The sequence below is a fragment of the Pleurodeles waltl genome, chromosome 7 (assembly GCF_031143425.1).
Source record: "Pleurodeles waltl isolate 20211129_DDA chromosome 7, aPleWal1.hap1.20221129, whole genome shotgun sequence".
Classification (NCBI taxonomy): Eukaryota; Metazoa; Chordata; class Amphibia; order Caudata; family Salamandridae; genus Pleurodeles; species Pleurodeles waltl.
The window spans coordinates 1,028,540,877-1,028,829,234 of NC_090446.1; the positions used below are offsets into that span (position 1 = coordinate 1,028,540,877).

A 288,358-nucleotide genomic window follows, 5' to 3' on the forward strand; every position below is an offset into this window, starting at 1 on the left:
GCAAATTTTATAAACTGTGAATAGTCTCGAAAAAAAGGAATTCCGAACATCAGAACCTAAAGTGTTTGTTTTTGTGTATCATGATACATTGGCTACCAGTTATGCCAAAAGAAGAATCAGATGTGGGGCAGTGGCATGGAAGCGGGAAATGGGACCCACTTTCGGGTTAGTAACTTTAAGGTATGAAAAAGTAGCAGAACATTTCATGATGTCTTGGTTATTTTTTGCCTTGAAATCCTTCCTCTGCTCACTGCATGACAGGCATTCCATGTAGGGCCTCAGGCAAATAGTTTCAAGCCCTTTCGAAACCAACACCCATAGCTGGATCCTCCAGGCATGTTACTCCTTGTTTTTGAGGCATTTTCACCGGACTGTCTACCTTCTAAGCAGCAAGCTCGTTCAGCTCTCTCTCTCAGATCACTGCTCCAAATTCGGTATGTTTATTTCATTGTTTTATTATTTGTAGGGCGCCTAACTGGTATAGTTAGGGGGTGCACATATCATTCTTGCCATCTGTTCATGAAATGTGTGTGTTTAGTCCATTTCTAAGCGCTACAAAACACTGGCAGATACGGAAACTGCTGCCCCCGCCCCCCAATGAAGTAATTTGCCCAAAGCCACACAAAGAAGCGAAAAGGAGAAAATTAGATTATAATAATAGCGTCTTGGTCTGTGAGCAGCAACCTGACCAATAGACCGCCTTTCCAACTTTGTTGTGTGGATTTAAATATGTAAATGAAAAAAAAAAAGTGTAAATTGAAAGTTTTCTCAGCACTTTTCAAAGGTATACAGCGTTCGGCATCCTCGATTATAAATATTGATATGAAATGCATACAGCGGCCCAAATAGAAGATATATTTCCAGTGTTCGGCTCGTGTTATTACAGATAGTAGTCAAGTAGGAAAAATATCAGCAGTTCAACACAAGATACAAAAAAAATCTATGAAATGAAAACAAAGCCCGATTGCTGTTCTAACACTCATTGCATGGAGACATATTTATATTTCCAGTGAGACGGTGTCTGTGGAACAGGCCGCCTTAGCATGGCCTTTGCAGTCGTGATGGGGCCCCTTTTATTCGGCAAAACCCAAACGGAAACCTCACCTGTGTCCGTGTACGAATCAGTGAGTCGTGTGGAGCCCTTTCGTGGCATTAATTGTGTAAAACGTGCTGACAGAGTGTGGCCCTCCGTCATGCACCCATCACAGGCAAGCGTAAATAAAACAAACAAACAAATAACTTTTACACGGTCGACCGCATCTCAAAAGACTTTACACACAAACAGCGGCGGGTGTCCATACATGCCAACACTTTAAACCAGGAAAGAGGGAGATTTTGAAAACAGAATCAGGTGAATTAGATTTCCCCTTTGGTTTACATTGAAGCTGAGAAGATTTTAGGCTGGAGACAAGTAAAATTCAGCTATTTTGGTCTTACAAAATCGGGAGTCTCCTGCCCGAATCAGGTCTGTTGGCACCTATGGCTGTCCTAACAAGCAACCGCCACAAAGGTTTGAAAAATACTGTGGTTTCTGGGGGGAGGCGGAGGCTGTGCAAGCCACGTTCAGTGTGGCCAAAACATTTGAACTGTCGCTGCGTATATGTAAGGGTTGCACACGACGAGGACATCGGGCCTCAACGTACAGTGTGTGTAACTCATTATGGTAGGAGTGTGTTAAGAATGTCGGTGCGACCTCTGTCTTCGTGGCTGGCATTTCCCTGCCTGCTATTTATGCTTCAGTTGACTGCTCGGGGTTTCCTGCTTTTACCTGCCCCTACAAGTTTCCACAAGCCCAATCCGACATAGAAGAGTCGCTGGATGGCGACTAATTCTGCATCTGGGTTCATTCCGTTCAAGGCAAGACCACGGCGTGTCTGTGTGGGGATCTGCAAAGCTGCAAAATGGCCTTTATGCCAGAGTTTCTGTGTATCTCTACATAGTGTTCCCTTCCATGGTACACATATTTATTTTGAGATATATAAGATTTATGGATGCTATGCTATGGGAGAATCTATCTAAAATGCAGGCTTTGAAGATGCTTTCTATTGTGAAATCTCTCCATTTTCGCAATCTGTTGAATATGTAGGATCTCACGGAGCTTTCCTGCTGACTGTCCAACTTGCTGTCGTCGCAAACACATGCGAGGGACGCACCCCTGTACAAAAGGATTGCAAGATACCTGTCGACTTTTATCCATCAGTTGTTGCAAGTCACAGGGTGAATGTTAGCGCAGAGGAGGGCATATGGCAGACATTTCTAATCCAAGCAAATCTCGCACGAGAGAAAGTTACACAGTCGGTGTAGATTTACGGAACAGGGAACACTATTTGTCTTATGGCTAGCCTACTAACCAGGATCTCTGTGCAGTAAAACTCACATAATGAACATGAAGCGGGCTTCATATTAATCTCTTCGAATGCCATGCGTTGTATGTCATTTTAATGGGTTGAACTGCAGAACCTCTGTACCCATTGCTCGGCTTGCGCCGAGTGTGTTGGTGGTTGCTATGTGACATGTCCTCAACTCCCTCCTGGCATGTGGACTTTGTGCTACTTGCAATGTGCAGTCATACTGCAGCCGGAGGTGGCGGGTGTGACGGGGCGTGGGGAGGGAAGTTGGGGGGAGGTGGGCCGTAAAAAACAAAATGGCACTCGAGGCAGAGCAAACTCCGGCGTCAATAATGAGGTAAGATTTGAAAACCTTCTTCCCTACGTACTGTGCGCTGCTACAATTTTGTGAGATATTCTGTCCCTGAAAGGATGAGAAACCTTTGAGCACCTTGAAAGTCAGGATCAGATTTTGCCCGATTTTCACTGTGGGAATCTGATTCACACATCAAACGTCAGACTTGAAAGACGTTTTCTTCTTGAGCTAGACTCCCGATCAAACCTGCATTATTTTGTGTTTTTTATTTAACGGATGCCTCGTATGTATTTTTATTCAAAGTACGGGGCTCGTTTCACGCTGAAAGCGTAATATCCTGACATTTCCAGGAAATTTCATGTAACTTTGCAAGGGGAGGAGGCGATAATTTTGCAATTGCAGACAGTAATACTGGGATCCTAAACTCAAGCGCAAAGTAATAACAACAAGGATCCCAAAATCAGGCCAAGGCTAATTTCCGAAATGATCCCCACATCAATCTCATATTAATGTACCTTGTTATATCACGAGGTTGCTTTTAAGATGCTCACTTCCTTGAGGCTGAGCTCATGGATTCTTTTCTCAAGGAGGTAAAGAAAGAAAGGGATAACACAACGAATAGAAAGAGGGCAACAGTTGTTATTAAGAAAGCATAAATTGGTCCTTCAAAGTATAGAACAGTTTCAAATGGATACAATGCGATCTGGTATGCTGTGAAATAGCAGCAGTCAGAAAAGCAAAACACTCCAATGGAAATTTACAACAGCCTAGGCAGGAGATGGAATCTGATAAAGATGGGATGTGCATCAGAAGTATCCTGCAATCACATCAGGCTCTAACACAAAGGCAGTACTAAAGTAATTATAAAGTAAAACAAAAACACTGGCACTGGCACTGAATGGAACTAGGTTTTATGCAGATGTCCTCCTTGTGAGAGAGCAAAATGCAGTCACTCAAAGTGAAGTCAACTAGTGGCTTAAGTAGGCTGGACTATTGCCCCTATCTACATGCTGTAGTGGGCGAAAGCAAAATGTGAATGACACAAAGACCAATGGATGAAGAGAAGTGACTGAAAGGCCCAATATGTAAGTATATTATGCATATTTTAGTAAAATCAAAAGGTCTTGGATAACACCAGATCTAAAAGTGCCACATGATATTGTCAATTGTACGGCTGAAAAAGTGAGACTGTTGCTGCTTTTCAGGTGTTCCACGGCTAGTATTTGTATATTTCAAATTGTAGCAAATTTGCACCTGCTTGTAGGATGAAATATATGGGTGAAAGGTTACTACTTTTTTAATCAATCCCATATGATGCTAACTCACATCAAAAACTTCACTGCGTGCCGTCAGCGGCTCAGATGGAAAGTAACATGAGCAGTCATATTCTGCAACAAACAAACATGATAGGTTATGTAGTCATAGAGGCCAAGCAAATTCTACTGGCATCAAATGGGCAGGAGCAATCGAGGTGCAGTGTCCTGTGCTCTTTAGGAATATCAATAAGTGAAAAATCTTCCTACGGAGTTTTAGAAAAAACTAAGGCCCTCATTACAACACTGGAGGTAAATGCCGCCTACTGCCGTGCTGACGGCTGCCAATATACCGTGACTGCGGCGGTATTCGGCTACGGGTATTATGACCCACACTGAGAAATCCTCCACAATACAGACACCCACACAAGTCCGCCAGACCAAAGGTCAGTGATAAACTGGCGGTACTGAAACCCACACCATTACGGCAACAGGAATACGCCCACAGTATCACAACCCACGAATCACTGTGGCGGTCTTTCAAACGTGGTAAACCATTGGCGGTACACACCGCTGCGCACAAAATACACACACATTTACAAAACACCACGACATTGGACAATTCAAACTACACACCCCTGACACACATACACACACCACACCCACACACTCAGACCACTATAAAACACCCACCCACATTACCCACAACCCTTTACAGTGAAAAAAATGATAGCACATAGAAGAGAGACAAGGCAGGAGCACCTCCTCAATCAGAGGCACAGAACACCATCACCCATACACCATCCACGCACATCACAGCATCCACCACAACAAATCACCCCACACATCACCCCACACATCCTCACACATTTCACGCACACCACATCCATGGCACCCCAAAGACACCCCAGGTTCTCAGAGGAGGAGCTAAGAGTCATGCTGGAGGAAATCATCTGGGTAGAACCACAGCTTTTCGGATCACAGGTGCACCAGACATCCATAGCTAGGAAGAGGGAGCTATGGCAGGGAATAGTGGACAGGGTCAACGCAGTGGGAGAGCACCCCAGAACAAGGGATGACATCAGGAAGAGGTGGAACGACCTACAGGGGAAGGTGCGTTCAGTGGTTGCAAGACACCAGGTAGCCATACAGAGGACTGGCGGTGGGCCCCCACCTCCTCCCCCTCAAATAACAACATGGGAGGAGCAAGTCTTGGTGATAATGCACCCTGAGGGCCTAGCAGGAGGACTGGACTCTGGTAAGTCATATCTTTACTATTATATCCCCGACCCTGCCTGCATGCCATCACATACCTCCACCATTACCCTCACTCCCATCACTCCATCACCTCACCTATACCCCACCATCACAACCCACCCATCCCAATACCAAGCCCTGCATGCAACACCTATGCATGGACCCCCATCACAGACCTGCATGGACACCCATCACCACAGCATGCCCAGTAAATCACCACTCACACAATGCCAAGCTGACAGGGAAATCACAATCATAGAGGGAAACACACTTATGCACAATATGGCCCACTGAGATACACTAACACTGCATTTGCATCCCCACAGGACCCATAGTCAACGTCACCGGAGAGGAGGTGCCAGCTACATCCAATCCCCCCACAGAAGAGGCCCACAGTGACAACAGCAGCTCTGCACGCCTGGATCTCGATGACCAACCTGGCCTATCCTGGACCTCTGGACAGTTGGGTACCCAGGCACAGTCCCAACCCACCACAGAGCCTCACCCCTCAGGAAACACCAGCACAGCACCCACCCAGTGGGCCCATGCCACTGTCCCCAGGACACATCAATCATCAGTGTGTCCACCACTACAGGGACCCCAGGAAACCCACCTACCCAGGACGACAATGGACCTGGGGTCAGTGGCAGTGGGCACACGGTTCAGGGGACAGAGGCACAGGACAACAGGGAATCTGGGAGGACTGCTGTGCGACGGGGGGAGGACAGGCCCAGGGAACCCACTCTCCACGAGGCACTGTCCAACATCCTGGGAGCATACCACCATTCCCTGAAGACGATGAGCCAGATACTGGTAATGCTGCAGGAGATCCAGCGGCTGCAGGAGGGACAGTACCTGGGGATCAGGGATGACCTAACAAAAATATACACCATCCTGGTCACCATTGCAGGGGTGCTGGCAGACATGGGCAAGACCATGAGGGAGGCTATGGCACAACAACGGGTGCCTGACACTAACCAAACTGAGGAACAGCCTTCCACCTCCGCCTGCGCTAGTGGACAGGAGGCCCAACAACTGGAACTACAGGCCACCAGCACCCCACCCCCTGCAGAAGGAGGACTACCCCGCAAACGGTCCCTGTGATCCAGGCAGAAGAGAGAGAACATTGCCAAGACCCCCGCCAGGAAATAAGACTCTCCTGATTGTCACCCTTCTGTCCCACACTGTCACCCTGTACCCCTTGAACTGCAATTACTCCCCTTCCTATGCCCCATTGGACAATGCACCTGTGATACCAAGAGACTGGACTCTACCCTGAACTTCCTTCCACCATCAGCCCAGCCCCTTGCACCACCCCCTCTACTTATGAGCACCTAAATAAACACCCTTGGAACAAATACCAATCTGGAGTCTGTCAAATGATTCAAATATGCATTAGTACAACATTATCAAAGGATATAGGATGACCTCTGGTGGGCAGCAGTACACATAGCAGGAGCCAGAGTGGGGCACGGAGATCTGAAAATGGAGATGCCAAAGGGTACCGTCAGTGGCCATAGACATAGGGAAACAGGCTGCCTTGTACAATGTCCAACAGATAACTGAAATGTTAAGTGAAGTTACAGTGTCTTACCTGTGTGTCACTGGAAGTACTGCCAAATAATATTGGTTCTGTTGTCAACATCTTCTTCCTCTGCCTCCTCTTCCTCACTGTCCACAGGCTCCACTGCTGCCACAAGACCATCTCCAGGCTCATCCTCCTGCAGAAAAGGCACCTGGCATCTCAAGACCAGGTTGTGTAACATGCAACATGCCACGATGATCTGGCACACTTTCTTGGGTGAGTAGTACAGGGATCCACCTGTCAGATGTAGGCACCAGAATCTGGCCTTCAGGAAGCCAAAGATTCTTTCTATAATCCTCCTTGTACACCCATGTGCCTCATTGTAACGTTCTTCTACCCTTGTCCTGGCATTCCTCACGGGGGTCAGTAGCCATGAGATGTTGGGGTAATCAGAGTCACCTGCAAATATCGAGGGACAACTGTTAGACAGACACTAACCCTTAGGGACAATGCCATACCCAGACACCTACTCATACTGTGTGGGGATCTTTGGCTCACCTATTAGGCACACCCAGTGCCTCTGGAGTGGACCCATCACATATGGGATGCTGCTATTCCTCAAGATATAGGTGTCATGCACAGAGCCAGGAAATTTGGCATTCATATGGGAGATGTACTGGTCCGCCAAACACACCATCTGCACATTCATTGAGTGATAGCTTTTTTGATTCCTGTAAACTTGTTCATTTCTCCGGGGGGTGGTGGACAAATGCAATATGTGTACCATCAATGGCACCAATGATGTTGGGGATATGTCCCAGGGCATAAAAGTCAGCTTTCACTGTGGCCAAATCCTCCACCTGGGGGAACATGATGTAGCTGTGCATGTGTTTCAGCAACAACACTCTGGTCAACACGTTGGAGAACATTGGCTGAGACATCCCTGATGCCATGGCCACTGTTGTTTGGAAGGAACCACTTGCCAGGAATTGGAGCACCGACAGGACCTGCACTAGAGGGGGGATACCTGTGGGTTGGCGGATAGCAGACATCAGGTCTGGCTCTAATTGGGCACACAGTTCTTGGATTGTGGTCCGATCAAGTCTGTAGGTAATGATAATGTGTCTGTCCTCTATTGTTGCTGGTCTGTACACCGAAGGATGCCGCCATCTCATAATCTGCCTTAGCGGTTGAAGCCTATGGAAGAAAAGGGTGAGAAGAGGGTCATATTCACACTTATATTGCACTAATGATGAATTGTTGACTTAACAGAAACAGTATGTGAACTCGAGAGTCCATTGATGTGCCAATGTCTGCTGTGACGCAGTTAGGTGCCATGCCCTGTGCCCCCCTGAAACGGCGGCTGCCTGACCTGTGAGGACGGACAAGTGGAATTGAGGTAATTGCACTGGCGTTGTGCGCCATCGCGGTAGGCGCTCGATGACCGCGGCGCAAATTCGCATTGGTTATCATTGGGCCCTATGGTTTCCAGGAGCCAATGGCGATGTATGTTGGCGGTGACGGTACGCACCGCCACGGACGTCACAGCCATTTTCTATCTGTTCACTGACTTGCTACCTGGCCTTCAACAGGAGAGGACCTACACTGCAAGTGCTGCTGTGACCTGTGTCTGGAAGCGACAATAGCTCATGTGTCTGGGGAAAGGGCCCCTGCCTTCACTGCGGAGGAGTTGGAGAAACTGGTGGATGGGGTCCTACCCCAGTACACGTTACTCTACAGTCCTCAAGACAAACAGGTGAGTACAATGTGAGCATGATGCGTGTGCCATGAATGTATGGAGTGCTGTGTGTGTAAGCCACATGTAGGGGGGGAAAAGGGGTCCTGGCCAGAGTGCAGCATGTAAGGTGGTCAATGTATGTGCGTCAAGGGATGTGTGGGATCTGGTGGGCAATGAGTATGACGGTCTGAATGGGTGAATAATTCCTTTTTCTGCTGTCTTTTCCCTGCAGGTCAGCGCCCACCAGAAAAAGGGTGTTTGGTGTGACATCGCCAAGGAGGTGTGGAGCACCCACTGTAGCAAGAGGTGGGAGGACCTGCGCCGCTGGGCAAAGAAGACGGCGGAGGCCCAGCTGGGGCTGGCCACCCAACGAAGAAGGGGTGCCCATCGCACCATGACCCCCCTGATGTTCCGCATCCTGGCGGTGGCCTATCCGGAGTTGGATGGACGCTTGAGGGTACCACAGAAGCCACAAGGGGGTGAGTACAGAATCTTAAACATGACATTGCGTGCGTTAGGAGGTACCTGGGTGGGGGATATGGGCTGTGTGTGCCCCTAGGCCAGGGCGAACTTGACAGCGTAGGTCCCTTGTTGGGCAGGCTCAGTATCACTCCTATCCCAATAGTGCTGGCGGTCATCTACTCCTGATCAGGGTCCTGTGGATTTCAGGTGTGCAGCTAATGGTATTAGGCATTGAACCCCATGGGCTGGTGACTGTCTTAGTAAATGGTTGGACATGGCCTCGTGCATAGGGCTGCTCCCTATGTGTTGTGTATGCCAACGGTAGTGGTGTTGCTGGCATTGACCAAGTGTATCCTCTGTCCCCTCCACCCCTTTTTTGTTTTGTCACCCTGTCCTTGTGTGCATTAGCATCGTCTGGCAGAGGAGCAGAGGCACCGGCGACCGAGGGGGCTGTATCCCACATGGCCCATGAGGCCGAATCCACCGAGAGTGAGGGCACCAGTGGGACGGAGGGCGAGGGGAGCACAACGATGGGGACAGGAGGTGAGACCACAGACAACGACTCCTCCTCCGATGGAAGCTCCCTCGCATTGGCGGACACCTCTGTGCCCACCCCAACAACAGGTAGTGCCGCCCTCCCAGCAGCCCCTCAGAATGTTTCCCGTGCCCGCTCACCCAGGAGAGTGGGCATCTCCTTCGCCCCAGGCAACTCAGGCCCTGCCCCAGTCTGCCCTGCTACCCTCAGTGAGGAGGCTATTGACCTCCTGAGATCCTTCTCTGTTGGGCAGTCAACTATACTGAATGCCATCCAGGGTGTAGCAGGGCATTTGCAACAGACAAATGCATACCTGGAGGTCATTCACTCTGGTGTGGCGGCCCAACAGAGAACATTTCAGGCTCTGGCCTCAGCACTGATGGCAGCCCTTGTCCCTGTGTCTAGCCTCCCCCCTCCAACATCCTCTACCCAGACCCAATCCCCTCAACCCCAGCATTTCCAAGGCACACCTTCAGACCAGCATTCACCCAAATCAACACACAAAGGTGGCTCAGGCAAACATAAGCACCACACTTCATCTCCCAGGCACTCACACAAGCACCATTCCCATGCAGACACACCAACATCCACTGCCTTCACTGTGTCCCCCTCCTCCTCTTCGTCCACCTCCCTCCCAGTATCATCTCCACTCACACCTGCATGCACTACATCCTCATCCACTACCTCCATCACCAGCACACCCATCACTACACACCCCTCACTGGCAGTCACCACCTCCACAACCATGCACACGCCCCCTGTGTCCTCTCCCAGTGTGTCTGTGATCCCTCCTCTTAAAGTACACAAACGCAAGCACCCACCCACCCAACAGCCATCCACCTCACAACAGCATTCAGGCCATGAACCTTCACCCAAACTCAGCAGAAAGGCACCTCCTACAACCACTCCGTCTTCCTCCACTCCCAAACCCTCTCCATCTTCCCGCCCCAGTGTGTCTAAAAAAACGTTTCCTGACAAACATTGACCTGTTCCCTACCCCTCCCCCCGTCCTTCCCCTCGGGCAAGGGTGTCCAGAACCCAGGCCAGCACCTCAGCCACCAAGTCGGCGTCCGCTGTGGGACCTGCAACTCCCAGGGGCTTCAAGGGGTCACCCGTCAGGCAAGCCAGTGTGCCACTGACCCCTGCAAAGGACCATACCATACCGCCACCTGTCAAGGTGAAGAAGGGGACAGCATGCACCGAGGGCAAGGAGCACAACCCACCCAGCAAGGCCTCCTCCAAAACTACAGCTGCCAGGGCCAAGGTCCCAACAGCAGCTGTCAAGGTGAAGAAGGGGCAGAAAAGCCAAGGCAAGGCACCTCAGGCATCGGAGCCTGCAGGCTGGGGCCTGGTGGCCACCATCAGAACTGTCAGCCCGCCACCAGCACCGCAGGCAGCACCGCCAGCATCCCCACAGCAAGCACCGCCACCTGCACTGCCAACTGCACTGCTGCTGCCATCACTACTATCAGCAGCAGCATCCCCAGTGGCCAGCCGTCAGAGGCTGCAGGAGAAGGGCTGGTGCCTCCCTCCACCACTGGCAGCACCGGCACATGCACCACGGCCAGCACCACCAGAATCTCTGCCGCAAGCACCGACACCTGCACCGCTGACAGTAGGACCACTAACAGCAGCAGCAGCCCCAGTGTGCGTCTGTCCAGGGCGGCAGGAGGCAGGCTGGAACCTCCAACCACCACTGGCAGCACCAGCACCACAGCAACCACCAGTTTGCAGCCTTAGTCGCCACAGGATGGAGTCTGGCCCTGCCTCCATGGACTTTCCTGCTATCTGTCCCCTGCAAATCTCGTGCCACAGACACCCAGGTGAGGGAATGTGAACTGCCACACCCCATGTGCTGCATCACTGGGCACCAAGCCCCCTCCAGACCCAGTGGAGAAAGGCATCCACTCACCCATTCCTTGGCAGGATGAAGCAGACTGGGCACCAAGCCCCCTCCAGAACCTATGAAGACAGGCATCCACTTGAGAGACTGTGGCCTTGCACTCCCCAGGACCAAGCAGTGGAGCCCCTTCGAGGAGCAGTGGTATTATTCCATCTTCCGGCTGAGGTGCCTGTGTGTTTTCGAACCGATGCCCCTGCAGTGTTCTCTCCATATAGAGGCAGGAGTCAAGTGTGGGCTTGGCGCATGATTTTCTCATCATAAATTCTCTCTTATGCTTTCGATATATAAAACAAACAGTTGCAAGCAACTTCACCACCGCACTCCAGGAGGAAATTATTTATTTTTATTGCAGTCAGGATTAAATCACCATCCTTCACCACTATATATATATATATGGACTAAGGGTGGGTGTAGCTTGTGTAATTTGCTCTAACATATGATAATGTAAATTATAGTAAAATTATACTAGATGGAATTATGCAAGGAGCCTAACACAGCATTTAGTGCTATTTTATTAGTGCAAAATGCACCCTCACATCCAAAATGGATCAGGTAATTCATTTGATGCTAAGCAAATAGCACCAAATCTGACAGAATATGAACAGCAGCCAGCTGCTGATTGCACTCTGTTCCTGTGCTCCTGTGGTAGGCATTTGTGCCCCAGATGATCTGAATTATGTGAGGTGGATGAAACTGCTTATTTTTGGTAATTTAACAAAATTACAGAAATTACTCTCATTACACCAGTGTAATTTTGCCCTAACACGGATAAGGAAATGTCAGAGTTGATTGAGCCTCCTAAATACCTCACCAGTGCAGCAGGGGATTAAAAGAATGCCTTCGGTAGGGGCTAAATCTCCAGATGCTAAACTTGGATGCATTCTTTTAAAGTCATAGGGTTTTAAAGGCCAATAGCCAAAATGCAGTTGGTAAAGATTTTTCTGGAGGTGGCCGATGATTGCCTTCTGCTTACATGATCTGGGTGTTGTTGGCATGATTGCCAAAACATAAAGCGAATTAACTGGTGAGACGAACCAGTAACAATAAGAACATAACAAGAAGCAAGGAAGAACAGCAATTCAGGGCCCAAATGTTGGAAAACACAGGTCTGAATAGGAAAATAAAGAGCTGAATAGAGATTCAGTTACCTTCTTCTCTAGTGGTTAAAAAGGACTGGATCTATTGAAGTGCAAGATGACAGTCATTCTCCAGCTTGCCACCAAAGTAAAACATGAATAATATTCGATTCCGATTGACATATAAATTCATTCTGGGTATAGTAGGGTAAATTGGGGGAGAATTTTGGGTCTGGATTATGAGAGTAAGGTAAATCTTAATTGGTCTAGTACAGCAATATCCACTCTCAAATATCAACCTGCAACAATATCAGGCACAGGATAGCAACTTGCTCAGTGTCGTCAAGGAAAGTAGATATGGAGTTGGAATAGCAAATCTACATCAATCAATCATAGGATTTATAAAGCGCACTACGTACCCGTGAAGGTTTCAAGGCGCTGGGGGGGGGGGGGGGCGGAGCTGTTGCTGGTCGAAGAGCCAGGTCTTGAGGAGTCTTCTGAAGGTGAGTAGGTCTTGAGTCTGTCGCAGGGTGATGGGGAGGGTGTTCCAGGTTTTGGCGGCGAGGTATGAGAAGGATCTGCCGCCGGAGGTCTTTCTTCGGATGCGGGGGACGAGGGCGAGGTTAGTGGAGCGGAGCTGACAGGTGGGGGTGTAGAAGCTGAGTCTGTTGTTTAGGTAGGCTGGTCCGGTGTCGTGGAGCGCTTTGTGAGCGTGGGTAAGAAGCTTGAAAGTGATCCTTTTGTCCACGGGGAGCCAGTGAAGGTTTCTCAGGTGGTGGGAGATGTGGCTGTGACGGGGTACATCTAGGATCAGCCGGGCGGAGGCGTTTTGGATGCATTGGAGGCGTAGTAGGTCTTTTGCTGGGATGCCTGTGTAGAGTGCGTTGCCATGGTCCAGCCTGCTGCTGACGAGGGCCTGTGTCACTGTTCTTCTTGTTTCTGTCAGGATCCACCTGTAGATTCTGCGGAGCATGCGGAGTGTGTTGTAGCAGGAGGAGGAGACTGCGTTGACCTGTTTAGACAAGGTGAGGGAGGAGTCGAGGATGAAGCCCAGGTTGCAAGCATGGTCGGACGGTGTCGGTGGGGTTCCTAGTGCGGTGGGCCACCAGGAGTCGTCCCAGGCGGAGGTGGTGGGTCCGAGGATGAGGACCTCCGTCTTGTCTGAGTTCAGTTTCAGACGGCTGTTTCTCATCCATTCGGCGATGGATTTCATTCCCTCATGGAGGTTCGTTTTGGCGGTGCGCAGGTCTTTGGTGAGTGAGAGGATGAGCTGGGTGTCGTCGGCGTAGGTGAGAATGTTGAGGTTGTGTTGTCGGGCCACTTGTGCGAGGGGCGCCATGTAGATGTTGAACAGCGTCGGGCTTAGGGATGAGCCTTGGGGGACGCCGCAGATGATGTCGGTGGCTTCAGAGCGGAAGGGGGGGAGGCGGACTCTCTGGGTTCTGCCGGAGAAGAATGAGAAAATCCAGTCGAGGGCTTTTCCTTGAATTCCGGTTTCGTGGAGGCGTGATTTCAGGGTGCGGTGGCAGACTGTGTCGAAGGCGGCAGATAGGTCCAAGAGGATGAGGGCTGATGTTTCACCATTGTCCATTTGGCGCCTGATGTTGTCTGTGGCGGCGAGAAGGGAGGTTTCGGTGCTGTGGTTTCGTCTGAAGCCGGACTGGGAGGGGTCTAGGATGCCGTTGTCTTCGAGGTGGCTGGTTAGTTGTGTGTTGACGATTTTTTCAATCACCTTTGCTGGAAAAGGGAGCGGGGAGATGGGTCAGAAGTTCTTGAGGTCGTTGGGGTCTGCTTTGGGCTTCTTGAGGAGGGCGCGGATTTCGTCGTATTTCCATTTTTCAGGGAATGTCGCTGTTTCGAAGGAGATGTTGATGACCTTCCGTAGTTGGGGGGCGATGGTGGAGTCGGCTTTGTTGTATATGTGGTGGGGGCAGGGGTCTGACGGAGATCCTGAGTGGATGGAGTTCATGATCTTGCGTGTCTCTGTGTCGTTCACGTTGGTCCAGGAGGTCAGGTGGATTGCACATGTGGAGTGTTCGGGGGTGGGGTCTGGCGTGGGAGTGGCGTCGAAGCTGTCGTGGATGTCGGTGATCTTCCGGTGGAAGAAGGTGGACAGTGAGTTGCAGAGTTCATGGGATGGAGGGATGTCATTGACGTTGGCGCTGGGGTTGGAGAATTCTTTCACGATGCTGAAGAGCTCTTTGCTGTTGTGTGCGTTGTTGTCCAGGCGGTCTTTGAAGTGGGATCGTTTGGCTTGTCTGATGAGTTGGTGGTGCTTGCAGGTGGCGTCCTTGTGTGCTGTGAGGCTGTCGGGTGTGTGTTTGAGGAGCCATTCCTTTTTTAGCTTCCGGCAGTCGCGTTTGGAGTTTAGGAGCTCGTCGGTGAACCAGGTGGCTTTTCTTCTGGCTTGGTTGTCGGTGGGTTTTTTGAGTGGCGCGAGGGTGTTGGCGCATTCGTTGATCCACAGGGTGAGGTTGTGGGCGGCGGTGTCTGGGTCGGTGGAGTCAGGGGGTGGGTTCTGGGCGAGGGCGTTGGTAAGCTGGTCTTCCGTGACTTTGCTCCAGCATCGGTGGGGTGGTTGTTGGGTGCGATGGTGCTCGGTATGTTTCTTGTAGGTGAAGTGGATGCAGTGGTGGTCGGTCCAGTGGAGTATGGTGGTATGGTTGAAAGTGACGTGGGCACTTGAGGAGAAGATGGGATCAAGCGTGTGGCCGGCGATGTGGGTTGGTGTGTTGACGAGTTGTCTGAGGACGTGGTTGGTGAGGTTGCCGATCAGAGTAGTGGAGTTGGTGTTGTTGCTGTTCTCCAGGTGGAAATGTAGGTCCCTAAGGAGGATGTAATCCGTTGAGGTGAGTGCGTGGGTGCTGGTGAGGTTGGCAAGGGATTCGCTGAATGGTGCTCGTGGTCCGGGGGGTCTGTAGATGAGCGTTCCTCTGAGAGTGGTGTTGGGGTCGGTGTGGATGCGGAAGTGTAGGTGTTCGGCGGTCTTGAGGGAGTCGTCAGTGTGGGTGTCGACCTCGAGGGAGGATTTGTGGGCGATGGCTAAGCCTCCTCCGATTCCGTTGTTGCGGTCCCTACGGATGATCTTGTAGCTGTCTGGGATGGCTATTGCGATGTCGGGCGCTGAGGAGTCGTTCCACCAGGTTTCGGTCAGGAAGGCTACGTCTGGGGCGGTGGAGTCGAGCAGGTCCCAGAGCTCGATGGCGTGCTTGCGTGCGGAGCCGGTGTTGAGGAGTATGCAGTGGAGGTGGTTAGTTTCGGTCTTTGTTGGTTTCGTTGTTCTGTCGCAGGTGAATCTGCAGGTGCGGCATGCGAAGGGTCCGTGGGTGTTCCTTGGTGAGGACTGGGAGCATGCTGTGATGCGGCCGGGATTGAGGGCGTTGAGTTGGTCGGCCGTGTAGTGGCGTCTGGAGGTGCAGGGGTCTCGCGGACCAGGGGGGGTGGCGCTGGGCGCGGTCAAGGCGCGGACGAGCTTGCGTTTGTCGCAGCCGCGGCTGCCATAAGAGGAGGGGAGGGTGGAAGTGGCAGCTGAGAGGCGGGAGGGCTTGTCCTATGGGAGGGCTGGGGCCGCAAGGGACGCAGAGGCGGGAAAGGAAAACAGGCACAACGGTGAGAGAAGGAGGGGGGAGGTGGGAGGGGCCGCAAGGGACGCAGCGGTGGGGAAAAGCAAGGGGAGACGGGCAAGGAGGTGGCGCGGAAGGCAGAGCGGGGAGCATCCCTCTATGTGCTTACTAGCTGGATAAGTTTCCGTCTGTACAACAGTAAGTACTGTTCCTATAGCTATCCACCATCAACTAGTACAGATGGAAACCTGAAGATCCAAGAAATCCCTGTCTCCTGCAGAGGACTCCAGGGAATAAATATTTTCCCCATCATCTTCAGTTTATACTTTGTACCTTTTGCATTCATATCTACTGGCATCAGTGTCTATCAATATGACATACAACTCTATGTCAGAATCTCCTCGACTTATCACACTCAGCAACTCAAAACCTGGCTACATCTAATCTAGAACTCAGTGTCAAGTGCCGACCAAAAGCTTAACCTGACAAACAGATAATTTCTCTTGCACCCAAAAAACATGGATTGAAGGCTGGCTATCCAACATGAACCTAGAAGGATGTACCCCCAGATAACATCCACAAGCAATTCACTTGAATTCACCTTAAACATAGCATTCTCTCTTTCGGTCAATGCTTAACAAATAAACCAAGATAATATAGTTTCAGTTCTTTCAGCTCAAAAAAGTGAAAGTTTACTTACTCTGCATTGAAGCAATTTGTCAAGTTCACTGTATCCTTGAAGAAACTACACTGGCTCCCCCCCCAACCCAACATTTTCTTCAAGACTACCTGCACTCCTGTATTCCCAGCTAAGAAAACAACACTGCAGGAAAACTGCACTGAACCAGGAGTGAAAACAGTGTCATACCAGAGGTAAAGAAAAGCTTGAAAGAAATGTCCAGCAGGCATGCCTTCTCCATCGATGCACTCAGGATGTGTAATTACATTTCCATCAACATCAGAATGGCTCCTACCTTCCTGCAACTACAAAGGAATTCAAGACCCATCTTTTTAAACAACACTATTTTTTACGCAGAATAGAAGTCTTTGTGTCCTTGTCTCTCACTTCTCAATATGAGGGCCACTTAATGTCACATCATGACCATGTGTAAGGAAGCAATATCTTGAAATATCTATACTGACAGCCTCCCAGCAAAGAAAGGCTTAAGGTATTTAATGGTGCTGGTTGGATTCATGCTCAGTAGGGCATTGGAAACATGCCACATGGTAAAGTATGTACAGTGAACTACGTTTCCCAGTAGACCACATTCTTGAACATCTCCAAAAATGACAGCCATCCTGGATTAGCTGGTATAAATGTCCTGGTGGTGCTGGGATTCTTGTGAGGCCATTTGTGCTACATGGATGTTAGTTTTCAAGCATCAAGGCATCTATTTCCCCCTAAAGAAGGGACTATGGACATTTTGATTCTCAGAGAAATATTACAAAATTTGTGGGTAAATTGCAAACAGACTTTGGCCCACCTGCACTCTCTAAATCCTGGGGTTATAAGTTTAACTAAATGTTACTGTAATGGAACAGGACTGAAATCAAACTACAGTTCATATGTATACAAATGTTAATGTCCTCATTGCATAAGTATTAGAAGACCAGGATATAAACATATTACTAAGTGTGGAGAATCACAGAATGTTAAACATGTTTCTTAAGTTTTCATTTTACAACAATCAATTTGAAACTATGTTAATCTTTCACAAGAGAGTGTGCAGTGATACAGCTTGAGGGAGGTATTTTAACATAAGGAGATTTTGTTTTTGCAGACACAAGGGACGGCCAGGGGAGTTTCCTTCTCTCCTAGTTATGCCAACCTCACTATGGGTTGGTGGGAGAGAGAGATAGCTTGGAGAGAGGAAAACAACCAACATAAGGAAAAAATACCACTTTGGTTGAGATGCATTGATGATTTGTTTATCATATGGAAGGAACAGAAAAGGAGTTTCAGGAATATTTTGAAATATTGAGTACCAATGATGTTGGTTTGAAATTTACATATAAAACTAGTAGAGATGAGATTGAATTTTTGGATATCAAAGTTTTTGTACATAATCAAATGTTGCATACCACAATGTATCAAAAACCAACTTCAACAAATAGTCTCTTACATGGTACAAGCTTTCATCCACAAAGCCTAATGAAAAGTATGCCATATGGTGAATTTCTAAGAGTCAGACGTAATTGTTCAGAGGAGAATGTGATGTTAGAACAATGTGAGGAAGTGAAAAATCTATTCATCAAAAGAGGGTATAATTACAAGGATATCTAAACAGGTATAATGAAAGCACAGAAAACATGTAGAGAAGTCACACTAAAGACAAAAATATTGACTAATTTACAGAATAGTGGTGACCAAGATATTCAAATGATAATGTCATATAACAAAGAACATAGTGAAATTATAAAAACCTTGAAGAGACATTGGAATTTATTATACAGTGACTCAGAGCTTGGACCTTTGGTAGGAACAGGTCTGAAGATTACATACAAAAGAGCACCCTCCATTAAAGATCAACTCATTAATAGTCATTTTGTTGAACAATTACCACAAACTAAAGACAGACAATACAGGTTTTTTCAAATGTTTAAGGTGTAAAGCTTGCCAAATTTGTGAAAATAGAAAAACAGTAAAAGATACTATGGGACACACCTTTAAGATCAATCAGAAAATAACTTGTGAGGCCACCTATGTGGTATATATATTGAAATGTGGGTGTGGCCTTAAGTATGTAGGCAGCACTATTTGTAAATTAAAAAAACACATATTGGGACACATTAGGGCTGTCAGTAACAAGGACTTGAGTTACACAATGGAGAAACATCATAGACAATGTCAGGAGCAGAATTGGAAAACCATGCAATACTTTGCGGTAGCACATGTTCCCGAAAGTGAAAGAGGAGGCAACAGGACATTGAAATTGCGTCGTTTGGAATCTAGATGTATTATTAAATTGAAGACAAAGACTCCGTTTGGGTTGAACACCGATGAGGAACTATTTGTACATTTGTAAAAAAACTAGTTAAAAAACTAGTAAAAAATTAGTTGGGACTCTCTTTTCAAGAGCTTATATTGACTTATATGGAAGATATAAAAATAGGACTTATTCCATGTAGTTGTAAACATTAATGTCTATTATAATGGAAATCATTGTATTTTTAAATCACTGTGGTTATGTATAATGGATAACAGTGCTGATGATCCCCACATTTATAGAGAATGGTACCATATCAGGAAGTTAAATGACAAATATACAAATGATGTAGGGAAGCCGTTTTCTGTTTTTCAGGACCCAAAAAAGTGGCATGCTTGAAGTATTGACAAAATGCGAAGAACAATGCACATTGGTTCATAATTTTAAAGCAGATGCCGATTTGATTGTGGTGTTTATGATTACTTGCCTTACTGGAGTATTGTATATGTTGGGTAGTTTTTAATACTTATAAAAACAACTTTTTGTTAAAAATAATATATAATTCAATTAATTCATATCTCCTATACATATTGACATCTAAATGGTTAATAGACCTAGACATAACAATCACTAACATATCACACTATAGCGTTCATATTATGAAGAACAAAATAAGATTGGAAGTGTAATTGTTACTTATGGTATAAGCAATAGAGGTTAAACAATAAAAATACTACAGGTCCCAGAATGCAACATCATGGTAAAATGTCCAAGACTATATATGTGGGGGTTAGATTCAACATTGTAACCTGTGATTAAGACCTGTTTAGGTTGAAACGCGTTGGGTGGTGGTTAGCACTGGTTTGTGAAATTAATTAAAGGCTGAGCCAAGATCTTCCTGGAGTGTGATGTTTTACTTTGCTGGATATATATATATATATCTATATATATATATTGATCAGTTCACATATATATATGCAGCCAACTGCTATATATATGTGTGTGTGTGTGTATATATATATATATATATATATATATATATATATATACATATGTATATATATATATATATACATATATATATATATATATACACATTCTTTCACAAAAACAAATTTGGAGCATGGCTTCTGAGTAAACACGTTTCAGCAGCAATGCCTTTCTCAATGCTCTGTATGTTCTTGCAAACAACACCGTAATCATCTTAATTTAAAAACAACATTAACCATTCCTATTAGTGCGTGGAAACCTGGCAAAAGAAACAGGCAGGGGCGGCTCTTCCATAAGGGAGGCGGAGCGTTGCCCCCTGTAAGCAGCGGCAGCTGCAAACCTTTTCCCCCCAAAACAATAATAAACTGTGTTTATTATCCTTTTTTGTTAAAAGGGGCGTGTCCACGGTGGTGACGAGCAATGAGGAGGAGTGCTCAGCACTCCCCCTCAGAGTGCATGTGTGTTTGGCCGGCCTTCTCAGGTCGGCCAAAAACACATGCGCAGTGGGCTCTCTCCAGCTCAGCAACACAGTTGCCATGCTGTAGAGAGCCTGCACAGGCTCCCAGTTTGCGTGGGAGCGCCCTGGCTGGGCACTCCCAGGCCAATCCTGACCCTGCTCTGAGCAGTTTTAGGATTGGCGCAGGGCAGGTTGTGAGCCTGTGCCTGCAGAGGAGCGGGAAGAGCAGATGGAGCAGTGGTGGAGGTAAGTGTTTTTTAAAAATTATTTTATTATTTTTCTTTCATTCCCCTCCTCCCTCCCACCGCGGACCGCCCCGCACCTTTTGCTTCGCGCTAGCAGTGATTGGAACAGGACTCGCCATCTTGTCCAAATACTATCATTCTTGGCTGCCATACCTGCCTATGTGATTAGTATTGAAAGTCAAAATGACAATCTTAATTTTTTCTGAATGGGCAAAAAACGCGGAATTCTTAGCATAATAAACACACAAGTGGAAATTTCACAGTCCTCCAAATCATTAAACCTGTATGAGCTGCCAACTTTTTCCAAAGTGTCGTAAATCATGATGTTATCACCACTCGTCTGCCGCAAATTAGATAATGTCTATAATCCCTCACAGGAATCTGCTAAATGACTCCCATCCTTCAATATGATAATTGACGACTACTGTTGACAGAATTCATATTTTGCTACGTTTGAACTTTAGCTGTCAATTGTCATATTGAAGGATGACAGTCATTTGGCAGATTCCTGCGAGGATTTATACACATCATCTAATCTGCGGTAGACGAGCGGTAAGAACATCATGATTTGGAGGACTGTAAGATTGACACCTGCGTGCATTACTGCCAAAAAGCATTTGCTCAGAATACCTGAATTGAATACCCATGAGTGCTCTGAATTTGTTTTTTAAAATGATGTGTTATCACCCTCAAGGTAACGGTGGCACCTGTCTTAAAGAGTTCGGCAATTCTTGGTGAGATGTATTTTGGCTATATATATATATATATATATATATATACACATATAGATATATATATATATGTGTGTATCTGTGTATATATATATATATGTGTACTGTATATGTGTATATATATATATATGTGTGTGTGTGTATATGTGTGTATATATATATATGTATATATATATATGTATATATATATATTCAATGAAAAAAACAAAGGTTACAGTGACGTTATTGTTAGGAAATATAATTTTTTTTAAATATAGAAATTCACTTAAAAAAACCAAAGGTTAGAGGAGCGTCATAGTTAGGCTCACATTTTAAATTGACCAAACCATAGAAATTAACCTGTTATAAGTAGAGTAATCTCAAGTAACTATAACACGTGCCTTCAGGTAAGTATAACTCACGCCCCCGCCATGCACCGTTTTTTCACCAAAAAGTTTACTGCAAATATTACATTGATATTGTCAGTGATGTTATCAAAGATGTCATGAGTGCCATAATTTGCCATAAATCGATGGTGAAGGCACGAGTTATAGTTACCTGAGGACATCAGTTATAGTTACTTGAGATAACTATAACAGGTGAATTTCTATTGTTTGGCACGTTTAAAATGTCAGCCTAACTATAACGTCCCTGGAACCTTTGTTTTTTTTAAGTGAATTTCTATGTTTTTTAAAATTCTATTTCCTAATCATAACGTTCCTGTAACCGTTGGATTTTTCAGTGCTTTTTTTTTTTTAACACAAAGTAATTTTCATTACCTTATGTTAATCCAACCACCGCCGCACATGGCCGTTGGCCATGCTCGGTGGCGGTTGGCTGCAGGGCCTGGCATGTGGCCAGACCCTGCAGCCAATCCTCTTAACCACAAAACCCCACACTGCGCACGGCACTTCTGCTGTGCACGGCGGGAGTTGGCTGCGGCCTGTCTCTCTGGGTGCGAGAATAGGTGTGAGTGGGTGAGAGTGGCTGAGCGAGTGTCTGTCTGGGTGTGAAAGTGGGTGCATCAGTGTCTTAGCAGGTGCATCAGTGTCTGTGTGGGTCTGTGAGTGGGTGCATGAAGGTTTCAGTGGGTCTGTGCCTGGGTGTGTGAGAGTCTGAGTGGGTAGGTGAGTGGGTGTGTGAGTGTCTGAGTGGGTCTGAGTGGGTGTGTAAGGGTCTGAGTGAATGTGTGAGTGGGAGAAAGAGATTGAAAAAGAGAAATTGAGAGAGAGAGATAGAGAGTGAGAGGGAAGGAGAGAGAGTTTTTTAGGCTTTGATGAATTAAATATTTAGAATGAGATATTTCTGGACAAATTAAAAAAGAAAAATGTATTTGTCAATTAAAAAGACTGAGATCACCCTTTATTATGAACCTTAAAGTTTGGAAGTTGAAAATAAATTAAAGTAGGGAAATGACCAAAGACACAATGGAACTAGAAGCCCCAACTTTCAGTGTGAGGGTCTGTGACCTTAACTGTTATGCCACAGGTGATTCCTTACTGTGCAGTGCCTTGTTTTTTAAGTCATTGCATGGAGAGACCATTGCAGTGACTATCGCATTATGGGATGGAAGAGAAAGACAGAGAGAGAGAGAGAGAGAGAGAGAGACAGGACTGTAGAGGGAGCCTGAAGGCCCCCACGGTCCTAGCCGGCTCACCACTTCAAGTGGGAGCCAGCATTGCTCCCACAAGCAGGGAGCCTCATTTAATAGCAGAATTTCGACTCCCCTTACCACCAGCCTTTCCATGGCGGTGAAGACGGCCATGGAAAGGCTGATGGTAAGGGGGCTGGGGGTGCCCCTGGAGGCCCCTGCACTGCCCATGCACTTGGCATGGTCAGTGCAGGGCCCCCCAGGCACAGCCCCATCGCGATTTCCACTGTCTGCTTGGCAGACAGTGAAAAGCGCGACAAGTGCTGCTGCACCTGCCACACCGCTACATTGCCGCCGTCTCCATTAGGAGCCAGGTGCAATGTTACGGCCCAGCAGGGATGTCCAAATGCCGCCAGCGGGTTGCTGCCTGCAGAGTCGGCCGACTGTTGGTCCAATATTGGCAGTCGGCCTCGGCCGACCACCAATGTTGAAATGAGAGCCTATATGTCCTACCTTAGCCATACACTGCATCCTGCCCTTGGGGCTACTAGGGCCTACCTGAGGGGTGTTTCACATGTAAGAAAAGGGAAGGTTTAGGCCTGGCAAGTGGGTACACTTGCCAAGTTGAATTTACAGTTTAAAACTGCACAGACAGACACTGCAGTGGCAGGTCTGAGCCATGTTTACAGAGCTACTAATGTGGGTGGCACAACCAGTGCTGCAGACTCACTAATAGCATTTGATTTACAGGCCCTGGGAACCTCTAGTGCACTATACTAGGGACTTACCAGTAAATCAAATATGCCAATCATGGATGAACCATTTACATACACATTTGGTATAGGAGCACTTGCACTTTAGCACTGGTTAGCAGTGGGAAAGTGCCCAGAGTAACAAAAATAGCAAAAACAGAGTCCACCACACATCAACAACCTGGGAAACAGAGGCAAAAAGTTAAGGGATACCACTCCAAGGATAAAAAGTCTAACACGTGTCCCCCCCAGCTGTAAGTGGGGAGCAACTACCCAACCTCATGGGAGTTCTCATCACTAAGGCAGAAGAATCTGGACAGACCATCAGCTTTGGTGTGTTCTGTACCAGGGCAGTGGTCCACCGTAAAGTCCATCCCCTGTAGGGAAATGGACCACCTCAACAGTTTTGGATTCTCACTCCTCATCTGCATTAACCATCTGACGGGCCTGTGGTCAGTCTGAACCCGGAAGTGAGTCCCAAACAAGTAGGGTCTTAGCTTCTTCAGCGCCCAGAGCACAGCAAACGCTTCACGTTCTATGGCACTCCAACTACGTTCCCTGGGAAGTAACCTTCTGCTAATGAAGGCTACGGGTTGATCTAGGCCCTCTTCATTAAGCTGTGAGAGTACTGCTCCAATACCATGCTCTGATGTGTCTGTTTGCACAACAAACTCCTTGGAGCAGTCAGGTGCCTTCAGCACAGGTATTGTGCACATGGCAGCCTTCAGGGCATCAAAAGCGTTCTGGCAAGCCTCTGTCCAGATCACCTTCCTTGGTTATTTCTTAGAGGTCAACTCAGTTAAGGGGGTCACAATGGTACCATACCCATTGATAAACCTCCTGTGATAGCCAGTGAGGCCTAAAAAGGCCCTCACCTCAGTCTGGGTCTTGGGAGGCTCCCAAGCCAGATGGTGTAAATGTTTGGCTGTAGGGGTGCCACCTGGCCACTCCCCGCCTGGTGTCCCAAGTACACCACAGAACCCTGCCCTATTTGGCAATTGCATGCCTTAATAGTGAGGCCTGCCTTCTGCAGGGCCTCTAGGACTCTCCAGAGGTATTGCAGGTGTTCCTCCCATGTGGAACTGAAAACAGCAATGTCATCCTGGTAGGCGGCACTGAACTCATCCAGCCCAGCCAACACCTGGTTGACTATCCTCTGAAAGGTGGCAGGGGCATTTTGCATCCTGAAGGGCATCACTTTGAATTGAAAGTGCCCATCTGGGGTAGAAAATGCATACCTCTCCTTGGCCCCCTCAGTCAAGGCAATCTGCCAGTACCCAGACGTTAAGTCAAACATGCTGAGGTACTTGGGGATGGGGTGTGCATCATTCATGCTGACCTCATTGAGTCCCCGGTAGTCCACACAGAACCTGAGTTCTGGAGTGGCACCAGGTGCAGCAGCCTTTGGGACCAATACCACTGGGCTGGCCCAAGGACTGCTGGAATGCTCAGTAACCCCTAGAGTTAGCATATTGTATACCTCATCCTTAATGCATGCCCTGACCCTGTCAGTCACCCTGTAAACCTTCTGTTTAATGGGTGGACTGTCTCCAGTGTCCAGATCATGTGTGCACAAGTGTGTGACCCCTGGGATCATGGAAAACAGTGAGGCGAACTGTCCCAACACCTGGAGGCATCCCTCTGTTGCTCCTCAGTCAGGAAGGGGGAGAGGATCACTCCCTCCTCCGACCCATCTTTCTCTCCTGCAGACAGGAGGTCAGGTAGAGGCTCACTCTCCTCCTCCACCCCATCATCTGTTGCAAGGAGCATAGACAGTTCAGTCCGCTCGAAGTGTGGTTTGAGGCGGTTAACATGCAGGACCCTTAAAGGGTTCCTTGGAGACTGCAAGTCCACCAGGTAGGTGACTCCACTCTTGCGCTCCACCACCTCAAATGGCCCAGTCCACTTATCCTGGAGCACCCTAGGCTCCACTGGCACCATCACCCACACTTTGTGACCAGGTTGAAACTCAACTAGAGTGGCATTCTGGTCATACCACCATTTCATATCCTCCTGGCTTGCTTCTAAGTTCTCCTGTGTGAGACCCCTTAAGCAGGCAGTCTGGTTTCTCACAGCCAGCATGTAGCTAAATATATCCTGGGAAGGTTTACTAGTAGATTTCTCCAAAGGCTCCTTTTCCAGACTTAAAGGTCCCCTCACACGGTGGCCATAGATCAGCTCAAAGGGACTAAACCCAAGTCATTTTTGAGGCACCTCCCTGTAAGCGAACAGAAGGCATGGCAAGAGGATGTCCCCCTTCCACCTCAAGGGCTCTGATAGGCCCTGGATCATGCCTTTCAAGGTGTGGTTGAATCTCTCAACCAGACTATTACTTTGGGGGTGGTAAGGGGTGGTGAACTTGTAGGTTACCCCACACACCTTCCACAGAGAGTTCATATATGTTGATATGAAGTGGGTACCCTATCAGATACTACTTCCTTGGGGAACCCCATGCGGGTAAAAACCCCCATTAGTGCACGACCCACCACAGGGGAAGTGACTGACCTCAGAGGAATGGCTTCTGTGTACCGGGTGGCATGGTCCACTAAGACCAGGATAAACCTGTTGCCCATGGCTGTCTTGGGATTCAGAGGCCCCACAATGTCAATACCTACCCTTTCAAAGGGAGTACTAACAACAGGTAAAGGTTGGAGGGAAGCCTTACACTTCCCCCCACTTGCCTGACAAGTTGGGCAAGACCTACAGTGTGCAGCAGAATGCCAAAGGCACATCATGAGCCACCCCAGTAGGAAGGCCCTGAAGCACTGGGAGCTGACCCAGGCTACGGAACCTTAGGCTCACTGTACAGGAGGCTGTCCTCCCAATAGATCAGGTGAGTACTGGGCTCCTCGCCAGCTGCCTGGGCTACAGCCTGCTGCTGCAGGCCCTCTAGAGTAGGGTAAGTTTTCTGTGCCTCACAGAATGCCTCCCTCGTGGGTCCCCCTTCCTGCTGCCACTGCGGCAGATCAGGGACCTCCCCCAGTTCAGCCACCTCTTCCCCTGTAGGCTCCGGGGCATCACCCTCTGGCTCTGCCTCCTCCCAGACCGTGGGAACTTCTGGGGCCATTTTCCCACCCCCCCTGCTCTTCCTCTTCTTGGCAGTCACCTGGGCCACTGTTTCAGGCTCCAGGGGCTCTTGATCACCCTGACGGGCTGCCATTGACTGGGTGTATATGCATACCCTCCCAGGCAGACCCAACATCTCCAAGTGAGACCTGTGTTCCACCTCCTTCCAAGGGGAATCCTCCAGGTCATTGCCTAGCAAACAATTTTCAGGCATCGTTGGACTCACAGCTGCCTTCAAGGAACCTGTGACCCTCCCATTGTAAGGGAACCTGCGGCACTCTGCACAGGCACTCTGGGTTGTCTACTGCAACTGCTTGGTGAAGTACCCGTGATCAATCTGCTCTTCAGACACCAGCTGACTCCTCACTGTAGTTACACTGGCTCCTGTGTCTCTCAGATCCTCCACCTTCTGCCCATTGATGGTCACCCACTGCCTATACTTTTTAGTGTTCTCAGTCACAAGGGTTCTCTGGACCATCTCACTGTCCCCTAGTGAGACAAGGGTCATCTCAGCTGGCTCCCACCCACCTGGAACCATCTCCTCCCCAAGCACTACACTAGCCAAAACCTGGGGATGCACACCAGTGGGTGCCGGTGTACACTTGGGGCATTTGAGGTCCCCCCTCACATGACCCACTTGGTCACATGCATAACAATTACATGGGGGTCCCCCTGCCACTGGCTTCCTTTTGGAGAACCATGGCTTCTCACTGGGGGGTTGGGAATCTTTACCCTGGGAATCAGGTTGGGGCCCTTTAGCGAACTCCCCCTGTTTACCCTTACCCCCCTTTCTTCTGAGAGGGACCCTGCCCACCCTTGGCGTGGTCTGCCCCATACCTCTTTAGGACCCTGGTGCTCTCCCAGCGGTCTGCTTCCTGTGCAAGCTTTCTGGGATCAGCCAGCTTGCTGTCAATCAGGTGCTGGCACAGCTCTGGAAAACGTAACTGTACAATTGCTCCCAAGCAATCAGATTGTAAAGCCCCTCCTATGTTGTTACCTTACTGCCCTTCACCCAACCATCCAGTGACCTGCAAAAAGAATCAACACATTCCAACCATGTTTGGGATTCTTTCTTCTCATAGGACCTAAACGTGTCCTTATACTGCTCAGGGGTGAGATCATATCTTGTGAGAAGGCCATCCTTCATGATAATGTAGGTAAGCTTCTGAGCATCCCCTAAGGCTGTCAGTGTATCCCTCCCCTCTACCTCTAAATGCTTCCACAGACCCGCCCCCCAATGAGCTTCAGGGACCAGATTCATGTGGAGAGCAGACTAATACCCCTTGAACCACAAGTATATGTTATCCTCCCTCTTGTAATCCTTCACAAGATCTTTTGGTATGTGTACCCTTCTCTCAGGCCGCACTGTGATGTGGCTGCCACCATCCCTACTAGACTGGCTCCTCTGATTCAGCTCCCTTAAGCTGAGCTCATGGGCCAACAATAACTTTTTCTCCTCTATGGCCATCCTCATTTTCTCCAACTCCCTCTGGTGCTCCCTCTCTGCCGGTCTGTCCTGCAATTCTTCATGAGCCAGACCCTTAGATGAGACACTGCTACCTGCCCTGGAGACCCTGTCCCTGAACATAACAGGCCCACCACAATACCGTTGTGTATGGAATGCTCTTCCTCCTCCTCCTTATCCTCTGTGGGCCCTTCAGTGGCCTTGGCTGTCACCCAGGCCCTCAGCGCCAAAAATCACAAGATAAGTAGTATGTGGTCACGTAGTGGTCTGCACTGAAAACAGTAGTGTACACTTAATCACTGTATGTCAAGTACAAATATGAGTACAATCCCACCGCTGCCACCAATGTTAAAAATGGGGTCTTTGGTTGGCAGTCAGGTTACCCCCTGTCCAAGCAAGAAACTTCACTCTAGTCAGGGTAAAAGAGAATCAACCTCAGCTAGCCCCCGCTCACCCTCTTGGTTGCTTGGCACGAGCAGTAGGCTTAACTTCAGAGTGCTGGGTGTAAAGTATTTGTACCAACACACACAGTAACTTCATGAAAACACTACAAAATGGCACAACACAGGTTTAGAAAAATAGAAAATATTTATCTAAACAAACCAAGCCCAAAACAACAAAAATCCACAATACACAAGTCAAGTTATCAATTAAAGACCAAAAATAGTCTTCATATAATTTTAAACACAACACTAACGCTAATGCTATTAGCGTGGAAATGTATCTGGGTGCGTCAAAAATAACCCTGCACGGGCGAGTGTGCATCAAAAGGGGCTTGGATGTGTCAATATCACTCACGAGCAAGACCGTGCATCGTTTATCCTTCCGTTGAGTCGGCGTGCGTTGTTTCTTCTCTCCGCAGGAGAGCGATGCATTGATTCGAACAGCACTCGCAGGTCCAGGCAGGCCTTGCGTCGTTTTTACACGCCCAGTGATGTTTATGTCAGAAATTCTGCCTCATGATGATCCGAAAGCCACGCAGCGCGAGTTGCGATCTCACCAGCCTCCGTCAGCGATGCTGCACGTCGTTTCTCCAGCCGTGTGTGTCTATCTTCCAGCTGTGCTGCAGGCGAGCATCAATTTTCAGCCACGAAGACGGCGGCGCGTCGATTTTTCAGTTGCGTTGATCTTTTCCACGCACTGCGGTCTGTGCGTGGATTTCTTACTCTTGTTCTGCGAGCTTCTCCTTTTAGGTTCCCAGAAACTGGATGGGCACTACTTGGCAGGGTAGGAGTCTCAACAGAGGCTCCAGTTGCTGGCAGAGAGAAGTCTTTGCTGTCCATGAGACTTCAAAAACAGGAGGCAAGCTCTAATTCAAGCCCTTGGAGAGTTCTTCACAAGCAGGAAGGCACACAAAGTCCAGTCTTTGTCCTCTTGCACAGGCACAAGCAGCAACTGCAGGATAGCTCCACAAAGCACAGTCACAGGAAGGGCAGCTCTTCTTTCTCAGCTCTTCAGCTCTTCTCCAGGCAGATGTTGCTCTTGGTCTTCAGAAGTGTTCTAAAGTCTGTGGTTTTGGGTGCTCTTCTTATACCCATTTTGCCCTTTGAAGTAGGCTTACTTCAAAGAAAAGTCTCTCTTGTTTGTGAAACCCTGCCTTGCCCAGACCACGCCCCAGACACACATCAGGGGGTTGGACACTGCATTGTGTGAAGGTAGGCACAGCCCTTTCAGGTGTGAGTGACCACTCTTCCACTCCCCCCTAGCACAGATGGCTCATCAGGATATGCAGGCTACACAACGGCTCCCTTTGTGTCACTGTCTAGTGAGAGGTGCAACCAGCCCAACTGTCAAACTGGCCCAGACAGGGAATCCACAAACAGGCAGAGTCACAGAAATAGTTTAAGCAAGAAAATGCTCACTTTCTAAAAGTGGCATTTTCAAACACACAATTTTAAAATCAACTTTACTAAAAGATGTATTTTTAAATTGTGAGCTCAGAGACCTCAAACTCCACATGTCTATCCGCTCCCAAAGGAAATCTACACCTTAATCATCTTTAAGGGTAGCCCCCATGTTAACCTATGAGAGAGACAGACCTCACAACAGTGAAAAATGAATGTAGCAGTATTTCACTGTCAGGACATATAAAACACATTACTGTATGTCCTACCTTAGCACCCTGCCCTTGGGCTACTTAGGACCTACCTGAGGGGTGGCCTACATGTAAGAAAAAGGAAGGTTTAGGCCTGGCAAGTGGGTACACTTGCCAAGTCGAACTTACAGTTTAAAACTGCACACACAGACACTGCAGTGGCAGGTCTGAGCCATGTTTACAGAGCTACTAATGTGGGCGGCACAACCAGTGCTGCATTCCCACTAGTAGCATTTGATTTACAAGTCCTGGGCACCTCAAGTGCACTGTACTAGGGACTTACCAGTAAATCAAATATGCCAATCATGGATGAACCAATTACATACACATTTGGTATAGGGGCACTTGCACTTTAGCACTGGTTAGCAGTGGGAAAGTGCCCAGAGTAACAAAAACAGAAAAAACAGAGTCCACCACACATCAACAACCTGGGAAACAGAGGCAAAAAGTTAAAGGATACCACGCTAAGGATGAAAAGTCTAACAATATCCTTGATGAGTACCAATTTAGCTTCCATCTGAATGTGATCTGCCTTGCTGTTGTCACTACAGGGGCTTAGACAGATTCTTTACAAACAACACTGCAGCAGTGATCCCCTCACAGCTTTCCGCAGCCTTCTGCACTGTCATTCATAATAACCTTTATTACTAGATTAAGGGATGTAGGCATTAGTGGCACTACTTGAATGGTTGACATCTTTTTTACAGGACAAGGTGCAAAAGTTAAACTATGAACGTTTCTTTCAGATGCATTGCTGATAACATCAGGAGCACTCCGCATTCTTCTTTATTCTCCTGATTTTTTAATGTGTACATCTCTCTTTTGAATGCCCTAATTCAGTCTTATGGGTGAAAAAACCTTCACATATGCCAATGATATGCATGGTATGAAGCATTTTTATGAACACTCAATATCTTTTTTAAATTCACTTCATGGCTGCTTGAAGGGAAATCAGCATTAGATAGCATTTAACTGTTATAGGTCAATGCAACTTAAACTGAGCTAATTCTTTTTGGAAACAGGCTGCATAACTGGGAAAACAGTGTTTGCTTCAAAGTCTTATCCTCTTTGCCTCCCTTACTCTTAAAGTGAAATTGTTAGACATCATTATAGACTCCGACCTCTCACTGCTTCTTCAGATTAATACTTCATACAGTTTCATTCATCACATGTTACGTCTCCTTCATTGAGACCTACCGTAAATCCCAAAATACATGCTCTCCACTGTTGTATGTGCATGTGTTTCTACCAAACTCGACTACTGTAACATTCTCTTTCTGAGACTCACTGTTAAACTTCTCAATAAACTTCAAAAAGTAAAAACATTCAGCTATTCACTGGGTTTGCTCTAATAATAAGTATAAGTATGACCTTGGAGAATACTCCATGGAATAATTCAAAAGCCCATGTCTCATCCTGAAGGCTTATAGTTTTACTAACTCAACAGCTCTTCCTCTTTGAGTCAACCTCATAAACCAAGTTCTAATATGTAGACTCCTGGCTTGGCTAGTCCATTCTGATTCATCTAGAATACCAATTACAGCCATTCAGGATATGGATGGTACCTCAGTCAATTCACAGGAAGCTATAACCTTGCTTTCTATTCTTACTGCAGCATACTATATGCGGCCAGGTCATGGAAGGTGCTTTGGTGGCTTGGACGTTCTTTGAGATGCTGCAGTTTCCACAGATGCTGGTGTCTCACCCTGCAGACTTGGAAGCCCCTCTGTCGGGAGACGAAATCTCACAGGTTGTCAAACAAATGGCGTGTGGTAAGACTCTGGGGACGGAAGGCTGGACTATGGAATTTTATGCTGCCTTTGCCTTGCAGCCCACCCCACGCCACCTCAAGGTCTACAAACCAGCATACGTGACAGGGATACTTCCTCAGTCTCTGAGGGAGAAAGTCCTTGTGGTCCTGCCCAAGATGGACATAGATCCTCTGGTGCTAGGGTCTTATTGTCTTCTATCCTTTTTCAACACAGGGTACAAGGTCCTGGGGAAGGTGCTGGCCTGTAGGCTGATACCTGTAGCCCAACCCTTGATTGACCCTGATCAAAACGGCTTCATACCTGTTCGAAACACCTTCCTAAATCTACGTCATCTTTTTATGTTAATGGACTTTGCGAGGACCTCCAGGAGAAGCTGGCAGAAGAAGAGTAAGAACTCCCTGGGTCGCTTCTCTCGATATCGAAAAAACATTCAACACCTTGGGGTCGGCATACCTGAAGGAGGTCCTCAGAAAGCTGGGTGTGGGATTGCAGTTATTGTCTTGGCTCTCGCTTCTCTATAACATACAGCTGGCCAGGATTGACAGGAGCCACTATATCGGCTCCATTTTACATCATGTGACTCACTCAGCAGGGCTGTCCCCTATCACGGATTATCTTTGTACTAGCCATGGAACACCTGGAATGCACACTCCTTGCTAGGGCTTTGCACGGTGGTATCAGGATCAGAGACAGATGGTACATAGGCTCCCTTTATGCAGATGACGCACTACTGTACCTTCAGGCTGATGCTGACAGCATACTTACTGTCCTTCTATGCTTCTATGCCTTACTGACCTTCTATGCCTCTTTGGAGATGTGTCTGGGCTTAGGTTAAACAGGGACAATACCCAGCTTTTACCCGTGACAGAGACTACAGAAACCAAAGACGCACCTCCCCAGCACCCTCTGCCCCTGGATGTGGCACATGATAAAATACTTGGAAGTGCAAGTGCATAACTCAGACAAAGATTTGCTAGACACCAACACAGGGAAGGCACTTACAGTGAAACAAAGCTCCCTGCCCTTTCGGACTGGTCTCCTGCTCTCTTCTGTGGGCCGTTCAGCCATTTCCAAAATGTTCGTGCTCCAGAGACTGCTCACTTCTTTTCCGTCATCCCTGCCCTGTTAACCGGGGGTCTTTGTGGGACTCAGCTCACTTTTGAGCACATTGAAATGGGGTAAGGTGAGACGCCCGGTGGTGCTCTCCAAATGATCTCCAAATGATCTTACCCTATGTCTGTGGGTGGCTTTGGCGCCCTAAATTACGAATAATATTTTGCTGTGGTCCAACTGCAGTGGCTGGCATGTTGGCTGGCTGGTTCTGGCTTGTCAGATTTAGGGCAGTGGTTTAGGAGATCATCCTCACCAGAGGTGTTGTAGTGGTTGCTGGGCTCTGAGGTGTTGGTTCCTAGAGGAGAGAATAACATCCTTTTGTGTGTGGCTAGAGCCTGCTTGAGCACCTACACTACCAGATGTCACATGTTTACACCTTATGCGCCGGACCTGCCCCTCTGGGGGATGCCAGGTTGCACTGCACTCCCTCTATGGCATGAGGTAACCCAATGGACAGAGGTGGGTCTTGCTGCCTGGGGAGATCTATTCAATGACAAGATTCTGTACACTTTTGAAGGTCTATGGAGGCCTAGGGCATCTCCAGGGCTCCTTTCTGATGCAGCCCTCACAAGACACCTGCAGCGGATCTGGCAGAGAACTCACCATCAGCCAGAGATCTCCCACTGCTTGCAAACTTTGCTCACACATGGGGGTGCTCAGTGGGCTATCACTTGCTTATATGGCACCTTGCTCACAGACAATGCCACACCACTTCAACCTTTGAATACTTACTGGGAGACAACACTGGAGACGCCACTTGTGGCTGGGCAATGGGAACAATGTAGAGAAATGACCAAAACTCTCTCTACCAATGCTAGACCTAAGTATACCCTGTTTAACTATCTGTACCACACTTATCTCACCTCCCCCCCAAGGATAGTATAGATGAACGTGGGTTCCGGGGATACCTGCCTCTGCAGTACATCCACTGAGGAGGACTTTAGACAAATGGTTTGGGACTGTCCCTCCATCCGTATGTACTGGGACAAGGATTTGCTAACATGTTTTTCTCATCCTTTGCAGGATTCGAAAATGCTTCCCCAAGTCGATGGGATCTTTTGACTCAGTCGGAGTGTGGTAACCATACACAATCGATTCAAACCCAAACAACAAATTTAAACAACACAACCCATGTGGCCTTGGAAGAATACTCCAATCAATAAAAAGTTTCAAAGTTTTATTTTCTAACCACAAAGTCAAAGTCACGTAAACACCATAGGTTGACCTAATCTACTAAACAAGTTTCATCTACTCAACAGCAACACCATTAGACATTCAAGAAGAATAATGCATATTAATAAAGCAATCACTTGTGAGACAGAAACTTTTCAAATCAGACTGTGAATACATTAGTCAAATCAGATTACAAAGATTCAGAAATCAGGATTTGGACCTAGGTTTCCCTACTGCTAGGACAAGCATGTGTGAGAACAGGCTACCACATGCAGGCAAAATTCAAAAAGAAAAGACAAAAATAATTTGGAAACTCATCTATCTGGGACTAAGTTAAACTAGCTAAGAAAAATAAAATAGGAAGGTGTCAGCATGCTAACTTCTACTCAAGAAAGCAGGTCGGGGGACATAACATTTGCTTTAGAATATACCTCTCCTGTGTTCAGCATTCAATTCAGTTTCGTCAACAAAGCATGTAGATCATCAGCAAAGTGTGTTAGAAGCACCATCAGGGAGAACGTGCAGAACACGAGCTGTACATGGAAAATGAGGAAACAAAATAAGATTCTAAAGGAGACTCTGATTAAAACTTACAAGCCCTTCCCTTAATTATTATACTCAAAACAAATTGATTGGTCAGTTCCATGAGTCCACGTTTTGCAAAAGGGCACTATCCAACCAGTCCATTAGCCAAAATCGAGTTTGGAACATCAGGAAACTCTCCTAGGCTTAGTGAGAAGTTGTCTCCCCTTTCCTTGTGACTCCAATAATCTAACAATTTGTACAGCACTTGTTGCAATCCACATTCCTTCCATTGGCACAAGATGATTTCCACAGTTCTCATGAGAAACTGGTTGTTAAACTATGATACTGCTTTACGTTCAGTCCTAAGGTCCTCATGTAACAGAGTCAAGGTGAAACATGTGTGCGCATATGTCTGTGTGCATGTATGCATGTATGTGTGCGTGTATGTCAGCGTGTATGTGTAGTAGTTGTGTGAGTGCGTGTAGGGGTGTGTGTGTGTGTCAATGTTTTGGGGGGTATGGGTTGGGGGGTCCTACTACCTTTGGAGGGTGGTAGGGGGGTCGTGGTTTTGGGGCAAGGACTCTGGGGAGGGGGGTGGGAGAGACCCCTATAAGTGCCAGGGAACGAATCCCCTGGCACTGATAGTGCCTACCGCCATGGTCTGCGTGGCGGTACAGAACCTCACGAAATTCATGGTGGTATGGAGGGTTGTGATACCACCAGCAGTGTAGGGATGGCTGCCAGGCTGGAGACCGAAGTCTCCTGCCCAGCGGTCATTACCACCCTGGCGGTCGGAGTGGAGAAGTGGCGGTTTGGCACGGCAGTCACCGCCATGCTTGTAATTTCATTTTGTTTACCGCCGGCCTGTTTGCGGTATTACCGCCACTTCTCCACCGACCGCCAGGGTTGTAATTAGGGCCTAAATGTTTTTAATTGAATTCATTTCTACAAATAATAATTGCTCTAATGATTAAAATATACTTCCACATTGTTTTAAATCATGTTAGCACATTGTCAGTTCTGGTAGGCACAACGTCCACCATCACACGTAAAACATGAACACCGTTTCTCTCATGAATATAAATGTCACCAAATGCTGACTTCTTGTGCACTAAAAGCATTACTGAAATGTACACTTACCCATATTTTGGAGAGGCTGGGTCCCACCTGCCGAAGGATGCAGTACATTGTATACTTGGGCTTACCAAACGCACTGCTGAGTGAGAACTTCTCAATAAATAATTTACTATGCTCTTGTTTTCGCCAAGAGGCTATAGCCTTGGGTGGGGGGTCTCCCCTCCCACCCCCTATAGAAATATGGCTCTCTGACTTGTTTTCTGGAATACTGGCTGAGTGGGATGGGCTGCACGGGCTGATCGCTGGGTGGGTGAGCCAGCCACACCCCCAGACTGGGAACGGTACTGTCTGCAGTGGAGGCCAAATCCGAAGAGACCACCCTGAACCCTTTTGCCTTTTGTGCTGTCCTTACACTGGGCACAGGTGTTTGTTGGTTCCAAGAGGCGCTGACTGTCTGTGCTGTGGGTTCTTTTCACCCAGGGGAGAGTATCATCCCTGGCCTCTCTATTAGTTACCTTTGCCATCCTGCTATGTCCCTTCCCATTTTACCTCTGCCTCTCCACTGCTGGTGCCCCACCTTGGCCATGGTACATTCCTCCCCTCCTCCTCCTCCCCCAGGTGTCCAATGACACCACCCCCAACCCAGGGGGCCCCATTTCTATTGCGGGGGTTGTGGACGCCCCCCACCAACCGGTTATGTCCTATGCATGCACACTTACAATTGGTTGAACTAGGTGCACATTTTCTTTTTGGCATGTAAACCTACGATTATTTGACGCCTGGATGTGCAAACCACACTCAACCTCATAACAGGGCATATCCGATGATGTAATTTTGTGTTGTTCTCTACCTATGCCAAATGTCTATATGTTTTTCAAATGCCAATAAACACTTTTTTTTTTTTTTTAAACACATGCTGTAGGATAAGAGCTGATGGTCATTCGCTGCATCAAGTGCCTGGTTTAAACCGATGACTTAAAGTTCTGCCATTAACTCATTCATTAATTCAAAGGCAGGTTAGTCGGAGTCCAGTATCGAAGAATAATTAGTGATGTGCCTTTGTTTACTAGAAATGGGTGGAAAATGTACTAGCACTTTATAAAGTGCGCCTAGTCAAAGGTCTCTTTAGAGCCAAACATTTGTTTGCTACTCTAGTCCTCTACCAGTGCAATATCAACATGGTGAAACTCTCCAGTGCACTGGTATGGACAGTCAACTTAAGGGCCTTTGTCTGATATTTTTTGATTAGTGCCCATGTGACGGATATCCCATCTGCCGTATTAAGATCCACATAGGCTATAATGGGATTGTAATACCCTGGATGGAATATCTGTCACGTTTGTGATGGAGTAACCCCCTACACCAGGATCTCAATCAGGCCCTAAATGAGATAGTTTACTACATGCCCAGCTAAGGGAGTGGGAATAGGATTACTATGGCCTGGTTGTCAAACCAACCAGTAAAGGTGGATGGCTCAGTAAGAAAGCCAACTCTTTAAGTGTTAGCCAAAGTGTGTGGCCTCTGGAGTTTCTATGTATGAACATATTTGGAAATAATCTATCCACAAGAGTCATGATAGGATAGGAGTTTCCAAACATTCTAAAAACTGTTAATGAAGACAGATCGCTAGTAAGATACTCTACCAAATCCAAAATCGTTCTGGTAAAGTTTTATCAGAAGAAAGAGACTTTAACACAAAAATGAAGTGCTACATGATCTGAGGGTGGAGGCGCTGGAGAATGGCCACTGGAATTCATGAAGGGCTTCAATACTAGACAGCTAACATCAGTAGAGCAGTGGGTACTCATTTCCTCACTCTGGGTTACTTCTGGGTTAAGAGAGGTAGAGCACTAATTAGACCAAGAGCTTACTTTGAGAGGGTGATTGCAGGTGAGTCCCACTGGTACTAATTGATGGGGAACAGCACTTATTTTTCTCCATCACACTTTGGCCCAGGGCGAGAGAGCAAACACACCAAATGGTAAAAAGGAGGAAGAGAAAGAAGGAAAAAAGTGAGTAAGCAGGAACCGACAAGAGTGAGATAAATGATCAGGGAGTATCTGGGGGTGGATTAAGGAGGAATGAGGTGTAATCAAGACTACACAGTCTTAGTATTCAGCACTCTACGGCACCCTGGCACTTATTCTTTTATAAATTAAGCACTGTTTAGACCCACTTAGCTTGCTAGGCTTCGTCTGGCAAAGTGTCATGTAGTTGCATTGGCTTTTCGTTTACCTACTAGTTTGCACCCATTAATGCATTGCCTTCCTGCTTATTGCTTACCTTTCCTTTTGGGTTCCCCCAGTTTACCTGCTTTGCTCCTATTTTGCCTTGCCTTGTGTTGTGCTGTCTTACTCCCTTTTTCTTTACATCCTTATCAGTGTGTTGGTGCAGCGCCACATTCTTTCCACTTGTATTTTGCTCAGCTTTAGGCCTCTTCAGCTCTCCCCTCTGCTAGAACAGCTGGTGTAGATCTACCAATTTTGTAACTTGTGGACAGAGTGGTGCCATCAATGGAATCCTGAAAGAGTGTGGACGCCAGTCTAGGATTTCTCTCTCATTGCCTTCCCTGGTTCTCTTCTGATTCCTATGTCCAGTGGCAACTACCCCTCCACTCACCAGCTTGAGCATTCATGGACAGTAGAGACGTTTAACAGGTCTACAACTTCAGAACCTCAAAGGCGGCTATGCAGTTCTCTTGTGAGCACATTACTGCAATAAGTAGCAGGTTCATAAAGCTAAGATGTTGAAGGTGAAAGACCACAAGAATTGTAATTTTGTGGAAGCATAAGATTCCAACCAGGAAAGTAGTGCTATAAAATAATTCAACAAGATTTTCTTTTTCCCTTACATTTAGAGTTCTCACTGTCTGTCCTACTCAAACTTTGAGGAAAAACCTTAAGACTTACTTCCTGGGGGCGGAGCCAAGCGCTGTGGAAGATGGCGGCTCTTGCTTAGAGCCGGGTAGAATGGAGACGGGGAATCAAGCCAAAAGTTACTTCTCCGACATCAAAACCTTAAAAAAAAAGGAAAGTACTTCATCGGACACCTAACGGATACTTCTGAACCTATAATCCGCGATCCACTTGCTCTGCAACTCCTTTAGAAACAATATAAGGGAGAGCAGACCCAAACGCCGTGGAATTTGATGACGCTCCCTAAAAGCTGGATGGAACGGAGATGGGGAATCGAGCCAAAAGTTACTTCTATGACAGCAAAGTCTTAAAAAAACTAGAAAATACTTCATCGGAAACCTAATGGATGCTACTGAACTTAAAATCCGCAATCCACTCGCTCTGCATCTTCTTTAGAAGCAATGTAAATGAACCAACGCAGTGGAATTTGACGACTCTCCCTTAAAAGCCGAAAGAAACTAAGACGATGAATTGAGCCAAAAGTTACTTCAACGACAGCAAAGTCTTCAAAAAACTAGAAAATACTTCATTGGAAACCTAACGGATGCTACTGGACCTATAATCCGCAATCCATTCGCTCTGCATCTCCTTTAGAAGCGATGTAAGTGAACCAATGCCGTGGAATTTGACAATTTTCCTTTAAAAGCCGAATTAAACGAAGACGAGGAATCAAGCCAAAAGTTACTTCTCCGACAACAAAGTCTTCAAAAAACCACAAAATACTTCATCGGAAACCTAACGGATGTTATTAGACTTATAATCCACGTTCCACTTGCTCTGCAATTCCTTGAGAAATGACATAAGTGAAAACTGAGCTAAACACCGCGGAATTTGATGACTCTCCCTTATAGACGGGTAGAACGGAACAGGGGAATCGAACCAAAAGTTAAGTCTTCGATAACAAAGTCTTCAAAAAAATAATAATAATAATTCATCGGAAATCTACCAGAAAATAATGGATATATAATCAACAGTCTATTTGTTTTGCAACTACTTTAAAACTGATGTAGGTGAGAACAGAGCCAAATGCCATGGAATTTGACGACTCTCCCTTAAAGCCGAGTGGAACGGTGTCAGAGAAACGAACCAGAAGTTACTTTTCCGACATCAACATTTTTCAAGAAATAAGGTCACACTTCCTCAAAATTCGATTGTTGAACATCAAAGAGCAATGTAGTATATAAAGACAAGAATAAATCTGATATATATGTCAAAGTAGTAGTGTTCTAATAAGAAGTTGACTAAATAAGAATAAGGTAAACAATACATCTGTACAAGGAGGTGGAACCTGAAACATTTTATCTTATCTTCATTTAAAAAAGATTTCCAATTGACTTTGCAATAAAGATTCTACAATGATAGATTGTAAACAAAATCTTAGAAGACAATTGAAGTCTCCTATGTCAGATCCTAAAGTTATAAGACAATTGTCATATAGTGCAGCATTACAATCCATACCAGTTATCACTGAAACCAAACACATAATGGCTGACCCTACTGAATCACCTTCAACAGCTATGGATACTATCTTAAAAGAACTATCAGCCATAAAATCTTCCATTGCTTCTTTGGAAAATACAGTGTCTACTACGGAAGTTCAAGGCTTGAGGAACGAAGTGGTCAAGTTTCAATCTCGTATGCAATCAATGGACAATCGATTGACAGATATTGGAATCCGCATAGATAAGACACCTGATACTAGCCAAGATATTTGGTATCTTCAGCAAAAAATGACCAATTTAGAGGATCGGAGTAGAAGGAATAACCTTAGAATTATAGGTCTTCCAGAGCAAACAGAGAAAGACAATATTCTAGACTTTTTGACTCATTTTCTCCCAACCCTGACGAACATTACTTTTACAGTGCCATTAGAATTTCAGAGAGCTCATCGTTTTCGCTCACGTGGAATAATCCAATCCACAAGACCTAGACATATTTTAGCTTGCTGTTTACGCCATCAGCAAGCCCGTCAGATTATTATGGCTGCCAAAAAACATGGTCCATATGAATATGAAACATCTCAGGTAATAATCACAGCAGATTATTCAGCACCTACAAATCTCAAAAGGAAACAATTCTTAAATCTACACAACAGATTAAAGAAAAGAGATATAAAATATGGTCTTTTGGATCCAGCTATTATGATTGTGACTTTTCAAGGGAAAACCAAAGAATATACAGACCCCCACGACTTGTAATCCTTTTTTGAATGACTTAGATGACAAAGACTCCGAGATGGAACATGAGACTTCCTCACCCTCAACAACTAAAGAATTCTCATCTCCCACCACTCCAGAGGACATAGATCAAGGAGAATGGGAGACTGTTCGATGACAGTGGACACATGGTAGTAAATTTAAAGCATGGAAAAAGTATCAACCAAGAGATAAATCTAGATCTCCTTTAAAAACTTGAATAGAGCGGAAATATTATTGCTTTATCTATTTTCTATTCAATATACATCTCATTACAAGATCAGATTTATTTATGATGTAGGATACTTCATATTGTATATTTGAAATGGCTTTATTTTCCCCCTTCTCCATTCTCCTCTTCATGACTCTTTGGCTTATATCCCCAAATAAAAGTTTAGGTGCTAAGTGTACAAAAATGTCTTATCACTTGTGTTGGACAATTTATTTGATATTTGATAATTTTAATAAGTGATACTTTCCTTTTACTAAATTAATATAAAAGTCACACTGATTTAAAAACTCATCTATAATCTAATTACCTATTGGCATATTTGAAATTTTATAATTGATATTATATTTCTCCTTTCTCTAATTCTCTTATTATTCATCTTCCTATTGATCTTTTTATATTTCTTCTCTTTCTCTCTTTTTATTATTAGAATTTGGATTGATATTATTTTGTTAGTTTTCACATGTCCATTAACAATTTAAAACCTTTAAATGTTATTTCTTTGAATGTTAATGGTTTGACACATTTTATCAAGAGAAAGAAGATAGTTAGTTTTCTTGGACAACAAAAAACGGATATTGCTTTAGTGCAAGAAACACATCTTAATGAATCAGAAAGTGAAAAATTGAAAAGAGATTAGGTTGGTCAAGTTATACATGCTAGCATAAGCAAAATAATTCTAGTAACGATGACACACCTATTCGGAAACGTGGAGTAGCTTTTCTTTTTCATAAAAATTTACCATACAAAATTATTCAAACATGGTTAGATGATGAAGGCTGATATGCATTTGTTAAAATTCGTATTAGAAATTCTTTTATGATTATAGGCACGATATATGCACCCAATGATTCCAAAACGATATTCATTTCAAAGATTAGTAGATTATTATCTTCCTTTGGGTCTACAAAAGTATTGATTGGAGGAGATTGGAATGTTACTATGGAGCCATTCATTGATAAATCTGGCAAACCAGATACTCATCACTCAAATGAAAAGGTCTTATAGATTACATTACAAGAACCACAACGTCTTTTACACCCAGATGACAGAGATTATACCTTTACATCTTGTGTACACTCAATTAGTTCCAGAATAGATTATTTTTTAACCTCATCTGCAATGATACAATCAATAACATCTGCAGGAATTGTTCCTTGTAGCCTCTCAGATCATGATTTAATAAACTTACATATTCATATTGGATTAACACAATCTCCCAAAGCTAATTGGAGATTCAATACTTCTATGTATAAGACACCTCAAGCTAAATTGAATCTTTGCCAATATGTTGACCGATTCCTTGTAGAGAATAGAGACTCAGTTATAGATGCTAGTGTATTATGGGGAGCAGGCAAAGCAGTCATCAGAGGAATGATTATGAGAGATTCATGTCTTCTAAAAAAAATTGAACAATGAGAGGAATTCATTAGAAAAAGAGGTTATATCACTTTCAAAAGATTATAACAAATCTGAATCACCTCAGATTCTAAAAAATCTGTTATCAGTTAAATTCAGACTCAATAATCTATATACCTCTCAGGCAGAAAAATGTTTATTCCTAATTCGACAACATCACTATGAAAGAGGGGAGAAAGCGGGACGTCTTTTAGCTTATCAATTACACCAACAGGAATCATCCAGAGCAATACCTATTATTAAAAATTCTTCAAATGACTTATTTACTTTACCAACAGACATTATTACACAATTCCAAACTTATTATGAAACACTTTATACATCATTGAACTGCGAAGATACAAAGGAGGAAGATGATTTTTTCATTAACCTAAAGATCCAAAGATTAACTCAAGAACAAAAATTAAGACTAGAGGGACCTATATCAACAGAAGAGCAATTATATACAAAGGTAAAGAACTTAATTGGTTTGTCTGGAAAAATCATAAAATTAATAATCTATCCGACATATATACACGGAATAACTCCTTGAAGCCATTCTCACAACTAAAAGATACGTATAACCTCCCCCAATCACAATTTAATAATTATGTATTATTAATGTCAATTCTTAACCCTATAACAAATTTGAATGTAGATTCTATGATACACTCATCCATTGCTCGCCATATCTACATGTGGAAAAACTTTAAAGGCATGGTATCTGGCTTATAATCATTATTCATTGATAAATCTTTTTCAGATGATACACCTAGAAATTTAAAATTATGGTGGTCTACAAGACGTAATATTACTTACTCAGACAAAGAATGGTCTAAAATACAGGAAAATTACAATCAGGGCCTTCGTGATACAAAGTCGAGATTTAACTACTTCAAAATTCTACATCGATGGCACTGGTCACCTTCTAAATTATGCTCTGCCAAACTCAGTAATTAATCTGATTGCTGGAGATGTCGCCAACCCAGCTGCGATATCGTACAAATCTTATGGGAATGTACTGAAATACAACAATTTTGGATACAAATATTACAATATCTGAGAAAAAATGTCCCCAATATTACATCTCAGTCGTCTCGCTTATTGTTACTACATGATACTCATGGTCTAGGTAAGCTCTCTTCACAGGTGTTTAGATGGTTGTCTACAGCAATCGGTATAGCTAAAGTTAACATATTAAGTTTCTGGAAATCACATGCTTTGCCAACTGTCCAAACTTGGTTAAAAGATATGTTTGAGATTGCACAATTCAAAAGAATTATATATAAATTAAACAATAACCTACAGCAGTTCGACCACATATGGAATATTTTTTTAAATAATTGAATTTCTCTGCCCCCTTTTCATTTTATACAAAGATCAATGGGAAATATTGTTTTTCTTAAATACAATCTCTCCAATCCCGATACATATTTACAATGGTCTAACCAATTATTGTTTCCTGTTCCTTTTCTCTGTTTTAACGTGTTATAAGATTGTATAATGAAAGACGAGTTGCTTAAATACTTTGTAATAATATATTTTATGTTCATTGCTACTTTTATTAGTTTCATATAGAACATATCTAATATAGAATAATTATGGAAGGTACTTACTTTTTTTATTTTTTTATTAGTACACTGGATTTCTCTTCTCTCCTTTTTTTCTTATTCTTTTCAAAACATTTACTGCATAATTTATACTGTTAATGAACATTTTGTATTTATTTTGCATCTATAAAACTTTAATAACGAATTGAAATAAAAGAAAAGAAAATGACTTACCTCCTGATTAACTCCTCTCTCATTTGCTGACCAGCATCGAGATTGCTATAGCTTCCAGCACATATTATAATTTACTTGTAAAGAAATAGTGGCCATGGCAGCATCATAGGTGCCCTGTTGCTTTTAATTCAGTCAGCTACGTTTGACATCAGAAAGTATGCAACCACCTTAATGTGATCTGCTGTTGGGGTTTTGATTTGCAATGTCTGCAATCGTTTCTTGCAGACAGACGTAGATTACTGCTCTACTTACTTTTTCTTGTAGGTCTCAATCCCTTACCTGCCGTGTGTGCCAGGGCCCATTGCCACCATCGCTTTTCATCAGTCTACAGCACTTTGTTTAAACGTGCACTCTGATGATACTAATCTTTTCCTAAGATTTAATTGAGGTAGTTAGTAATCGGTGGCCACATTCAAACTTTGCCCATAGTTAATAGGCATTTAGCTGAGAAATACATGAAAGTTAAACCATACAAAAAGTATTACCCTACACTCTGCTGAATGGCTGAGTTTTTGACCATAAGTCAAGTGACCCGAGAAACAGGAGCATTTCCTTGTAAAACATCCTCTACAACCAACCGTGAGCAGGTGCTTGTTAGACATTGTTGCATTTCCCCAAAAGGTTTGCATGGCACTAGACCTAAATTCCTCTTGACCGGACCTGAGAATCATCTTTATCCCCTCGTGCTAATTGTACTCCTGAAAACTTTGTAAATAATGCAAAACACTGTAACACAATGGTTCCCAAAACTGAAAAGGGGAAGCACAGGCCTTTGGGCCCAGTCCCAAATAAGGAGGCCCAGTACTTACCTTACTTATCTGGGATGGGCCCCCCATCCTCTGGTATCTCTCTGGTGTGGTTGGGGGTGTCCCTGGGGCTAGGGAAGGGCACCTGTGGGCCCATCCCATGGTCTTTAATCATGGAAATAGGCCCACAGGTCCCCTAACGCCTACCGGCGTTAAATATTGGCTCTAAGGAAGCTTAGCGCCATTATTTAAGCCCCTCTTCCCCCGTGCTTGATTTTAGCATGGGGAATAAATATGGCGCTAAGGCTATATTGTCATTTTTGCACAGGAACGCCTACCTTGCATCTCATTAATGCAAGGTAGTTTCCTGCAAGCAAAAATGACTTTAACTCCATAACTTTGGCGCTAGATGTGTCTAGCTCCAAAGTATAAATATGGAGTTAGGTTTGTGCCGAATTTGCATTAAAAAATGATGCAAATTCAGTGCAAACAGGGTACAAATCTGGGCCTAAATACATTCTCAGTTTTAGAAGGCTTGACAAGGCAGCAGGGCGTTGTGTGTCCATGTGGTGACAACTGTAACATGAAATAAAAGTGTCCAACTCTGTGGTGTGAAAAGGTTGTAAAGATAGTATTTTGTGTTCTCTCTCTCCCGGAAGAACTCCCTTCTCCGTAGCTGCCTGGATATGTCCGTGTACAGCTTTGGGATACAGCCCATCACCTGCCACGCTTGGAACAAAGATCGCTCGCGTGAGTACAATGTGAGACAACAGAAGTGATTGTGCCTCTACAAACTTCCCACCCAGAGGAGAGATGCCCCATGTAGAAACTGGGAAATATTCAATCAATCCATTATTTTTCAAATGTTCACAGGGATGGGACGAGTCAGTCGCACATAAAGCTAACTTGAGGTGTGACTGACGTCGCGTTAGTCCTACCTACTCTTTACAGTTACTTCAATATTGCTACAAATAGAGGGGCTATGGTTTTAGGGTTCCTTTGTTCTTTCCCCTACAATGACTACTAAACGCCAACATTTTTAATATTGTTGATATTTGTTAGATTTAATAGTTTTCTTTATCAAAGTTTTCCTTTCAGAAGTAAGTTTGCATTCAGTAGTACTTACAGAGTGTAATAAACTGAAATCCATTTTTATAAAATGTACTTCGAATCAAAATATCGATGGACAAATGTAGGCTCACATTCTAATACATATTTCAATATGCAAAAAACGACATTACCTTTTTTGTATTTTATTTCCGTTTACCATTGACACAGACCGCGTCGGTTCCGAATCTGTTATAGTTTATTACTATGATCTATATTCCATCCTAGATTTAAATTAATTATTTTATAGTGCTGGGGTTTCCAGCAAATAAGGCACATAAACAACTTACTCTTTTAAGTAAAGGTTGCGTTCACCGAGGTAAGATGATGCCAACATCAACTTTATGAAAGCTTTCTATCATCAATCAAATCAGTGAAGTAAACAGGGATTGAACTCTATAATACTTCCTCCCTCGCTTTCCTCATATTGTACCATGAGCTCTTCACATCGCATTACCCCTTCTACAGCCTCTATTGTCCATGTTTTGAAAATATTACCTCGCAAACTATCCCTAAATCAGTATAAATGTTTTAACTTAGGAACTCTTTAAAACTCTGGTTCCAAATGGTTCCACCACTCAGAAATAACCCTCCCTGCTAGGGTTAATTTCTGCAGGGGCATAGCTTAGTCAGTGAGATTCTGGGGGTGTGAATCGTAAATTTACTGACTAGAAAACAATATTCCGAAGGGTGGAGGGATAGCCAAGGTTTAGAATACACTGTTCCCATGATAAACAAGTTCCAAACTGAATTACAGTAGGTTGGCCCCTGTCTAAGTTACTGATAAAAAGTTAATAACTACTTAAAACTTTTTGTCAAACAAAAATCTATCAAAAGCACAGGAGACGTGACTCGGTTTCCAGACGCACTATCAAGCCAAGACTGCAATTATTTGGGGGAGGGGGCAGGGTTGGGGGGTGGGTGTCACACCCCAAACACTCCTTCTGAAGCTATGCACTTGATTTCTGCCATAATCCCCCTCCTCTGCTCCCAACTGACAAACCTCTTCTGGCCCTCATAATTTTGTGAAACTTCCATCACAGCCATCAGATGTACTTATAAACTATACCAAGGTGATAGACCGCTCAGACTTTCCTCGGAAGACACCTTTCCTGCACCCCCCAATACCTGCTCAAATAACACACTGGTCCAAACCACTGTTGCTCCTGGCACCATCGAACCAAAACTCAGCAATCCCTCTGCATTATTTTTATCAAAGCCAAACCATGAAATGCACTAGATAATTCTCTACCAAGTGAATCAACAACTCAGGCCAATGTCTCTTCTCACCCAATTCACACACCAAGGGCGCCAGAAGAAGCACTCTCCCTACTGGTCCACTCCTGCAGCTAAAACCCAAAACCTTTGCAGGATAAACACCACTCTCCAAAGTTGAGAGGTATGAGGACAACTTTAAAATAATGCTAATTTTGCAACACCAATCCTACTTTTCGAGTGAATAGTAGAGCAACTGTCATGATACATCTATAGATCAGGGACTAGTACAATAAATTCTATGTCAGGACCGGAGGCTCCCACTATGCTTCTCTTTCTATGCTTTATTTGTTCAGCAGCCAATTAGAAAGAAGATTTTTAATACTACATATTCCATCAAACCAGTAATATCACGTGACCAACCAGAGAGCCATGCCCTATAAAACCAGAGGCTAACAACACACTTCCTCTTTCTTTGCTGCTCTGTAGCCAGTTAAGTTCTCCTTCCATTGTTTATTACTGTTGCTCACATTGATTCACATTGATTCTGTTTCTTGATAACGTGTGGTCGCGATGGTATCTCGATTATAGCTTTTATTATTAGCGATTGTTCTGTACTTTCCCTCATTCCAGAGCAGTGTGCCACCCGACTTGTGGAGCAAGAGTGTGGGAGTAGGGACTACGCGGCTTTCGGCCGCACAGACCTCTTTCTATTTTTAGCCTCGTAAGCACGTCACAGCTTGCCTCCACGACCCAACGAGTCGCGTGTGCTTTGTTGTGTCCCCTGAGGCTCTTGTGCTCCCGATAACACCCTGGTGTAACAGAGTTCAATGAGGGTTGTAAAATTCTCAAAGTCTTTGCCCAGAGCTAATTTTCAGGTCCTCCCTCCACTTTTGAACTCTTGTAATCTGACCTGACTTGGGGTATTATCCTATGTGGACTGTTCTGACTCCCTCTTGACTCCCCCTTGGGGCTCTCTCACTCTGGTTTAAAGTTCTTTTTAGGAACTTCTAAGTCTAAATTTAAATTGCTGCATTGAATGCATATCACTATTGAAAGTGTCATAATGTCTGACGAATACCAGGGAGATGAGGAGAGTTATTAATATGATGATGGGCAATCTAGCTCATTTGAACAAAATCGGGTACAGGCAGGAGTGTGCCAGACCGTTAATGAGGATTTAGTCAATGCCATTACTCCTTTAAAAAAAAAAAATCACCTTTATGGGTTTGCTCAGCAACAAAGTTGGATACCTTCCCCAGCAGGCATGATAGATGTGGGCAAAGACAAACCTATAGCCAAACAAAATAAGGAACCTCATTATGAGGCATTCCAGAAGCTAGCAGCTTCTCCGGCTACAGTATTCCTTCGGGCTCCCGAAGTGATGCAATCGCAGAGGACTCTGACTCTGTGGCCTCTCAGAGATCTTCTCTTGAGGACGGTCAGGTTCCGCACAAGCGCAAAGCGAAAACCACCATACCACCCGAGCAAACAACCAAAAGTCTTAACTTTTGAACCAGGGGACGTCATCCACCCCAGGTCAACTGCATGGATGCCCCCTCAAGAAGTGGTGGACTACGTCAAAACCCACATCAGGCAAGATTTTGATAAGGAAGTGCAAGCTCATCTGCACTCTGAATGCCCCAGACCCGAACTGGCTGACAACGTGGCAGAAACCCCTGAAGTGGACCCCACCATGGTGACATGCCTCAGGAAGTATACTAAAGACCCGAAAAAAGGGCTGGGTAGGGCATGGAAAGCTTGCCAAGATAAATTGCTGAACATGTCAGGCCCTTTGATGAAGATCCTCGAATTAGCCCACTAAGCTAAAAAGTCTAAGGTCCCAGTGGATGCTAAGGTCCTAGTGGGATGGGCCCAATTAATGATTTACCAAGTAGGCAATACAAACTCTGCAATTTCTAATGAGAGACATCACTCTATCCTTATTAAGTTAGACCCTAAATTGGCGGACCTTGCTTCCTCTGAGGCAGGATCAGCGGCGCATGGTTTGCTGTTTGGGGCCCCATTCCTAAAAGAACTATCTAAATTTGTTTCTACTTACTCCAACTTGGACAACGCCCAAGGTTCAATTAAAAAGGCTCTACAATGACTTTTTGGAATAGCCGGGCACTTCCGGGGGCGAGCTTTCGGCCGCGGATACCAAGGCTCGCCAGGAGACAGCTTCCAAAGAGACAGCTTCCATAGCTGTAGAGGTGGCTATCAAAAACAAGGATCCGCCTTCTACTCCTCAAGACGTTCATTCAGAGGGTGCTTCCTGAAAGGTAGATATAGAGGTTCTGCAATCTACGTTCAGGACTCTTTTTAATTTTTTTAAATTTATTTATTTATTTATACAAATTTACTATACAACAACAATAACAGCCCCGTGAGCTGTAGAGTGAAGAAAGGAAATACAGTAGTGTGCCCATAATATTGCAAGGGGCTGCCAAAGGCAGGATACAGTAACCAAGGATCTCAATATATCTAGCTCACCAGAGACCGGCAGCCTCCCAGCCATCCAGGAGCACAGCCCCAAGTAGCACACCACTAGGATGAACCGCGCACAGCATTCACAAGGGCACAAACATAACCAACATCAACCAACCAAAAGTGTAGAGGCGGTAGAGCAGGCACAAGCAGCAGGGCACACCATCAGGTGAAACATACATTACTCGCAGGGGATAACATCCAATCCAATCAATATCAGAATGTGACGTGACATAGAGAACACAAGCCCACACCATTCAATCATGAGAAGTCAAAAAAGCGCAGAGAGGTGCCCAAATATCTCTAGGGCGCGAGCCAACAGGGGCCTGCTCCCAAAAGATTGACAACTGTTCCTGACAGAACGCAGCATCACGCAGCCAGTCAGCCCTACGCGGCGCCCTGCCCCGCCCCCAAAACATCGCTACCCTTATCTTAGCCAATAAAAGCAGCATGCCCACCAGACGCTTCCATTCTGAAGGCACCCCATCCAGCAGCCCAAGCAGCGCCAACACAGGAGAGAAAGGCAGAACCAAGCCAGTCATACCAGCAATGTCATGCATCACTTCTACCCAAAAGACACGCACCTCGGCACAGTTCCACGCTAAATGCAGAAAATCAGCATCCGGCGCATGACAGCGTTCACAGCGCCCATCATCCCACAGATCCATAGCACACAAGCCATGAGGAGTGTAATATAACCGGTGCAAGAATTTAAAGTGGATAAGTCGCAACCTGTAGTTGGGCGACAGCATGCGCATATGCGCACAGCAACTTTTCCACATTTCCTCAGTAATCACCTCCCCCACATCCAGCTCCCACTTAGCCTTAGCAGCCACGACCACTGCCCTACACTGCTCCTGCATACACCCATACAATCGAGTAATAAGCCTTCGCGGGGACTGCGCCCGCCACATCAATTCGAGCGCCCGGCAAGTCTCAGGCATGGCCGGGAGACCAGGATACCACGCACGGAGCTTCGCGTAAACATGCAGTAAGCATAACCTGTGCAGTGCATTGTCAGTAACAGCACGCAGCGCCTCCTCCGGTGAGAGCAGACACTCATTCACAAACCAGTCCCCCAATAATGACAACTCAAAGGCCTCCAGAAACTCTTGCAGGCGAGCATCGCGAGACATCCTCTCATCTGCCACGTCCAGCACCGGCATCGCAGGGGCAAAGGGCAAACCCGTCCCAGACCGGTGCACCAAAGCAGCCCAAGCCCCGGAAGTACACGCCACAGAATCCATTCCCCTTGCACGAATCCGAGACAGACAACCGAGGACTCTCGGCAGATGATCTGGCCACACCACATCGCTCTCAGGCTCAAGGTGAGGCAAATACCTTATAGGATGAATCCAAAAGTATGCAAAGTGGGCCTGCACACAGTAATAATATAGCTCCAGATCTGGGGCAGCAAGGCCCCCCATTTCGAACGGCAGCGTCAGCTTTCCCCAAGCAATCCTAGGCTGCCCGCCTGCCCACACCAGTCACACCAAAGCAGATCTGAGCCTCCTAAGGAAACTCACAGTGAGCACCAGCGGCAGATTAACAACAAGATACCGAAACTTTGGCAAAACAACCATCTTAGCAATGCAGATGCACCCAATAAGCGAAAGCGGTAACGTGCGCCACACCTCAAGTCTATCTTCCAGCCAAGTTACTAGCCTGCCATAATTAGCAAACCACAAAGTCTCAACATCGCAGCTTAGCCATACTCCCAGATAACGGACCGGGCCCTCCGCCCATTCAACAGGATACTGCGATAAGCAATGCGCAGTACCGCTAGTAAGGGGGAGCGCCACCGACTTCGACCAATTCATCGTGATAACCGAGAAGCCGCCAAATCGGACGACCTCAGTCAACAGGACATCTAGATTCGTACCCGGCTCCCGCACGTACAACGCAATATCATCCGCATATAACGAGATTAAAATCGGACGCTGCCGAAACTGCAGACCCCTATGATTATGATGCTGCCGCAAATAGGCCGCCAACGGTTCCATGGCGATAGCAAAAAGCAGCGGGGACAAAGGGCATCCCTGACGAGTCCCCCGGGCCACAGGGAAGGGGTCCGAAATGCAACCATTCAGCTTCAAACGAGCAACCGGGTCCGTATACAGCAGGCGAATCTATTTAATAAAATCGGGCACTCATGCCCACCCTGCCCAAGAGCGCAAACAAATATGGCCAGGCCAAGGAATCGAATGCCTTAGTCGCATCCAAAAACACAGCAGCAGCCTCATCGTCCGCCGAAAGGCCACCCAGCACTACGAAAAAGGTACGCAAATTATGCATCGTCGACCGCTCCGGCACGAACCCCGACTGATCCAGAAGCACCAATCGTGACATCAGGGGCTGCAAGCGCAACGCCAACAGCTTGGCCAGAATTTTATTGTCCACGTTGATCATAGACAGTGGACGATACGAATCACAACTATACAGGTCCTTACCCGGTTTGAGGATCGTAACAATCAGCGCCTCCCTCAAGGATGCAGGAAGAGACCCAGTCTCCAGAGCCTCAGCGTAGACCTCCAGCAGATACGGAGCCAGGATGTCAGCGTACCCCTTATAGAATGCAGGGGTTAATCCATCCAGCCCTGGGCCCTTATCACCAGGCAGCCCACTAATGACTGCCTTGATCTCGTCCAACGAGAAGGGTTCGTCAAAGTAAGTCCTATGAGCCTCATCAAACCAAAGCAGACTAATCTCTGAAAAATAAGCCTGCGCCGCATCAAGATGTTGCCCAGCAGAGGCAGAATATAGATCCGCAAAATATTTCGAAAAAACCTGCAGTACACCTTCCGTGCCTAGCACCCGGTCGCCCCTCTGCCCATCTATTCCAGTAATGTAACCACTCGGCCAAGGCTTATGCAGCATATTCGCCAATGTCCGACCCACCCTGTCCCCCTCACCATAACGCCGGGCCCTGGTATATTTGCCCAAAAAGCAAACTTCTCGGTGAGCGGCCTCCTCATATCAGGAGATCGCCTCGCGCAGAGCCGCCACCATCAATGTCGCCTCCAGCTCCGATATCTGCACCTCCAGCTTGGCCAGCTCCCACCGCAACGCACAAAGCACCCCATGCTGCTTGGAAAGACACTCTCCTCGAATGACCACTTTAAAGGCCTCCCAAAGCGTACCCGCCGAAGCAACCGACCTGCGCTTCTCGGCAAAGAAAGTCAAAATGGACTCACAAATCTCTTCCCGAAACACCTCATCCCGAAATGCCCCCGCTGCAGATGCCAGGCAAATGCAGTACTCGGGGCTCCAGGTATAGAAAGCCGCAGCCTGACCGGGGAGTGATCCGAGAGGGTCCGAGCCAAATGATCCACCGATTGCGTCCACATCTCCACATCCCGAGTGCCCAGCCATCGATCTAAGCGAGACCAGCTGTTATGAACATAATTGACGCACGTGCCCTCTCTCTTATCCCCATGCTTCACCCTCCATAGATCAAACAGGGCTCCATCGCACATGACAGTCTTTAACACCGCAGCAGCAGCAGAGCATCGAGGCCTGGTCGCACTTTTCCGATCCCGCTCAGGATCCAAAACAACATTGAAGTCGCCACCCCAAATCACAGTCCCACTTCCCAGTGAGTCTATCAGGCGCCATACCTCACAAAAGAACCCAGGGTCATCAACATTCGGGCCATACACCGACACCAGCCGACAGGCCCGATCCAGCAGGGTGCCATTCAACAACAGATAACGCCCCTCAGGATCTACTATCACCCGATGAGTACGCCACTGCAACCCCTTACGTATCAGAATCGCCACTCCTCGGGCGTAGCACGAGAACCTGGCACCATGGCTCTCACCAATCCACCCAGCCCGCAGCCGGTGCATCATGGTCCCATCCAAATGTGTCTCCTGTAGCATATATATCGATATGATGACGCTGAAGGTAAGCAGACATGAGCCGCACTTTACGCTGATCATTCAAACCATGCACATTCCATGTAAGACAGTCAATCAGTGTAACTGAGGTTCGCACGCTCTGGGTCAGGATCTCCAGCCCCCTCAGTCGCAGAGCGTCGCGGTAGCGTTTTGACAAACTTGGCCGCCATCTTCGGGTCCGTGAAGAAATGCAGAGTGCCACCATGCTGTATCTGAAGCTTCGCCGGATAGATAAGTGAAAAACGAGCCGCAGTCAGGCTCAAAGAGCGCTTAACTGGCAAAAAAGCCTTACGTGCCGCCTGCACAGACAGAGTATACTCAGGGAAAAAAAATAACTCTGTGTTCCCATAGAGCACTGGGCGCCGCTCCCGGGCCAGTCGCAGCACACAAACACGGTCACGATAGTTTAAGAGGCGGAAGATTACAGGACGCGGCAGAGTCCCGGGGGGGCCGAGGACCCAATGATCGATGAGCCCTTCCCACCACCAGCATGCGAGAAAGCCCGCCCGGAAAAAGGTCAGCGAGCAGCTTCTCCATGAAGTACTCCATTCTGCCCATGTCCGTGGATTCTGGAAGACCAAGCATCCTAACGTTATTGCACCGGGACCGCGCCTCCAAATCTTCGTTTTTATTCCCAATAACCTCCAGCACCCGCTCCATCTGTTGCAAGCGTTCTCTCTCACTTTGACCCTGGTCCTCCAGCTCTGAGGTACGCGACTCAAGTTGCTCGAAGCAGGTATTATGCTCATCTACCCGGGCACGGATGCAATCCATCTGCTCTGTCAAATGGTCCAGCTTGGCATCAATGCCCGCTAAACTACTCTTGAGGTCCAAAAACATGGACCGAACAGAAGCATCCGAGGACCCTTCCTCCATCTGTAACTCTCCAGTCGAGGGCCCAGAGGCACCCCCCTTTCGCCTACCGCCATCAAAAGAAAGCTTTGCCTTTCGCTGCTCCGCCTTGCCCATAGCACTCACCACCGGGGAGCCAACCGCCGACGAACCTCCTAACTCCAGAGAATGGCAATCCAAACAGAGAACGCAGAGCCCAGCCAGGGCCCCCAACAGAACTCCCAGCAGCCACCAAGCGGGGCAGCGCCCAGACAAGACCAGGTAAGTATCAGAGGTCGTCCAGTCAATCAATAAGCTTCACGAAGGTGACAAGGATTGGCCAGGAATGCGTCACACCACCAGTCCCACCAGCGTGTCTTCAGCTACCTCCGGCAGCTCAACCATCAAAAGTCGTACTGCAGCCCAGGGGCCAAAGTCCTCAAAAAGCCCAAAAAGGCCAAAGCGGCACAAGATGATGCAGGCCTCGCCCCCCCGGCTCGAACCAGCCGGCAATTACGACCCCCGGGCCCTCCAGCAAGGCCCAGCATCAGAAGGTCCAATGCGGGCCAGCCTATCCCCGGGACCCTGCCTCCGGCCCCACTGGGCGGCGCCACAACATGTATTTACAGGGGCCCCCGCACCCTGATATGAGCGCTGATCCAGGGGGCCCCGCCAGCCTCCACTGAGACAGCACAACGTGGCCGCCACCTGCGCCGCTCCAAACGCAGGACAGGCTCAGCCACCCAGGCCGCGCAGCCTCCAGCACCAGGCCACGCACCCCAGGCCAGGGCTGTCCCGATCTCCCTTGGGGGGGGATGCGGCCCAAAACAACCGCCGAAGGTCCCCCCCAGGAGGCACTCACCGCTCGCCCCGCTCCTGCGGGGCAGCAAGGCCCTTCTTCAGCCGCCCGCGCCACTCTCCCGCGGTCGCACCGACAGCCGAAACCCGGCGGCAGACAGCAGCACCCTGATACTCTGGAGGGCTCCTGGTCCAGGGGGCCCTCCCAACACCACCACATCAGGAGAAATGAGCGTTAAAAGCCCTAAGTCCGGCAAAGCCTCACATAGTGACGGACATTATGCAGGCTGGCTAGCTCCATCCCCTCCGTCCAGGACTCTAATCCCTCAGGTGAGAATTATTCCTTGGGCAGATGTTTCTTTAAGAGGACGTACCCAGTTCTTTTTTCTCAGTTGGCAAAAGATCTCCCACAATCCATGGGTTCTGGAAACTGTCCAGGGTTTCAGACTAGAGTTTTGTGAAACTCCCCTACACTCGGCTCCTCCTCACATGCTGGATTTTTCCCAACTAGGTCGAAGTTTTCATTCATTCCAAAATCTAATCTCTTCTCTTATAAAATGCAATAGAAGAGTTCCTAAACTCCATTTTTCTGGTCAACAAGAAGGGAGGTGGTTCCCGATTAGTTCTCATCCTGAGAGAATTCAACCAATGGATGCTTTACCATCATTTCAAGATGAAAGGGATCCATTTGTTAAGGGACATTCTTCAAGTGGGGGATTGGATGGTGCATTTGGACTTGAAGGACTCCTCTTGTTCCATCCCAATATACCCACCCCACAGACATGTCCTTCAATTTCAATGGATGAGCAAGTTTTACAAATTAAAAGTCATCAGCCCAATGGTGCTTCACAAAGATAATGAGGCCATTAGTGGAATCTCTAAGATCCCAGGGCGTTTGTCTCATTGTACACTTCAACGACATAATCATTATGTCCAAATTCTAATGAAATCCCAGTCAGCCCAGCTTGTTATCCCTTCTTCAAAGGTGAAGAACATCAAGAGAGAGTTGAGGTTAGCTTTGTCCAGGAGGAATATATCCTGAGATCTCTATCCCGAATAGTGGGACTTCTGGGCTCCTCCATTTAAGCAATTTTCCCAGGTTCCCTGCACTACAGAGCCCTTCAATGCTTGAAGATCATGCATCTGAACAGGGCCTGCCTTATTCTCAACAGATCCCTCTTTTGGAGGATGCGAAAAGAAAGCTCTCCTGGTGGCTGTCTCACATGGAAGCGTGGAATGGAAGGGCCATTTTTCCTTCTACGTCAGAAATGATTATAGAAGGAGATGCCAGCCTTTGGGATTGGGGAGCCCGTTACGGTCAGATGTCCACGGAGGTGGGGTCCTTGGTCCCGGAGAGAGTTGTCTCTACGTATCAATTGCCTGAAACTCTTAGCAGGTTCTTTCGCAATTCGGAGTTTTGCAGCAGGCACAGCAAAATGCTGCATCCTTCTCAGCATGGACAGCATATTAGCGGTTCGCCATGTGAACAAGCTCAGATGGACCCGTTCTTATTGACGGAAATTGCCAAAGATTTGTGGCACTTTTGCCTCCAGAATCACATTTCGGTAACAGCGGAATACCTTCTGGTGCAATGGAACATGGTAGCGGACGGGCATTCTGAATTGGAGACTTCACGCTCGGATCTTCAGATCTCTTATGTGCAAATGGGGTCCTTGGAATATCGACCTGTTTGTATTTTGCTTGAACAGGCAACTTCCAACTTACTTCAGTTGGTGCCTGGATCCGGGAGCGAGGATGACGGATGCTTTCCTTCAAGATTGGAATCCGTTCCACTTCTATGCCTTTCCCCCTTTTGTGATGATTCCCAGAGTTCTAGTGCAGTTGCAAAGACAGGAAGCAGAGTTGGTGCTGATATCTCCTTTTTGGAGGGCTCAACCATGGTTGCTGACTATTCTGGAAATAGCTTGTGCCCCCCCCATCCTCTTGCCTGGCCCTGGAATCTCCTCCTGGATCCAGTGGGATTTCCGCAACCATTGATTCAAACAGGTCAACTGTCACTTTCAGGCAAAGTTTAATCCCTAGCAGCGTCGGGGATGGCATATAGTTCCATCAACAATTTCCGTTCGATATCTGCTGGGCATGTGTTTATCGAGAGGAAACCTGTGGGCCAATTACCCATTGTATGTAAACTGGTACGTGGTATTAGGATGCTGAATCTCCCTTTTCCCAGTCACTCAGAACTTTGGGTCATTAATGTGGTCCTCGGGTTTTTAGAGGCCTGGCCAAGTAACAAATATTTGTCCAGGAAACAGTTATCGACTAAATTGACTATGTTACTCTGTCTTATTTTATGGAAAAGGGTATCTGACGTTAAAAGCCTTAGATTTAGCAGGGAGATGTTTCTCTTCAGATGGAGTATCTTTTGTAATGTCTCAAAGAATTAAGTGTAATACCAGGTTGGTAACTTATCCTGCTTTTCTGGTTAACTCTAAACTTTGTGAGGTTCAATGTGTGAAGGATTTTGAGGTTAGTACAGCCGAATATTGATCAGACATGTTAGGTCAACTTTTGATAGCCCTACAGAAGCCATTTCATCCAGTCTCCTTAGCTACTTTAGCAAGATGGATGCAATGGCTTCTGTCGGAAGCTGAAATAGATGTGTCAACATTTTGAGCTCCTTCAGCAAGCGGAGCTATGGGGTCCAAATATTTTTCTTTGGGATCTCGTTTAGAGGTTACCTTAAGTGCCAAAGATTGGTCTTCAGACTCTACTTTTATTATAAACCTATTATGGATATATATTCTGCAGTAATGGCATGAATTTAAACCAGCATAATCGGAGCCTCCGGTCGTGACATAGAATATAACATTTTCTAGCTTTCGCGACTAGAATTTTTAATTCTATTAAGAATATGGAGGCGAGGATTATCCCACCCAGTGATGTCATTCATTGGTATTAATGCTTCCATTCATGTGTTATTTGCAAAAACTGTTGTGCTACTGTACTTTCTCTCCCTTGACAAAATTTCGGATTATAGTTATAATTGTCTTCCTTGGTTCTGGAGACAATGTTAATGGCTTGTCCTTTTCCAACTCTTTGTTCATAGGTCAAGAGGACAAATGATCGTCTTCCTTCAGGTTCCTTTAGGATCAATATTATGGGACTCTTCAGCTACGTCCAGATTGACTTTTGGTTGGACTCTGACTCCTGGAGTGTGTTGTTCTCCTTGAGAATAAGGTTTTGTGTTCTCATTGGACTGTCCGGATTCAGTGGATTAACTGTGTCTGTTATGCAAAGAAAGTGTGTTGTTATCCTCTGGTTTTATAGGGCATGGCTCTATGGTTGGTCACGTGATATTACTGGTTTGATGGGATATGTAGTACTAAAAATCTTCTTTCTAATAGGCTGCTGAAAAAATAAAGCATAGAAAAGAAGCATAATCCTCACCTCCGTGTCCTTAATAGAATTGAAAATTCTAGTCGCGGAAGCTAGAAAATGTTATACACTCTTGCAGGCTCTACCCAGTAGCAACGTGAGCAGCAGCCATGGAGCGGAAATTGTTAGGCAAGATGTTTCCTGCTCTTTGCAGTTGCGCAGGATAAAAACAGCAGGGAGAGGTAACATTTATTTCCATTTAGCTGGATTCTACAGAGGGAAAGCTACAGGCTGTTTTTTTTTAAAACCCGTTAAGGCTTTTTAATTTAACTTTAGGGTTCATGTGGATCACTGCCTACTCTTGGCCCAGCATGGAAGTCTGTTCAGGCACAAAGCTGCATGCTAGCTAGCCTGGTCATTGCCAGACTAGTGCAATAACAGACTATGGGGGTCATTCTGACCCTGGCGGTCTTGGACCACCAGGGCAAGAATGACGGAAGCACCGCCAACAGGCTGGCGGTGCTTCATTCCCCATTCTGACCGCGGCGGTAAAGCCGCGGTCGCACCGCCGGGGCCGGCGGTTTCCCGCCGATTTTCCCCCGGCGGTGATAATCCGCCAGGGCAGTGCTGCAAGCAGCGCTGCCCTGGGGTTTATGACCCCCTTACCGCCAGCCTGTTTCTGGCGGTTTACACCACCAGGAAGAGGCTGGCGGTAAGGATGTCCTGGGGCCCCTGGGGGCCCCTGCACTGCCCATGCCACTGGCATGGGCAGTGCAGGGGCCCCCTAACAGGGCCCCGGCCTGCTTTTCACTGTCTGCATGGCAGACAGTGAAAAGCGCGACGGGTGCAACTGCACCCGTCGCACGGCCGCAACACCGCCGGCTCCATTAGGAGCCGGCTCCTGTGTTGCGGCCTCATTCCCGCTGGGCCGGTGGGCGAAAACATGGTTAGCGCCCGCCAGCCCAGCGGGAATGTTGGAATGGGGGCTGCGTTATTGCGGCCGCATGGCGGGCGCATGGTGGTTCCCGCCTGGCGGGCGGCGGTAGCCGCCCGCCAAAGTTGGAATCACCCCCTATAGCTGTTTGCTTCCGTTCTCATACAATATGCTAAATTTTTATTCATTTTATTTCAGCTTTTTTGTCTGCCAAATAATGGTAATGGTTACGATTAAGAATTGAGCATTGTTATAAATAATTAGAATGTCAATTTTGTGTTTAGGAATAACTTGTGGATGTCAGAAGGTCTTGAGGGACCTGAAGGATAAATACTGGTGAAGGCCCTCTAATAACTTGGCACAGTAAACTTGACATGGATTCTTTTTTTTAATAAACCTTTTTGCACTTTTGTAGGTATAAAGAGAAGCAAACGTACATTTCATACACAGGTATTGACATCCACCTTCCCCTCCGCCCATCCAACACATACACTCACATTTACGATTGCACCTTATGATCAATCTGCAACATTTACATTTCATCTCATCCGGATATTGCATTACAAATGGTCAGGGAGATCTGTTGTTCGGAGGGTCTATAAACCTAAGCAGCTTTTCAGTCCATTCAGCAATCTGCTGTCACCCACTCAAGCAAATCGTTCTTCCAGACATCATGTCTTAAGGCCCTAGTAGACATTAAATGAATTGCTTTTCTATGCTTAGGTAACACTGTGCCCTGTGCTGCTATTCTTTCCTTCATGTGCAATGTCCGCGTTGTTGGAAAAATACAAAGAAAGCACTGGTATATTGGTTGTACTGGCAAACCGTTAGTAATTATTTACATACTCTTGACTACTACATCTCTGCCAAGGATCCTTAGGCCTTTTACCGAAATAACATTTCCTCTATCTTTTACCCTCCCTACACACATTCACTCTACTGTGCCTCTCCCGCACATCTCCCGTTCACCTCACTCTTAATAGTTGGCAAGTGGCCCAAAGTCCGTTGTGACCACTTCAGCCTGCCCAACCCACTATGTGAACCTCTGTCTGCTTTTTGCTATTTATCTTACCTGCCAATTCACCCTCTCCAAAGCACCTATGCTACATTACACTTGGGATGCCTGAGTCCTACCCAGGTCCAAATATAACAATGCATAAACTCCCTATACTACTTTGCTTCATAGCCACCAACTGGTCCTACATATGATAGCCAACTTCAGCCACATCCTAGTCTTGTAGTCAGCAACCTTTTAGAGTCTCATGTTGTATAGCTATTTTAACCATATTTTAGACACATTATTCTAGCAAACTAGACCTGCCGTTGTGCACTTTAGCCCAGTTACATTTTATTTGGCATTGCTTTATTTTTCCAGCAATAGCCATGTTTGTGGTGGTGTTTTATTGTTCTCTTTCTAATTGTTCTTTCGCCTAGGAAAGCATTAGGTTCTCAGTAGGACATTCATTTCACTTTGTGGTTTCTTCAAGGCTGCAGTCAGATAGGGTTGCCGGCAAAAGTGGTACGCTGTGTCTCCAACATCCACAGAAACAGACATATTTCTACATGGGGGCCCTTTCATAGAATGTCAACTGTTTTATTATTAAAAAAAACTGTGTCCCATACAAGTTAGAGAGAGATTCCAGCCAGGTGACCACGACTGCATGCTGATTGCTGATTGCCTCACTACAGCTGCTTACTTACACTGCTGAACCCCTGGCCTACATAGGGACAGTGTCTCTCTAGACTACAGACTTCGTTACTCAGGTATGAGGGATGATGTCTTGCCAGGGGGGAAACCTGAAGGGCAGATTAAGGCTTATTATGCTGTGCTCTAACATAGTTTAGGTAGGAGAACTATATATCACTCCTAGTGACAGTATGGCGGGACTGTTCACTCTCCTTGTCAAAATTTAGCTTTTATTGTGTTTTATCATCCTAATCATTGCAATACATGCCATTTTATCTAAGATGCAGTTACTTCAATAAATTCCTATTGAATTATATTCTACCTCCGTCTGTCTTTGCCTGTGTGAGAATAAAGTAACTCAGAGAAAGATCTGATCGACCACGATTCCCCTGAGGAGTCTTTCTTGTCAAGTGCCTGCTTACCACAATTATCCCTGCTCTTGGGTAGAGATGAGGCGCTGCTAGTTAGCCGGAAATCCTGGCTTAGGCAGACAGATGTCACATGTTGTGGAATTGTACTTAGTACCCCACAATCTATGCGATCCTGCCGCCTGAATCCATTAGCCTCATTAGGATAATGAGAACCTACGCAACACTCAGATATTGCCTTTTAAAGGCATGATTAATCAGGGAATGCAATGGGTGTACCAATCCCTCTGGAAACACCACCAACTGAAAAGTTTGACCGCGCCCACAGTGGCAGTTTCTGATGTAGGGCATTGGGGCTCCTACCTCTTTTCTTCAAAAACAGTAGAAACTGGTTCAGTTTGAGACACAATGAGCTGCCTGATCTTCACTTTGAGTCAGGATCCAGGCAGTATTTGTTTGGCAGGATTCAGTACTCACAAGGACCCTGCTGTACCGGTACTGTCTTTAAAGCATTCAAAAGCTGAATCCACTTTCTCTCTGAAGAGGCAAAACCAATTAAAGGGCATACCCATTAGCAAAGCATGTACAACACCAAAGAACTCTGTGGACCTCAGCTAGACATGTCTACTAAGGGCAACCCTGGTACCGACTGCCCTGACAAGACAGTCTGTGGTATCCTAACGTACATGGATATCATACTCGGCTACGTCCTGCGGTGTATACTAAGATCCTCCTGAGTTGCCAGCATGATCTCACTGTTCTTCTCCCAAAGGGCATGCCTTTATTGCGCCAATAACTGCATTTACACATTACAGTACCAGACTGGCAGGAAAAGCATACTTTTGTCAAAGGTGTCAATCTCTTTGGATTCTCTGCATGAGCACTGGTTGGAAATGAGTTAGAATTCACCTCGTTAGTTGAGGCCTGTACAAAAAGGCTAGCTGGAGTGGGATCATTGGTGAGAAAATCTGGGTCACCAAGCACAGGTGTATGAACTCTGGTCACTTGCCTACTCAAGGGTGGGCGAGAACATTGTTTTCACCCAAGCAGCCATCAGAGTATCTGTGAGAGCATCAATAAATGGATGTAAGGTTTCAGATGTAGCTGTTCCAAGGTGCAGAACTTCTGTCAGAACATTTGTTTTAGTCTTAGTGGAAGACGGCTACAATTCTAGTTCCTCAGCTGCCCTCCAAACTGCCACTTCAAATGAGGCTCTTCCGTTGGTGGATCATGTGGTGTGTCAGGCTGTGTCTCAGGAGGGGCACCAAGTCCATTGGCGTTCTGTAAATCAAAGTATAATACTTTATATCTATAATGTATGGAAGGGGCAAGCCATCCCCTTTACCATCATCAACATCCTGGGATGCACCCTGCTCTGACACAGGATCAGAGTCAGAACCAAAAAGATATTGGAGCCTCTGTTGATAGCTGCGAAGTGGTAGAGGAACTGGGTTAGATTTAGGCTGCATGACAACAGGTTGATCCTTTTTAATTTCATGTCACAACTTTGGCAGGCTTGAACCGACATTAGTTGGGATCCAAAGTGAGCATTGGCACTGGATCATCCACCAGTGCTGGTGGCATCAGTGACCCAGTGACAGGTCTTAAAGGGAAAGCTAGTGCTGGTGGTAAAACAACCGGAGGTCATTAGGACTCCAGGAGCCCTGAAAGCAGGCCATAGGGAGCTGGAAGCACACTGAAGATTTGCAGGACTGCCCTGTTGAAGGTCTCAATCTGCTGTATGGTCGATGATGGACTGAAGAACTTGAAACGCATGATGAACAGCTGAAGAATCAGTTCTAATACTGTTGACCTCAGTGCTACTTACATCTTGATGCCCTCACACCATGTCTTTGGTGTCAGAGTGGTGGGATGAGGGTGAGTTCCACTTGCTTTTGTTGTGGTTGCATTTGGGCTTGGACTACGAATTACCAGAGGGCATTGAGCAGGAGGTGGGACGGTTGAGGGAAGAGCCTTGTGACTGGAGCAAGAGGAGATCCACATGAAGACTGTAATATATGATACCATGTATTTGTGATAAACAACTTCACCTCCTGGTCTCAAATCATTATCGGGTGCATTAGGGCACTTTTCCCTGACTGACATCTGCTTTCTGCAGTCATGGCATGGCTTGACTCTAGTTATTTTAGATACGGATATTGTTCTTAACACACTTTTGAAAAAATGTAGAAGTCGTCAAAAAGCGAACACATTCAGCAGCAAAGCTCCAGATCTGTGTGGTAAAGCGTGAAAATAAAGGAACTGACACCACTGCACAGGAATAGCAATTATATGCAGCTCCGTTTCATCATTTCTGTGGTGGTATGGAGATTTTGCAGAGCTGCACAATGCCACCAAGTGGCTCATGGAACTATTCCCACAAAAAATCTATGGATCTAATCTGGTGCCAGGGGAATATTGTAAAGTGAGAAATCTGTGAATAGAAGTATCCATCAGAAGTGTATTGAAGTTCATCTTCTAAGACGAATAACTGAATAAATAAAATGACTGACCTTGGATGTTAAACTGAGGAGAGAAGACCCTACAATCTCTGACCTGCACAAAATGCAGTTCTGGGCTCAAATCCCAACTTCCCCACTTGACAACATTTTTTGATCCACTGTTCATCACTTTATTTCACTGGGTATCTTTTTCTTTAATCATACAGTTTAAGGCCATACTGAAGTAAATGAACACTCTACAAAAACCTCACTTATACATTGTTAATATAATATAATCTTGTATTACATTCAAGAAAAATATTGTCCATCTGTTAGACCTGACCGCCTTAGTGTGGTCTTCCCCCAGCTTTTCGCCTGCCTCCCTCCATCTTTCTGATCTCCTTTTTTGCTGGTGTTAGGACTCTGCGCACTTTACCACTGCTGCCCAGTGCTAAAGTGCTTGTGCTCTCTCCCCTAAACATGGTAACATTGGCTCACACCCAAATGGCATATTTGATTTAACTATAAGTCCCTAGTAAAGTGTACTAGAGGTGCCCAGGGCCTGTAATTTAAATGTTACTAGTGGGCCTGCAGCACTGAGTGTGCCACTCGCATACGTAGCCCCTTAACCATGTCTCAGGCCTGACATTGTTAGGCCTGTGTGTGCAATTTCACTGTCACTTCGACTTGGCATTTAAAAATACTTGCTAAGCCTTACACTCCCCTTTTCGTCTATATAAGTCACCCCTAAGGTAGATACTCAGCTGCATCTGCATTCATCTGCATAAACAGGGGTTTCCCTGGGCAGGGGGGGCGGAGGGGCTCTCTTTTACACACAAAAGGCCAGTGTCCTGCCCTCGCACACAGGACTGAACACTCCCACATGGCTCCTGGCAGACAGGGCTGGGTTGAAAGGGGAACTTGTGCACTTTAAAACCACCCTGAAGTTTCCTCCACTTCAAAGGCACTTTTGGATATATATACTGGATCTGTGATCCCACCAAATCAGACACTCCTGGATCTACAACTGGACTCTGTCAGAAGGACTAGTGAGCTGCCCAAAGGACTCATCTGGACTGCTTTTCTAGAAGGACTGCTATCCTGTTGGTTGCCCTGCTGCCTGCTGCTTCCTGACTCTGCTAGAAGGACTCTGTCTTCTTCCACACGTGCTCTCCAAGCGTGCCTCTTATTCTGAAGTCTCAGGGCCAACAAAGACTTAATTAGCTAGTCCATCGACTTCAGCGACTCCCGAACCGGTGCCTCTATCTGACGCTACACTACTGCCTGCTCCATGGTCCTTGCTGAATGCAACAACTGTGGCCTTCATCGTAAGCCCGACGTTGACGTGACACCACTGAAGTCCTGCACTGTGATCGCAACACAGCGACATTGACACTACGTTTTGACCTGCTAGACTCATCGACCCCACACGCCTCACCATCTATACCATATCGCCTCCCCTACAACCGGATGGAACCAGCACGTCACCTCCTCTATGTAGCAGTAAGGAACTGATGCCTCACTTCCCTGGTTGCAGGAAGGAACTGATGTCACACCGGCCCCAGCGACACCTCATCTCCCCAGCTCCATGCTATATCTTTGTTTCCTTGTTTACCGGCACGCACTCCCTCGCGAGTGGTGTCAGGCTGTTGGGAACAACTTCATGAAGACATCTCAATAGCCCGAGTTGGAGCTATTGTGTTTCTAAGCGCTATACTAAGAGTTATTCTTGCAAAAATCAAATCTTTACTTGTGTACAGTGGATTCTTGACATTTTTGTCTTATTTGATTCAGATAAATAATGTCTATTTTTCTACACTGGTATGGAGTACTTTTTCGGTGTTTTCATTGTGTTACTGTTTGAGTTCTTGCGCTAATACTTTACACATTGCCTTCTAAGATAAACCTGCCTGCTCTGTGCCAAACTACACTCAGGTGAGCATAGAATAATTTAGGCTGTGTTGTGACTTGCCCTGACTAGCAATGTGGTCCCAACTTGGACAGAGTGTATACCTCTGGCAACTAGAGACTCAGGGGGTGATTCCGACCCTGGCGGCCGGGGTCCGCGGGAGCACCGCCAACAGGCTGGCGGTGCTCCTTTGGACATTCTGACCGCGGCGGTACAGCCGCGGCCAGAAACGGAAAGTCGGCGGTGTACCGCCGACTTTCCGCTGCCCAGGGGAATCCTCCATGGCGGCGCAGCTTGCTGCGCCGCCATGGGGATTCTGACCCCCTCACCGCCATCCTGTTCCTGGCGGTTTCGATTGCCAGGAACAGGATGGCGGTGAGGGGTGTCGTGGGGCCCCTGGGGGCCCCTGCAGTGCCCATGCCAAAGGCCATGGGCACTGCAGGGGCCCCCGTAAGAGGGCCCCACTTTGAATTTTAGCAGACACTGAAATTCGCGACGGGTGCTACTGCACCCGTCGCACACCTTCCATTCGGAGCCGGCTTCCTCATGGAAGGGTGTTTCCCACTGGGCTGGCGGGCGGCCTTTTGGCGGTCGCCCGCCAGCCCAGTGGGAAACCCAGAATGACCGCCGTCTTTTGACCGCGGTACGGTCTTCTGGCGGTTCCCGCTTGGCGGGCGGCGGAAATAGAAAATATGACAACATGACACTTATTAGGTAAATCGTGACAATGTGATCAGGGGATGGAGTACTCTTGAGTGTTTCATGCTTAAAAAATATTACTTAAAAAGCCACTTCATTCAGTATTATTGTATGCACCTATTTTTTTCATTTTAAAGTTCTAATCATATTTTTATGAAATTTGGTGTCTGATTTACTTCTTTTGATGGCTCATCTTATGATGCTTTGGCTCTTAGAGACAAGTCAGCAGTCGCAACTCATAGCGCACTAAAGTGGCGTGGTGGGGAGACAACAATGACAAAACAAGCAAACAAATAAATAAATAAACTTACCTGACTCCCTGCCATGCCACATCGCTGGTCTTCAGGGGCTGTACTGAAGGTGCAGGCTCCCAAACCGCCCTGCGGCCAATCCTAACACTGCTCTCATGCTGCTGGCAGCATGAGAGCAGTGTTAGGATTGGCCTGAGCACCCTGGCTTGGGGCTCCCAGGCAGACTAGGAGCCTGGGCCTGCTGTCTCCGAGAGCTCAGTGTGCATATGTGTTTGGCCACCCTGAGACAGCCGGCCAAACACACAGGCGCACTGAGGGGAGTGCACACCACTCCCCGTCCAGCCCTGTCATCCTCCATGGCCCTGCCCCTTTAAAAATAAAACCATAATAAACATTGGTTATTATCATTTTACTTTATAAAGTTTTGCAGCTGCTTCTGCTGGTGGGAGGGAGGCATTACTCCCCCGTCATAGCGGAGGAGCCCCCGCTGCAAGTCAAACCCCTGGTTCGGCAAACCCCAAAACTCTCTGTGTCCCCCAGAAATATAATGTCTCCTACACCCTTGCCGACAGCCAACTAACTCTGTGTTAACCTTATTTCAATGAAAAGATGTTAATATGTTATTATTGTGTTAGCCTGTGTGAGGAAAAGCCGGATGTCCTTGGTATATTGTGTGTCCATTTGCATCAGAGTCCACCGGGTGTGCATAACTGTTTTACTGTAGGCCTTAATACTGCAACATGTGATCAGATGCTGAAGTAACTGAGTTTCTCATTACAGAAATTGCCATCAGCCCAAATAGTCATGTGGTGCAGATCTATCAGAAATGTGAGAACCAGTGGAAGAAAATCCATGACCTTACCGAGCACAATGGACTTATTACAGGTTAAATAATGCTTTATTTTTTACATGTTTATAAGTAGATCTTTACTGAAAATGTAATATAATATGTTTTATATAGTACAAACTCATCCAAGTCGCAAACTACAGGTAAAAGGCGTTCTCCTTCTGCAACTCACTGGCAGTTATATTTTTGAAAACACCAATTGCATAGAATCCTGAATATGCTGAACTCCACAGGGTCTAGTGCCTAAAAAGAGAAAACATATGACTCTATGGGCATGATTACAACTTTGGAGGAGGTGTTAATCCGTCCCAAATGTGACGGATATACCACCAGCCGTATTACGAGTTCAATAGGATATAATGGACTCGTAATACAGCTGATGGTAAATCCGTCACTTTACAGTCACTTTTGGGACGGATTAACACCTCCTCCAAAGTTGTAATCAGGCCCTATCTCAATGTTACAGGCAGGCTACTTATCACAAATTAAGATATATTGTAGGAGGCAGTGTCACCCAAAAAGGCAAATACTGAAAGAGAGAGGAGGAACCTGAAATAATTAGTAGCCAGGAAACATTGTGGGGTGTACAAAGGAGAAATTCATGGTGCCTATTTATCTGGCGAGCACCTCCTTTGTGCCAAATTCAGTAATTACCGTCCTAGAATTACTGTTTTCTGCAGCATATGTTATTTTAAGTGCAAAATTTCCAATGCGCATTCGAGCAGCGCTTAAGTTTTTTGTAGAAAATATTTATGTGTGATTCAATGTACATTTTAGCCTTGAGTTACAGCACACTCTTTGCGTTACATTGGTTTGCTCGAGATAAAGGAAATGAACGGTGGTAATTTTTCCACGTTTCCAGTTGTTACTTAAAGAAATCTTGGGTGAAATGAGTCCAGACAGACCACTTACCATTTAATGTGTGTGCAAAAGGCCGCTTTATTGGAACAGGTGTCTATCTCAATTTATCCCTCAGCATCCTGCCTTAAAAAAACGATGTACCTCACTAAACAAAACAGCATCTGCTTAACACCTATCCCCCCACCCAACCCCTAAAACAACACCTTTACCTTTTACCTTACAAATTACCCAATGTCCAACTACCTTCTGGTATTCAAAACCCTTGAACTTCCCTGCTCTACTTTTTAACTCTTGCCTATTTGTAAGTGCCAAGCTCCTTTGTAAATAACCCTAATCCCTGCCCTCATTCTGTTTCAAATTCGTTGCCTCCTCTCTTAGGGCCTGGTTCCCCTCTGTAAATTCCACTGACCTACTGTAAAGGCCCCTCCAACCTTCTGGGCATCCGCCACCAGAAAAAACTGACAATCTTGTTAAAGAGAACAAGGGAACAACGGTGTGTCAAAGAGCAGTCCAGAAAGTAAAGTAAACACACTATAAACCCAGAGGCTTTGAACTGCGCCTCTATCTTAACCCACCAATGGTAGTCCATTATAGCATACAGAGCTGAGAGACACCATCTTGACCTCCTCTTTTTTTGCAAAGGCAGTCTATAACACTGATCTTAAAGAAGGGGGACTGGCCAACTGGAACTCCCAGAAAGTGCAACCGAGCCAAGGCGAAACAAAACTCCGGCTGTCAAACTCATATATCAGAAGACCCCGGAGGCTTGACGTCTGTTTAGAATCTGTTACTGAAAAGACCTTAACAGACTAATCAAGGGAGGGCAATATACAGTTTAACACACCAATGCAATGCAAGCACCAATAGATTCTTACAGATTACCTATCCCAACAGGTGGGATAATCCTCACCTCTGTGTCCTTAATAGAATCTAAAATTCTAGTTATAAAGATAGAAAATTTGGTATTCTGTGTCTGAACCGGAGGCTCTGATTAGGCTGGTTCGAAGCTGATCAACAACCAAAGAAGAAACATGCACAATTGGTTTATGATAAAACATTTTGAACATAGAATCATCCGACCAATCGGCTGCACAAAGGGTATCTTCCAACCTAGAACTCAAAGTAAAAGCTTTTGAAGCCATGGCTCCCCTGGTGGAATGTGCACCATATACAGATTCATCAATGTCCACTTCAGACATGACCCAACAGACACAACGGGCCAAGCTGACACCAGACGAAAGGGTTTCTGAATTGCAATAAGAAGATGTCCTAGGGGATTATTCCTATGGCTAGCAGTATGGTCCTCAGTATGTTCCTCATACACCTTTAAACACTTCACAGTATATAGATTATCATTGTGTGGAAATGCAGAATAACCCATGCATTTGTCCTTCTGGAAATGAGAAAAGAAACACCTGTAAGATCCAAAGCTCTCACATCTGATACTTTAAGACATGATATGAAGCACAGTAACATGGTCAATTTTGCTGACATTTGTTTCATTGATAACAGATAATTGTCAGGCCAGGCATTCAAGAAAGATAATACCCCATTCACATCTCACAATTGTGAATAACGTGGTTTGGATGGATTGGCCACCCTAATACCTTTAAGTAATTTACACACCACAGGTTTACCGTCTATACACTCATGTCCAGCTGAAATAGCTGACCTGAAATTGTTTACCGACCTGTAACAAAATCCAGATTTGGCGCACCCAGACGGAAAATTTAAAACAACCTTGAGCTCGGATCCCACGGGATCCATCTTCTCTCGAAGGCACTAACCTACCCATTCCCTCCATGCCAAAGAAAATCTCTTTTGGGTGGATGGTGCCCACGCCTGGTTTATAAATGCAGCAGCTGAAGATGAAATGCCTTCTGCTTGGCCGTGTCTCCTGATATTTTCCATGCCATAAGGGTCAGTTGTCCCTGCAATAGAAGAGGGTGGGGGATCCCACTGGGTCCAGGAGGAGTTGAGGAAAGATGGGAAGAAGGATGGGAAGGGCTATGGACAACTCCAGAAGGGAGGGAAACCATGGTTGACTCTTCCACACAGGAGTGATAAGAATCAAGGATGCAGATTGATGCCTGGTTTGCTCCACCACCCTTCAGATCAGGGAAAAGGGAGAAAAAGTGTAGCTCATCTGCCCTGACCAATCCTGCAGAAAAACATCCGTTGCTAGGGCCATTGGATCCAGCCTCCAACTGTAAAATTTCGGAAGTTGGTAACTGAGTCAAGATGCAAAAAGATCTATGTGACAAGGGCCTAGAAAATATATGATATTCCGGAAGACAGGCAGATTGAGCTTCCAATCGCTGGGGTCTACCAGGAACCGAGAATTCCAGTCTGCCACCAGATTGTCCTTCTCTGGAAGGAATTCTGCCACAAGCATGATCGTCTGCAAAAGGCAAAAGTGCCAGAACTCTCTGGCAATGTTCCCCAATAGGAGTGACTTGGTTCCTCTCAGGCGGTTGATATAACAAATCGTGGACACATTGTCCATCTTTAGCAGGATGCAACAGTTGCTCATGAATGGGGAGAGGGACATGATGGTAAAGGAACCTGCCAACAGTCCCAGACAGTTTATGTGGAGACGTAACGCTTCGGACGACCATTGACCTACTGTTGAAAACTCTCCACATCTTGCTCCCTAGCCTCAATTGCTGACATTGGATTCCATTACGACTTCCAAAGTGGCTCTGAAGGTGGCCCTGCCATTCCAGGCTTCCAGGTGCAGGAGCCACCAGCAGAGCTCCTCTTAGGCTTTGACTGCCACTGCAACTGGACTCAAGCTATCCTGGCTGAGGAGGGTTGATACCCGAAATCCTGTCCTTGGATGCTTGTTTCCGGTTACCTGGCCAGGCAGTTCCGTCTGGACTGTTCCCATGTGGAACAGGGACAAGACTGATTTGCATATGGCTGGATTTAAACTGGGGTGCCATGGTGGACAAAAAACAATGTATTGGGATGCAGCCCGGATGATTGCCAGTGGCTGAGATTAATTCAGACATTTTATCCATCACCTTGTTGGTTATGCATTTGCTGCCCTAAATGTGCTGTGTGTGGCCAGATGTGGATCCTGGACTTACTGTGCCACTGGATTCAAGTTAGCCCGGATGATGAGGGGTGATACACTGAAACCGGTCCCAGGATGCTTGTTTCTGGTCCAGGTGGGACCTGGCCTGGCAGTTCAGGCTGGACTGTTTTTATGGGTAGCAAAGGCAAGATTAATTTGCATATGACTGAGTTAAAACTGGAGTGGCATGGTGGGCAAAGAAATGATGGATTGGGATGCAACCCGAGCGATTGCCAGTGGCTGAAATTAATTCAAGGATTCCATCTAATATTTGCTGTTTATGCATTTGCCGCACTAAGTGCGGCAGGTACGTCCGGACATCGGTCCTGGGCTCACTGTACCACTGCATTCAAGCTAGCTTGGCTGATGAGGGGTGATACCCTGAAACCGGTCCCGGGATGCTTGTTTCCGGTCCAGGGAGGACCTGGCCTGGCAGTTCAGGCTGGACTGTTCCCATGAGGAGCAAGGTCAAGGTTGATTTGCATACGGCTGGGTCCAAACTGGAGTTACATGATGGTCAAAAAATTATGGATTGGGATGCGGCCCGAGCAATTGTCAGTGGCTGAGATTAATTCAAGCATTCCATCCTTCACCTTGTTGTTTATGCATTTCTGGAGAATCACCGGCACACTGTAAAGCAGGGGAGAAGGAAAGTATGGGAGGCCAGCGGCAGCCTACATGGAACAACGGCAGGATGCGCCCCCTCAGGAGCTTTGGAGGCCCACCGGAGCCCTTTCCACATTAAGGATTTCTTCTTGTGGGGTGGGGGATGTCTTGGGTTCTTAAATAATAATGTGGAATTCGAACAGGGTCTGAGGCAGCAGGAGGTGAAGAATGGGCTATAGGTGGTGCAGGGGGTCCTGGAAAGGCTCTGCGTGAGGAACTAGGGCAAATAAGTGTAAAGACAGTGAAGCACAGAGCTCCTCCCATGTTGGTGGTGGTAAAGATCACAAAGCCGGCAGAGCCTAATGAGGGTTGTGCTGGGTGTGTGGCAAAGGGCCATGGGATGCTCTGGTTACAGATGGCACCTGTCTGGTGCAGATGTCAGTGACAGCCTCTTCGAGGACAGAACTGACTGACATTTGCCTGGAATGAACTCAGGACCATATTGCAGAAGAGGAATAGGTGAAGGTTGAGTCTGACAGTGGGGAGGGTAGCTCAGGCAGGAGAGGTGAATGTCAGGGCAAGAGGCGTGTGGGAATGATGTGGACAGGATCAGCTTCTGGAAGGTGGCAAGAGGAAACAGCTGATGTCCTAGTGCAAAGAAGCAAGGAAGTGTGTGAGACCTGGCATCCTTAGGGTGGTCTTACCCCAACCTTTTGTCTTTCACCTCCTGTTTTTAGCGGTATCTTTTTGTAAGCCCTATGACTCTGAGCCCTTTACCACTGCTAGCCTGCGCTAAAGTGCATGTGCCTCTCCCCTAAACATGGTAACATTAGTGTATCCACAATTGGCATACTTAATTTACCTGTAAGTCCCACATACCAAGGGCCTGTAAATTAAATGTTACTAGTGGGCCTGCAGCAGTGATTGTGCCACCCACTTACGTAGCCCTGTAACATGTCTCAGAACTGCCACTGCAGAGCCTGTGTGTGCAGTTTCACTGTCACTTCAACTTGTGATTTAAAACCTCTTGCCAAGCCGTCAACTCCCCTTTTCTTATATCTGGCACCCCTTAGGTAGGCCGATGGTAGCCCATATTGCAAGGTGCCATGTAGGTAAAAGGCAGGACAAGTACTTTTAAGTTTTACATGTCCTGGTGATGAAAAACTCCCAAATGTGTTTCCATTACTGTGAGGCCTGCCCCTCTCATGGGCCATCACTGGGGATTCCTTAATGAACTTTTATGCTATAATTTCTGATCATAAAGGAGTAGCTGCATCATGTTTCATATAATTGGAATGGTATTGTAAGCCCTCTTTACTGGTAAAGTAGGATTTATTATTACTATTTTAGAAAGGTCACTTTTAGAAACTGGGCATATGTCTGCTAGTCTGCCTCCAATACACGTGTGATCTGGCTGAACGGTACATTTGTGAATTTCCCCCAGAAACACACACAGCACAGGATACTCAACTGCATCTGCATTCATCTGTATACTGATGGGTATTGCTGGGCATGGAGGATGGGAAGGGCTCACACTTACACTTCCAAGGATAGTGGCCTGAGCTACATACAAAGGGCTGATTACCCCCCGCTGTTAGTCTGGAGCCAGGGCTAGGCTGAAAGGGGGCCCTGGGAAATTCAGGGAGATCCCATGAAGTTATCCTCCAGGCAATTGTGGGTTAAGTACTGGGTCTCTGACCCCTGAAATTAAATCACTACTGGGCTTGGGAAGAATTCTGCTAGAATAAAAACTGTTGTGCTGGAAGGGTTTCCACTCTGCCTGGACTGACTGTTCCAAGAAACTGCTTCTCTGCATTGCTGAGCTACCCTGCTGAATGCTGATCTCTGCCCTGCTAAGGACAAGGACTGGACCAGAGTATCACCCAGGGCTTGCTGCTTTGCCCCTATTCTTCTGTAGTCTCAAGGACATCAAAGACTGCTTGCAACTCTTCTGCTGCTGCTGGACTCTGCCATCAAGTACCTGTTTGACTGCTAGTGACTTCTAAGCATGATTTTCACATTTAATATTTTAAAATTCATATCTTGACTTCCATTTATTGGATTTTTGTCATTTTGGTCGTTTTTTACTCAGGTAAATATTCTCTATTTTTCTAAACCTGTATGGATTATTTTTGGGGTGTTTTCAGTTACTTTATTTTAAGTGTTGCACAAATACTTTACACATTGCCTGTTAGGTTAAGCCTGTCTGCTCTGTGCCAAGCTGCCAGAGGGTGAGAAACGGTTAATTTAGGGATTATATTTGACTTACCCTGACTAGATTTGTGGTCCCTTCTTGGACAGGGTGCATACCTCTGCCAACTAAAGGCAACTAGAGACCTAGGTGGTCATTCCGACTCTGGCGAGCGGCGGTTGCCGCCTGCCAGGCGGGAACCGCCATTTGGCCGCTACGCGGTCAGAAGACCGCTGCCGGCATTCTGACCTTCCCGCTGGGCCGGCGGGCGCTAACTATGTTCGCCGGCCCAGCGGGAAGGAGGGCTGCAACACAGAAGCCGGCTCCGAATGGAGCCGGCGGTGTTGCGGCCGTGCGACGGGTGCAGTTGCACCTGTCGCGCTTTTCCCTGTCTGCTAGGCAGACAGTGAAAAGCCGGCCGGGGCCCTGTTAGGGGGCCCCTGCACTCACCATGCCAGTGGCATGGGGAGTGCAGGGGCCCCCAGGGGCCACAAGACACCCGTTCCCGCCAGCCTCTTCCTGACGGTGACAACTGCCAGAAACAGGCTGGAGGGAAGGGGGTCAGAATCTCCATTGCAGCACTGCTTGCAGCGCTGCCATGGTGGATTCACCCAGCCGGGGGAAAACCGGCGGGAAACCACTGGTCCCGGTTTTCTGACCGCGGCTTTACCGCCGCGGTCAGAATGGGCATGGAAGCACCGCCAGCCTGTTGGCGGTGCTTCTGTCATTCGCAAAGTGAGGAATGATAACTGGACAGACTCAATGGAGGAGGGGGAGGGGAGACTCCTCCCGGTAGAAGTAAGGGGTCTGGGCTGCTAGGGGACAAGGGGTTTCGTGGGATGGGGGATTTTCAGAAGTTGCAGAAACTATGGTGGGAATTCGGGAGCCGTTTCTGTTAGCCAAGCAGAAAAGGAAAGGGGGAAACCAAGGAGCAGGGAGCATGGGTGATGTGGTGCAGGGGCTGGGCTCAATAGCATGGTCGAGTGTGGGACAGACTGCAGCTGTTGGTTAGAAAGAGGAGGGAGGCTGTGATGTGACATAGGTGGGATGGAAGGGAAGTAATATGGCGGAAGATACCCTGGCGGGAAACTACGTGGACGCTGCCACCATGGTGACGGGAAGTGATGCAGCATAGCTGTATGTGGACATAGGTGATCCCCTGGACATAAGTGACCCCCTGAGGTGGTGGGTATTTGATGCAGATGACAAAGGATAAGCTGAGATGACCAATTTGTTTAAATTGCTGGTTTGCTGCACAGGGAGACAGTGAGTGCTGAGAGCTAGAAAACGGAAGAAAGGAAGCTGACTAAAAGGCTGAAGGTGCCCACTAATAGTGGTACCAGGACTGCAACATTTGCTATATTTGCCAACATCTTGTGTGAAAAGGTCACAGAGCAGAGTGTGGCCTTATGGAAGTACATGGACATGTACATTAGGTAAGCTAGCATTCGTTTAGGACTGGGGTGGTTAAGAGTTGTTGAGCAGTTCAGGATAAAGATGAGTGCCATGCCGAGGTAATCATGGGGGGAACCTGACCAGTAGCTTTGGTTGTGGTATGTGACACCTGCAAGACCAGCAGAAATGGCACACATTGTGAGTCAGCTGCCTATTCCTTACAAGCCCTTTCCAAGTCACCCCATCCAGAATGTTTAAGCAGTCCTCCAAATAGCCTGCGGGTAATTTTGACAAGGGCCCTCGGTATAGGTACCCTGCATGTTTTGCAATGATGGTTGAAGTCTGGCAGCAAGCACTTACTGCTTCAGTGCACAGCAGAACAGGGCAAGAGTGATGGCAAAGGACTGACGACAAAGGGTGAATGCTCCAGTTAAACCAGGGCACTGCTACTGTGGTTGAAGAGATATCCGGACGGTGCAGCAGCAGCTTTTTTGTGGGAGGGGTTTTACTTTGGTTATTACATATTTTACACAGGTCCCAGAGTGGGTCTATAAGTGGACAATCCGAAGTCCTGCAAGGCAACAGAGGAGCTAGTGCAGGACAAGCTGTGGAAAGAAGTGAGTCAGGGTAGGATGGCAGGGCCATTTCCGAATCTTCTGCTGTGGAACTTGCTGGTGTTCCTGCATTGGTGCCAAAGAAAGCTTTGCAGGAGTTCAGGCTGATACATCATCTGTCATGGCTTTAAGGGGGTTCTGTGGATGATTTGACTGAGTGTTCAATGCCATATGCCAGTGTAGGCACAGACATTCTGTTGTTGAGGGGGTGCAGGCTGGTGCAGAACTGGGCAAGACTGATATGAAACTGGCAGTTCCTCCTCTGCCAGTGCACCCTGGTGATTTCCACTTATTGGGAGTACAGTTTCAATGCAGTTGCTTTGTTAACAAGTGCATGCATATGGAGTGTTCAGATGTGTGCACAGTGTTTGGAAAATGTAGTACCTTACTGGAATGGGTGGTCGTACACCACCAGCGTCTGACCAGGTTTTTCATTATGTGGAGGATTTCGTACTACGAGAGAGAGCAGAGGTAAAAGGTGAACGTGTGAGATTGATGAAGACATTGGCAGTGGTTGCGTAACGTTTTGGTGTGCCACTGGCAGCTGAAAAGACAGGCACTGACAACTACTCTTACATTTTTGGGAATTGAGTTGGAATCTGTGTCAATGGAGAATGGGCTTCAAGTGACCAGCTGGAGGTTCTGAATGGTTTGATAGAGGAGCCTCTGCAGAAGGAAATGCGAGCTGCTACTGGCACTGTGGGGCCTGTAAAGCCACATCACAGAATTCATTTGCCCAGACACGTGAAGGATGATTTGTTGGTTTGGAAGCATTTTTTGTGAGTTACAATAACATAACAATGTGGCTGCAAAATAACCCAATGACATGGAAGGCGCAGAGTTGTTTGGATGCCTCGGTAATGGGGGGATTTGCGGTCATTTGGGAGGGGCTCTGGTGTGCAGAGAGCTGGCCCAAAACTTGGAAGGTCCAGGAACACAGTATTGCCTTATTGGATTTTTTTCATTGCTGTTGGCAGTGTATCTGTGCGGTTTTGAGACGAGGAAGGGACAGGAGGGCGATGATTGTGTCTGTTAATGCAACACTGGTACAGGTAGTGAATAGGATGACTGCTTCTGATTCTTGGGTATTGAAGATTCTGAAAAAATTAGTCTTGCTGTGCTTGTAGAAGAACATCTGGTGTCAAGCTAAGCAATTTGAAGATCTGGATAAAACAGTGGCTGATGCACTTTCTTGTTCACAGTGGGAGATATTCTGAGGTTTGGCCCGAGTGTTGTGACTTGCCCTGACCAGGATTGTGGTCCCTACTTGGACAGGGTGCATATCTCTGGCAACTAGAGAGGTGGCAGTTACAGCATTCGATGGGAAGATGAAATGGGGGTATGACCTAAGTGGACGAGAGCTGGGTAGGAGGATGTTAGATGGCTGGTCCTGACTGGATGGCAAGGTGCCCCAGGTAAGGTGTCTGTTTTGATCGGTGTCCTAAGGGCAATAGTAGAGCACCTGAGAGTTGCATGCACTTCTGCCTGGAAGGTGCAGATCTTCAGAGCACTATTCATGCATGGTCTTTAGTGCCTTCCTGGTTTCAGAGTTGGTAGGTGGAAAGGAGGTTCTGGGATGGTGTTGGATGACCTGATGTGGCATACAAAGGGTTTCAAAGTGCATTTCAGAAGGTCTTAAAATGACCAGAGGGTTAAGGCATGGTGGTGCACTTACACAGGTTGAGGTATGGGCTTGCCCTTGGTTGCAGATGGGGGCCTTTTTGAAGTTAAGGGGATGGGGTGAGTGCCCCATTTTCTTGCACAAGAATAGTTCTGTTGTAAGCTCAGGATAAGTGCGGGGAGTAATGAGAAGACGTTTATGGGCTTCAGGATCATCGCACTGGACTTTGACACTCATTTGTTTTGATTAGGGGAATCAATAGAGGGTTTCTGGCTAGGGATGGGGGGAGAAAAACTGAAGGGTTTAGGTAGATGGTGGATCAGCTGGGAGTGGAGATATGTTCAGTAAGAAATTAACTAATGGGTAATTTGTTTTATTGGCAGGTGCTCCTTGTGCAGAGTCTCACCAGTGGGATATATGGATCTGCAGGCACTCCTTGGTGAAGTGGGCCTGGGTGCAAGCTGAAAGACAATGTGGGGGCAACCAGCTGGGTTTGGAAAAAGATGATGCCAAGGCACATTGATTTGACTTTCATGGGGTGTGTTGGGGCAACTGATCCTGGCCTTGTCGGAGTACAAGAGAAAGTGGGGCAAACATGATGTTTTAGTCATTCATTCAGAGGAGAATGATATGGTTCAATACACTGGGTTGGATTCTTGAAGTCCTTGAAGTGGGACATGGACATGCCAAGGTCAGCTGGCTCTCCACAGATGTTTTCTGGACTAGGCTTTTGCTTAGGAGGCTGTGGACGGGTGTGCAGCTGATGGCTCTGAATGATAAATAGAGCCAGGAATGAACTGAATAGGAAGATGACTAGTTTTTACAAGGTGAAAAGAGTGTGTGTGATTGCACATGTTGAGTCCCCACATTTGTTCAGGCACAATGGGGTGCACTTGTTGGTGCAGGGCAATAACCTGTTTTTGGAAAGGTTTACAAGGTCAATGGAAGAAAGACTTTCTGAAGCTTTGAGTCTGGGGGGACAGAAATGACACCTTTGGGGGAGTGTCTTTCTGGTGGTGGAGGAAGGCAAACTGTTCCCCTGATTGGGGGAAATATTGGTGGGGCTATAAGAAGGAGCAAAGAACAAAGGAGCTAAGATTTGATGCCAGGTTGAGGGCTGACCCAGGAGCAGGCAGGCTCGATAAGATAGTTAACTTGGTTTCTGGTGTAGGGGAGAGATGTCACGGGTGGGAGATACTTAAGAGAGGCAGGTTTGTTTAGAACTTTTTGTTAGCCAAGTCAAGAGGGTAGCTTGTATTGCTCAGTTGGAGAGCTAGGTACTCTGCTTGCCAATTGCAAATTAAGCAGCCGTTTGCACTCAGAGTAAGCAGAGTGGTGTAATAATTTCCTCCCAATCAGAGCCCCGAGTGCCAACAGTGCAGTGCTCTCAATGCTCAGGGATGCTGGGAGGAAGTGAAGGAAATGAAAAGTTGAAGTGCAGCGCTTTCCTTTGCACCTACGGCTGAGCTAAAACCCACGGCGCACCCTGGTACATGTTGTTGGAGGTTGAAAGTGGGGGTTTTATGGTTATGGTGGTGTTATTGTTGTAAATATTTGTCACTGTGTGACAAACATAGGAAGAAAAACTGTTCAGCAAATTGGGCAAAAGATGGGGGTGGGTTGTAAGAATGATCAAAGAACAATGGAACCAAGATTTGGGAAAGGAAGAGGGGCTGGTGGAAGAGCAGGCAGGCTCAACAAGATGGTTACTGTGGATTCCAGTGTGAGGACCACAAAGACTCATGGCATTTCAAAGGTTTTGTATAGTTCCGAAGTGTTTGGGGTGGGATACTAGAGATGGGCATTACCCGGGGAGTTGACAGGGTAGCTTGTGCGGCATGGCCGAAGGGCTAAGTACTCTGCTTGCCAGTTTTAAATAAAGCAATCTTTTGCACCCAAAGCAAGCAGAGTGGTGTGATTATTTCCTTCCAATCCCCAGTTAGTATTATTTTGCAGCATTAAGTCAAGGAACAAGAGTGTAAAGCAGCTGCCAAGCTGAAAGCATTGAATATCCTAGTTGAGTCTCCTCTAGCTACTACTCTTAAATATCACTTGCTGATGACCCGACTATAACAAAATTCATTAATACATCTCTCTCACAAGGTATAGTTTCCTAAAACATGCTATATTTCACTCCAGCATCAAAGAAGCTGCTGTCAAACTACTGGAACTAGGAAAAAACTCATCACTAAATTTCCCTCAGTCAACAGGATCTTAAGGATTACCTGTAAACTACAAGTTTTTGTAGGAGCTAATTGTATCTTTCACAATAGATTATCTGGTTTTAGGCCAAGGAAAGGGATAGAAACCTCAACAGCAGATACAAGAGAGGATATATTTTCTAGACTTGGTAGAATCTTGGATCGGAATTCTTCTCAACTAGTCTATTGCTTGCGATGATAAACCTTTACTGGAGTGAGTGTTAAACTTCTCTCATGTGGGGTCCTACAGGGCTCCCCCTTATCTCCTCTGTTACTCATTATCTACATAAGCCTGCTGTTCTGTGTTTTTGTCCTGTACCACCTACAATTACAAACTTATGCAGATGATACCCAACTCCAAACCCAGGTGGATAATCAGAATGAGTATATGAAAATACTACTTCCTGACTGGAACACTTGAACCATTGGATCAAGGAGAGCTATGTGGGTATGCATGGTTCAGTAATGAAAATCCTCATAGTTGCAGATCCATTATATGACAATCTTCAGTTGAAGGGCCAGGGGAACTCGTAGCCATTACAATTCCTAGGTCTATGGCATCACACAAATCCATTTTGTGGTTATCAAATGGGGACAACAGTTAAAAACACCAATTTTTATCTGATGCTGCTGGTAAGGATAATACTGTTGCTCCAGTTTCTATACTGCATCATACGGACCAGCGTTTTGGTGCTCTTTAGACATGAATATAGCAACATTTTCTTTGTCTGAGCAGCAAAGAGTTCTGGCAATCCAGAGACTGCAGAAGTAAGTGACTAGGATCTGCGTAAAAAATTCCATATCAAAATGGTTTTCAAAAAACTGCATCTACTTAAGGCAACCCAGACAACAATGTTCAAACTTCTCTACATTCTTCCAAGGCCTGGAATACCTGGAGCCCCTGATCAACTTGGGATCGGAGGTCCAGCATTACTAATATTCTCACAGAGGTCAGCTTTATTATCAAGGCCCACAGAGACAGGACCATCAGCATTTTGAAGTTGGTATAAGACACAAGCCAGCATTTCATAATGCTAATACATTTTGTTATACCAATTTTTTTATAAAGTGAGTTTCTGCCCTTCATCCCAATCAATCTCAATTAAATATTACACTTATCTTGAGCTGCTCTAGACATGAGTAGTTCGCCAAGTCTCTGTGCTCACTTTACTTTCTGGTACTAATAAGCATTAATTTATTATGTGAAAAACACAACTAACAACAGAAAGAAAAGACTAGGTTTGGGAGATGGCAACGTGAGAACGCTAAGCTAATGAAAACATACTCAAATTAAGCACGTACATAACTATTGTAACATCTGTCAATGTTATAGTTAGCCTCCCTGTGGTTGCCTATCGTGCCACTGTAGCCCCTTTTCTATGTTGTGTGGTGATGCTGTTGCAATTCTTCTATGCCCATGGTTGCTGCCAATTTGTTCTCCTTTGCCGAGGTATGTGACCATTTCCCAGTTTTGGTTTTTAAAAGCCTTCATCTGCCAGGCGTGCCCATCAACGATGTTGAAAAGGTTGATTTTTTTCTGCAACCTGCCTCTAAAAAACAGGAAATTCTTTTGTCAATTAGGTGCTGTGTTGTGTGTTTACAACCTAGGATAGGTAGAACTCAAAGTTATACTTGTGAATTCTAGAAGCAGAGGAATGGTAATTGTCCACCTCGAGGTCCCTCCAGGAGTATTCAGATCCTCTTAATCTTTGGATATTTGCACATTACCTAGGCACACTGAAGCTTGCTGTAATCTCGCTCCTGGGGCTTTCCATACTCCCATTTCAGGGCCAGACCAGCATGATGGAAAATTAAAGATGTCCCTCCGTATACAGACTCATACAACTACTACAAGGAAATGGCCTTTTCTGGTGCCCAGGCTAAACTCCGTATGTTACAAATAACTGTTACAATCAACCTACTGGTGAGTTGACTGATGAATATGGACTGAATGTAACTTCTAACAGTCAGTTGCTAAGGGGGGGCTGTGTATGGTTTGTGAAACTCTCCTTAAGCCTGCCTTAAATTGTTTAAAAGGTTTTAGTGATTTTTCTAGAATAATAATTCCTGCTTTGAGCACACAAACGTGCAACATCCCTTTCATGGACAGTTCTTTCTTCATGAGTCTCCAAAGGGGTAAATAATTGTCTTTGAAGATGATTTGAGGTTTCTAATGTGCCACAAAATTTTGATTATGTAGGTCTTCTTCACACTGTGATAGGACTTCTTTTTTGAAAATTTCAGAGCCGCTTATTTGGACTATCTGCCCACTTGTTCCATGTAATACATGGAAGATAAGGTCCCAGGGAAACGTCCCAGTAGGAGGGCCTACCTCAGCAAGATGAGTCTTCAAAAGATTGTTATGTCCTCTCCAGGGATGCATAAAATAAAGGGTCTAGTATGCCCAATGGGCTCTAGTATTTGAGTTGGCAAAGTTTTTATTAGAGAGCATTTTATCTCATTCAAAATCTAATTGACTCTAGTAAAAAGATGCATATTCATTAGTATATAACCCCTACAGGCATTGACTGGGCGCCGAAATCCAACCTCATTGTGACATGCGCAGTGGATAGAAACGCCTACGTCTGGACGCTGAAAGATGATGTGTGGAAACCAACACTGGTTCTGCTACGCATCAACCGAGCTGCCACATGCGTCAAGTGGTCCCCAGAGGAGAATAAGTTTGCTGTGGGTAGTGGCTCCCAAACCATCTCTATCTGCTATTTTGAGAAGGAAAACGACTGGTAAGTGGAAGAATGATAGTCAGGTTCTCATACTTATGTGGTGATAAAGGATAAAGCCCCTTTGGCAAGGTGCTGTAGACCCCAAGTGTAGAATAAAATGGTTCTGGAAATTGTCTCGATATTAAGTGAATAGATTCTAGAAAAGCAAAGCTCACAAGCTCATGTCAGAGTACCTTTAATATAAACTTTGATACTATGTTAGATCATCTATACAGCGATACAGTTTGCCATTGTTCACTGACTTTGCCCCTTGACTACAACATTATTTCGTGCTGGTAAAAATCACTTTATCATCCTCAAGTCGTAAACATGTTAAATGTAATGTGTAAAAATCAGCTGCACGGTGTTCTGATCCAGTTACATGTTCTTAACACACCTTCCCATCACGTGCTCTTTGTAATCTGGTCTTTGCGAAAAGTCAACTTCTGATCTATTTTATTTAAAGAAGTTTACCCTCAGGTATCTTGGTGCTGAAATAACAGTTGTTTGTTACCCAACTCGATGTCATTCATTTTATTAACCTCAGAAGGATGAAAAGTAGAGTGGACCTGCCAGGATTCAAAATTGTGACCATGAAATCAAATATAGGCTCTTGTAGTAAAGTATCAGTCCACTGAAATAGAAGCGATGCACCTTGTAGTGTGTAGGTTTCCCTTCCAACTCTTATAAAAAGGCCATCAACAGTTAACTATGGTGTTCCCTAGACTGAACTGATCCTAGTGTTGTTCCACTTTTTTCCAAGTTTACCACCATTTTTGCTATAAGCCAAAAGTGAGTCATTTCACATAAAGCATGAACTAATAAGAGAAGATGGAGCGAATCAAATTTTCACCATTGTGGCGCTTATTTGATGAAGGCATGCGGAAACAATCAGTAGCTGGCAGATGAATTAAATAAAGAGTTTTCAACCAGGTGTAAGAGAAATAACATGAATAGTGCACTGTTTGACTCTGACAGAGTTCTAATTGATTCTTCACATTTGAAAAGTCGTAGAAAATCTTTTTGCCTCCTGCCTCAATACATCAGTTGACAAAATAGTGCAATCAGTTCTTTTCAGATTTGCAGAGTAGGGAACTCCACCAGCAGATTATCTCTTAGAATTGCCACTCCTGTGGAATTAAAAGCATTTTACACTCCGACAACCAACATCACTGTCTTTCAGATGTATACTTCAGCATTATAGGCTTATCTTTCTTTCTGCTCTCCTTTGTATTGTGGACCTTGTGAATCAATATTTTACACTCATCTTTTGTATGTGGCAACCCCATATGACCCAACTTCTTATGTCCCAATGCATTATGGCTATCTCAGTTATTCTTCACTTTTGTATCAATGCAACTCCTTATACGCATTTCACTGGGTGACACGTCATGCGTGTGTTACTCTGCTAGTATGTAAGCAGTGATCTGTCCAAAGAGCATAATGCTTTAATACCTGCACAGTTTGTTCTGCAAGGATACATCTCTCCGTGTGCATAGTCACAACTCCCAAAGAAGCATGAATCTGATCCAGAAGTGCGTGTTGCAGTCACAGTCCTGCAAACCAGCAGCCATTTCGCTAGTGTGCAAAGGGGCTTTAATTGGGAGCCCACCTTTCCCCACCCCTATTCTACAGGAAGCAGAAGTGTTGAAAAATGTATTTCTTCAATTGCACCTGTGAAAAACGTTATCATGAAAATTAAGCGTGGGCACATTTGGGTCCATTAAGGTGGCTTTATATTTCTTGTCCACCACTGGTTCTTACTGACACGCTGAGATTTTTGTAACCAGTCCTGTAAAGATAGTTCATTTTGAGGAAATGTCACGCTCCAGCTTTGTAAATGCTAAGAATGAGTCCCAGGAGGCAATTTGTAGTATGTCGTCGGTAACAGAGGCATCCGAGGAGGGAAACTGAACGCCAATTACTTAATCAAAGAGAAGGAGGCAAACCCCTTTTTTGGGGGGTCAGGTTACACAAAATCAGTACCGATGCAGGCCTGAAGGCATACAGGCCTAGATATACTAATGATCTGCCTGACTCAGGTACCGCAAAGTAACATAAACAATATGGTTAAGCGATATTCATGCAGAAGTATATTTGCGCTGAAGGTCTCAGCGAGCTTACCGCTAAACAGTATGGAGTACAAACCCCCTGGTTATTGATGCAAATTGAGCGTTGCATTGATACAACTCTTTAAACCTCCTTTTGAATCAATGCAAACCCACACCTTCTAAAGTCACACAAAGTAGCGTGATCTAGCATTGTATTAAATATCACCTGCAAATTAAATCAATCAAGCACAACCAATGGGCAAATGTTGGGATGGGTGATAGTGCGCGATATTTCAATGTGTAATTGTGAAATACACACATTATGTGATTTACCTTTGAGTGGCCATCAGCATGAAGGCAGTTGCTCTTGAGGGTATGCCTCGAGTCTAAAAACCATAAAAGATCCTGGTTAACAGACTTTTCACTGCGGTGGAGTGTTCAATCACGCTTAGTGTCACACATGCAGGGCCTTATTTGTGTTTGTGTGGCTGATGATGCCATGGGCACACGACCCCTTGCAAATATGATGCTGCGCCCTTTATATCTGTTTGTCAATGCAGTAGAGCTGATTCATGCACAGCGAAACATTGTGATATTCTTGGCATGCTCTCCCTAATATGTCAAATGCAGAGGCACGATGCTGTTTGATAATCTCCCAGATTTCTTGTTGGTTACTCCGCCTACTGATTGCAAAGGGTGTTGCGTGAAGAAACATTGTGTGTGCATATACAAAGGGCCATGTACATTAATCCACCATTCCTTAACTCCTTTGCTAGGTGGCTAAGCAAACACATCAAGAAGTCCATCCGATCTACTATACTCAACCTGGCCTGGCATCCCAACAATGTCTTGCTGGCCGCAGGATCTAGTGATTTCAACTGCAGGTACAGCCACTTATCATCATAAAGTCGAATGCATGAGGTGTTATTCCAGCTGAGGCACAATACAATAACCCAAGCTGGCACCAGAGGCGTTGCAATAGTTCTAGAACAGCCACTTGCAGAAGGGTTCCGGATAACATTTACAGCCGGGGAATTTTACTTTTAAGATTTGGAAGTTGGCTGTGACCCGTGGCAAGATGCGCACTGTACAAATAACACCATGTACACAGATAACAGAGATGGCTAATAGACACACACAACTCGCATGCATTCACACATACGCACCTTTGCAGCTATGACAGGCCACATGTCTTGTGTAACACCTTCTGACAGTTCTTGCCTTTTGACCGGCAGAATTTCGCTTACAAGAGTCTTATACTTAAAAGGGTTTTGCAAAGATTTATTTTCATTGTGATCGTGTACCCATGAAACATTGTGGGGCATATTTATAAGCCCCTAGGGTCCCCTTATCCACATTTGCAGCATTTATTTTGATGCAAATGTGTCATTTCCCATACGCCACTTTGTAAACCCTTGCGCCACATTATGTCTGCGTCAGGCATAATGTATGCAAGGAGGGCGTTCTCCCATTGGGGGGGGGGCTGAAAAAATAGCGAAAGGAAATCTAAGCGATTTTCTTGCACCATTTTTTTTCCGGCTCAGAGCAGGTGTTAAAAAAGAGCATAACATTATTTAGAGCGGGCCCCTCTGTACTCTGCAGGAGTAGCACCAACATTTTGGCACTACTCCTGCAGAGTACCTCAATAGCGTCACTAAAAATTACGCTATTGCCCCCCACCCTCCGCCATGGTGCGCTGTATTTTAAATACGGTGCACACATGGTGGCCGTAGGGGGGCGCTAAGGAGCGCAGGGAATGTGGCGCTGCACTCGGCACAGCACCACTTTCCATGCATCTGCCCCTGAGTGACAAGTGAATGGAATGCTCAGAGATTAATGTAAGACACTATCAAGCATGCAAAGCATTTGTCATGGTGAAATGTTTATTGTCCTCCATTCAATATCTATCTACGTCTATCACAATGGCAAATGCAGGAATGTGTTGCAGAAAGCATGAAATAAGACTGGTGCACCATCACCAAAGGTGAAAGGATTGAAGGGAAAGAGGATTCTCATTTTTTCCACACTCATTTTTCATGGAAAGAGGTGAGACACAGTTAGTTGATCATAGAACATCTGCTTCAAAAACGGTTGTGCTGTTGTATTTAAAGCAGATCAATCCTTTTGGAAATGTATGTACAATCAGATACAGTTATAGGACTTTTGTGCTGAGAAGTATTGGTACACAAAAAGTAAAAAAGTCCTGGCAATCGCATTGATAGTCAACGCAGCCTTGCTAAGAGTTATGGATATAATCATTGAAAGGCTTGTCAGCCGTGCTGAGGATTGGTGGACCTGGAAGTCACAGTGCAGAGCCTGCAGTAAAGGAATGACTGAGATAAACCTGCTGGCATTTAAATGTAGCCTACCACATTCAAAATCATTTGTAGTTTGCATATGCAGTATTTTAAGATGCTAAAATGTAGGGCTTCTATGTAATCAAGTCATGAACCGACAATGATTTCAGTGTCGGCGTGTTAGACAAAGTAATATTTTCAGCTGATGTTTAATGGCTCAGGAGGATGGCATGATTGATGGTGTTGATTAGGGCCAACAGCTCTAAGAGAATCAGGGCATTGACACTGCCTGTATCACTTGCCAACCTAAGGTCATTGACGATCACTAGTAGCAAAGATTCTGTGCTAAAGGGGAGTCTAAACCTTGGACTTATCCAGAATCAGGGTGGAATTGACTATAGTGCAGTCTTGCAATGCCCAAAGGGCTGGACTGATAAGTCAGTGGGTAATGCAATCTGGCAATGCCTTAAGGGCTGATCTGATAGGTCAGCTGTTCTTTTGGCTCTTTGAGGGCCAACATTATGGTATGGTGGGCCATGTTTTACTCTTGAGTTATGTTAGACCTGACAGCATTAGGGTGGTCTTTCCCCCAACCTTTCTACTCACTTCCTCCAATTCTCTGACCTTGATTTTGCTGGCTTTAGGACTCTGTGCACGTTACCACTGCTAAAGTGCTAATGCTCTCTCTCCTCAACATGGTATTACTGGCTTCTCCCCAATGTTCATATCTAGTGTACATATAAGTCCCTAGTAAAATACACTACATGTCCCTAGGGTCCGTAAATTAAATTCTTCTTTGGGCCTGCAGCACCGATTGTGCCACCCACTTAAGTAGCCCCTTAAGCATGTCTCAGGACTGCCATTGCTGAGTTTCTGTGTGCAGTGTTACACTGCCATGTCAACCTGGCAAAATAACGCTTTTCGCAGGACCCGAGCCTTCCCTTTTTATACATATAAGTCACCCCTGAGGAAGGACCTGGAGAACCCAGAGGGCAAGGTGCAATGCATTTTTAGAGGCAGGACAAGTACTTTATAGTTTTTCATTGCCTGGTAGTGAAAAACCCCCAAAGTTGTTTTTCACTACAGCAAGCCCTATCTCCCCCATAGGATAATATTGGAATTACCTTATTCCATTTTAAAGGTTTAATTCACTATCTGGAAGCGATAAACTGTTCTAATTTGGTGCAATTCTGAAAATGTCACCTTCAGAAAGTTGGCATTTTCTGACGTTAGCCATTTGGTGCCTGCAGCTTGTCTATTATCACTTGCCTGGGGTGGGTGACAGCTGGGCTTTGTGTATTTACTCTAGACAGCCACACCCATTGGGATCTTAGGTGTGACTTGATGGACCATCCTGGCAGGATGGAAGAGAGGAACTGGGTACAGCCTCACTTACACCTTTCCCCATACGAAGAGCTGCATAACCTCCTCTATGTAGTCTGGAGCCAGCACAGCACCCCTGTGCACTTCAAAGGCCTGTCTTTGAAGTTTCCCCCACTTCAAAGGCCAAACTGTGTATAAGAACTGGACCTCTGACACCACAAACTCAGTACATTTCTGGACCTGTGAAGACTCTGTCAGGAAGAAGGATGCTGTGCTCTTGAAGAACTGCCACCCTGCTGAACTGCTGCTTTGCCTGACTCCTGTCTTGCAGTGCTGCCCTGCTGCCTGCTATTCACCCCCTGCCTGGGTTAGAACTATTGGACCTCCATCACTTGAACCCAGAGTGAGTCCAAGTTCTAGCTCAGTGGCCTCCTGATCTGACATCCCAGGGACATAGAAGACTTCCAACTCCCCTGCTCCTGAACCTGGACTCTGCCATCTGTGAGTCTGGCCTGCCAAGTGGTGCCACCCCATTCCTGGCCCCCTGGAAGAGGGCTGTAGGTGTTTGCTCCAGCGGAATTGATGCATCCTCTGCTGTGAGAGCAGAATCAACGCATCACCACTGTTGCGTGGAACAGAACCGGCTCATGGCCTTGAAAACCACCACTGTGATGCTTTTCCCAGCGCAAAGACCTCCGATCCCCATTCACAGCAGACTCGACAGCAGCGCCAAAACTCCTCATCACAGCATACATGCGCATGGGAAATGATGCATTGCCTTGATTTCACAATGCATCCCCGAGACAGGTTTTTTGCATCGCAAGGCCTGACGCCTGGCTTCTCAACGATGCAGCAGGAAGTAGCAGCACAGCCTCACGGCATCTCGGAACCAATGCATTGCCACTGTTGCGTGGAGCAGAACCAACACATCACCTCTTTTGCATGATTCAGAACCTAAGCAATGCTCCGCAACCAGGATTTAAGATACTTTTATTTAGGGGGCCTAACTGGGTCCCTGTAGACGACCTACGCTCCATCGCGGCCAGCCAGAGCTTTTGACTTTGTCCCGGTCCAGAGCGACCAGATATCCCTGGTTTGTGCTTTTTGCTTTTAAGCGCTATTGTACAGTTTATTCCTTGAAAATTCTATACCTCAAATTATACTCATTGGATGTTTTTATTTATTAAATTCAGATCTCTTTTTCTAACCTAGTTTGGGATCTATTTGTTTGGAGTTTTCACTGTTTTACTGTTTGAAGTGATAAGCCAATACTTTACACATTGTCTCTAAGTTAAGCCTGACTGCTCTGTGGCGAGCTACCAGATGGTGAGCACAGATTAATTTGGGGTTGCCTGGCACTTACCCTGACTAGGATTGTGGCTGCTGCTTGACCAGGGCTCACATCCCAGTCAACAAACAATCCAATGTCTAACAATTTACTACAAGCATTGCCTACACATGCACAAATGCTTGCAATGGCCCACACCTAGGAAAACACATATGTAGCATGCCTTCACAAGCTGAACTGATTTGGAAATGTGGGCCACTTTTTTACTATCTTATTTGCTAATCGGCACCACTTTTATTTTGGTGCCCGGGCCTATTTTCAGTTCCCAGTCCAGAATCCTGTGTGATTCCAACGAGCTACCCAGGTGTATGTTGGCAAACCCTTAGAGGTCAAAGATCCATGGGATCCTTAGATTTCAGAGTTGATTTTTTTCAAAGTACACGCATGGTGGCATGTTTAAAGGCTAAAGGGACAATCCTTTCAAGAAGGTGTGGATTAAGGATTTCTAACAGCTGGTCATTAATATCCAAAAAAGGACATTGCCAAAATCTAGCCAGGCAAAGGCCTAATGGAGCATAGGTGTATATATTTTAATGCCATTTCACTGTGTTTGTATAACAAGATGTTTCAATATCATTGTTTTTAATTTAGTTTCTTCCTGTGTTATTGCCTGTCAGAGTCTTTTCAGCTTATGTGAAAGAGATTGAAGACAAACCCAGTGCAACGCCCTGGGGCACCAAGATGCCTTTCGGCGAACTTCTATTTGAGAAGGGAGACAGTGGCGGGTGGGTGCACAGTGTCTGCTTTTCTCCAAGTGGGCAATGCCTCGCCTGGGTTAGTCATGACAGCACTGTCACCGTCGCTGATGCTGCAAGAGATAAGGTGTAAGTATATGCACTTCAGGATGTCTGTCTGAATGTACGTTTGTGGGTCACAAAGGGATGGCGGGATGGAACAGGGAAATGTATAGGCAGTCTCTCTCAAATAATGTTTACATTCAGAGATTCAATTAATTTGTTCTAGATCAGACATATGAAAAATTACTTTAAAAACCCACTGTGTGTGGTACTGCATTTTTGCTGACTTTTTGCAATTGGTAATTGTTTACCTTTCAGTTATGCTGTCAACCCTGCTCCATTAAAACATAATTCTGCTGGCCTTTTCAATAGCTGTTTGCCAATTTATGCAAATTCCTTTAATTCCTTTGATACTTATGTGTGCAGTGATTATGTCTTAACGTAAATGTGTCTTTTTTAGCAATTCATGTACAGTGCAAATTGCTGCGCTGTAGCACTCTGCCCTGGGCCCATGGGCATTGTGATGGGTGTTCTCACACAACTCCCTTGCATTTTGATGTATTGGAATGTGCCAAAATCGTACATCTTCCCACTGGAAGCGTAAAAATGAGAAATGCTGCAGCACACATAGATAGAGAAATATGCCTCCCAGGACTGTTTTTGTGTGGCGTGAGGTACCCCTTCCTTCACGTAAATAACAATCCTGCATGCAACAAAGGCACCTTTGCACCATGGTGCAAGGTTGACTGCGTTGGCGCTAGACTGCCACAGGCATGTAAGACAAGTCAGTAATGCACCTTATTCCCTTAAATACAGTGCATTCCTGCCTTTACCCTATGATGCAGGACAAGATGACAACGTGGTGCGTCATTGTTTCATACATATGCCACTTCATATTATCAAAGCACCCTTTCCTACATGTGTCATGCAAAAAGGTTAAATTAATCCATGTGTGTATGTGTGTGTATGGTGTGAACTCCAACACTAAAATTGCCCCACAAAATATGGTTCCCATTTTCCTCAGTTGAGTACTTTTTAGTACATTTTAGTTAATAATTGTGACTGCGGCCACAAAGCAAGCGCAGACCTGCTTCCTGTGCACTGCCACATAGGCTCTATGATCTACAGATATGCACAGTATTTGTGTAGGAGTGAATGACTCAGGCTTCTTTTTCTGCAGGGTGACCCAGCTGAAGACCGAATTCCTCCCTTTTCTGAGCGTGATTTATGTATCCGAGAACCAGTTCATTGCTGCTGTGAGTGCAATCTGTTATTTTGTTGTGTTCTTTAAATTTGTTTTCAAAGCTTTGGTCCTATAGTCTCATCTACATATACAAAATAAAACAATGGTGCTCTCCTTTCTCACTGTATAATCGGATTAATTCATACAGGATTATATAAAGCACATAAAAATGACACATACAAGGTTCCAAGGGCTGAATTAAAAAATTAAGTAGTAAAGGTAATAATATCTAGCCCTGCAGACCGCCCCATTTAACAGGTCTGACTAGGACTGAAGCGATTAAGTTCTGATCCATTCAAATGAGAGAGACATTGGGGTAGCAGGCTGTTGTAGGGCACTGGATGCATCCACAAGATCTAATGGAGCGAGTCAGAACAGCTATTACTGAGTCCATTACCTTCCCTTGGCAGTCCATCTAGAAAGCGAAACAAATTTGGCCTCAGATCTCTTACCAGTTTGAATCCAGCTTGGAAGTGAGCAAATGGGATCTTTGGAATTATAAGTTTGACGTGATTAAATTCTGAATTAAGGTGGATGGTGGCAGGAATGTAGTCATGGTTAGTGCCTGACATCTGTGAGGTTTATTTGATGCTGACTGTCATATCTTGGATAGTCTAACTGATCAATCCCTTTTTCTGCTGACTGATAGCTTGTCAAGTGCAGAAAGCTGAGGTCTCACAGAACCTCATACATGACTATGGTGGGACAGGCACAACAGGAGCACAAGGTGGGGCACAGTTATAGGGGATGCATAGTCAGAAGTACTCTCACAACTGAGTGACATTGGGCCAAGAAATATCAGACATAAGAAAAAACAAGAATGTTGCGGTCAAGAATAATGAACAGTGCAAGGTAGTGATAGACCTGTTCCAACTACTTGGGTCTCTTAAAATAGAGAAATAGGTTGTAAACCTTACCACAAAGGGTAAATGTTGTCTGTCTTCCTGTCTCTTATCTACCCTCTTTCACTTAATGCTAGCACTACCAGTACCAGGCAGATGCACAATAGATTGAATCAGACGTTTTACAACCATGGAAAAGGTTCACAGTCCAAGAGAACACGTACAAAAGAACATAATACAAACCACAGCAAGGTGTTCCAAACAAGAAATCACATGATCACATGAAGTCCATGATCATCACTGACTGTTTTTTAAGATCATCACACACCGTATTGGTGTCATGCTTCATCATCGGATCTCATACTGGTCACTAAACACTAGGATGTGCCTGACCATATTCCAGGGAGCATTTAGGATAACTTCCTACCAGGAACTTCATTAACAGTGGTCCTGCTGTTATTAAAAAGAGATAAGGTTAGGGTGTCTATAGATATAATTATCCTACACCCAATGTGAAGCCGACATGTTTCAGCCCTATGTGAGAGGCCTAACGTTCCAGGGCTTTCTTCAGAACTAAATCAAAATCAATTATACGCTCGTCAGTGCATTATCACCTGGTTCAGTGCAGGCACAGATATGGGATAAAATATCAAACTTGGCAGGAACCAACACTATAAAGCCATAGGAGGCATGTCATCTCAGGTCGGTGTCTTATTTCCTTAATCTGTAGCGCATGAGAGTATCATTGATACACAAGGGACACAAACACAGCAAGTAAAACGTATATAAATACATGCACTGTATATTTCTTGACATGATATAGGGCCTGACTACAACTTTGGCGGCGGGGGTTAATATGTCCCAAATGTGACGGATATCCGGCCCACCTTATTACGAGTTCCATAGGATATAATGGACTCCTAGTACGGCGGGCGGGATATCCGTCACATTTGGGACGGAATAAACTCCTCTGCCAACGTTGTAATCAGGCCCATAGTGTGTAATTGGAATATACAATATGGCCCCCAAATGCAAACACCTACGCTGAACTTTCAGGAAATTTATCTAAATAGGGGGAGTGAGGGTTATGTCCTTGTATTCACACACTGCAATAAAAAATCAATGATAGGTAGAACAAAATGCCATCAATCATTGTTCCTACTTCCAAGACCTTTGTGTGCTCCTAAGCGCTAAGTACATCGTCAAGTGTACCATGTCGCCAATGTGCCTATTTAGGCCTCTTCTCCTCCTCGTCAATTGCAAAGATTATAATGTCACTATTTCTCTGTTGGAGATGGTGCATCCATGGAAATGTGGCACATTATGAATACGTATAAACTTGATTATATAGATTTCCAAAATAATGTCAACTGAAATTTAGATGTGATTTATAGCCTTAAAAGTCCTAAAAAGATAATAAAACACTTGGGGGGTCATTCCTACATTGGCGGGCGGCGGTCGCCGCCCGCCAAGCGGGAACCGCCGAATGACCGCACCGCGGTCAAAAGACCGCGGCGGCCATTCTGGCTTTTCCGCTGGGCCGGCGGGCGACCGCCAGAAGGCCGCCCGCCGGTCCAGCGGGAAACCCCCTTCTACGAGGATGCCGGCTACGAATGGAGCCGGCGGAGTTGAAGGGGTGCGACGGGTGCAGTGGCACACGTCGCGATTTTCAGTGTCTGCTTTGCAGACACTGAAAATCTTAGTGGGGCCCTGTTAGGGGGCCCCTGCAGTGCCCATGCCAGTGGCATGGGCACTGCAGGGGCCCCCAGGGGCCCCACGACACCCGTTACCGCCATCCTGTTCCTGGCGGTGAAAACCGCCAGGAACAGGATGGCGGTAAGGGGGTCAGAATCCCCATGGTGGCGCTGCAAGCAGCGCTGCCATGGAGGATTCCCTGGGCCAGGGGTAAACCGGCGGGAAACCGCCGGTTGCCCTTTTCTGACCGCGGCTTTACCGCCGCGGTCAGAATGGCCAAGGCAGCACCGCCAGCCTGTTGGCGGTGCTTCCGTCATTTTAGCCCTGGCGGTCACCGACCGCCAGGGTTAGAATGACCCCCTTGGTGTTAGATGTATAACTGTAAGAAGCAGACCAAGAAATAATAGAATTTATGATTTTGTTTTGTGTTCTGTTTGCTGTGCACGCTTGGGGGCATATTAATCATTCTTGCATGTAGCGCAATAAAGGAAGCCACCTTGCTGCATTGTATGGTGCATTCCTGTCCTTTCACCTAGCGCTGGCGCACTTTTGGCTGCCTAGTGCCAATGAAGGCACCCTTGCGCCATGTTGCAAAGGTACCTACTTTGTAGGCAGGATTGTCTTTGAGCAGGAAGAGAAACCTCCATGCACAAAAACAATCCTTAGAGGCTTTTTCCTCTTTCTATGTGTGCTGCAATACGCAGCACACATATAAAGAGGAGAAAACAAGGAGAAATAAAGACATTTTTCCTTGTTGAGCCTCACCTAGGGAGGCGTAGCATTTTGACCCATTCCCAGGTCTACCAAAATCTGGCCAAAATCCATGGATGGATGAGTGGGAACCCACACTCCACCAATGGGACACCCCCATACCGCAGAGTAAATCAAGGCAGAGATTTGCACTGCCTTGCGTTATTCTAGATTTATCAAGTGATGTAGGGCCACACAAGGTGGCCTTACGTCGCTTGATAATTCTCATTTAGGTTTTGGTTGCTCTTGCATCCCCTTGTGTGGCTCAAGGGCGACACAAAAACTTGTTATGTATGGGCATTGTTTTTTTGTAATATATCTAAGCGTGTAAATTTGAAACTATTCAGACTAATTATGGAATAGTGACCAAGCATTGATTCCTTTTGCTCCCGAAGAAACTTGATGCCTTTTCAGAAAAGCACCCTTATAGAAGACGCTTATATATAAAGTTGTATGTGCACATCTGTTAAATTAGCCACTGGTGCCTGCATTATCCTTGTCAACTCTTTTGTAAAGTGTATGATGAATGACCGCCAGTTCAAAAGAAGCCCTATGAGAAAGATGCATCTTGTGAAGGTGTGTGGCTGGCTTTGTAGGTTTGTGTGGCTGGCTTTGTAGGTTAGGGTTCTGGGCTGTGTCAGGCTTACATTGCTTGGTACTGTGGTGTGAGAGTCTTCGCTGTCTGTGAATGTGATGATGTCGATGTAGCATCAGATGACTTGAGACACATGATGCAGTGCGTCTCATGACACTTAGGCCCAGATTTAGGAGGGCCTAGGGCCTCCTTGCACCACATTAGCGTAATTTGTTGAAGCTAATGTGGCCCAACGAGGCCAAAATCGCTGCACCAGATTTACAAAGTGGCGCAATGCCTGCATTACACCACTTTGTAACCCCTTGAGCCACATTATGCCTGTACAAGGAATAATGTATGCAAGGGGGTGTTCCCCTGTTAGGAGGGGCTGAACAAATGGTGCAAAGAAATCTAAAGGATTTCTTTGAGGCATTTTTTGCAGCATTTTTACACCTGCTCAAAGCAGGCGTTAAAAGGGGGCACACCATTATTCATAATGGGCCCCTATGTACTGTATTTTGGCGCTAACCCGGAACGGTACCTCAGTAGCGTAAAAAATGCTGACGCTATTGCCCCCTACCCTGTGCCAGGGTACGCACACATAGTGGCTGTAGGGGGAGCTAGGGGGAGAAAGAAAAGTGGCACTGCACTGGGTGCAGCATCACTTTTTTAAATCTTCCCCTTAATCTATAGTACATTTTTAAAAGTAAATGACATCAGTCAGGGTTATTGTTTTTAACCAATCAGGACACTCAAGGACAGCCTCTTTAATGCAAGTATTTTACGTACAGTAATAGCACGGTGACCTTGCATCCCCCTCGCAGGGTCACGATTGCTGCCCCTACCTCTTCACATATAGCAACCCGGACAACATTGAGGTCATTGGGAAAATCGGCGGCGAGAAGCAGAGCTCCAAGGGGAACATGTCAGCCATGCAGCACTTCCGGAATCTGGATAAGAAAGCAACAGTCGACAACGAGGACCCTGCGGCGACCACAATCCATCAAAACAGCATCAGGTGAGTTTTCATAGTGTTGCTCCTTTGGAAACGTTTGAAAGTAACCTAATGTGTCTTGATATATTTGTAAAATTGTTTACCTATATATTTATAAAAGTGTAAAGTGATACAGTTATTTTTTATAAATACACTCACAGGCACCTCCTTAAATATATTTTCACGATTCTTCTCTGCAGGTCAAATTAACCCCATTCATTTACTGATGGGATGATTGCACACTTCTACCCCAGAGATTTAAAAAAAAAAAAAATCAGTATACAAATACTCCTCCATGTGGATCCATACATATATATCTTTGCAGCTCATTCCGGGCTATGTATCGGTGCAAACTCTGCGTCAATATCTCAGGCAGCTTGATATAAATGTGGAGGTGTTTTAATTTAATTTTTTACGAAACTTGCTGAACAGTTTGCTGTTTTTCTGAAACGGACAAAACACAAATCGTGAAACGCTTACCAATCAAATGATGCACAGAATGTATGGAGTCTGGCAATGCTAAATGTATGTGGGTCTTTGTAAAGAATGTAGAAGGTACAATTAATTATGTAATATCACAACAGACCACGGCATTATGTCAGAATGACTGTTGATGGTTCACTGTTCATTTGATGACTGGTACCAAACTCAAGACTATATGCAAAGAATTAAAACTATATATTTTTTTACTCTGCACAACCTAAGAAATCTTAGCAGAGCAAGACAGAGCTCCCTTGCCTTGACTGTCTGGCCTGCAGAACGCGCTGGACAATATATGTATGGGTTTGCTGTGGGTTCACGATGCCCAAAGGCAATAACAATTTAAGGCACTTGCCTATTGGCTGGAGTATCATACTTGGGCCACATAGAATCATACATAAACAATATATTTCCACATCTGTTACTTTATAAGCTTTCTTTTGATGGATGCCAAAAATCCCCTACACTTCTTGTCTGGCTAGGAGAATCCACTGAGCAGGATATTTGTCAAAATTTTAGCATTTGTTTTCAAAGAAAATTCATTTCCTGCCTTCTCCCTCAAGCTGCAGAATATCCCTGCCGTGGCTTGACCAAAATCCATAATTTAGATCTACTCAGCATGGCAATACCAGAAATGTGTGGGCTTTCTATGGTTCTGGGCACATACGGGTGATAAACTGGATGCAGTGCATTCAGGACATTTAGAAAGCAGTAAAATGCTTGTGAAGGGTATCTACCTTTTGACTGCAGGTATCATTCCTGGGTCACATGGAAACATGTCACAACCATGCATATTTTCAACATCTAAACATCCTAAGGTTTACATTGTAGGGTACCCCCATCATCCTTATTGCCTGGCAGAAGCAGTGTTTTGAACAAGATGTGTGTCCAATTTTCAGCATTTGTTCCCACTAATAATAACAATAATAACAACAAAAACAATAACAATAATAATAATAATAACAATAACACTACTAATAATAATAATAGTAGCTGCCTCTAATAGTACCCTTGGGGGTAGCTACGCACTTTATAAAGCCTCATTCATAATAACAACACCAACAATAGTAATAATAATAATAGCAATAATAATAATAGCAATAATAATAATAGTACTTATTATTATTATTATTATTATTATTATTATTACTATTGTTTCCCAGCGCTAGTTAACTGGAGGGCAGCCAGGCACATGACAACTTAAAACAGCCATGTTTTCAGATCCTTGCGGAAGGAGGTTAGAGAGGTGCAGCTTCTCAGAGATTCCCAGAGAGTGTTCCAGAGCTTGGAGACAAGAAAAGAGAAGGAACGGCTCCCCAGCCGAGTTTGTTTAATTCTGGGGTCTGTGTAAAGTTGCGCAGGAGGGGTGGTATGGAGATACCAGTTTATGCAGGCATCACGGACCAGACTGAGAGTTGATTTTGTGCATGCAGCAGAGCACTTCGAACTGGATGTGCTTATCAACTGTGAGCCAATGTAGGTCATGAAGTAGACCAGATGCTGAGGCACGTTTAGACAAAGGGAACAGAAGCCTACCCTAGCAGCATTCTGTACCACACTGAGGAGTCTGATCACATGCTTGTCTGTCCCAAGATAGAGAATGTTGCCATAGTCCAATCTAGAAAGGATCATGGCCTGAATGACGGTCCTTTGGGAAGAGAAATGAAGCATCCATAGGATTTTTTTAAACAATTTCATAATGCCATAGCATTCACAGGCTATTTTGGTTGCCTGAGGTTTCATGGACAGGGTGAGAACCAGCCAGAAGTCAAGATTTTTCACCTTTTAGACTCTGGAAGGACCCCTAAAGTAGGTGGGCAATTCTGAGGACCACAGAGCTGGGCATTCTTGACAGTACCATTACCTCAGACTTGTCACCGTTTAGTTTTAGAGAGTTGGAGCCCATTCAGGAGGAGACAACTGAGGCAGGAGTTTAAGGACCTCATTAAGAGTTTAGCAGTCGGACAAGCCCACGCCATACTTGCAGTGAGAAGACCACTGTGGAGCTGGTGGTCTATCCACCAGCGCCATTACAGGGTTTCCACTAGGCTGACTGGTGGAAACAAAGGTTTCTGCAGACCAGCCCAGTGGAAACCGTGTAGCTGCATTGTTCTTGGCTCCAAGTGGAGCCGAGACCAATGCCGTCCACAACCCCTAGCACCCTGTGACTTCTAAAAGGGCAAATTCAGTGCTTTGTCCTGATTTGAAACCAGACTGTGAAGGATGAAGAGCGCCTTGGGCCTCCACTAAGGTGGTGAGTTGAGCACTAACATGTTTCTAAAGCACCTTCGTGAAAATAGGCAGCATAGAAATGGGTCTAAAATTTGACGAGTTGGATGGGTTTAGATGTTTTAAAAAAAAATTAAGGGTAGAGCTGTTGCATGCTTCCATACTTTACGTTACTGCCCCTCCTGAAGGGAGGAATTCTGGAGTCCTACCAGGATTTGAATTAGATTTGAGCTCAGAGTCCTAATTTTGGCTGGGGGAAGAGGATCTAGATGTGGGTCAGACTTTATGGATTGCTACAAAGTCAAAAAGAGACAAGTCCAGAAGGGACCACAGCTGCGTTTCTGCACAAGTATAACCCATATCCCTGGTGTTTCCATTCTTGGAATGGGGTGATGCAAGATTGTTGTTTTGACTATTAATCTCCAATTAAGGTTTGGCTGTGGTAAAGCGAGCAGGATATTCGTTACTTTCCTAGTAAAAAAAAAAACCTGCAAGTTTCTCACACTGAAAGTGTGCTAACAAAGGGGGAAGTTCAGTATTGCTGGGGTCAGAAAGGTCTTGGACCACTTTGAAAAGAGTCTTCGGACAGTTTTGTGCTTCAGAAATTTTCTGTCTTGTATTTGACTTTTAGACTATCATCATCCTGTTTCCACCACAATCTTTCCAGGCTCTCATATAGTTTTTTCTCTTCAAGTAGAGTCTTGTTAAACCACGAGACAGGCAGGTGGAACCTAGGTAATGTTTTGAGCTTCTCAGACAGAATTTCATCTAAGGAGTCACAGATCCAATAGTCCACGGTAAACTGGTCTAAGTCAAAATTCTTTGCCAACTGCAGGCAAGCAGGATGCAAAGACCCAAAGGCAGTGGTAAGAGGAAATAGGCTTTCCTTCCTTTCCTCTGTGATACAGAGGGGAAGATGTCAGGGCTGTCCACTTACTCCCCTGTTCTTTTCTGTGTCCATGGAATCATTTACAGAATGAATAGTAACAAACAATAATGTCGCTTGGATAAAAAAGTGAGAAAAACATATATAAGCTGACAATCTGCACTCAGGACATATTGGTCTCACTGATGAACCCTGCTTGCTCTATCATTCCCCTAATGACAAACTGCAAGAATATATTGAGTTTTCTGGCTTTTAAGTCAATGGCGAAAATAACAAATATTTAACATCTCAGTCCACTTGGAACAAATTCCAGACCTTTAAGCTTGTTTCCTTTGGCTGCACATTCATTAACATATCTCCTTCTTTTTCAGGGGTTAAAGGATCTTCAGGTGAGGCACACTGAGGGGCTTAGTTCTATTCTAAGCATTTCCATTATCTATGCCTGTTACCCTGCTAATGAGGATTCAAAAGGCAATTGACAATTTTGCATAAGTGGAGAAAAAGCAGCTGTTAGGTAGGTGGATTGTAACTCTTGCACAGAGGAACAGCTGTTTGGGAATGTCTAATGGGATTAAATACCATCAGACATCCCAACAATGATACATGGTGGAATGGCAAAGGCTGGATTTGGAGAAGCAGTGGTGGTTTGTTGAAAAAAATCAAAGTGCTTAAACGTATCTGGAAAATACAATGACTTGAAAAGAGGCACCACATTTGGGGGGTTATACTCCTTTCCTGCTACCAGAGCCAACTTAGCAGTATGGGTATGTCACCTGATAGGGTATCCAGGCGCTTGCAGGTCCCAGAGGCTTATTCAAACAGCCAGGTCTTGAGGGCCCTTTTGAATTCCAGAAGTGAGATGATGGTCCAGAGGTGCATGGGAAGGCTGTTCTAGGTTTTTGCTGTGATGTGAGAGAAGTAGCGTCTTCTGCTTCTGCTTCAGTAGAAGCAGGAAGTATGGGCAAGTGAAAGGGAGGCAGAGCATAGTCTACTCAACCGTTGGTGGAAGTTCAAACTGTGGTTAATGTATGCAAGTCCTTGGTTGTGTAGTGCTTTGTGTGCAGGGATCAGCAGCTTGAAGTCTTCTTTACGGTGAGCCAGTGGAGTTGCTAGTGGTGGGGTGTGATATGGGTTCGATAGGGATGGCCGAGGATGAGTCTGTCTGCAGCTTTTTGTAAGGTCTGAAGTCTCTGTAGGAGGTGTGCGGTGATTCCTACGTAGAGGACGTTGCTGTAGTCCAGCTGGCCGGTGATGAGGGCCTGTGTCCTGGTGCGTCTCGTGTGTAGGGATAGCCACTTGAAGATCTTACATAGCATGTGCAAAGTGAGGAAGTAGGCGGATGGGAGATGGTGTTGATCTCTGATTTCATGGTGAGCTTGTTGTCATTGATGATTCCCAGGTTTCTGGTGTGGTCGGGGGGAGTGGGTGCGGGTCCTAGGTTTGATGGCACCAGGAATTGTTCCATGTGTTGCTGCTGTTGCCAAAGATCAGTACTTCAGTCTTGTCTGTGTTCAGCTGCAGGCAGTTGTTCTCCGACCAGTCAGTGATGCTTGTCGTGCATCTATGGAAGTTGGTTCTGGTGGTAGAGGGGTCATCAGTGAGTGAGAGGATGAGTTGGGTGTCGTCTGCCTAGGAAATTATGGTGAGACTGTGGGGTCTGATGTTGGCCAGGGGGGTCATATATGCATTGAAGAGTGTGGGGCTGAGGGACGAGCCCTGGGGGACACAGCAGGTGATCTCCTAGGGTTTGGAGGTGAAAGGTGAGAGGTGGATCTTCTGAGTTCTTCCGGTGAGGAAGGAGGTGATCCATTGCAGTGCGTCCTGTTGGATACTGATGTTGTGGAGGTTTTTCATCAACATGTTGTGGGATATGGTGTTGAAGGCTGCCAAGAGATTGAGGAGGTTCAAAGCTGCTCTTTCTCTTCCGTTGAGGAAGGTTTGAATGTCGTTGGTGGCCGCAATCTGGGCAGTTTTGGTGCTGTGATTGCTGTGGAAGCCAGATTAGGCGGTGTCGAGCAGGGAGATTGGCTGGTAGTTTTTGGGTTCGCTATGGTCGGCAGAGTGTTTTTGAGTAGTGGTCTGACTTCGGCATGTTTCCAGGTGTTGGGAAATGTTGCAGTGGTGATGGAGGTGTTGAGCAGAGTGGTGAGTTTCTGGCCAATCCTTTGGTTTCCAAGGCTGAAGATGTGGGTCTGAGGGAGTTCCCGAGTCAATGGATTTCATGGTGGAGGTGATGTTCTGGGTGGAGAGAATGTTCCAGGTGGTCAGTGTGTGGTTCATGTTGGTTACGGTGGGGGTGTATCTGTCGAGGAAGTCCATAGGTGTGGTTTGGAGTTCGAAGTTTCTGTGCATGGTTGCTATCTTGCCTTGGAAGAAGTGGGTGAGTTTGTTGCACAGCTCCTGCGAGGGTATAATGTTGGTTTTGCTGGCAGCCAGGTTTTTAGAATTCCTTAACAATGTTGAAAAGTTCCTTGGTGTTGTTGGCGCTGGTTTTGATGCGTGCTGCAATGGATGTCTACTTTGTTGCCCTCAGTAGGTGGTGGTAGTGGTTGAGGGAGGTCTTGAAGGCTGCTCTGCAGAGGTGTCCTTGGTGGCACACCATCTCCTCTCCAGCTGTTTGCTGTCTCGCTTTGCTGTTATGAGTTCTTGGGTGTACCAGTTGGCCTTTTTGGAGGATTTTATCTGGATGTTGCTCTTGATGGGCACAATGCTGTTGATGCAATTGGTGATCCAGACGTTGACATTTTTCACTCCCTGTTCGAGGTTGGTAGCAGTAGCGGGGTTGGAGGGGTTGAGGGCAGCTGCCCAGCAGATCTCTGAGATTTTGTTCTACCTACTGTGGGAGGGGCAATGGTAATCTGGGGGTGGAGGTGAGGGTGCTAGAGATGCTGAAGTGGACAATGGAGTGATCAGTCCATGTGAGTTCTGTGACATGGCTGTATTTGACATGGTTGCTGGAGGTGAAAATGGGGTCAGCGTGTGCCCTGTGGTGTGTGCAGGGTCGTGGATGATCTGGGTCAATCAAAGGCTGCTCATACTGTTGAGGAGGTGTGCAGTGTTGTTGTCATTGTGGTTGTCGATGTGGCAATTTAGGTCACCAAGGAAAATGTAGTCCTTGGAGTCTAAAGCTAGGGGTGCAATGAAGTCTGTAATTGTGTTGCAGAAGCTGGAGCGCAGGCCTGGGGGTTGGTATGCCAGGATGCCTCTGATGGTTGTTTTGTCATCTGTGTGGAACTTGAACTTGAGCTGTTCCAAGGGGTGGTGGTATTGTCATTGGTGGTGGTGTACTATATGGTCTCTTTGTGGATGATGGCTGCTCCTCCTCCCAGTTTGTTAGTGCAGTCCTGGTGAGTGATTTTATATCTGATGGGGATCGCAGTGCCAATGTCTGGGGCGGGTGTGGTGTTGAGCAAGTTCTTGGTTAGGAAGACGATGTCGGGTGCGAGCGTAGCGATGAGGTCCCATAATTCGGTGGAATGCTTTCTTAGTGAGCGTGTGTTGAGAAGGGCGCATGCAAGTTGGTGTTCAGTAAAGGTACAGTCAAATACGACATTGGATCTTGTTTGCTCAGTTAGACACTTTGCAGCCAGCCATAAAACTGCATTTGTAAAGTGCTTACTCATGAATGAATGAATGGGACATCAGAACTGTACAAACCCATAATAAAAAACAGCAAGCAAGGTAAAACCCCTGAGTAGAGCATGTGGGAGGCAAAATTAGACAACATGCTCACAGACATGCAAAGGGAAGATACATTTGTCATAACACACACACATGCATTCTCAGATTTAATATTATGCTGGTTTTATACTCCAGAGAGACTAAACAAATGGAGCAGAAACTGATCAGAATATTGTTGTCAAGGATGAGGACACAGAAGCACACTGATGCATTTGTTATGACTTTGTCCAAACCTACATATGAAAAGTGAGCTAGAGCATTCATTTCATTTTTTATATACTTATTTTTAATTGCCATTTTGACAATCATACAAGTCAGAATGGGCATTGAGGGACAATATACAACTTGTGGAATTACAGAGCCATTTTTTTTTTTTTGCTTGTTCCCACACTGCAGCGTGCCCATTCCCATATTCCCATCCATACTGGATGTCTGCGCCTGCCTCTGTTACGGCCCAGTGCAACTCATTGTACAGGTACACGACAAATGAGACTGGCCTGAATAGAGTGACCTGGGACCACTCTTCTCAGGTATCAGAGCGCAATTACCTAAAAAGTTGGGCAGGGGATTCCAGGTGTAGTATCTAATCACATGTTGCCCTCATGGGGGTCGGGGTTTTAACAATAGCTCCATAAAGCAAAAAAAAATAACCAAAACTTAATCTAACTCTAACTGCTGTCTCAGGGGTGGTATGAAACTCAAAGGATGCCATGGGGAGAATACTCCTGGGGACTATCCTAGCGTATCGGGTGGGGGGGTTGCTGCGCCCATTACCCAGTCCACAACAAGCCACATTCACCAGATCATCCTGTTCGGACACGCTAAGTACTGGTCTGTCAGGCAGGACTAAGTTGTTTTCCCCTTCCCTTCTCGCTGGTCAACCATTTGGTCCTTCACAACTGAAGGCAAGACTGAAGTTTATATTAAGCATGGAAAGTGGTCTGAAATCTGTAACTGCTGCCTCTGGGGAGCTTGAATTAGGCAACTGTACCACCAATGCCTCCCTAGTCATGGCTGGGAGCTGTCCCACCATGTGTGCCTCTGCACACACCACCTCCAGCCTCAGAGCCAGCACTTCCGCAAATGTTGCATAAATCTCCATTGGGAGTCCATCTGGACCTGGGGACTCACTAGTCACCATGGTCTTAATGGCACTGTGTATTTTCAGAGCCATTATCATACCCCTCTAGACCCTCCAACACCTCCTCAGGTAGGCTTCCAAGGGCCAGGCTGTCCAGTGGGGCAGTCAATGTGACCAGGAGTGCGGTCTTGTGCGGCCGATAAAGGGAGACGTAGTAGTCATGGAACACTGAGTTGATATCACCGGGGTAGAAAAGTGTTGCTCCCATGGGGCAATTAGGCCAGTGATGGGACTCCCCTGACCTCCAGGTGGATGAACCAAGCCAGGAGTCTTCCTGACTTTCCCTCTTCCTCCTGAGCATGGCCCAGTCAGTTATCCAACTCATGCAATACATCTTCCAGCCTTGTGAGCTATCAGTCAAGCTCACAACAGATTCCCACTGTTTGGCTCAGGCAATGCAGCCTTACGACTAACTTAGAGGCCTCCCATTCTGCCAAATGGCTTAAAGCCATCCCAGGGTTTGAGGTAAAATATTGTTCCACCTGCTCCATTAAGGAGGTTTGAAAGGGGATATCAATGAGGGCCGCTTTTTACAGTCTCCACGTTGGTATCGTGGGCTGCTCTATCGCCTGCTAAAATGCTAGGAGAAGCAGATTGTGATCAGAGAGGTTGTGATCTAGATATTCTGTGTGAGTGACATATGTGCATAATTCTCTCAAGCAAACGCAGTGGTCCAACCTCATGTCGACTTTGTAGATGCCAAAATAAAAAAGTCCCTATCTACTGTGTGTTGTGTGCGCCAAACATCCTCCACTTCCCACCATGCAGTGGGGGTAGGGGTGGGGGGTTGGGGAGGGGGGGTAGAGCGATCCAATGTGGTATCCAGTACACAGCTGAAGTCGCCTCAATGGAGCAGCGCCTTTGCTGTCAGCTGGCCCAGCTGTGCCAAGAGAGAGCACAGGAAAGATGTGTGGTCCTGGTTGGGACATGTATGCTGCTGAGAATGACCTGTCTGCTATAAAGGTGTCTCTCTGCCAGAACATATCTAGCCTCCCCGTCCACATTTACAGTTGTGGCCTCGAAGGGAACTCCTGCCCAAACCCAAATCAGCACCCCCCCAGCGCCTTGAAAAGGCCCAAATATGTTGTGGTGTGTACCTGTCTCTACCAGCAGAGCCAAAGGCGTTCTGCCTCCGACTTCCTGCCTCTTGAGATTCATGAGGATTTTGTGGTGCTTGGTTACCGACCCCATCCCACGTAAGTTCTGTGTCATCAATTTTTAGGTGTTATATTTTTATTTTTTATTTTTTGTCCTCATTCATCTCACAAAAACTCCTATTTCAGCCCCATAGTTGATCCTGGCACCATTTCCAGAGAGAAGCTGATCATGCCAAGGAGCTCCCATTTCCTCTCATATAGACATCGAGCGGTAGATGGTATACCCACACCAACCAGTCTAACGAAAGAGGGGGAGGAGGAGAAATAATCATTGGACATTAACAAACAGGGCCTCACTTTATACTCTCCCTATTGCACTATGGGCATACTCATCTTCCTTGCCACTTAAGCAGAGGGGCCCACATTTCCTCTTTCCTCTTACTTGAGCCTCCCACCGCCAAATCCATTCTGGCAAAGTAGAGGAGGGCTTGCAGCCAATCCTTGAGCATAGGAGGAGTATTCACCGTCCATTTTCGACATCTTTCCTTCCTGGCCACCAAAATAGAATAAAAAATTAAGTTATTATGAGCTTTACTACCGTTGTGACTTTCACCACCTACCCCTTGTGTCTGCCCAAAGATAATCAGAGGGAGAGTTACCAAAACCTCCCATCCCAACATGCGAGAGAGATATTTACATAGATCTTTCCAGAAGAGCTCCACCCCTGGACACTCATAAAACATATGAATATCAGAAGCAAGCTGTAAAACACATTTAGGACACTTAATTGCTTTGTTGCTGCTTATTTTAGAGAACCTTCCTGGGGATAGGTATGCTCTATGTATCGTAAACAAATGATTCCTCCGCAGAGATGTCGGCTTTGCTATCCTAAACAGGGTTAACATAGAAGATTCCCACCACTGGACAACTTTTCCTTGCAGCATAACCTTCCCCCATAGGGAGACGGGCAGTGGAAATTCCCCATCCAAACCTTCTGATATCTCCCAATACCAATTTGAAACCCGGGGGACTCTGTTAACATACATTCCTCCAAAAAGCCAGCAGCCCCACATAATACTTGTGATTCCTGTAGCCAGCCTTTTATTTGAGCATACTTTAGTCTACAAAAAGTACCCCCCAGCTTAACCTCAAGATCCTCCAGAGAGATTACCACTCCTTCGCTAAGTAGATCCCCCCAAGACACTATCCCTGCATTCTTCAATGGCAGTGCTAAAACGTCCTTTAAGCATTCAGGAGTACCTGGGGAGTCCCAAACCGGAGCATATGGGCTGTAATAACTGACTCCTGCTGCCACCCTCAAATAATTCCAACTTGCTGCAAGATCGTGGAGGATTTTCAATGTTATTTTTTTAAAGAATTTTGGATCTCCAAACTTGTAAAGATATCCCTTAGAGGCTCCCTTGACGGTGCCCAACATAGCTTTAAACATTACGCCAATAGCTGAGGAGTCAGGAATGGAAAATAGCATTTTTACGGGGTTCAATTGGAATGCCAAAGCATAATAATTTATTCCTGGAACGCCAACCCCTCTTTTTCCCTCTTTCTCCTCTTTTCCATGAAATCCTAGAGACTTTTGATGCCCAAATAAAAGACGTATTAGCCAGTTGAAGCTTTAGCAAATACTGCTTAGGCATTAGTAAAGGTATAGAGCTATACAAAAAATTAAGTTTAGGCAGAATCATTATTTTTACCAAATTAACCCTCCCTACCAACATCACGGGAAGGTACATCCATCTCTGAAGAGATCTGCACCCTTCCTCTACCACTGGTTTTAGGTTCGTCATTGCAAGCAGATCAATATCTTGAGTGAATGAAATCCCTGTCCCACCGACATATGATTCCAAGCCATAGCCTCTGTTTTCTCCGTATTTACCCGAAACCCCGAAACTTTACCAAAGGCTTCAGCTAAGGACAAAAGCATGGGCAAGACAGATAACAGGTCTGTCGTATATACTAAGAGGTCGTCAGCATACAGGTCCACCTTTTTCACCCAACCATTACACTTAAAGGGTACAATAACCGAATTTCCTCTTATTTTCCTAGCCAGTGGCTTTATATACAAGTCAAACAGCAGCAGGGAGAGAGGGCAACCCTGCCTAGTACCCCTTGTGATCTTCAAAGGCTCAGTAAGGTTGCTGTTTACTAAGAGTCTAGCAATGGTATCTCTATATATAAGACCTATAGCTCCACAGAGATTTTCTCCTAGACCAACTGATCTCATAATGAATGCTAGGTATTTCCAGTTCATCCTATCAAAGGCCTTCATTGCATCCAGGGTAACCACAGCCAAAGGCATTTCAAAAGATGTGGCCATGTCTATTGCCCCCACCAAATTATACGTCAATTCATGTAGAAACCTACCCTTAATAAATCCTTTTTGATCAGGATGAATTAATTGACCCACCACTCTGCTGAGTCTATCAGCAAGAATTTTAGCAAATATTTTATAATTGCAGTTCATCAAGGAATTAGGCCTATAAGACTCACACTTAATCGGCCTCTTACCCAATTTCAGAATTAAGACAATCGTAGCCTCATTCCATGAACCAGGGATAGGGGCCCTGTCTTCAAAGATCGCTGCAAATAATTCTACCAAGACTGGAATTATTAACTCGGCAATCGATTTATAAAATTCCACAGGCATGCCATCTGGCCCAGGTGCCTTACCATCCTTACTGCCCATCAGCACCTTCCTAATTTCCCCAGCTAAAATCGGGCTATTCAAAGCCACTTGCTCTTCTTGTGATATAATTGTGAGTATATCATCTGCCAACCATTTACCGATGTCCTCCTCTCTTACCTCAGCCTCTTCTTTATACAATTCAGAAAAGAAAGACTGAAAAGCTACCTCCATTTCCTCGCTATTTGATGATCTCTCGCCTACTTGATTTATCTCTCCTTCCTTAATATAGTTCCTCACTAAATCCTGCTTACATTTCCAGGCTAGTAGCTTGCCTGCATTCTCACCGTACTCAAAGTGAGCTAGTTTGGTAGCCTCTGCTCTTTTGCCGACCCTGGCTTGTAGCACCTCCTCCAACTGAAATTTCAACTCCTTCAACTTGTTCTTCAAAACCTCACCCTCCTCCTCCTTAGTGTTCCCCAATAGTTGCCTCCTTACTTTGAGCATTTCCTGTTCCAACTGGGAAATAGCAGCCCTAAACTGCCTATTCTTATAACTGGCTATACTTATAACTTTATGTCTCATAACTGCTTTGAAGGTATCCCATACCATTGCCAAGGAAGCCGAGCCCAGATTAGCTTTAAATAAGACCTCCGTCTCTGTTCGCAACTGATCCAGGGCCTCCAAATCTTGTAGTAGCGTACGGTCAGACGTCCATCTACTAGCACCCGACCCTCCAACCACCCTTAAGTCTAATATCACTGCTGCATGATCTGAGAGGCGGGCGGGTAAATAAGTAATGTTGCCTACCAAGCCCTCAAGCCTCACGTCAATAAGAAAATAATCTATACGAGAGGCATGCTTATATTTTGTATTGTAAAAGGAGAACTCCCTTAGATCTATCTTCCTCTGCTGCCATAAATCCCTTAACCCCCACTCTTTCATCATTCCTCTCAAAAAAACGTTGAGATTTTGGAATCCCTAGTGACCTGCACTTCTCGGATCTATCTAGTGTATTATCTAGCACAACATTAAAGTCTCCAGCGATTAAAACTGAATCCGGAAACTCAACTAGCTGTGAGAAGCATTTTTCGAGAAGGCCAATATCATCACAGTTCGGACCGTAGAACCCCGCCACTGTGAATCTTCTGTTATAGATTTGTAATTTAGCTATAAGCCATCCTCCCCCTGAATGAGATCGTACCTCTAATAATCCTGCCTTAATCCCATGCTTAACTAAGATAGCCACTCCCCTAGTATTGAAATTGTGCTCCGTACAGGCATAAGAGTGTAACCATGTTTGCTTTTTAAAGAGTTCAACGCCCTCACGTCTGGTCAGATGGGTCTCCTGTAGAATTAAAATTTGAGTAGGGGAGTCTTTTAGATATTGTAAGATTTGATCTCTTCTACCCATTCACGTTCCAAGAAAGTATCTGAAAAGAACTGGGGTCCCGGCTTACACTACTCTCACCAGCCATTGTCCCCTAGGTGCCACATTGATTGAAGTGAAGGAGGTACCTTTTTTTGTTTTTTTCCCCACATGCTCCCCACCCTGTGACCCACCCCCTCCCACCTTCCACCCTTCCCATGGAGAACCCCCTTCAAATACTGGACCGAAATATGTCCACAATTAGTGCACACGTGACTCCCGGGTAAGGGCCACAGATGTTACTTTCCCGTCGCACTGCCCCCGACTCGAATGCTGCCAGCAACTCATCCGCAGCTTTCCCATCCCTCACATTGTACATCTTATTATTAAACATAACCTTAATAGCGGGGAACTTAAGTTGTGCAGAAGCTCTCAATGATCTAAACTCCTCTAGCCATTGCCCCAACTCCCACTGCCTGTTGATGGTAATTCTGGAGAGGTCTGATTTGATCTCAAATGAAAATTCCTGCGCTTTTAAGGTTCTCAATTTAACTGCCTTTGACAAAATATTTTACTTCAAACCATATGTTAGAAAGTTAATCAGGATTTTCCCAGGCTTGCTGATGTTTAGATTTTTCCTGAAGGGGTCTATATGTATCCTCTGAATGCCCCGCGCAATTTCTTCTTCGCTCTCCTCTAATGAGAGCACGGACTTCAAAAGTGATACTAAAAAAGCCTTCAAATCATCTCCTTCTGCCCCTTCCAGAACATGCAGAACTCTCAAATTATTCCTCCTTGAACTATTTTCTAATTGTTCCAGTTTACTCTGGAGAACCTGTTCAGAGTCTTTCAAGGCCTGAATATCGATTTTATGCACTTCAATTTCTTCTTTCATAGCCTCCACCGTAGCTTCCAAGACCTGCGTTCTTAATGATAGGAGATCAAGCTTCCTTTCCAAAGCCTCACAGGCCTCTCTAATCTCTGCCTGATTTTTTTCCAAAATGGAAAAACCTTTCCCAATATCCTTAGAAAGGGGGAGTAGCATTGTTTCTATTGAGGGTTTCTTGCCAGAAGCATGTCGAGAGGGGTCCAACTGATCAGGCGGGACCTAACAAGGGACACTAACCTCCAAAGAGCACTGTGTTACCTCAGCAGGAGGAGCCTCGCTGCCAGCTGCCTGAGGAAAGAGGACCCCTTCCAGCCCCTGGGCTGACTCCTCGCCAGTGCTTAATGGAATCTCTACTACTTGGAGGGACCCCCCTAGTCCAAGGGCCCTTGTGTCCAATTGCTCCTGCATCTCCGTAGTGCCTTGGGAGTCCCTTTCCTGTAAAGTCTCTAATGGGAAGACTTCCATCCCAGGCTTAACTTTAAAGAAGGATCTCACAGAGGGGGTAATTTTAGGGGCAGCGTTGCTATTTTTTTGCCGCACAGACCTCTAGACCGTTTTTTTAGGGCCTGGCCCAATACACAGGTGGTAATGGCTTCATCCCTGGGTCCCTTGGGCCCTTCACCATCAGTTAAGCAAGCAGAGTTAAAAAGATGACCAACAGTCTCCAAATATAAAGGGTCCGAGACCCTCCTACCTTGTAGTTGAGCCCCACTCCACGTGTTCCACAGCAAGGGCCGTCCTTATTGGCCCCCTGAAAGCTTTCCAGGCCCTTCTGATGCTCCACTCTCGCTCCTCACCTTCCTGCAGCCTCCTGGAGGAGCCTTAAGCCATCCAGGGCTAAGCCAGCCTTTGCCTGTGCTGGCTCTGCCCCTGCCTGCTATGGCCCTCTGGGAGCGTCGAAGCTTCAGAGCTGCTCTGTCCCACAGAGACCCTGGGGAGCCAAAATCAATGTTGGAGCCGCCTCGCGACCTCAGGAGTTCATGCAAATCGAGCCAACACATTAGCATGAACGGGGAGCTCTTGCCCCGCCCCCGCCCTAACCTGGAAGATGCGGTGTTCAGCGCGCGGCAGCGCCGCTGTAGCCCACCATATCCTCCGTCCAAATTGCCATCAATTTGTAGGTGTTATGTGTAGTGGCCATGATGGGTGTAAAATAGCAGATTAGGTGGCATCACCACCCAGCCCCTGTCCCCCTCATGTACTCCCACTTCCTTGTCCATGTGTTTGCCCAGTGAACTGTAAAACCAAAACATAAATCCCAACTCTACAACCCCAGAGCAGCACAGAAATGGCTGGTCACCCAAACAGTATTATTCAAGTGCGAGTAGCACGCTTCATCACCATTCCTGTACCACTGAAATTGCAATATGGGGGGAACCGGCGCCTTGAGACCCTCACGGGTGAGTAGTTGTGCTCTACAAAAACTGATTGATTGATTGATTGAATCAAGGTTTAGACAAACTCTTGGCCTCCATCATCCACACCAGCTGTGGTCTTTCAGGGGTACCCCTGCGCAAGCGGCTGAGGGGGCATGTTCCCACAAAGGTAAACCGATTGACCACTACAGCCATGATGGGGCCCTACCGCCTGATCCGATTGGGGGGCTCTCTAAACAAATTTATCAGACGTCTGGGAAGCTATCTTCGGGATCCCATCACCCTTCAGGTCAGAGGGATCAGAGTCAGCATCACCAGAACAGGGTGCAGATGTCTCACTATCCTCCATGTCAGGCGCCTTGCCACCTGTAGCACTGCCACCTTATCTTTCTCCACCTGCCTTCTGGTTGGCTTTGGCAGGACGCCACTTAGAGGGGTCCCTCCAGGAGTGGCGCCTACCTCTCCGTCTGGACCCTGTGTCGTCCGCACCCTTCCTCAGCAGCCTGCCTCCCACTCGGTAGGCTTCCAACCAGGACTATACCTCATCCAGGCTCTGGCAGAAGTGGGAGTTCCCGTCCACCAAAACCTTCAGTCTGGCAGGGAAAATGAGGGAGTAACGGATCTCTCTTTGTGTAGTGCCCTATTCACCTCCAGGAATGAGACGTGCTTGATTTGAACTGCTGCTGTAAAGTCAGGAAACATGGAGACCTGTTTGTTACTGACTCTGAAAGGGCCTTCTTCTCTAGCATGTTGTAGGAGCATGTCTCTAGCTCTGTAATGCAACAGATTGGCTACTACTGGTCTTTGCAGGCGCCGAGGCGCTGGCGGCTGGGCGGGGATCTTGTGTGCTCTTTCTAGTTTGAAGAATGCTGTGAGCTGGGTTGGTGCCACCTCTGTGCACAGGCATGTCTCTAAGAAGTTCACCATGCCCGGCCCCTCCATACCCTCAGGGAGGCCCACTATGCGCACATTATTTTGTGAGTTGCTCTCTTCTGCATTCTCCACTCAATGTTTTAGCTTGCGAACTCAGCATCTTCATCAACTTTTGCGTCTACTGTAATTCAGTTATAACTGTTTCAGTATCCTTGACTCTGTCAGCCAGTTCATGGTGATCTGCATGCAGAAGACCCAGTTCAACCGACACAGTTCTGCATTCCCTCTGGAGAGTGGTTTTGGAGTCTTCTATGGCCTCAAGGATTTTGTCTAAAGTGAGTCAGAGCATCTGTAGCACCTGGTTCAGGGCCACCTCCATGTCCAATCGGCCAAGTTCTGTGGACCTTGCTGTAGTCCTTGCCCCTTTTGCCCATTTCAGGTCTCTCACGCACTGGTTGGACTGCCCCCGACTGCCCAGGAAGTCCCCCTAGCCAGGGCTGCCCTCCCAGAAATAGCCTGAGGGGTTATCCGCCCTTCCTTGAGCATCTTCCTGCATCTGACTTCTCCCTGCCACTCTATGTTGGGCCCAGCTGTGAGCTCTTCTGTGTCCTGGCCTGTCCATTCCATGCCCTTTCTGTTTGCTGTGCCCCTCCGGGGCCGTTGAATCCTCTGTGCCACCCGGAAGCACTCCTCTGCTTCTGCGCTGCCCTTTAACCTCCACATGGTGCCTGGCATTCCCCATACCTTGGTTCAGTCAGATGTTGCTACTGGACAATCAGGCCAGCGCCCTGTGGTCCAGCTTCTCTCCACATGCTGCTGTGGGGTATATCACCCCTGCACCAGTCCCCCAGATCAGGCATCCTCTCACTGAGTGTCTTGGAAGTCCCAATGCTGAGCATACGGTGCAGGCTATTCCCATAAGGACCAAGATGTCATGTATGAGGGAAGGTTGTGTCCGCGCCCCCTCACCACACACAGAGGTCAATCACTTGTTTTGAGTGAGCGTGGGGGGTGCTCCCCTCTGCCTCCAGCCACGTGCCTTATGCTGGTTCAATGTATATATCTAAAGAATGGTCAAAATTATTTTACATTTTCTGACAAGCAAAGTGCTAAATACTTTCTTGGATAAATTATGTCTTTATCAAAAAAAATTCTGTATAATCAAAATAGGACAAAAAGAACCTTCTGGGACATGAACTCTCCCTTAAAACATCAAACAATTATGACTCACATCAACACAAACACAAAATGTATATATTTGTATCACATTTACCACAAAATCTAAAAATACAACTAATGTGATCCACAATAATATCTAGGAATTGCCCCGATTACATCACTTCTTTGCGAGGTTGTGGTACGAAGAGAGCTTAAGGACGTAATCCACTTCCTAGCAATGGTTGAGGTAAACTCTACAAACAAGTGCTGTGCCTTGATCCGCTACTTCCTGGGGTTACTTGCACTGTACGATGTGCTTCTGAGCAATCAATTATGTTATCTTCCGTAGGGATTTCAATGCAGGAGGTCCGTTCTCTTTGGGCCAAGGCATAAGTTACATAAATTCAAAAATTCCTTCAAAGCAGCTCAGAACCGGCTTTTTGACAACAAGTCGTGCTGTCCATTTAACGCCAGGAATGTCCGGCTAAATGCTCATGCTGGGCTTCACACGGACTGCACATGCGGAGCCATTGAAGGAATTTTTGAATTTATGTAACTTATGCCTTGGCCCAAAGAGAACGGACCTCCCGCATTGAAATCCCTACGGAAGATAACCCATGTTTTAGGTTATGTTGTCCCATTCTAGTCCTGATGAGGCCCAGAACTGGAGGGGCCGAAACGCATCGACACCATGCCGATAACAGCAGGGTTGGGTAAAAAAACATAATTGATTGCTCAGAAGCACATCGTACAGTGCAAGTAACCCCAGGAAGTAGCGGATCAGGGTACAGCACTCGTTTGTAGAGTTTACCTCAACCATTGTTAGGAAGTGGATTACGTCCTTAAGCTCTCTTCGTACCACAACCTCCCAAGGAGGTGATGTAATCGGGACAATTCCTAGATATTATTGTGAATCACATTAGTTGTATTGTTAGATTTTGTGGTAAATGTAATATAAATATATACATTTTGTGTTTGTGTTGATGTGAGTCATAATTGTTTGATGTTTTAAGGGAGAGTTTGTGTCCCAGAAGATTCTTTTTGTCCTATTTTGATTATACAGAAATAAATTTGATAAAGAAATAATTTATCCAAGAAAGTATTTAGCACTTTGCTTGTCAGAAAATTTAAAATAATTTATCCCAGCCTTTTGACCATTCTTTTGATGTATACATGTTTCCTTACCCAGGTCAGGTAGGGTCGTTGGGTAAACCTCTTTTGTCATTGTTTGCTTATGCTGGTTCAATGGCCAGACCCCCCACTGGCAGCCCCTGCAAACTCCAGCATGCACCACTGTGGCATGGCATCTCTGCAGGCTTGCTGCACTCATAGCAGTCAGGAGGAGGTTCTGGGCACCCCACCACACTCCCAGGGACCGCGACTAGGCCTTAGGCACTCCGTCCAACCACTGTCCTTCAGTGTCCAGGCAAGGGGTAGTTTCTGCAGTCTATAGGGGGCCACCCCCAACAGCATGACCTCCCTCAGCTGCCAAGAAAGGGGTTGGTGTCAGGAAGACGGTCACTGTCCCTTAGTCTCGTCCCGGGCCACCACAGACCACTGTTCAGGCCCAATCAAGTCTCTGTCAGTGAGGGTCTCACCAGGGCGACCACTCACAGTCCTCATGTCCAAGGCCTCGATGGCAGCCGACTCAAGAGCTGACAGCACAAGCTCCTGCCTGGTCCTCCGTACTCAGCAGGGAGGAAAACGTCTCTCCGACGGGCACAGCCAGCGCAGTGGGGCAGACTCTCTCCAGGACTGGTTCACAGGATTTCTTTCACTAGCCACCTCGGGCCCGGCTTTATCCCTAGTACTCTGCTGGAATCCATCCAACCGCGGGGAGGGGGGAGTCACCCCTCAATCTGATGCCTGGGTGATGTTCTCCCCTGGGGCTCAGGCTTTGTTGATGACCCAGATTCGGGGAGGATTGCACCAGGATAGCTGTCGGCCGGCACGTAGATTGCAGCTCATGCGCCATCCATGTCGGCCATCGTGACCACACTCTCGAAGCCATTGATTTCATAATTAACACATCCATTCTCGGGTTGCAAAAAATAGACACTAATATATATCCCCAACAGACAGATTTCACTTAGATGCAGACAGACATCACTTACATTATGCACTGCTAGACAAGAAACAGCTGCATTATAGGGAAAAGTGAGGACCCCAGTGTTTTGGTTTTGATGTCTGGTTTGGTTTTATATGTTACTTGTCTGCCTTAATTGTCTGGACTTCACAGAACTAGTGTGCCAATGATAAGGTAGACCCCTTCCAGTAGCCATGATGCAGCTGACACAGAGAGGCAGCTAGCACATAGTGCCTACCAAAAGGAGCCACAAGGATTAGAGCCCAATGGGCAAAAACCTCCAAAACACTCCATGAATTAGATGACTTAAACTTCAGAAAAAGCCATGCTGTGAGCTGGGCAAACGGAAGCTGGAGTCAACATTTTGAACAATGATGCAGAACAGGAAATGCTGAGACTAGAAGGACTACTGAAGTGTAGAGGAATAAGGGAAAGTAAAGCAGGCAAAGGTTCAGCTAGAAATCCAGAAGCAAGGAACCAGATGAACAAGTACTTGAATTATTGCAACACAAAGAGTAGAAACAGTCACTTCCTTTTATAATTCAGAAAATAGGATGTCATGTTGTCTCAATATTGATTTGGGAAATACTTTCAGTAACTTGCAGGGCAACAGCCATCTTAGGTTTTGATATTATGTTCTCCGAAAACCTCACCACGGAACCCTGGGGAAGGAGAAGGCCAAGCCGGCCCATGGAATTATATGTGTTGTTGACAAGATGGCCCCATCAGTAAAGAATGCCCCAAAGAAAGACTGCACCGGTGAGTCGGGTGCCACTATGTAAATCGTAAAGGGAAAGACGGCGATGTGTTGTGCGGAGAAAGAAAGGTGTCTCGTTCACCCATGGCACACTCTCTGTAGAATGGCGGGTGGGACAGTAGCTGAACCAGGAATTACTGCAGTGACATGTCACACAAAGCAGATGCAATAGTACCACAGATGTAGTTCATCTGGGGATGTGAAAACACTCTGCTGCAACAGAACAGAAATCTGAAGTATCTGGGACGGATTAGGCACCCTTTTGGTCCTACCATTCATCTGAGTTTGGGGTCGTTTGAGACCTATGAAGACCGAGTGTATCTATATTGCAACAAAGCAGTAACGTGCAGAGGGACATGGGAGACTCTGCAATCAGAACAGGACTCCTGCTCCTGGGATACTACTACATCATTATCCAAGTTTTATAACCCAAATGAAAAGGTGGGGGACTTTTTGTATTATGTTAATCTGAAGTCTTATATTTGAGTACTACTTAGCATGGCATTTGTCCTGCATCACTGATCAGTGGTGAGAGGCAAGGAATGTTGTATGATTTTGAAAATCTTTATAAAATGATTCAGCCCATAAAAAGAAAAAACACAAAGATCGAAGATGGGTTTTTATTAAAGAGGACGATAAGAGGCCTATATGGGAAAAGACATTCACTTCAAAGATATGGAGATTTTCTCTTTTGATGTTCGGATTTCATAGCTGGCCCCTGAAAGCATTCTCGTGAGAATGCAGATGCCTAAAACTCCTTAACCGATAATGCTACAAAAAGGAAATGTTGGATCAGGTTGGAATAGATTATTTCCATGAGAAGCAGTCTCAGTACTGATTTGCGTAAGCTGGGCTTCTGTATAGGGTGGCACAGTGGGTGAACAATGATGGACTGAGATGCGGCCCAAGTGAATGTGAGTGGCTGATATTAATGTAGATTTTCCTAGTCCCATGAATAAAGTCTTAATTTTATTAAAGACACGGAGGCGAGTATTATGCGTTTCTTTTCTTACTTTAATAAATAGCAGCAGTCAAGAAATATACTACAATTCCCAGAAGGCAAAGGAACAACAGCCAATGGGAATAAAAACGTAGTCAGAACAGTGTACACCAATCACATGTATACAAGGGCATTATGACATCACTTGACTGCAGCCCTCTTTTCTTGCGAGAGAGTCAATTAAAATTAAACAATGGAACAATAGAAAACAAAATGAGAATTGCCATAATGAAAGACAGAACATCGGAACAAAAGTTCAAAATCCAAGGTAACAAGGACGGATTCCGGTAAGTAGTTCCAGCAGAAAGACCAGCTTGAAGAGTAGACAACCAAGCTGAAGGCGGAGACTTAAGTGGAAGGTTGAGTGATGGCCAGCGGTGCTGAAAGAAGGGAGGGAAAGATTAAAAAAAAAGTTACTAGAAGTGGAGGGATAATACTCGCCTCCGTGTCTTTAATAAAATTAAGACTTTCCGTCATGGGACTAGGAAAATCTACATTTTATGACAAGACCGGAGGCTCCTATTATGCGAGTTTAAAGCATATTAATTACATTTAGAGACACATTATTGATAGGTTTGCAGTAAAAAACTTTAAATACATTGCCATTAGACCAGTCTGCAGATTTAAGAATATCTTCTAAACGGGAGCCCGCCTAGAACGCTTTAGAAGCCATTGCCCCTCTGGAAGAATGAGCTCCGAACATAGAAGTATCTATGCCCGCCAGGGACATCAACCATTTAACCCATCTAGCTAGGGTAGCAGCTGAAACAGGAGAGTGGGGTTTTCTAAATGAGATTAATAATTGGGAATGAGAAGAAGATCTTAAATCTGCAGTTTTAAATTCGTACGCTTTTAAACATTGTCCAACACATAGTTTAGGATGGTCAGGAAAATATGGATAAAAGTCTGAGGATAAATTGGTTTTGGTTCGACGAACCACATTAAACAACACCCCCGTAGGTGTAAATTGTCGATTAGAAATATCCAGAGCTTTAACATCTGAGAGACGTTTTATAGAAACAAGGCACAATAACATGGTCAACTTTGCAGATAACATTTTTAACGAAAGCATGAGATTATCAGGCCATGACAGAATACATTTTAAAACAATGTTAACATCCCATAATTGACTGTATTTAGGTAAAGGAGGATTCGAAAACTTTACTCCCTTTAATAAGCGGCAAATCAGAGGATGTTCTCCCACAGGTTTTCCATTGACTAGGGCATGATTGGCAGATATGGCTGATCGATATAGGTTGATTGTACGGAAGGCTTTGCCTTTGCTGGCTTCAGCCGCTAGGAAATTGATGACATAAATCAAATCCACTGAAAAGGAATCAATGTGTTTTCCCAGACACCAGCTGTGCCAAATAGACCAGACTGACGTATAAGCCTTTTTTGTGCCTGGGGCCCAGGACCGTGAGATGTATTGAGGAGCTTCTGTCGAAATGCTCGGGAAAGATTGAGATTGCCCGAGATTTTCCATGCCGAAAGGGTTAATAAATTGTCCAGGATGAGAGGATGAGATCGGCCTAGAGGGTCTAGAAGTAAATCCGGGAAGGAAGGAATCAAAATCGGGAAATCTATTGAAAGTTCCAGAAGAGCCGGGAACCAAGTTTGTGATTGCCAAAAGGGAGTTCTGAGAATTAAAGAGGCTTGTTGACGCCTGATATGGGCCAGCACCCTGCTGATCATAAGGAAAGGGGGAAAGGCGTAATTGAGGGAACAGGACCAGTCCTGTAAAAAGGCATCTGATGCCAAGGCCAATGGATCTGGATGCCAACTGTAGAATAGAGGAAGCTGAGAATTGAGGTGAGACGCAAAAAGATCGATTTGTATAGGACCCCATTTGCTTTGAATGATCTGGAAAATTGAAGTGTGCAGTCTCCAATCGCTTGAATCTCGAAGATGACGAGAATGCCAATCTGCCACCGAATTTTGAGAGCCCGGAAGGTACTCTGCATGAACCGAAATGTGGTTTGAAAGGCAAAATTCCCAAAACCCCTTGGCTAGTTCCGCCAGAGGTTTGGGTCTTGTGCCTCCGAGGTGATTTATATAACGAACAGCAGAGATGTTGTCCATTCTGAGGAGAATGGCACAGCGAACTCTGTTTTTTGCAAGGCTTCTGATCGCAAAGGAGCCGGCAAGCATCTCTAAACAATTGATATGCATTTTCGACTCCTCTGACGACCATGTGCCTCCAGTCGAGATTGGTCCACATCGGGCCCCCCAGCCGGACCGGCTTGCATCTGATTCTAATACTAGATCTGGGGCTGATGCAAAGATAGTCCTTCCGTTCCAGGCCTCTAAATGGTCTATCCACCACTGAAGTTCTGTGCGAGAATCGACGTCTAATGGAATGATATCTGCGTATGAGAGGCCTTTCCTTAAGTGACAAATTTTTTACCTTTAAAGGGCTCTGTAGTGGAGAGAGCCTGGAAAAATGGCTTGAATTGAGGAGGAGAGGAGACCCACAATTTGCGCTAACGTTCTGAGAGAGATCTGAGAACTGCGTAGGACTTGAAAAATTTCCGACTTTATGGTCTTGATCTTTGCAGAGGGAAGCAAAAGAGTGGCAGAAATTGAGTTTATTTGGAAACCTAAGAATTCTATAATTTGTGAAGGGGTTAGGATAGATTTTTCTCTGTTTATGATAAAACCTAAGTCTGAAAGGAGTGAGCACGTGAGGGATAGATGAGACAACAGGGACTGTGGAGACTGGCTCATTATTAGGATATCGTTGAGGTAGATGATGAGTCTGACACCTTGAGCTCTGAGAAAAGCTACCACTGGTTTCATGAGTTTGGTGAAACACCATGGGGCGGAAGAGAGACCGAAGGGTAGAGAGGTAAAATGAAAATACTGGTCTGACCATTGAAATTGGAGAAACTTCCTGAAATGAGGGTCGATTGGAACTACTAGATACGCATCTTGGAGATCCAATCGCACCATCCAATCCTGTTGAAGAAGAGTATCTCTGAGATGGAGGATGGTCTCCATCTTGAAATGGTGATAGACTACAAAATGGTTGAAACCCTTGAGGTTTATCAGAGGCCGCATTTTTTTGTTTTTCTTTAGAACCAGGAAAATTGAACTTGTAAAACCTGTTCGGTCGGGAAGGGTAAGGGCGATGGCTTGTTTTTGCAATAGGGATTGCACTTCTGAGGTAATGAGGGATGCCATCTCTGAGGAAAAACGAGGGAGGGGGGTAACAGAGTCTGAATAGGGGTTGCATAAAGTTCTATGGAATAACCCTGAACAGTGTGAAGAATCCAAGGATCTGCTGTGATTTCCGACCATTTTGGTAGGAAAAAACGGAGATGTCCTCCTACAGGTATAGAAGAAGGTATAAGACTTACTTGGTTGAGAAGAGGATCTCGAGTTCCTGAAGCGTCTGGAGCGGAAACCTCCTGATCTCTGAGGATAAAATTGCGGGCTATACTCTTGGTAGGGCGCGTTGTGGTATCCTCTGGAACCTTGGTAGTAGTATGGACGGCCGGCAAAGCGGTTCCTTCCTCTGCCAGCCCTTGCAAAAACCCGCTGGGCAAACATCTTTTTTTAGTGATTGTTGGGCCTTATCCAGCGACGTGAAGGTTGCTACGTACTTACTTAAGTCTTTGATAAAAGACTCTCCAAATAGAGCACCGTCTGGGGGAGCATTAGGTTGGACAGTCGCCAGGTTGACTAGTTTAGGGTCGAGTTTCAGGAGTAGACCCTTGCGTCTCTCATGTGTAAGAGCGGAATTTGCATTGCCTAAAAGGCAAAAGGTACGTTGGACCCAAAGGGTAAGCTCTTCAGGATCGATGAAGGAGCCGTCAATTCTAGCTGCTTCCGCAATGTCAAATATGCGAGTTAGAGGACCTATAATATCATGAGCTTGTCCTGACAAGAAGCCCACGCCTTATCCACTCCTTTGTGTGGATCCTTGCCTAATTTAGTGAAAAAAGTCAAGAGGGGTTGGTCAATAGAGGGAGTAACTGAGAGATTACGGGAAAGAGAGGGGCGAGGACACTGAGATTTTAATTTCGCTCTAGTTTGTTTATCTAGGGGACAATTAATTTTAGCAGAGACATATTGTGCGACATGATCTGCAGGAACCCACTCAGTAGAGTTAGGGTGAAGTATATTGGAAGGGTCAAACATCGGGAAGCCTTCAGGGTCTAGAATATTGGAAGTTTGAAGGGAGGATGGTTTAGGTTTATTGGGGGGAGGGGGAGAAAGAGAACCATCATCCCCACTGGAAGACACATTGGAGTCAGAGTCCAGGTCAGGAAGGTCGTCATCCGTGTCGGGGATGGACGATATTATCAAAGGAGCAATAACATTCTTTTGCTTAGATTTGTGTTTTAAATTTGGTTTCCCAATGTCCAAATGTTTATACTCCTTGGAGGGAGCCTTTTGAGGAACCGCGTCCTCTGCCACATGTGAGAAGGTCTCACTTTTCTTTTGCGCCAATTATTTTTATTTTTGTGGATTTTTATTGGGAGAAAGGCGCTGACTGCATTCCCCCGCAGCCTGGGCCGGCATAGACTTAGATATCATGTCAGAAAAAGAAAGTTCTAGGTTCTTAGAAATTTTTTGCATAGAGGATGATACTGCCTGTTGGACAGAGGATTTTATAAAAGCAGACAATTCCTGCCTGATGTCCTCAACATCATGTGAAGGAAAGTTGTCTGAATCCATAATAGGGATAAAAGGAGAACTGAAGTTTGAGGGGTTAACAAAAACCAGGAAGAAAAAATTTCTAAAGCTCCGCCTGTGGGCGTCGCTAAGCCTGCCAGTCGAGAGGGAACACAGGAGAAGGAAGGACTGGAGCCTGTGTATCAAGCCAGAGGTAAGGGCAGAAAAATGTGTGTAATAGTATTTAAAAGCGAGCGCTCAGGCCGACGAGCGCTAGAAATTTTTTAAAGCTGTCGGAGAGAAGAGAGGCGCCGGGTTTCCTCAAGCGCGTTGATAGAAACTGCCGCTGAGGAAACCCGGCAATGTAAACAAAGAGCGCTGACGCGTGCAGAAAGAATCTACTGGCAGTTGGGGAGAGTGCGTGGAGCGCTAAGGAAATGCGGCAACCTGCCGACTAAAACGGGAGGAATAACACAAGAAAACAGCACATTTATGTGGCGCGAGCACCAGCATGCAATATTATATATTATTACAAATAAAACTAAATAAACTATCCAACTATGAAATTTTTTAAGAGAAACAAGATAAAAGGGTACTTAACTTGACTGCGAGCAGCAAGAAAAGAGGGCTGTTCGCAGTCAAGTGATGTCATAATGCCCTTGTATACATGTGATTGGTGTACACTGTTCTGACTACGTTTTTATTTCCATTGGCTGTTGTTCCTTTGCATTCTGGGAATTGTAGTATATTTCCTGACTGCTGCTATTTATTAAAGTAAGAAAAGAAACGCATAATAGGAGCCTCCGGTCTTGTCATAAAATTCAAGAATTCCATTCATCACCTTGTTGTTTGGTGGAGCCAAAAAGAAATAAATCCAAAGATGTTGTAAAATCCTCGAAGTTGAAAGACTCAGCAATCAAAGAAAAGGTGATCAAGGGAAAACCATTGATGTTAAAACCGTCAGACTAGGAAGAATTCAGTTCAAGCTCATTCGTCAAAGTCCAAAAATACCAGCAAGTATTAGCCTAAAGTAATTGACTCAACTGCGAAGGCTGATTTGGAAATGAATTATGGACACCATAGATCAATGATAGAGCTTCTCAAGTGAAAGAGACTGAAACGCTATCATAGGCAGTTGAAGTTCAAAAGAAAACATAGCACTCATTGTTGACATTGCATCTTTGAAAAAGAAAAACAGATGCTTGAATAAGCTTCGAACAGAAACAAAAATGCAATAGCTTGCAAGAGGCTCAAAGAAAGTATTAATAATGAAAGAGAAGGAAAGGCTATTGCCACCACTAGTGCCAGGGAACAGGAGATACATATGCACACACGCTCTGATAAAACATTGACACTTAGCCTCAATTAGCTTAAATAATCAACTCCCAGAAGACCATAACCTCCAGACGACATAAGAATTTACTTTCCCATAGATAGATGAGCAGTGGAAACCTAGGGAGACCAATTAGAATAAGAAGAAAAAGAAGAAAACCACAGCACGTCACAGGATCAAGGTGAGAACGCTTTATTCCTTGGTAGCAAATCGGGACTGAAATCCTCTGGTGTCATAAAACACACTAGATACGTGGTATGGGAACACAGTGCTTTCTTCAAGTTTGTATAACAACAGCCGACACGTGTTTCGTCATCCTTGACTTTTTCAAGGCTGTAAACATATACAAGTAGGATGTATCAATCACTAGACTTGAGAATGAATAACAATCATATTGGAATATAGTGTTCAGATGTGAAAACATCGTTGAAGTGAGTAAACTGTGATGAGAGGCCCAATATCACAAGACATGGCATGAAGATGAAAAAGATACCATCATCTACCCTTGTGTAGAAAGAACATGGTAGTGGGTGAGAGGACGAGAAGAAACATGCAACTACCTGAGTGCATAAAAGAAATAGCATCAATGCCTAAGACCCTGCAGAAACCCATGCATAAAGAGAAAATATTATTCATGGTGTACTACAGCTAGTAGTTAACACCAGGAATGAAAAGTAGAGTAAAGAAGGAAAGGGTGCGTCCAGAGAATGGAACGTGTGAAAAGAGAGGAAATAAAATAACATAAAGGCGTACCTTACTAGATATGGTCTATGAAATTAAATTTGATAGGACTCCAAAATTTCAAGAATTGTACAGCAAAGTGTACACATAGTAGCATGGAAGCATTCAAATGATATAGACCCTGGTAAGTCTGCAAGAAACGAAAGAGGGTAAGGGGATAGGGGATAGGGGAAAAATTCAATGAGTAATGACCGGAAAATAATATAAAAAAATGTGGACAGCTGGACCCAAAGCACGAGTAGTGTTAAGCGATAAAAAGAGCATATGTCTTGCTATGTAGCTCCGCAGTTGTAAATGTACGAAAAATATGTGGGGGAAAAAACAAGGACTTGACATGTAGACACCTAATATATATATTAATTGTGTCTAAACATTTATTTATTTAAAAGCTGAACCAGCGCGTAAGATAAAGAGAAAGGCTGGAAATTCTAGGTTACGGAGATCGCTCCCCCTGTTATCCGGCCCACTGGGATATAAATACGTAAGGGGAGATCACCTCTAAAGAGTTCTATAAAAATAAAAAGAGTATGACCACGCGGTGGAAACTCCATGCGCCCGGCCGTATTTGAAAATAAACAATGATCAAAAGATAAGCGAAAACTGCGAGCGCTAGGGAGATGAACGGTAATAAGAGGAAAAACAAAGGGGGGGGTGGTGGGGGGTTCGTCCCCGTCCGGGGTTTGGACGGAGACAGAGTATGGGAGTGCTCTTACCTGTAGAGCGTCCGTTCTGTTATGAGCCGAGTGTAAGTAGCGTCGTCCCAGAGACGTTCGCCACCTTGGCAAGGACATTTATTATGGATGGTAGAAATGAAAAACGGACTAGAGGAGCCAGCAACGGGGAGGGGGCCGCCATATTTAACTGAAGTTAGATGTACGAGAAGTAGACCAATAGTGGTGCATGTGGAAGAGATGAGACGGAAGACACAGTGAAAGATATGGCATAGTGAAACAAAATATATCGTGCCCACCACCAAATATTGGGTATGCACAAAAGGCAGTTTATATAATTCAAAATGTTTTATGAAAGATTGTCACTATAATATATGAACTGCTAGAAACAGGGGCATTTTTGACACAATCCAGAAACGAGCGTTGTGTGATTATGCAATGTTGAGACTCAGAACAAAAATGTTTTTGGTATACAAATGGAATAGTACTGTATGAATAATGACAAAGATTGTTACTGTTACGAAGGACACAGAATTTACATTACATCATCTTATAACCAATACCATCAATGGTAAATCTACAGCCAGTACCACAGTACCGGTAAACAAGAACAAGGCGGTAAAGGACAAAATAAGAAGACTAGCATACGATGAGCAATTAGTATATGTAAAATATTCAGTTACTGTACACTGAACAATACAATAGTCAGTCATATTGAAACATATATTGTACAGCAACAAATGAGGCGGCATGACTACCTTCATCAGAAAATTGGATCCCTCACACAGGAATCAAAGATGGATCGATAGATTACAAGAGTAACATTTTGGCAGTAAGAGTATTGTGCCAGGAGGTGGTCTACAAGAAGACATGAAGGTCTTTATCAGAATTGAGCCCCTCCTCCACAGAATGCAGTTTGACTATCCATCTGCTCTCCAGTTGTCTTAAAAAGAGAGTCTTATTACCACCCCTTGGACACTTACCCAGGGTGGCAATGCCATGTGTGTGTATGTCTAATTTCTCAAGGAAAGGGTGTGCTGAGTTATAGTGCACAGCGAAAGGGTAATCCTTGTTCCTATTTTTTATTGCCCGTATATGCTCTTGCAATCTTTCTTTGAATGGTCTTATGGTGCTGCCGATATACATTTTTTTGCATGTGCAAATGATGCAATAAACAATGAACTTGGTATTACAGTTCATGAACTGTTTGATGGTATGCGTTATTTTTGTGTTATGGCAGAAATTCTTAGTTTTATCCAAGGCATATTCACAAACATTACAATGGCCACATTTGTAAAACCCAGGTGGTAATGAAGGTAACCAGCTGGTATTGGTGACCATTGGTAGGTAGCTGGGACACAGTTTGTCCCTCAGAGTGCGACCTCGGCGGTGGATCATATCTGGTCTGTTTTTTTAAACCTTTCCTGAGACTTTCATCAGACAATAGAATGTGCCAATTTTTCTTAAGAATCTTAAATATTTCCGAACTGGCACACGTGTAGGTAGTTATAAATGCTGGTGTCTTTTTGCGGTGCATCTGTTGCGTGATTTTTTACGGAAAAGTGATGTCCTGTCGATCTTTGTGATCCTTTCCCGTGTTACTTAGTAACTTCCTAGAGTAGTCTCTATTTAGAAAATGATGCTCTAATAGGTCTAGTTGTCTAGAAAATTCAGTCTTCCTGGCAGTTGCGTCTAACCCTTATTGCTTCGCCAAAAGGAATAGCTTTAATTTGGGCGTGAGGGTGAGCACTGCTAGCGTGTAGAATGGAGTTGGAGGATGTGGCCTTTCTGAACAGCCTGGAACAAATATGATTCCCATAAGAATATAGTGTCACGTCCAAAAAATCAACACTCACAGAACTGATGCTGCTAGTGAAATGTATGTTGTATGAATTAACATTTAGGTACTGGATGAGCCGATCTAAGGACATGCGGTCCCCCGACCAAAAAAGGAGGACATCATCAATGTACCGACCCCAGTAAAGGATATGCTGTGTAAGTGCCGGTGGACCCTTGGTCCACAAGTGATGATGTTCAAAATGTCCCATGTATAGGTTGGCAAATGAGGGCGAAAGTTTGGCCACCATGGCCACTCCCTGTTGTTGTCTGTACCAGGACCCCTCATGTAAAAAGATGTTGTTATCCATAACTAGATTGATAAGATCCATCAACATGTTAGAATGTTCCAAAAACATGGCATCTCTTTTGTCGAGAAAAAATCGGATGGCAGCCAAACCTTCTTTTTTTGGTATGCCAGTGTAAAGAGAAGTGACGTCTAGAGTGACCAAAAAATGACCATCCGTCCAATCGTAGTCTGCAGTGAGACTGAGGAGGTGTGTCGTATCTTTAATAAATGACGGAAGATTGCATACAAAGGGTTGTAGAAAGAGATCGATATACTCAGACAGTTTTTCGGTGGGTGAGTTGATACCAGATATGATAGGTCTGCCAGGAGGAAAGGGTGCTGGTTTATGAACTTTGGGAAGAATGTAAATGCATGGAGACATGGGCGTTGGATTAAAAAGATACTTGCATTCAGAATTGGTTAGAAGACCTCTGTCCATCCAGAAACCAAGTGTGGTCTATATGTCTTTGGTGATTTTATCTATGGGGTTGGTGGAAAGCTTACAGTAGGCTCTCTGATCTTTGAGTTGTCTGTCTATTTCTCCAACATAGTCACTGCGGTTCATAATGACAATATTACCACCCTTGTCTGCCTCCTTAATTACTATGTCTTTGATGTCATCCAGAGAACGCAGAGCTATAAGCTCCTGTGGGCTTAAATTATGTGACCAGGATTTGCGACCCAATGTGTATTGGTTCTCCAATTTATAGAGATCATTAGTGACCAATTTATAAAACACATCAATAGCATTATCTGATGAGAAGACAAGTGTAAATCTGGATCGTGGTCTGAGACCACTGATACATGTGGTGGAGCTACTAAGACCCAGGTCATTTGCGATGTCATTGCAGGTGGGTGTAAGTCCGCTGTCATCAGCATTTTCTAAGGAGAGTAGGGTCTGTATGTCCCTTATGTCTCCAATAGAGAAGTCACAGAATACAGTATGTCATCTTCACAGGATTCTAAAGATATGCATTTAGCCAGAATCATTAACAGTTTCTACTGCCAGAAAGAGAGCCCCGACTCCAGTGCCTAAACTCTCTTCTTAATGCTCATACCAGAGAAATACAGTGAGGAATAAGGAGAGAACAGCCACAGATCGGTGGGTGTTTGCTAATTATGTTTTTGTTCTTAACACAAACTTTATTGCATTTTCGAATAGATACAGTTTACAGGGTGTGACAATCCACAAGAATTATAGTAGAGTACTAAGTTACAATATTGGTGGTCTAATTTAGTAGCACATAGAACATTAGTACATTTACAAAACAGTAGTTGATAAACTATTTTGTGGAGCTGTTAAATATCTTTAAGAAATACAATTAAATACCTATTAACACAGCAAACCCCCAACCCTCCCATCCCCGAACTATGCATCATCACTATTAACAGATGTCATGTCAATGTTGACAGTTTTACCAGGGTTGTGTTATGAAACTCTACCCAGCAGGTATAAATAGTAATGCTGGTGCTGATTCCATTGGTATATAAAGCATCTTACCAACGTGGTCTCAAGTAGGTTATGTTTGAGTGAGCTCTCTAAAGTTGTTTTGGTGATGGTATACTTCAAATGGAGACATTGTATGTTGTTGTGCGTGTTGTGCAGTTTAATTGTCTATGGGTTCCATAGCTTTAAAGGATTCCAGCATCGCATCCCATTCCAGTGCTATGGATTTTTTTCTTAATCCTGTGTACTCCTCCCTGTAAAGCACCCCACCCTCAGCCAGTCCCCATTTCTTCACCATCACCCGTCACTGGGAAACCAAAGCTGCTGTTTAGGATTTACAATGCCTCGTCAAGAGGAGCTTCGCTATCAACAGTGCCATATCCACAAATTGTGTCATCACTTTTTGGCCCTTGGGTCAGGGAAACAGGCCCAAAATGTAGTGTTCTAGTGCCGGTGGTTCTGCTCAGTAAGTTACACCAGGATCGACCCAATGTGTGTCCAGTAAGAAGATATCAATGGGTAGTCCCACAACATGTGTAGTAGCTTGGCGTCTGAAGTGTGACATCGTTGACATGTAGACGGAACCGTGGGGAATATGATGTGCAGCCTATGTGGCTTGAGATAAGCTTGATGTAGGATGGAAAACTGATTACATTTAATGTGGGAATTACATGAACTTTTTCAGGAATATTGTGAAAGGAAGACCCATTCCTTATCGCTAAGGTCAGGGGTTAAGTCCTCTTCCCATGTATTCCGCAATGGACCTAAGGAGACCAGTGGGTTTGTATGAAGGTCACGAAAAATCCAACAAACTAGATGTCTCCTGTGTCCCATTGTGTGCCCGACCAAAACTAACTATTGTGTGGGAGGCTCAGTGCTGTCTTGAGACCAGTGAAAACCCTTACTCTATTAGGGTACCAGATGCAGTGGGAAGGTCCAGCAATGGCATTTTTGGAGTGTACGGTTTCTGCAGGGCAGTATAGTCTATATCAGATCAATTAACAGGGTATTAAGCAGTTTGAACATTGGAGCAGGGACTACAGCCGGTATGTTAACAAAATGGTGGAGCAAGCATGGTAATACCACCATTTTGGTGACGGCAGACGGCCCTCTACTGAAAATAACAGAGTACTCCAAAAGCATATCTGTGATATAAGGGGCATTATGGTTTGTTTGAGATTGCCCTCTAGGACATCTGCTATATTTATATACACCTAGGTACCCAAGTAGCGAATGGAGTGGGGTGTCATTTGGATATCCACATCTCTGAATTGGAAAGATGGACTGGCATAAACATTATTAAATGAGAAGGCGTAGGTTTTGGGGAATTTGATATGTAATCCAGAGAGTGTTGCAAATGTGTTAAATAGACTGTCTGTAGTGGACATACCCACACGGAGATCTTTTATGTAAAGAACCATATCATCTGGATATAATGATATTATGTGAGTGGTAGGCCCTATCGGGATTCCCCAGTCACAAGCGTCCTGCCTTAGGCATTGGGCTAATGGTTCTAAGGCCAGCACAAAAAGGAGTAGTGATAGTGGACAGCCTTGCCTGGTGCCACGGTGCACTGAATAAGCGACAGGAATATGTTCGTCTGTTCGCGCCCTCGCAGTGGAATCTGCATAGAGTAGTCACACCCAGCGGAAATAAGTGCTGGAGTGCCGCAACCATAAAATTCCAGCTAAGAGTGACAAAAGCCTGTTTTAGATCCAAGGAAAGGCATCCCACTTATGGAAGGAGCCCCTTAACGGCATTCATGATATGGTATAATCGGAGTATGTTAAGTGAGGTATTACCGTTGGGAACAAAACCGCACTGATCTATGTGAAGGAGTTTCGGGATCATGGAAAGTAGTCTTCAGGCCAATACTTCACTGAGTACTTTATATTCAGTGTTGAGTAATGATAGAGGCCTATACGAGGTCATGTTTGTAGCGGGGCTTATTAGGCTTCAATAGGGAGGTGACCAAGGCTTGTGTTGTCGTGGGAGGAAGTCTACCCACATCTAGAGAGTATTTGGAAAGGCGTTCTAGCTGTGGGACTAAGCGTGTGGCAAATGCAGTATAGAAATCTATTGGTAAACCGTCAGTACTGCAATTTTGTTCAGGGCCATTTTGTTAATAGCTTCTTTAATCTCACAAGAGGTTATAGGGGTACCCAAAGTGTCCCACTCTGTGGTTGTCACCTTGGGTAGTGTTAATCTGTCCAGGAAAGCCTGGATATTCTTGGGGTACGTGGGGTGAGCTCTCACGTATAGATTAGTGTAAAAAATTGTGGAAGGCCATGTTAATTTCCAATTTGGTAGTGGCTTGAGTGTTCTGTGGTGTAGTGATCATAAGGATGGGAGTAGACGGAGGAGTCAGATAAATCAGTCGAGCCAGTAATGTGCCTGATTTATCAGCCTCAGTATACGTTTTTTGCCTGTAAGCTCTAAGGTCAATTATACATAGGCATTCCAGCAGTTCAGCATGTTGGGCCCAGGCCTCTTGTAACTTAGGGATTGACTATCGTAACCGGCTGCTGCTGCCTCCAGGGGTCCTAGCCTATCTTCTACTCGGAAAAGCTCTCAGAGGACTTTTTTATAGGCCCCCACTACCGTGCCAATTGACGTTCCCCTTATTATCACTTGAACGCCTCCTATTCAATGTGTGGCGATGATGTGGTAACTGTATTCTCTGCAAAGTAGTTGTCTATTGTGGTAGCTAATACATCCCTGAATACCCGGTCTTCTAGTAAATGCGGCTGCAGCTGCCATGTTGGAATGAGAGACAGGATTATACCCCATGGAAATGTAATTTCCAATGGATTATGATTTGTTAAGGTTTTTCCTAGGTAGGTTAAGTGAGTGAAGGTGGTCAGGATCCTATCTATGTGTGTGTGTAGCATGTGAGGTGGCAAATAGAAAGAGTATTTGCGCATTACTGCATTACGTTTGCGCCAGTCATCTAAGACGGAACATCCTGATACTAACTTTTGAAGGGCTTTAGCTTGCAATACCGAGCTAGCATTTGGCAAAGGGGGGTGTGATCTGTCCAACTCAACATCAAGGACCAAGTTAATGTCTCCCCCAGCTAGCCAGGGATATTCTACCCATTCTCGCAGGACAGTGGACAAATGTGTGAGAAAGATATCTTGTTCTGAATTTGTATATGCTTCCCAGTAACACAATTGTGCCATCCAGCGTACTTCACACCAGGACATATCGTCCATGCACATCTATCCTTGTTTCCAAAGCCGGGAAGGGGATCCAGATGCGGATCCTTATAACTGCACCTTGGGCATAGGTGGAGTAGGAAGTACGGAAAAACTGGTCCCTCCATTTTTTGCGTAACTTAAGGGCCTCGTTAGCGGTCAGAAGGGTCTCTTGCCAAATGTGCTTGGCAATGATGTATTTGGGCCAGTATCCTAAAACGTTTTTGTACTGACCCCATACCTCTGACATTACAGGTAATCAAATTATATATGTGGGGAACAGACATTTTTAAATAGCAATAACAAGTAATGTCTGTCAGAGACTGTCCAGCCATTGACAAGCAAATAGCCAGTAAGTGTGACGAAAGCTATAAATAGGAACATAAACAATAATAAACCCCAATGCAAGGTCCAGCGATAGAAACTTGTTTGGCCAGAACTGTAAAAGAACCCAATAAGCAACAAAACATCTTGTGCAATTGCCCTTGGGGTACATGGCATGCGGCCTATGCGGGACTATCGAACGGGATACAGAATCCAATTTAGGATTGCTAGCAACCCGACGCGGCATTCTGGTAATGTATATATACATAGAGCACCACAGTGGAGGAATTCACCATGGAGTCAAGGAGCCACACGGGGCGTGTCCTGTAGTATTGCATAAAGTATTACAGAAGAAAAAAAATATGCAGTGGGGTCTAATTATAATGCCTTATTGAATCGTTATGGCATTGACAATGGGACAGAATAGAAGATGTAATTTAGCATTTACCAGAAGAATATCAGAAGAGAGCTAAAGCTTTGGTTGTGGAATGTAAAATAATATCCAATACTTGCTTAGAATCTGAATTAGATTCAGCAGACAAATGGTCAGTAGGTTAAGAAATCACTGAAGTTCCTCTGGGGGCACTATAAGTTTTGTGTACAGCTGTAGGAAACAAGCTCCAAAATGCAGGAGTTTGCTTTTTTTCCTGGCAGTGACGGACACAAAGTAGTTCTCCATTGGCGTAGCAAGCGGGGGCACCACAGTCAGAAAACTAACGGTCTGCCTTGAGAATGAGGCATTTGGTGGACAGGGAGCTTTGTAATATGTGTACACTGAGTATCCTGTGATTAGGTTCGGCCCATTATTCATAAAGTGGTGAAACTTAGTTTAAAAGTGCATTTGAAATATTTTGAACAAATCTGAAAGAAATTTAGAAAAACGTTGAGCCATTCGGCTCAGGGGCACAAGTGGGGGTTAGCTGTCCACAGTTTTTGGAAAGGTTGCCAGATGACCAGCAATAAATAAACCCATCTGTAACTCCCTGGCATTGTTATGTATCTGGTACATATTATCTTCAGGCAGGCTGAGGAAGATGCGTGGATCATAACTTGCCTGTTCTTTCAGCTCAGAATTGGTAAACTGGTCCATATATGCACTCACCAAGGAGCCACAATAGATATACTGGGTTATGTATACATAATGCTTGTAAAAAGCATAACACCTTCTTCCAGCACAACAACAGTTAGTCTAGGGTAAACCTAAATACATAGACAGCTTCGACAGTATACCTAAATTGAAGAAAGTAATGGCGCTCTAGCAACAGATTTCCCTTCACCAGATGTCACTCTACTCTCTCTGACAGTGAGGACTGTGATGAGATTGCAAAGAATGATCACATCATGCACCTGGCTTATAACAAATTCTTAACTTCACAAGAGACCGGTTCAGGAGATTATGCCACAATTAATGTCAAGGAAAACGGAGAGGACCTGCTGGTTATTGTTAACTCATTACAGAAGGAGTTAAAATGGTGGACTCATGAGAATATGACAAGTTGAGAACCTTCTAACATCCAGTACCAACAGCCATAAGTATCACATATGCATCACATGCAGGTGAGTTGTACATCAAAACATATTCAAGATAAGGGGTCAGTGGCCCTCAATAGAGATGATGTAACACATCTCTTATCCATAACTGAAGTCGGTGTTTCTAGCTTTGGAAGCATTCCAGAAGCACATTGAAAACATGTTAGTAGAGATCACAATGGGTAACATGACTGCTTTGTTTTACATAAAGAACCAGGGAGAACGATGTCATACACACTCTCACGAGATGAGGAAGTGGTCAACTGCAAGGAACATAGTAATTACTGCAAATCATCTACCAGGAGAACAGGCCATTCCTTCCAATATGTTAAACAAACAGAATGATCTGTCTCTCAAAAGAGTGTTAAGACCAGATTTGTTCAAAATTATTTTCAGCTTATAGGGCACTCCAAAAATAGATTTATTTACCACCGAAGAAAATAAAGAATGACAAGTCTTTGCATCCATGCGTTACCATCCAATATCACTGCACATTGCACTGTCCATCAATTGGTCGGGGATATTGGCTTATGCTTTTCTCCCACATCTACTACTTCTTCGGTACTAGAAAGATTGAAGAGATCCAGAATGATGATGATACTAATAACAACAGGATAGGCGAGACAACCATGTTTTTCTCATCTGGTACATTTGTCAAACACAAGGATAGGAGCAATAGTCCTCAATACTCATGCTGAAGGGTATGTCGACAACGGAGCAAGGGGACATTTTTAGTCAGCTACATAGCTCCTGGACAACCAGAAATGTAACACCTTTTATTAATCATTGCCATATGATGGTAGTAAGGAAGCAAGAGGACCTCTACAAGAAGGCACTATAATGCAAAATGGACAAGAAATATTAATTGGTTTTCAGAGAACACTTTGCAGGCATCCCTTATGGATGACGTGGGTATAATCCAAAATCGAATGTTTTACTAGAAGTCTTTAAATTCTGTTTTTATCTTGTAACCTTTGCCGATGCTTTAAAGACTGACGTCAAACGCCTTCTGACAGATTGTTGCTTAATCTTTTAACCTGGGGATTGGTGTTTACTCTCCTTTCTCTGACTGCAAAATCGAAGGAGTTTTTAAAGTGAAATATATGATAGTCTTGCTGAAGTACAGGAAGTGTGAAAGGAAAGGCTGTAGGATATTTATTTTGTGAAACAAAACAAAATGCAAATACCTGTAAAAGAACTGTATGCTTCCAGCAGTTAGGAGGGCAAAAATGAAGCACATATTTTTTTGTAATCGACAGTCTGCTGTAAACAGAGATTTTAATGAGATCGAAACAAAGCAAGAAACTTTACTTGGTGATGCACAAATGATAAATATTCACAGAAACACTATTTCCTCACACTGGGCATCATTATGAGTGTGGCGGTTTTCAGACTGCCACACTCGTGCTGGCGGTCCTCTGCCACATTAAAACCATGGTCCCTGCAATGGCAGTGGCAGAGATCATAATCCACCAGGGCAGCGCTGCATGCAGTGCTGTTCTGCGGATTACAACCTTGTTCTCCACCACCCAGTGCTGAGGGCCCTGCCAGCACCCTCGGAATGCGCACTGTCTGCCCTTAAAGGAGCCGAGGCCAATGCTGTGGCACTGTTTCAACTGTTCTGAGAGGCAGAAATGTCATAATACGATGTTTCTGCCAGTCAGTCTGGTGAAAACATTGTAATACAACTGGGGGGAGACAGCCAGTATGACGGCAGCCTACTCCCCACGGCTTTGGCGGTCAAATAATTCCAACCGCCAAAGTCGTAATGAGGCCCTTAGGACCTCATTACAACCCTGGCGGTCGGTGGAGAAATGGCGGTAATACCGCAAACAGGGCGGCGGTAAAAAAATTGGAATTACAAGCATGGCGGTGACTGCCATGCAAAACCGCCACTTCTCCACTCTGACCGCCAGGGTGGTAAGGATCGGTGGGCTGGAGACTTCGGTCTCCAGCCCGGCGGCCGTCACTACACCGCCGGCGGTATCACGACCCTGCATACCGCCATGGACTTTGTGGGGTTCTGTACCGCCACGCAATCCATGGCGGTAGGCACTATCAGTGCCAGGGAATCCATTTCCCTGGCACTGATAGGGGTCTCCCCCATCCCCCTCCCCAGAGTCCTCCCCCCAAACCCACAACCCCCCTACCAGCCCCCAAAGGTGGTAGGACCCCCTCCCCACACCCCCCAACATTGACACACACCCCCCTACACGCACACTCACATAACAACTACACATACACGCACACATACTCGCACACATACACGCTGACATACACGCATACATACACACAGACATACACAGACATTTCCCATACACACAACACACACCCGCATGCATACGCGCACTCACAGACCCCCTCTACACACTCACACGCACACCCCCATGCACCCACACAACAGACCACCCCCCCTAACGGACGATCACCTTACCTGGTCCGGTGATCCTCCGGGGGGAACAGGATCCAAAGGGGCTGCTCCGCCGCCAGCTCCCCATCACCAGAACACCGCCACACCGAATCATGGGTTGTGATTCGGTGGGCGGTGTTCTGATGACGTGGCAATGGAGGTGGAGCAGCCTCCACTTCACCGCCGACCGCCTGTATGGCTGCTGGGGGCTCTCCGTCCGAAAAAGGGCAGAGGGCTGCCAGCAGTCATGATACGCTGTGCGGAAAACTGCCTGCACTGGCGGTCTTCAGCACGGCAGTACCTCTGCGGTCTTGGTAAAAGACCACTGAGGTTGAAATGAGGCCCTTAGTGTCCATTTGAATGGAAAATGTGCCATCTGTAAATTACAATGTGCTACCACACAATGTGTTAGTGACTTTCAAAAACCTCCCCACCTCATGTTCATTAGAGGCAGGTGAGGTGTGAAAGTTTCTTGTTCAAAAAATTGGCTTGTGGTTCTAAAAAGTTTGGGAAGCACTGTACTAGATGCTGTTTTAACCTATACTAATTTAAAAGTGCATTTTTCAGCTTATCCAGCTCACACTAAGAGGAAAAACCAAAAAGAGATGTGTTCTATACCTTTAGTTAGGAAATTTATGGAAGAGAGAAAAAGATTATATCCAGCCCATATTGTCCCTGCACTAAAAAGGAGCTTCAATGAAGAAGTTTCAGAGACTTTCATAATTCTTATTATCTGTGGAAAGTAAATGTTTAGAAATAGACAAGCGGATTTCTTGTTTGACACTGCAGTATTAAAAATCTTGAGTCCGTCAAACGGGAAAACCCATCTGCCAAACTCCCGACAGGGCGGCGGCCACCTTCATGGCAACCACCCCGCAGGAGTTATTAAGAGTTTCCCACTAGGTCAGCGGCCAGAAACCTCAGTTTCCTCCTGCCAGCCTAGTGGGAAACAGGCTACAGCATTGTCTCTGGCTCGTAATCGAGCCAACAGCAATGCTGTAGCCCGCAGGGTGCACCAGCACCCTTGCAATGTTCACTGCTTGCAAGAAAGACAGTGAATATTGCGACAGTGCTGGGCGGGGGAGGCTTGCAGTGCCCATGTCCATGCTAGTGCAGGGGCCCCCCTGTGGCATCCTGCACCTGTTTTCTGCCATGAAAAGGCTGGCAAAGAACAAGGTCGTAATCCACAGGACAGTGCTGCATGCAGCGCTTCCCTGGTGGATTACGATCTCTGCCACCGCCAGGAACCTGGCGGTGCTGGCGATTTCCTAGCAGTCTGACCACCAGGGTTTTAATGTGGTGGTCGGACTGCCACAACAGCGGCGGTCCTGACTGCCACCTCGAGTGTGTCAGTCTGAAGACTGCCACACTCATAATGAGACCCTAAGTGTTAGACCCTGAGCAATGATATTTAGTAATAAAACCGATACATAAATCCAAATCCAGTCAACTAAAAGGCGAATTGATAGATTCCCACTTGCTTGTCCCTTTACATTAGATATGGCTGAATTACTAATAACATAACACAAAATCTGAGACCATCCAACTTTTTTGCAAACAAATAATGTATGCTTGAGATCCAAGTAACAGTAGCCTTTTTCCAGATATGTGTGTACTTCGGCCAGATTCAGGTTTCAGATTAATAAACTAGATCTTACATTGAAGGTACATAAGGACTGACTGGTTTTTGGAGTTAACTGCTCCAGGGAGCCATGTCCACTCTTTTACTACTTCTGTGTTTTTTTGAGGGTTTGAATTTGGAATGCTTACTGAATGCCCAGTGGGACCACAAGCGATAGTGAGAAATTCATTGAACAAGAGAACGCTGATGACAGAAAAGAGAATTCATAGTCTGAAGGAGGCAATACACTTTTCATTAAATTATTACTTGCTTGACCCCCATTGGTGGTTTGGAATTTGTTAGATGATGAATGTTGTATGGGGTACACATAAGTCAATATAAACTACCGATAAGGGCTTCCCAGTGCTAACAAGAACCACAAGGAAAATAAAAAATCGACACGCTGCTTATATAAAAAGATAGGTCTTTAGTTGTCTTCTAATACTGAGCACATTATGATTGGCTCTTAATTGGATGGGAATGGATTTCCAGAGCTTGGCTGCCAAGAAGGCAAATGATCTACCACCACTCCTATTTCTATGGATCTTCGGAGTGGCCAGAGGAAACAGATTATTAGACCTCAATTCTCCTGGTGTACGATAAGGGGTGATGAGGTGCCTAAGGATGTGTGGTCTCTGACCATATTTTATTTTATGAACAATACGTAGAGTTTGAAAATTAATCCTTTTTTTACTGGTAGCCAGTGCAGGCTGACCACTGCTGACTGTGCTTACTGTATTCTGGAAATATGTAACAGCATTCATATATATCTCTACTATGAAAAAAACTTACTAGAATCTAAACAAATAGAGGGAATTAAAGTTGAATTAAATTCAAACAAAGAGTACAGGTGATACAAATTATTCTGGATATTAACCTCTTTAAATCTGCAGGTTGAATCAATTATATCTGTGGATGCATGTGTAGAAGAGATATAATTCAAGATCTATTCAGAAGTGTGCCCACAAATCAAAAACTGTCAACAAATATAATTATAAGAGACAAAGGCCCTCATTATGATATTGGCGGTAAAAACCGCCTACTGCCGTGGTGACGGCTACCAAAAAACCGTTGCCGTGGCTACCACCCGTCAGCCGGATTATGAACACAGCCGGATTTCCACCAGAAGGATGGCAGAAATCCGGCTGTGGCCATGCCGGTGGACGGTGGTAAGGTGACACTGTTGCCAGTGGTGTTCTGCTGGCAGACGCTGCTGCTGGCAGCAGCGCCCCGTCCCGTCTCCTGCCAGAGGACTGACATCAGGTAAGTCGGGTGCTCCGACAGGGGTGGGGGGTGTTGTGTGTGTGTGTTTGTGAGGGTGTGTGTATGTCTGTGCGTGCGTGTATGCGGGTGTGTGAATTGTGTTGTATGTGTGCATGGATGGATGTGTGAGTGCGTGTATGTTGTGTTGTGTGAATGCGTGTGTGCCTGTATGTGTGTCAGTGTGTGTGAATGGATGTATGCATGCGTGGATGAATGTGGGTATGAGTGTGTGTATGCATGTGTTCATGTGTGCATGATGGTGTGTGTATGTAGTGGGGGGGTCTGGAGAGGAAGGGAGGGTGGGGGGAATGTGGGGAGGGGGATTCCCTGTCACTAAGAGTGCGTCCCAGCATGGTTTTTGTGGCAGTAAGGAAACCTCCAAAACCATGGCGGTAGGCGGGGAAATAATCACGCAGGCTGGCAAGTGTCTACCGCCGGGCTGGAGCCTGCAGTCTAAAACCCGGTGGTCATTATCTCCGTGGCGGTCAATGTCTTCTTAATATGGAGAAAAGTACCACCAGCCTGTTTTCCTCCATATTAACGCCGTCCGCTGGGGTCATAATGAACCCCAAAATGTATCTGGTAGTAGACATGTGAGGTGCTTGTGAAACCTTATTTGATTGTAAAGTGTGTATAGAGGACTCATCAGGAGATTGAGTTGTAATTATAGTAGTCCAAAGAATTGTGTTGACTTAGAGTTTAAATTGGATCCCAAAGAAGATGTTGGCTAGTGAATCGTCGTGGGGATAAATAAGAGGGGACATCTCCATATTATCATCTTCAGATTCAGTCAGGTCCTGAAAAAGCAGCAATTGTGATTTTTTTTAGGGTGCCTAAGTTTTTTTCCATTTTTTTCTTAGCATATTTGAGTGAATATCCACTGGGTCAGAAGATGTACACTGAAATACCTTGGCCTCTATTTTAATGTGTTTTGGTATTGATCCTGTTGCTAAATCCATTAAAGTCAGATCAAATCACTTTTGATTATTTTGTAAAAATAGAATAATGTGCCAGTTTACTTAAATTTTCTACCAGTGGCGTAGTTACTGAATCTCCCTGAAACATTTTTTTTACTAATAAAATGTATCAGTAGACAATAATTTTTTTAATGGCACAAATGTTTTCCCTTTATCTAATAATTGACTTATTTGAACTTCTGTTCTATAAGTTCACTATGAACTGGCCTAGGCATGCCAGAAGCAGAACTAGCTTATTAATTTTTTATTTTTATTGTAATGTTTAACTCTGTCTGCCACCGGATTAGGACAATAAAAGATTAGACAGAGTTTTCAGCATGCGATCAGAGGTGGAATAACATTATTCTAACAAGGAAATAATATACCTCAATGCTCTATTTAGAGCTAGAAAAGTCTCAAAGTTGGACATAGTCACAAGGGAGGTTAAAGGAGCTGCCTAAATGCAGTTTTGGGGAAGCAGATGCAATTGATTTATGATTAAGTTTACTACTTTGCCTGCTAATGAACAGATTCAGTATCTCTTTTGGAAGTGTAGATTCTTTCGAGGGGATTTATTGACTAATTTCAACATTTGGAAGATTAAAATTAATCAGAACCCCCAGTTAGTGGAGTCTGAAATCTTTATTATGAGGTGAGTCTCTAGTTGTTAGAGCTTGTAGGAAAGTACCCTCTTTTTGGCATGTTACCCCCAATTTCTGCCTGATGTCAGTGTGTTTGACTAAGTCACTGGGATCCTGCTAACTAGGACCCCAGTGCTTAGGCTCTATCCTCTACATTTTGTCACTGCATACTGGTAACCCAGTTTTTCACCCAAAATTGGCATACTGGTCACCCCTTATAAGTCCCTAGTATATGGTACTTAGGTACCCAGCGCATTGGGGTTCCAGGGGATCCTTATGGGCTGCAGTATTTCTTTTGCAAAGGCTTCTACAGAAGTGCCATTGCAGCCTGTGTGAAACGGTGCATGCACTGTTTCACTGCCATTTACACTGCACCAGGTCACTTATAAGTCACCTATATGTCAGGCCTTCCAACCCTGAAGGCTAGGTGCAGAGCACCTGTGTGTGAGGGCACCCCTGCACTTGCAGAGGTGCCCCACATCATCCAGGATCATTTTCCCAGACTTCGTGAGTGTGGGGACGCCATTTTACGCGTGCACTGGACACAGGTCACTACCTATGTACAGCTTCACAATGGTAACTCCAAATATTGCCATGTTTGGTATAAAACATGTTGGAATCATACCCCAAGGTTTTTGCAAGCATTGGTTGTATGATTCCATGAACTCTGGGGGCTCCTTAGAGGACCCCCAGTCATTCCATTACAGCTTCTGTTTTCCAGGCAGCTCCAGCTGCTGCTACCTCACAGACAGGTTTCTGCCCTCCTGTTGCTCAGGCAGCTCGAGTCCAGGAAGGCAGAACAAAGAATCTCCTTTGGGAGAGGGGTGTTACACACTCTCCCTTTGGAAATAGGTGTTACAGGCATGGGAGGAGTAGCCTCCCAGAGCCTCTGGAAATGCTTTGAAGGGCACAGATGGTGACCTCCTTGCGTAATCCAGTCTACACTGGTTCAGGGACCCCCAGTCCCTGCTCTGGCATGAAACTGGACAAAGGAAAGGGGAGTGACCACTCCCCTGCCCATCACCACCCGAGGGGTGGTGCTCAGAGCTCCTTTAGCGTGTACCTGGGTTTTGTCATCTTAGATTCCAAGTTGGCAGGGCACTCTGGGAGCATCCGAGTGGCCAGTGCCAGCAGGTGACATCGGAGCCCTCCCCTGATAGGTTCTTTACCTGTGTAGCTGACCAATCCCCCTTTCAGGGCTATTTAGGGTCTCTCTCTTGGGTGGTTCTTCAGATTCGGATTGCAAGACTCCAACAGGAATCCTCTGCATCATTTACTTCACCTTGTTACCAAAGAAACTGCATCTGGGCCCTCCAGGATCTTTACAAACTGCAACAAAGAAGCAAAGATGATTCTGCAACATTGTATCGTCAGCTCCTGCCAGCAACTGCAACTGTTTCCAGGTCGTGCATCCTCTGAGGACTGCCTGTCTTCAGCCTGCACCAGAAGAACAAAGGAATCTCCCTTGAAGTGAAGGAGTCACTTCCCTGCTTCAGAAGGCACACCTCTGCAGCGACGACTGGTGGCTTGGGTCCCTTCTCCAGAAGAAGTGTGTGGATCAAGCAACATGGGTGGTGGACTGAAGTGGTCCCGGCGGTCCAGACGTCCAACTGTCCAACTTTGGTGGAGGTAAGAGCTTGCTACCCCACGCAAGACAGTACCCCCATGCACTGCATGTTTTGAAGTTGCCCAAGCTTGTTGGCATCCCTCCACGAAGTTCTTCATGCACCGTGCAGCTACTGCCCCCAGCACTCTATCCTGCGACGCACAGCTTCCTGAGTGGTTCTCCGGTGGCGTGGGATCCCTTTGTGTAGTGCTGCAGGGGCCACTTTTTGCACCTTTTTTGTCCCCATGCTGTGGGACTGCTTTGCACGATGCCTGGTCTTGTAGGGGCTCTCTGAGTTGCTGCGAGCCCCCTCTGCATCCCCCTCCTGGGTAGAGGACACCAGGTCCCTTCTGGTCTCAGGCAGTGCCATTTTCCGCTAACTGCAAGCTTTGCATGTGCCAAGGCTTGTTGATGGAATCCAGCAACATAAACCAGACTCACAATCATCCATCGGGTGAGGGACATCTTCTGCACCAACCAGGAACCTGCATCTGTCTTCTTGGGTGCAGTACTGACTGTTGTTCTTCACAGGTGGTTCTTCTTTTGCACCTTCATCCGGATTAGCAGGGGCTCCTTTTCTCCCTGGACTCTTCAGTGCTTCTTGGACTTGGTCACCTTCTTCCACAGGCCTTCGGGTCTAGGAATCCATTGTTGGTGTCTTGCAGTCTCTCTGGTTCTTGCATAACCTTCTTTCTTGTGGTCTTGTGTGTTCTAGGAAACTTACTGTGATTTACACCTGCTTTCCTGGCCTCTGGTTTGGGTACTATTACTTACCTTTGGCATTTTCTAATACACCCAGCGCCCCTCTAGACACTTCACTTGCCTAGGTGGGAAACCGACTTTCGCATTCCACTTTCTTAGTATATGGTTTGTGTTCCCCTTAGGCCCATTTCTAACTATTGTCATTTTCACTGTTTGCTCTGTTTTCTAACTTTTTTTACAGCTATTTCTGCATACTAGTGTATAAAATTTGTGTATTACTTACCTCCTAAGGGAATATAGTCTCTATGGTATTTTTTGCATTTGTGTCACCAAAATAAAGTACCTGTATTTTTGTAACAGTGTTTTCTTTCATATGTGTGAGAACTGTGTGACTACAGTGGTATTGCATGGGCTTTACATGTCTCCTAGGTAGGCCTTGACTGCTCACCCACACTAGCCCTAGAGAGCCTGTGCCTTCTATACGCTGTCTACATTTCACTAATAAGGGATAACTGGACCTGGTATAAGGTGTAAGTAGCTTAGGTACCCACTACAAACCAGGCCAGCCTCCTACAGAACTCCAATTATTTCCATAGTGAGAGCTATATTTTGGGGTTGATTTACAGTGAAGTTATTCAAGCTGTCCCCACAGCCAGCAGGCCTTTTGAAGGATTACTGATTTATTAAGTAACTACCAACATTAAATTGGGTTTATTTATCTCTGAAAGAAGCATTTCTCACAGTTTTTCATTCTTTCATTTGTACAGTCAGCTGCACATCTTCGAGGATGGAGAATCTGGTGTTTGCAAATTCAGTAGCGTGGGAATAGATGGAGCATTGGTCATCTGGGACTCCAAGGTAAAGTGAACACCCTACAGGCAGGGTGACAGCTGATAAGGACCCGTTGGGTCAACTTGGCTTGTCCATGTCCCTCTAACCACTTAGCACAACTCATTCTGCATAGTCACTGATTTAACTTTTGTTTTCTCAGCACTTCTGTGCCGCTGAGGCTATTATGGAGCGTTCTGTTTTTGTATAAACCACTTCTGCTGGAAAGCTGTTGCCTGCATATCCTGTCTTTTATACTTAGACATCTTTCCTAGTGTTTCCTGGTGGTTCTGTGTAGCCTCCATAGCCCTTCACTATCAATTCATGATACCGCGTCTAGGGATCGTCTTTCATGTGCACTGGTTATGAAAATGTGCTTTCCTATTATATATTACATTTTCTTCAGGCTTCAGTTGTGTCTTCCACAGAGTGACTGATGTTTTGGTCCACAAAGAATGTACCCAGGTGAAAAAGAATCATAATTGGGCTCTGTGTTTTTTTTTATAGCAGCAGGTATTGAAGGAACGTGCAACATGACCTAAACAATATAAGCACAACAGCAACTCTTCACAAGGCCAGGATGGCTACAGTGCACTTCCAGGTTGGACAAGTAACACTGGCTTGTTAGACTAGATCTAGAATACTTAAAATGGCACTGATTGTCCACTTGTCAATGTGATCAAGTTACCAGCTAATCTCCAATGTTTCACTGGGGTATGTTGGTTCAAGGCAGCCAAATCTGCATAAGAAAGACTCTTTCACAGACCAAGTCGTCCCAACTTTGAAGGCCCTAAATAAAAATCCTCAAATGAAAAGGCCAAAAGGGCCACCATTCTGACTAACTGACATAGGGAAATGTGGGAAGATGAGAGAACCAGACTCAGACCAAAACTGAGGAGTCTCTATTGCAAACTTCACCAAATCTGAAACACACGAAGAGTTCTGTAGAACCCATAGATCTGATATTATTAACACCCACTGGCTTAAGAAATGTGATGTTTATTGTGCCACTCAAAGGGCATAATGAAGGGAGAGACTCACCTAATGTTCCAAATTGCTTTGTATTTGTCGATGTTGCTACTGCCTTAATGTCTGCAACACCCCAGTCTGAATAAGACAATGTTGGCTTTGGTATGATGCTAAGCATTTCCTCCACCTCAAAACTGGGACTGTGAGTGTGCTTGAAGTGCCCAGTACATCAGTCGCTGTATCTACCAGGCCCATTGCAAATTCCATATTGAAAAGCATACCTTAGAGATGTTTGAGCCTTGTCAGTTGGCATAAACAGCATCATACACGTTTCATCCTTTTTTTCAGATGAAATTGAGATTCTATGCTCATAGGTCAGGTATAGAGATGCTCCTAAACCACTGCTTTTGAGCGTCTCTAATCCGTGTGAAAAATACTAAAAGTTTAACCATCAATAAGGTAACAAGGTCTCCCTCATTGACCACAGATTATTACATTTTCTTGTAAATATACGTGACATATGGACCTTTCTCAACCAGTTACTGTTAGTGTTTCTGAAGATGAATTCAAAAATTCGAAATATAAGCCAGGTTAACAATGTGAAAAAATGTCAACTAGACAGTGGCGAAATACATACATGGTATTCAGCACAGTAATCAGCATTTGACATTTATATTTTAAACAAGACAAGACAAACATCACGTTAACTGACAGTACAGTGTGCATACACAAAAAAAGATTGCACGTTATGTGAAATTAAAGCTTAAATTTTTAAACGTTGGACCCATATCTTCCATTCTCAATTCCTAATCCCCACTATTGTTTAAGCAAAGTCTTCGTCTTGGGAAAAAAGTCCCTTTTTGTTTAGGAGAGGTCCCCTGTCTAGGTGCTATCCAGCGTCCTCGGGTATATTATGGTGCTTCAGGGTCTTGGGGACAAGGCATTTACTACGCCTTAGGTTGTGCCAGCGAGTTTCGATCCCCGTGGAGACCTACGTTTTGAGTGAGACCTTCATCGGGGCTGTTACTTTTATTGTCAAGACAAGTCAGGTAGGCCAGTTCTCTATGCTTTGAGGCTTGATCATCTATTAAATCTGTCAATCAAACATTGTTTTGAAGAGTTGTTTCAGGAGGTTGCCGTCTAGGGTGTCCTTCCTTCCTTCGACACCTTCATTCCTTTGTGCTGGCATTGCAGGCTGCTCTGCTCGCGTCTGGTGCACTGACACCGCATCACCTCTTTTTGTGATGCGCAGTCAGTGCACGTCCCAACATCTTCCTTGACTCTGCGCCGCCAAAGTCTAACATAACGTGGGCGTTAAGGCAGTGGCCCCATGCAAATGAGTGAACGCTCCATTGTGATCCCGCAATCGTATAATGTGCATTTGCACAATCCCTATTATCCCTGTTAGCACAGATGGATCTGCAGCCCCTTTTATAATCCCAAGGAGCCCCAGGGGTGCAAGAAGCAGACACAATTGGCCTTTGCACCCCATAAGCCCTCTCTGTAATACGGACCATGGTGGTTACAATTCTTGCACCGCCTAGCGCTATCTCAGCTTCATCCTTGACTTTTTTCTCCCTTGATCCTAAATGGCTGTGTGCCAAGATATAGTAAATCTTGAATGTTCATTTTTTCCAGGGTGCCTTCTTTGTTAATGTTCAACCTCAGAAACGAAGATAGCACCCAGTTTCCCCTCTTTTTCCCGTGGCTTGTCTGTTCTCACTTCACGTTGTTCACAAGTTTTTATTTTAAATTCGCTTTCCCAATCGTAATTTCATGCACTTTAACGCTGTTTTGTAGTTGTTTGCTTAATATTGCTGAGTGTGTTAAACATATTTGAAGATGCATGAAAGGTCTTTGGCCCAAGTGTTTTTTGGTCAAAACTAATGATAACTCGACAAATTTACTAGGAACTTAGTATGAGCAGAGTCTGCCGTCAGCAGAAAAAGGTGTTGAGGAATTAGCACCTTTGCAAATCTACTTTAAAATGATATTTTAAAGTTTTTTTAGATCACCACAGGCCTAGAAATTCCCCAGATAGAAATGCAGCTACACGAATCTTTAGTAAGGTATATCAGTCTGCCATAGCTGCGACTGTTTTGTTTTCTATTTTTTCCACAGCTTTAGGTAAATAACTCGTTTTTGCACAAGGATTAATACTGCTCTGAACTTTGACCTACGTGACTCCATTTTGGGCTGATAACAGAACGGAAACACAGCAAGAAAGTTGATTTACGTAGGATCACACAATTTGAGGAAATCAGGATTAGAAATCTTACTTCCAACTTCCACAAGCAACATTTAGTGAGTCAGGGCTGGATTTGGGAAACGTCTTGACAGTCTCTGCCACTAAAACGCGGGACTGGCTGTTCAGAATCAGCCTATTGCATGCTTTGCGTGACTCGTGACAGACTCTGCCCGCCCCTATCACCTTTAGAGGGCCACCTGCCTCTCGAAACTCATTTCCTTTCCACCAGTCTGCCTTTCCCGAGAGCATTGCGATGTTATAATCTACCAGAGGTTTAGCTACTGATTATGACAATACAAATCCTCTTGATGCTGTTACCGGCTGGAGAGCCTCCCGTGAACACGTAATGCCCTTTATGAAAAGAAGCTTACGTCCTAATGGACAGCGTGGGCATTTTATGTGCAGGATTGAGGAGGAATTGAAGCGCAGTTTCATTGAGCTTTGACTGTCCTCGGATGCGCATCCATTCAGCATCCACTACTGGATTTCGGCGACAGCATGGATCTAGGTTTGCAATGTTTTGGGACAAAAGGTTCCGTTTTTTGTTAGCCTCAAGCAACCTGCAATTTAGACAAAAGCAAAGGCGGGCTCAGCAATGCATATATTTGTAACTGTTTCTTTGTTGAGCATCTAGAATATAAAATGGAGCATAGGGAAACTAGGCGTCAGTGGTGTACTGCTAAATGATGGCGGGGGAACCCTGAAAATCTGCTTGCCACAGTGTAGCTGCTAGATGTTTAGCTTTGGACAAATGTTTTGCCTGTGACTACACTGACATCTTAATAGTTTTCTGACCCAGAAGCTGCTGAAATGCATAATTTGCTATAGTAGGTTCACTGCAGAGACAGACTGTAAATAAACCATGTTTGTCTCATGATGCAATAAATAAAAAGCTAATGCACATCAGTGTATGTGATTATAAAGTATAGTGTTAGGGCTACTGTATCCCACCCTGGAATTGTGAGGCAGAGCTATAAAAGAAAAGTACTTTCTCATATTCCCTGAAAAGGGATAATATTGCCAAAAGAAGTGAAGAAAACGTATAGGCTATTATAATTTAAATTTAAGCTATTGTGAAATATATGTATTTTAGGTAGTTTAGTTGTTTTAATGTAATGTAAATTCGTACTTGTAAAGCACACTCCGACCCTAAGGTATTGAGGCGCTGAACGCATACTGCTGTGGAACCCCTCCTGGCTTTTCCCTGTGAGGTGCCCACTCCTGGGTAACCCCCCAAGGTGAAGTCAAGCATCCCAGCGCTGATGGGGCCATTGTGGAGATTAAGCAAGCTATTGCCCAGAGTTGCAGAGTGAGACTCATGAATTAGATTAGGCACGAGGTGAAAAATTTCCTGCCCAGGGAAATTGAGCCCAAGAACCACCGAGGCGGGAATGGAACCCTGGTCCCAGGCCAGATCTCTACATCAGGGTCTGCCTCTCTAACCATTGTGCCACACTTCTCCAGGTCTAGCTTACATACATATTTAGTGTTCTGCTTTTGAATACATATTGCCTCTAATATAGTAAATTATATACATACATTTTGCCTTGCTCAGCCCCGGATGTTGATTGGGTGACTTTCTTGTCTGTCTTATTTCCATTCATCTTATTCAATGGCCTTCTTCCCTAGTCTTTGTTTGTTCCACCTGCTTGAGTTCAAGAAACTATGTTTTTCTTTTGCTTCTAGCACTCCACGGGGGTGCATGTGTTTTCTAGCTCCCTCCTTTGTGTGCAGCTTCCTACCTTAATTCCCCTACACTCTCTCTGTGTTGCTTCCCCTGTCACTTTTATTTTTTGGGAGGGACCTGTAGCTGTTATTTGCTCCACAATAGGTGTCTATCCTTTTTGTAACAGTACATTTAAAACACAAATGACACCTGCATCCTGCCATACAGCTGTGGGGTGATGCTTTTTTACATTTTGAAGTATCTCCTTGAAGAGCAAATTTTTGGAAATATTGTGATCACTAAATTGTAGCGCATCACTGCAACCATGTTATCTTCTTCATAATAATTAAACCCAAATAAAATGTTATAGTTAGTGGGAATAAGTCTGTGACTGCTCTGTGTCACCGTTTAAGTTTCAGTTTTGCTCTTTCTTTATAAAAAGTGTTATTCTGCTCTGAAAACCTGCAAATGATTAACTAAAGTTTTTTTTTAATTGATCCCTTCGTAATCGTTTTTGTTATGTATGTAATAAAAAGATACCATATCTTACCTTTTGCTTATTTTGCAGCCATGAAAATTGAGTCTGGGAAGAAGTCAGAAGTTCTTACACCCAGAAGTCCTATGTGACGTCAAAAGCTTTGTAAAGTGCTCTAAAATCTGAAAAAACATAGAAATATGCATACATTTATTCAAGCATCTCTTTTTTAATTGATTCAGGAACGTATTGTGCATACACTAAGTTATCTCTGTGCTACCGGCGTTATGTGTTTCAAGAGAGGGCAGCACTAGAAATAACGTCCAGATATAACTTTGCCATTGAGCGCTGAAACAACACATCGTCAGGCTGAAGACAGTATACAACATGTGGAAATGTGATTTAGCTTCCCAAAAGCCATGAACCCCTCGATCCAGCAGTTGTGCAACAAAACGCCATCATGGAACTAAGCCAGTCAGAATCCAAGGCTGGTGGAGAAGGTCAAAACAACCTGTTTTGTTGGCATGTCTGGTGACATTCATATTCACAGATCAAAACGTAGTACAGTATGACAACACAAAACCACAGCAACACAACACTATACCACAACACACTGCAACAACTTCCCAACGCAATTTATAGTAACTCAGCACATCTAAACTGTGGTCACGTGTATGGTTGATGGTAGGATGCTGTGATTAAAGTGATAGAATATGGAATGTGTTTTGGTCTAAGGGAAAGGAGACCACTTTGTGACTAATGGCAGTGGAGATGAAAACTTGGGAATGTGGTGATGGTTATTCCTGTTACTGCACCCACAACTTTCTAATTAAAGGAACATCAACTCTATTTCAGAGTGGTGGTTTTATTCACCAACTGAACATTGGCAAAAGCAGCAGACAAGTGGGAATATTTCGACGAGGAGAGGTTAAGGAGATATAATTCTCAAGAGAATCCCATACTGCATTGGCGACCCTGTACCCATGTTCAATCGGTGAACTCACCATGCATGGGAAACTCACCATAACTTCATTGCCTAGATAAATTACTGCATGCCCTGTAAACCACCCCTTTCCACTTGATTACTGGCCCATGGTGCACCGGAAGCAACATACCCACCATCATATTGAGTGAGGCTTGGCCAGCTGAAAGATCTTTGCTTCTACATAGAAAGTCATCACTCACCTATGCTACTCAAACGTGCATGCTTCAATCTTGCACCGTATATTCGTGACTGGTACCTGCTGATTTATCAATTCCACGAGGAGATTGATCATTAGAACTGTACCATTAGCTCAGGAAGACTGACAAAAAGATTCGTTTATTAGCACGTTATAAATGTGGAGTACATTCTTGCTCCTAAGGGGATTTGTTTTTCTCAGTTTCAGCAATACATTGCATTGTTGCCACTGTTTTCCGAATTGTATGTAGTCCGTTTTTTGTGTTGATGTTTATGATGTTATAATGGAAAGGGAAGAGGGGTTTTGATTAACTCTGTGAGCAAGGGAGCAGAGTATCCCGAAACGCGTTGGAGGATCATTGCCATTGTGTTTGTTTGCCTGAATAAAAGATTTTGGACTGTAGCAAGTAAGTGGCTGCGGCATTATCTTCTGTTGAAGGATTTTTATGAATGATGTGGAAGGGTTTGCGACCCTTGTTGCAGCCTGCCGTGTAGGACAGTGACTGACTAGCGATCTTAAGAAATATATATATATATATATATATATATAAATATATATATATATATACAAAAAAAGCAAAGTGAGAAGCTTCCCAATTCCAATCCAGCACAAGTTTGTTTCATAATAGAATGGCAGCAAATCATTCCTTTCTGACGCGTTTCGGCAAACAGTCTTGTTCACAGGAGAGCAGTTGCATGCAAACACAGATGCTTAAAATGTATACATGTCCCGTGATTCAATGGCTGAATACTTCAAATCCCTGAATGCACCCTTTATATCTTCGAAATGTCACATTGTGGCGCATTCACATTATATTTCTTCACCACACTTTTAAATTATGCTTCAAGTTTTGATCAGTTCCAAAATGTGTCAAATAAAGGCTCCATCCCTGTTCTGAAGTTGCCCTGCAGGGTTGGGGGCCCAACCGATGGAGTTTTGTGATATGGATATATATATATATATATATCCACTCCAAAAGAAATTCAAACTTTGGCACTCCATGCAAATCACTGGCCTTTGTTTATTTAAAAAATTCCATTAAACAAAACATAGGGCAACGCGTTTCAACCATCACGGTCTTCTTCCTTGGCCCTTTTTACAAACATATAACAGAGATGTGGCCCCTCCTACCTACTATATATCCACTCATTCATAGACATAGAAAAAATCCTTTTTTTTCCCTGTGAATAGCAAAATTCCAAATTCTAATGTTATATTTCTAATTATCTATTTCATATAACATACCCTATTAGAGTAATACTAATATGTAGTAAACAGTAATGCAAATAATTGGATGAGCCACTCTATAAACCAATAAATCATCAAACTAATATTCATTTAGGCCTTTTAAAATAAAAGATAACCTAATCTGGGATTATTACCATTTTTCCCCTGCCTTTCCACCATCAGACTAACCAATATGAACAAAAAGTTCTTTGTCCTTGTTCAATCCCCAAGGATAGCGGCTATTCAGCTGAATAATATATTCAGACTCCAATCTCCTTAATTGGTTTTCTCTGTCCCCTCCTCTCGGAGTACCTAGGACCCTTGATGAGATGCCAATATTTCATGAGGATCTTTCTAACTTCTGAAGAATATGCATTAAATACTGTCACAAATCTCGGGTATTGATACCTTCTCCTCTCTTTCTAGGAATCAATAATTCAGCCCTTTGAACTTCTTCTGTCTTGCGGCATGCATTCTTCACTATTTTATGTGGATATCCCATAGATCTAAATCTCTGTATCATTGTTAATTGTTCTCTCTCAAAACGTTGCTGGGTACTACAATTTCTCTTAGCTCTTAACAATTCCCCATAGGGCATACTCCATTTGACATTAGGTGGGTGGTGACTTGAGGCGTGTAGAATGCTGTTTCCAGATGTGCTCTTTCTGAACAGTTTAGTATGAAGCGTGCCTTTTTCTACACTGACCTCTATATCTAAAAATTCCATCACCTGTTTGTGTATTTTACACGAGAAATGCAAATTCAGATCACTGTTTGGTAACAAATTCAGGAAATCATATAATGTTGATTCTGGACCTTCCCATATCATAAATATATCATCAATATATTGCATCCAAAAAATGATATGTTGGATCCATTTCACATTTTCATCTGACATCACCAATTGCGTTTCCCACCACCCCATAAATAGACAGGCATAACTGAACAGCCTGGATTAAACAGTTGTCTCTTTACTTCCTGTTGATACTTTGTAGCGTCCCACAACACTACATTGCTTTATCACAAATGAGGTTGCTTTTTTAAGGGATGTTAGTGTAGTTCGTTGGCCTGCTGTTAAATTTTGTGCAAAAACATCCTTTGTCGTCTTCCACAATTTGAGCAACTCAAAGGTCACTGCCTCATGAAAGGCGTCAATATTGTCATGCGGTAAGATTGGATTACATCTCGATTTAGCTTTAAAATTGCTGCCATATATGTATATATATTTGCAGTGTTTGATGAAAGAGGGCAATTCTAGAACTGTAGCTTTCCAAGATGATATCACAGTGCTTTGCAAAACTCAGGGGTAACATGTCTACATACACAAAAGAGTCTTATAAGCTATTTAAGTGAAACTCTGGCTATAAAGTAAAAAGAAAATGCAAGTTTGAACACCACTAACTAGACCACCTGAACACTTTGAGGGTCATTACAACATTGGCGGTAAAAGCCGCTTACCGCCGTGCAGAAGACCGCCAACACACCGCCACGGCCACAGAATTCCGCCACAGCTATTATGACCCACATCTCGAAATCCAACAAAATTCAGACACCCACACAAGTCCGCCACACCAAAGGTCAGTGATAAACTGGCGAAAACAAAACCTCCACCGTCACGCCAACAGAAATATGCCCATGCTATCACGACCCACGAATCCATGCGGCGGTCTTTCAACCGTGGTATTCCATTGGCGGCACACACCGCCACGCTCAAAATACACATACAGAACACTGCCACATTGGACAATTCCAAATACACACAACTGATACACATACACACACTACTCCCACACACTCAATACAATATAAAACACACACCCACATCACCCACACACCACTATGACCAAAAATTACGAAAGAAGGCCAGAGAGAGACACCACCATCCACAAACTAGCAGCCATAGGCACTCAACACCATCACCCACACAACTTCCATGCACAAAACACCACACACCACTACATATCACCACACTTATCACCACACACACCATCCCACACATCACCCACACCACCCCATGGCACGGCAAAGACACCCCAGGTTCTCGGAGGAGGAGCTCAGGGTCATGGTGGAGGAAATCGTCTGGGTAGAGCCACAGCTATTTGGAGCACAGGTGCAGCACACCTCCATAGCTGGGAAGATGGAGCTATGGCGAAGAATAGTCGACAGGGTCAACGCAGTGGGACAGCACCCAAGAAATAGGGACGACATCAGGAAGGGGTGGAACGACCTACGGGGGAAGGTGCGTTCTGTGGTCTCAAGACACCACCTGGCGGTACAGCGGACTGGCGGCGGACCTCCACCTCCTCCCCCACAACTAACAACATGGGAGGAGCAGGTCTTGGCGATTCTGCATCCTGAGGGCCTCGCAGGAGTCAGTGGAGGAATGGACTCTGGTAAGTCAAACCTTTAAAAATCATATCCCCCACCCTACCTGCATGCTATCACAGACCCCCACCCTCGCCCCCTCCCCTATCACTCCAACTCCTCACAAATGTACTAATAACACGAACCACACATCCCAACACCAAGCCCTGCATGACACAACAAAGCATGGACACCCAACACTAAAGCATGCCCACTGCACATACCCATAACACCCCCCTCAACCATCATCACACAAGCCCCCACACAGGAATACTAGCACTGGGATACACGGTCACCCACCCATTGCACACCATGACACACACAGATACAATAATCATGCTTTTCCACCCCTGCAGGACCACTACCCAAGACATCTCCACCCCACCCACAGAAGAGGCCCACAGTGATGACAGCACCTCCGTCCAACTGGATCCAGATGACCAGCCCGGACCATTGTGGGCCTCGGGACAGTCGGTTCCCCTCACACAGGCACAGCCCACCACAGACCTTCCACCCTCTGGTAACACCAGCACAGCACCCACCCAGCGGGCCCATACCTCCGTCCCCAGGACACGTCAATCAGCCGTGTGTCCACCACTACAGGGAACCTAGGATAACTCACCACCCCAACAACAACAGGGACCTGGGGGCAGTGGCAGTGGGCACACGGTCCAGGGGACGGAGGCACAGGAACACAGGGGAACTGGGAGGGCTGCCATGCGACAGGGGGCGGACAGGCTAAGGGAACCCACTCTCCTCGAAGCCCTCTCTTCCATCATGGGAGCATACCACCATTCCCAGGAGACGATGGCAACGGTCCTGGCCAAGTTTCAGGAGACCCAGCGCATGCAGGAGGAACAGTATTTGGGGTTCAGGGAGGAACTCAGAACCATCAGCTCCACCCTGGGCACCATCGTAGGGGTGCTGAAGGAAATACTTAATACCAGGAGTGACACTGTGGCACTCCAAGGGGCCCCTGACACTAGCATGGACAATGAACTGCCCACCACCTCCGCCGGCACTAGTGGACAGGAGGCACCGCCACAGGACCACCACGCCAGCACCCCCCCCTGCAGACAGAGAACCACCCCACAAGCGGTCCCTGAGATCCAGGAACAAGACAGAGCACGATGTCAAGACCGCCGCCAAGAAATGAGACCACCCTGATTGTCAAACCACTGTCCCATTTTGTAACCCTGTCTATATTGGAACTGCCCCAGCTCCACTTCCTATGCCCATATGGGCAATGCACCTGTGAGACTAATAGACTGGACTCTGCCATGGACATTCCTCCACCATCACCCCTCACCATTTTACAACCCCCTCCAACATTGAGCACTTCCATAAACACCCTTGAAGCACAAAACAATCTGGAGTCAGTCTGTGATTTCGAAATTGTGTATTAGCAATGACAGTGACAAAATGCTTTTTCAAATGTAATGTCAACATACCTATGTCACACATCTCAAGCCCATGAGGAATCTAAGCAGATGACACACGTTGGAAACCACACATGTGAAACGGTAAGGGAAATGTACAACTCAGTGACCATATACTGGTTGAATCGACAGACAGTATAGAGGTAGAAGTGTTAAAGTACTTGTAGTAGGCAGGAATGTTTTCTCACCTGTGTGTCACTGGAAATATTGCTGGATGACTGAGTCCCTGTTGTCAATGTCTTCTTCCTCTGCTTCCTCCTCATCACTGTCCACAGGCTCCACAGCTGCCACAACACCGCCATCTGGACCATCCTCCTGCAGAAAAGGCACCTGGCGTTGCAAAGCCAAGTTGTGAAGCATACAGCAGGCCACGATGATCTGGCACACCTTCTTTGGTGAGTAGAATAGGGAACCACCTGTCATATGGAGGCACCTGAACCCTGGTCCTGGGATTCCTCACTGGGGTCAGTAGCCATGACAGGTTGGGGTAACCAGAGTCCCCTAATAGCCACACCCGGTGCCTCTGGAGTTGATCCATCACATAAGGGATGCTGCTATTCCGCAGGATGTAGGCGTCATGCACAGAGCCAGGGAACATAGCATTTACCTGGGAGATGTACTGGTCTGCCAAACATACCGTACCATACCGTACATTCATGGAATGATAACTCTTCCGGTTCCTGTACACCTGTTCACTCCTGTGGGGGGGGGGACCAGAGCTACATGGGTCCCATCAATGGCACCTATGATGTTGGCGATATGTCCCATGGCATAGAAGTCACCCTTCACTGTAGGCAAGTCCTCCACCTGAGGGAGAACAATATAGGTCCGCATGTGTTTCAGAAGAGCAGACAGCACTCTGGACAACACGTTGGAAAACATAGGCTGGGACATCCCTGATGCCATGGCCACTGTTGTTTGAAATGACCCACTTGCAAGGAAATGGAGCACTGATAGCACCTGCACTTGAGGGGGGATTCCTGTGGGATGGCGGATTGCTGACATCAGGTCAGGCTCCAACTGAGTACACAGTTCCTGGATTGTGGCACGGTCAAACCTGTAGGCGATGATCAAACTTCTTTCCTCCATTGTCGACAGGTCTACCAGTGGTAGGTACACCGGAGGATTCTGCCATCTCCTCACATGTCCCAGCGGACGGTGCCTATGAAGGACAACAGCGACCACAGAGTCAAACAACTCAGAGGTATGTACCCACAGTCTACACAGAACACCATTCATACACAAAATGTGGCCTGTATTTGTGTTGTGAGACAAGGCCCAGGTATGTGTGACGCAGTTGGTAATTAGGCCATGTGAGCCCCTGAAATGGCGGCTCCCTGACCTCTAAACTGGGACAATGGGATGTGAGGTAACTGCGCTGGTGTTGTACACCGTCGCGGTAGGCGGGCGAAGAACGTGGCGCAATGCTGCATTGGTTAACATTGGACCCTATGGGTCCCATGAGCCAATGACGATGTACGCCGGCAGTGATGGTACGCACTGCCGTGGACGTGTCCGCCATTTTCTATCTGTTCAATCACTCGATACCTGATCTTCGACAGGAGAGGACCTACACTGCAAGTGCTGCTGTGACCTCGGTCTGGAAGAGACAATGGCTCGTGCGTCTGGGGGAAAGGGCTCCTTCCTTCACTGCAGAGGAGTTGGAGAAGCCCGTCGACGGGGTCCTCCCCCAGTACACGCTACTCTACGATCCTCCAGACTAACAGGTAAGTACACAGGGAGAATGTTGTATGGGCTATGCCTGTGTGGAGAGGGCTGGTTGTAAGAAGGAAGGGGGCACAGTTCTGCGTGCATGAAGGACTGTGAATGCATGTGCCACATGGCAAGGGTAGGGATGTGGGCCACTCACTTTGACGGTGCAGTTGGTAATGACTTCTCTTCTTCCCCTGTACATGTCATGTAGGTCAGCGCCCACCAGAAGAAGGATATTTGGCGTGCCATCGCCAAGGACGTCCGGACCCTGGGGGTCCACCACAGACGGTGCACCCACTGCCGGAAAAGATGGGAGGACATTCGCCGCTGGAGCAAGAAGACGGCGGAGGTTCAGCTGGGGATGGCCTCCCAACGTGGGAGGGGTGCCCGTCGAACCATGACCTCCCTGATGTTCCGGATCGTGGTGGTGGTCTACCCTGAGTTGGATGGGCACTTGAGGGCATCACAGCAGACACAAGGGGGTGAGTACACTATCATTCAGTGGACTTTGCGCGGTGAAGGTGTCTGGGTGGGGGAGGAGGGCTGTGGGTTTCCCTAGGCCAGGGTGAGTTCCGTAGGCTAGGCCCCTCCGTAATGCAGGCCATGTGGCACCCCACCCCACCTCTGTAGAGTGCCAAGTACAGGTATTCATGCCCCTGTGTCATCTATGTGTGCAGATGTCGTCCATAGCCATGTAGGCCATTTCCCAGGAATTGCATCTGTAGAGCCCAACAGCGCGACGTAGTGCAGGGGGCTGCTGTGTCTGTATTGTCCGCCAACGGTAGCGGTAAGCCATGCACTCAACCTGTCTTTCTTCTGTCGTCCCCCACCTTTTTGTGGTCTCCCTGTTCTTGTGTGCATTAGAATCATCACGCGGAGGTACAGTGGCACCGGAGCACGAGGGAGCTGCATCCCACATGGCCATGGAGGGCCACACCATGGACTCAGAATACACCAGTGGGACGGAGGGTGAGGGGAGCACCACAGCGGTCACAGGATCTGGAACCAGTGACACGGACTCATCCTCCGATGGGAGCTCCCTTGTGGTGGCGGCACCATCTGTGCCCCCCACTTCTACAGGTGCAGCCGCCACCCACCCTACCAGCACCGCCCTCCCAGCAGCCCCTCAGCCTTCGCCCTGTGCCGCTCACCCAGGAGGGTGGGTATCACCTTCGCCCCAGGCACCTCAGCCCCAGCCCCTGTCACCTCTGCTGCCCTCAGTGAGGAGGCCATTGACCTCCTCAGGTCACTCACTGTTGGGCAGTCTACCATTTTGAATGCCATCCAGGGTGTAGAAAGGGAGTTACAACACACAAATGCATTCCTGGAGGGCATTCATTCTGGTCAGGCTGCCCTTCATCAAACCCTGCAAACTCTGGCCTCAGCACTGGTGGCAGCCATTGTCCCTGTGTCTAGTCTCCCCCCTCCAACTTCCTCCACCCAGACCCAATCCCCTGTACCTATGCCTATCCCAAGCACACCATCAGACCAGCCTGCACACACCTCACCACACAAGGGAAGCTCAGGAAAACATAAGCACCACACATCCCACAGGCACTCACGCAAGCATCACACACATACAGACACACCGACATCCACTGCCTCCACTGTGTCCCCCTCGTTGTCATCTCCCTCCTCCCTCCCAGTCTCGTCTACACTTACACCTGCATGCACTACCACTACAGCCACTACGTCCCGCACCAGCACACCCACCACCACACCCCGCTCACGTGCAGTCACCACCCCCACTACCATTTCCACGTCCCCTGTGTCCTCTCCCAGTGTGTCTGTGATGCCCCCTCCGAAGATACACAAACTCAGGCACACACCCACCCAACAGCCATCCACCTCACGACAGCCTCCAGCCCATGCACCTGCACCCAAATCCACAAAAGTTACACCTCCTACAACCACCACCTCTTCCTCCACTCCCAAACCCCCTCCAGCTACCCGTCCCAGTGTCTCCACAAAACTTTTCCTGTCCACCCTTAACCTATTTCCCCCCGTCCAACTCATAGGTCCCGTACTAGCACCTCAGGCAAAAAATCTCCGGGACCAGTGGTGCCTGTTGTTACAGGTATGTGGAGTGCACCGGCCATCAGGCCAGCCAGTGTGGCACGGAGCCACAGCACAGCCAGTCCCCCCCGTGAAGCACCAGAAGTTAGACAGTGCACGGCGGGAGAGGGGGAAGACTCCAGCTAGCAAAGCCGCTCACAGGGGTCCCGGATGGAGTGTCGACTCAGCTGTGACTCCTCCCAAGGTGGGGAAGGGGCAGAAGAAATCTCCAAAGTCTGGGAGGAGCAGCACAGCAGAGAAGACCGCCTTCATCCCCGCAACCCAGGAGGCCTCCGCCATCCCCATCGACACTGGCCAGGAGGCCACCGCCAGCCCCAGAGTCACTGGCCAGGAGGCCACCGCCAGCCCCATCATCACTGCCCAGGAGACCACCGCCAGCCCTATCGTCACTGCCCAGGAGGCCACCGCCAGCCCCAGAGTCACTGCCCAGGAGGCCACCGCCAGCCTCATCGTCACTGCCCAGGAGGCCACCGCCAGCCCCATCGTCACTGCCCAGGAGGCCACCGCCAGCCCCAGAGTCACTGCCCAGGAGGCCACCACCAGCCCCAGAGTCACTGCCCAGGAGGCCACCGCTAGCCCCAGAGTCACTGCCCAGGAGGCCACCGCCAGCCTCATCGTCACTGCCCAGAAGGCCACCACCAGCCCCATTGTCACTGCCCAGGAGGCCACCGCCAGCCCCAGAGTCACTGCCCAGGAGGCCACCACCAGCCCCAGAGTCACTGCCCAGGAGGCCACCGCTAGCCTCATCGTCACTGCCCAGGAGGCCACCGCCAGCCCCATCGTCACTGGCCAGGAGGCCACCGCCAGCCCCATTGTCACTGGCCCGGAGGCCACCGCCAGCCCCAGAGTCACTGGCCAGGGGGCCGCCGCCAGCCTCATCGTCACTGCCCAGGAGGCCACGCCAGCGTCACTGGCCAGGAGGCCACCGCCAGCCTCATCGTCACTGCCCAGGAGGCCACCGCCAGAGTCACTGCCCAGGAGGCCACCGCCAGCCTCGTCGTCACTGCCCAGGAGGCCACCGCCAGAGTCACTGCCCAGGAGGCCACCGCCATCGTCACTGCCCAGGAGGCCACCGCCAGAGTCACTGCCCAGGAGGCCACCGCCAGCCACAGCCCAGCTGGCCAGGAGGGCCCCGCAAGCCACAGCCCAGCTGACCCATGAAGGACCGCCAGCCACAGCCCTGCTGGGCAATGAAGGGCCGGCCTGGCAAGGACCGCTGAACAGGGCAAAGCCCCCCATGGAAAGCACATCTGAACAGGTCTGACACTGGCAACTCAAGCACCGCTGAACAGGCCAAGGACCGCAGAAGAGGGCAAAGACCGCCATGGATAGCACAGCTCAACAGGTCTGACACTGGCAACTCAAGCACTGCTGAACAGGCCAAGGACCGCTGAACAGGGCAAAGCCCACCATGGAAAGCACGGCTGAACAGGTCTGACACTGGCAACTCAAGCGCCGCTGAACAGGGCAAAGCCCGCCATGGAAAGCACCGCTGAGCAGGTCTGACACTGGCAACTCAAGCACCGCTGAACAGGCCAAGGACCGCTGAGCAGGGCAAAGCCCGCAATGGAAAGCACCGTTGAACAGGTCTGACACTGGCAACTCAGGCACCGCTGAACAGGCCAAGGACCTCTGAACCAGGCAAAGACCGCCATGGAAAGCACCGCTGAACAGGTCTGACACTGGCAACTCAAGCACCGCTGAACAGGCCAAGGACCGCTGAACAGGGCAAAGACCGCCATGGAAAGCACCGCTAGCCCATTTGCGGCAGGGGCAGTGACGCAACAGGGACCGTCACGGGGTGTGTGCTGCACTCTGGGCACCAGTCCCCCTCCAGAACCAGTGGAGAACAGCATCCACTCCGTCTGTCCTGCACAGGATGAAGCACTCTGGGCACCAGTCCCCCTCCAGAACCAGTGGAGAACAGCATCCACTCCGTCTGTCCTGCACAGGATGAAGCACTCTGGGCACCAGTCCCCCTCCAGAACCAGTAGAGAACAGCATCCACTCCATCCGTCCTGCACAGGATGAAGCACTCTGGGCACCAGTCCCCCTCCAGAACCAGTGGAGACCTGCATCCACTTGAGATACTGTGGCTTTGCACTCCCCAGGATTGAACAGTGGGCAACCCACCCACTGTAGAGACTTGAGAGACTGGCTTTGCACTCCCCAGGATTGAACAGTGGGCAACCCACCCACTGTAGAGACTTGAGAGACTGTGGCTTTGCACTCCCCATGATTGAACAGTGGGCAACCCATCCACTGTAGAGACTTGAGAGACTGTGGCTTTGCACTCCCCAGGATACATCAATGGGCATGGAGCCCCCTCGTGGATCTGGCGTTGCGCACTCATCCGGCTGAGGTGCCCCCTTTCCCTTCCCCCTGAGGTGCCTGTTGTATTTCTATCTGATGCCCAAGCAGTGTTCTCTCCATTTTGATCAGGTATCTTGTGTGGGCCTCGCCCATGCATTTTGGGCCCAGTGGTCCACGGACAATGAATGGTGCATTACCTGCACTACTAATCGTGGTGTATAATTTGTTTAATGTGTATATATATCTGTGTATATTTGCTGGTTCCACTAATTTCCTTTTGTCGTTGCAGTCTTCCAGGGGTATATTTTGTTTATTGTGTAAATATATATGTACATATTTGCTTACTGTATTTTTATATATTACAATGGTTCCACTCCTTTTGTCTTTGCATTCTTCCCGGGGGGGGGGTTGGGGGATGTTACTGTAATGTATAGATATGCATTGGTGTGTGTGTTGTAGTGGGTGAGGGTCGGGGTGGGGGTTGGGATGTTGGTTGTGTGTGTCCCTGTGTTTTTGCCTCCCCCCTTCCCTATGTCGTAGGTGCAGTACTCACCGTGGTCTCTGCCGCCGGCGTTGATGATCCTCGTAGAGGAGCAGGAAGACTAGCGCTGGCAGAATATGGAGTTCCGGCTCCATGATGCCCTCCTTCCTCGTGGAGTGTGTAGAGGTGAGCGTTTTCCCTTTGAAATGGCTGTTTCCGCCGTGTTTTTATCCGCAGTGAATCTGCTGCGGAAAAGGTGGCGGATTGGTAGGTTGTGATACTGTGGGCGGTACATTGTCTTCCGCCTGTCTGTTGGCTGTGACCGCCGCGCTGTTTGTTTATACCGCCGTGGCGGTCGGAGTGTTAAAGTGGCTGTCTTTGTTGACGGTCCCGCACGGTCATAATTCCAATTTTTTTACCACCGGCCTGTTGGCGGTCTTACCGCCGCTTTAACACCGTCCGCCAGGGTTGTAATGACCACCTTTATCAGCAACTTAGAGATAAGGACCGAGAACCAACATATCAATAACACATTTTAGAAGTGCTTGTTCCAAAGACATAGGAATGGATAATTTCTTTTTTGGGCCGAATGCTACTCAAAAATTGTCAATGGCTATGCTATGAAAATGTAACCAGTTAGGGCTCTTTCCCCCCAAAAAAGCTTAGTTTTTTTGGGATCATGTCTAAGATAAAGCCTGAAAACCTCTCAACAGTTAAATAATTAGTGCAGCGTCCTTACAGTCCTTTGTACTAGTAATGAATGTATTGTATGAGTGGGTGCTATTAACTGTAGAATACGTCCTGATGCCACATGATGCACTGAAGAATGGATTGCATCTTATGATTGTAGGAATTTAAGGTTGGGTGATAGGACCTATTTTGCCATAGAAGCAGAACTGCTTGTGTGTCTGTGTGTGTGTGTCTGTGTGTGTGTGTGTGTATGATGACGAACCATAAACCACTAGTTCATACGTTATATCCAGGTAGAGGAAGAACAATAACTGTGTGGTTGTCTATGTTAGCAGCTATATTACAGGCCTATCTTTATAAAATAGAGTCTTTTTCCTATTAAGAAAACCATTCATGCCGATTGTATGACCAGATTACCTGTGGAGAGAGAGAGAACAATAATGAGGAACAAACATAAGGCGTGAAGTACGGTTCACTATGGCTAATGTAGGATTGTGATGCAATGATGTAGCTATTCCAGAGAAGTTGTGGGTCAAAGAATTAAGCGATGATTTTGGCATTAAACTCATTATGGGGATTGCATTGCTGGTTGGCATGAGGAGTGGAAGATGCTTAGTAAACTGAAGGCTTAGTAAAAGTCTAGGACAAATGAGACACTGAAAATGGGATTTTGATCAGAGGTGACAAGGTTGTCAGACAGTATAAACTTCATTTGATTTTTCTCATAAAAGTCATAAGTACACACACGAATAAACGTTCCTTAAAACAAATCTAAGAGCATATAAAAATACAACAGAAGCAATCATCTCTTCATCAATTTCCCTGTAACTGATCAATATATACAGTGACGAAAAATGGCAGCATATTCATTTCACTCTCAATACACCTCATAAAAACCATGATTAAAAGAAGAACACTTTTGGTGTTGATAAAAGTTGTAAAAACAGTAAGATGGGTCTTGCCTGTCTAAAGATCATGGTTAACAGGAGATGCAGTATGTATTTGTGGTGTAAATTGTTGAACCTAGGACAAATCTTAACAATGTGTAAGGTGTCAGGGGTTGAAATATTGTCACAGACACATACTGCCAGGTCAGATTCTTTTAACCATCCACCATTAGAGAACATCAAGTGATGGATCAAGTTTAACTTAAAATAGGTCAACAACCTTGATGGTGACTAAACATGTCCAGGCTCAAATATGGTTCCATCCCCCTCACTGTTAGTAAAGGCCTGCTTGGCCCAAGAAATATCAGCTTTAATAATGCGTCCAGGATCATAAAAAAGTTCAGGTCGCCCTAGTTCTCTCAGGTTATGCACCATGTACCACAGCCATGGAATATATAGCATGTTGTCCAGACACATGCAATTACACAATTAATTTATTAAGGTTCAGCTCATCCTTTAACCAGACTAAGAACCACTTTAAAATAGGACAAAGACATATGAGACCTGATATATACCCCATACCGAACTCTTCATGTGCTATATCTGAGGGTGTACATTGTGGGATATTTAAAAGTCCCCTCAAAAACGTATTTTTCACCACCTGAATGGATGTAATAGGCGAGTACCCCCAGAGTTTGCAGCCAAAACTGGCCATGGGAATACATTTAGCTTTAAAAATATCTAACATCACCTATATTGGTTTGTGTCATGAAAAATTGCTCATACTGTGGATGGCCCTTTTAAAAATCATTAGCTTGTTGTTTAACAACAGTTGCCAGCCATGGTGGGAATCAATTAAAAGGCCCGGGTACGAAACATTTTCTATCGTACTGATATGTTGGCCTTTTCCCACAAGTTTTCAAGTTTTAGTGCTTTTGGAGACCACCACCATAAAGTGGGATTTGTTTCTAATTAGTTGCAAGATCGAGACTATCCCTAAAACTAATAAAAATGTCTAAAGTTGCTGCAAGCCCACTACTGTACATACAACTAAAACAGCATCATCTGCATATAAAAGGGCAGGCAGCAGTCGACCCTCTGCACTCGAAACATCCTGTTCCTGTTCAATTAAAACAGATTCTAAATGACTTATACAGAGATGAAGAGAAAGGGGGTAGGATACATCCTTGATGAACCCCTTTCTTCAGACTAAAGTGCAATGTGCACTCCCTATTGGGGCCATGCTGCACTGAGGCTGTAAGATCATTGTGCAAATCTGATAGAAAAGTGACAAGTGCAGGCTCAATCCCCATGGATCCCAGCATGGCCCAGAGTTTCCCTCTATTAATCCTATCAAATGCCGAACTGAGGTCCATGATGGCCAAGTGAATTGAGACCCCTTTGCTTTAATGTACTTTGAAATTAACAGGTGCAAGTTGAGGTTTTGCTCAATGGTACCATAGCCTGATCTAAACCCATACTGAATGTCAGACAAAATGTTTTGCTCATTTGCCAATAAAGTGAGGCGATTTAAAGCACCCAGCCTATAATTTGTACCTCTGAGTCCACCAACAAGATTAGTCAGTAACATGCTGGATCCGCTCTACTCCCCTTTTTAAATACAGGCACAATCACAGAATGAGGCCAACTGGGTAGTAGAGAACCACAAATGGCAGCGTTTAGGTGCTGAGTCAAGAGGGGTGCCCACAAGTCAACTTGAGACTTGTACAGATTGCGGGAGACACCTGAAGGTAGAGACAAAATGGCTTTTCTTACTTCCTCCATCAAATCCTCCTAAACACAAAGTCATTACCATATATAGCCACAAAATGATCAGTCCACACCTGGGCAGTGATGTGGCTAAGGCCTGATTTGACAGCTGCTGAGATGTAAACAGTGGATGATTCACTACCCTCCAGAAGGCTACACTGTCCTTAAATACATGTGTTGCCAAAAAGTTCTCCCATGCCTCCTTTTTAAGATTACTCTTATGTTCTTTTTGTACCAGAAGATATATGACCCTAGTCTTCCCCGTCTCTTCCTGATTACGAGGCTTCTTTTGCAGGGTCTCCAGCAGCTCTTTGTGAGCCAAGAAGCACTTCTTATCAAACCATTTGCAGTGGGATGGAGAAGACACCGCCCCTGGCTTGGTAAGGGCAGACTTAATAGACCGATACATGCCGGTAAAAGCTGGCAAAATACTGGCATCAATGGCTTCTACATTTTAACAGGTTGAAAAGTCAGACTGACAAGTAAAAAGCAAATTAGAAATGAAATCAGCGGGTACGATCTTGGCCCATTTTACCCTTCCACCATGATCTATTAATATAACCGATTCCTTAAATAAGCACCTGGCAATCAAGGGCGTCTCAGCACACAAAAGGTGGCCAAGGGAGGATTATGATCACTGCGTGCGTCCCATTCTACCTTACATTTTGCAAGAGAAAAACATAAACATGCCAAAACAAAAATAAATTCAATTGTAGACCTAGCCCCCTCCCCTTAAACCTGGGTGTCAAAACTAGATTCCCCCTTGTTAAACAGATTAACAAAATTGTAATCTTTGATCAGATTATTTAACATATCACCCTGATGGGTATGTTTTAGATGTACCTGGTCAATATTTGATGATAAATTGCCAGTATGCCCAAATATATGCAGGGATGCAGATTGAAATTACTCATCAACATAATTGCAGGAAAATTGGACGTACAATGAAAAAAATCATCTAAATACTTTCTGAGATGCCTAACATCGTCATGCTTACCTGTGTCTGAGATTGAATTAGAAACATTCACAACCAACTACCTGTACGTGTTTGAAAAAGTCAAAAGAATACCTAGGATATTAGGTGAGTTAGAGGCAATCATCTCCAATTTACAATTCAAACACAATATAATTAATGTCTCTAGCCCCCCTCTAGCTCTACCATGAGTAGAAGAAATGGCTGTGGAAGCAAACATAACATATCCATCTCGGTGCAACACCCGCTTTGTATTCTAAGTCTCCTAATTGATATCATAAGTACAAAGCATCTTAACCCCTTCAGTGCTCATGACGGAATTGTTCCATCATGAGCACCAGTGGTTGTTTGCTGAGGACAGAACCGTACCGTCCTCTGCACACGACTATCAGATCCCTCTGCTGTTTACAGCAGAGGGATTTGGTTCTTCTAAAAAAGCCTCGAGAGCTGGGAAAGACCTTTCTCAGCTCCCAAGGCTATTTTCAGAATTTCACTGAAATGATGAGTAGCGCGCACGGCGTGCTGCGGTCATTTCAGTGGAAATGAAAGTGAGATGAGCCTATCATCTCATTTCACTTTCTGTGCTATCACAGACACCTACCACTGAGGCAGACAGAAGAGGTATCATTGGAAAGGGGAGAATCTCTCCCTTCCAAAAGTACCCTTCCCTAGTGGATCCCTGCTTGGGGATACCGGCAGAAGGGTGATCCCGAAGCGGGTTTCCACCCACTAGACACTAGGGAGGGAATGCTGCCCCTTGGGCAAGGGCTTTTGCGTCCCCTTAATTTAATTGACATAATCAGGCTTTCTGCCCCCACCAGAGGGCAGATGGGGTAATAGCCCACGACATGCCCCCCGGGCATCAGGCATTCTTTATTTTGGTAAGGAAGGGTGGGCACAGCAATGCCCCCATGAAAATAGGCACAGGCTTTCTGACCCCCTTATTACCCACAATCTGCCCCCAGGGTGGGTAGGAAACCCACTAGACACCAAGGAATATTTTATTAAGGCAGAGTAGGGATGGGAGGTGACCAAAATGGACTCTCACACAAGTGAGTTATCATTTTAATCGGGAAACCGAGGGGAACTCTGGCTGGCAGGAAATGTGTGCCCACGCAGTGATCCTGCAACTTTTCCTTACAGAAATGTTTAAAAAGTGTGACTTTTTAGCTAAATGTAATCCTCCAGGCATCTAGTTTTCAGAAATGCCTGGGTTTGGTAGGTTTCCCTAGATGGCTGCTGATTCCATGACCAAAAACGCAGGTGGCTCCCTGTCTGTCACAAAATGTCCTGTTTTTGAAAGTTGGGTTACATGCATTTTTGGTCCCGGGCTTGGTGACCATCTAGCGAAACCAAACCTAGGCATTTCTGCAAACTTGACACCTGGGGGAGTTCAGGGAGGTGTGGTTTGCATGGATCCCCCAAGGTTTCCTTACCTAGAAGCCCCTGCAAACCTCAAATTTAGCAAAAACACTCACATTTTCCCCATATTTCTGTGTGGGATCACCGCTCCGGCACAAATTTCCTACCACCCAGCGTTTCCCTTAGTCTCCCGATAAAACTGATATCTCACTTGTGTGGGTGCCCAAAGCAGAGTCAGCCTAAAAATGTATTTCAAAAACTGCGCTTATGAACACGGTTTGGTGCCCCCCAACCCCTACATGTTTATGGCCCTTCCCTGTCACATGCACTTGGCCCACCCACATGTGAGATCTAATTTTTATTGGGAGACTAAGGGAAATGCTGGGTGGTAGGAAATTTGTGCCGGCGAGGTGATCTCATACAGAAATATGAGGAAAATTTGATTTTTTTAGGCAAATTTGAGGTTTGTAGCCGATTTTGGGCAAGAAAATGTTGGAGGATCTATGCAAGCCACACCTCCATAGACTCCCCCGGGTGTCTAGCTTTTTAGAAATGTCTGTGTTTGGTAGGTTTCCTTAGATGGCTGCAGAGCCCAGTATCAAATACGTAGGTTACCCCCTTACAAAAGTAGGTTGTTCTTGTGACAGATAATTTTGATGTCTCCACATTATGTTTTGGGCCATCTCCTGTCACGAGCACTAGGCCTACACACACAAGTGAGGTACCATTTTTATCAGGTGACCTGGGGGAAATGCTGGGTGGAAGGAAGTTTGTCTCTCTCCCCAGGTTCCAGAACTTTCCATCACAGAAATGTGAGGAAAAAGTGTTTTTGTATCCAGATGGTGAGGTTTGCAAGTGATTCTTGGTAACAGAACCTCCTGAGATTCACATAAGTCACCCCATTCTGGATTCCCCTGTGTCGAGTTTTTAAACATGTACAGGTTTGCTAGTTTTCCCTAGATACCGGCTGAGCTAGGGCCCAAAATCCACAGCTAAGCACATTGCAAATAAAGGGTCAGTTTTCAGTGGAAAAATGTGATGTGGCCATGGTGTGTTTTGGACCGTTTCCTGTCACGGGCACTAGGCCTACCCACACAAGTGAGGTACCATTTGTATTGGGAGACTTAGAGGAACAAGTGTTATTGCCCATTGTGTTTCTCTGCATTTGCACCTTCCAAAAAGAGAAATGCCCTCTAATTCACATGCTAGTATTGGTGCCCACAAATTCAGAGATGTGCAAATACCCACTGATTCTAAACTACATATCTTGTCCCCATTTCGGAAATATATAGGTTGTCTTTGATATCTATTTTTCACTCTTTATATTTTACCAAATGAATTGCTTTATACCGTTACACAATGAAAAACCACTGCAAAGAGCAGCTCAGTTATTGGCTTTGGGTACCCAGGGTTCTTGATGAACCTACAAGCCCTATATAGCCTCACAATCAGAAGGGTCCAGCAGATGAAACGGTATATTGCTTTTGAAAATCTGGCATATTGAAGAAGTTACAGATGAAAATGTCGACATAAATGGTTGGGTTGTTTTTTTTCAACTGAATTTCAATATTTTTTCATTTCAGCTCTTACTTTTTATAGGAAAACCTTGAAGGATCTACACAAATGACCCCTTGCTGAATAAAGAATTTTGTCTACTTTTCAGAAATGTATAGATTTCTGGAATCTACCATTGGTTTTATACTCATTTCTACCACTAATTGGAAGGAGATTGAAAGCACAAAACATAGGAAAAATGAGCTATGTCCCAGTAAAATGCCAAAACTGTGATGAAAAATGTGGTTTTCTGACTCAAGTGTGCCTGTTCCTGAAAGCTGGAAAGATGGTGATTTTAGCCCTGCAAACCCTTCATTGATGCTATTTACAGGGGGAAAAAGCAGGCACTTTGTTCTGCAGCACTTTTCCCCCAATTTTTCACCCCCAAAAAAACAAATTTAGCTGCATTTTGGCTAACATTTCGGGCCCCTCCAGGGGAATGCACAAACTGTGTATCTTTAGAATCCCTAGGATGTTGGAAAAGAAGGATGCAAATTTGGTGTGGATTCCTTTTGTGGACAAAAAATTATGGAGGCCTAAACATGAACTACCACAGATAGCCCAAAAAAGGTTTCGCACAAGGGGAAAGGCCTAGCAGCAAGGGGCTAATCAATTCCTCATAAGATGTTTCATGTGGACCCCTGCTATGTTACAGATTAACACTTTAAGATCTCTAGCTGAGCTTGAGTCATTAGAAATAACAGGTTTTCCTATCCTAGGAATAGGGGCCATTCAGCCTGGTTCATCTTACCCAGTCAGAGGTTCCAAACAGTTGCTAAGGTGTAGACTAGGACCCTGTCCCTGATGGGACATTCAGACTAAGCCACAACTCTGCCCGATACTCCACCCCACACTCATTGGCCACGTATTTATGTGTTTATAGAAAAAGCCTAGAGGGAGTACTATACTTGTACTTCTCCGAGCAGTACTGGTTCTAAGGTTGGAGAGGATACCGCACCCCGTAATGGCATTCAAACATTTATGATTATACAGTCTCCTGGGTATGTTTTATGGTAATTCCCTATCCAGCCTACTCTCCAGACCATGATAATCTCTTCATATAAGGACTGATCAAGGTTTACCCTGCCAGGCAGCCAGTGTGTGACTTTGTTTTTAAGCTGCTGATATCTTTTAGTTTCCTAGCCCTTGAGGGCAGGGACATTAGTCATTACTAATACATAGGGGGTAGATATGGGTGGCAACTTAATGACCACATCACATCGCAGGATGATTGTTCCCTCCCTATTCGTCCAGTGTTATGAGTGTTATTATGGAGAGAATTCCTGCCAGTAGGACCACAGGGGCTGAGCCGCAAGGGAAGCTGTCCAAACATTCTGAGGCAATAGAGTGACATTAGCTGTAAGCTATATTGCCAGTTGTGTGTGACCCCACTTTGGTCTCTAATGATCGAGATGGGTAATGTCTGCTCAGGTGGCCCTTTAGAGGGACATTAGGAACATCATGAGCAGTGGTGGTCAAGTAGGCTGATTCACTCAAGAGATATACCATTTGCTTATGGATAAACCCCTCAGTTTCTCCTAATTTCTCCACCACCTCCTCCATTTTAGCAATTCATATATTGAGTGCATTAAAACAGTCGATATTTGTGTTTCCAATTTTTTTTAAAAAAAGTGTTGATGACTGCAAGGTTCCATAGATACCACATAATCCTGGGCAGGGTTCCACGTCCCCGCACCCCCCTTTGCTAATTTGTTTCCAGGCTGGGACTTGCTTGATGCCACAATGTTATTGCTTTTCAACCTGGTTTCTTCCCTACATGCTATAGACAGTTTAGAGGTTGTTGTGAATTCCGTGTCCAGAGTATGGTTTACAGACAAAGCCTTATTGTTAGTACTGTGTGGTGACCATTGTAAATTGGAAGTACCCTGAGTTTAATGCTTTAAGGGACAAAGCCTCCACTTGTCTTTAAAAAAGGTAGACCTTTAAGGCCAGCTGGTTTTCCGCTCTCAAGGTTTCCTCCATAAAGACCCGTACCGCATTATTGAGAAAAGATAAAATGATCTTGTTTGTCCTTGGCTGTTTATCGGCCACATTTGCTGAATCCACTTTCCTCTTCCCCATGACTAGGTTGGCTACAATGATAACAAGCTTCTAATCCAGAACCAGAGCCAGAACGAATAGAAATGCCTCAACAGCAAATACAACCCTCCTCCTTATCAGCCCATCCTTCCTGGAGTGAATGGTTCTGGGACTAGAAGTCTCCAGATGGCACATCCTGTGCAACAGGTGTAGCAGTGTGCTATGTAGTGCTGATGGACTCTCCTCCCTCATGGCCCCTCCTTTCTGGTGCAATGGATTCTGGAACCAGAAGTCCCAAGATGGTGCATCTGCAGCTTGGTAGGCTTGACAGGCTTATTAGGCAATAAGCATCAAGTTTCTGGATGCGCTGGAAGTGAGAGTGTGGAGCCACAGGGTAACCGCAGAGCAGCCACTAAGCCCAGTACTACCTTGTGCTGCCACAAGGAGTGCCACAGCAGCAGGTGCTGTAGCATGCTATGAAGCACTACTGGTCCCCCCTCCTTCTCTCTCCCCTTCTTGGCTCCTCCTTCCTGGAGTGATGAGTTCTCGGACTAGAAGTCCTCATATAGCACATCCCATGCAGTGTGTTACTGTGTGATACATAGTGAGGTGAACCCTCCTCCTTCTTGGTCCCTCCTTCTTTGAGCAATGGATTCTGCATCTAGAAGTCCCCATATGGCACATCCCCAGCTCGGTAGGCTTGATAGACGTATTAGGCAACAGGCATCAAGTTGCTGGATGTGCTGGAAGTGAGAGTGTGGAGCTGCAGAGAAACCACAGAAGAGCTGTTAAGCCCAGTACTACCTCGTATTGCCACAGGGATCACCACAGAAAGCGACAAACAAAAACACCTTTCACCTCTATTGCAGCTTTAAAGAAGGACTACTGCTCACACTACTACCGCACCTACTGCTTGCTGACTCCTGCCACCTTCTTAGTCACAGAGCAGAAAACAGGAGCCCAAGACTCAAGTAGGCGTGCCGGCAAACAATTGATGAAGACAAGTAGGCAAACAGGTCATACAGCACAAGGAGTTTAAGTATTTTTCCAACAGGACATGGTGTTTTCTTGGCCAAGTGCATCTGCCTTGCCGCACCATATACCACACATTGTGTGCTGAGGACCGCCCAAAAATCCAGCTGGAGCTTGTGGGATAAGCCACAGGGGAGACCGAGGTAGATGGAAGGCCTTGTGTCAGGTTGAATTGCATGGCAGCAGTGGCTACAGCTGCGACTCGCCATTCACTGCTCTGGTCCCTCGCGCCTCGCTAAAGCTTATATCTTCATTTGGGCTCAAAAATAATATTCATTTCATAAAGAGCATTTGGGAACAGCAGGTACTAGATGAAGAGCAGAGGAACATTGTTGGTGGCTAAGCTTGGATGCCATTGGACAAGTGGAGTAGGAGGCTTAACTGGTGCATAAGTAGCGACAAATACAAAAAAGCATGCCTAATGGGGACATAACCAGTCGACTTACAGCAGAGACCCTAGTGGAAGATGGCCATTAATTTTGTTACTTTGATGTATTACCTAGAGAACAAGCACTGGCATTTTTTCTTGTAGATTACTTTTCAGAACAGGCAAAGATCAAAATGGTGTGTACTGTGGTAGAATTCCTGGAATAAGTGTTTTGTACACAAGGACTTCCAGAGGAAATAATAGTTGATAATGGTCCACAGTTTGTGAATTAAAACTCAGAAGAGTTTCATCTAGGTGTGGGATTAGACACAATTAGTGATGAAGGGAGGCATTAAATAGATAAAAGCTGTGCAAGGTGTTTTACTTACAAAACGACCCCAAAGTGGTATCAAGTGTACCTCTTTTTGAAAGTATAAGAGGACATAGACCCTGTTAGTCCCTGTTAATAGGAGAATAGGTTTGGAAAAGGGTTAGTGATAAGAAGAAATAAGAAAGGTATGTAAAGCGTACCAAAGAGGGCAATACAGCAAAATACAAATAAGAATAAAAATTGTAGAGCTGATTAGACTTAAAAAGTCAGATCCGGAAAAGGGACTTCTCTTTGGCCAGTTCCTGTCAAGGAGATTAAATTGTATAAGAATTATGTGACAGTAAAAGAAACAAAGGTGTGGAATCTCAACAGAGTTTCACTGAACAAGGAGCATAATGACTGAAACACAAGGAAATCACAAGGAGAAGATATTTGAGAAGGTAAATGGTAACATATTCTTAGACAGGCAGTAAATGGAAGTAGAGGTCCATGGTGAGGAGTGTCTTGATTAAGACAGAAATGAGAGGTACAGGGTGCTATTGCTTTAGCAGTGAATTACACACCAGCATTGAACATTCCAGCTCCCATATGGCGCAAGCAACACAAGACAGACTTCTATTAAAGTGCCTGACTACGTTTTGCAATAGTTTTGGATGACTGTTATAGTTCTGTCATAGTTCTTATATTAATTTCTCTATTTTTATTTGCATTGCTCATTTATGGGACTATGCTTGTTAGAATGTTCTTACTCTTTTCTTCAAAGGGAGGAATGGGTTTTGTAGGGCATCTGTTGGAATGGTAGAATGTTAGATTGATAGCAAGTGGAGTGTTTTGATAGTTTGATGTGAGTGACAAGAGAACACTGAAGGATTCATAAAGTTTACTGAGAGGATGGAAGCAAGGAGATCTGCTGATGTCTGCACCTCGTTGAAAATTGGGCTATTACTTATGTGGCCGGCACAAGTAATAGTTTCTCATTTGTCCTCAGTGTGAACCAAACACCAAAATTGTAGTGCTTGACTCTCACAGGGTAGCGAGGCAGAGTAGTCTTAGGCCTACTCAAGGGAGGTGGTGTGGGTTAGGAATCACCAATCATTGGCACACAATAATAACACTCAATAAATGATTGTCGAGTCAGTACTTTTTCTTTAGAAAAGGAGAAGTAAATTTATTATGCACACACTGCTACATACCACATAATAATTTAGAAATGTACATTGGCTGATGGAACATACCACAGCTGGCATTGCGCAACCACTGGTGACCCCCTAGGGGGGTCACCCAAACATATCAAGTGTGTTCAAACAGTCATGGTGTAATAAGGATATAACTTTGGCATGAATCATTGTCATAACTGCAATAATGATTGTTAGAAATTGGGTCTTTGGTTGGCAGTCAGGTTGCCCCCTGTCCAGGCAAGGACTCTCACTCTAGTCAGGGTAAAAGAGAAACACACATGGTTAGTCCCTGCTCACCCCCTTGGTAGCTTGGCATTAACAAAAAGGCTTAACCCAGGGAGAAGGTGTGAAGTATTTGTACCAACACACACAGTAATACAATGAAACACTACAAAATGGACACTACACAGGTTTAGGAAAATAGTAAATATTTATCTGAATAAAACAAGACAAAACATGATAAAAATCCACCATACACAATTAAAAATGACTTTAGCAATTAAAAACACCAAGAGTGTCTAGAGGCACAAATGCTGCAATCTGATGTTAAAGCAGCGTTGTGACGGAGTCCTTTCACACAATGCAACACCACTGGCACTGTTTATGGAGTCACACAGACCCCCAGGTACAGTACCTTTGCAAAATGTGTGGAAAACAGGTCAGTGCCCAGAGTTGGGGAGCCAGGCTCCCTGGATCCAATGTGGTGTTGGTTTTGGTGCTGTGGGGTAAAGGACAGGTGGAGTCACGAACAGGCGTTGGGTCCTTGCTGCGGAGCAGTGGAGGTGAGGCAGCATTGGTGGTGAGGAGTCGGTCCCGTGGCACCTTTGGCAAAGTCAAAGTCTGGTGAAGTCATGATGCTGTGGGGTGACCTCACGGGGTCGCGATCACATCACAGGGTCATAGGCGCTGTGCAGAGTGCCACAAACATCAGGCATACGACACTCGAACTCAAGTTCATGCGGACGTCAGCAGCTGCAACAACATCATGCCTACTTTGACGATGGGGTCGTTACACATCGGCGAGGTCCATGGATCCAGGTGTAGGCGGCGTCGCAGGCTACAGAGTTGTCTGGCATCATTTCACAGGATTTCACCAGAAATTCACTTCGAGGAGCCCAGGAACTGGAATGGTATCCTCTGGCAAGCTAGAGTCCACAGCATGCAGACTCAAAGACTAGTTGGTGAACCTTTTCTGTCCCTGGGGCTTCAAAAACAGGAAGCAAGCTCAGTCCAGTCCTGTCCAGTGGAGATACCTCTCAAGCAGGAATGCACAGCAAAGTCAAAACTTTTTTTTTTGTCCTCATTCCCTTAACCGGCAAAAAGATATCTCCTTGGAGACTTCATCTAGGGGGCCATTTAATTCACGTCTGATCTCCCCCAGGAGGCCCCTAACCAGATTGGTCCAAATCTCTGATTAGTTCAAGCTTAATAGCCCACCTCTAGAGCATTTTTCAAGACCAACGCTTAGTGTAATTATAGGAAAGACTAATTATTGCTTTTCTAGCCATTTTTTTAATTGAGCCCAGAATTTATATTTCTTACTCTCCTCCTCGTTCACCTTTGCATCTAGTGTTAAGTTATAGATAATTATAGTTATAGATAAGTGAATCTTTCCACTCCAAAAAAGTCGGGGGGCACTAATCCATGTCTTACACATCTCTCTCCTAGCCAGTAGTATCATATAGAAAAGCAATTTAATGCTATCTCTATTTGACTTCGTTAAATCCATCAGACATCCAAAAATAACTAAAAGGGGGCTTACCTGACGATTTATAGATAGAATTTTATTAACTGTTTCACCAACCTTTTTCTAAAACAGGCTGAGCTGTGCACTTCCAAAACATATGTATATCATCAGCGGAATCCAGAACACATGTTTTACAACTAACCAAGTTACCTTGCTCCCATTTAGACAACTGCTCTGGGGTCCAAAAGGCCCTGAGGATTGAAAACAAATTATTTCTTCTTAGACAGGTGGGTTTGACTGTAGTATACAACAAAGTAGTAGATACTTGCCATATTTCTCTTATCTGTGATCCTGGCAAGTGACCTCCCCATATTTCTTCTGGCATGATGAATGCTCCATCTGCAACTTCCATCAACGTCCAGTACATCTCGCCACCTGTTTCTTCAAAGGGACATTCTGGTGTAGTAGCCCTTCCACCTCGTTTGAGCCACCCACCTCCTCTTTAAACCTCTTTACCCAGCTCATTATTTGAAGGTATTTAAATTGAGAAAGCTTTCCATCCGTCTCCATATTAAGATCCTCATATGAGATCAAGACCCCATTATTGCACAGTTGTCCCCATTGTATAAACCCTGCGCCTTTCAAATGCACAGCTGGAGAACTCCAAGGAGGCACGTACTTACTGTAATATGGTAAGTTGGTGGCTCTCTTAATCGCATACCATCGTTTTACTGAATTCTGCAATATCTTGAATCTCACTTTTTAAAAGTATTTGGGATCTCCAAATTTGTATAAGAAACCCGCCTGTATTCCATGGCTAAATTCCATCATCACTTTCAGAATCTGCCTCATCTCAGAGACCCCTGACTCATTCAATACCCCTCTCATAATCTTAAAAAAGAATGCCCAGACATAGTATTGTATATCAGGCAATGCTAACCCCCCTTTTCCTTCTTCCTTCGCAATTTCTTCATTGCAATACACACTCCCTTGGAGGCCCATATAAAGCTACTAATTTTGCTCTGTGGCTTGCCCAACCACTCTTTGTTATACATCAGAGGCACTGCGTTAAAAATAAATAACAGTGTGGGTAATATCACCATCTTAACCAGGTTGATCCTCCCTAGAATAGCAAGTGGTAAATTATCCCAGGTCTTCATTAGCCTGTAGAAGTCCTTCATATCCTTCATAAAGTTAATTTCTGCAATTTTATTTATGTCTTGGGTTATCATGGCCCACAAATATTTTAACTCCTTCTCAACTGGAACTCTCTCTGCATGCATATTCCAGGCCATAACTTCGGTTTTTCGATTAACTGCATACCCAGCAATTTCCCCCAAATTCTGCCGTCCATTCTTCCAGGGCTGGTAAGGTTTGCTTTAAATTTGCTATGTACACCATCAAATCGTCTGCATATCAAGCAACCTTCCTGCACCAATTCCCACATCTAAACGGGAAATACGTAATGAGAAATCTGGGAATATTAGCAGGAGTAACAAGGAGATCGAGGAGTCCTTCTGGAATTATTTTAAGGAACTGTACCAAGAGGGTCAATACATGGATAAAGGAACTTGGTGTAATGACTTTGAGCGAGGAGGACAATAAACTCCTTAATGAACAAATAGGATAGGCCGAAGTGGAACAGGGTATACAGTCTGGGATATTAGGAAAAGCGCCAGGCCCGGACGGGTTACCCTTTGAAATTTACAGAGTTTTAGGAAACAGTATAATGAAAATCTTAGCGGGAATGTGCAATAATATCCTAGAAGACGGTGGTATGCTTCCCCCTTCTTGGAAGGAGGCTATTATTACAATAATTTTAAAACCAGGGACAGACCCTAAGCTTTGCGATTCATATAGGCCGATTTCTCTGCTAAACTGCAATTATAAAATCTTTGCAAAAAAATTGGCAAACAGATTAAGTGGAGTTCTAGTTAGGCAAATACATGAAGATCAAAAAGGGTTCCTAGAAGGAAGATACATGCACGAGTTGACACAGTATCTGATAGGCTCAATAGATCTAGCTAACTCATGTAAGGAACTTTTAGCTTTAGTGATGATAGACGCCACAAAGGCATATCAAAACAAGGATGCAAAAGTTCTAGTTAATGGTACCCTAACTCGTCCTTTCAAAGTTAGAAGGGGGACAAAGCAGGGGTGTCCATTATCCCCACTGCTATTTAACCTGTATATAGAGCCCCTGGCATGTAAAATTAGAAGAGAACAAAGTCCAGTCTTTGTTCCCTTTAACAGGCAGAAGCTGCAACTGCAGGATAGCCCAACAAAGCACAATTACAGGCAGAGCAGCACTTCTCCTCAGCTCTTCAGTTCTTCTCCTGGCAGATATCCTCTTGAATCCTTGAAGTAATCTAAAGTCTGGGGCTTTGGGTCCAATACTTATACCCCTTTCCACCTTTGAAGTTGCCCACCTTCAAAGAAAAGTCTCTGTTGTGTACAGGATCCTTCCTTGCCCAGGCCTGGCTCGGGGGTCCAAGTATGGAGTCCCAGTGCCCATATCAAATTTTGCTGAGGGATGGGGTTCCCGCAGGGGACCATATGCATGCCCGCTCCTCCAGCCTGATGATCCTCAGCTTCTTGGCACGATCCCCTGGGTCCCCGTCCACCCGGGTAAGATCAATCACACAGCAGCAGAGCCCCATGTGCTCTGAGGGAGAAAATTAGGTCAAAGGTCACCCAACTTTAAAATGCCATAACTGGTGCCCCGTTGGGCCAATCTGAACGATCCTCAGCTCATTTTACTCCTGATGGCTCTATCCACCAGGAGCAGTTGGAAAAACCCTCCTCACCCCAAAAGCAGTGCAGTCCTCTAAAGGTTGGTCCTCCTGGCAGCCTTCACCAGTTCTCCTTTGTAACTTTATTGGGATAGTGCAGAAATGCCCAGGGCTTCTCCCAGTTGGTCCTCAGGGAGAATATGGGGACCAGCCTCACTGGCCCTTGAGGAGACCCACTGATCCTGTGATCAACTGGAGAGAGTCCTGGGCGCTGAGTGGGTGTCAGGGGGTTTCTCCTTCCAGTTCTCTAAGGCAGTCCCAGGATCCAGTAGCAAAGCAGATAGCAAGTTTGCAGGCAAAGGCGAGGCCTTCCCCTTGTGCAAGTGTTTATAAATGGGAGAGGAAGGTTCCAGAAGACAGGTACCTCTAACCAGTCGTGGGGTGCCACACTACCTCTCCACCCGTGTCCCAACCCTCCCGCACAGCATGTTGGGACAATCCAAAATGGAGTCACCAAGGGGCCATTGATGACATCAGCTCCTGGGGTCTCAGCTCCACCCCTTGCTGACATCACTACCAGGAACTGGCACACTAGAATTGGTGGTTTGGCTCCAACTCTCTGGTCATTCTCCTTTGTTAGGGGGGCTTGGGCAGGCCCATCCCTGGTGCAGTTTGACAGTTGGGTGGTTGATACAGAGCAATCCACTGAACCCCTTTTCCTCCTCAGAAAAAAAGGACAAGCAGTGCTAATTGTTCCTTTTGTGTGGGGTGGTCTTTGTTCCAGCTGCTGGAGAAAATGTAATTACTGGACACAGTGGGGTGACAACAGGCCTGGGCTATGCTCCTGAGCTGAGCCAGGAAAATATGAATACTCTAAATGACCCAGAAGATGTACAGTTACCATTTCGGAAGTGGCAAATTTGATTTTCCCGCACAGGATACAATCTATTTCAAGAAGTCAATGGTCTCTCTAGACCAAGGAGAAGGGAAAGTACACAGTAAGGTAATTCCCTCCCTATGTATATAATGGAGTATTACTATAGTTAAAACAGTAAAGCACACTGACATCCCCTATTAGTGTACACTACCCTTATGAGGTCTATCCCAGGTGAATACCTGTACCTGTAGAGTTACCAATGCACCAGGCTACCTGTGTGCTGTTCCGGGCTGCACACAACAGTAGTCTCTCAAGTGCAGCCTTCACCCATGTGCACCTGCGTTTGCACAGATATTTGTGTGTACCAGCCAAGTGCCCCTTTCCCTTGCTGCATCACATCGGCCTTATCTTAAAATGTGGATACTGGCGGTAAACATGTGCAGTTCGTTTACCATGTGATTACTGTGGGTGAGAAATTTGTAGTGAGGCTCACCCACAGTTAAAAGTCCAAAAACCCGCTGATCAAAAAAGCAAAAAATCCAGGCATACTGCTGGGCAGAACCCAGTGCAACACACCTGTAATTCTACTGACATCTTCGTAATAAAGTTAATACAGAAAATGTCTTAATGTGTGCTTTCATTCTCCAACTTACTAAATTAACAACACAACATACCACCATACTACACAATATAGCATTGCATATTAAAACTTACCATAAGCATGCCATAGTACAGTGGTTCGTAGCACATCCCAGTAGTAAAAGGTGATACAGAGTTGTCCAGATGCAGGAATACTGTACCCAGAAACCTCTATACCGCAGGATAAGTTGGTGCTGTATTACCACACTGTTACAAATTAAAGCATGAGAAATGGTGAATGAGAGAAAGTGCGCTGTCAGGCCTTCTTTTGCAACTGCCACAATCGTTGTCATGGTGAACCACAAAATGTCACTAAACCAACCTGTGTTTAACTCTCTGGCAACTTGGCACAAACACAGTCAGGCTTAACTTAGACGCAATGTGTAAGGTATTTACGCAGCCTAAAAAAAATCAAAGTGAAAACACAATAAAAGAAAAATCCCATGTTAATTTGGAAAAATAGAGTAAAATTTGAAAAATTGTTTAACATCAAAACAAATATCTAATTAGTAGAGCCAGAGATATCCAATTCTAAAGGTTTATTGTAAAACAATAGTGCTTAAAAGCACAAAGCGCCACCTGTGGTTATCTGGTCACCCTGGACCCAAACAAAGACACTAAGACAAAGTAATTAGTTCAGGCTGGATATAGGGACCAGGTTAGGCCAACTGAAAATTGCTCCTTATGTCCTTGATGTAGGGCATTGTGCCGTGCAGGGGGTCCTGCACTGAGATGTGTCATGCTGCATTGGTTGTCACTCTGGTTGTCCTGGTTTTAAGGTGCAGGTCCAGTCCTTCGCAGGCGGCAGAGCAGTCCTTCTTGCAGGCTTGCAGCAGAGCAGTCGGGCAGTCCTTCATAGAGCACGGATGCAGAGCAGCAGAACAGCAGACCAGCTGGGCAGTCCTTTTTGCAGCAGAGCTGTAGGGTAGCAAATGTGATCTGAAGAGTTGGGTCTGAGGGTCCAATATTTATATCTACTGCCAGCTTTGAAAATGGGAGAAGCTTCTGGAGTTTCCCCCCACAAGGGTATCTGGAATTTCCTTCCTCCCTGCCCAGGCCATAGATTGTCTGGGGTCACAATAAACCAGTGTGAAATCCTTTGTGAGTGTGCTGGCATAGTCCCTTTGAGGTGCAAGTGTGGTAGTTGGCAGTTTTGACCCCTCTCAAGTCAAAGATGACCCAGCTTTGTATTAAATGTATTAAAAGGTAAGGTTCAGACCTGGCAAAAAGCTTATGTTGCTAGTTCAGTCTGGACACACAGGGTGCAATAGCAGGCCTGAGGTGTTTAAAAAGGCTGCTTAGGTTGGTGGCACAGTGAGTGGGGCAGGCCACTAGCAGCATTTAATTTACGGGCTCTGGGGACCTGTAGTACCACTTTACTAGGGACTTGAAAGTAAATAAATGTGCAGTTGGGTGTAAGTCAGTTTCACCCAATTTAAAGGACAAAGCAAAAACACTTCAGTACTGGGTAGCAGTCGTAAACTGAACATAGGGTCAGATGTAGCAACAAAGCAAATTGCGACTTGCAATTTGCAAGTCCGTGCGACTCCCAAATTGCAAGTCGCAATTTGCTGTGCAGAAAGGTGTCTCAGACACCTTCTGCAACTCGCAATGGGGTCGCAAAGACCCACCTCATTAATATTAATGAGGTGGGTCGCAGTTTGCAACCCCATTGCGAGTATGGGCACTCACGGGGATGGTGGCCATGTCGGTGACTGCTTTTTAATAAAGCATTTTTTTTTTCCATCTGCAGCCCGTTTTCCTTAAAGGAAAACGAGCTGCACTTGGAAAAAAAAAACGAAACCTTTAGTTTCGTTTTTTTTCAGGGCAGGCAGTGGTCCATTGGACCACTGCCTGCTCTGACAAAATATTGTTTTTTCCATTCACAAAGGGGAAGGGGTCCCATGGGGACCCCTTCCCGTTTGCGACTGGGTAACCATCCACTTCAAGTGGATGGTAACTGCGATTTCATTTGCGACCGTTTTTGCGGTCGCAAATGAAATTGAATAGCATTGCGAGTCGCAAATAGGAAGGGGCCACCCCTTCCTATTTGCGAGTCGGAAATGCATTTTGCGAGTCGGATTCGACTCACAAAATGCATTTCTGCATAGCAGAGAGGCTTTTGCGCCTCACAAACGGCGTTTTTCGCCGTTTGCGAGGCGCAAACCCTTTGCTACATCTGGCCCATAGTCCTAAAAGCCAGCAACAATGGGTTCAAAAAACAGGAAGGCTAAGGTGAAAGGTTTGGGAATGACCCTGCAGAGAGGGCCAAGTCCAACAGGGAAGAAGCGTGGGAATTTGGCTCTCTGGACCACATCACACTTGTTTTTTCTCAGATTGAGCTGTTTTTACTGCTTTCACCAGTTTTTGTCCTGGAAAGGTGTGGGGGCGAACGAGGGCGTGCAGTGCTCCCACACAGTCCCAACTGGACCAATAACTTTCATTACCGTTTCAATCTTGATATTCCCAATGCTCATTCTAAAGTCCTTAGTGCTAACATGCAATCTCAGTGGCAAACTTAAAACATGCAAATTGTCGAAGGAATCAGATGTCAAATAGTCCATGGGGCCTAAATTTCTCATAGACAACCTTCCACACCCTGACCTCCAAGGAAGGAAGCTATCTTGAGACACAGACAGTATTAAAAAAAAGATGGAGCAATATGGACAAACAAACTATTTAGATGAATACAAATTGATGCTTACTCACTCTTTACAGTTCAATGTCAAGGACCAGAGTGGGTCGCCAAATTCTGAGAAAACATTTTCATTGACTCATAACATCTTCTGAGGAGCTTTGCACTTAGTAGATGAACAATCAAAAATAAAACCACAGTTTCTGGTCAACTGTGCAGCTAGGGATGGTGTGGTTAATGGTGCAGCCAGTTGATGTGAACCCAGATTAGGAGTTGAAATTATCTTGCCCTAGCTTTTTTAGGTTGAAGAGGAGCAAATAGCCTGTAGAATCTGTTGGTTCTCTCCTAATCACTCCATGTGTTTAAGTACACCTTGTTTAAGGCCTGGGCCAAGGGTAGCGTTCAATCAGGCACTGAGTCACTCAGGGGGCGCTCTTTTATATCCTTCCTGGACAAATAAACAAGACCAGCCAATCCATGCATAGAAGAGAGGAGTTAGCAAATGGATGTTCGTTTCTATGTATTTCCTGATGCTGCAACATTGCAATAGTGTCCTTGACCAAACATAGCCTATGACCAGGGCCATTTTAATCATAATGGCGCATTACCCATTGTGCAATAATGCCTACCAAGGCTCAGCCTAAATCTGGACACTACTTCTCAATTAGATTTTTACGTTACCAGAAGCAGATACCGAGACAGCAACACATCTGCAACACAGTAAAGGCAGAGAGCAGACCACATACCAAAGGCCTCCACTCCCACAGCCATGTGTCTGGTATTTCTGGTAATAAGGTACCTTGCAGTGCTTACTGGCTAGAACCTTGGCACTGTTCCCCTACTAACCTTACACTACCCATGCCCAGTGGAGTGTCTTTTGCCTCCCTGCAATGTTTTGTGCTTTGAGGAAACTAAAATTCAGCAGGCCTCGCCACTGTTCCTATTTCTGGCCTATCTGGGAATAATGGGAGAGATATTTTTCAGAATCCCTGATATGGTTTAGAGGTTTGCTAATCAGTTCCTTCCACTACTCTATGGTCACCCCTACACAGTAGAAACTGCACGATGGAGCTGGACCATCTGAAGCCTGACCACTGGTGTCAAGTGGAGTAGTCACTACAAATTGGTGGACTGAGATCTAAAACGGTATCAAAAACCTACATGGAGCATTGTGTGGCAGATCATTCATTGATGCATATCACTGAGGGAAAACCATAACAAACAGGTCAAAGGATCTAGTAATCGAGAATCAGTACCAATCACCTCCTGAGGTACGAAATAGCGTGGGAGATACATAAACCAAACCTTGCCATGTGCTCCGTGCCTCACGATACGCCCCAATGCAGTAACTAGTTCGATGGTGCACACACTGCACTTCTAAGGAATTCTATGTCAGGACCAAAGACTCAGATCATGCTTCTCTTCCTTTACTGTACCGAGTAGACAATGAAGGTTCACAAACTACACCCCACATTTAAGTAAAGTGGCACTGCACATAATGCAGCACCCCTTTTCTTGCATCCCTTAGTGCCCCCGCTAACGCCACCACATGTGCCCCGTATTAAACATATGGTGCACCATGGCGCAGTTTAGGGACAATAGAATCAATATTTTTGATGCTATTGTTGTATTTCGTGGGATTAGCGCCAAACAATTTAGCGCCAATCCTGCAAAGTGCATAGGGGTCCATTGAATACAATGATGTGCCCCTTTTTACTCTTGCTCTGTGCAGCTGTTAAAAATAGCCGGCAAAATGGCACAGTGAAATCTCATAGATTTCACTGCACCATTTTTGCGGCCCTCTTAATGGGGGAATGCCCCCCTTGCACACATTATGCCTGGTGCAGGCATAATGTGGCTCAAGGGATTACAAATTGGCACAATGCCTCGTTGAGCCAAATTAGAGTAAAAAATGACGCTAATGTGGTGCAGGGAGGCATTGGGTCCTCTTAAATCTGGGCCTACATTTTCCAACATTATGGCAGCGCAACTTTTCTTCAATGTGGGCCTAGGAGTCCACCAATTACAGCAACCCAGGCCCCCTAAGTAGAATAGAACTATATTGATGCCTCTTTTTTGGTGCTTGGCAGTCAAGATAAGTGTTGTCCTGCATTGCTAATATTTTTATTGATCACTTTTTTGGTTTTCAATCGATTTCCTTATAGTTACAAGGTTTTTGTTGTATGTTCTTATTTAGTGTCTTTTTGATTCTTAAGATATACCTACCTTGTCAGCTCTGCCAATTGTTTTCTTCACACTACTGTAAAGTCCTGTGTAGTGTTTATTTTTTTTACTGGTGGGCAGTTTTATGTTAATTTTATTTTGAATGCACAAGCATACATCATGGCTCTGTGTTAGAAGTGCACACGGTGAGACCTGGGCGCAGTGCTTGTGGCAAATTCTGGGGCATATTTACAAGAAAGTGGTGCATCATAGATGATGCGCCACTTTTCTTGCACCCCCCTACTGGCATCTAACGACACCATGGTTGCGCCGTATTTACAATAGCGGTCATTAGTACAATAATGTCAAAAATGTTGACTTTATTGTGGCACTTTGTTACGCTAGCGTCAAAAATGTTGACGCTAGTGCAGCAAAGCATAGGGAGGCCCATTTAACATAGTGGGTGTGACATTTTAGGGCCTGCTCTGAGCATAGTTACAAGGGTTTTGTTGTATTTTCTTATTTAGGGTGATTTTGATTCCTTAGATATACCTACCTTGTCAGATCTGCAATTGTTTTTCTTCATGCTACTGTAAAGTCCTGTGTAGTGTTTATTTTTTTACTGGTGGGAAGTTCCATGTTAATTTTATTTTGAATTCTTTCAAGGCAATATAATTGTTCGGCAATTTCCAGAACATATTTTAAGATGTAGAAATATAAGAATTTGTAAGCTACTGGCATATTTTAGCGGCGAGGAGGTTACTTCCATGAATTATTTGGTATCTGAAAGTTATCAAAATGATCTCGCTGCTGCTAGGAGTAGTGTAGTGTTTCTTCCTTTACAATCACACATTACGCTTTAAGGACGATTCTTTCTGTTTCTTCTTCTCACTCCGTTTTCATTGCTTTCCTTCTCTCAGCCTCGTTTGAATCCTTTGTGCACACTTTACGGTGCTTTGAAGCAGCTTGTGCCTAGCATTGTTAATGCTATGCAAATAATACTTTTTTCATATCAGTCTAATACTAATTAGTATTATGAGTGTTAGCTCTTCATATTGAATGATGAAATTGCTTAATCGTCTCAGACTGCTTAGAGTAAAATCAATAACTACTGTTAACTGCCTGTACATACTTTTTTGTGATTGATTGACAAGGAGATACAAAAAGAGAAACAGTGGGCGGCAGAGCATTTGCGTGGGGCATTAACAGTTGCTAACAGGCCACGTTCATCCATATTCCGTCACAAAAAATCCTGGTTTTCTTTAAAAAAAAATCTCTAAATACCAATATAATTTTCATTCTTATGCAATTCGACCAAGACACGTAATTTGCAGAGAGCGATTGTTATTAAATGCATATTTGCATCATAATTTCGTGCTGTAAAATGTATGCATATTTTTTCCCTCCAACTTTAAATGCTGTGGATTTAATACACGTACAATGAAATGGGGTAGAAGAAGGGTCTTATTCTTTGAAAAAAATCTGGAAACATGCCACAAGCAGAATTTGGTCCCTCAGATGGGTGCAATTAAAAAATAAATGAAATCGCAAACGTTTACATGAGTGCTCCTACAAACCAGGGACTGTCTCGTCTCAGGTTTCCAAAAACATGCCTAGAAGCGTTTTGTGAATTTCATATAGTGTGCACATATATGCAGTCTTGCATGTACTGTATAATTGGTTTATGGTGTACAACTGGGTGCGCAAATATGCCTTCATGGAGTGTATTTGCAGTTTTTAATACTTTTATTTTAAACAATCCACCCCACACCAATGCATTCCAATCACCCACTCAACTCCAATCCACCCCACTCTATCCCAATCCACCCACTCCAGTTGAGTCTACACCACTCAATTCAATCCATCCAACCCACCACCCTCCAATCCACCTGACTCCAGTCCACTCCAATTCAGTCCACCCCATCCAATCCAGTCCAATCCACCCTCCTTCACTCTAATTCACCCCACTCCAAAATACCCTACTCAAATCCAATCCAATCCACCTCATCCAATTTCAATCCACCCCATGCCAATCCAACCCACTCATCCATTCCACCCCCTCCAATCCAACCCACTCTACCTCAGTCCAATCCACCCCAACCCAATCCACCCCACTACCTCTATACACTCCAACCCACTTCACCCTATTCCACCCCACTATATGTCATTCTATACTATACTCCATAACACTGCACTCTAAGACACTCTCTGCCGCTGAACTCTGCTCCACTCTACTTATCTCTACGACACTCTACCCCCTACTCCACTCTACTTCCACAAATCCAGTCTATGACACTCTTCTCCTCCCACTCCACTAGAGGACACTGGCAACTGTCACATAGCAATTATCCACATAAATAAACTGCACATCATACAGCATTATTCTAATCAGCATTATTTCACTCAGCGCCACACATTTCCAACAAAACATTTACACAACACACCACATACATCCTGTCCTCACCACAGAATACCAAATCATGCCACAAAATTCAACAGCATACCACATAAGCTCCACAACATACAACTTCACAATACAAAATACCATTCCGCATAATTGCACTTCATGACACAGTGTACCACTCCACATAATTCCAGTACACTCTAAACCACATAATTACTATCCACATACTTCCACTGCACACCATGACACATAAATCCCACTCCACACATCCACTCCACACCACACAATCCATGCCACACAATTCCACAACTAACAACTCTAATCCTACCTATATAATTCCACTCCACACCACATACATCAACTCCACTCTGCTAACACACGGATAAAAGACATTGGTGGTCATTACAAACCTGGCGGTCGGTGTTAAAGCGGCGGTAAGACCGCCAACAGGCCGGCAGTAAAAAAATTGCAATTACGACCGTGGCGGAAATCGCCAACAAAGACAGCCACGGTGGTACAGACAAACAGCTTGGCGCTCTCCACCAACAGACAGACAGAAGACAAAGTAATGCCCACAGTATCACAACCTACCAATCCGCCACCTTTTCCGGGGTGGATTCACCGTGGATAAAAACACGGCGGAAACAGGATTTCGAAGGGAAAACGCTCACCTCTACACACCCCACGAGGAACCAGGACACCATGGAGCCGGAACTCCAAATTCTCCCTGCGATAGTCTTCCTGCTCCTCTACCAGGAGCACGAACGCCGGCAGCGAAGACCACAGTGAGTACTGCAGCTATGACACAGGGGAGGGGGGGAGGGAAAAAACAGGGACACACACATGCAACACCCCCAACCTCACCCACTACAACACACACACTAATACATATTTATACATGATAGTTACACCCCTCAACCCCCCCCCCCCGGAAGAATGCAAAGACAAAAGAAAATTAGTGTAACCATTGTAATATATTAAAATCAAGTAGGCAAAATCAAGTAGGTAAACCATAAACAAAATATACACCAAGCTTAGTAGTCCAGGTAGTGCTCCAATGAAGTCCGTGGAACACTGGGCCCACATGGTGTGGGTGAGGCCTACACAAGATCCCCGACCATGACGGAGAGAACACTGCAGGGGCATCAGAGAGCAAGAAAACAGGCACCTCAGGGGGAGGGAAAGGGGGGGCACCTCGGCCGGTTGAGTGCACGACGCCAAATCCACGAGAGGGCCACATGCCCACTGTTACATCCTGGGGAGTGCAAAGCCACAGTCTCTCAAGTCTCTACAGCGGGTGGGTTGCCCACTGTTTAATCCTGGGGAGTGCAAAGCCACAGTCTCTCAAGTCTATACAGTGGGTGGGTTGCCCACTGTTCCATCCTGAGGAGTGCAAAGCCACAGTCTCTCAAGTGGATGACAGTCTCCACTGGTTCTGGAGGGGGCTCTGTGCCCAGAGTGCTTCATCCTGCTAAGGACAGAGGTAGTGGATGTATCTCTCCACTGGTTCTGGAGGGGGCATGGTGCCCAGAGTGCTTCATTCTGCTAAGGGCAGAAGTAGTGGATGTATCTCTCCACTGGTTCTGGAGGGGGCATGGTGCCCAGAGTGCTTCATCCTGTTCGTGACGGACTCAGTAGCGTCAGTGCCCTTGGCGCTCATGATCCAGCAGTGCTTGAGGCGGCGGTGCCCTGTTTAGCGGTGCTTGGAGCGGCGGTGCCCTGTTCAGCGGTGCTTGAGGCGGCGGTGCCCTATTCAGCGGTGCTTGGCGCAGCTGTGCCCTGTTCACCGGTGCTTGAGGCGGCGGTGCCCTGTTCAGGGGTGCTTCAGGCGGCGTGCCCTGTTCAGCGGTGCTTGAGGTGGCGGGCTCCTTTGCGGTGACTCAGCTGCTGGCGGTCCTCTCTGTCCCAGCAGGGCTTGTGCTGGCGGTCCTCTCTGTCCCAGCGGGGATGATGGCGGTGGCCTCCTGGCCAGCCGGTATGATGGTGGTGGCCTCCTGGGCAGCAGGGATGATGGCGGTGGCCTCCTGGGCAGCGGGGATGATGGCGGTCTCCTCCGCCATGCTGCTCTTTCCAGACTTTCCTGGTTTCTTGTGGCCCTTCCCCACCTTGGAAGGTGTCGCAGCTGACCTCACACTCCCACTGGGCCCCCTGGGAGCAGCTTTAGTGGCTGGAGTACTCCCCCTCTCCCGCCGGGCTCTGGCCAACTTTTGATGCTTCACAGGTGGGGGACTGTCCGTGCTGTGGCTCCGTGCCACACTGGCTGCCCTGGTGGCCGGTGCACTCCAGATTCCGGTGACTACAGGCACCACTGGTCCCGGAGATGTTGTGGCTGAGGTGCTAGTTCAGGACCTAGGAGGTGTGGGAAGATTGAAGGTGAAGGTGAAGGTCAAGATTGGACAGGAAAAGTTTTTGGGAGACACTGGGACGCGTAGCTGGAGGGGGTTTGGGAGTGGAGGAAGAGGTTGTGGTTGTAGGAGGTGTTCGTTTGCTGACTTTGGGTGAAGGTGCATGGGCTGGAGGCTGTTGTGAGGTGGATGGCTGTTGGGTGGGTGTGTGCCTGCGTTTGGGTATCTTGGGAGGTGGTGTCACAGACACACTGGGACAGGACACAGGGGAAGTGTGAATGGTAGTGGGAGTGATGACTGCACGTGAGCGGGGTGTGGTGGTGGGTGTGCTGGTGATGGCAGTAGTGGCTGTAGATGTAGTGCATGCAGGTGTGAGTGTAGACAAGACTGGGAGGGAGGAGGGAGACGAGGAGGAGGGGGACACAGTGGAGGCAGTGGATGTTGGTGTGTCTGCATGTGTCTGATGCTTGCGTGAGTGCCTGTGGGATGTGTGGTGCTTATGTTTGCCAGAGCTCTTGTGTGTTGACGTGTGTGCATGCTGGTCTGTAGGTGTGCTTGTGATAGGCTGGGGTACAGGGGATTGGGTCTGGGTGGAGGAAGTTGGAGGGGGGAGGCTAGAGACAGGGACAATGGCTGCCATCAGTGCTGAGGCCTGAGTCTGAAAAGCTCGCTGAAGGGCCGCCTGACCAGAATGAATGCCCTCCAGGAATGCATTTGTTTGTTGCAACTGCTTTTCTACACCCTGGATGGCATTCAAAATGGTAGACTGCCCAACAGTGAGGGACCTGAGGAGGTCAATGGCCTCCTCACTGAGGGCACCAGGGTGACTGGGGCAGGGCCTGAGGTGCCTGGGGCGAAGGTGATGCCCACCCTCCCAGGTGAGCAGGCACGGGGCAAAGGCTGATGGGCTGCTGGGAGGGCGGTGCTGGTAGGGGGGGTGGCGGCTGTACCTGGAGATGGGGGGGCACAGATATTGCCGCCACCACAAGGGAGCTCCCATCAGAGGACGAGTCCGTGTCACTGGTCTCAGCTCCTGTCCCTGCCGTGGAGCTCCCCTCGCCCTCCGTCCCACTGGTGAAGTCCGAGTCCGTAGTGTGGCCCTCCATGGCCATGTGGGATGCAGCCCCCTCGTGCTCCGGTGCCACTGCTCCTCCGCCTGATGATGCTAATGCACACAAGAACAGGGAGACCACAAAAAGGGGGGGGGGACGACAGAAGAAAAACATGTTGAGTGCATGCATTACCGCTACCGTTGGCAGACACGACAGACACAGAAGCCCCCTGCACTACGCCGCGCTCTTTGGCTCCACTGTTCAATCCCTGGGAAATGGTCTACTAGGCTATGGACGACATCTGCACACATGGATGACACAGGGGCATGACTAGGTGTACTTGGCAGTCTACAGAGGTGGGTGGGGTGCCACATGGCCTGCCTTACGGAGGGACCTTGCCTACGAAACTCACCCTGGCCTAGGGAAAGCCACAGCCCACCTCCCCCACCCAGACACCTCCACTGCATGCAAAATCAGCAGGATGAGAGTGTACTCACCCCCTTGTGGCTGCTGTGATGCCCTCAAGCGCCCATCCAACTCCGGGTACGCCACCGCCAGGATCCTGAACATCAGGGGGGTCATGGTGCGACGGGCACCCCTCCCATGTTGGGAGGCCATCCCCAGCTGAGCCTCTGCCGTCTTCTTGCTCCAGCGGCGAATGTCCTCCCATCTTTTCCAGCAGTGTGTGCCCCGTCTGTGGTAGACCCCCAGGGTCCGGACGTCCTTGGCGATGGCACGCCAAATATATTTTTTCTGATGGGCGCTGACCTACATGAATTGTACGGGGAAGAGAAACTTATTAACAACTGTACCGTCACAGTCATTGGCCCCCATCCCTACCCTTGCCATGTGACACATGCACTCACCGTTGTTTCATGCACGCCGCAATCTCCCCCCCCTTCTTACATTCACCCCACTCCACACAGGCATAGCCCATACAGCATGCTCCCAGTGTACTTACCTGTTTGTCTGGAGGACCGTAGAGTAGCGTGTACTGGGGAGGAGGGGCCATTTCCTCCAGACACTCAAGCCATTGTCTCTTCCAGACCGAGGTCAAAGCAACACTTGCAGTGTAGGTCCTCTCCTGTCGAAGATCAGGTATCGAGTGATTGAACAGATGGAAAATGGCTGTCACGTCCGCGGCAGTGCCTACCGTCACCGCCGGCGTACATCGTCATTGACTCATGGGACCCATAGGGTCCAATGTTAACCAATGCAGCATTGCGCCGCAGTCTTCGACCGCCTACCGCGACGGTGTACAACGCCAGCGCAGTTACCTCACATCCCATTGTCCCACTTTAGAGGACAGGCAGCCGCCATTTCAGGGGCCCACATGGCTTCATTTTTAACTGCGTCGCACATACCTAGGCCTAGATTCAACACACATACAGGCCACTTTTTGGATTATGATTCGTGTTCTGTGTAAGCTGTGGGTACGTACCTCTGAGTTGGTTGACACTGTGCTCGCTGTTGTCCTTCATAGGCACCATCCGCTGGGACATGTGAGGAGATGGCGGCATCCTCCGGTGTACCGACCGTTGGTGGACCTGTCGACAATGGAGGAAAGACATGTGATCATCACCTACAGGCTTGACCGTGCCACAATCCAGAAACTGTGTACCCAGCTGGAGCCAGACCTGATGTCAGCTATCCGCCATCCCACAGGAATTCCCCCCTCAAGTGCAGGTGCTGTCAGTGCTCCATTTCCTTGCAAGTGGGTCATTTCAAACAACTGTGGCCATAGCATCAGGGATGTCCCAGCCTATGTTTCCCAACATGTTGTCCAGAGTGTTGTCTGCCCTGCTGAAACACATGCGGAGCTACATCGTTTTCCCTCATTTGGAGGATTTAGCTACAGTGAAAGGTGATTTCTATGCCCTGGGACATATCCCCAACATCATGAGTGCCATTGATGGGACCCATGGGGCTTTGGTCCCCCCCGCAGGAGTGAACAGGTGTACAGAAACCGGAAGCGTTACCATTCCATGAATGTACAGATGGTATGTTTGGCAGACCAGTACATCTCCCATGTTAATGCCAAGTTCCCTGGCTCAGTGCATGACGCCTACATCCTGCGGAATAGCAGCATCCCTTATGTGATGGGTCAACTCCAGAGGCACTGTGTGTGGCTATTAGGTGAGCACCTGGAAGCAAGACAGTGGGAATGGTTGTTAGTTAGTGTGTGTCTAACAGTTGTCCCTCGCCATTTCAGGTGACTCTGGTTACCCCAACCTGTCATGGCTACTGACCCCAGTGAGGAATCCCAGGACAAGGGCAGAGGAACGCTACAATGAGGCCCATGGGCGTACACGGCGGATAATCGAGCGAACCTTCGGCCTCCTGAGGGCCAGGTTCCGGTGCCTCCATATGACAGGTGGATCCCTATTCTACTCACCAAAGAAGGTGTGCCAGATCATCGTGGCCTGCTGTATGCTTCACAACTTAGCTTTGCGACGACAGGTGCCTTTTATGCAGGAGGATGGTCCAGATGGCGGTGTTGTTGCAGCTTTGGAGTCTGTGGACAGTGAAGACGAGGAAGCAGAAGAAGAAGACATGGACAACAGGGATGCAGTGACCCAGCAATATTTCCAGTGAAACACAGGTAAGAATACAAACCTGCCTACTACATGTACTTTAACACTACTACCTCTCTACTGTCTGTCGTTTTCACCCAGTGTATGGTCACTGAGTTGTCACTTTCCCTTACGATTTCACAGATGTGGGTCCCACAGTGTGACATCTGCTTTGATTCCTCATGGACTACAGCTGTGTGACATAGGTATGTTGACATTACAAATGAAAGAGCTTTTTGACACTGTAATTGCTAATACACTATTCCGAAACCACAGACTGACTCCAGATTGTTTTGTGCTTTAAGGGTGTTTATTTTAGTGCTCAATATTGGAGGGGGTAGCAAAATGGTGAGGGGTGATGGTGGAGGAATGTCCATGGCAGAGTCCAGTCTATTAGTCTCACAGGTGCATTGCCCAAATGGGCATAGGAAGTGGAGATGGGGCTGTTTAAGGTTGGACAGGGTGACAAAGTGGGACAGAAGGATGACATTCAGGGTGATCTCATTTCTTGGCGGGGGTCTTGGCATTGTTCTCTGTCTTTGTCCTGGATCTCAGGGACCGTTTGCGAGGTGGTTCTCCTTCTGCAGGGGGTGGGGTGCTGGTGTGGTGGTCCTGTGGCTGTGCCTCCTGTCCACTAGCGCCTGTGGAGGTGGTGGGCAGTTCATCGTCCAGGCTAGTGTCAGGGGCCCCTTGTAGTGCCACAGTGTCCCTCCTGGTGTTGAGTACTTCCTTCAGCACCCCTGTGATGGTGCCCAGGGTGGAATTGATGGCTTTGAGTTCCTCCCTGAAGCCCAAATACTGTTCCTCCTGCAGGCGCTGGGTCTCCTGAAACCTGGCTAGTACCGTTGCCATCGTCCCCTGGTAGTGGTGGTAGGCTCCCATGATGTTGGAGAGGGCCTCATGGAGAGTGGGTTCCCTTGGCCTGTCCTCCCCGTGTCGCACAGCAGCCCTCCCAGTTCCCCTGTGTTCCTGGGCCTCCGTCCCCTGGACCGTGTGCCCACTGCCACTGCCCCCAGGTCCCTGTTGTTGTTGGGGTGGTGGGTTAGCCTGGGTTCCCTGTAGTGGTGGACACACTGCTGATTGACGTGTCCTGGGGACGGAGGTATGGGCCCGCTGGGTGGATGCTGTGCTGGTGTTTCCAGAGGGGGGAAACTCTGTAGTGGCCTGTGACTGTGTGATGGGAACCGACTGTCCTGAGGTCCCCCGATGGGCCGGGCTGCTCATCTAGATCCAGTTGGACAGAGGTGCTGTCATCACTGTGGGCCTCTTCTGTTGGTGGTGTGGACATGTGTGGACCCTCCTGTCCTGTGATGTTGGGTAGGGGTCCTGCAGGGGTATAAAAGGATGTTTATTACATCTGTGTGTGCCATGTTGTGCAATGGGTGGGTGACCGTGTACCCCAGTGCTTGCATTCCTGTGTGGGACCTTGTGTGATGATGGTTTAGGGGGGTGTATGGGTATGTGCAGTGGACATGCTTTAGTGATGGGTGTCCATGCTTTGTTGTTGCATGCAGGGCTTGGTGTTAGGATGTGTGGTTTGTGATGTTGGGACATTTGTGAGGAGTTAGAGTGATGGGTGAGGGTGAGGGTGGGGGTATGTGATGGCATGCAGGTAGGGTGGGGGATGTAATAGTTAAGATTTGACTTACCAGAGTCCATTCCTCCACCTACTCCTGCGAGGCCCTCAGGATGCAGAATCGCCAAGACCTGCTCCTCCCATGTTGTTAGTTGTGGGGGAGGAGGTGGGGGTCCGCCGCCAGTCCGCTGAACCGCAAGGTGGTGTCTTGAGACCACGGAACGCACCTTCCCCCGTAGGTCGTTCCACCTCTTCCTGATGTCATCTCGATTTCTTGGGTGCTGTCCCACTGCGTTGACCCTGTCCACTATTCTTCGCCATAGCTCCATCTTCCTTGCAATGGAGGTGTGCTGCACCTGTGAACCGATTAGCTGTGGCTCTACCCGGACGATTTCCTCCACCATGACCCTGAGCTCCTCCTCAGAGAACCTGTGGTGTCTTTGTCGTGCCATGGGGTGGTGAGGGTGATGTGTGGGGTGGTGTGTGTGCTGATATGTAGTGGGGTGTTGTGTGAGGTACGTGGAAGTTATGTGGGTGATGGTGTTGTGTGCCTGTGGATGCTAGTATCCTGGATGCTGTGTTGATGGTGGTGTCTCTCTCTGTGCTTCTTTCTCAATTGTGGTCGTAGGGGTTTGTGGGTGATGTGGGTGTGTGTTTTATATGATATTGGGTGTGTGGGAGTGGTGTGTGTATGTGTATCAGGTGTGTGTATTTGGGATTGTCCAATGTGGCTGGTTTTTGTAAGTGTGCGCGGCGGTGTGTACCGCCAATGGAATACCGCGGTTGAAAGACCGTCGCGTGGATTCGTGGGTCGTGATAGTTTGGGCGTATTTCTGTTGGCATGACGGTGGAGGTTTTGTTTTCGCCAGTTTATCACTGACCTTTGGTGTGGCGGACTTGTGTGGGTGTCTGAATATTGGCGGATTCCGTGCTGTGGGTCAAAATAGATGTGGCGGAATTCCGCGGCCGCGGCGGTGTGTTGGCGGTCTTCTGCACGGCGGTAAGCGGCTTTTACAGCCAATGTTGTAATGACCGCCATTGTCATTTACAACGCCAATAGCTCTAGCTCTAGTAAATGCGAGACCTATTGGCATTGCCAATGCTTGTTTCCTGTTTCTACACACAAAGACCTTGATTTATACTTTTTTTACGTGCATTTGCGTCATTTTTTTGATGCAAAAGTGGTGCAAACTTACAAAATATAATTGTATTTTGTACGTTTGCACCGTTTTTGTATAAAATAATTACACAAATGCAGCACAAAAAAGTATAAATCAGGGCCAAAGTTCCTAGAGAGAATTCTCCTCTTGCAGACATGGTGCATTCTTCCTCTCCAAGACAATAGGGAACCATGACTAATTCCAAAGAGGAGGATCAGGCGATTCTGTACTGGTTTAACAGGTATGAATTATTCCAATTTCAAGTGTGATTTTGTTTGTTCCTTCACAATTGGAAGTTGATTGCCCAGGATTCTTGGGTTCTTGAGACAGTTTAGGGATTGAATATAGAGCTTTCCAACATCGCAGTGCACACCCCCGGGCACTTTAACTTTTCCCATCTAGAACAGAGTTTTATAAAAGCATAAATTCAAAGCTTTTTGGACGAATAGACCAAATGTGTTTCAGGACATCATCCTAGTGGTTTTTCCAGGACTGTGTTTTTGGTGGCAAAGAGTGTACGAGGTTGTGGGTTGTAACTGAACCTGAAAGAATTCAATGGTTGGCTTTTGCAAAGGCACTTTAAGATGTAGGGTATCCATCTTCTAAGTGATCTTTAGAAAGGAACAAGACTGGAAGGTCTGCTTGGATCTGAAATATTCTTGCCTCACACTCACAATATTTTCTCCTCACAGATATTTCCTTCCATTTCAGTGAAGGAACTAATATTATGAATTCATCATCCTTCTTTTCAGCTTGTCCTCAGGGCCTTGGTATTTCACTAAATTGTGGTTGAGACTCTCAAGGGTTAGGATCATTGTTTACCTGGAAAATCTCATAATTCTTGCCTATGACCAATCAACAGTAAGGTTAGACTTGACCTGAGAGAGCCATCTGTTGCAGGAACTGGGGTCTGTAATCAATACTTTGTAATAAGTGTTAGCCCCTTCTCAATACATAGGCTTCCAGGAGTTTCAAGTGGATTCAGTGAAACCACAAGTGTATCTTCCCTCACAGAAAATAAAATCCATCAAGAAGGAGCTGAGGTCAGCATTCACCAGTGAGACTTTCATTGAAGTTGTTAGCCAGGATTGTGGGGTCCTCAATCCAAGCAAATTTTACAGGAGTATACGTCTATCTAATCTACCCAACCCGAGGTATCTAGTACTGTGGGACGTAAATGTACTGCTACGTTTCCTTGAGAACTGGGTGGACACTTTTGATCTACAAAGCAAGCAGCTATCTGCAGAACTGACCACACTTTTGAGTTTGATCACATGCAGATGAGTTTCAAATGTTCGTGCTCTTGACCGAGCAGGTAGAGTTTTTTTCTTGAGAGAAAGTCTCTTTTCATATTACTAAAAGTTCAGAAACACGTTCTAAATGTATTATTTAACCTTCTTTTCCTAACAATCCTAAATTGTGTGTAGTACTTTGTTTAGGTGTATGAGGATAATAGACAGTTACCTACTGCCTTGCAGAAACCTTTAAGACTGGTTACATCTGTAATGCTAGGCAGATGGATAAGATGGGTTTTAGAGGAAGCAGGTACTGACGCTACCAAGTTTGTAGCAGTTTGGAGCGCATTCTGCGAACGGTGCGATGGCCTCAAAGCTTATTACCAAGGGGCCAGATTAGAAGACATAATGAGAGCAGCAGGTTGGTCTAGTGAATTTACATTTAAGACTACTTATTATAAGCTAATTGCTAGTTTTTTTTGTTGTGGGACAACTTTAAACAAGCATAATCTGGCCTTGGTCCTTGCGTAGAATAGAACCATTTCTAGCTATCCTGTCAAGAATTTTCTATTAAGGACTTGAAGTCGAGGGTTACCCCACCAGAACTCCTTTGTTGTTAAATCAATTAGGTGTTCAGATTTGACTGGCCCTCCCAGTTGTCTTGTATCGATGAAATGGCCAAATTTGCCAATGTCTCTTTCAGAAAGCAACCAGACACAAGGGTACAGAAGCCATCCTTCTGTATCAGATGATGAGTCAATTACTTTTGGCACAGTTTTCCTCCTTGTCACCTACCAACACATCATGTTTCAGGTGTCTGCTTGATTTTGATGAATCACGGACATTCCATTCCACTGATGTTGAACTATGCTGGAGATGTTGCTCTTCGCAGTCACAGTGTTCATGTTTGGAGATTTGGACTAAAAGTGAGACTGTTTTCTCAAAGAAAGAGGCAGCAAGAAAGGCCTGCCCTATTTATGGGACTTAGGATGCTATGATTGATGGGTGCATAATTTGGGAAATGTAATTTTGTGTTTTGTGAACATTTGATGAAAGCTGTAAGGGAGGAAAAGCATTATCCTCACCTCCATGACCTCCAAAGAACTGAAAATGATTGATGCAATAGCTAGAAAATTCTTTATCCACCTACTGTGGTGCATGCTGCACTTCCTTGCAATGCACTGTCAGTATTGACACAGACAGACCAAAGCATGATGTGACGGACTAGTAAGTCAATGTCAGAGGACATCAGCATGGAAACGTGGTTGCCAGGTAACACAACACACTGTTCTCATCACTTCATGAGCACTTAGTTGAAGGGTAATTTGCTGTGGAAACTTTCCATACACGTAGTGCTGGCTTCTGAAGGGGATGCACAGTTTTTAAATACATGACATATACATTCCACGTATATGTCATGATTTACACCATTGTTGGTTCATTGTTGGTTGAAGGCACAAACTTTGGCTCAAGGTATGGACCTGGCTAATAATAAAGGTACTGGCTTTGGCTCATAGTAAATTACCTGTACTATGTTTCAAAACTTTATGATATGAGGAATTAAACCAGAACCTATATCAATACCTATAATCTACCCTATGTAGTACACAATGACATTTGTCACTGCATAGTTATAGTTAGTTCAGGGTTTGCATAGGAAGATACATTTTTGTTCTGCTAATAACGTTGTGCCAACTGGCGAATCTGCATGAAACTTTTAAAAACAAAAAGTACTTTCACCTTGGCTCCTTCACGGAAGGTTTCACACAATCCGTAAAGTGGAGGAAAAGAAATGGAGGGGTGCAAAATGTTGATTTCCCAACCTAATTGTCATATGGAAATGCTCTCTCCGATATGAAAAAAAAGATAAAAAGAATTATCCAAATTTGACAAAAAGTTTGAACTTTACTCAGAAAGTGAACTTTTTGTGGTTTGGAGTAAATCCATGCAGACATTTTCAAGAAATTCAAATTTTAAGGTGTGCTCCGGTTGGGCTTGACTGGATTAAAAGTTGGGTATATCTGGACAGTTGGCCCTGCTGGAGTCATGTGGGGTCCTTGGTACTGTAAATTAAAATATAGGGACTTCTGAGTGGCTTTGGGAACTTTTATTTCCGTTGGCCATTTCTGTACCCTGGGGCCAGTCAAGTTCTACTGAATAATTCCATTGGCTGGCCTCCACCCAGAAAATGTTGCAACTACTATTAAAAGACTCAGGCGGTCATTACAACATTGGCGGTAAAAGCCGCTTACCGCCGTGCAGAAGACCACCAACACACCACCGCTGCCGCGGAATTCCGCCACAGCTATTATGACCCACATTTCGGAATCCGCCAAAAGTCAGACTTCCACACAAGTCGGCCACACCAAAGGTCAGTGATAAACTGGCGAAAACAAAACCGACACAGTCACGCCAACCGAAATACGCCCACACTATCACGACACATGAATCCACGCGGCGGTCTTTCAACCGCGGTATTCCATTGGCGGTACGCGCTCAAAATACACACACATTTACAAAACACAGCCACATTGGACAATTCAAAATACACACACCTCATACACACACCACTCCCACACACCCATTACAATATAAAACACACACCCACATCACCCACAAACCCCCATGACCAGAATCACAGAAAGAAGGCCAGAGAGAGACACCACCATCAACAAACTAGCATCCACAGGCACACAACACCATCACCCACACAACTTCCATCCACCTCACACAACACACAACTACATATCACCAGACTTATCACTACACACTCCACCCCACACATCACCTACATCACCCCATGGCACAGCAAAGACAGCCCAGGTTCTCGGAGGAGGAGCTCAGGGTCATGGTGGAGGAAATCGTCCGGGTAGAGCCACAGCTATTCGGAGCACAGGTGCAGCACACCTCCATTGCAAGGAAGATGGAGCTATGGCGAAGAATAGTGGACAGGGTCAACGCAGTGGGACAGCACCCAAGAAATCGGGAGGACATCAAGAAGAGGTGGAACAACCTACGGGGAAAGGTGCGTTCCGTGGTCTCAAGACATCACCTGGCGGTTCAGCGGACTGGCGGCGGACCCCCACCTCCTTCCCCACAACTAACAACATGGAAGGAGCAGGTCTTGGTGATTCTGAATCCTGAGGGCCTCGCAGGAGTAGATGGAGGAATGGACTCTGGTAAGTCAAACCTTTACTATTACATCCCCCACCCTACCTGCATGCTATCACATACCCCCACCTTCACCCCCAGCACCCCAACTCCTCACATATGTCCCAACATCACAAAACACCCATCCTAACACCAAGCCCTGCATGCAACAACAAAGCATGGACACCCATCACCAATGCATGCCCACTGCACATACCCATACACCCCCATAAACCATCATCACAAAAGGTCCCACACAGGAATGCTAGCACTGGGGTACACAGTCACCCACCCATTGCACACCATTACACACACAGATTACATAAACATCCTTTTATACCCCTGCAGAACCCCTACCCAACGTCACTGGACAGGAGGGTCCACACATGTCCACACCACCGACAGAAGAGGCCCACAGTGATGACAACAGCTCTGTCCAACTGGATCTAGATGACCAGCCCGGACCATCGGGGACCTCAGGACAGTCGGTTCCCCTCACACAGGCACAGGCCACCACAGACCTTCCTCCCTCTGGAAACACCAGCACAGCACCCACCCAGCGGGCCCATACCTCCGTCCCCAGGGCACGTCAATCAGCACTACACCACTACAGGGAACCCAGGATAACCCACCAACAACAGGGACCTGGGGGAAGTGGTAGTGGGCACACGGTCCAGGGGACAGAGGCCCAGGAACACAGGGGAACTGGGAGGGCTGCTGTGCGACAGGGGGCGGACAGGCCAAGGGAACCCACTCTCCACGAGCCCCTCTCCTCCATCATGGGAGCCTACCACCACTCCCAGGAGACGATGGCAACAGTACAGGCCAAGTTTCAGGAGACCCAGAGCATGCAGGAGGAACAGTATATGGGCTTCAGGGAGGAACTCAGAACCATCAGCTCCACCCTGGGCACCATCGTAGGGGTGCTGAAGGAACTACTTAACACCAGAAGGGACACTGTGGCACTACAAGGGGCCCCTGACATTAGCATGGACGATGAACTGCCCACCACTTCCGCTGGCGCTAGTGGACAGGACTCCCCGCCATAGGACCACCACACCAGCACCCCACCCCCTGCAGACGGAGAACCACCCCGCAAACGGTCCCTGAGATCCAGGACAAAGACAGAACACGATGCCAAGGCCCCCGCCAAGAAATGAAACCAGCCTGATGGTCATCCTACTGTCCCACTTTGTCACCCTGTCCATACTTAAGCTGCCCAAGCTCCACTTCCTATGCCCATATGGGCAATGCACCTATGAGACTAATAGATTGGACTCTGCCATGGACACTCATCCGCCATCACCCCTCACCGTTTCACTACCCCCTCCAATATTTAGCATTTAAATAAACACACCTAAACCACAAAACGATTTGGAGTCTGTCTTTGATTTCGAAATAGTGTATTAGTAATTGCAGTGCTAAAATGTTTTTTAAATAGTAATGTCAACATACCTATGTCACACAGCTCTAGTCCATGAGGAATCTAAGCAGATGTCACACAGTGGGACCCACATCTGTGAAATCGTAAGGGAAAGTGACAACTCTGTGACCATACACTGAGTGAAAACGACAGACAGGAGAGAGGTAGTAGTGTCAAAGTACATGTAGTAGGCAGGTTTGGATTCCTACCTGTGTCTCACCGGAAATATTGCTGGATCACTGAGTCCCTATTGTGCATGTCTTCTTCCTCTGCTTCCTCCTCATCACTGTCCACAGGCTCCACAGCTGCCACAACACCGCCATCTGGACCATCCTCCTGCAGAAAAGGCACCTGTCGTCGCAAAGCCAAGTTGTGAAGAATACAGCAGGCCACGATGATCTGGCACACCTTCTTTGGTGAGTAGAATAGGGATCCACCTGTCATATGGAGGCACCTGAACCTCGCCTTCAGGAGGCCGAAGGTCCACTCAATTACCCTCCTAGTTCACCCATGGGCCTCATTGTAGCATTCCTCTGCCGTGGTCCTGGGATTCCTCACTGGGGTCACTAGCCATGACAGGTTGGGGTAACCAGAGTCACCTGCAAATGGCGAGGGACAACTGTTAGACACACACTAACCTGGAGGGATAACCCCAGACCCAGACAACCATTCCCAATGACTTGCTTCCAGGTGCTCACCTAATAGCCACACACGGTGCCTCTGGAGTTTACTCATCACTTAAGGGATGCTGCTATTCCGCAGGATGTAGGCATCATGCACTGAGCCAGGGAACATGGCATTCACCTGGGAGATGTACTGGTCTGCCAAACATACCATTTGTACATTCATAGAATGATAACTCTTCCGGTTTCTGTACACCTATTCACTCCTCTGGGGGGGGGGGGAACCAAAGCCACATGGGTCCCATCAATGGCACCTATGATGTTGGGGATATGTCCCTGGGCATAGAAATCACCTTTCACTGTAGGCAAATCCTCCACCTGAGGGAAAACGATGTAGCTCCGCATGTGTTTCAGAAGGGCAGACAACACCCTGGACAATACGTTGGAAAACATAGGCTGGGACATCCCTGATGCCATGGCCACAGTTGTTTGAAATGACCCACTTGCAAGGAAATGGAGCACTGACAGCACCTGCACTTGAGGGGCGATTCCTGTGGGATGGCGGATTGCTGACATCAGGTCTGGCTCCAACTGGGTACCCAGTTCCTGGATTGTGGCATGGTCAAGCCTGTAGGTGATTATCAAATGTCGCTCCTCCATTGTCGTCAGGTCCACCAACAGACGGTACACCGGAGGATGCCGCCACCTCCTCACATGTCCCAGCGGAAGGTGCCTATGAAGGACAAGAGCGAGCACAGAGTCAACCAACTCAGAGTTACGTACCCACAGTTTACACAGAACACCATCCATACACAAAAGGTGGCCTGTATGTGTGTTGAGACTACGCCTAGGTATGTGTGACGCAGTTGAAAATGAAGCCATGTGGACCCCTGAAATGGTGGCTGCCTGACCTCTGAAGTGGGAAAATGGGATGTGAGGTAACTGCGCTGGCGTTGTACACCATCGCGGTAGGGGGTCGAAGACCGCGGCGCAATGCTGCAATGGTTAACATTGGACCCTATGGGTCCCAGGAGCCAATGACGATGTACGCCGGTGGTGACGGTACGCACCGCCGCGGACGTGACCGCCATTTTCTATCTGTTCAATCACTTGATACCTGATCTTCGACAGGAGAGGAACTACACTGCAGTGCTGCTGTGACCTCGGTCTGGAAGAGACAATGGCTCGTTCGTCTGGGGAAAGGGCCCCTGCCTTCACATCGGAGGAGTTGGAGAAACTCGTGGACAGGGTCCTCCCCCAGTACACGCTACTCTACGGTCCTCCAGACAAACAGGTAAGTACACAGGGAGCATGTTGTATGGGCTATGCCTGTGTGGAGAGGGCTGGATGCAAGAAGGAAGGGGGCAGAGTGCTGCGTGCATGAAAGATGGTGAATGCATGTGCCACATGGCAAGGGTAGGAATGGGGGCCAATCACTGTGACGGTGCAGTTGGTAATGACTTCACTTTTTCCCCTGTACATTTCATGTAGGTCAGCGCCCACCAGAAGAAAGATATTTGGCGTGCCATCGCCAAGGACGTCCGGACCCTGGGGGTCTACTACAGACGGAGCACCCACTGCCGGAAAGGATGGGAGGACATTCGCCGCTGGAGCAAGAAGATGGCGGAGGCTCAGCTGGCAACCCACCCCACCTCTGTAGAGTGCCAAGTACAGCTATTCATGCCCTTGTGTCATCTATGTGTGCAGATGTCATCCATAGCCTTGCAGGCAATTTCCCAGGAATTGAACAGTGGAGCCCAAGAGCGCGGCATAGTGCAGGGGGCTTCTGTGTCTGTCGTGTCCGCCAATGGTAGCGGTAATCCATGCACTCAACATGTCTTTCTTCTGTTGTCCCCCCCGCTTTTTGTGGTCTCCCTGTGCTTGTGTGCATTAGCATCATCAGGCGGAGGGGCAGTAGCACCGGAGCACGAGGGAGCTGCATCCCACATGGCCCTGGAGGGCGAGACTACGGACTCGGAATTCACCAGTGGGACGGAGGGCAAGGGGAGCTCCACGGCGGGGACAGGAGCTGACACCAGCGACACGGACTCGTCCTCTGATGGGAGCTCCCTTGTGGTGGCGGCAACATCTGTGCCCCCCGCATCTACAGGTACAGCCGCCACCCCCCCTACCAGCACCGCCCTCCCAGCAGCCCCTCAGCCTTTGCCCTGTGCCCGCTCACCCAGGAGGGTGGGCATCACCTTCGCCCCAGGCACCTCAGGCCCTCCCCCAGTCACCCCTGCTGCCCTCAGTGAGGAGGCCATTGACCTCCTCAGGTCCCTCACTGTTGGGCAGTCTACCATTTTGAATGCCATCCAGGGTGTAGAAAGGCAGTTGCAACAAACAAATGCATTCCTGGAGGGCATTCATTCTGGTTAGGATGCCCTTCACCAAGCTTTTCAGACTCTGGCCTCAGTACTGATGGCAGCCATTGTCCCCGTCTCTAGCCTCCCCCCTCCAACTTTCTCCACCCAGACCAAATCCCCTGTACCTCTGCCTATCCCAAGCACACCATCAGACCAGCCTGCACACACCTCAACACACAAGGGAAGCTCAGGCAAACATAAGCACCACACATCCCACAGGCACTCACGCAAGCAACACACACATGCAGACACACCAACGTCCACTGCCTCCACTGTGTCCCCCTCCTCGTCATCTCCCTCCTCCCTCCCAGTCTTGTCTACACTCACACCTGCATGCACTACCTCTACAGCCACTACGTCCCTCACCAGCACACCCACCAGCACACCCCGCTCACGTGCAGTCACAACCCCCACTACCATTCACACGTCCCCTGTGTCCTGTCCCAGTGTGTCTGTGACACCCCCTCCCAAGATACACAAACGCAGGCACACACCCACCCAACAGCCATCCACCTCACGACAGCCTCCAGAGCATGCACCTTCACCCAAAGTCACCAAACGTACACCTCGTACTACCACCACCTCTTCCTCCACTCCCAAACCCCCTCCAGCTACCCATCCCAGTGTGTCCAAAAAACTTTTCCTGTCCACCCTTGACCTTTTTCCCACACCTCCCCCACCCCGTCCATCTCATAGGTCCCGAAGTTGCACCTCAGCCACAACATCTCCGGGACCAGTGGTGCCTGTAGTCACCAGTATGTGGAGTGCACCGGCCACCAGGACAGCCAGTGGCACGGAGCCACAGCACAGACAGTCCCCCACCTGTGAAGCATCAGAAGTTGGCCAGTGCCCGGTGGGAGAGGGGGAAGACTCCAGTCACCAAAGCCGCTCCCAGGGGTCCCGTTGGGAGTGTGGAGTCAGCTGTGACACCTTCCAAGATGGGGGAAGGACCACAAGAAACCCGGCAAGTCTGGGAAGAGCAGCACGGCGGAGAAGACCGCCATCATCCCCGTTGGCCAGGAGGCTAGCCCCAGCCCAGCTGCCCAGGAGGCCACCGCCAGCCCCAGCCCTGCTGCCCAGGAGGCCACCGCCAACCCCAGCCCAGCTCTCCAGGAGGCCACCGCCAGCACCAGCCCTGCTGGGCCATAAAGGACCACCAGCTCAAGCCCCGCTGGGCCATGAAGGACCGCCAGCAGAAGCCCCTCTGGGCCATGAAGGACCGCCAGCACCAGCCCCGCTGGGCCATGAAGGACCGCCAGCACCAGCCCCGCTGGGCCATGAAAGACCGCCAGCACAAGCCCCGCTGGGCCATGGAGGACCGCCAGCACAAGCCCCGCTGGGCCATGAAGGACAGCCAGCACCAGCCCCGCTGGGCCATGAAGGACCGCCAGCACCAGCCCTGCTGGGCCATGAAGGACCGCCAGTACCAGCCCCGCTGGGCCATGAAGGACCGCCATCTCAAGCACCGCTGAACAGGGCACCGCCATCTCAAGCACCGCTGAACAAGGCACAGCCATCTCAAGCACCGCTGAACAGGCCATCTCAAGCACCGCTGAACAGGGCACCGTCATCTCAAGCACCGCTAGCCCATGAGCGGCAGGGGCACTGACGCAACTGGGTCCGTCATGGGGCGAGTGATGCACTCTGGGCACCAGTCCCCCTCCAGAACCAGTGGAGACTGTCATCCACTACCTCTGTCCTTCACAGGATGAAGCACTCTGGGCACCAGTCCCCCTCCAGAACCAGTGGAGACTGTTATCCACTTGAGAGACTGTGGCTTTGCACTCCCCAGGATTGAACAGTGGGCAAGCCACCCACTGTAGAGACTTGAGAGACTGTGGCTTTGCACTCCCCAGGACTGAACAGTGGGCAAGCCACCCACTGTAGAGACTTGAGAGACTGTGGCTTTGCACTCCCCAGGATGTAACAGTGGGCATTGGATTTGGCGTCGTGCACTCAAGCGGCTGAGGTGCCCCCCCTTTCCCTCCCCCTGAGGTGCCTGTTTTCTTGCTGTCTGATGCCCCTGCAGTGTTCTCTCCGTCATGGTCGGGGATCTTGTGTGGGCCTCGCCCATACCGTGTGGTCCCAGTGTTCCATGGACTTTCTTTGTGCAGTACCTGGACTACTATGCCTGGTGTTTATTTTGTACATTGTGTATATATATATTTCTGCCTACTTGTTTTTAATATATTCCGATGGTTACACTCATTTTCTTTGGTCTTTGCATTCTTCCGGGGGGGTTTTGGAGGTGTAACTGTGATGTATTGCTATGCATTAGTGTGTGTGTTGTGGTGGGTGAGGGTGGGGGGGTTGCGTGTGTTTGTCCCTGTTTTTTGCCTCCCCCCTCCCCTGTGTCGTAGGTGCTGTACTCACCGTGGTCTTCGTCGCCGGTGTTCGTGCTCCTGGTAGAGGAGCAGGAAGACTATCGCAGGTAGAATTTGGAGTTCCGGTTCCATGGTGTCCTCGTTCCTCGTGGAGTGTGTAGAGGTGAGCGTTTTCCCATCGAAATTCCTGTTTCTGCCGTGTTTTTATCTGCGGTGAATCCGCCCCGGAAAAGGTGGCGGATTGGCCTGTCATAATAGTGTGGTCGGTACATTGTCTCCCGTCTGTCTGTTGGCGGTGACCGCCGCGCTGTTTGTTTGTACCGCTGTGGCGGTCGGAGTGTTAAAGTGGCTGTCTTTGTTGGCGGTTTCCTCCACGGTCGTAATTGCAATTTTTTCCGCCGGCCTGTTGGCGGTTTGCCGCCGCTTTAACACCGTCCCCCAGGGTTGTAATGACCACCTCAGTGACTTGGTATCTGTGTCCTAAAAAATATTTGTAAAAATAGTATAAGGTAGCAGGGTAGCGGACACTCAGAGCCCTGGCATTTGTAGCAAAGTCTCTGAGAGGCACCCTGGTATCAAAAGTTTTAAAGAAAAGATATTGTGCTGCAGGTACCCCAGTATTCCTAAGGGATCAAGTGAGGCCCTCCCTTGCGGTACCACGGTACTCCTGTGGGAGCTACCACTCAAGCTTCACCCAATTTCACTGCAGTACTGTGCAAAATTTCTCAGGGAGGGAAGTCTGCATGCTTGCACTGTAACACAGCAGCATACGGGTAGAACGTGAGTGGCTGGTACCATAGCACCAAAAACAAAATTAAAAGAAATGTGGGTTGGGCATCTGCTGAGAGATGGGCATCTGTGGAGGATTGAGCCCCAGGCCATGGAAACTGAAAGTGCGTGCACAGGGGATGTGATGAATAAATATGGCATTTTTGGACCCAGGGCCTGACTGGAGGACAGGGCCTACTGCCAAACCCTGGCTGTGCACAGCTGTCGGCTGCAGGCAGCACAAATGGCGGAAGGCCTTGTGCAGCAGTGGGTTGGCCACTCATGGCAAGGTTGAGTGGAGGGCATAGTCTGGCCAGTTCCTGCCACCCTTTGCTGTGCATGGCCTTTAGCCATGCACATCCGGGCTTTAGCTGTCCATGGTAAAGTTGGGTGGAGCTTTATGGTTAGGTATGGTAATATGATCGTTCCTCATGTAAAAAAACAGATTTTTTTTGCAAAAAGAAATGTTAACATGACACTATAGTTAGGTATCTTCCCTTAAGTACAAAAAACCCTAGAAATTACCTGAAAAACATACAAAGGCTATAGTGATGTTATAGATAGGTGTCAAAGTAAGTTAAAAACTAACGGTTACCAATGAAAAACCACCACAAATTCATCAGTTATATTTCACTGAGCTAACTAACTATAACTTGCCATGCACTGGTTATGATCTCACATATTACATCACTCATGGCGTTAAATGACACCATTGATGACATCACTGATATGATCTCGAAGTATATCATTGATGACTTCACTGATGGCTTCATGCAATCATTTTGACACCGTCCTATATGGTTTGTTGACTTTTACTAATTCAACATGTTATATCTATTGGACAATTTCCTAGTCCCATAATAGAATTACCATTTTAACACCTAACACTGGACCTGCAATTTTTAGGCACAAGTTTGACAGGTATACAGTTGCCACTGTAAAGACCGGGGCTGGCTCCTTTTCAGTGGCTCCAGGGCATAGCCATGCCACTTTTGAGCTAAATTAAATTATTGCACAAATTAAACTACACCTATGCAAATGAGATTATACATGACTATGAGGCAATGGGTCCACTTCGAAGGTAGCATAGGTCATGTGAGAATACACTTCAGCACACAAAGATGTGCCTAAGTATATACTGACTACATAGGTGAGAATGATCTAGCCATATCAGGTTATACCCAGTGCTTAATCTGAGCCGGTGGTTTCCAGTGCGGGCACCAGCACTTATTTTTGAGGGGCGGCATTTATTTTTATGTCTCAAGCATTTACTGTGAGCAAAAGACACATATGGGAAAGACGAAGGAAGAGAAAAACGAAAAGGTGTCACAAAGGGAGAAAGCAGAAAGCTGCAAAAGTGAGCTCAAGGGGCAGGGGTGACTGTGAATTGATTAAGGAGCCCCTAGATGGCTTTAGGATTACGCTGCCTCGGTATTCCGTGCTCACACATTTAAGTGCACCAGCCGCATGTTTCAGAGGAGAGCTTTGAGCACTGGCACATTTTATGTACAAATTAAGCAGTGGTTATACCTAATCGTATTAAGCTATGCCAACCCTTGTGCAGCGGTTTCTGGAGTGCGGAGTCATCATCTGGTACTAATGCAATAATATAATAGCAGCAAACTATACTGCCCCCCACACACAAGCGCGCGCACACACACACACACACACGCACACGTTTACCCTTTTGAAGAATACTGAAAGTTTGAAACACGTGTCAAGGGCTACTAGGCACATTGTTGCGCTTGAACATGCAAGTAACCACTCTCAACTGTGAGTAAAAGATTATTTGACTACATGTACCAGCAAGCATTGGGTAGCAGTGGGACAGTCTTGCCACTGCCATTCCACCTCTTCATATGCGATGCATGTGACATGATGGTTGTTCCTGGACATATAGAGTCGGCATGTAGGCATCTGCGGCTGTTCCTGGCCATTTGAGGTTAATCGCCAGAGGTGATAGGACAATGGACTAATATATCAACTGAAGGGGTCAGTGGGGTCAGTGTGGTAGCCTGCTAGCCACGTGTTTGAAACTTAGTGATGCCTCTCATCCTGAAACTTGCTGATGCCTTTCATCCTTTGCCAGCTGAATAAATTAGTAAGATTGAGATGGGTGGATGCAACAGACACCTTTCATAGTATTTTAAGAATGTGACAAAGCTCTTTCACGCAGTTATCGATATTAATAACCTCACCACTACATTCTTTACTCTCAGGTGTTATTTTTAGTAGCGTTCTTTAAATGAACCATGGTTTAATGACTTTCCTTCTATTTTCCACACAAATAATGTGCCAACTTTTAGCTTTACTTTGTTTGTTGTCAGGGATGTTGCTTTACATAGGCCAGCTCACGCACCTGCTCGTTCGGATGCAATCTGAAACTGTCACCAGGCAGCTGAGAGTGGGACTTGTGCCAAACACGTGCATGCCAGTTTCTAAATCAACCAGGCCTCTATAGACACCTGTACAGGGCAGGGTGCCAAGGCCTGCTGAACAGCTATTTAGCTTGCCCTTCAACTTAGTACGCGTGTTGGCAGTGTGTTTTATTTCCAAAGTTCTGAACCCTTTCTGTCACATTGTTATTTGTAACAGATTTCAAAACACTCAGCTACGGGTATTAACATGACGCTTTCAATTCTGTGTGCTGTAAAGAGTAAGAGTTACTGTGACCCAAACTGAATGAAATTCACTTTATATGCTTCAGAAAGACTGAAGGCCAAGTTTGCTGTATCAGAAGTCAAACTCAACAGATACAGGTGACACCAGATGTGAACAATGTGCATTTAACTTGCTCAGTCACATTCTATGCTATGGTAAGACAATAAACCGCTACCAAAAAATAACAGCTGAAGGACAAAAAAACACCACAAATTGCTGTCAAGCAACCCTTTGCCTAGAAAATAAATGCAGAATCAGAGAGATTTTAAAATATGCATGATGTGCCTCCACATTTTGGAGTTTTTCAATATGTCAATGCTTTCAGCAGAGTGTCTTTGCAACAAGTATTGAGAAACTCAGTCATTTTGGTCTTTTGCATAAATACATATTTCTGGTGTTGTACTAGTTTGGCAATTAGTCATTTTGATCCCAGCGGCATGGTCGTTGGGGGCACGTGCACAAAGTTGTGAACACCCACTGAAAAAGAAATGCTGCTGCTCCAGCCCAGGTTTATCAGAGTTGCAGGTGAAGTACAATTTTGCCAACTGGAGTACCTTTCGTAAATTGAATACAAATGCAATTTTCTAGAGTTAGCCTCACAATTTGGTTATAAGTTGTGTGTTTAGTCCTTTGCTGACCATGTGAAGGTGCTAACCTGGCAGGATGGACAGCAATAAAGTGGCCGTTGTTCTAAAGCGAAAAGTGGGCAGAAAGAGGGATGGAGTTAACTTAGGATCCCCTGAGAGCTACAAATGAAATGATTGCCAGGTTCTGCCTGGTTCCACCTAGAAGCCTCTCCTGTACAGGCAACAGGACTTATTGCAGGTGACCCTACCAGGAACCTGAGATGTATACTCATCTCCTTCCCATATTCATTGCTCCTTGTTAGAATTTGGGTTTCTGGTTGACGGAGCTCTATACCGTGATCAAGCAGGAACCCCACTACTTGTCAGAGTAAGTCACTAACAAACTCTAAATGAACATGTGCTCACCCTCTGATAGCGTGGCACAGAGCAGTCAGACTTAACTTAAGATGCAATGTGTAAATTATTTGTGCAATACTTCAAACAGTAAAACAGTGAAAACAACATACAAAAAAATACAACACCTAGTTAGAACAGTAGAGCTTAATTAAATGAACAAAACAAACCCAAAACAACAAAACTCCAGTGAGAAGAATAGGAGTTATGTACTTTTAAAGAATAAACTGAAATGCACGGCTTGGAAGCATAAAACACCAACTAGGACTATCTGATCATGCTAGGCCGGGCCAAATCTGAAAGCTCAGGCTGACCGTGATGCAGCATGGGTTGGAAACAAGGACTAGCCTTGGTCCAGTACAAACTACCTTGTTTGTGACGTAGTCGAGGGAGATGCGAGGAGAAGTGTGGCAATGCGTCATAATAGATCCTTAGGATGGAGGCAATGCGTTGGTTCCTCGCCGGATATGTGTTGGAGATGGAGGCGATGCACCAAGTCGTCAGTGATTCATTGCATTCGACCCTTACGGCAGAGGCGATGCATTGGCATTGATGGAGATGCGCCAGATCCGTGTGGTGCCACAGTGTTGATGAATGGATTCTTGTGGAAGCAACACTTTCTACCCAATTCCAAGGGCCCAGGATGAGATTGCACCACTTGGCAGGGCAAGACTCTTTGATGACAGAGTCCAGTTGCTGTAGCAGGTGAGTTGGAAGACTTTTATGTCCCTGAGACTTCAGAAAATAGGAGGCCAGTCAAATGGCCCCTGGAGCCATTGTGGGTGTTGGGTTCAAGTGATGTGGGTCCAGTCCTTCTCACCCAGGTAAGAAGGGCAGCAGGATACAGGTCAGCATAGCAAGAAAGCAGTTCTTCCAGAACAGCAGTCTACCAGCATGGCACTCTTTAACAGCACCACAGTCCTTCTTCCTCATATCCAAAGGTTCAGAAGTGTACTGATTTGATAGGACCAGAACTCCAGTTCTGATACACAATGGTGCCTTTGAAGTGGGAAAAAGTCAAAGAAGGGCTTTGAATTGCACAGAGGTCCTTTCTTCCTGCCCATGCTCCAGACTCACTACAGGGGGCTAAGCAGTCCTTTGTGTGGGGACACAACACAGCCTATTCAGATGTGTGAGGATGTGGCCAGCTCCTCCCTCCTATACTGCCCAGGATGGGCCATCAGAATGTGGATGGCCCGTCAGTCACACCTAAGTTTCCTTTCTTTGTGGCTGTCTAGGGAGAATGAATAAAGCTCAGCTGTCACCCACCCCAGACGTGTTTCGGAGACAGTCTGCAGGGCATGTAGGGCTAAGAGAAGTGTCAACTTTCTAAAAGTGGCATTTTCAAAATTGTATCATTGAATCTGACTTCACAATTAAAGAGGATTTATCATTACAATTCCATAGGTACTAGCCATGACAGGTCTACCTCCTCCCAATCAGATATTACAACTTATTAAATGTAATAAGGAATACCCAATGTTATCCACTGAAAGGAAAGGGCCTCACATAAGTGAAATATGAATTTGGTAGTTTATCACTAGCAGGACATGTAAAACCCAAGTGTACATGTCCTTCCTTTTAATTATACAGCTCCCTGCCCTACGGGCTACATAGGGTGTCTTATATGTAATGAAGGGGGTGTTTTAGGGCTTGACAAGGGTTTTAAATGTCAAGTAGACATGGCAGTGTAACTGCATTCAAGCTACAATGGCAGGTCGGAGGCAAGTTTTAAAGTGCTATTTAGGTGGCTGGCAGAAGTAGTGCTGCAGGCCAACTTCTAGCATTTAATTTACAGGCTCTGGGCACATGTAGTGCACTTTACTAGGGACTTATAAGTAAACTAAATATGCCAATTTGGTATATACTAATCTAACCATATTTTAGGGACAGAGCACAAGCACTTTAGCACTGGTTAGCAGTGATAACGTTTACAAAGTCCTAAAGCCAGCAAGACAAATTCAGCAAAAAAGTGGCAGGAAAAAGGCAAAAGGTTTGGGGGTGACCCTGCAGAGAGGGCCCTTCCCAACACTCCTCTAACCAGTAAACAGAAGCACTGGTTGCCCTATAACTGGTGGCACTGCTAACAGAGAAACAATGGAGAAAGAGAGAAGGAGATTTAAGAGCAGAAAAGATTAATGAGGAGGCAGAGAGGGAAAAAAGGAGGGAAGAGAGCAGGGGCAATAAAGTTGAATTTTGAGGCTCGGGTACATCTGTCATTTGTGTGATGGTGCAGTGGTAAATATCCAAGTTGAAGGGGCTCAGTGCATCCAATTATTGCTGAATTTTTCTTCTCTAGGAATGACCGGGGAGGGAGTGTTCTGCTTTACTTCAGACAGAGAGGGAACAAAGCGAAAGGAATGCAAAGAATGCAGCAATCTTAGTCTGAGTAATTAATTTATTAAGACACTTCCCAGGTTACAAAAAGGTAAACATTTGAGCACTTAATGTGAATGCAGCAACTTTGAGAAAGTAGCCTCTTTCTAGCATGGTTACCCCCACTTTTGGCCTGTTTGTGAGTGTGTGTCAGTGTGTTTTTACTGTGTCACTGGGATCCTGCTAGCCAGGACACCAGTGCTCAAAGATAAGAACCTATATGTCAGTGTGTTTTGCCTGTCTCACTGGGATACTGCTAGCCAGGACCCCAGTGCTCATAGTTTGTGGCCTAATGTATGTGTTATCAGTAGTGCTTGACTGTGTAACTGAGGCTTTGCTAATCACAACCTCAGTGCTTATGCTCTCTCTTCTTTTAAATTTGTCACTGTAGGCTAGAGACTTCATTTACCAATTTCAATTAGCACACTGGACCCCCTTATAAGTCCCTGGTATATGGTACCTAGGTACCCAGGGCATTGGGGTTCCAGGAGATCCACATGGGCTGCAGCATTTCTTTTGCCACCCATAGAGAGCTCAGACAAACCCTTGCACAGGCCTGCCATTGCAGCCTGCGTGAAATAACGCACACATCATTTCACAGCCATTTTCACTGTACTTATGTAACTTATAAGTCACCTATATGTCTAACCTTCACTTGCTGAACATTAGGTGCAAAGTTCCTAAGTGTGAGGGCACCCTTGCAAACGTGCCCCCACATAGGCCAGGGCCATTTCCCGGGACTTTGTGAGTGCGGGGACGCCATTACACACGTGCACTACATATAGGTCAATACCTATATGTAGCTTCACAATAGTAACTGTGAATATGGCCATGTAATATGTGTAAGATCATGGAATTGTCCCCCCATTCGAAATATGGTATTGGGGAGCCAATTCCATGCATCCTAGGGGCTCCAGCATGCACCCCCAGTACTGCCAAACCAGCTCTCTGAGGCTTGCACTGCAGCTACAGCTGCTGCCACCTCACAGACAGGGTTCTGCCCTCCTGGGGTGTGGGCAGCCCAGTCCCAGGAACGCAGAACAAAGCATTTCCTCTGAGAGCAGGGTGTTACACCTTCTCCCTTTGGAAATAGGTGTTACAGGCTGGGGAGGGGTAGCCTCCCCCAGCCTCTGGAAATGCTTTGAAGTGTACAGATGGTGCCCTCCTTCCATAAGCCAGTCTACACCGGTTCAGGGACCCCTTGTCCCCTGCTGTGGTGCACAACTGGACAAAGGAAAGGGGAGTGACCACTCCCCTGTCCATCACCACCCTAGGGGTGGTGCCCAGAGCTCCTTCAGTGTGTCCCAGACTTCAGCCATTTTGCTTTGCAAGGTGTGGGGGCACTCTGGAGGGCTCTGAGTTGCCAGCGCCAGCAGGTGACTTCAGAGACCCCTCCTGATAGGTCCATACCTGATAAGGTAGCCAATCCCCCTCTCAGGGCTATTTAGGGTCTCTCCTGTGGGTTCTCTTCAGATTCTGCTTGCAAGTTTCCTTCAGGAATCCTCTGCAACTACTTCATCATCTTCTGACCTCGGATCAACCACAGCCTGATCCAGGAACCGCTGTAACAGCAACAAAGTATCCATAAGGAATACTTTTCCTCTGCAACTTCAGCTCCAGCCAACAACTGCAACAGTTTCCAGAGAGTGCATGCTCTGGGGACTCCCTGTATTCATCCTGCACCAGAAGGACTGAAGAAATCTCCTGTGGCGTGGCGGAGTAACTCCCTTGCTCCAGCAGGCACCTTCTAAGACGACGACCAGTACCCTTGGACTCCTCTCATGGCAACAAGCATGCTCCTAAGGACACAGAGGTTGGACCCCATCGAAATAGACTGTCCTGAGGTTCTGCTGACGCAATTTGGAAGATGTAAGACCTTGCGTTCCCTGACAGCGACAGTACCCCTGTGCACTGTGTCTTCTTCACCTCCTAAGGCCTCTGTGCACTATTTGCAAAATTCCTTCATGCACAGACTGGCCCAGGTCTCCAACACTCCATCCTGTGATGCTCAACTCACTGAGTTGTCCTCCGGCGGCGTGGGACCTTCCTTTGTTGTGGTGAACCTACCACATTTTGTGCCATCTTTGTCCCTGTGTCCTGGGACTTCCGTGGGTGCTGTCTAGCATCCTGAGGGCTGTCTAATGTGCTGAGAGCCCCCTCTTCCTCCTCCCTCAGAGTTGAGGCCCCCAGGTCCCTTCTGGGCCCAGCCAGTGGCATTTTGATGCAAAACGCACTTTTGTCATAGCCAAGGCTTGTTGGCGACTTCCAGCATGAAATCACATCTGCATCCATCTTCACATCGCAGGACATCCTATGCATCATGCAGGAACCCATTGGCATCTTCCTATGGTGCATTCCTGCAGTCTTTGACTAACTGGGGACTCCTTTTGCACCCTCTCCTGGGGTGGCAGGGGCTCCTATCCTTCCTGGAACTTCTTTCGACTTCTGGACTTTGTCCCCGTCTTTTGCAGGTCTTCAGGTCCAGAAATCCAGCAGTTGTTGTTTGCAGACTTGGTTGGTTACTGCTAAATCCCACTCACGAGGTGTAGTGTGCCCTAAGGAAACTTGCAGTATTTTACTCCTGCTTTTCTGGGCTCTGGGGTGGGATAATTTAATTACCTTTACTGTATTCTTACTCTCCCAGCTATTCTGCACACACTACACTTGTCAAGGGGGGAATTTGTGGTTTGCATTCCACTTTCTTAGTATATGGTTTGTGTTGCCCCGGACCTATTTTCTCCCATTGCATTCTAACGCATTTCCTACTGTTCGCACTGTTCTATGACTATTTACTGTCTAATTTTGGTGTCTAGTTTGTATATTGTGTATAGTACTTACCTCCAGAAAGAGTATTGCCTGTAAGATATTTTTGGTACTGTGTCACCCAAAAAAATACCATTATTTTTGGTAACACTGAATATTGTCTTTACTTGTGTATAAGTACTGTGTGACTATAAGTGGTATTGCATGAGCTTTGCATGCCTCCTAGTTCAGCCTAAGCTGCTCTGCTATAGCTACCTCTATCAGCCTAAGGTGCTAGAACACTGCTACTTCATTAATAAGGGATAACTGGACCTGGTATAAGGTGTAAGTACCCAAGGTACCCACTACAAACCAGGCCAGCCTCCTACAGCAACACACGTGCAACTCTTAAAATAATCACAGCAGCTGAATTATAATAATCAAAGAAAACACAGTACATCAACAATTAATATATATATAGTGACTATGTATATTTATGCATGCACACAGTAAAGCTAGATATTGAGAATTAAAAAAGCATCACCATGGAGCTCGACTCCAACATCATCCTTTGTCTGCCAACATCAAGCTGTGGAACCCGTGACAGCTCAGACAGGAGAGGAATAACCTCAATAGGATTACTCTGAGCAACGCATCCACCCTCAGAAATGAGTTCCTTCTCCCCAGCATCAAGCTTCCCCACCTTACATACTTTAAACAAACTTAAGAGGAAGGTTCTAGAAACCCCACTCCTGTCAAGTAAGTTGTGTAATTCAAGCGCTGCTAGAGACTGGCCAAATCCCAAAGTGTATTTCCAAGACCAAGCTGTATCCTTCTCTAACATAAACATTCTCAGCCTTGTACAAGCTTTTCAAGGTTTCATCCCCCACATTATGTTCCCTTCCTGGGTGAGAAAAGCAAAAACATGTTAACTGGCTGTGCGCTGAAAAATACCTGTGCCACCAATGTGACGGCGTTTGAAGCTAAGCTAAGCACAAAATAGAGTCAGTGGTCAAGATGGAGTCGGTGGTTAAATACAGCTAGCATTACAGGGACATATACCCCGTTTGCCTCTGGGCACAAGAAGCCCTGGGGAGCATTGAAGAAATACTAATTTCTCTGCAGTTGGGAGAAGTCTGCAAAATACATTTATTCAAAAGTTTCAGTGACCTGCAATAAAATAGAGCTGGCCTCCCCAGCATTCACCACACAGAAGAGCTCTCCCAGGGATTAATGGGATACACAGACCAATCTGTCCTAAAACAGCCTCTATGGAATGAAAAAGTCACATGGACGTTCCAATACAATGGGAAGTACAGCTGCCACACTTCTCTTTGCTTAAGTTAGCAATTACCCAAGAGTAGTATTATTCCCCTCTTATGCTCCCCAGGTAGTCCAACAGCCCCATTAATGCCACCCTTGCGGTCAGGTTGATATGTCCGACCATCTCTCTAGAAAGGGTTTTGGCTAAAAAGCTCCAGTATCCTGGCAATGCAAGGGCACAGCCATGTCATATTAAAGAAATCTGCATCCAGGTTGGCTCACGGGAAGCACTTGGGTTCAGGAAGTCTACCAACATGCCTCAGGTGTTGGGCTGTAATATAAGTTATGTGTAAGTAGCACAGCTGAATTATCCAGAGAACTACTCCAGTTTCACAGCGGCCAATGCATTCTTCCCTCCAGCTACATCATTTAGGGGTTCCACACAGCCCTCTCATTTCAGCTTCAGTGGTGCAAACATGGGTAGTGCATTGTTTGTTATTGATCGGTTTATCATAGACACTCGCCCAAGACCACTGGAGGCTAGTTGGGCCTGCAGTGGGCTATACTTTGGTATATCAGAATGCTTTGATGTATGACATGCCACTCTATGCAAAATCTGTAAGTATTTGTGGAATTGAGTGCATACGAGCTTGAAAAGCTTTGGTAGTTCAGCAAAGGTTTTTATCTGGGATCCTGCCCCAACAGCCCCAGGGTCATAATCCCAATCAAAACGCATCGCCCAAATTCCAGCATCTGTGAAGTATTGTTGAACCTCGGCAACACCCCGTCCGCCTGGGACGACTCCTGGTGGCCCACGGCCCTCGGCACCGCACCGACCCCCGCAGACCACGCCCGCAACCTCGGCTTCATCTTGGACCCTCTTCTCACCATGACCAAGCAAGTCAACGCCGTGTCCTCCGCCTGCTTCCTCACTCTCCGCATGCTCCGCAAGATCTTCCGCTGGATCCCCGCCGACACCAGAAAAACCGTGACCCACGCCCTTGTCACGAGTCGCCTGGACTACGGCAACACCCTCTACGCCGGGACCACCGCCAAACTCCAAAACCGCCTGCAACGCATCCAAAACGCCTCGGCCCGCCTCATCCTCGACGTACCCCGCAACAGCCACATCTCCGCACACCTGAGACACCTGCATTGGCTCCCAGTCAGCAAAAGGATCACCTTCCGTCTTCTCACCCACGCACACAAAGCCCTCCACAACAAGGGACCGGAATACCTCAACAGACGCCTCAGCTTCTACGTCCCCACCCGCCCCCTCCGCTCCGCTGGCCTCGCACTTGCTGCCGTCCCTCGCACCCGCCGATCCACGGCGGGTGGGAGATCTTTCTCCTTCCTGGCGGCCAAGACCTGGAACTCCCTCCCCACCAGCCTCAGGACCACCCAGGACCACTCCGCTTTCCGGAGACTCCTAAAGACTTGGCTGTTCGAGCAGAGATAACCCCCCCTTTCCCCCCTAGCGCCTTGAGACCCGCACGGGTGAGTAGCGCGCTTTATAAATGTTAATGATTTGATTTGATTTTATTTGAACCAGCTGCCATGGCATCTAAGGGTTTGCTCTGTCAGATTCCTATCCCATTCTGTAATCTGGGTGCTGTCCACCAACTAGGGAGCCCGTCTCACATACTTTCTGGGAATTGAGCTGGGATGTGAATGCCATATAAGAAGTGTATCACATTATCTAGGCCCAGTAGGGCCAATCATGCTCAGTAGGCATGATTGCTCCACCCACCAGTCAGCCAGTCATTAATGACCAGGATTTGTGAGGACCAGTAGTAAATCTGCACATCCGTTTTCCTCATCGCACCCTTATTTGTCAACTGCATACATATATCCCAGACGATGAGCGGGGTCCGGCCTACCAATAAAAAGAACAGATTAACGCAGTGAAATGGACAAACCAAGCACTGGGGATTGTGAGTGGAAAGTTTTGCACCAACTATAGGTATCAGGAAGCAGCATCTTTTTAAATAGCGTGACTCACCCTATTAAGTGCAACGGAGGTCTGACCCATTTCTCCTTATCTTATTGAGAAGGGACGTAAGCTTAAAATTCCACATAAGTTAAGGGAACACTAATATAATACCCATTTAATATTTAAAACTCATACATCTGATTAGGGGCCAGACACTTGGGGGTTGGCCAGGTAAAGTACAATATCATCCACATATAGGGCTATCCTGTCTTTCATCCCAAGCTCAAGTTGGATATGCAGTGTCCCAAGGGTGCTTTCAAGATTCAAGATTCGGGTCTCATGTCTGTGATCTGGCTATATTGCCTTTTCAGCCTATTTGTGTGTGATCTGGTCGCCCCCCCCCCCCCCCCAATTGTGGCCTTGCTAGCAGTCCACAATTTCCCCATAGAAGCACTGAGCCCATATTCATCTGAAAGTATGTTTCGTCCTGTAAATGGTCGGTGAACTGGTCATCCAGCAGACACCAGGCATTCAGGTACCACACAGGCCTTCTATGCTGCACTGGTGACCGAAAGTGAAGGATAACTGAGGAGTGTATGGAAATCTGAAAAGCAAACATATAGAGGTGCTCCTAACAATGTAACACGTGATCAAGTGAATACATAGTGCACAGGTACTATACAAGGTGCAAATATGTACATATATGGATGGAACACACAGCACTTGAAATGAGTGTTGGAATCCTCATTCAAATTTTTTTAAAAACAGTCCAATGAAAGAGTTGTTGATGTTTCGATTCACATAACACAATGACTTAGACATGAGTCATCATCAGGACGAAAATATTTGCAGTATACATGTGAGGATGGAAAAAATCATTTATCAATCATTTTATAAAGGACAAAAGAACCTGTTGCATTAACGAGCCTTTATGTGTGATGTAATCTACTGGTGAAAATAACTTATCAACTGAGGTAAGTCACCATCCTCGTCTGAAGATCCCTGTGCTAGGGCATAATTCCCTAAATGCTATGGCATTGACTAAGTCCCATAAGTGGTGCATCAAACACTTGCACAAGCCCGAGTTGCTAATGGAAAGACCACAGGTCTATTATCAAATAGTCATTCCGATAAGGCTGTGAAGAGACAGAAATACATCCTTGTATTAGCGTTCATAGGGTAACATTCAAAATGTGACAAGTTAAGTAAAGTAGTATTGCCAACATGTGAGTGATAACATCTATGAACAAAGGGCAGCGTATTGCTAACCCTATGATCCGCTTGAAGGGGCACTCTTGAGACCAAAAGGAGTGCTGTTTTCTAAAAACCCGGGATTGTATACATATTGTATTGTATTGTATTGTAATCATATACAACAATTAAATCTAAAGGTACCTATCAAAATTGGCCACCATAATCCATAAAGTTGCTAAGGCACGTGTAAGACAAGTACTGGTGGTTAAAAAAGTGCAGAATAGCCACTGTGATCACTACTCTCATTCAGTGCTTTAAATGGGCCGGTACTCTCCGGTACTGAGTACTTTTTTATTTTGAGAGGGAGAGTACCGGCATATCTCGGCACTTCTCAGAAACAAGCAGGTACTCTGTTACAGAGTACCTGCACGTCTATTTTTCCATTTAAAGCACTGCTCTCATTCCCAAAACACCTGGGGAAAGAAGAGGCCTCATGGATGAAACGCTGCCGACGAGGTTCGACTCACACTAGAAAACATGCGGGAGGCTCATTAAAAAAATATACAACATTCTCAGAGTCTTTGACACAGCGCATTCCCCGGGGCCATAGGCTGCAATAAATAATGAAAGGCAGCTCATCCAAAAAGGCAACACAGTTGCCAGAGTTCAAAATAATCATGTATCCGGGAGTACAGGAGCTGCATCAAAGTACTCCTCTCAATGAATGCCCACAGCTATTATCAGCTTGAAACAATGTGGCAAACAGGCTCACCCTTCCCCAGGAGACCAGCGGTGAGTGTGAAACAGTCGAGAGGCTTGTTTATAACGCGACAATGCCGTGGCCTCAAGCCCGGAGACAGGTGCTCTGGCCTGTGTAACTTTCAGGACCAAACAAGGATTTGTAATGCAATGGGTCTCGCGTTTGCTTGAGTTAGAGCTATCAATGTTGTAAATTTCTAACTGGACTCTTTTTGCCATATACATTCAAAATGAAAAGTAAAACAGTTGACAAAAGCAAGCTGATTCAAAGTGCCACTGCCGCCATGAGCGGGAGCGCGAGTTATTGGCTCCCGACATGAATGTCTAGAAAGGATGCAGCTGGGATGAAAGGCACCCTGAAACCGGAGGAGGGGCCAGAGCACGCTGTAAAAGGAGGAAGCGTGACAGAGAATGAATATGGGGGTGGTTAAAAGCTCACAGAGAGATTACAACAGGCTAGAGGCTTGCGCGCTGGACCCTAAAAATTGCTGGCAATTTCAAGTTTGTTAGATAACTTAGAAGTTCTGTCTGTGGTAAGAGTTATTCATGTAGGGAGGGGGCGAGACAGGGGTGGATAGAGATTGGTACCTGCACCCTGGAGGTGCATAGATAAGAGTACCAAGTCTCTCTGGGAACTTTCAGGGAGTGAGATATGTCCGTAATGGTCTAATTATTTATATAGTGCCTCAGATGCCTGTTTCTCAGCACTCCCAGTTTTGACAGTTGAGAACTGACACTCAGGCAGATTAGGTGATTCGCCACGAGCACACAAAACAGTCAAGTATATCTTTGCTTATATGTCAGTCTCTTTATGTAGAGCCTAACCACATGTTTTGACACAGTTCTCAGCACTCCCTGTGTTGATAGGGCCCTACCTGCTCCAAGCTCAGGTATTATGCGTCATAAGCCATTGTTATGTTATGTTTTACTGGGAATTTGCATGACAAACTTCCCAAAGGTATCTAGGCGCTATGGCTGAAGGAAGGGTTAGTAAAACAAGTGAGTCACAAAGGAAAAGATAAGCTATTAGGCATTTTGTAAAAAGCAGGAGAGATTAAAATTTGCATCCTGATACTTTATTATTTTCTCGTTTAAAGATGGGAAGCCACATGCCCTAAAATTGGAAAGGAAAAAATCCCAGGACTGGGCAAGCAGCTTTCCTCTGACACAGGACTCCTTGAGAGCTATGGGAAGGGGGGAATATGAACATGTGGGTGGGAAGCCTTTTGCTGAAGGTCGGGTGGGTTTAATCCAAGTGGATGCTATCAGGGGCGGAGATTGGTCAGAGAGGACCGTCGCAAGATTTGGTAAAGAGCACAGTGTGCAAGATTGACATCTAGGCACTTGTAGCTGAGCTCATGTCGGGCCTGTGACACTTTTCTGACAGAATAGCTTGTGAAATGTCCATGTGAACATACTCTATCCACCCATCGCCCCACAGGGGCAGCGCTTTCAGAACATGTTAAGTTGTTGTGCGCACGCGATGACAGGCATGAGCATCATTCCTAGGTCGGGGCAAGCTAGGATAATGTTCTGCACCGTGCAGATCAAGCCCTCCACATGCAGCTGTCCAGTCACATCTTGTGCGTGGTACATATGTTGGCGGGTCAAACTGGACGGCAGCTCAGTAGGTTAATGCACCTCCTGCCTAGATTCACGTCTAGCTTGTCGATCACAGGTTTAAATACCACTGAGCTAGTCCGGAAAGCTGATGCGCCTTAAGCAGGCATCTGTGCATGATTTACAGGCTCTGGGTTTAAATCCCAGCCTGACAGCTGAGAAGGAAAATGTACCTGCTGCAGAGCTCTGTGTTCAATCTACAGATCACAGGATCCAACAGCAGCGAAATAACGCAGTAGGTTAATGCACCCAGATCTGGGATCTGTTATTTACAGTAGTGAGAGCAAGTACTATAAAAAAAACTTTATTGTTATTAGTTTGTGTGTGCCACCATGCTGTCAGGCCTTCATGCACATTCAGGACATTGCAGTGTATTTTACTAGCAGCTGCTGTTATAAAACGCTTTCAGCCACAGTGCTGATGCTGTCCATAAATGTTCAATGGCTGTGTTTCTGAGGAGGGTTTTTACTTAAGCTGCTGGCTGTACGCTCCGGATGTGCCTAGGTTTGAGTTCTGAAGTCCATTATGCAACGGGTCTTGCGTTTGATCGAGTTAGAGCTGTTAGCGTTGCAAATTCCTAACGGGACTTTTCTTGCCACATACATTGAAAATAAAAAGTAAAACAGTTGACAGAAGCAAGCCGATTTAAAGCACCACTGCTGCCATGAGCGTGAGCACGAGAGTTATTGGCTCCCTGCGTGAATGTCTGGAAAGGATCACAGCTGGGATGAAAGGCGATCCGAAACCAGAGGAGGGGCCATCACACGCTGTAACAGGAGGAAGCGTGACATAGTGTGATGGCCAACGGAAATGTCCACTTAGTTAAAACGCCTGTGGAGGGAACTTAGCACACAAAGGAGGGACATTTCACAAAATGCATCAATATAAATGCAGCATTTAAGACAAGCACAAAAAAGTATGAATAGCAAGAGTGGGCGTGGTTAAAAGCCCACAGAGAGATTACAAAAAGCTAGAGCACTTACGTGCTTGCCCCTAAAAATGTGCATCTGAAGTAACTTTTTTATTCAAAAGAACATGTGTGTGTGATGACATGCACACAATAGACGTGGCAGGAGTGTAGGCTTATTTTGTATGGTATTTCTGAATTATTTAACCATTATTGAATACTCCATGCCAGTTAAAAATAAAAAGTACCAAAATAAACACCCATAACTGAATAGTAAGTGCAAGAGGTGTACTTAAGAACATCAAAAGGATATACACTGAGAGAAATATACACTGAAAAACACTGTTTTACTGCCCTCACCATGTCCACTAAAAATGAGTCCAGGGGGGTGTGGTACTGTTCTACTCAATTAGTGACCCGAACAATGCCATGTATTAATAACAGTTTCAAAATAAATTATTTAAAAATACAAACTCATACGGCTGTGGGAGGGCTGGACGGATATATAAATGTGGAGGTTGGGTAGGCTTCTGAATGTTAATGTTTATTTGGGTTATAACAAAAAAATGAATGTTTTTTTAAAAACAGCATCAGAGGGACATCAGGGCTAGTGTTATTGGTCTGTGGGCTATAATGATTGGTTGCTGTCTTCTTTTCTCTTCAGGAGTCTTCGTTCAGGATGGAGCTGCTCGGAGTCCACAATGCCTCAACTCTCCTAAGTTGTGATGGCTCTTCAGTGTCCTCTGGTGGCATCCACCACTCCCCGCTCCAGGTCTCAGGGGTTTTACTCAGACCAGCAGTGTCTTCCAATGCATCTGCTTTGCTGGATGGTTTCTCCCTCGACCGTTCTGCGTCTCCTCCTTCTTCTGACCTTCTTGTTTCTCTCTCGCTCCCTTTCTGTCCTGCTGCAGCATCCTTTCAGCTCCTCCTTGTCCCAAGGATCAGCTCTCACCTGTAGAGGTTCCGCCTTCTTGTCCGAAAAGACATTGGTCCTTTGTTAGTTTCATTGTTAATAGGGTTCTTTCTGATTTAACCCTTTCTCACTTTTTATTACAGGTGTTCCGAGTTTGTCAGCAGTTGGGGATATGGACTCGGGGACATTTGTGAGGTGAGCCGGGTGACTCTAGTCGGCTTTCTCACATCCTTCTTCCCTTACTTTCTTATTAGTAAGAAACTGTTCTTGGGGATATCTAGAGAAAAAGGCTGCATTCAACTACTCAGTTCCTTGTCAGTGTAAGGTTTGGAACTGGAATGGTTGTAAGGCTAAGAACCATTGAAGTACACGTTCATTGTTGCCTTTTTTACAGGCCCTTCAAAAGGGGCATGATCTGTGAAGAGGGAAAATTCTCATCCTTCTAGATAATAACAAAATGTTTCTATGGCCCCTTTGATTGCTAAGGCCTCCTTCTCCATCACTGCATAGATTTTCTCCCTGGGGAACAGTTCCTCCCCCCTCTTGTCTACCTGTGACAAAACAGACTCTAGACCCACTTCTGATGTGTCTGTTTGTAGGGCTTCATATACTCTGGACTGATCAGAACTGGCTCAGAGATGAGAGTCTGATTTAGGGTATGGAAGGCTTTTAGGACTTCAAACAAGAGAGGGATGTTGTAATTCTAGCTTGGCTTTTGTGGCTTTCTTTATTACATCTGTTAAGGGTGCCTCTATCTGAGAGAAGCATGGAATGAAATGTCTGTAGTAAATAAGGATCCCTAAACAAACACAAAGATCTTTTTTGTTTCGTGGGAAAGGGAACTCCTTCTGAGCTTGAGGTTGAATATGACCTTCTCCCAGAAGAAACTCCAAGTATTTTACTATTCTGGCTGCTAAGCGGCTTTTGGCAGGGTTGATCTTTAACACGCTTGTATCCAAGGCTTGTATAATGGCCTGTAAGTGCTCTAAATGTTGACCTCATGATGAACTATATATGGTGATGTCATCTATATATGTGGCCAATATCGTTTGTAGGGTTTGAGTATGGTGTTCATCAGGCGCCCCATGAAGTCCAAATGCCAATATGGTAAAGTGATACAAACCCCTAGGGTGGAAAAGGCCATCTTCTCCTTGGCCTGATCCCTATAGAGATCCAGGGTATTGATGTATTTAGCTTCTCCCAGTCTCTCCACCATTTCATCCACGCTCAGGAGTGGATATCCATCAAATTGTGATATTTTTTCACTTCTGTGGAGTCAATACAAAAATGTACCAACCCATCAGTTTCTGTACCAGTACAATTGGAGAATTCTATTCACTGATGGAAGGTTTAATGACACTTGCAATATTTGTATCACTTCTTTCTCAATGGTCTCCTTCCTTGCTTCTAGTTTACAGTATGGCCTTAATCAAACCTTTTTCCCTGGAGAAGTATTTATGGGGTGTTCCAATAGGGTAGTCTTTCCCAGCAGATGGAGGAACACCCCCTGAAGGGGTTGGAGTCTGTGGATTAGCTCCTGCTTCAGAGTTGCTGGGAGATCAGAATTTATGCTCTGTATGTACAACAGGGTTTTCTTTCCAGATGACCCAAACATAATGGGCAGTGGCGATTTCTGTACTACGGCGCAGGGCTCCACCCCACGCTATTTCGAGACATTAGAAATATTTCCATTGACCTTGCACTTATGCAATTCGTAAGTACTAGGCTGCTTTAAACTTGCTTTGAGCATGGACAGGCACCAGAGAAACAAGAAGAATTGCAATGGGCAGCATGTATGGGAAGTCTCTCACCAGGGCTTCCCTCTCTGCAGCCCTTCTTTTTCATAAAAAATGTGTCCCAGCAATGACGTAGCCTGCAGCCCATGGAAATTCTTTTCCAAGAGGCGATGCCGGCTGAAGCCCTGCGTTAGGATTTTAACTCCAATCATCACAGATAATCCTGCATTTTAGAGCAGTCCGTTTTCTATGTGTAGGTGTAAGTGAACAGGGACAACCCCCTGCAGTGGGTGTAATTTGGCACGTCTGTCAGATGTAAGTGATTTGTAAACTTCTATAAAGGCTCCTGTTACCTGCACTTTATTTCAGATGCTGGAACTCGTGTTTTAAGTTTCATGCAGAAATACATCATTGCTTTTTTACTAATTAAAAATAAAGGCTTTTTTTAAATTATTATAGCTGAGGGAGAAGTGACAGGATATAACTAATGCTTATATTCTTCATTAGGTAAGTAATTATTTCTCATGAATATATGTGTCTGAAAACGGGTACTGCACTTAAGGAATTTGTGGAAATAGCTCCACCTTCTGGAATGGTTCAACTGTAGATGAATGTAATTAAAATGTAAAGAAACCACCTGTAGCTCTATCTATAATTGTGTAGCAATAGCAGGAAGCATTGACAGTGCTTCTATTCAATGCACAGCATGGACTAATTTGTGGGACCTTGAGGAAGAACGTAAACAGGATTTGGGATTGGTTATGCTGTTTGGTGGCTTGTTTGCCGCACATTTTGTACTTACTGAATGGGTGGTGGGGGATAGGAGGGAAATAGAGAGTCTGAAAGCTGTATGTTTCATTAAGTGGTTATGGTTTCTGGGGGCAGATTGGATGAGCAAGTGGAGATTGAGCATTACTGAATGGGAAGATGCTGAGTGAAACTCTCCTTTGGCCACATCTCTATGCAGATGTTAATTTACCCCTGCCTGAAAATGTCATCACCTTTTATATGTTTACTAAAATATTTTTATCAGGTTAATAACAGTAGCTGTTCTTATTATTAATAATGCTGAGCATATTGTAGGTCAAGCCTGAATTCTAAACTCCTTGAAAGCCTATGGATGAACTTTCCTTCACCAAGCAATATATCTTGGTTCTTTCTGCCCCACTGTTCTCAAATTTCACCAGCTGCCACTGTGATTAACTACTACTGGAACAAATTAATGGGGACATTGGTGAAGCACATGTGCAGCCTGCCCGTCAGCGGTTTAAATGACAAGAGACCTGAATCAGTCATCATTTCATGGTTAATAACCTCGTGCCATCGGGTACATTGACAGCTCCCAAAAAATGTTGTGCCTCCTAACCTGAACCCTCAATGGCCCACCTCCACCCGAACCCCCCAGCCCAGCCCCACCACTTATAAACTTCACCAGCCACCACTGATAATGGGTAAAGAGCCTTCCCATTTTTTCAAGAGATTTATGTAATAGATTTGGGTTGTTTTTTGTTGGAATCTAATTTGAAACAGTAGGTAACAGGAGTTACTTTTTCATTGATCACAAGGAGCTCTGCCATTGTCCCAATAGTTTATGGTCTGAAGAGGCCATCATTAACAGGACAGGGTCCACTATTTTAAAGGATCCTTCTTCCGCTTTCTTATTGTACTTTATTTTTAGAGAGTTGGGCCTGTTCCGTATTAGCTTTCACTATACTCCTGATCTCCCCAAATGAGTTCCGAGATTAACAATATACTCAAGCAGGGGTTTGGTTCTGTCTTTCTCTGGTTCCCAATCTTCCTTGGCCATATCCAATAGGGACCGTGGCAGTCGGCTAAAAAGGCGCTTGAGCGGTGAAAACCCAATGCTATTCTTTATCTCATGTCTAATGGCAAACAAGACAGGAGGCAATATATCTTCACATTTACTAGTTTTGAGGTCCAGCAGTTTTTTCAAGGTACTTTTTAGTGTTGCATTATATCTTTTGAGAAGCTCATCCATTCGCAGATGATAAGCCATGATATGGATTTGTTTGATTCCCAAAAGATGATAAACCTGCAGCATGAGCCTAGATACAAAAGGAGTCCCCTGGTCCATTAGGATTTCTTTTGGGAATCCTACCATTAAAAAGATGTTGATCATGACTTTGGCTATGTGTGTGTGGTGTTAGGATGTCGTAATGTCATGGCCTTGAGAAAACAAGTGGCATAATCTACGAGAACCAGGACATGTTTGCAACCACTATGTGAGGGGAGAAAGGGTCCTATAATGGCCATGCCTACTCTTGTGAATGTTTTGTCTATTATGGGTAAGCGCATAGAGGGGGCTTTACTGGGATGACATCGGCTGTTTCTCTGAGATATGGGGCACTCCCTATGACATCTTTTCACTTGTTGGTAGATCCCTGACCAATAACATCCATCTAGAATGGACTTCTAAGCTTTCTCCATACTGAAGTGCTCCCTCAGTAGATGGCTATGGGCTACAAACAAAACGTTATTACGAAAAGGAGCGCATATTAACAGCTGCTGATGCTGGGATTTTCCTCCATTTCTATATATCAACCCCCTCCTTTAGAAATAACTGAGGACCTAGGTGGTCAGGGTCTTCTTGATCAGGAACATTCAAGGCTTCCCGAAATGTGAGGTCTTCTTGTTGGACAGCCCAGAAGTTGCAATCTGTAACCCAAATAAATTCATCAGCATTTATTGGCAGTATGTTCCGGGGTGCTTTCTTTTCTTTCCTTCTTTGTCTTCAGCTCTTTCGGGTCTTGACAGGGCCTCTTATGGTCTTGTGCCTTGGAAAAGAGTACTATTCCCCACCATGCATCTTCCTCCTTCCAGGTTTCCTAAACCGGTGTTTCTAGATGGGGATAATCATTTCCCACAATCAGTGGTTCTGGTAATTTTGATATAAGTCCCACTCATAGAGAAACCACAGGATCAGCCTGGTGCTGAATTTGAACCTAGGTCACAGGATACCTCTTGTTATACCCATGGACACATTGGATGTTCACAGTTCCTGTGGTATTGGTTATTCCACCTAGGAGGACCTGAGAGTGCATCATACTCTGAAGACACCCTGTATCCATGGGGCAGTGACAGGTTCACCATTCACAGACAGACGACAGTGACAGGGAGTCTTAGCTTCGGAGGGAGTGCAATACAGAGAACTGACCAGTCCTATATTTATGGCTTCTTCCTTCTGTGGACAGAAGTGGACAATGTGGCCAAAACTGCCCGCTGGAAACACTGAGGACCCTGAGGGGTAGGCCTGGGTATGTGCCCAGGTATCTAGGTCACTGTCTCTGGTTTCTTGGCTGGAGAAGGTCTATGTTGTCTTAGAGCACCAGCTCCAGGATGCCTCCAAGTGGTCTTCTCTCATCCTTTCTGCAGCTCCTCAGCATGACTCAGAACACTTGCTATCTCTACTGCTCTTTCTAGGGTCAAATGAGCATGCCGAAGGACATACTCCTATATAGGGGGTGTAGGGAGGAGAGATACTGTTCCAAATATATTTTCCCAAGAATATCCTCTTCTGAGGCTGTGAGAGGCCTGAGCCAACAATCCGTCACATCGTTGACAAGATAGTACAGGGCCCAGGGAGTTTCCTGGGGGCCCTCTTGATTTGCCGCAGTTTGACCTGGTAAGTCTCTTCGCCCACCCCCACCGTTCAAGTACACTTCTCTTGATTTCTCCATAGGGAGTGTGATGGTTAGCGGCCTGATAGGAAGCCTGGAGGTCACCGGACAACAAAGGATCCAGGTACTGTCCTACCTATCTGCAGACCATGCTGCAACCTGAGCAATACGCTCAAAATGATTGAAAATAAATCTGGATCCTCTCCTCCAACATATTTCTGCAAACACTACATAGGGTAAGGGTATATAGCCCCTTTGCTGCCCCAAAACATTAGCCAGTTTCCCAATATCTGTATCCTGTGACTGGGTTTGGCTTGTCAGGGCTTTATGGAGTGTGTCTCTATCTTCCACCACTATATTCAGGGATTTTTCCATGACCTTCTGTAATTTTTCTTGCCTCTCCACCATTCCGTTGACCATAGCCTCCATATCGCCAGATCCCACTTCTGACAACAACTGTGGGAGGGCTGGGAGGATATGTAAATGCTGAGGCTGGGTAGGCTTCTGAATGTTGATGTTTATTTGGGTTATAACAAAAAAGATGAAAATGATTTGAAAATGGCATCTGAGGGATAACAAGTGTTTTAGTGTCCAGACTTGGTCAATTGACAGCAAGAGATCAGTACAAAAAACCAAACCAATAAACTCCTCTCACTGCCCACTTTAGCACAAGGCTAGAAGTGTTCAAATTAATATTGCTTGCCTCCAATCTTCTACTGTATTGAGACCATTTGTAATTGACTCCATCTTGTCCATCCAAAACAATTCTCTCCTGGACAGCAGACTTGATTTGTCTCCATCTCGTGGTCCAAGCGAGATCTGTTCTACAACCTCCCACTTTATGTCCTCAAAGGTATGGTTAAAACTCTGAAAATGTTCTATGAGTGGTGCACCCTGTGTTCCCCATCTGATTCTGCTTCTCGAGTCATTCCAGCAGAGTCAGGGGCCAGCAGGCAGCGGGGCAACAAGCAAAGCAGAGGTCCTTCTCAGCAAAGCAGCAGGTGAGTCCTTTGAGCAGCCAGGCTGTCCCACTGACAGAATCCAGTTGCAGGTCCAGGATTGTCTGATTTGATGGGGTCAGAGACCCAGTACATATACCCAAAAATGCCTTGAAGTGTGAGAAACTTCAAAGAGTGGTTTTGAGGTGCACACGTTCCCCTTTCAACCCATCCCTCACTGCCAGGATCAGTGTAGGGGCTTATCAGTCCTATGAGTAAGGGCAAGCTCCTGGCCTTTGAAGTGTAAGAGGGAGCCCGTCCACCCTTCCTGCCCCGGGAGACCCATTCAGTATGCAGATGAATGCAGTTGTGACCGAGTGTCCTGTGTTTATGGTTCTCTGGGTGGATGCACAAGGGGAGCTGTCAACCAGCACAGACCAGATGTGAATTGGAGACAGGCTGTAAAGCACAGATGGCAGTAATTGCAGAGAAATGCCCACTTTCTAAAAGTGGCATTTCTAAAATAGTAATATTAAATCCAACTTCACCAGTAAGCAGGATTTTCTAGTACTGTTCTGGCCATACTAAACATGACAGGCCTTTCAGATCAGAATCTACCACCTAAAAGTATATAAGGGCAGTTCTAATGCTGGCCTAGGAGAGAAGCACGCCCCACAGTAGTGAGAAATGAATGTGTGTGTTTGTCACTATCAAGACGTGTAAAACAAGAACATGTCCTGCCTTTTACTTACACAGCACCCAGCCCTATGGGTTACCTAGGGCCTACCTGAGGAGTGACTTAATTGAGGAAAAAAGGGAGTTTAAGACTTGGCAAGACGTTTTAAATGCCAAGTGAAACTGCACTCACAGGCCTTGCAATGACAGGCCTGACACATGGTTAAAGGGCTATATATGTGGGTTGCACAATCAGTGCTGCAGGCCTACTAGTAGCATTTATTTTACAGGCCTTGGGTACCTCTGGTGCATTTTGCTAGGGACTTACAAGTACATTAAATATGCCAATTGGGTAGGAGCCAATGTTATCATGTTTAGGGGAGTGAGCACATACACTTCAGCACTGGTCAGCAGTGGTAAAGTGCGCAGAGTCCTAAAACCAGCAAAAACAGGCTCAGAAAAATGAAGGGAGGCAGGCAAAATGTTGGGGGTGAGCACCCTAAAGCTGTCAGGTCTACCAATCTTTTTGACCTCATTGCCAGCTGGATTAAAGGTGGTCAAACATACTATACACTCTTGGCTGACCTCCCTTGTTTGTGGTTCCAAAAGAGGTCGTCTCTATGGTTATGCCAGGCCCTTTTTCTAACCTGTCTCACTAAGTGTTGTGGGTATCCTCTCTCTATAAGTGTTTTTTAATAAGGATATCTGATTCTCCGGAAATATATTGCCTGCTGTTACAGTTCCTACAGCTACATAAGAATTGCCCAAAGAGCATATTGTTCCTCAAACTTCTGGAGTGGCTGCAGGTATAATGCAGAAGGGAATTGCCTTCAGCAAGTTTTCTACAGCGTGACACATAGACCTCATCTTGGCCTCTGGCAACATTTAGATCCAGGAATGGAACACTATATGAACTCTGTGTCTGTATGTCTGTGGGCCTAGTATTGAGCCATATGAGGAATGAAATGAGATCCTGTAATGACTCCCTCCAGATTAGAAAGACATCCTCTATGTACCTCACCCATTTGAGTATATTAACTTTGAACAGATCATTCGGTGTGAAGATATTGTATGTTTTGTAGTTGGCCATAAAGAGATTTGCCAAATCCGGCCCAAAGCTTGCGCGCATAGCTACACCCTTTGTTTGGAAAAAGAAACAAAAGTTGGAAATTCTGTTTTATCATAGCAATCTCCATGAGGTATGCAGCATGTCAGGTGCTGGTAGAAGCAAAAGATCAATGTGTGAAAGTGTGATACTGACAGGTGTGTATACTCCCTGGCATCCAAATGCCAGGTCCGCCAGGCATCGCAAAGGCCCAGAGAGTTAATCCAGGCCTTGAGTTTTTTCAACCGCAGAGTTTGGTGGTGCGTGGGAGGGCCTGAGGAGTCCACTTCAGGGTGGGGGATAGCATTGAAACCCTCTCCTATAATCATAATGCCTTAAAAGGGTCCCATAACTATCATTGTGAGTTCACTTAGAGTTAGAGCAGGCACTTGGTGAGGTATATAGACTTTAAGGATATTGTTCTGCCTCCCTTTAATCAAGCCCTCAATTCCCACCTACCTAGGCTGAGGATCTAGGACAACTTTTGCTACTGCAATTGGGAAGAATTTATGTAGGAGGATTGCCACCTCTCTAGATCCTCTGGCATAGCCTGCATGAAATGCCCTATCCATACGCAGATCTGCATAGAAAGACCCATTTGGTCCCCAGAAGGTGCATTTCCTGCAGTAACAACAAAGCCGGATGTATCCTCTTGGCATAGCTCACTTAATACGTTCTAAGGGGCCTTTGACATTTTAGGTCATGACATAGAAGTCCATAATTGGAGACTGTAATTAATTGTATGGTTTGGCCACAGTGAGGAACTGTGTTTTTAGAATCAAATGGTGGGGAAGTGCTATTGTCATGTGTGTGTGTGAGTGTGCTGTCAGACTAGTTTGCAACATTGAACAAACCCAGATCAATTGAACATTTGTAGCCACCCAAACCCCCAACTTCTACTTCCACTCAAGAAGTATTTGTCATCCCATGTTCCCACTCCAACATAACTGGTTCTGACCTAGTACAGGTCATTTGAGTTGACCTTCTCCTATTAAGGATCTCTCCTTGGGGATCCAGGTGCTTCCCCCTTGGGTTCCAGTGGAATCAAGTTCGCCATGAGCAACCCCAGCCTTACCTCCAGCCCCTCAAGTGCAAAGTAGCAAACCATGACTCTCACAATAACCTCTCTCTAGCTCGTTGACTACCCCTCTGTTCAATGCATGTCTCTTTTAAAGGGGGCCACTCTACTATCTGCAGCAATCCCTTTCTGACCCAGATGAGTCTGGCGACTCCCTGTGGCGTCCGAGGCCCTTTCTGGATGGTGGCGCTTTGTGTGAAGGTTTTGGCTGCGCTCCCTTGGTTATCTGCAGTTTTTGATCTTTGAAAGGGAGGAGGATTCTGGCAGCGGAACACACTCCTGTCACCCAGTCCCAGTCTTCTGGGGATTCAAAAAAGTAACTTTCGGGAATTGTAAAGCATGTTCAGATTTGTTGGTTAGAGCATCAAATATTGAAGGGAGACTTCCATGAGTTTAAACGTAACAGCTTTGAAGGATTTTCTCTGTTTATGGACCACCCTGGTGTAGTCAGGGAAGCTCATTATGCAGGTGGAATGAAACTGCAGGTTACCCTTCTTGCGTGCCTTTCATAAGATGTTGTCATGATTGTGACTATTCAATATCCAGGCAATCAGAGGTCTTGGAAGGGCACCCTGTGGGTATTTTAGGGCCTCAATACTATGTGCACCCTGCATCACAAACTGCTGGGATAAAGCACCTTGTTGGATCCAGGATCAAAGCCATATCTCTAAAAATGCTTTTGATGTGGTATTTTGGACCCCCTCCAGGTACTCCACAAAGTGAAAATTGTTGCGCCAGGATGTATTTACCCCATCCTGACCCCTGCTTTTGAGGGAGTGTGTGGTGGTAGACAGTTTAGAAACCATTGCCTAAAGGATTGTTATATCATCCTCAAGGAGCAATATTCTGCCTTTCGTTTCTGTTACCCTGTCAACCACATTTCGAAAGTCCTGCTGGAGGAGAGCAACGTATACCCTGACCTCTATATTTGTTTTAACTGCCTACCACAAAGTCTGGATTGCTTATAGGATAGTTGTCACCTCCTAGGAGTCTAATTGATGTGGATTGAAGGGGTCAGCGGGTGGCCTCATCTAATCCAAGGGAGAAGTTGTATATGTGTTTATCCGCAACTGGGTGTGTGCATGAAGTCCCCTGTCCTTCCCCATTGTTTACATTCCCTGAGCAGTCCAAGGTCCAAAAGCTAGCAATACATGGTCCTGTGGGCCACCGTGGTCTTTGACCAGCCCCATGAGAAGGCCTCAGGCCCAGTCTAGCAGTGACAGACTCAGGAGATTTAGACTCCCACTCCCAGGATCCGAGGGTATTTTCCACTCACCACTAGCCAGACTCACCAGACTTAGGAGCCACCCCGGCCCGCTTGCCTACACTCTCTTACTAGAGGCAGCATGTGCAGCTAGCGTTGATGGTTCTTTAGCCCTCACCCCTCATACGCCTATAACAGGTGACCTCTCCACAGTCACGAATGAGGGCCACAGTGGCACCACTGGCGCAGCCAGGCATAAATGAAGAATTGGGACATTCATAGGAGGTGCTCCGCTCTTGGCCCATGCTATCTAGGGCCAGTGAGGCAGCTCACTAAAGGCAGGTGGGTTGTCAGTGCATATCACTCCCCCACCTGGGCCCGGAGAGGCAAGTTGAGTCTTTAAGGCAATGAGGGCGCACCTGAGGGGGAGTCATAGGTGGGGGTATGTTTGCCTCCACACTCCTCTGTAGTCCCGTCAGTGCAAGAGAATCAGCCTGCGGCTCCTCGTGGTAGCTCCGGATCTCAGGAGAGGGAGTGCCAAATTGTGCCCAGCCTGCTTAACTCTGTTCCATTTGGGAGGCAGCACAAGCAGTCAGTCTCCCTTGCCCACCGCCATGCGCTGCAGAGAACTTCACAGGACCTCCACCGAGCCTAACAATTAGCACCTATGGCCTCGCTTCAGGGGTGCGATCTGCTCCTTTGTGGCTTACTTCCTCCCAGAGCCGGCAGCCCAGGTGACCTCACTGACTCCTCCAGCTGCCGCTGCTCCCTCTGCCGGGCCAAACCTCCAACTCCTTGCCTGTCCACGGCCTCCTCCAGCTCTCAATTATGGGCCCTGGGTCTTTGGCAGCTCGATGTAACCATCTTGCATGTGGGCAGCCTGATTGCATTCCTGATCATACTCTCCTGCAGGCCTGCATGCCATCTCTTTTTTCTCTCCTCTCACCTCCCTGGGAGACAGGGAGGTGGGGTCTGTGGTGCCACAGGAGCACTTCATGAAGCAGGATGTATATGGATGGTGATGGGGATCTGGAACTGGTACAGGAATGCACCTGCCATCTTGGCCACTTCTCCTTAACACACTTGTTGTATCTTGAATACTAAGCACCTTAGATTATAGAGCTTGGCAGACAAAATACTCCATTGCAAATGTGGCAGTTGCCCTTTTCGCCATATTACTGGTGTATTGTAACCTAGGGCACGTATAATGTTAAAGACAGGATATGCACCGCACAGGTCACATTAAGAATTGTGTGTGGCCAGGAACTTGCAGTAGCCTGGAGAGTGGCACATGACAAAGGACTGAAGCCCTTTCCCCCAATAGGCATTGCACTTCTGTGTGCCATGCTGTTGGCAGTATCTGCTAAGACTGTGTTATGCTGTTTCTGGTGTTACATTTTTTTGCAATTAGGTATGGCTCGAACTCGACCTGATGGTATTGGAGCACTTTAAATGAGCACCAGTTATAATACACAAGGACACCTTCATTTTTTTAGGCACATGAAAGTAAAGTGAATTGCCCAGAATCACAAGATTTTGAACCCGCTCCAAGACTCGAGCCTCATTCTCTGGCTCCAAAGTCATTAGCTCTGGTCGTAACGCCACATCCTCTAACCCTGCTCAGCCTCGGTGGGGAAATGTGCTGTTGAGGTTCCCAGAGCCACTCTGATGTAGTGTTGTACTGTCAGTGTATGCGCATTCATTGCATTTATTTATTTTTAGTTTTGTGATTCTATATAGCAGGAGCATGGACCACAGGCATCAAAATGCTTTACAAGAGCATACTTGTCGAACAATTGCAGCTGGAGTAATTAGAAATATAACCTAGGAAGAAAGAAGAGCAGATAGTCATGGCTAAGTGGAGGATAAGCTGTACATTAATACAGTTTCCAAACTAAAAAGGTACTTTTAGTTTTGTGATTTTATATAGGAAGAGCGTGGCCCAGAGGCTTAAGAATGCTTTTCATAGCACACTTACCAAACAATTACAAATGGAGTACATTAAAGATATTACAGGTGTTGGTGGAGTGGGCAGAATGCCCTTTCCCCACTTCACTCCCCCCCAAAGTTTTGTGCTGCTGATAGGGTCCAGGGGCTCAGGGATGAGCTGACTGGTCAGTTTGTTTGATTGGTTGAAAGGTGGTGGGTATTTCAATAGGCAAGGTGACTATTAGCGGGTGCCATTTTAACAGGTACCCCCCAGCTGCTAGGGTCAGTTGAAGCCATAGTAAAATTGTTGTGTAGCACTTTGTCTGCCTTAAAGTACAAGTTCTATTACTCTCACTTGGTTAAGGCATTACATAAGCTAATTAACGGAATTATGTCTTCCCAGGATGAGCAAGTTTGTCAAGCCCTGGAAATGTTGAGGGAAAGGAGGATTTGTTGGCAGAGGGGTCATTCCTCAATGGGAGCAGCAGTGGTTTTAGCCTATGCGTTCCCAGAGCGCAAGATGCCTCGGGCCAAAGGTTACGGAGGGAAAAGCCCGGGGGACTGCGGTGGCCTATCTGCCGTGGGCCGTTGTCTCCCACTGGGTAAATATTTGTGGACAGGGGCCACCCCGGAAGGTGCTTCTAATGCCAGGGACTACTGAGTGGGATAAGGCTTTACCTCTTGTTGAATTTGTATATAACAACAGTACCCACATGGCTACAGGATTATCACCATTTTACTGTTTGTTTGGTCTGCACCCAAGAATGCTACCTATACCTGGGTCCCAAACATCCAGAAGAGTCCCATCAGTACAGAAACACCATAAAGAGTTACAGGAAATTCAAAAACAAGTACAACACCATTTAAAACTCTACCAAGCTCAGTAAAAAAAACATGCAGACAAAGAAGGAGACCTGCTCCCTCTTATCAGATAGGAGTGTGGCTCTCGTCAAAAAATCTCCATCTTGCAGGATCCAGAAAATTAAACCTGATTCCTAGGCCCCTTTCCTATTGCCAAAATCATCAATCCTGTGGTAGTAGAACTGACATTGCCAGATGATTTCAAGATGATTACACCCTGTGTTTCATGTGTCATTACTCCATCCCTCTTCTCCTGATACCCGCGATGCCCCACCACCTCCCCCGGTAAAAGTACACAGACAATGGGAATTTGAAGTGGCCAAAATTCTTGACTCCAGGAGCGCCCGTGGTGTTCTACACTATTTATTGGCTTGGAAAGGCTATGGGCCTGAGGACAATTCCTAGGAACCCGCGTCCACAGTTCATGCTCCACGTCTTACTAAACAATTCCATCTCCTGCACCCTTAAAAGCCCCGCCCTTTGAGAGGGTCCTTGGTGGGGAGGACTGTCAGGAATCCCCAAGGTGCCTCATGCGTTATCTGTCAGCATCCCCAGGGATTTTAGTTAAATCATATCTCTGTTCTTGGTTAAACCTTCATGTTTCTAAGTAAACATAATGTGCTGTGTTAAACAATTGGTTTTATCAATGCTTGTTTTACCAATGCTTGTTTGCTAATGTGAGCAGGTGTAGACATGTGCTTCTAATTGGGTGTGGTGTAGACATGTGCTTCTAATTGGGTGTGGTGACTCATCCACATGTGGAAACTCAATGGCTTTCCTGACTGGCTATAAATAGCAGAGTAAAGCATGCCTCCCTGCTTGGCTTTGTTTTGGTTACTGATCTCAGCATCTGATTTGGCAGTCTAGCCCCTGCTGTCGTCCTCGTATTCAGGACTTTTGAGGCAATTCTTTTCTTCGTTCGTGTACCAGCTGACACCAGGCATTCCTCCAGCACTCCAGAAAAGACTGCAGCTAAGTGGATAGTATTCTCCAGGGAGTTTGTTCTTCGAGCGCTGCGCTTTCCTAGAACAGCTGGTGTATTTCAGACCTCGTATTTTGACAGAGTGCTTATCTTGAATAGACAAATGCATTTCTGAACATTCTACATTATTATTGTAGTTACTTCCTTAAATGTGCTTCAGGAAATCTGCTTGAGCTCATGTACTAAAAAAGTGACAGTGCAATTTTAAAAGAGCATTTACATTACTTTTCTTTCTCTAATAGCATAACTCTTGGATTTAAATTGTGTCATTCATGCCTGTATTTCAGGTTTGAGGAATTTGCTTTTGAAGGGTTTTTCACACACACAGTGACACCAAACCAAACTGTGCCACCCTAGCTGTTTAAACCCAGAGTGGACATTTGTATTTCTTGGATTGTTTTTGTTCCTTTTAGTTTAACCTTATGCATGCAGGAAAGTTATACGTGATATAATGAATGCCCTTGTTTGTCTTTCTTGTGCATGACAAGTGCAACCACAGTTCTAATTGTAGTGTACAACAGTAAATCTCTGTGAAGCCAGCCCTAGTGTCACAGTACTTATTGTTATGGCACTCAGTTTGGGTTTTTGGTAATGCAGTGTTAGTAATTGTGCCAACAGCTATTATTCTCCAAGAAAAGTGCTGGAGCATCCTGGTGTTCTTCTACTGCTCCCATGCCCATATCATAAAAAGAGATTGAGTTTCAAAGAAGTTGAGTGCACTAACTCTACTATCACTCTGTCAACAACGACCTGTCCCATCCCCTCCCCCCCGAAGTTACAGGGTGCCTGGCTGGACCGGCAAGACGTGGCTGTGTTTTGTCTCTTTCTCTTCCACTCCCCCTTTCCTTTTGGGATACCTGCTGGGGTTTCTGTGGCCACCTGGAAGTGCTGAGAGGTGTTCCAGGAGGTCGGGGGCATACCATCAGCCCTGCAGATATCCTGCTTTTCAGGTGAGTGGCCCCATCTCGAGACACATAAGTAGCCCCCTAACCATGTCTCAGGCCTGCCATTGCAAGGCCTGTGTGTGCAGTTTCACTGCCAATTCGACTTGGGATTTAAAAGTACTTGCCAAGCGTTAAACTCCTGTTTTTCTACATATAGTCACTCCTAAGGCAGGCCCTAGGTAACCCATAGGGCAGGGTGCTAGGTAGGGAAAAGGCAGGACATGTACCTGTGTAGTTTAGATGTCCTGGTAGTGTAGAGCTCCTAAATTCATGTTACACTGCTGTGAGGCCTCCTCATTTCATAGGCTAATATTAGGGCTATCCTCATATACTGTTTGAGTGGTAGATTCTGAGCTGAAAGGAGTAACAAGGTCATATTTAGTATGGCCTGAATGGTAATACAAAATCCTGCTGACTGGTGAAGTTGAACTAATATTACTATTTTAGAAATGCCACTTTTAGAAAGTGAGCATTTATGTGCACTTCAATCCTTCTGTGCCTTACAATCCATGTCTGGCTAGGTTAGTTGACAGCTCCCTTGATTTCCCTCAGACACAGGCTGCTCAGTCTCACCTGCACACGTCTGCATACTGAGTGGGTCTTCCTTGGCTGGGAGGGTGGAGGGCCTGACACTTACATGTCAAATGACAGTGGCCTGCCCTCACACAATAGACTACCAACCCCCCTACCGGGCCCCTGGCAGACAGGATGGAACTGAAAGGGGACCTTGTGCACTTCTCAGCCACTCTTTGAAGTCTTCCCCACTTCAAAGGCACATTTGGGTAGTTAAACAGGGCTTCTGACCCTACCAACTCAGACACTTCTACAGATACTTCTTGACCTGAACCTGCAACCTGTCAGGAGGAACAGCCTGGCTGCCCAAAAGACTCACCTGACTGCTTTTCTGCAAAGGACTGCTGCCCTGCTGTTGCCCTGCTGCCTTGCTGCCCTCTGGCTCTGCTGAGAAATGCTCTTCAAGGGCTTGGATTGAGCTTGCCTCCTATTTTCTGAAGTCTCAGGGCCAAAAAGACTTAATCTCTGCAAAGAACTCCTTGTGCTGTGAATTTCCGACACACAGCCTGCCAGAAACGACACACAGCCTGCATCACTGTGACAAAATCATCTCACGTTGAACCGGAAAAACACACCCTGGCTCCCCGAGTGGAGATCAATGCAGCGCCAGCGTTGAGAACGGAAGTTCGACGCACAGCCCACTGGATCTACTCATAGCCGAGCCAGAGCGATGCAGCCCGACTTCCTGTGAGAAGATCGACGCAACGCCTGCCGTGCGACTGAAATTTCCCTGCATCGCCCACCGGATTGATGCAGCTCCTGTGACTTCGTCCTGCATGACCAGGATTTCTGTGCATCGCCTCCAGGGCGTCCAAATAATCCGCAACCCAAAGAGGATCCAAGTCTGTGCGCCGGAAATCGACGCAAGGCCCTGGCTGCATGAAAAATATTGACACATCGTCTGTGTGCGCCCAGAGAAACCGACACACACCTCCCCATTTTCCACACATCTCCTCCTCTGCGCTCCCCTACGAATAATTAAGACGCAAACAGGTACTTTGTGCTTGCAAGAGACACTTACTGCTCTTAAGAACTTAAGACTCTTTTTATCATTCTCTAAAGTGATACTTAAATGTGTACTTATCAAATCTTGATTGTTTTGACCTTATTTTATCCAGATAAATATTCTATATTGTTCTAAACCTGTGTGGTGTATTTTTGTGGTGTTTATACTGCTATTGCATGATTTGTTGCACAAATACTTTACACATTACCTTCTAAGTTAAGCCTGACTGCTCAGTGCCAAGCTACCAGAGGATGGGCACAAGATAATTTGGATTGTGTGTGATTTACCTTGACTAGAGAGAGGGTCCTTGCTTGGACAGGAGGGTAACCTGACTGCCAACCAAAGACCCCATTTCTAGCAGGTACACATGGCACGTCTAGATGGAGAGGACTATTGTATTGTTCTCTGATGCTGCAGGAGGGCACGGTTTTGGTCTCTGTTGGCAGGGCAGTTGGTGTGCAGAAGAGTGGCCGGAAGAGTGAAAGGGGGTAGGAGTATTGCTTTCTTCTTGTTTTTTCCACTAGTGGTGGCTGTCTCTTTGTGGGGGTGATAGTTTGGTAACAAGCAGGTTTTGTTCAGTATAGATAATATGTCCATGGTACACATGGTTAACTGCCAGTCTGCAAGGGACCCAATGATGTGGAAGTTGCTTCGTGTTTTTGTCCTGGAGTGCTTGAGATGGAATGTTACATATAAGGTGAGCCACATAGCAGGAGCAGTTTATGAAATCGCTGATGCTCTCTCTCGTTTTCAGTGGGCCAAGTTCCATGGGCTTGCACCATGGGCAGACGGGACAAAAACGAAGGTACCAGCACATCTGTGAGCGACTGGAGAGACTGTGTGAGGCATTTGCTTTCAGGCTCTCTTTCGGGGTCTATGAGACAGGCATATTAGCTGGGGTGGGAGGAGCAATGTGTGACAAAAAGTTGCGTTGAAAGCGGGTTGTCACGGCCAAATAATGTGGTAACTTTCATACTGAATTTGATTGACAAGGGGCTATCGGCAGTCACCATCGCAGGTAGGATGGTGTGGGTTGCGTTCTTTGGAGAACTGTTTTGGGGTTATGAACTGTCAGAAGTGCAGTTGGGTGGAAGTATGCTTGAAGGATGGACTCACAAACGGGATAATGGTATGACAGTGTGGATTCCTCTCACATTGGATATATTCAAGAAGATGATATTGGCGCTACCAAGTGTATGCAGCAATGAAGAGGAGGCACTGCTATTTTCTTTCATTATGGTGTGGCACTTCTTTGGGCCTTTCCAGGTCACGGAGGTGGTGGGATCCAAAGCGTGGGAAGGCGTTCATTGGGGGAATGTGAGGGTGCTTCTCTTGTCTGTACATGTTTGGGCACCGCAGTCCAAAATGGACCAGTCAAGCAGGGGTATGTGCATCAAGATGGGGGAGTACCCAGATCAAGGTATCTGCCCACATGCAAGGTGACTACCACTTTACTGGCATGGGCTGGGGAAGGGCTGATTTGTCGCCATGGGGATGGTGCAAATTTTTTTGTGGTGCAGGTTTTCAGGTATTGGTTAAAGCGATGGGGTTTCTGGGCTACAGGTCACATGAATTTAGAACCAATTCATTTTGTAGTGGTATGGCGACGAAAGCAGAAGCACTGGGCTGGTTGACTGCAGATATTAGGTGTGTGGGGAGTTGGTGCTCAGACTGCTACAAGCGCTACTTGAGAGCAGGTTCAATGTTTGGCAAATACCATTAACATGAGTTTGTTTTTTCCTAGGAGGCATTGCGGCCCCGGGGGGAGCCATGTTGATGTTTGGATAAGTAGCAAATCCTATGTGATGTGGGGAGCTAGACACCAGGAAGGGAGGCCACCAGCTGGATTGCCAAAAATGTTGGTTCAGATCAAATGGTTTGGAAAAGGTGGCATGCCATGGCATGAACAGATACCAAAGTTAAATGTTTTAATCAAGGGTACATCTTGTCTTGATATATTACTTCTGCACCTGGAGAAAATGACCAAGTGAAGATGAAAGGTTTACCACTGCTGAAAGCCGTAAAAAAAACATTTGCTTGAAATTAAAGCTGCCTGGTCACGTATCACAGTGGTATTGACGGAACTTATGACAAGGAGGAATTGGAGGGGTACTTTTAAACCACAAGCAGTCGACAGAGCACACAGGAAGGGAAACAGGGAGCTTCAAAGGTTTTGTAGGACAACCATTTTCTTTTTCCTTAAGCACCAGGATATCAGATATGAATCTATAGAATTTTTCAAGGAAGACGGGGTGCATCTTTCAGTGTTTGGTGTGGAACTATACCTTATGCAAATACGGGGTATCATAGTGGACTTGCTACATCTGCCAGTTGGGGTGTAAAGGAGAAGAGTTTGAGGGGTTTATCTGGGGACAGAAAAACAGGTTTTGTCTGGTGACATTCTTGATAAGTTTAATGAGTTATCACAACAGAAAAAGTTGGTCAGCTAAATACATAGTTGACAAAGTGGAGGGGTGGGCACAGGTAATCGAATTGAGGATCAGAACAAAGTCAACAGAAAATCCTTGAGGTAAAAAGTGGGGGATGCAGTGATATCAGTGGCGGGAGTGGTGTTTGGAAGTTTGAATGACAGGATTGGGAAGGGATAATTAGGAGAGGGAGGATCCTTGGATAGTTATGGTTATATATAGTGAGGCTGGGAGAATGTTAGGATGTAATGCGTTAGAGCCAGAGATTTTTATTAATTTTAGGAATGCACCTGTCTCATTAAAGCGGCCTTCTGCACAACAAAGGGAGCCCATGGTTATTGGATGTGCCATCCTGTCTGAAACCAGTCTTGGGGGATTGGGTAGAATGCCCCCCGGAGGTTCAGGTGGGTGGTAGGGTCCACGGGCTCAGGGACAATCTCATTGGTCAGTTTGGTTGGGGTGTGGTGGTATTTCAATAGGCAAGGTGGCCGTTTGCGGGTGCAATCTTAACAGGTAAGCACCAGCTGTTAGGATCAGTTGGAGCCATAGAAAAATTGCACGCCCTCCCTCCCCTGTATATCTTCTTTAATGAGGCAGGTTATGGTTGTAAAGATGGGGGGTGTAATATCTATTTGTAAAGTGTTTTTTTTCTGTGGGGATGTTTTTTGTCGCTGACGGTGAGCAGGTGCTGGGGACAGGTTCTTGGTATGTTTAATGAGTTATAACAACAGAAAAAGTTAGTCAGTTAAATACATAGTTGAGAATTTGGAGGGGGGAGAGGTAGGGGTAATGGAATTAAGGATCGGAACAAAGTCAGCAGGAAATCCTTGGGACAAGAAGGGGGATGCAGTGATATGAGTGGCGGGAGTGGTGTTTGGAGGTTTGATTGACAGGATTGGGAAGGGATAATGAGGGGAGGGGGGAAGGATCCTTGGATAGTTATGGTTATGTATAGTGAGGCCTGGAGAACATTAGGATGTAAGGAGTTAGAGACAGAGGTTTGTATTTATTTTAGAAACGCACCTGTCTCATTAAAGCGTCCTTCTGCACACTAATGGGAGTCTGTGGTTACTGGATGCGCTGTCCTGCCCGAAGCCAGGGCAGAAATAAGAGCAGATAGCCAAGTCTAAGTGGGGATAAACTGTACACTGTATATTTCCCCAACAATCCAGGATTTTAACCAGCCGCGGCTCGCAGCGCTTAAAAGGGGTGGATGGGTGTGGCGTGAGGTGGAGGGGGAAGGTGAGGCGGTGGGTACATTAAATTATTTGTTTTATAAATTAAAAACGTACCTGATCCGCCGACCCGTGCTGCTCTCCTTTCTGGCATCGCTGCAGACACAGGCTCCCAGCCTTCCCTGCACCAATCCTGATGTCAGAATTGGCTGGGAACGCCCAGCCAGGGCGCTCCCAGGCACACTGGGAGCCTGTGCAGGCTCTTTGCCGGGCTGGAAACAGCCTACTGTGCATGTGTGTTTGGCCGGCCCAAGACGGCTGGCCAAACACACATGCGCTCTGAGGGAAAGCCCTGAGCACTCCCTTTCAGTGCATGTCACCCCTATGGCCTGCCCCTTTCAGAAGGAAAGGATAATAAACAATTATTATTTTGTTCTGAAAGGTTTGCAGCTTCTGCTGCTGGTGGGGGGTGGCAACGCTCCTCTGCCCTCATGGAGGAGCCACCCCTGGATTTAAACCAAATATATTTAAAAAAAAACAAAAAACGTTTTGAAAACTTTTTTTAAGGTAGCAAGGCGTGTGGTCATACCGACGTTTGTAAACAATCAGTTACACTGTTGCATTCCCCGCCGTACCTCTAAACAAGAAGCTTGTAAACTAGTGCACATTAGTAACATCAACACACGCATGCGTATTCGAGCTTCTTACAGAGCAGTAGAAAAGCAAAGCTGTCACAGAAGGGGCGGAGTGGAGACGGTTTACCACGAATGCGCCAAGCCCCAACGGTGACGTTCAAGTCAGGTGATCCAAACCGACACTGTGTTGTTTCTAGCCGCTACCGTGGCAGGATCTAGTGCTCGCTGACGCAAGGAGAGGACTCGGCGGAGGGATACCTCGAGGGCATAGAAGAGCTTGGTGAAGTGACGGCGTGATATGTGGTTCCAGCTCAACTAGTACTCCTGGTAGCGAAAAGTAGAAACGGCGTATGCCCTCCAATAGCCGGGGAGGACGCATTTTCGGAGCCGATATCGTAACGAGGCGTCACCGTCAACATTAAATGCATCGTTTCTTACAGAAGAAATCTAGTTGCAGTTTTTTTTTAAAAACAAACCTCAAACAGCTCGTCTAAAGGAACAGCTAAGGATTTAAAGTCTACTAAGTGTCACTGTATTTATATAAGCATTATAATTCAAGTGTATAGCTTGATTCCGTGGAAGTAGCATGGCCACATAACCCAAAAACCCTTGAATTTTGTAAGACTAATCCTGTTTTGCTACTTTTTTCCTGGAAACATGACAACATTTTTAACACCAATCAGCTGACTGAATACTTGTTATGCAGCGAATTGGGCTGATTTTTTTGTTTTTGTTTTTTACCAGAACGCTAATTTAGTGACATTGTTTGCGTTAATTCATATATTTCACATATGTTTAAAGGATTCAGACTCTGGTTTTATTTGAATACATGTGTTTATTGCAGGACATTTTTGGGGTACTTTACCGCTCTCTACTACCTATAGCTTTGAGTTTTTTTTTCTTCAATTGGAAACCCTTGTATTTGACTGGAAGTCTTGGGCAGCGTAAACAATCTGGACTGTCGTGTTCTAAAACCAACACAAACTGACCATTGACAGTAGGTTCACTGCAGTCTGTCCTCGAGTGAGAAAGCACGGAGGCCGCGGTTGAATCCAGCTGTGCCGGCCCTGCCCCCCGGGACTGGCGATGGATCCTGGTCAAGGAGTGGAGAATTCCGAGGTCACCGGAGCCGCGGAGTTGCTCAAATGTTTTTCCTATAACCAGGACTGCACGTAAGTCACTTCTATAGAAATACAGCATTAAGGGACTGCCGCTTTTCTTTAAAGTGGCTTAATAATGTAGGTATCCGTGTTTTACCCGTGGGTCACCGGTTTGAATCCTAGTCATCCACTTAGACCGTCATCCCTCTAAAGTCCATAAAGCATGTACCACGGCATTGGGTTATCAGTGCCTGGAGTTAATTCGGCGTATAAAGTGTATTACATCGGTATGGATGTTAATATAAGCGTCACTCCTTTGACGACATGTTAGAAATTAATTTTCGGGCTGTTGTAAAATGCAATAAGGAACGGCATCATCTTATTATAAATCATATAGTTTACCAATGGTCATGAACGTATACAAATCTAGGGGAAATGGTTATTTTGTACCTAAAAGAAAGTTTAGAAGAGTCTTCTCTTTCGATGTCATAAAATCATAGGTCCGGCAAAAGTATATTTTCACCGGTGTCGAACTCGCATTTTGCACTTCAGGGAGTTAAATGTAACGTTTGTTTACTTCTCCCAGCTTCATTTTTGGACAGTTTTGTTCCACAAAAAATGTAAGGCAGGAAAAAATGTCAGTTTTCTAGTGGAATTTATCGAGCGGTGTTTTTAATCAGAAATTCCAAAATAAACATCTTCACAAAGTTATACTGGTCAAACATTGGTAACCTGTCCATGGCTAGAAAATAGGTCCTTGGTTCGTTTTGAAGCCATAATAGTACTTGGGTATATTTTTTCTGTTTTCACTTTTTCCCTATACAGCGGACTCAGTTTCCTTAAACGTTCACACGATCTTTGTTCTGTCCTAGTTTGGTTCGTTTGACAAGTTGACCCCGCTGTCCCCTTCCCTCCCACCGCCCCCAATCTCATTGACCACAACTGTCTCTTGCCTTGTGTGACCTCATCACGTGACCATCATGACTATTGATAAATTGATGCAACAGGAAGGAAATTACTAAATTCACTTTTGAGTGGCTGAAGCGTGCATGATGGCAAACAATTTTGTTTTTGATACACCTCAGTATTGTAACACCGAGAATGTTCGAAGTGAAAGGCAAACTTGAACTACAGACTACAAGGCAAGAATTACAGTATAACTATACAGCATCATATAACTATTAAAAAAAATACAAGAAGGTCCGGAGTCAACACCTATTGACCCTCTAATGACCCACCCAACTGAATTTATTTTACAAGTAGCCATTTACGTTGCGGAGTGAGTGCTCAGTTTGTGGTCTTGAGTGATATTTTATGCCCCCAAATTAATTGTTTTTTTCCCCAGATGCTTAAGGAGGCGAATGTACTTCACAAATACACACCGTCTTACACTAGCTTACCACATTAGTCTGAAAAGGACTGAACCACAGACCTTTGGTTTGTATGAGGTGGTTAAAACTTTGCTAACTATTCTTAACCCCTTCGCTGCCAGGCCTTTTCCCCCTCCTGTGCCAGGCCTTTTTTTGGCTACTTGGGGCAGTTCGCACTTAGGCGCTCATAACTCCACATAAGCTAGCCAAGCCAAATTTGTGTTCTTTTTTTCCAACATCCTAGGGATTCTAGAGGTACCCAGACTTTGTGGGTTCCCCTGAAGGAGGCCAAGAAATTAGCAAAAATACAGTGAAAATTTTGTTTTTTTCAAAAAAATGGGAAAAAGTGGCTGCAGAAGAAGGCTTGTGTTTTTTCCCCTGAAAATGGCATCAACAAAGGGTTTGCGATGCTAAAATTCCCAGCTTTCAAGAACAGGCAGACTTGAATCAGAAAACCCAATTTTTCAACACAAATTTGGCATTTTACTGGGACATACCCATTTTTACGATTTTTTTTTTTTTTGTGCTTTCAGCCTCCTTCCAGTCAGTGACAGAAATGGGCGTGAAACCAATGCTGGATCCCAGAAACCTAAACATTTCTGAAAAGTAGACAAAATCCTGAATTTAGCAAGGGGTAATTTGTGTAGATCCTACAAGGGTTTCCTACAGAAAATAACAACTGAAAAAGAAAAATATTGAAATTGAGGTGAAAAAAACATAAATTTTTCTCTACATTTTACTCTGTAACTTTTTCCTGCAATGTCAGATTTTTTTAAAGCAATATACCGTTACGTCTGCTGGACTCTTCTGTTTGCGGGATATATAGGGCTTGTAGGTTCATCAAGAACCCTATGTACCCAGAGCCAATAAATGAGCTGCACCCTGCAGTGCGTTTTCATCCTATACCGGGTATACAGCAATTCATTTGTTGAAATATAAAGAGTGAAAAATAGCTATCAAGAAAAACGTTGTATTTCCAAAATGGGCACAAGATAAGGTGTTGAGGAGAAGTGGTTATTTACACATCTCTGAATTCCGGGGTGACCATACTAGCATGTGAATTACAGGACATTTCTCAAATAGACGTCTTTTTTACACACTTTCTTATATTTGGAAGGAAAACATTTAGAGAAAGACAAGGGGAAATAACACTTGTTTTGCTATTCTATGTTCCCCCAAGTCTCCCAATAAAAATGATACCTCACTTGTGTGGGTAGGCCTAGCGCCCGCGACGGGACATGTCCCAAAACACAACGTGGACAAATCACATTTTTTGACAGAAAACAGAGGTGTTTTTTGCAAAGTGCCTACCTGTAGATTTTGGCCTCTAGCTCAACCGGCACCTAGGGAAACCTACGCATTTTTGAAAACTAGAGACCTAGGGGAACCCAAGATGGGGTGACTTGTGGGGCTCTGATCAGGTTCTGTTACCCAGAATCCTTTGCAAACCTCAGAATTTGGCTAAACAAACACATTTTCCTCACATTTCGGTGACAAAAAGTTCTGGAATCTGAGAGGAGCCACAAATTTCCTTCCACCCAGCGTTCCCCCAAGTCTCCCGATAAAAATGATACCTCACTTGTGTGGGTAGGCCTAGCGGCCACGAAAGGAAATCGCCCAAAACACAACGTGGACACATCACATTTTTTCACAGAAAACATTGCCTCCCTGTGGATTTTGGCCTCTAGCTCAGCCGGCACCTGTGGAAACCTAGCAAAGCAGCGCATTTCTGAAAACTAGAAACCTAGGGGAATCCAAGATGGGGTGACTTGTGGGGCTCTGACCAGGTTCTGTTACCCAGAATCCTATGCAAACCTCAAAATTTGGCCCAAAAAACACTTTTTCCTCTCATTTCGGTGACAAAAAGTTCTGGAATCTGAGAGGAGCCACACATTTCCTTCTACCCAGCGTTCCCCCAAGTCTCCCGATAAAAATGGTACCTCACTTGTGTGGGTAGGCCTAGCGCCCACGAAAGGAAATGGCCTAAAACACAACGTGGACACATCACATTTTTTCACAGAAAACAGAGGTGTTTTTTGCAAAGTGCCTACCTGTGGATTTTGTCCTCTAGCTCAGCCGGCCCCAGGGGGGCAGAAATGGCCTAAAATAAATTCCCCCCCCCCACCCCCTCCCCGGGAGCGACCCTTGCCTACGGGGTAGCTCCCCTTGCGTGACATTGGCGCAAAAAAAAAAATCCCGGTGCCTAGTGGTTTCTGCCCCCTTGGGGGCAGATTGACCTAAAATCGGCCGATCTGCCCCCAAGGGGAGCAGAAATGGTCTAAATACAATTTGCCCCTCAGGGGAGCGACCCTTACCTAATGGGTCGCTCCCCATCTCTTTAAAAAATAAAATAAAAAAATTCCCCTCACCCCCCCCCCCCCCCACCCTTGCCTACGGGGTCGCTCCCCCTGCGTAACATTGGTGAAAAAAAAAGAAATCCCAGGTGCCTAGTGGTTTCTGCCCCCCTTGGGGCAGAAATGGCCTAAAAAAATTTGCCCCCCAGGGGAACAACCCTTTGCCTAAGGGGTCGCTCCCCTTGTGTGAAATTCACGTAAAAAAAATACTCCCTGGTGTGTAGTGGTTTCTGCCCCCCTTGGGGGCAGATTGGCCTCATAAAAATAGGCCAATCTGCCTCCAAGCGGGGCAGAAATGGCCTAAATATAATTTGCCCCCTAGGGGAGCGACCCTTGCCTAAGGGGTCGCTCCCCACCTCCAAAAAAACAGAACAACACAAAAAGGGAAAAAAAAAAATATCACTGGTGCCTAGAGGTTTCTGCCCCCGGGGGGGCAGAAAAGGCCTTCCAAAAAAATGCCCCCCCCCCTGGGAGCGACCCTTGCCGAAGGGGTCGCTCCCTTATGCCACTTTCAAAAATAAAAAAGAAAGTCCCTGGTGTCTAGTGGGCGTTTCAAAAGCCGGATTGCTTTGCAATCCGGCTTTTGAAATGCAGAGAGAGACTTCAAAGGGAAGGAAATAACTTTCCTTCCCTTTGAAGCCTCTCTCGGCCTCCCCCACGTGATCGGAAGAGAAATGCTTTGCATTTCTCTTCCGATCGCAGAGGAGGCCCTGTGACAAATCAGCGTGCGATCGTGCGCTGACGTCACAAGGGGGGTGGGGGGCGTCGGGGTGGAAGGGGAAGGGCTTCCCCTTCCGTCCCTCCCTTGGGGGAGGGGGGTGGGGAGCACAGGGGGAAGCGCTAGCGCTCCCCCCAGTTCCCGGGTGCAGGACGAGATCACCTCGTCCAAGGCACCCTAGGGGTTAATGAATATTATCTTGTATGTGAAGAGCGTATTTTTGAAACCAGCTGGTGAAATAGCTCAGCTGGTCCAGAAATAGCTGTTAAGATATGAAGCCTGCTGGTTGCAGTATTTGACCGTAAGTGGGGCGCACTCAGCATTTCGTCCTTCCAACGAGTCTGCAGGTGCATGCGTCTCGCCTGAGAGACTCTGTTGTGTTCGTAAAGGGCTTGGATCCCGCCCGTCCCTCACCGTTTGTTGGTTTGCATGGCACTCTTCTTTACAGCCTAATAATTCGTCCAGGCTCACCTGGTATCATTTCAGTTTCTCTCTTGTGGAGCAGGGACCAAGCACTAATTGATGCAACTTAATTAGTGCTCGTCCGCTGCTTCTGATGTGATCTAGCTACTATTTGCCCTATTTAACTTCCAAGTGCCCAGCAGGCACAACATTTCCAAGTTTTATTTTTAAAGCTAACGCATTCCAAATACTTGCATTATATCTTGTTCTTTTAGTAAGAAAAAGTATCATTAACAGTGCCTGCGCATCAGCACATCTGAGGCAACCGGCGGCATATAAAATAAGTTACTGTGGCACTTCCAGTTTTGATTTTACATTATTATAAATACAAGCAGTCGCCCAACCGTTCAACGTGAATACGGAGCCAGTTAGTTGCACACTTATGACACCGGACAACCCGAGAGCACTACACCCGTTAGTGAGGTCATTCATAATATTAGCATTGATATTTTAATTGTTGACGATGGTCCCGAGGCTGCAGCTCCAGCAGGGAAGCCAGGACAGCTGCACGGCCGGAAGCTTGACGGAAGCTGATACAGAGCGTTGCCCTGACATGCCTGACTCTGGAATGTTGTGCCGAGATGCCCCTGGCCTGGAGCCGCAGAGGAGCGAGTTCGAGCTGCACTACGTACCATCTGAGGGGGCTGGCACAACATTCACTGGCATGAACCCGGCAGAGGAGAAGGCGGCCCTGGTGTGAGGTGTCCAGCTCTTGTGGGCAGCTGGCGAGGGAGGAAATGACGTTGCATTCACCACCACTGATTACCCCTGAAGGTGTTGCACAGGGATTGATGGAGAATGGGGGAGTCAAACATCACACGGCTGACAATCCATTCAGCAGAGGGCACGTTTGTAAGAAAATACAGAGGCTCATTCAAATATGCAGGGAAATCGATGTGCAAAGTTGGTGATCTCAGTAGGGGGTCAGTGAGTGGAGTTCCAACTCCTGTCTGCTGATCAAATGTGCCGGAATAAGGAAACAATTTACGGCCATATTTTCCTTTTTCCGGCACATCCAACTAACATTTAATTAAGTGCATTACTCTGCCGCTCCCAACCTGAATCTATCCAATGGAAAGACATGGTCTAGGAGCGTGGACATGGAGCATAAATTACATCTGGAAATAAAAACAGACTGTCGATTTGACAAGCTCGCGTAAAATATGTTGGCTAGCTGACACCGGCATTGAAAGACATTTCCAGGGTTACAGGTGGACCCAGTCCATGGTTGGACTACAGGAGCGGATTGCACTGTATATGTGATTCACGCAAGCTGCATCGAATTGCAACATGCGCTCCTGAAGATTCTCTAATATGGCATCTTTTTTTGCAGTCCTGCCGCAAATAAAATACAACCGCCTGTGTTGCTCTCTTGTGTTTCCCTAATCAGGGAATATTTGTAAAAGGAAAAATCGTGCTCACCAGCCAATCTATACATAGATCAGTAGTTTTCAAACTTGTCAATGCGGGGGGAGGGGGGTGAAATCATAGGGCCCCTCTCCGATTTATTCATAAGTATTCTATTAAGATGGTTATGTTTAAATAAGTCTAGACTTATTTAAACGTTGCAGTTAAGTTCTGTTACCTTTCTACAAATGTAATAAACATGTTTCTGCTTAAAACAAAGCACTATTATCTGCATTATATTTCTTTTGACCAGAGCCCGGCACCTCCCCCCGGGATCACTAGAGGCCCCCTTAGGGGGGCGGCGTTCCCCAGTTTGAAGACCCCTGGCATAGATGGAGTTAACCTTGTCAGATCATCTGGTCTCCGAGAACAGCTCCCTGGTATAGTCTCCTTTAATGAGGAATGCACTTGTAATGCATGTAGGTAACCGCACACTACAGAAAGTGCCCTGTCTGCACGTGGGGGGCTCTAGGGCTTGCTGGGACAACATAGAAAGTGTCCACAAGAGAGCCCTTCAAAAAGGTGGTGGGCAAAGGTGCGATCACATCAGTATACGTATGTTGTCAAAAAATTGTGAACAATCAAGTACCTTTCTCTCGAGATAGTCAATTTTTAGGTCGAGCGTAGCAGCGTGCATGCGCTGCTTTTCCAACGTGTCGGTATGTATCTGGGCTTTTAACAATGCCCACCCCATCGCTACCACTCGTTCGTGGGCTTGCCCTTCAAAAATCCTTTGACATTGGTAAATGGCTTACGTTTGTCCCTCCTTGGGTAGGTTTTGTTACCGCTTTGACCATCGCTCCTGTTACATGGCTAATTGCACTTTTGCCGATATTTTTGACTGCAAACAAACTTCTTTTTCTTTTTGTGTGTCTCTTCACGCTGGTGCTCATGGCGGCCGTGGTGCTGTGAATCGGCTCGCTTAGGTGAAACTGTTTTACTGTTAATTTTCAAATAATGTGGCAAGAAAAGTCCGGTTGGGAGCTTACAACGCGAATAGCTCTAACTCGAGAAAATGCGAGACCTGTTGCATTGCAAATGCCTGTTTAGGTTTGCTAGCAAAGCGGTTGCACTGCGCTTGTGAAATCTATTGTATTAAATACATCTCTAAAAGGGGCTCACGTCCTGCCTCCTCTTGCTTTCATTGGGTGCTGTGCTTACCACTTACTTTTTCCTCCATTTCTTTTGGCTGGCACACTATTTTCTTGCATTTACCAGTGCTTTTTTTAAAGGGTGCTTTTCTTATAAATTTCCCAGCGCCGAAGTACTGCTTTCATGCGCTTTGTGGGACCTTCTTTAGTTCGAACCTAGTCTACGCTTATGCTGTCTCTAAGATCTGCAAGTAGTGCTTGTTAACTACTTTCAAACTAATGTTTTGCCTCTGCAGTGCTGGGCGATTACCGGAGGGCTCAGCTGCTGCTTAGACCCAGTGTGCCTGGCTCAGTTTCACGCTCTGGTCGAGCATGCAGTCCACTGTTCCCCGGGTCACAGGCAGGGACCTCCGTGCAGGCTCCTGTGTTCTTTGTGCACTTTCTGGTACCCCTCAGGCCAAAGCAGGCATCCACATTCATGTGCCAGTGTCGCGGAGGTGTGATCTTCAGCCAGCGGCAGTGACTGAGCTCAGTGATCTGATCTCCGCTTGGACACTTCCTGGTCAGAGCAACAGTGTCGCGGAGCAGTGACATTCAGCCGGCAGCAGCTGCTGTGTCCTGATTTTGTTTCCTAAATCTTCTCAACGTGTGGCATGCATGCACAGCATCGAAGGAAGTGCCGGTATTATGTAAAATTTTAGTTTCAAGGCAGTGGGAGAAACCTTTCTATTAAACTGCAGCAATTTTTTTTATTCCCCCCCCCCCCCAGCCCCCCCTCCAAGAAAGAAGTGCTCATCCTTGCAAAGCTCACTTAGTACGTATGATAAATATCATCCTTGGTGTTTGCTTCCAGGTCCTAGATAGAGAGTGTGGTAGTGTGCTTGTGATTAATTAAAGGCTTTTTTTACATGTTTTGTAGAGTCCTATTACCGTAGTGTTTCTGGTTGCTGGTGACCCCCTTCTGTGTGTTCCATTCTCCACTGTTGGCTGCTCCCAAACGTGCACCGCAGCATCTGCATACTCCTGCGTAAGGCAATGAAGCATTTGCTGCAGTTTATGAAGCTGGTCGGACAGGTTAAGGTAAAGCAGCAGCATGGACAAGGGCCTGTGGTGTCTTTTTCTATATCCGACCAACAAGCTTTAGGTCAACAAACAGATATCAACTTTGTGTAAAGCAGACCAGAAGTCTGAGGTGACTCAGCACACGGTGGTAGTATTTGTATATATATTTTTTTGTTTTGATTCCGGTTATGTTTTTAAGCAATCTGAACTGCACTGGTATTTATTTTGTTTTTATCTCGCTTTTATCGCACTTTACAAAAATTGATTGATTGATTGATTGATTGATAGTTCTCCAGTCTGATAGAATGGGCAAGTTTCCAGGAGGCTTTACTCGAATAGCCTAGCCAGAGTCGACTCGAAAAGCATGTGCCGAACCATGAAAATATCACATTAATCATGCAACAAATATCATGATAGAATATAGTGATATATTTTCAAAACATTTCTTTAATACGCAGAAGCATTTCACCTTAGTACATCAAATTACTTTTTTTTAGGTTTTGCCTGCACAGCACTTGCGCTGTGCTTGTTAGTTTTCAGCTGTCGCCTTTTATGGCTTTTTAGACTTCATTTAGTCTTTTATACTGGTGCAGTAATAATTGTTATTTTTGAGGATTCAGAGCCCTCCACGTTAAGACATAATTGCAATTTCAGCAGTATTACCATAGGGTTATCATGAAATTCCTAATGAAGCCTTGATAATTGTTGGTAACCATCAATGCTGGAAAGTACAGGCATCCTGCTGTTTTTTATTCAGGTATCTCCTTGGTTGGCCCATCTGGAGCCTAACACCTAAATGCCAATGGAATTGAAAGTAAATGGACACAAAAGCGCTATATTGCCTTTATTAAAAAACAAGACGTAACACTGAAACAGACTTTTATTAACTTAGATTACACAACTATTCACCAAGTTACAACAAAAACAAAATATTATTAATCACATAGGCGAAACTTAATGCATTTACCAATTCTTGCAAAAGTCATTTCATATTGGACAGCTGCCTCGTAATGGTTAGTCTAAGTGCAAGGAGAACATGTAAGAAATTGTACAAGCTGCGAGTGAGGAGCTTATTAATCATGATCTAGACGAGCATGCACTTGCATAGTAGAAATTATACGGTAAGGGCTACTTTAAGTCACACAGACACATCAGTGGAAAGTGAATAGATAATTCAGCAGCCTCCGTAAAACAGGCCACCTGGAATGCCTGCTTTGATGCACTGTGGAAATATGCTGGCACGACTGGAGCAAGGAGTAAAAGTAATGTGGCGGCAGTAAAGGAAGACAAGGAAGTGCGCCAAGAGGAACTGTAGACAAATATGAACGATTTAAATTGCAAGTGTAAGTAGTGGGCGGCAGTGCTCTGAGGTGCTGCGAAGACACTGAGAACAGGAGTTTGAGGGAGAACATTCTGTACAAAGGACATACGGAAACAGGCCCGGTCCTATTCCTATTTGTGATCAGACTGAGCCAAAACACATTCAAAGGCGAAAAAGACCATCACCTCTTTCTTACCCAAAATTAAGCTAGAACTCACAACTGAGCACCAGACCTAGAGATCTTCTAAAATAACTTCACACTCTATGTATAGAAAAAGAATATTCTCCAGGCCTCTCAAGACTGTCATGATGTATCTCTCACTCCTTGGACAACCCATACAAATTTGTGGCAGTATTTCTTTCCCACCATGCAGAGGAAAAGGGTATACACATGGCCACTGGAATTATGCCATTCTGTACCCACTGCGTTTTCCACATAGTTATGGATTTGCCTCACTCGTCACATATTCCACCATCGGTTGCATTATTAAAGAGTTATTAAACATTTCAACCAAAAAAATTGTTGTCCTGAAGGAGAGTTGTTTGACCTGCTGCTGATTAAGGATAAGTAGGCCGAAGCCAGAGCTTAAATGTAGTCCTTTGGCTGATTAGGGCAAGCGCACTAGAAGCCTGGCCATGTAAAGAGTGATAACATTACCCACGAGTTCAAGCTTTTTAAGAGCCTAGATTTGGTGCAGAAGGAAACTTTAAATGCAACGTTTACACAAAGCTTTGTAAACTAGGAATGGTAAATGAACATTGGAATGTCTGAGAAGTGTACAGAGGACCTCTAAATAATGTTCTGAGTACTCTTGGGTCATTGACCATCCATATTTTCAGTCTGGCTATAATTGTCATTTGCTTTACAGGTAAAGGACAAATGAAACTGACCAGTATAAATGGCCTTTGATTGGTTGTACAGCTACTTGCGGCGCTTGCAGCTAAATGCTGACAAAAATTGGACATTAACAAATTACCCCTTATTGTGCTGACTCCAGGCACCATTGGAAGACCTGTTGTGATAAGGGAAATGTTTATAGAGGATGAAAGGGGTAAGGCATGCTAGGACTGAGTCCAGGGTGTTGCTGCCATTGGAAAGGAAAGATGAGAATGGGAGTTTGAAAACAGTTTTAAACTGCACTACATTAGCTACCAAGGCAATGTCTAAATTCCAAGGTTTGAACAAAAAAATAACTCATTTACCAAAACAAATGAACCAAACAAAAATACTTTTAAGAGGAGACTCTTCAACCCACCCTCCCACCCCCCACGCAGCACCCTCAGCACTTTTATAATTTTATAAAGCAAAGTAATGCTGGTGGGTATTTTATTAGCCAATTATTTTATTTGAATTTGGGAAAAAGAATCACCTAGCAAGCTAAGTGGACATAGTGTGATCAGGGAATGGCAATACGGCCCAACCCATCGTCATATTGATGTACTCCACACAAACACCAGGTGGCCTTCTTTAAAGACCTCTTTCCCAGAATTCAAGTTTGAAGTCTCTTGCCTGGAGATTTTAATCTGTAAAGCATGTGTGTGTTGGGCAAGTTGTGAGAGTCTTATACCACACATGGGAAGGGTTCCCGCTGAGTTTAAGAGTAAACTAGACCAAATGGATTTGGTAGCTGCTGGAAAGTGTTCACCCTTGAGGTAAAGTCTATATCGTACATGCTACCACACTTACTACATATTGTAAATGAACAAATGGGTCTTTCGCGTGAAAGGGTAGCTATTTGTAATATCACTTTCACTTACCATTCTAAAGTGACGATCACACTCGAAGTGGCGCTTGGAGATTTTCACCAACCAGAGGAAGTAGCAGTGGCTAAAATGTGAAAGACGTATCTATAACCGTTTGAAATGGGATGTCAATAAAGCTACAGGCCACGTCATGTAATTTCAGTCCCAGCTAGACTAAATAGAATGAATACATTGGAATATGAGAGGCTGAGAAGGGACCTTTCTGGGGACAAGTTCTGGCAAGGTGACCCTCTGGATATAGCTCTTTGTAGCTCTGCAGAGGCCTCCAAAGAAGCCATTATTTCTGAGGAGAAAATAGTTCTAGGTACATGAAACAAAGTGAGGAATGAAAGGCAAACACAGGAACGCAGTATGTCAGCCACTATGAGTGATATTTTGACAGTGAGCTGTCGCTTCCTGCTCGCTGGTGCGGTTTTGGCCAGCACGCATGATGGAGGAAAGGTGGTAGCACCTGGGCTGGAGGTTGTGATTTCAGTTCCCCAGCTCTGAGAATCTTACCTGTGCTATCTGGCGGTCACCGAACTGCTGAGAGGTGGGGGTCGGCAGAGTGTGCCCAGAGAGAAGGCGCTTTCCCAAGTGTGGGACACAAGACTGTGACCAATTGTCAGAGGGAATGAAAGCATCAACGGTGGATTATCAACAAGGAAGATAGGCCATCAACCTAGTACAGTTTGCATCTGCTATGCCTTAGTAAATATGATTTGGGTTGAAGTGTTACAATTAGCTCCAATCAACTAAGTTACATCAAGTGACAGGTAATCAGAGAGCAGTCACCAAAATCATCAAGGGCATGCTACTCTATACAGAATTTAACTGGCAAACTGTAAGTAGAAAAGCGTCTCCCAGCTGAAAGGGTACTAACCTTGCCACAAGTGTTAGAACGGTTTATCTGCGGCAAGCAACCACATCTATGTACTGACCAAAGATGGCAAATTTCAACAAATGGCGAACACCATCAAGTCATGCTCACCTTAGACAGCAGACAAAGCTATCCCAGGGCAGGCCCTCAAACATACGTGAAGCTGGCGGTGGGAAATGGGCCACTCACTATATGTGATTTCATGCTGGATAACCCCCCTAATAACCACCACAAGAGGGAACGGATAGAACCAGTGGCGTAGCGTGGGTTGTCAGCACCCGGGGCAAGGCAAGTAATTTGCGCCCCCTAACCCGTGGATTTTAGCACTCGCGAGTGCGAGCGCTCTCTTCCCCCCCCCCCCAGATGTTGCGCCCGGTGCGGCCGGCCCCCCCTGCACCCCCACGCTACGCCACTGGATAGAACAGAAGGCGACAGAACTGACAAAAGCAAAGCACATCAGCTGAAAAGAGCTACCTAACTCGTGTTTTAGCTCTACTGATCAAAAACATTTAGTCACCTCACCCTGATAGTCCCAATGACAAAAGCACAGAGTCGATGATATGAGAAAAGACAATTAAAGTTCAACAGAACCGAAACTCGGATTCCCATGCGGACCCTGTATTTTTCCCCTATCCTAAACTATTGTTTTATTCACTCTGTGCATTGGACAACTAATATCTTTGAACCTTTCTCGTCCCAAACGGGACGGAGGGAGGTAATTTGGTGGGACTGGACACAAATGTAAAAGGAAAAGAGAAAGCCCGCTTTACTCTTTGGTGTAACAGTCTTTTGGACGGGTCTCCTCTTCATTCTTACTTATATATCCAGTGATCTGGCAAACCAGCATTCTAACATTAACGACGGTGCTTTGAGAGTCCCTTAGCGGAATGTCACTTCAGTTGGACATACTGGCCCAAACAAGTTTGATCCATGGCTGTGGTTCTCCACACTGACGTTTCTACCCAAAGCGCTGGTCCAAACTGAAGGGCCATGTTTTACAAAATAATTATATTATTCCTACTGTTATGAACAAATTTGTATTTCCGAACACTGAAAGGAAAACACTTTACACATTACAACTAAGCTGTTTCTAATCACAAAGATAAAGTTACCTGGAGAGCCAAGATGCCCCATCACGATATCCCTCCACTAGCACCTGGGATGTGCAATAATATCATCATGGTCATGCCACAACCACACATTTAAACAGGAGGAACATCGTAGCAAACATAAATTATCCTTTTGCATTCCGTGCCTCAGCCCCAACAAAACTCAAAGGAAAGGTTCGGAGTAGTTGTATATGCTCCAAACACAGGCTAGGATGCCTTCTCATTCATTTCTTAACCGATGAGGGGACCTTGTGTCTGGTGAGCAAATAGTCACTGGAGATTTTAATTCAGTTTTGGATTTAGTGCTATGCAGATCATGAAATGTAACACCTTACCCAAGTGCGTTAAAAAAAATATAACACTAAAGATTAGAATCACAAATCTGGACTGAATGACTCATGCCAGGGCAGCACATGCATATGGTGGTCTATACTTTCTTTTCACACAGTCACAGAACATGTACTAGAATTGTTTACACTTTGGTAAGCAATGCCGTCATGCCTTTAGTCATCAAACCAAAACATACCGGTATTAGTATCAGATCACGACCCCCCCAGATCGTGCCCGATTGTGTGGTATTAGACCAACCTCCAGGCGGCGATGGATCTTTCTTCCCGCAGAGACCAGTTATTGAAGACGGAATTAAAGGAGCATATTTTTGAATAATTTCAAAACGCCCTGTCTCTCACCCCCCCCCCAAAAAAAAATATTAGTATGACATGCATGTGGGGCACTTAGGGTGGTAATTTGGGATGCTGCAATGGAGCGCTAACCAACGTAAAAAAGCTAAGGAGCACACTATTTGAAAAAGGTTTCACCTAGGATAAGGGGGGAAATAAATGGAATCTAACTAAAAGCTACAGCATGAGGTTATGTCCCAGAGGAGCAAACTGAAAGTAGGTTTTACCAACCTGGTAAAACTCAGCCTTATTCGATTGAAGACAATAAGAAAACTGCATAAATCTGTACAAATGGGTTTGATTTTAGTGTAAAGCTCCCAAAAATACCAAGGAATTATATTCACACAAAATTCAAAGATATTTTAAAAATAAATGGATAAAATGTTTTGAACAGCAAATTTAATTTCAAAGCATGTCTTTCGCGTGAGTATATTTGTCAATTTGTGAAGCTCCAGTTGTAAAATGACCTCTAAATGAGCAGAGTCCAATAATTAACATCATTGTTGTCATATTGCTAGGGTTCAGGTGTGTTGTTGTCAAGTACCTTGTTCAGGCAGTGCTTACGTTTGATTGGTACCAGCTGTAAAGGACTAACCCTTCATTCAGCGCGGAGTTCCGACTCCATGTCATGATGGAGAAGATGGTGAAGTGTTTCCCTTCTTCCTCTAAGGATATGCTAACGTGGCAGCAGTACTGCAGGAAGAAGAGCGAGCTGTTCCCTGGCAGCACGTGTGCATGCTTTGGCCTGGTCCGCCGCATACACTGCCAGGGATATCTCCTGCTTGACTTCCAAGAGGCCGATGCACAGCCAGAGGGACTCCTCGCCAGGTGGGGGTGAATCAGAGCACATTGACTGGGGGCTCCAGAGATTTGTTTTACAATATTGTGGTATATTTTCGTTGATGGGATAGGACCTCAGCCTCCAGGGATACATATGTTGTTTGGTAAAACATTAATTGAAGCTTTTAGCATTACATCAGTTAACCATTAAAATGTTCACAACTTATTTAATTCAATGTTTGTTTGGTGTTTTTACTGGCAGCAAAAATAGTTATATATGTAATGTTAATTAAATACACTTTGGGGGGGGTGGGATGCAGTTTATATTTCACAGATCTGTGAAATCTGGAAAATATTTCAGAAGTCCCTGTGAAATATTGGCTTCTTCATAATAATGATAGCCTTGTAGCCTGCTGTAGCAGGCTATACCGGCCATTAAATGCATTCTCCAGTATTTAAAGGCCCAAGCCGAAGGCAAGGACCTTTAACGAGAAAGTGAGCCCTTAATGGCCTGTATAGCCCAGCTACTGTGGGCTCTTAGGCCATTAGAATATTTCGCCCTTAGAGGGCAGAATGTTATAATTTGTAAAACAAAGACCTCACTGAGCCTGAAGGAATTAAAATCCCCTCGGGCTCCATGAGGCCTTTGTTCACAGCAGCAGACATTGGAATGTTGATGCCCTAGGCTTCTACCAACCATTAGAAGCCCAGAGCGCTCCATAGTCATCAAAGGAGTGCTCAACATTCCAATATTTTAATCAACTTTCTTTTCAACATTCTTTTTGTGAAAAGAGAACACGTCCTGATTGTTCTATTTCCATTCAGTGCCCATTTCTAGATGACTATGCAGAGAACAACTACAACATTCTCTTCCTTCTACAACCAGAATATATTTTACCACACCAAATGTTTTTTCCCTCCCCTAATAGTGAACTTTTTTAAAAGAAAAAATATTATTGAAATTTTTATAAGACATAGCAATAGATAGTGAAATCACAGAAAAGAGGGTCATCCAGTATAAATGTTTCATGGTTTATTATGTCACGTAAAGGTACCCAGGGTTTGTGGATTGTCCTAGAGGGGACCGAGAAATTAGCTAAATTTAGTTTTTATTGGTAAAAATGGGAAAAAAGTGCTGCAGAACTGTATTTCTTTCATGCAAATGTCATCAACTAAAGGAATTTGGCGCTAAAATCACCATCTTCCCAGCTTTCAGGAAAAGGCAGACTTAGATTCAGAACACCATTTTTTTAACACCATTTTGGCATTTTTCTGGGAGATATCCCATTTTTCCTATCTTTAGTGCTTTCAAATGCCTTCCAGTTTGTGGTGGAAACAGGTGTAAAGCCCATGGTGGATTCCGGAAATGTATATCTTTTTGAAATCTAGACAAAATTCTGATTTCAGCAAGGGATAATTTGTGTAGATTCCTTAAGGTCTTCCCATAGAAACTAAGTTTTGAATTAAAGAAATGTAAAAATTAGTAGAAGAAAACGTCCATCTGACACAACATTTCTATTTACAACTTCTCATCACACTGGCCGATTTACAAAAGCAATATGCCATTACATCTGCCAGACCCTTCTGGTTGCAGGCCTATATAGGGTTTGTGGGTTTTATAAGAACGCGAGGTACTCCGAGCCAATAATTGAGCTGCACCTTGCCATGGTTTTTCATTGTGTACCTGGTATAGAGCTATTCAGATGGTAAAATATAAAGAGTGAAAAATTGGGATTCAAGGCAACCTATAAACGTCCGAAAAAGGCACAAGCTATGGAGTTTAGAAACAGTGGTTATTTGCACATCTCAGAATTTGAGGGTACCTAGTCCAGCATGTGAATTAGAGGGCATTTCTCAAAATGCCTTCTTTCTTACACACTGTCTTACATTTGGAGGCAAAAATGCAAAGAAATACAGTTAGTAATGACACTTGTTCTACTATTCTGTGTTCCGCTAAGTCTCAGATAACAATGGTACCACACTTGTGTGGGTAGGCCTAGTGACCGCAACAGGAAATGGTCCAAAACGCAACATGCAGGGATCACATTTTTCCACTAAAAACTGACCTATTTTTTTAATATTCTTTTTTTGCTAAGTTCCTAGCAGTGGATTTTGGGCTCTAGCTCAGCTGATACCTAGGGAAACCTAGCAAACCCGTACATGTTTGAAAGCTAAAGACCTATGTGAGTCCAGGATGGGGTGGCATGTGTGGCTCTCACCAGGTTGTGTTACCCAGAATCCCTTTCAAACCTCAAACTTTGACTAAAAAACACATTTTCCACACATTACTGTGATGGAAAGTTCTGGTATCTGTGGAGAGCCACAAACACCCTTCTTCCCAGTATTCCCCTAAGTCTTCTGATAAAAGTGGTACCTCATTTGTGTGGGTAGGCCTAGTTTCTTCAACAGGACAGATCAAACCACGGTCAGTCAGTATCCCTTTGCAAGGACTTCCATTGATGTGAGTTTGATCTGTTCCTGTCACGGGCTCTAGGACCAGCCACACAAGTGGTGCAGCATTTTTATTGTGACAAGTGGGGAAATGCTGGGTGGTAGGAAATTTGTGGATTCCTTCTGATTCTGGAAGAATAGGGCACAGAAAGGCTAGGAAAATGTGTGATTGTCAAATTCTGAGGTTTGAAGGGTATTGTGGGTAAGAAAAATTTATTGGATCCATGAGAGGCACACCAACTTGTACTCCCCTGGGTGCATAATTTATTGAAATGCCTGTGGTTGGTAGGTTTTCCTGGGTAGCTGCCGCACCCAGGCCCAAAAACTGCAGCTACCCTTTTTGTTGATGTTGCCACATTGTGTCTTGGACCCCACACTTTTGTGGGCACTAAACCCACCCACACAGGTGAGGTACCATTTTTGTCAGGAGATATGTGGCAAATGTGTGTGTAAGGAAGTTTGAGGCTCCCAGCAGATTCCAATTCCACATGAGCCACCCAAGAGCACCTGCTGTCTAGTTTACGAAAATATCTAAAGTTGGTTGATTTTCCCTAAAGACAGTGTACACCCTGACAGACAAGATAAATATTACTGCACAACCATCTACTCCTTCAGCACACACACACACAGGTTGTATTTGGTACAAAGGTAAGTGAAAGGTTTAAAATGTAAATTTTATTAAGAAGAGATTTCACAAAAATTAAATACACTGTTAATAATTGAAAGTTCAAAAACTGAGCCAATGTCTCACAGCTCATGAGCTGTAAAGCCATGACAAGGCACCAGGCACACAAAAGCATTCACACGTCAGCCATGGGCCAGCACAAAACAGAATTAACCTCAACAAACAGCGCCATTCAGGGGCCCATCACGTTCAAATGCCCTCTGGATTGACAGAGCAATCACACTACCTAGCAGCTAATGGAGTGTGTGGTCTGGCATTTGGCTGGCCATCTGTATGTAGTAACCAGCAGCAAGTCACTGCACACCACACCACCAACTAAGCGCCAGTCCAAGCACACTTGCAGCCAAGCACCAGTCCGTACACAACGTGAGGCAAGTGCCAGTCTATGCACTGGCAGCCAAGTGCTAGTCCACACACACACAACAGCAGCCAGGCACCAGTCCACTCACACTGCATCACATTTTTATTAACATAAAATGTAAACACAAACCAATTTGAATAAGATCGGAAACCAGCTATGACCACAAACACAACAGGTGTAACTTAAACCCTCAGGTGCGGGCGTCGGGCTGCACCAGACCACCCGCCGCCCGCACTACCTCAATGGTACAGGTCACGACCAGTGGCTGACACCAGGGAGGGTGTTAAAAAAAAAAAAAAAAAAAAAAAAAAATCCTCTGGTGTGTCGCACAGGAGGATTTTTTTTTATTATTTAAAAAAAAAAACTTGGAGACACGAAAGAGCTTCCGTGTCTCCCCCACCCCCTTGTGACTTGTTTTCCCCACCGGAGCAGGGAGCAGCAGGTAAGGCCGCTTCCTGCTCTGGTGAGGAAAACGGGCCCAAATGGGCCTCCCCCGCATTTGGGAAGGCCTTGTTTGAAAGGAGATTTGGGGGAGAGAGGTTCAAATTTTTTTTTTTCTTTTTTCTTTAAATGAAATTGACAGTGGGCAGGGTGACCCTCTGTGTGGGCAATTTTTTATTTTTGTTTATAGTTGTATGGTTTCCCTAACCATACAGCTAATAAAAAAAAATATATATAATCTATATATTTATATAGATATCTATATATAGATGTGTGTGTGTATGTATATATATATATATATATATATATATATATATATATATATATATATATAATAATTTTTATACGTGAGCATGGTTTCCCTGGGGGCTGCGATCGCCCCCCAGGAAAACCACACCCAAATATAAAAATGATCTCTCATATATATATATATATATATATATATATATATATATATATATATAGTCAATTCAGTTTACGGGTCCTGTGCCCGTAGCAGCGCACCAACCTCGTTTGGTGTAGCCAGGAAGAATAGCAGGATGTTTTTGAAGGGAGATATATATATTCGCCACCAGTTCTCTTGCAATTACAGCTCGCATCTTCAAAGCAATGCACATACTTCAACTGACGTGTTTCAGCTGTAGCTTTTTAGGCAGCAATAAAACAGTCTAGTAATTCTTGTGATTATGTTTCTGCCACAAAAGGATCTGACTTTTGTCTAGTGGCAGTTTTGATGCTATAAAGTAGCGCACAAGGTTTATATGCCTACTGCAAAGATCAAATCTGTATTTTGTGTAAATAGCTGAGTGTATTAGTTAAGCCTGCCATTACCTGCTCTATAATACAAATGAAATGTATGTGCAAGGGGGGCAATGGAGAGATGAAGGGCACTTTTGCTGGCTAGTAGTGAGGGAATCTGAGGAGGAGGAGGTCATGGGAGCACCAGTAATGACTGTTGGACTGGGCGTCAGAGGCGCTAAAGACTGACGATTGGTATGTAACAAGGTGAAGTAATAGTGTGTCTTTTTGTTTTTTTGAGTGTCTTGAGAGAACCTGCTGATTGAGGGGAAAAAGCAAAGGTAAGGTGACTGACCTTTACTGTTGCACACATCTCACACACACCCACCAGCAGTTTTGTGACTGTCTACGTAGGCTAGTGTTTCAGAGCAACAGTTTAGCCAGTAGCAGAGATGTCGTCTCGTTGGATGACTGCTGCTCAAGCCCTAACTTGGGTTATAGAGGACAGCTCTTATGTAGGATCAGAGACTGAGACAGCAGATACTGAGACAGCATCTGAGGGACAGGACAATGGTGCAGACTCTGGGAGTGAGTTTTCCGGCAACTCCTCTTCCAGTGAATCTGAGAGAGGTGATGAGGACAGTCCTGCTGTCCCGTCACAAGCACAGTCTGTGCAGCGGGTCAATAGCGGGTTAGCCCAACCCAGAGAGCAGGAGCATGTGGCAGCAAGCACAGGGAGATTGGGAGCTCCCCAATTTAGTTCAGCCTCAAATTCCACAGCACAAATCGTATTGTGAAACATCAAAATTATCGATCACAAAACAACCTGGTTTTGTAAGGCAGGCACCTGCGTTTTTGGTCCCTGGCTTGGCAGCCATATAGGGAAACATACCAAAGCCATACATTTTTGGAAACTACACACCCAGGGGAGTCCACAGAGGTGTGACTTGTGTGGATCCCCCAAAGATTTCTTATCCAAAATACCCTGCAAAGGTGAAATGTTGAATAAAAACATTTTCTTGCATTTCTGTCTCACGAACTACAGGAATATGCTAGGATCTACAAAATTCCTACCACCCAGTGTGTCCCTGCCTGTCCTGATAAAAATGCTACCCCACTTGAGTGCCTGCGTCAGGAATGGGTCACCCCAGGGTCCTCTGTTGCCCTCATGTAGGGACTAACATCGACCACTGTGTGATCCATTCCTGACACGGGCATTAGGCCTACCCACACAAGTAAGGTATCCTTTTTGTTGGGGGACTTGGGGGAATGCTAAGTGGAAGGAAGTTTCTGGCCCTTCTCAGATTCTAGAACTTTCTGACACTGAAATCTGAGGGAAAAGTTTTTATTTTTTTTGCCATAGTTTAAGGTTTGCAAAGGATTCTGATTAACAGAACCTGGTGAGAGCCCCACAAGTCACCCCATCCTGGATTCCCTAGGTGTCTAGTTTAAAAAATGCGTAGGTTTGGTTAGGTTTCCTTAGGTGGCAGTTGAGCTAGAGACCAAGATCCACAGCTAGGCACTTTCCAAAAAACGCGTCAGATTTCAGTGTAAAAATGTGATGTGTCCATGTTGTTTTTCCTGTCGCGGGCAGTAGGCCTACCCACACAAGTGAGGTACCTTTTGTATCGGGAGACTTGGGGGAACACAGAAGAGAACAACAAGTGTTATTGCCCCTTGTCTTTCTCTACACTTTTTCCTTCCAAATGTAAGCCCGTGTGTAAAAACATAAGTCTATTTGAAAAATACCCTGTAATTCACATGCTAGTATGGGGGCCCCAGAATTCAGAGAAGGCCCAGCAGCTAAGGGGTTAATACATCAAACTATTGCTAACTGTGAAACTGAACAACAAATATATGGACCAATCAGTTCACCTTTAGGCTCACGGTTGCTCAAAATACTTCATTTGTATGTGATACAATTTAAAACATGGGGGCACGTATAGTCCAGGATTAGAAGGACACTAGAGGTCGTACACAGGACTCTCCTTCCGCTCGCCTCTTCGGGGACATTCTCTACATCTCCTAAAGAGAGAGAGGTTTTTTTTGGGTGTGCGAGGAATGTAATCAGGAAACTGGTGGTCTTTCTAGCCACATGCTCCACCCATCCAACTCTAGGAACAGTTGCCTACTTCACTACAACAAGGCTGCCTATCACAGACTGCTTAAACAGAACAAAAGTCATCTTTGAATCTGGAGAATAATCTTTAAATACAACAAAAACATTGAAGGTTGCCAAATGAATCAAATAGACAGCCACCCTCTTAAACCAAATGTATGACTTACAAACAGCAGTGTACGACTCCAATCTCTAATGTGCTCTATCTACACTACCTATCCGTTTCTTGTAGTCTAAAATTCACACAGGGTTGCGCACTTCAGCAGCCTGGCCCCAAACAGTCACAAGTGAAGTAGTTTCATCCTGAATGGTTGTCAGCATGGGAACGTCTCTCCTGTTTGAAAATTTCACAGCTAAAAGTACATCACTACGCAAGGCACTGCACTGCCCGCTTAAGTTTTTTAAAAATTTATTTTATACATACAGGCTCTTTAAGGTAACCTTAATGGTTGGGTCGGATTGTACCACAAACAACAGTGTCCACTTTGAACAATTCTTTGAACAATTGCACACCAGTGTAGAAGTGATCAGTGTATAAATGGAGACCTCAGTTAAAAATGTTTCTTCTAAGTTCCCACATAATTTCCTTACTCACTCCAAAAGTGGACAGACACCCAGGGGCTTAAGTCTGGCACTGTTGTCCCTCAAATACTGTTCAGCATACAAATTAGTCTGGTCAACAGTCTCATTCAAAAATAAATCATACATAAACAACTGAAAGAAATTTTATAGGCCAAATGTCTTTAGTATTGACTTTACACCATCCAGCACCACTAAAGGCAGGCAGCACAGAACCCTGGTCAGAGGAAGATTCGAAAAGCAAACCAACAACCTGTTGCATGGTACTCCTACAGTTAGCCATAATCCCTACTAATAAAAGTATCACAACAAGTTAACAATAATCTCCACTGTGTAAAATAAGTAATAAACAAAGTGTGGCTTTGTCAAACAGAAAGCAAAACTACTGGCATTTAGCAATTGGAAGGAAAAGTCAATCAGCACAAAGAATGCAGACACCTACATACTCAAAAACAATACCACTTACTTGCCAGAGGCAGCTGGACTGAGGATCATCTGCACCTACTCGGAACAGACCCAGCAAGCATCAATGATATCCCACTAAAAAGGAAAAAAACTAAATTAAATTAGACACAAGACAACACAATACACATCTTGCACAAATCCAAAGAGAATTTGATACACAATAAAACCAAAGCTAAATACACTGCAATTATTACATTATTTAAAAAAACATATTCATACAGTGGAATGATACTGATTTGAAGTAAATGGTACAAAAAATGTTTTCTTACCAAACACATGCAACTACACAAACTGCAGATCTACCTGTGCTGAAACCACAAGCAGGAGTTGCAACCAACAAAATCAAAAGCTTTGCACTACAATAAAAAGGAGAAATAAAATATTAGGATCACAGATACAAGTGATGTCAAGAAATAAAACAGTTTACATTCTAAAACACTATGAAGTCATGCCTTTGGGGCAGATCGGCATCACAAATGTCCATCTGCCCCCAAGGGGGAGCACAAAGGAAAGGTGAGGAGATTGACACCCGAGAGGCGAGTGACCCTTATCCCAGTCAAACACCACTTTACACACACCTCCATTCAAACACCAGCCACACACATCACCAGCCATAAGTCAGAGCCCATACACTACCAGACAAATCCCCAATGCAAACACATCATCAGCCATATGCCAGTCTACACATCACCACCAGCCAAATGCCAGTGCACACAGAGCCAGCCTAATGCCTCTGTCTTTCCCCCTCCTCCCCCATGTCAAGACGTTTTCCACCCCTTTGGGAGCAGATCAGACTAAAAATGGATGCTCTACCCCCAAGGGCGGAGGGAGGCGAGCAGAAAACTCCCAAAACACTTCCCCAATAATGGCGAGCTTCCCTTGCCCAAGGGCCCCCTCCCCGATATCTAAATAAAATAATCCCTAATGCCTAGTGGTTTTTTGCCCCCCCGCCCTTTTGGGCCTGAAAATAAGGCTGATCTGATCTGTCCCTGGCGGGTGACAGAAAATGGCCAAAACACTTCTCCAATAATGGAGAGCTGCCCTTGCCCAATGGGCCGCTCCCTGACATCTAAATAAAATGTGTCTAGTGGAAAGTGGCCAAAATATTGGCCCAATAATGGGGAGTGATCCTTGCTGATTGGGCTGTACCCCAACATCAATGTAGCTTAGTCCCTGAAGTCTAGTGGTTTTCCAGCCTCTTTGGGAGCAGATTGGCCTAATAAATATGACTGATCTGCCCCAGTGGGGGGCACAAAATAGCCAAAATAATTTTCCCAATAAAGGGGAGCGACCCTTACCCAAAGGGCCACTCCCCTCAAGAAAATAACATCCCTGGTGCTAGTGGAAGCATTACTGCTGCTCAGTCACGGCCTGACCCGCGAGCCTGCAGCAGGAATGCACTGAAGAGAGACACCGGGAGGTTGGAGGTGAAAAAAAACTTTCCTTTCCACCGGTGCCTCTCTGCCCTCCCCAACCCCCTTCCAGGAGGAAAAACTTACCTTCCTCCTTCACCGCGCTGGAAGCAATTGGCTTCCAGTGTGCCACCCTGGTGTCTTTTGATGACAGCATGCAGAGTGTGCGCTGACTTCATGATATCACCTTGGTGGTTGGTACATGCCCACTCCCAATGGAGGCTTGTTGCGGAGTGGTCAAGCCATGCTCCATACCAGAGTAGGGTTTCCAGATTAATGCAGCTGTCCCAGCTAATCCATTGCAAATCCGCTCTCCAGGTCAAGAGAACTGCCCTGGCAGCCTCCGGGAGTGAACATGAGAATGGGGAGCCGTGCATCAACCACATTATATTATCCTGGCCTAGTAAGGCAACCTGCACTTGAAACTCTGTGTTGTGCCACACCCTTTTACGCAGACATTCAGTACTACAATTTGGGGTTTCCAGTAGTACAAATGTAGGTCTGCCATTGGCTTTACACCATTGTAGGTGGATTCTGTACATTTGCTGAAGGCTATACAGGAGGGGTTGAACTTGCCGTTTTAAAAGAACTGACCTTGGATGTCGGTCCCTAAACATACTCTGACAGGGCCACAGATGGAAGCTTTGTAGAACGTTAAAAAATGATGCAGGACCATCATCTATAGTAATTTAAATCTACCTTCACACTGTCCACTAGAGGCATCAAGTTAAGGTTCCATCTCAGGCATCCCAAATAACAGAAGCTCAGCCCCACTCAGTGCCTCCCCCAGTGGGACCGGGAGGGATTTGGACCAGTTAACTGACAAACCTGATGCTGTTTTGTGGAGATCCAGCATCTGGAAGAGACCTGGGCCCCCAATTTGGGGACGAGAAAGTAAACTAAGGATGTTATTAGCTTAGAGTGTGATCCAATCCCCCATTTCCCCACCCCCCTTCAAAGCCTGATATCTGTACATCACACCTAATGCAGGCCATGAGCAAGTCAATGACCAGAGCAAATAGAAGGGGAGAAAGTGGACAGCTCTGCCTGTTACTTCTCGGGAGGAGAAATGGGAGAGGAAGTGTACCATTCTTCTTTACCTGTGCTTGAGGCTGAGCAATGTAGGGACTTGGGCCACATAATATGGTCCAAAACATATGCACTGCAACACCCAAATGAAGGCCACCCCAGTCGAGAGAATCAAATATTTTATCGAAATTAAGGAATGTGAGGGCATTAGCACCTCCCATATGGTTTATCCGAACCAATGCAGTGTGCATTCTGTGGATGCATTGTTGGATACTTCAAAGAGGTATGAAACCACATTAGTCTGGATGGACCCCCAAGGAGTCTGTTTGCTACGATTTTGGCATATTGTTGTGTCTCTGTGTTGATAAAGGGAATGGGGCAGTATGATACACATTGTTCCACTGGCCACCTGGCATTTGGAGGACCACAATCCTAGCCAGAGCTAAGTCATAAGAGAAGCAACCCCTTCCAATTGCCTTATTGTACTTCTCAAGGTGAGTGGTGGAGGGGGAGTAGAAGAGACTGGAATTTGTAGTTGCATTAGATAGGATACGCATCAAATGCAGATTTTTTTCACAAGGTACTTTTCTTTGAGGGCTGCCTGCACCTCAGCTAAGATGACAGGTTTGTCCAATTGTGCTCTATTCAGTGCATTCAAAGTGGGCAGGGATAGGTCTGTGATCAGAGAACTTGAGCATTTCCTAGCTGATGGCACGCACTCCACCTATAGTTCCAGCAGTGGTCGGCAAAGGTTGCTGCTATATCAGTTGCTGTGGAGACTAGGACACCAGTTGGGCTAACAATGTTGGGAATCACTCTAGAGGTGGTATCCCTAGTCACAAGCGAGTACACAAGCTTACGGATGTTTCCCTCCATTCATATACCATTCTAATCTGTGATCCAGTATTGGTGTTCTTCATCCAGACACAGCTGTCTTAGTGAAGCTCTTTCCAGCACTATTTTATGTCATAATAGTACTCCAGGTTTGTCATTTTCTTGCCCCTGTGTCAGAATGTTCTTTTCTATGGTGAGTATCTGTTGTTAACTTTCCCCTCCCCATGTAAAATCTGGCATTGCCTCTCATGGTGTCCTTTGCAGCCGGCAACAGTATTCTGGGAGATTACACCATACCTCAGTTCAGGTCCAGGAAGGCCTTTAGCTTTTTCATTGAGAATTGCGTTTGCTGCTTATGAGCTAGGCATCATTCGCTATGTCGCCAAACTTTGAGGACTGCTCATGGGTCACTGATTCTGACTACAACTGGGTTATTATCAGAGATCCCCTGGGGTAGGGTCTGGGCTGCCGTCATTCCAAGAGTTCAGCTGCACTGCGTAACAGTAGATCTATATGGGAATGAGCTGGAGATGCATCTCTGTATTCTCCGGCCAGGGGGTGTCAAGTGCACCAGGCGTCACATAAACCCAGGGCATCCACCAGGGGGCTAACTATATGTCTCTCCAAAGACCAAGCAATCAGGACCCTGTCGAGTCCACATCTGGGTTCAGCATACCATTAAAGTCCCATCTCCTTATAGTAGAATAACCCTGCAGGTGTCCCAGCAAGAGCCCCCTCAGTATCTACAGTGAGGAGTTGAACAGTTGTGTGGGGGATGTAGGCACTAAGGAAGCTGTATCTTTTCCCTTCTGGCCAGCCTTTCACTGTAACAAATCTCCTGAGTGCATCACGGGAGGTCTGGGAGATCTTGAGAGGGATACTGCTGTGTAGAAGTAACTTCCCCCCCAAAGGTTTTAGTGTGACCCGTATGATGGAACCTGTCATACCCCAATCTGGCGAGGAAGGGGAATGAGAATTTGTTGCCAAGGAGATGGGTCTCCTGTAGCATTAGTACAGTTCGAGCTTGACATTTCACTAACCTCAGAACTGTCCCCCTGTTTATGCGGCCATTCAACCCGTTGACATTCCAGGTCATGACTGTGAAACTGTTCATGTCAACCTGGGCTATGAATCAGTGAGAATAACACTAAAGCCACGAAGTAGGCCCAGAGCGGGCCATTTGGTTGGTAGGCGACCCTCCTCTAATGATGTTGATAAATATATCTCTGCTAAGGAAAGCACATTAAATATGACATAATTGTATAAATCCCCAGCAAACCCATTGGTTGAAAACAACCCTCTCATCTCATCTCCTACACTTCCACCCAAGAAGCATCTGTTGCCTAAAACTCTGAAAACAAGAATGTTAAATTAAAAACTGGTGCAATATGAGAGCTGCCCACCCCAGGGGTGAAAATGCAGTGTGGTTGGCTTGACCTTTAGTATGGGCAGAAGGGGTAACAGCCCCCTTCTCTCCCCGAGCCAGTTCAGTTAAGGCAGACTCAAGGGAATGTCCAGATGAGGATTGGTCACAGAAACTGTGTTTTTTGTCTTCCCTGTTACAGACCCCCAGGGCAAAGGGGATTGGTGGTGTGAACCCAATCTTCGGTTTCAGTCACTAGCAGTGGCATATTTTCCCTGCTGTCCACTAAGGTTCTGAGCAGGGGATCAATTTGGAGGGGTGGAGTTACATTTAAGGATTCTCTGTTCTGTTACACATTCCCAAGCAGCCTCTGGGGAACTGAAGAAGAAGAACTTTGAATCAAGGAGCACCTTGAGTTTTGCTGACTGCAACAGCATATATCGGAGATTCATGGTATGTCATTTTCGTTTCATGGCCTGAAATAATTTCCTTTGCTTTTGCACCTGACTGATGTAGTCCAGGTACACCATGACAATTAAAACTGTAACATCTCAGCAACTTGAGCATCTCAAATATTGCATCCTTGCCCTATAGTTGATCAACGTAGCAATCATCAGGCTAGGAGGAATTTCAGGGGGTCTTTAGTCATGGATTGATATCCTCTTTTGATCATGAAGCATGATGTCAATTTACCAGAGGCATCCTTAAATTTATCCAGGATTCCATTATTGTCTCCAGTGTTGTACTTTGTGCACCTTCAGGAAACACTATGAAGTAGCGGTTGCTCATTTGTGGACATCCTCCACCAGTTCTTCTTCCAGTTCTTTGCCGATGCAATCTGTCCTGATAGTGTGGTTTCGAGAGTTTGGACCTTGTTTTCCAGTACGGCTTCCCCAAACCTGTCCACCACATTTTGTAGGTCCTAGTAGAACAAAGATATATCCAAACCCACCTCCTTTATCTTGATCTCCAGTGCTGATCTTGAGGCCTGTCTAGGTTTTAAAATTTTGCTTTTATCTGTGGGTACAGAAATAAATTGGTTTGGATATCCATCAGCAGGGGGACCACGGAGCCCCAGAATTTGGGCCCATCAATTTATCGATCTTGGTTTGAGCAGGAGATTTTTCACTCCCCATTTTCACTTCCACGCAATCAACCGTTGTTGCTCTCTAGAATTAGGCCCTCATTATAACCCTGGCGGTCGGTGACCACCAGGGCTATACTGGCGGTAGTACCGCCAACAGGCTGGCGGTACTGCCAGCCTTATCACAACCATGGCGCTTCCACCATGGTAATACCGCCATGACTGGCGGTCGTAATGCGCCAGGGTAGCCCTGCTTGCAGACACTGCCATGGGAAGGCTTGGCGGTAAGGGGACTCTGGGTGCCCCTGGGGGCCCTGCACTGCCGATGCACTTGGCATGGGCAGTGCAGGGGCCCCCAGACACAGCCCCATCGCCCATTTCCGGGCAGTGAAATCCGCGATGGGTGCTACTGCACCCACTGCACATCAGCATTGCCGCCGGCTCTATTACAAGCCGGCTGCAATGTTGATATGACTTTCCCACTGGGCCAGCGGATGGTAACACTGTTTCCGTCCGCTGGCCCAGTGGAAAAGTCAAAATAGGGAGCCAGATATACCGCCAGCACTGGCAGTATACTGGCGCCTGCAGCCTCGGCGGTCTTTACAAAAGACCGCCGAAGTTGTAATGAGGCCCTAAGTCTGTTGCTGCAAGCGCACGGAGACCATATCTTACACTGGGCGAGTGCTCTTAATTTGGAACAGGGCAATCTAACCCCAGTCCACTGCCCTTCCAAAATTTAAACCCCAGCATCAGCGAGGACAAGGTAATAGTTCACCCTTCGGTGCAAAAATATTTAGGTCATTCGAAAAGGCGGAAATAGGGTGTGGGGAGGAAGTTCCAATGTGCCCTCAAATTGCCCCCACTCTTGGCCTGTGAGTCCAAAAGTCATTAACCCTGTCATCTTGAATAGTGCCAAACCAAATACTCCCACATACTTTGTACAACTTTCCTAATCCAGACAGTTTGTGCAGACATTCAGGATATTGCAAATAGTCATTTTACTTGGGGTGGGGGGGGGGGGGTGGGGGTGACAAGTCATCAGCCTGGGCCCCTGCCCTCCTGCTTTAGAAGACATCCAGCGGAGCAGAGGCTTCACAGACAGTGGGGAAGGAAAGGCCCCATCCCTCCGGGAGGTGGATTGCCCATGAATTTAGAGGTCCGTCAATGAAAGAGGCATCTTCCTTGCCAGTGTACCTGCCAGAAATGTATACATTTTGGTGGAGGAGGGAAACAGGAGACAAAGGGGCCTCAGGCACCTTCTCCCCATTATCCCAACCTCCCCCCTCACTGTCTAGGTGGAAGCAGCACCCTCACCATGGACAAGGATCTTCAGAGGGCACCCCAGAGCCAAGTCAGAATGCAGTGTAGCAGAGGCGCGGGTTGTGCCCAACTCACCACTCTGTGCATCACCCTCTGTCAGTTGGTAAGAAGCTCCAGGGTCCGCCGCGTCATAGTCTGACCCATTGGCGGACAGATTGCTCACCGTCAACCTCTGTCTTGATAGGCTTATACAGTGCAACCATTCAAGCCACTATGGAAGGCAAGAGGCCAGCCACCAATCTCTTGCGCATCATGGGTCTGTTTCCCCTACAACAATCCACGGCTTCATAGGAGACAGTCTCCTTCAAACAGGACCAGGCAGACTGTTTACAACTCTGCAGCAGGGCCTCCACACCCCTCCACTCGCCACCTGTCCCTCTTCCGCAGGGCTCCAGATGCAGGCAAGCACAGAATATTCAGGCCCTTCAGTCCCGGTGTGCTCCCAGCGATAACTCACACCCCGCAATACACAAGTGTTTGAAAAAAATTGTGTATTTTCAGATGTTGCAGTGATGTTATCAGTGATGTCATAGAACATGTCATGGGTGATGTAATTTGGGGAGTAATTAGCAATGCATTGCAAGGGCGTGCAATTTAGTTACTTTACAACACACATTACAATAAGTAACAATACTTATAATTTATAATTATAATGTTACTTTAACCTTTGTTTTTTCAGTGAATTATATGTTTTTTTTAATTATTATTTTATTTTTTACATGAAGTAATATGTCGGTCACTGAGCGCAGACCCTGCCCCCCCCAAAATCCTGCTGACATCCATAACCTCTTCCTACAGCCATGCCCTGAGCCTGACCCCGTGGGTGTGCACAGCTGCCTATGTGATGTTACAATATACAGGCTGCCATTTTAAGAAAGACAGACCTACTGTTTTTGTCAAAGGGTCAGAACACCAAAATATAAAAGTTAGCCTATTGGGCAGGGGGAGCACATTAACATCTATACAGCAGACCTACTATCTTTGTCAAAAGATCACCAGTAATTATAATCAAATGTACATTACATTAATTCACACATTGCAATGTGTAATGAAGGTGATTGGCTTACTTTTTTAAATGTAGCGTTATTGAAACAAATCAACATGTCTTTGACTCTTTCTTTTAACATTTTTCATGCTATGAGATGCAGCCATAGAACCCCCACCACAAGAGAACCCTCCACTCCAGATGAAAGGATACAGCTCCAGCTCAGAGTGCTTTAAAATATGGTGTGCTCTCCTCAGGTCATGAACTTAATGACCCAGAAGACTTACTCTGTTTTTTAATGTTGCTGTTGGGCTGGTGCATGTCTTGCAGGCCTGACAGTATTAGAGAAATGGTTGGAGGTGCCTCTGCCCCTTCTGGGGGCACCATCAGGCATAAATATTTTATTTTGAAAAGCTTTAAGGCTTTGTGAGCCGCTTTTTGTCAGGAGCAGTGGATATTAAATGAACATGCCCAGCTGCTCATTTATTATTCTTCCCTTCAGTTTTTTAATTTTTTTGTGGGTGTCCTGGTTCCACCCGGGACACCCATAGCTTTAATGTTCGTACTGGACTGAGGGAGGAACCCCCGGGGCCTCCGGTTGTTCCCTGAAAGCATTCTTATTTAATGGGGCCTGCAGGAGCTGGTGACAACACTTCCTAAAATTATTTTTCTTAGGGTTGTCCTAGTGCCTACCCAGGACACCCCACAACATTTTTGATGTTGGGTGCTGCCGGGGAGCTCCTGAGCTCTCGTAAGCCCACCAGCTCCCTACAAAAGTCAGCAACACTACGGGGCTGATTATGAGTTTGATGGATGGTTTACACCATCTGCCAAACTTCCGACAAGGAGATTGCCGCCATACAGGCTACCTCCCCATCTGCCCCAGTTAGAGTTTCCCACTAGGTCAGCGAGCGGAAACTTGAGTTTCTGCCAGCTAGCCTAGCGGGAAACGGCCTACAGCATTGTCTCCGGCTTTTAATCAAACCAGTGGCAGTGCTATAGAGCGCAGGATGCACCAAAGCAGGCAGTGAACACTGCGATGGTGCTGGGCGGGGGGGGCCTGCACCCGTTCTCTGCCAGTATTTTCATGGTGGTGGTACTGCCATGAAACTGATGGTGGACAAGGGGGGGTGTAATCCCCAGGACAGCGCTGCTTGCAGTGCTGCCCTGGCGGATTAGGGTCGCCACCACCTCCAGACCGACGGGATCTCCGATCCTGGCAGAGCTGGTGGTTCCCTCGTGGCCTGACCACTGGGGTTGTAATGTGGTGGTCGGACTGCTGCATTGGTGGTGGTCGGACCGCCAGACCCGTAATAAGGCCCTATATATTTGTTTTAAAAATGGGGTGCCCCAGTGCTCTCTTGAGAAACTCCCCAGCTTTTTTTACTTTGACACTGGGGGCTGCAGGGGAAGCCCCATGGCCTCTGCAGCTCTGCCAGCTGTCCTACCAGCCCACTTCCTGGCAGGCAGGAGCTGGCATTTCTCCCACCTGGCAGTAGCAGCTTTTCTTTCTGCTCATGCCAGGCGAGAGCAATCCTATGTTTCCTTGCCTGAATGAATGTAGTCAAGGAGAAATTTGTGCTCCCCCCAGTGGCAGAAGCTTTCTACTTCTGCCAGGTGGGAACACAAAAGACTTCTCTACCTGTGCTCTTGCAGGCAGGGAAAAAGCAGGATCCTATGAAATGTGGTCCCCTGGACCTCATAACTGAACTAGCTGTTGGGGCCCGGGACCTAGTAAAAAGAATCAGGGAAAGCAGACACATGCCCTCCTCCCCTTTTAAAATATTATTCACTGGCATCCTAGGCCCTGGTCCAGCCCAGATTTGTTTGGATTTTTTTATGTGCAGGAACCCACACTCCTCTGTGAATTAGCAGCAACATTTAGAAAAAAATAGTGTTTTGGCCACAGGCTGGCTGTGGTGGGTGAGGACACCACATTAACCTTTGTTTTGTCACTCCCTCCAGTGGCACTCGCCACTGTGTGGCTATAGTAAGGAACACATCTTGATAGGTAAAATAGTTTGCTTGCTTATACATTTAATGCTATTTGAAGAATCTTGACAGAAATAATACATAAAAAAAAGTCTTCTTGACCTAAGCTCTTTCCTGGAAAGGTTTGGGGTGATTCATCAAAGGGGTTGATAGAAATGGAGATGCCCAAAATGCAATTTTTGCATTTATTCTTCCATAGGAAAATTGAACAGCGATACCACAAAAAACACTCAAAGAAATTACACCAAATTTGGCAGAAAGCTAGATCTTGCTCCAGAAAGCATGCTTTTTGTGATTTGGTGTAAATCCGTTTATTCGTTTTTGAAAACTTTAGGTTCAAAAGCTTCCTGTATTTCACACTGCAAGAATCTGCAAAGCCAAAAGATCTTGATGTAAGATCTGATCGGCTGCCATCACATCAAAAAAGATGTGATGGCAGCCATTTTAGGACTCGCGGCTCCACAAACCAGACTCACTGCTCAACCATTCATCATGTGCGCAGTGGGGGCATTGAGGCCAGAAGGGGGTTGGGCACACGGCGACCCAAATAAATTCAACAGTGGTATAATAATAACAAATCTTTCTAAGCATTAGTTGTAAAGCCAGTCTTAATAATTCATTCTGCAAGCTATGAGATTTTTGGCTGATGTTTTCTTATTAATCATGAGTAGAAGTTATGTCTAATAGTAAAAGTATCTTTTAGAGTGGTTCTGAAACTGCCTTGTTCTTGAGAAGCTTGTTTCTTTATTCCAAGAGGTTTCAAGATTCTCCAGTTCTTGTAATTGTAATTCTAATAGCACATATTACCCCTGATGAGGCTTTGAAGCCCTTTTTGAACAGTAGCACGCTACTCCAAAACCCAAACTGTACTAGTGTTGGATTAGTATAGGCAAATCTAAGTTGTTAATTCGAGCGGTGGACATGTGAGTCTGTTAGTTGGATTGAATAAGATGAAGGAGGGATAGAAAAAGCAAGAGTCTAGATAGTGGCATTTGGGCAATCGTAGTAATAAAAAGAGGTTTGCAATGAGTTAAAGGAGGGATAGAGAACAGAAGAGTCTAGAAAGTGTTAGTTTGGTCATCATAGTGGCAAAGTGAGGTTTGAAATGAGTCCGTAGAGGAATGGAGAGGGGAAGACTCCAGATAGGGTAATTAAGGAGATCATAGTGGTACAGTAATGTTTTGGGTGCGTCAAAGGAGAGCTAGAGAACGGAATAGTCCAAAAGGGCTTTTAGGGTTCTCATAATGGTACAGTGAGGTTTGAGATGAGTCAGAGTGTGGAGGGAGGTGATGATTTAATGAAAGAGGTATTGGATGAAACATAGAATAGTGAGTTGGAAGAGTTTCTTTTATTATTTTTCATTTATCTATTTATTTTACTGTAGAAGTAGACTAACAATTACATAACTGCATAGAAAGGTATACAGTCCTCCAAAAATCATAAAAATGTTACTAGACTTGCAGGTCGAGGAACTTGAATAATTTACTCAACCTAACTGTAATGCACTTGACCCATAAACGGGTCTCAAATTGCATGATCCTATGCAAATGTTTTAGTTTAGTGTCACCTTTTTTCTCCATACCCACATATGAGTGAACCTTCAAATATGTGAGCTCATAATTTCTGCTTTACAAATAAAACTATTTTGTTTGATTAGATAGACTACATGTTTTCTCTATGTATAGTAATAATATACATGGAATATATACAATATAGGGGACACATGATCCATTACTTGATTTTTAGTTTACTAATAGCATTGTCATCAGGGCTGGAGTGTTTCTCAGTTTGTTTAAACACTCACTTTTATTAAATATATTACTAAAGCATGATGTGGTAGCACACTGTCATTTACAGACAGTACATTTTCAAGAAAAGTCCAAACATCTTCCCACTAAATTGCAGCTTTACTGATAAAACTATATAGTGTATTAACAATATTCTGTTAAAATAGGGTTTTAGAAAACGTATTTATCCTTTGCACATCACAAAGTAAAATGTTCTGATTTGTTTCATCCAATTAAAATATTTTGTCACCACACAGAAGTACAAAAAAAGGGCTTTCACAACTACTGAAATATATTTTGAAATGTATGTACAGTTGACTTAGTTATTTGTTATGTGTTAGGAAAAACCTGACACACTACGGCCTCTCATTTCAAACTCTGTACAGCAGAACATACAGTTCACCTTATAAACTCCTGGAACTTTGCAGTTGGAAGGAAAATTAATTGTAGGAATACAAACTGACTTTTTGCTGCTGAACACAGAGCAAATGTGACAATATAAGAGCAATGTTTAAAGGTGTATTTATTGCCTTTTCTCTTTCTGACTCAACAGAACACCTTTTTTTTTTCTTTTCATCTCGCCAGTAGGGGCGAGTATGTCCTAAAAATAGCTCGACCTGATAAAAATATTACTTGCCACAACAAGTGGGTAAGTAGATTTTTTGAGGCCTGGTATACATCAATATGGAAAATAATAAAAAGATAAAGTTGTATTAAATAAAAGTCCCATATGTACTTATATGGATAAATAATTAGGAACTCTGACTTTGAAGTATTGCTGCACATAAAGGTAATTTCCTATGTATAAGCTGTTGAGAGTCTAGTTCTTGATCACAAGGTTTATCCTATTCTTAAGGGTCTAGTCTACTACTAGTAGAATTCTTAATGACAATGAAACTCCTAAATTACTATTGACTCTCTATTCACCAAAAACAGAATGGGCATGGTCTTAGCTGCTCAAACACTCCTATCACAGATTGATTCAATTGCAGTTCAATTTCTGCTTTTCAATTTGTATTAAAAATGTTCATCTTGATCTTTTTGCATGTGCGAAAAATTATTTTGGCGTTCGACTTCCTGAACACACATCGTGTTAGCCAAATCCATGACAGATGAGTGTGTCCTCCTTATGTATATATGCATTTACGTATGTATGTATGTGTTATTCGTAAAGCATGATCCTAGCTGCAGAATGCCGTACAGATTCAAAGGCAAATATACACTCAGTAGAGGATAGGAGAGGGAGCTGGTTATTGTGTTGCAACTGCATTGTGATATTCTGTGAACACGTGTGTATTCAACTCTTTCCTAAATTGGGCCTGCATTGGGGCCATTGTTATGGAAATGGGGATGTAGTTTCTACATACTGATTGCATAAATGGAAAGGGCGTGCTGTGTTGGTTTTTCTTTTTTACATTTCTTAGATTCCAGTCTGATAGTGGCCTGGCTGCAGTTGTGCAGACAGTCAACAATAGATGGTGTGTTTGTCCCCAAAATAAATGGGGGTAAAGGTCATCTGGCATTGTAGCCAATTTTATAGATGGTGCAGGCTGCCAGTGGGAGCCAATGGAGTTCAATAAGGATGATCATATATCTGTCAGTCCTTGATGAGATGTGCTTTGGCATATAGAATGCTCCTTAGGGTGGGGTTTGGAAGGCCACCGAGCAGGGTGTTACAAGCATCCAGATGCAGTAGTTTGGGGGCTGCAGCTGTGAAGTCGTATTCTGGAAGCCATATATCTATCTATTTTCTGGATGTCACATAACTAAGAGTGGAGAGGAATATTGCTTCTCAAAGCTCACATCACACTTTCGAGTCTTCTGTCTGCCTTGACAGATAATCATAATTGTTCAGGGGAGGCGCCTCAGTTCTGCTCCTTAAGTATGGTCACAGCAAAGAACAAAGTCACTAAAACCCCCTCAATCAAAGGGATGCTCCATCAAAAGGAGACAGGAACCAGAGCCAGGACCCCGGCTCCTCCTCACAGATGGATGTAGACACCAACCAGGAGCAACAAAAACCTTCATCCATCAATGAAAGCTGACATCAAACACTTACTCTCAAAGTAAAAAAAAAAAAAAAAGATATGACTTCTCTTTGACATGATTTTTTTTTAAATTTGATCTCTGACCTTGATGGCACTTTCCTAAGGACTAAAAGAGGAACTGACCATTTTGGGAATAGTCTGGTGGAACAAGCCCCTGAGAAAGATGAGTTAGCTTCAAAGTCAGATACGCTGGAAGTGAGATAAACCTGGCTTGAGTACAAATTGGAGAATTATGAAAACATGGCCCTGAGAAACATTATTTGTATTAGAGGACTGACAAAACATATTCCAAATGCTGAAATGGAATGCCATCTCCAGGATTTGTTTTGCCACCTCCACCTTCTGGAAGATGTGAACATTGTTAGATTGCACCCATTGGGTGTATTTACCTTTCCAACAGAAACAGAAGATAATCCCTAATGTTCTGACAAGGGTGTATTATTTCAAAGAGAGAGAATGTATAATAGCATCTGCCCAAAGCTAAAACTCTTTACAATGCAAGGAGGATCAGTTGCCTCTTTCAGGATGTTTCCGCTGCAATGTTATTGTGGCGCCAAAAGTTTAAGACTATGACACAACACTTGTGCCAAGAGAAAATCCCATAGAGGTGGGGAAATCTATTTTTCCTTCTTTTCACTAAAGATGACAAAGAATGTTCAGCCAAGACACCACACGAAGACTGGGACATCCTTCACCTACCCTCAGCAGACGAGCACCAAGATTCAACTATAACCTTGTTGAACAGGGAATCTCATGGAGAACACGGTCTACCAACAGATCCAAGTGCCTAGCTAGGTGAATGAGTCAATTAGAGAGAAACATCCAGGATGTTTTGAACTTTATTAGTACGCTTGCTTTGGATGTTGACTGTCGTCAGAGAACAACACTGTCAGGCACAGAACTATTTCACATGCCCTCCCAGCTTATCAATAGATAACTAGTCAAATGCACTGTAGTGTGGTGGGGATCTTGTTTACCTTTAAAGGGGGTTATTTCACTTATTGAATTAATACCTCTGAATACAGTTGAATACCTGAGGGACCTCCAGGTAATGGGAATTGAGCAATAGAAGCTTTCCCACTTAGTAGCCATGCCAGAGCCATTCCACTGTTCCTCTTGGAGCTAGTGGAGCATTTGTATGCTCTTTTCATGAGGTCGACAATCTTTTTCCCTGCAAAAAGATTAACTTATGAGTTAGGTAAAAATATGTCAATAATAATTTATATTGTAACCAAATTTGGCCAAACAATAAAAGCCCAAATCAGAAATCAAATTAAAGGGTTTCATTACAAAGTAACACTCAGATTAATATAAACAAATCTCAAATTCATACCGTGAAGATACATAATAGCAATTGGGTAGCTAAATCTTGTGAAGAAATTCAGACAAATTAGCATAAGACATACCAAAAACTGTCACTGCGATACAGAAATACAGAAAATCAAAAGCAGTATCTGATGCTCAGAAAGCAAATATTGATCAACCCTCTTACACATTAGTGCAATGCTAGAATCATTAAACTAAATTTAATTATGGACAAATAGGAAAATCTCAAAAAGTCTAAGCTAGAAACTGAGAAAAATCTGTCTAGAAAAGTATAGGGACAGATGGTGCAAAATAAGGCAAAAATGAATGAGGAAAGAGAAAAAAAGGTGTCAGCATTTCAGAAACTCGGTCAACAGTTGTCTTACAGAGTTAAGTGTAAGTCTAAACCACACTCAGCAAAGCATGGGGAAAAAGGGGAAAGTCAGAGGTCTGTACATCTCAAAGTCATGGGGAAAACGTCCTCTAATCAATTAGTGAAAGTCCTTGTTATTACCACAAATCCAATCGGGTAACACCTTTCTGGTCACACCATCTTGGCTCCATTGTATTCTGACCCACGGTGTAACTTGCAACATCAACTCATTTTCATATAGTAGTCCTGAGAACGTTGTTGTTCTTGGTCCTCTGGACATCATTTGCAAATTGTATGAATACAGGACATCCATCTCACTCTTGGTCTTTCCCTGTATTCCTTCAAGGTTTTTATCTTAGACTCTTTATTAGCAAAACAATAAAACATTTATTTCCAAAGTAACATTTCTTGTGAATGCACCTGCGATGGCATGACATATTAATGGAAAACTAAAAACAGTTTCTTACATTAAAGACGTTCAGGCCAAGTAATGTCAACTTAAAACATTATTTAGCAATGCGCATTTAATTTCATGTCATACAGTGCGCATATTCATTTCTACAGTTGTATAAATGTAAAATACATGAATTCAAATAAGACTTCATGTTACAATTAAGATAAATGTGGCAAACATTAATACATGAGTTTAAAAGTGACTAAGAACTACATTTTCAACATTACGCTTCAGACATTAGTGCACACAGCACATGAATCATCAACGTTTTAAATCCAAACGTGAAAAATCACACACGGATGTTTATAAAATTACACTTAATGATTATACTTCATTTAATATAGTTAAAGCGCTCTGAATACATTTTCCCTAACACTACAGTGAATGCACTTTATTATTGATATCGAGTGCACCACATAATATTAGGGAAATGTTAAAACACACAATATATCAGATTTATGAGTACGTATAGGTCATGATTGTGATGTCTGGGGTTTGCAGCAAAATCTGTGATGCTCCAGCCTTCCTCTGATGGTGAATCAAGCCATGACATCAACTGGAACTCTCTTAACTGAGAGACAGGTCAAAATCTCAGAGGTGTCTCCAGGAAAGATTTTCTGGATTGCTCTAACTTCTTAATGTGATCATAATATAGGCGTTTGTCTAGTTTCAAGCTCTATTCCTTTTCATTCCCTTCTTCATCTGCACTCTCTTGTATCCGTTGTAAAGGCCAAATGTGATTAATCTCCAAAGAGTAATTATCGACAAAGATCTCAAGATATTTCCAACAGTTCCATTCCCTAAATTTCCAAACCATTTGCTAGCAGCTGAAAATCCACTCCTTATAGCTTCCCATGCACCTGTTGCTTCTAGCTCTCTTAAATCTAATGCAAATCTGTTTTGCAAAACTGTTGCTCTTATGGGAACTTTCTCGGTACCAACAATCAATATGGCACCTGTTGTACTAGCGGACAACTTATCTACAGTTGTGGATAAAGTTCTTAACTTGATGCCATTCAGAATCGCTCTTACAGATGGAATCAATGCACCTAAAATATCTCCTAGTTTCTGAACCTGGCACCTCTCTTAGTTCTGGTATTTTTTCCCATACAGTATCATTGAAACGTTACTTATGATAAATGTTCGGAAAAACTATACCTTGGTAACATGTACCATACTATCCCTTGGGCAGCCTAAAATAACCATGTTCTCCACAAATGAAAGATACTCCAAGCACAGCAGGATCTTTTACTGACAACATGAATTTCCATCTGCTTTTAATTTCAAATGTGTGGTCACACTCACTCTTTCCCATGGTTT

General features: G+C 45.7%; 2 protein-coding genes across 4 annotated transcripts in view; both read left to right on the forward strand.

The window, feature by feature from the left end:
* Window positions 1–306: 306 nt before the first annotated feature.
* LOC138245867 (actin-related protein 2/3 complex subunit 1A-B-like) lies at window positions 307–151,757 on the forward strand. 2 transcript variants are annotated; one of them, XM_069199846.1, is made up of 10 exons: window positions 307–434; window positions 45,840–45,930; window positions 67,923–68,027; window positions 83,079–83,301; window positions 86,108–86,215; window positions 90,917–91,123; window positions 92,217–92,292; window positions 96,965–97,158; window positions 144,752–144,842; window positions 150,264–151,757. In XM_069199846.1, the coding sequence occupies exons 2-10, from the start codon at window positions 45,867–45,869 to the stop codon at window positions 150,267–150,269; spliced, it is 1,074 nt and encodes a 357-aa protein (XP_069055947.1). In that variant the 5' UTR covers window positions 307–434; window positions 45,840–45,866; the 3' UTR covers window positions 150,270–151,757. The 2 variants fall into 2 exon arrangements, with proteins under 2 accessions (XP_069055947.1, XP_069055948.1); XM_069199847.1 differs by lacking the exon at window positions 307–434 and adding an exon at window positions 2,632–2,685.
* Window positions 151,758–247,288: 95,531 nt separating this feature from the next.
* Window positions 247,289–288,358, forward strand: part of WIPI1 (WD repeat domain, phosphoinositide interacting 1) — a 188,648-nt gene continuing 147,578 nt past the window's right edge. The window contains exon 1 of one of the 2 annotated variants that reach the window (XM_069199848.1): window positions 247,289–248,308. In XM_069199848.1, the coding sequence (XP_069055949.1) occupies window positions 248,223–248,308 (86 nt within the window). In that variant the 5' untranslated portion in view covers window positions 247,289–248,222. The remainder of the gene's footprint in view (window positions 248,309–288,358) is intronic. The other variant, XM_069199849.1, reaches the window with a different exon arrangement.

Coding starts and splice junctions, on each gene's coding strand:
- LOC138245867 (XM_069199846.1), top strand. CDS start 45,867: ATGTCCGTGTACAGCTTTGGGATACAGCCCATCACCTGCCACGCTTGG. Junction 45,931..67,922: donor TTGGAACAAAGATCGCTCGC/GTGAGTACAATG, acceptor TTCTCATTACAG/AAATTGCCATCAGCCCAAAT. Junction 92,293..96,964: donor AGAACCAGTTCATTGCTGCT/GTGAGTGCAATC, acceptor TCCCCCTCGCAG/GGTCACGATTGCTGCCCCTA.